Source organism: Daucus carota, chromosome 5 (assembly GCF_001625215.2).
Source record: "Daucus carota subsp. sativus chromosome 5, DH1 v3.0, whole genome shotgun sequence".
Lineage (NCBI taxonomy): Eukaryota > Viridiplantae > Streptophyta > Magnoliopsida > Apiales > Apiaceae > Daucus > Daucus carota.
In genome coordinates, this window is record NC_030385.2 from 32,807,958 (window position 1) to 33,083,462 (window position 275,505).

The 275,505-nt window shown below is 34.8% G+C and overlaps 28 protein-coding genes, 1 long non-coding RNA gene, 1 other non-coding gene and 1 pseudogene across 37 annotated transcripts; 21 read left to right on the plus strand and 10 right to left on the minus strand.

Annotated features, from left to right (window-relative positions):
- Positions 1 to 7,513: 7,513 nt before the first annotated feature.
- On the minus strand, positions 7,514 to 24,317 carry LOC108222943 (serine/threonine-protein phosphatase BSL3). Its single transcript, XM_017396931.2, has 21 exons — positions 23,568 to 24,317; positions 21,849 to 21,909; positions 21,654 to 21,732; positions 21,488 to 21,567; positions 21,233 to 21,327; positions 21,045 to 21,144; positions 20,134 to 20,203; positions 18,476 to 18,577; positions 18,313 to 18,394; positions 17,185 to 17,364; positions 14,817 to 15,075; positions 14,420 to 14,654; positions 14,161 to 14,331; positions 12,250 to 12,488; positions 9,512 to 9,596; positions 9,315 to 9,413; positions 8,995 to 9,194; positions 8,834 to 8,909; positions 8,614 to 8,749; positions 8,392 to 8,531; positions 7,514 to 8,296 (listed from the first exon to the last, which is right to left on the minus strand). Exons 1-21 carry the CDS (start codon positions 23,956 to 23,958, stop codon positions 8,213 to 8,215), a joined length of 2,964 nt encoding a protein of 987 aa, XP_017252420.1. The 5' UTR covers positions 23,959 to 24,317; the 3' UTR covers positions 7,514 to 8,212.
- Positions 24,318 to 30,589: 6,272 nt separating this feature from the next.
- LOC108203813 (uncharacterized) lies at positions 30,590 to 31,678 on the minus strand. The gene has a single exon (XM_017372996.1). The coding sequence runs from the start codon at positions 31,676 to 31,678 to the stop codon at positions 30,590 to 30,592; it is 1,089 nt and encodes a 362-aa protein (XP_017228485.1).
- Positions 31,679 to 36,612: 4,934 nt separating this feature from the next.
- On the plus strand, positions 36,613 to 41,717 carry LOC108220496 (uncharacterized). The gene is made up of 4 exons (XM_017394281.2): positions 36,613 to 36,769; positions 39,461 to 39,706; positions 40,616 to 40,863; positions 41,228 to 41,717. The coding sequence occupies exons 2-4, from the start codon at positions 39,490 to 39,492 to the stop codon at positions 41,573 to 41,575; spliced, it is 813 nt and encodes a 270-aa protein (XP_017249770.1). The 5' UTR covers positions 36,613 to 36,769; positions 39,461 to 39,489; the 3' UTR covers positions 41,576 to 41,717.
- A 904-nt stretch (positions 41,718 to 42,621) lies between these two features.
- LOC108222152 (dnaJ protein homolog) lies at positions 42,622 to 45,244 on the plus strand. The gene is made up of 6 exons (XM_017396059.2): positions 42,622 to 42,870; positions 43,551 to 43,716; positions 43,848 to 43,989; positions 44,097 to 44,373; positions 44,458 to 44,656; positions 44,739 to 45,244. The coding sequence occupies exons 1-6, from the start codon at positions 42,721 to 42,723 to the stop codon at positions 45,056 to 45,058; spliced, it is 1,254 nt and encodes a 417-aa protein (XP_017251548.1). The 5' UTR covers positions 42,622 to 42,720; the 3' UTR covers positions 45,059 to 45,244.
- Positions 45,245 to 47,568: 2,324 nt separating this feature from the next.
- On the plus strand, positions 47,569 to 49,140 carry LOC135152868 (uncharacterized). Its single transcript, XM_064094005.1, has 2 exons — positions 47,569 to 47,897; positions 48,021 to 49,140. The coding sequence occupies exons 1-2, from the start codon at positions 47,569 to 47,571 to the stop codon at positions 49,138 to 49,140; spliced, it is 1,449 nt and encodes a 482-aa protein (XP_063950075.1).
- A 9,228-nt stretch (positions 49,141 to 58,368) lies between these two features.
- Positions 58,369 to 61,127, minus strand: LOC135152986 (uncharacterized). Its single transcript, XR_010292398.1, has 3 exons — positions 61,024 to 61,127; positions 59,630 to 59,721; positions 58,369 to 58,644 (listed from the first exon to the last, which is right to left on the minus strand). It is a non-coding gene; the product is annotated as an uncharacterized LOC135152986 (long non-coding RNA).
- A 4,477-nt stretch (positions 61,128 to 65,604) lies between these two features.
- LOC108220126 (E3 ubiquitin-protein ligase RHF2A) lies at positions 65,605 to 71,074 on the plus strand. The gene is made up of 9 exons (XM_017393804.2): positions 65,605 to 65,755; positions 67,693 to 67,826; positions 67,918 to 67,964; positions 68,626 to 68,688; positions 68,770 to 68,878; positions 68,995 to 69,365; positions 69,505 to 69,609; positions 69,748 to 70,093; positions 70,706 to 71,074. The coding sequence occupies exons 2-8, from the start codon at positions 67,695 to 67,697 to the stop codon at positions 70,058 to 70,060; spliced, it is 1,140 nt and encodes a 379-aa protein (XP_017249293.1). The 5' UTR covers positions 65,605 to 65,755; positions 67,693 to 67,694; the 3' UTR covers positions 70,061 to 70,093; positions 70,706 to 71,074.
- Positions 71,075 to 71,505: 431 nt separating this feature from the next.
- On the minus strand, positions 71,506 to 81,600 carry LOC108223107 (replication factor C subunit 1). Of its 2 annotated transcripts, none has more exons than XM_017397192.2 (23): positions 81,522 to 81,600; positions 81,359 to 81,401; positions 81,131 to 81,241; positions 80,392 to 80,952; positions 80,243 to 80,310; positions 79,972 to 80,047; positions 79,833 to 79,894; positions 79,598 to 79,746; positions 78,990 to 79,156; positions 78,658 to 78,846; positions 78,451 to 78,572; positions 78,146 to 78,353; positions 77,530 to 77,583; positions 75,563 to 75,732; positions 74,728 to 74,818; positions 74,201 to 74,382; positions 74,085 to 74,124; positions 73,257 to 73,381; positions 72,761 to 72,833; positions 72,586 to 72,678; positions 72,269 to 72,506; positions 71,986 to 72,045; positions 71,506 to 71,828 (listed from the first exon to the last, which is right to left on the minus strand). In XM_017397192.2, the coding sequence occupies exons 2-23, from the start codon at positions 81,359 to 81,361 to the stop codon at positions 71,683 to 71,685; spliced, it is 2,988 nt and encodes a 995-aa protein (XP_017252681.1). In that variant the 5' UTR covers positions 81,362 to 81,401; positions 81,522 to 81,600; the 3' UTR covers positions 71,506 to 71,682. The 2 variants fall into 2 exon arrangements, with proteins under 2 accessions (XP_017252681.1, XP_017252680.1); XM_017397191.2 differs by having other exon boundaries at positions 81,486 to 81,599.
- Positions 81,601 to 85,885: 4,285 nt separating this feature from the next.
- On the plus strand, positions 85,886 to 88,968 carry LOC108223108 (2-alkenal reductase (NADP(+)-dependent)-like; annotated as a pseudogene).
- Positions 88,969 to 102,140: 13,172 nt separating this feature from the next.
- On the plus strand, positions 102,141 to 105,715 carry LOC108220313 (2-alkenal reductase (NADP(+)-dependent)). The gene is made up of 5 exons (XM_017394049.2): positions 102,141 to 102,420; positions 103,103 to 103,280; positions 103,886 to 104,052; positions 105,028 to 105,110; positions 105,211 to 105,715. Exons 1-5 carry the CDS (start codon positions 102,202 to 102,204, stop codon positions 105,587 to 105,589), a joined length of 1,026 nt encoding a protein of 341 aa, XP_017249538.1. The 5' UTR covers positions 102,141 to 102,201; the 3' UTR covers positions 105,590 to 105,715.
- Positions 105,716 to 109,163: 3,448 nt separating this feature from the next.
- LOC108221047 (PH, RCC1 and FYVE domains-containing protein 1) lies at positions 109,164 to 116,863 on the plus strand. Of its 3 annotated transcripts, XM_017394947.2 has the most exons (12): positions 109,164 to 109,333; positions 109,458 to 109,842; positions 110,810 to 110,896; positions 111,387 to 111,476; positions 111,632 to 111,718; positions 111,808 to 111,915; positions 112,100 to 114,157; positions 114,242 to 114,388; positions 114,842 to 115,260; positions 115,619 to 115,761; positions 116,547 to 116,628; positions 116,771 to 116,863. In XM_017394947.2, exons 2-11 carry the CDS (start codon positions 109,795 to 109,797, stop codon positions 116,564 to 116,566), a joined length of 3,207 nt encoding a protein of 1,068 aa, XP_017250436.1. In that variant the 5' UTR covers positions 109,164 to 109,333; positions 109,458 to 109,794; the 3' UTR covers positions 116,567 to 116,628; positions 116,771 to 116,863. The 3 variants fall into 3 exon arrangements, with proteins under 3 accessions (XP_017250436.1, XP_017250435.1, XP_063950664.1); XM_017394946.2 differs by lacking the exons at positions 116,547 to 116,628; positions 116,771 to 116,863 and having other exon boundaries at positions 115,619 to 115,945; XM_064094594.1 differs by lacking the exons at positions 109,164 to 109,333; positions 109,458 to 109,842; positions 110,810 to 110,896; ... (1 more) ...; positions 116,547 to 116,628; positions 116,771 to 116,863 and adding an exon at positions 111,481 to 111,499 and having other exon boundaries at positions 115,619 to 115,945.
- On the plus strand, positions 116,636 to 119,522 carry LOC108221604 (terpene synthase 10-like). 2 transcript variants are annotated; one of them, XM_017395471.2, is made up of 7 exons: positions 116,636 to 116,865; positions 116,932 to 117,196; positions 117,288 to 117,660; positions 117,985 to 118,203; positions 118,301 to 118,439; positions 118,536 to 118,784; positions 118,882 to 119,522. In XM_017395471.2, the coding sequence occupies exons 1-7, from the start codon at positions 116,752 to 116,754 to the stop codon at positions 119,176 to 119,178; spliced, it is 1,656 nt and encodes a 551-aa protein (XP_017250960.1). In that variant the 5' UTR covers positions 116,636 to 116,751; the 3' UTR covers positions 119,179 to 119,522. The 2 variants fall into 2 exon arrangements, with proteins under 2 accessions (XP_017250960.1, XP_063950665.1); XM_064094595.1 differs by having other exon boundaries at positions 116,636 to 117,196.
- A 638-nt stretch (positions 119,523 to 120,160) lies between these two features.
- LOC108223297 (ethylene-overproduction protein 1) lies at positions 120,161 to 125,090 on the plus strand. Its single transcript, XM_017397471.2, has 4 exons — positions 120,161 to 122,441; positions 122,665 to 122,956; positions 123,041 to 123,350; positions 124,530 to 125,090. The coding sequence occupies exons 1-4, from the start codon at positions 120,370 to 120,372 to the stop codon at positions 124,760 to 124,762; spliced, it is 2,907 nt and encodes a 968-aa protein (XP_017252960.1). The 5' UTR covers positions 120,161 to 120,369; the 3' UTR covers positions 124,763 to 125,090.
- Positions 125,091 to 130,839: 5,749 nt separating this feature from the next.
- LOC108221605 (protein FAR1-RELATED SEQUENCE 5-like) lies at positions 130,840 to 134,031 on the minus strand. Its single transcript, XM_064094006.1, has 6 exons — positions 133,959 to 134,031; positions 133,040 to 133,850; positions 132,703 to 132,961; positions 131,806 to 132,069; positions 131,531 to 131,758; positions 130,840 to 131,445 (listed from the first exon to the last, which is right to left on the minus strand). The coding sequence occupies exons 1-6, from the start codon at positions 134,029 to 134,031 to the stop codon at positions 130,840 to 130,842; spliced, it is 2,241 nt and encodes a 746-aa protein (XP_063950076.1).
- Positions 134,032 to 135,268: 1,237 nt separating this feature from the next.
- Positions 135,269 to 139,690, minus strand: LOC108220927 (inactive receptor-like serine/threonine-protein kinase At2g40270). Of its 2 annotated transcripts, XM_017394823.2 has the most exons (10): positions 139,559 to 139,690; positions 139,288 to 139,419; positions 139,060 to 139,198; positions 138,427 to 138,498; positions 138,200 to 138,343; positions 137,982 to 138,116; positions 137,375 to 137,880; positions 136,564 to 136,754; positions 136,358 to 136,490; positions 135,269 to 136,122 (listed from the first exon to the last, which is right to left on the minus strand). In XM_017394823.2, the coding sequence occupies exons 2-10, from the start codon at positions 139,397 to 139,399 to the stop codon at positions 135,518 to 135,520; spliced, it is 2,037 nt and encodes a 678-aa protein (XP_017250312.1). In that variant the 5' UTR covers positions 139,400 to 139,419; positions 139,559 to 139,690; the 3' UTR covers positions 135,269 to 135,517. The 2 variants fall into 2 exon arrangements, with proteins under 2 accessions (XP_017250312.1, XP_017250313.1); XM_017394824.2 differs by lacking the exon at positions 139,559 to 139,690 and having other exon boundaries at positions 139,288 to 139,539.
- Positions 139,691 to 186,799: 47,109 nt separating this feature from the next.
- Positions 186,800 to 191,307, plus strand: LOC108220305 (LRR repeats and ubiquitin-like domain-containing protein At2g30105). Its single transcript, XM_017394042.2, has 10 exons — positions 186,800 to 187,070; positions 187,154 to 187,248; positions 187,367 to 187,519; positions 188,320 to 188,430; positions 188,527 to 188,627; positions 189,597 to 189,734; positions 190,025 to 190,073; positions 190,199 to 190,264; positions 190,808 to 190,927; positions 191,007 to 191,307. Exons 1-10 carry the CDS (start codon positions 186,878 to 186,880, stop codon positions 191,115 to 191,117), a joined length of 1,137 nt encoding a protein of 378 aa, XP_017249531.1. The 5' UTR covers positions 186,800 to 186,877; the 3' UTR covers positions 191,118 to 191,307.
- Positions 191,308 to 193,401: 2,094 nt separating this feature from the next.
- On the plus strand, positions 193,402 to 195,333 carry LOC108222725 (uncharacterized). The gene has a single exon (XM_017396622.2). It carries the CDS (start codon positions 193,402 to 193,404, stop codon positions 195,331 to 195,333), a length of 1,932 nt encoding a protein of 643 aa, XP_017252111.2.
- Positions 195,334 to 203,645: 8,312 nt separating this feature from the next.
- Positions 203,646 to 205,262, minus strand: LOC108221609 (protein FAR1-RELATED SEQUENCE 5-like). Its single transcript, XM_064094007.1, has one exon. The coding sequence runs from the start codon at positions 205,260 to 205,262 to the stop codon at positions 203,646 to 203,648; it is 1,617 nt and encodes a 538-aa protein (XP_063950077.1).
- A 1,790-nt stretch (positions 205,263 to 207,052) lies between these two features.
- Positions 207,053 to 229,864, plus strand: LOC108223366 (uncharacterized). Its single transcript, XM_017397572.2, has 22 exons — positions 207,053 to 207,271; positions 208,262 to 208,305; positions 208,407 to 208,470; positions 208,656 to 208,770; positions 209,133 to 209,200; positions 209,304 to 209,401; positions 210,534 to 210,705; positions 210,964 to 211,186; positions 213,495 to 213,621; positions 217,749 to 217,858; positions 218,442 to 218,534; positions 219,574 to 219,699; positions 220,166 to 220,299; positions 223,064 to 223,153; positions 223,256 to 223,329; positions 224,763 to 224,925; positions 225,036 to 225,104; positions 225,971 to 226,010; positions 226,581 to 226,843; positions 228,432 to 228,609; positions 228,730 to 228,935; positions 229,431 to 229,864. The coding sequence occupies exons 1-22, from the start codon at positions 207,206 to 207,208 to the stop codon at positions 229,725 to 229,727; spliced, it is 2,820 nt and encodes a 939-aa protein (XP_017253061.1). The 5' UTR covers positions 207,053 to 207,205; the 3' UTR covers positions 229,728 to 229,864.
- Positions 229,865 to 234,222: 4,358 nt separating this feature from the next.
- On the plus strand, positions 234,223 to 235,165 carry LOC108220112 (protein LIGHT-DEPENDENT SHORT HYPOCOTYLS 5). The gene has a single exon (XM_017393787.2). It carries the CDS (start codon positions 234,448 to 234,450, stop codon positions 235,072 to 235,074), a length of 627 nt encoding a protein of 208 aa, XP_017249276.1. The 5' UTR covers positions 234,223 to 234,447; the 3' UTR covers positions 235,075 to 235,165.
- On the minus strand, positions 234,750 to 239,575 carry LOC108220113 (mitochondrial import inner membrane translocase subunit TIM22-4). Of its 2 annotated transcripts, none has more exons than XM_017393788.2 (4): positions 239,274 to 239,575; positions 238,421 to 238,611; positions 238,135 to 238,207; positions 234,750 to 237,375 (listed from the first exon to the last, which is right to left on the minus strand). In XM_017393788.2, the coding sequence occupies exons 1-4, from the start codon at positions 239,431 to 239,433 to the stop codon at positions 237,293 to 237,295; spliced, it is 507 nt and encodes a 168-aa protein (XP_017249277.1). In that variant the 5' UTR covers positions 239,434 to 239,575; the 3' UTR covers positions 234,750 to 237,292. The 2 variants fall into 2 exon arrangements, with proteins under 2 accessions (XP_017249277.1, XP_017249278.1); XM_017393789.2 differs by having other exon boundaries at positions 238,401 to 238,611.
- A 4,158-nt stretch (positions 239,576 to 243,733) lies between these two features.
- LOC108222436 (LOB domain-containing protein 12) lies at positions 243,734 to 244,773 on the plus strand. Its single transcript, XM_017396356.2, has 2 exons — positions 243,734 to 244,228; positions 244,342 to 244,773. The coding sequence occupies exons 1-2, from the start codon at positions 244,073 to 244,075 to the stop codon at positions 244,717 to 244,719; spliced, it is 534 nt and encodes a 177-aa protein (XP_017251845.1). The 5' UTR covers positions 243,734 to 244,072; the 3' UTR covers positions 244,720 to 244,773.
- A 2,117-nt stretch (positions 244,774 to 246,890) lies between these two features.
- Positions 246,891 to 248,801, plus strand: LOC108220805 (UDP-glycosyltransferase 87A1). The gene is made up of 2 exons (XM_017394665.2): positions 246,891 to 247,505; positions 247,804 to 248,801. Exons 1-2 carry the CDS (start codon positions 247,001 to 247,003, stop codon positions 248,682 to 248,684), a joined length of 1,386 nt encoding a protein of 461 aa, XP_017250154.1. The 5' UTR covers positions 246,891 to 247,000; the 3' UTR covers positions 248,685 to 248,801.
- A 584-nt stretch (positions 248,802 to 249,385) lies between these two features.
- On the plus strand, positions 249,386 to 251,140 carry LOC108222459 (UDP-glycosyltransferase 87A2). The gene is made up of 2 exons (XM_017396378.2): positions 249,386 to 250,006; positions 250,130 to 251,140. The coding sequence occupies exons 1-2, from the start codon at positions 249,502 to 249,504 to the stop codon at positions 251,005 to 251,007; spliced, it is 1,383 nt and encodes a 460-aa protein (XP_017251867.1). The 5' UTR covers positions 249,386 to 249,501; the 3' UTR covers positions 251,008 to 251,140.
- A 389-nt stretch (positions 251,141 to 251,529) lies between these two features.
- Positions 251,530 to 253,232, plus strand: LOC108222492 (UDP-glycosyltransferase 87A1). The gene is made up of 2 exons (XM_017396410.2): positions 251,530 to 252,156; positions 252,253 to 253,232. The coding sequence occupies exons 1-2, from the start codon at positions 251,667 to 251,669 to the stop codon at positions 253,131 to 253,133; spliced, it is 1,371 nt and encodes a 456-aa protein (XP_017251899.1). The 5' UTR covers positions 251,530 to 251,666; the 3' UTR covers positions 253,134 to 253,232.
- A 339-nt stretch (positions 253,233 to 253,571) lies between these two features.
- LOC108222405 (UDP-glycosyltransferase 87A1-like) lies at positions 253,572 to 255,413 on the plus strand. Its single transcript, XM_017396321.2, has 2 exons — positions 253,572 to 254,197; positions 254,409 to 255,413. The coding sequence occupies exons 1-2, from the start codon at positions 253,621 to 253,623 to the stop codon at positions 255,284 to 255,286; spliced, it is 1,455 nt and encodes a 484-aa protein (XP_017251810.1). The 5' UTR covers positions 253,572 to 253,620; the 3' UTR covers positions 255,287 to 255,413.
- A 563-nt stretch (positions 255,414 to 255,976) lies between these two features.
- LOC108221611 (UDP-glycosyltransferase 87A1-like) lies at positions 255,977 to 257,921 on the plus strand. The gene is made up of 2 exons (XM_017395477.1): positions 255,977 to 256,472; positions 257,032 to 257,921. Exons 1-2 carry the CDS (start codon positions 255,977 to 255,979, stop codon positions 257,919 to 257,921), a joined length of 1,386 nt encoding a protein of 461 aa, XP_017250966.1.
- Positions 257,922 to 258,108: 187 nt separating this feature from the next.
- LOC108220703 (uncharacterized) lies at positions 258,109 to 260,997 on the plus strand. The gene is made up of 2 exons (XM_017394550.2): positions 258,109 to 259,032; positions 260,517 to 260,997. Exons 1-2 carry the CDS (start codon positions 258,256 to 258,258, stop codon positions 260,730 to 260,732), a joined length of 993 nt encoding a protein of 330 aa, XP_017250039.1. The 5' UTR covers positions 258,109 to 258,255; the 3' UTR covers positions 260,733 to 260,997.
- A 203-nt stretch (positions 260,998 to 261,200) lies between these two features.
- On the plus strand, positions 261,201 to 261,271 carry TRNAG-GCC (transfer RNA glycine (anticodon GCC)). Its single transcript has one exon. It is a non-coding gene; the product is annotated as a tRNA-Gly (tRNA).
- Positions 261,272 to 261,534: 263 nt separating this feature from the next.
- Positions 261,535 to 265,063, minus strand: LOC108219891 (uncharacterized). Its single transcript, XM_017393458.2, has 10 exons — positions 264,613 to 265,063; positions 263,885 to 263,970; positions 263,620 to 263,686; positions 263,223 to 263,365; positions 262,750 to 262,798; positions 262,538 to 262,675; positions 262,354 to 262,434; positions 262,098 to 262,274; positions 261,924 to 262,010; positions 261,535 to 261,819 (listed from the first exon to the last, which is right to left on the minus strand). Exons 1-10 carry the CDS (start codon positions 264,934 to 264,936, stop codon positions 261,757 to 261,759), a joined length of 1,215 nt encoding a protein of 404 aa, XP_017248947.1. The 5' UTR covers positions 264,937 to 265,063; the 3' UTR covers positions 261,535 to 261,756.
- Positions 265,064 to 265,672: 609 nt separating this feature from the next.
- Positions 265,673 to 271,333, minus strand: LOC108220043 (shewanella-like protein phosphatase 1). 2 transcript variants are annotated; one of them, XM_017393683.2, is made up of 10 exons: positions 271,007 to 271,333; positions 270,136 to 270,236; positions 269,768 to 269,881; positions 269,403 to 269,615; positions 268,319 to 268,454; positions 268,064 to 268,239; positions 267,614 to 267,702; positions 267,400 to 267,469; positions 266,462 to 266,571; positions 265,673 to 266,029 (listed from the first exon to the last, which is right to left on the minus strand). In XM_017393683.2, the coding sequence occupies exons 1-9, from the start codon at positions 271,197 to 271,199 to the stop codon at positions 266,485 to 266,487; spliced, it is 1,179 nt and encodes a 392-aa protein (XP_017249172.1). In that variant the 5' UTR covers positions 271,200 to 271,333; the 3' UTR covers positions 265,673 to 266,029; positions 266,462 to 266,484. The 2 variants fall into 2 exon arrangements, with proteins under 2 accessions (XP_017249172.1, XP_017249171.1); XM_017393682.2 differs by having other exon boundaries at positions 265,673 to 266,082; positions 271,007 to 271,332.
- Positions 271,334 to 275,505: the final 4,172 nt, after the last annotated feature.

A 275,505-nucleotide genomic window follows, 5' to 3' on the forward strand; every position in this document is an offset into this window, starting at 1 on the left:
GAAAATGAAATTCTTAAAATGAAATTATAATATTCATTCTAGACCATATTAACAAGTCAAACTACAGGAACATAAGGCACCATTTATTTAAATAAAACAAAGTGCAAATCATAATTTATCTTAGAGAAATAAATTGATAAATCATAGCTTATTAAAGACAACCGAATGATAAACATACACATAGATAATGTTTGAAATTTGATATTGTTTATTATGTTTCAAAAAAAACATAAAGGATAAGTTACAACATAACTATATAAATTAGTAGATGAAAATAGTATAAAAGATATTTATTACAAAATTTTGGATTTTTGATTAATTCGGATAAATCCAAAAGTCCGTTTTAAAAAACCGAAATTCCGAAATTATCTAAAAACATTCCATATACCGAATTATATTTTATCGGTTCGATATCCGAACCAAAATATTTCGGATATATCCATTCGGTATATGGATACCCGAACCGAATGCTCACCCCTGCCATTGACTGATTATTTAGATTGCAATTCTTCACGGAACTCTACTCGGATACGTATTCATTATTAAAATGGTTCATCATATATAGGAGTTAAATTGCATCAAGTATGAAGTGGATAACTGTATGTCTTGCAATATAATTTTGTTCATATTTTATAATATCTTGGGTACAAAATATATTTTAGAGCATCTTCAACCCAAAAATCCTTAGCTAAAATTTCTTTCGTGAAAGTCTAGATGACACTTATAGAGATTATCTAAAAATTATTGAACTCCAACCCTCCATCTCCTTAGCAAAAAATATAATCAACCACTTTTGATTGGCTATATTTGTCGAACCAAGTAAGCCCTTATGTATAATTTTACATAAGCACAATTATAGACAATCCAATTGAAGCGCATTCATGTCCCCTTAGCAAAAACTTTACATAATGAATTTAACCAATCAATATAGCCAACCATTATATATTCCCTTTAGAGATGCTGTAACATTTTTGTTTGAAGAAATAGAAATGTATACTCTGAATCTCTGATACGTATTACTCCCTCCGTCCCGGTCATTTGTATACAAATGGCTGGGACACGGAGACCAAGGAAAGTGGTAAAAAGTAAGTAAAGTTAGGTGAAAAGTGGGTGTAGTGACGGGACCCATTTATATTTAATAATAGATTTGAGATAGTGGAGGAAAGTAGTGGGTGTAATAGTGTTTATATTATTATAGAATAGAGATAGTGAAAGAAAGTAGTTGGTGTAATGTTATTTTATATTACAAAAATTTACTACTTTTGGTATGTATACAATTGATGGGACGTCCCAAAAAGGAAATTGTATACAATTCATTGGGACGGAGGGAGTAACTGTTAAAGGCTAGCAGGGTAATTATTGCTTGAAGTATTAAGTGGAATAACCTTAAATAACATCAAATGCAACAAAATCAACTTTGCATACACTGGACTGCTTTTCTGATTATATTTTTCAAATATTTTCAAAACGATATTGAGGTGTCCCATTTTAACTGATGTTTGACTTTTTGACACGTATATTGAGGTGTAAAAAAATAGTATCTACGCTTAATAAAAAGATTTAATTCTTATATCAAATAAAAGTTTAGATTCTAAACTTTTATTTGATATAAATTTTATAAACAATAATTATGCTTAGATGTGATTTTTTTAACACCTTAAAATACGTGTAAAAAAGTCAAAAGCAGTTAAAATGGGACGGAGGGAGTACTATTTTGGATAATTTCTCAATAATATAAAACGCATATAAATCCTGTAAGTTGTATAGGTTAAACATATATGAATCAAAACCTTCATGTGCAGGAACTTTTTAAAATATTTCAAGATAATTATTTTTCAGGTTGGGCAACCGAGCACCCTCGAATCTCGATACAAGGTGGTTCCCCCTATATATATATGATCTGAATGTATTGTTTGAATAGGAAGCATATGAAATACCTTAGCAACATTCAATCCAAGTATCGCGCATTTCTTGATGGTAAAATCAGGACAAATATTTAACTATTTTATGTTGCTAGTTTTTGAGCTTCTGCATATAAAAAATACAAACTGGGTACTGTGCTTGTTTGTGTATATATAGCTGGAAATTTATCAATTCACTTTTGCTTTCCCTTTCCAGTTTCCTCCTCCCTTTATTAAACTAAGGATAGCGGATAGGCTAATAGCTACTAATCCAAAGGCTATTAGATGCCCTGGCCTCTTCATTAAATTTAGTGAGGTGGTTTACTTTAGACCGGTGAAGCAAACTTCATTTTCGTGGACCTAGTTTTAAATACGCAGCTAATTTTAAACAGTCGAATGTAGTGGAGGTTGGATTAAAAAAAATTAGTTGATTGTGGATAAAAAAAATTAGAATGAGTTGATTTTTTATTGAATAATATTATAACCCTTCACATATAAACATTATAAATTTATAATTTGATCAACTAACAATATTTCTTCGATGATAACATTTCCTCCTCCCACTGTCACTTTTTACATGTTCATTTTAACTAATCAAATTTACTTTACTTTGACTGAAATTTAAATGTATCACATAATCGAAAAAAATATATTATATAATTAGAAAGTATATTTAGTCCATTTTAATATACAACCTTCAGATTATAAAATAATGAATATATAATTTATACTATTTCATTAAAAATTGATCAATTTAATATTTTGAAAATCAAAATAGAGTGAGTAAAATATTGCTCCTGGATATGCTCAGAAGTCAAAAAGCGAGAACACGTGTTATAATAAGTGGCCCACACGCAGTGAGTATCACTTGGCTTTCAGCTGACTTCCTCCTCCCTGCTGGTCTTACTTGGCTTTCGGCATACAACCTGTCCTCAACGATCAACATGCACTCCCTCTCTCTCTTCTTTTAGTCGAGTGACTCGATTTTTCTACACATATTTTCTATTTATTTTTGAAGAATATACACTAAATGACTTATAGAAAACAAATGAGCGACTAACTATAAAAAATACTCCCATTTTGTGGAACATAAATCAGTAACGGAGATAAAATTACGAAATATTATCAATAGCATATTAAGGGTAAGATATCAGTCCGTAACAATGACGTGATCCAAACATATACGAATAATAATTATATATTTAGATAATTATTATAAAAAAATATCAATTGCTCATAAAGTAAAGACAAGGATTGTTAAGTATCAATTCAATATGAATTAGATTCTAATTTAGTTAAATTTGAGATTGACAATATATTATACAGTCGTATTGTGTTTGTTATGTGTAGTTAAGATATAAATTTACATATTATTTGTGAGCGGATTCTTGGGTGTTGTATCTTGTTACGATTTAATTATTAATCATAATTGATAATAGTTTTGATGAAAAATATAAATTGGAATATATAAATATTATGCGTTGTATAATTTTGTGTATATTTTGTATTAAATCAATCTTGTTTTTTTTTCCTAACATACGAAGGTACAACAAAATCTATCGTTAATCAGTTTAGTACTATTCAACAAGTCTTTGTTATATCTACGAAACAAGGGTTTGTCTGGTGTGTATCCATGCGCACACACTAAGCACCAAAATCTATAATTTTGATGGATTTTGATTGGTGTGGTTGGTGAATTTGCAGGAGGGTCCACCATTATAAAGAAGTATAAGCCAATCAAAATCCATCAAATTTATAAAATTTGTTGCTTAGTGTGTGCCCATGAGTACATACTAGAAAAACCGATAAAACAATAAACTGAAATGCCGAATGTCTATTCATTCCGCTCAGGCCTCAGCAGTAAATATTGAAACTTTCTTTCTGAAATTTATGTCGCTGGTTATTCTACCCTAAGATTAAATCTCATAATAGTGGACCACAAGTTCTGAATATGTGTGGGCTATTTGTCCATTCCATACAAAGCCTGGTTGGATACGGTTAAAATTATAATTTGTGATTTAAAATAATTTAATGTGATAAATATTGATTTAAATTATTTGTTTAATAATTTTATATTATAAATGACTTTACGAGTTATTAGAAAAATAATAATATTTTGATAATCTTTTTTTGAAGTTTGAAAATGATTTTTATTAAAAAATTATAAAAGTAAAATAAGCCAATTAATAAAATTCATTATACTTGTGATTTTAAGTCAGTTTCTAACAAAATTCTAGTTTTAAGCTGACTTTTAATTTATTACACATGCATTTTTTAATTTAAAGCCGAAAATAATTTAAAGTCCGAGTATAAAAGCCACGGAAACACGCTCACAGTCATATGGTCTTGAAAACCAATAAAAGAAGAGAAAAGACCGCACAAATTGAATCTCAGAAAGAAGCAATTAAAGAAGAAAAATACGAGATGCATTCTTCCGTACCCTACAACAATGCAGCCTTTGAGGCTTGTGGTGATACATTATTATTTTGTTTGCTAATTACTTCAACTCTTAACTTGAGGTTGAATAGTCATAAGTTGAACTGGATCAGCAACATCGAGTAGAGACTTCAATAGCATAATTGCATGTACCCGAGACTGCAATTCTCCAATTTCAAAACGAATGCTAAGGAATCAAGAAAGTCAACATCTAATATTTGTTTGACACTCGTGGCCGAGAGTTTAAAATTCTCAACGAGTCCATACTTTTTCATTAGTAGATCTAGAAATTCAACCGCGCCATTTTGTTTCAAAAACTTGATGCTTCCAAAGATCACGAGTTTGATTTCTTGGACACTCCGGAAGTAAATGGGTTACTATGTTCGGGAGTATGAGTGTGCTAGTAGTCTAACCGGATTAGTCGGGGTGCACGTAAACGGTCCGGTGACTCTCGAGGCATTCGGGAATTTATCGGACATTAGTGCATCTCCAATGATACCTTGAAAAACAATTTTATCTTTAATTATAAAGTCAAAACTCATAAAAAGTGTCTCCAACCATTACTAACTCTATCTTCATAAATGAAATACTCTATTGTTTAGATTCAAATTTGAAGTTACACCGTAGAGATGAAGTAATAATAAAGAAAGCACATGCAACTTGATTTGACACATATTTCAAAATATGGAATTTTTATGTATGTGTAATTGTATGTATGTATATATAAAATATTTATATAATAGAGTTTGAAGTGATATTTAGAGTAATAGTTAGAGATGTAATAGTGATATAAAGTGAAAAAGGTGAAAATATAAAGATAAAATTGTTTTAAAATAGAGCTGTGGTTGGAGATGGTCTTAGGCTTCTTTGAGGCTTCTAGTTTTACGAAGAGCACGTGTTTAAGTTAACATCTTTTTATCATATTTGTCAAATAAATTTTCAATTATCAAATCTATAAACAAAAAAATCTGAAAAATTCATTCATAAGAAAATGTTTAAAAAGACTAGTAAACCAGCTGAGTAAAATGATGAAATAAGGTATTAACCTGGTGATTTAATAAACACACCTAACTTACGGCAGACATACAAGAACAGGTCTGTAATGTTAAAAATATCAAATGTAATAGAAAAAAAATATATTGAGTTGTAAATTTGGATACAAACATGTATAAATGCATATTTGGCGGCAATTTACTTCTGATGAATGATGATGCATTTGTACATCTCCACCGTCTCAAAATAACTAGAATTGGAGGGAATAATTAATTCATCTATCATCTCGTGAAAATTAAAAAATTGGCTGAAATTGACAAAAATATTAGTTATTTGAAACTAGTTCATAATTTCATATGTATTGTATTGAAATGAAATTCAAATTTTATTTGATACGAAAGTCCAAAACACTTTTGGATATCATATTCTAACAATGATTTTAATTTAAATATTACAATCATTCGTAAACATCCATAGTATAAATTCCGAAAAGGTCTTCAACAAAACATGCTAGAAAATAGTTAAGAATTAACAATTATATTTCTAATTTCTCAGCTTCAAATAAAACATTAAAAAAGTGGACAATCGCTGATGATCATGACATTCTTATTGGATGCTTCAGTGTTGTCCTTCATTTTGCATGTACCATACCATACGTACCCACTATTCCGGCTTGAGGCAGGGTTTGAGAAGGGTAAAATGTACGCAGCTCTGCCCCTACCTTTAAAGTAGAAAGACTGTTTCAGTGAAGACTCCCAGCTTAGTGCACAATAATCAAAAAGGTGTGTGATACAATATTATTATCATACCTTAACCCATAACCTTCTTCACATGAGACTTACCGAAACATTTTCATTAGCATGGCGAAATCCGATGGAGGAAACAATTGAAGAAATCAAGAACCATCACATTCACGAATTGCAAGAATGAAGGCGTGGGAGAAAAGAGATTGGTGCAAACCTCTTCCTAAAGCATAAAACCCTAACACTCAAAACCTCTGTAAACCATGAAACCGAGTCTCAACTACTCTAATACGTCGTTGCCAATCATTCTTGTCAGATGTCATATCCCCGTGAGATTTAAGGCTCCGAAGTCCAAACTTAATTGATCAGACCACGTGCGACAGGACCGATCTCTCTTTATCTCGCCCAGATGCGATAAGTGTTCAACTCTTCGAACCGGCGCTGAATTACATTTACGCCTAACATGTTCATAGCAACGTAAACGTCCCTCCCTTATTTTCTTAGGGATAAACTCAACACCTAAAAGACGTCGAAAAATAACACTCGGTATATGATCTATCATGATGTCACCACAAATTCAACGCAACATAAGCATTTCTGTTGTCTCTAGTCCACGTAGAAATCAGGGTAAATATTAATATTGAGGGGACTACTGACAATCCAATCCAACTCATAGGCCAATCAGAAATAACCGGAGTGGTTCGATAAACCTTCGAGTCAATTTTTACTTTGGACATTCTGGTCCTAAATGTCACCTTTTAGCATAAAAAAGTCTCTAATGTCACTATCTGGAGAAAGAAAAGTCCATAATATCTTTAAAAACACAACTTCATACTCCCTCCGTCCCCCTCAATTGTTTACATTGGAGGGGGACACGGAGACCAAGACAATGTATGAAAAATGAGTAAAGTTAGATGAAAAGTGGGTAAAGTGGTGGGACCTACCAATATTTAATAATAGATTTGAGATAGTGGAGGAAAGTAGTGGGTGTAATAGTAGTTTTTATTGTTAAATATGAGATAGTGGGAGAAGATAGTGGGTGTAATGATGAGAAAAACTTACTATTTATAGTAACGTAAAGAAATGAGAGGGACATCCCAAAATAGTAACCGTAAAGAAATGAGAGGGACAGAGGGAGTATCATATTTACAATATTAAAAAAACCAATTTTAAACTGTGTTTTCAGCCGCAACTTTAAGTCGTGTTTTTCCACCGAATCAAAACACAACTTGAAGTCGTGTTTTGGAATGACAATTTGGGACCATTTTTCCAAAAAAATGACATTAAAAATCCATTTGTCTTAAACTAGTGAATTTTAGGACATTTTCTCCCTTACTCTGCTCAATCAGAAAGAACCCATTTAAAATTTGGTATGTAAATACAAAATAGAATTTAGGCAGTGTTGTAAAACAGGCCCAGAACTAGCAATTTCTTCAAAGATACTGTCAACTACAGTAATATTGATTGCACAAAAATTTACAGGATAAATAAGATAACAAGGCCATGCTTATCATACGGCTCATACATGTAAGATGCTTATCTTCACACAAAATTTTACAAAATAATATACAAATTATATGAACAGATGCCTCTACGAAACTGACAGCTGAATATTCATTCCCAAGATGACTGATTTCAATATTATATCTCACATTCTCACCAGTTATATGGAGGCCCTAATGCTTTTAGGAATTTTTTAAAAAAAAATTCACAAGGGAACTATCTAAAACAGGGAAAACCACATTATATGGGACCATCAAGAACAAAAATCCACTACTCAACCCCCAAAAACAGTGACAAGCAAAAAGACTAACTTCTACCTGACTCGATCTCAAATGCACAAAGGCCACCTCGGAGAAACCCGCAGCATTTCAGCACATAAGACGCTCTGTAACCTTTCTGACCCGGCACGAGTTCTGAACTCATGTCTTTAATCTTTTATAGGCCTGTTCTATATGTGAGCTCGGACAGATCCATCTGCTGAAAACCTTTGCACCTCTAGCAGGAAAAGATTTCACAAGCATGGGAAAACTCTCGAAAACCCCTCCATATGGCTTCATGCTATAAACAGAAAACCATATATTCCAAAATGGCAACATTATCCATGATGGTGCAAGGGAACAACAGGAAGTAAATCCTCTAAATCCAAGCAAGTGAACCTCTATCATTGGCAACTTGTGGACGGCCCCTTGTGGGTGTTGGCGGTCTGTTAGCATTAAGTTCCTAATACCACCGTATAAAAATGGTGATGAGATAGAAAAAAAAGTTGAAAAATAAAGACAGGGTCACTGATTGTATATCACTGAAATTAAAGGTACCTGCATCCATGTATCTTCTATGTGGCGTTCAGGTGATTCTTCAGGTGATAAAAGTGCTGGTGGCAATGGATGAATGAGTTTTGGAACAACTACCAGATCTCTACCCAAGACCAATATTGCGCCGGCATTATTTGCAGTACCTGAATAAACAGCACCAACTGAATAAAAAAAAATCGAGCTTTTTCAAAGCTACTCCACAATTACTTTGAGGCAAGAACATACCACAGTAATTGGTGGCGGAGAAAAGTGTGATTAAATGTCCCTGTGCAAAACGCTCAAACCCATCCATAACACATTCATGTGCTCGCACAATCAATTGAAGATCATTGTTGCTGCAGAATTCCTTCACGCGGTCAGGCTGAATCAACGACCATTACAGGATGAGTACTAAACACAAGACATGAAGAACTCGAAAGAATCTGATATATGAAACAATACTAACCCCAAAGGTAACCAAACCAGGACCTCTTGCATTTGGTCTTAAGCCTTCAACGCTATCATTTTCAGTAGGATCAGACCTACACAAACAAAATTATCAAGTAAGATTACCTGTATTAAACACAAATACAATCACCATGTTGATAGCGAATGAGATGTACCAACCATAAAAGATCCATGAGAACTATAGAACCTGCTTCCATTGTGATTGGACGCTGAAGATTTTCAATCTGTTCGATGTGATTTATTGACCTTCCGATACCCCCATGCATACAAATTATCTTTTTCTCAATTAGAGCTGCCAAGGGAAGCCAGTTGAACAATCGGTTTATTCGATGCCATGCCCAAATCCCATCTCTCTCGCCCTATTTTATACATAAAATAGTCAATATAGACGTCTAGAAAGTGAAAGATTATAACAACCAAAAAACTGACATATACTGGCATGGACCTGTATGTTATAACATAAACATATCGTAGCATACCATGCGCTCAATACATTCTATTCGAAAGCCGAAAAGGGCGTTAATATCTGCAGCTTCATGATTTCCACGAATTAAATGTACATTGAGAGGATACTCAACCTGTTAACCAATTAATAACACATCAGCAAATAGAAAGAAAGGGTAACAGCGGAGCACTAGAATAACTTGAAAAGGGTTCAACAAACAAATGGCAATACCTTCAAAGCAAGCAAGAGAGCAATAGTTTCCAAGCTGTGCTGGCCTCGATCAACATAATCTCCTAAGAAGAGATAATCGATATATCTGATCATATATAATACAATATTAGAATTACAAAAATGATGTCCCACTCTTTCAGCTTATCAAAAAGGGATATCAATTTATGTACAACCCAAATATAAATCTTCATTCTTCAACATGAAAATCAAAGCACATACCCAGAGATGCAAAATGGAGAGAAATGCTTATAAACTTACATTTCTTAAATTTAAACAAACACACTCACTTACGATATTATCAAACTGGCATACATAGAGTTCACCAATAACATGTCCATTTCAGATAGAGTAACATGTAATAAGAAGGCTCTCCTGTGATGCAGTAAACGATATTTGGTGGTGCTAAATATTAAACCAAGATACTTGGTGCTTGGGTCTGATCCGAACAGATGAATATGAGGGGGTCTTGAGTCAATCAAAAAATAAATGGAAACTGGCCAACATGATATTCTTTGCTCACTGCATACTTAAATCAGTTTGAAAATTTGAATTATTTCTCATATATGACACATACTGTTCCAAAACATTTACTCTTAGGAAGCACCGACTCGGGTACGGCGACACGGGACACAGGACACGGGATACGGGGATTCGCCAAATAGCAAAGAGTCCTGGATACGGGACACGGCAAAAAATAAATAGTATTTATAAAATATATAATTTATATATGTTGAATATTAAACAACTTCACACTTGAAATCATTGTCCCACTCGTATATTTATATAATCAAGTGATCTTTAGCAAATAGATATATAGAATGTATTTATATATAGGCTTTTGCATATGTAAACAGAGAGAGATAGCTAAATAATTATATACATATAGAATCTGTATACATATAAAAGACGTCTGGTATTAGGCTATAAACATTACTGGGCCTTTTTTAAAGTTGGGCAGAGGTTTTGGTTGCATGTCGGCTGCATTTGCGTTCCGACACGCCACATGGCGTATCGGATACGTACTCAGCCGTGTCGGTGCCGTGTCCCCGTATCAGCCGTGTCCGACACGCATACGGCAGCCTTTTTGCCGTGTCCGTGCTTCCTAGCTCCAAGATGTAGGGGGGACAAACACGATGGCACATGTCAAGCTCAGATTTGCATTAAGGTTCGTATTCTAATTCAAAGTTAATTCAAGGATATTGTGACTTTCTATTCGTAAGGCATCACACCAAAGAAACTAAAAGTTAGACCGCCTACAATTAATATGTTGCACTAGATTCAAACTATATGTGATTCGATAATATAGCTCTACTTTAAAGAATCTGACGATTGAAACATTGTAATATAAATATCAAGTGAAACACAATCAAAATGGAATACGAATATGAATCAAATCGACAAGTCAAAACTGGTCATGTATTCTGTAGCGCATGTAAGAGCAGAGAACAATGGATCACATATCACTCCTAATTATTAACAACCTAGAAACCAGTAGCCACAAGTATGGTACTGTCAGGCATCATATTTCTCTTTAACTAAAATATGCACACTATCAGCGGGAAAAAAAACGCTAGATGACTTAACCCTAAGTTTTTGATGCATATGCAGGGGCACTACAATGTCATACAGCGGAAAACTGACTCATTTTAGGATTTCCCTCATCCAACACTTTTTTCCCGTTGGACATATGTTACTAATAATCGATTGTTCTGGACCCTATGTTACTCGAACTCTTCATTTTGCCTCGAAATTACCCGTGTCGGACTCTCGACACTCAGACATGAACACTTGGACTAAGGACACTTATTTTGCGCCAAAAACCTGTATATTTTTCAAAATACTACCGAGTCCGACACATGGACACATATCCATGTCAGACACTTCTAGCCAAGGCTGAGCACATAGTCGGGACCAACACCCTATGTGTGTGTGTGTGATAGAAACCAAAATTAAAATAGAAACTAGAAAAAAATTTAAGCCCTTGGATCAATCTAATCTAATGATCCCCTAGAAGGCACCATACACAATTAAAAAGACACCTTAAAATACACCCTCCCATACATAACCCACATAATCCCCTCGGTTTCTAATTAGAATTTTCACGTCATTAGATGAGCTTTTTTTGAAATCTGACTTCATTGTATTTTTCTCAATCTCCTAACGATCAATTTTCATACCATATGTGCTATATTTAAAAGCGATTGAGGAAATTTTTATTTTAGTTTTTAGTTTTTATTTTAAGGAGGTTTATAGTGGAGCAAGACCCTATATATAAGAAAATGAAGCGGGTCGATTAAGTAACCGAATTACACAAGGAACTGTAGGTTTTCTTCTTACAATTGCTACTGTAGGTTTCCTTTTTACAATTCTAACTGTATGTTTTCTTCTTAGTATTTGGGCTTAGGAAAAAAATAGTAGTATATAGTTCCACTTGGTGAATAGTGCCTAGGCTCGCTTGGGTCATTTTGTTCACTCGGCTTGTAGAAGATTTGTCTAGTGGAAACACGGAAAATTTGCTAACTATATATCTGTGTGTCTGAATCTCATTAACAGCGAATCATGATCAGGATAACGGACCTAAATGTTTTTGACTTTGGAAACGATTCTCTAGCATATAGAAGAAACTATGATGGCATTTGCAAAGCACGAAGGTAAACCAATTTACTACCCAAGAGTTTGACCTTTCGAGTATCAATATCAATATTACAATTAAATTTTAAATATCTAGAAAAACATACGCTATATCTCCAGCAGTAGATGGTGAGCCATATTCATCGAATAGCCGCATAAGGTCCCCAAACTGCCCATGCAAATCGCCAAATATCTTGATTGGAGCCCTAAGCTTTAGTACACTTGGCTCACTCGTAAATATTCTTTCAGCACTATCACACAGATCAGCTATTTCGTTGCAGTCCAGGAAAAATTGCCGCCGTACAGGAGGTTTCCAACCACGTGGTTTCAGTAGATGCGCAATTACCTATAAAGCATAGTACTGAATGTCACAGTATACCAGACCTTGTAAAATAAATTATGTGTTTCAGCTTTCACACAATAATAATTAAATCTATGCAAATATACATGTTTCGAGCAAAAGGAATAAGAAAAAGAGACTTGGGAGGAATCCATGGTAGAAACTTGAATATCAGTTTCCTCCAACCAAAAACCAGACAGAAGTGATGATGATGATGATGATGATGATGATGATGATAGAAAATTAAACAATTATGCATATATGCCTTATTTTAGACAAATCATCAGTTAGAAATTGGGAGTTGGGACACTCTTGCTTATAAAGGCAAAGTGTGGTCATCCTGTCAATATATGGACAAAACCATTATTATTTTTAGTTTTAAAGTAACTAATATCATATTGACATTATCATCTAGTGGCGACTACACCTCCATGAGCACCTGAGTCCCTCATTTGGGTTCCTAGGTTACATTATTGGCTATTCATCCCAAATTGGTAGACGACAGGAGATTTTTCTGCTCACAAGCACAAGGACCAAGGTTCCCCCTCTCACAAGCAAGCAAAGGACAGCATGAGAAAGTGACAAAGATGCCACAATTTCAGCAACTTTTGCCCTAAATGTCAAAGTTTTGGACCTTTTCACCTCCCGTGACACATTTCGAGTATGTGTATCACTACAATGTTTATGTTTTTCAGAAAATAGTATGCATTGTCAATATTGTGTACTTATAGACTTGCACAAAACATAATTTGTAGAGGTACAATCAGTCGATATGCATGATCAATACTGTGTACTTAATGACTTGGGCACCATATATCTTGTAAGTGCCCATTCAGTCGATATTCATCCTGCTAATGTGCAAACTTCTCATTATCGTAAATCACAACCAAAATAGATGATTGTGCATGGCTTGTATTAGCCCTTAGGAACTCCAAGTCAATGCAATAACTCAACCATCAAGCTACAGCTGAATTTGTTTATATTATATAATACTGATGCGTATCTTATATACGGATGTAGAGGGCCCAAACTTAAAAATGCCATAGTCAGGACAAAAACTATATAATGTGGTGAAAATTTGGCGACCCGGACAAAACCGAGCAGAGATCTAATCCAACAAATACAGTGCCTAAACTTCTTGGTTTCCTGTGAATGTAAATGGCTGGCACTATGATTGTCTCCTTAGACTATGACCCTGTTTGGCAATTAGCGGTTAATTGTTAGCGGATTGAATTAGATGTTTTGACGAGCTAATTGAAGTAGATGTTTTGACTAGCGGATTGAAATAGCTGTTTTGTGTTGTTTTGTGTGAAACTGTTTGGTAAATAGTTGTTTGATTAGATTTTTGTGCTTCAACTACACACATGCCAATCCTCTAATCCAAAAACTCCTCCAAGTAGCTTTTTGAATATCAGCTTTTTGAGACCAGACCGCTATTTCAATCCGCTAGCTACCAAACACTAAAATTAGCGGATTCACCCAAACCTCTAATTTTCTCTCAAACCTCTAACTTCCAAACAGGGATATATGTTCTAGCAATAAATGAAATGTAAGAACCCGAATATAACAGGTCAACGGAACCTTGTGAAATAAGTAGTATAATTATCCTTATTAATGGTGGATGTCTAGATCCAATCTCAAAATACCATCAACTAGAAGCCTGATATAATTTACCTACCTTTTTGGGAACACTGTTTATAGACATCTGACGATCTAAAAGTTTCCTCGCTGCTGTTGCATTTTCTGGTGTACCATAGCTTACTCGTCTGCCTTCATTCTCAAACTGATCAATTGAAAGCTGCCTTACCATACCACCTAAAGCTCCACCAGTCTCTGCAGCTATAACTACCTACAGGTGCATTCAAAGAGCGATCAGACTGAATTCTGATGAAGCAAATAAGCAAGGAGAAAAAAATCTAAACTAATTTGGTACTGACAGCTCTGTGATGCAGCCTAACACCGGCTGGAATGGAATTGTTTACAGCCGACTCAGGCTTAATAAGCGTAGATATCTGTTTCCCACTAGGAGTAGCTTCAGCCCCTCGATCCCTGTCAGGCAGTTCAACTTCTCCATTAACCTGTCGTGCTTTAGCAGCAGCTAATGTTGCAGTAATAGCTTCGGCTTCTGCTGCCGATGCCTCAACCAAGTACTCCACTCCTTTGCTCAGTCTCCTGAACATAAAACCACATTAAGCTACCAATCTAAAGAACAAAACTGTCGACTCATAGTACAATAGTAAATATAGATTTAACAAATACATTGAGGAATAAGGGCTATAGCTAAGCAATGGAACAGACACCTAGAAAGTACTAATTAATGTGTTAACTGCATACCTTGTGCCTGGGTGCATGGCGTTTTCAGTGCTTATATCTGTATACATATCCCCGTTTACAGGGGGTGCAACAGGATTTCCAAGCACCACGGCACCATCAGAAGGTGAATCAGAATTTGGTTGTGCCGTTCTTTCTTCAATAAACCCATATCTCCCAGACTGCACATTTGATGCAGCTGCTGCTGCAGCATGTGAGGCTGCACTTGTCGTTTCAGCTGCAGCCAGATCTTCAGCGACTAATAGGTCGTCTAGCAACACACCTGTGGGAAAGACAACTCATGTCAGATTACTTAGTGTAAGCCAGGAGATGTCAACCACTGTCAAGTAACCACAGCTGCTAGCAAACAACAATTATACAGAAAGAAGAGATTAATAAAACTGGGATAATATTTGTTGGACATATTGTAGAGACTAGACAGAGCTTGTAACCCAAATTATGCTGAAAGGTCAACTTGGATAATAGCTAGATGGAGACTCAACCATTGCAGGTCATGCTTATATAGTTATTTCCACTAAGGTAGAAAGATTTCACGTTAATACTAATATTTTTAAATAAAAGCACTAAAGAAAAAGAAGGGGATGCTACGGATCTATATTATGGAAGTGCTACAAAAGGTACATATGACAAATATTTGAGGCTCTGAGTGACGAAAACATATGTATATAATGAATGACAAACATCTTACCAACATAAGAAGCTGTGAAGGTGAAGATATACATCACTAAATATGTGTTCACCTAGTACTTGCAATACATCACTAAGGACTACTATACTTATTTAGTTTAAAATTTTGAGATATAATATGTATTACCAATGTAAGAAGCCATGAAGGTGAAGATACACATTTAACTATAAGAAAAGAAACACTTTATAATAACAAAAAGAAAATAAAGAAACACGGTAAAAGTGTAATCCCTCGGACCTATTAAACCCTCTTAGGTAGGTTCTAGCCGACAATAGCTTTGCTTTAAAAATATAAATCTAAAAAGTAAATAAATACACCCCAAATCTCCTAATCTTTAAAAACTTAAGACAAGAGCCTTCGATGAATTTTCTATTTACTTTTTTCTCAGAAACCACTGCACAAGATATTTAATATAATATACAAACAAAAAGGAGTTAAAAAAGCCGTGTCAATTGTATACACAAAATACACAATGCAAATTTCTCGAGCAAACCTTTAATTTTTTGGTATCAATTTTAAAGGATTTTCATACAAGTTACGGATAAACAATTGGCAGAACCAGCACAGAAATTAAAGGTCACGGCCATTTTTTATTTCCTTTTAAGATGGCTCTTTTCTCTAATTATGTTAAATATATCTTCAGTTGAATAACGAAAACACTTCTTATTTTAACTTTATACTGACATAAACCTGAGAATAATAGAAATAATATTGACACAAACGCATGAGCAATAGTAGAAAAATAAAGAGAGATGTAAAAGTGTCAGGATCTGGTACTTTCCTGACCTAGTTTGAGACTTTGTTTGGTGTTTTCTGTGTATATAAATGCAGAAATAGAGTAACAGCAGAGAATTGAGAGGAGAATAGAGAGAAATAGAGGTGAGAAGCAGAGTTTAGATGAGAAGAGAAGAGAATTCTAGAGAGAGAAAGCAGTTATAGAGAGAGAAGCAGAGAGAGAGAGGTTTTGGAGGCAAAAGCCAATTTTCATATCATATCTGCAAATGAACATTACACCAGTACTTATAGCTACTAACATAACAGACTTGCATACTCATACAGCACAGAATGACTATAGTACCCTCACTTCTATTACTACTACTATATATTCTACTAATGCTACTGCAGTTGCAGTGCAGTTTCCTGACAAAAAGCAGGCATTTAAGAATCACACAATCACAACACATAAACAAATAATGAGTCGGTATATCAAAAACAAGATCACGGTGTTTCAACTTCACAAGGACAAATTAACCTGAGAATGATACTAATATTGAGAAGCAATCAAACAAGTGACTAAACTTACCTAATGCATCTACCAAAAATGATATACAGCATTCCCTAAATATATGTATTTACAAAAACAAAAGGGGATGCGTAAACAAAATATGAAGAACTACTGGGCAAAAATTAAAAGAAGGCTTTTGCAAAGTTAATAATCACACTAAAACATAAAGAAGAAAAACAAAATTCAGGAAAAAGAAAAACTAATGCAGAAACAAATTTAATCTAAAGGAAAAATGGCTTACAAAATAACAAGAAACAAACATATATTTTATCAAATCAAAACTTAATAGTGCCCCTACCCTGCTGCCTGCTTTGCTATAAGAAAATTCAGTACAAGCAGTATATTCCGACTCAAGAGATCGAACTTGCAAGTTTCTAGTTTGCAAATAGCAAGCTTACCTCCACGCAGTCCACCATAGATATAAATCAAGTCACCCACAGCTGCAGCTGCGTGCCTACAGCGCCTTGTCAATTCAACTGCAGCATCTCCACCAGCAGCATCCGCACTGTATCTCCCTGTCCTAGGACTTGTAACAACAGACTTAGAGTCACACCATACTCCTGCTGCAGTATCCAGAACTGTACAGACCAAAAACACAAGAAAATTTTTCCATCCATCGAATTTAGAATCCTACCATCCAGATATACAACCTTAAAAGTATATGCACACTAAAGTCAAAACCAAGTGGTAACTCTACTTATCCAAGTACTTGATAAAAACTTGTAGGATCCAAATAGCCACACAAACAAACTACAATATAGTCACAAATTAAAAAAACACTGAACTTAGACAACCGGTGAACAAGCAACTTATTTGTGACATTAACATTGTGTTCCAGATTTTTTGCCATGATAGAAAAGAAAAGAAAGAGAGATATTAAATTTCTCTAGCGTGTTCCTGAGTGATATTTTGAGAAAGAATGGAAAAGAAATCTAAAGATTTGGAAAGTCTATAGTATATTGTTTAAAAAAATTGCTTCCCACTTTTGGGAAGATTTGGAGAGAAGAGAATAACCAATTTTACATTCTTTTCTTTTCTTTTTTAAACTCGGGAACACAGCGTAAGGCCATGAGATCAGTAAAGCATTGGCATTGTTGAAGGTATGGTCAACTCAATTAGAAAGGAGCATAAAGATTTTCTAGAGACACGTTCTCCATGATAAATGATCTATAAATTTTGCGAATTTCCACGAGATAATTTGGTGGTCATCTCAAATTGAAAAAACCTAATTCAACCGACTACTCTTTCTCAGGTTCATACAGATAGTTGTTCTCAACCACTGTTGATCAGTAAAAAGTCAATATTCAAACTAGTATGACACATGAAGAAATATTGTGGCATTTGCAATCTCAAGACCATTGTCCAATTTAGTAAATCTAAATCTTGCATGAAAAATGCTTATGCTAGACTGCTTGACTGCAGCTCCTTCCACCGACCAGATAAGCATTTGAGTGAGCATGATATTAAAATCTCTCACAAATGTACACGGAAATTTATCTGAGAGTTAAGTAGTCCAAGATAGAAACCTGCAACACTAGAAGAGTCCTCTACCATGCGCCCACCACCAAGCGCCCCTCCAGAAACATGAAGACGGGCATTAACAAAAACCTAGCCACCAATATAAAGAATTAAGCTTCTGCATATAATGAGTATTTAAAGGACAAAAGAGATCTAGCAGAGATGACTTACAGCTGCATGTTGATATCTAGGAGATGGTGAAACACCAGGAGCAATTGCCCATTCCCAGCGACCATCTCTATGTTTTGCAAGGCCATAAGCGCTGGCCAGTGGCTGAAAAAATCAAAAGATGCGAGTGAAGTTCTATCGTTTTAACAAGAGCATTGTTAAATAATAGCAACAAGTTAAAAATATACCAGTAGTTTGCTGTAGAAATAGGGAGAGATTATGGGGAAAAAAAATTTAACATCTCAGAACTTCATATAAGCTGATAAAATAATTACGATTTATGACCAACAAGTTACTCCAACCTTTAAATTAAAGGAGCAAAACAAAACAACATATAGTTAGTCCATGGAAATGATATAATAATTACAGCGCTTTTTTATTAAATTTTATACATTGTTGTGCAAGTAGACGGATACTACTGAAAACTAATTATAACAACCCCAAATCACTGATTAAATTAGCTATCATGACCAACAAATTGCAAACGAAGAAGTGCTATCAACCTACTGCTCATGCATATATCTAATTACTATAGCTACTCCCTGTCCCAATTTGAGCGAGCTAGTTGAAATTGCACACCATTAAAGAGATTGTTGCACTAATTTACTTCCATTTATACCATCAAAAGGTGAGGTAGATCTAGAAGTTGACAACTAGATTGACAGCTTTATCATAACAAGCAACACAAAGTGAAGGTAATACTCCCTCCAGTTTTTCTCAAAGTCTGAACCTATTGCGCCATATACATCACTTCTTTCTCAATACATTTGTTCTCTATGCATTTCTTAATAGAAATTATAATTACCTCACAAACTCCCACTAGGAACCAAGTCCTTAATTCCACCAAACTCAGTTGTGTTACTGTATACAAAAAATTCCATTACCTTTCTGTTTAAGATGATAGAAAGGATAACACATGATAAAAGACACGTAGTGTACTTCAACGATATTGCTGTAGTGGAATTATCAGGCATCGATTCATTAAATTCTGGGAACTCAAGTGAATTACTTTATACAAACGATAATGGACATGGATTAATAAATGTCATTTTGAAATAATAGTATATGTCTTAAAGTTAATTTCTTCAAGTGCTAAAGTTCAAATATTTTGGAACAGCCAAACGAGGGAAGTGGCTACTATTTAGCCTGCCAATAATCTGTGGAGTGGGAAGCACTATATTAACTAGATAGAGAAGTAGCAACTCAGCATCATTACAGTCAAATTCAGATAACTGATTATTCTATATAGGGGTTGTATTTTATTATCGGACTCCCATTTTTGCACAACTAAAATAACAAACAAGGAAGATGACACAACTCGTCCAAGTAGAACAAAGATTGATAACGTAACAAAAAAATGTTATCAATAGTATGCAAAAGGTACATTAACAAAGTAATTCGATGGGCGTGAAACAATTGTACAACCAGAGCCTAACTGCACTTGGTACACAAACAAGAATATACTTGTATTGCCATAACTGGCGTCTTCTAAGAAGATGGAAGAAATGAAAGTCTAAATTGCCCCTCATTCCAAATATACAGCTAAAACCAATATCGGAAGGGAGAATATATTATCAAAATGACAGAGAACTGCAAACAGGCATCACTGAACAAACTTGTAAACTACTAAAAACAAATAAGAAAAAAAGTACAACTCTTACCACACTGTTAGCATCCCTCCCTCCACAAAGCAGCAAAAGTCCATCAGAGCGTGCACTTGCAGTAGCATACCTAGTACACAGAAGTGGCTGATAAGTATCCAGAAAATTTTCACCAAGTCAGTCATAGCTGTTACAACCACTTGGTTTTAAAATCAGGTTTGTCCAAAACACCGTGTACCCCTAATTTTATGTTCTGTTGTTTCTTACTGACATTCAAAGCAAGTATTGCATTACTATGCAGCTTAGAGTAAGAAAAGAGTTGGCACTAGGACTATAACCTTCGAATTCAGGGAATTTAGCACAAAATTGTGCTCCAACTAAATCCTAGTGATTCCTTGAGAAGTTAAGATATTCATCTCATTCCTTATTTTTAAGGAACCACAATGCATTCATTGTTTTATTTTTATCAATAAAAAATTTACTTCCCCTCCTTTTCTACACTTCTATTCCCCACAAGTTCCCACTTGCTAGTTCGTAAATATTGTTTTGATAATATAGAACAAGGATTAGGAATGTTGTTGGAGTCAATTTTACAAAATAATACCCCAAATCACTAGGAGTCCTATTTTTTACTCCCTCCATCCCTCTCTTTCTTTACAGTTTTTCTGCATTGCTTGGCACGTATTTTAAGGTGCATACAAAATATAGTTTCATAACTTAAATTAAAATTTTTATTTTTTTGTATAAATATTTTTAACATTAAATTTTATTCGAAAAAAAATACTTTATAGGAGTCTTACAAATGCATGCCAAGCCCCCGTCCCCCAAGGTAAAGAACCTAGGGGGACAGAGGGAGTACTATATTTATAACAAAACAGACAAGGAAATTGCTGGACTTGTTCTAGTTGACAAAAATTGTTTTTCTAATGGATATTCTTTTGCAAAACATGAATTAAAAATAGGTTATTTACATGCATGGAGGTGGACCTTCCCCTTCAGGTTCCAATTTCCGCCATTCATATGGCTTGGCAGCTGTATCCAGGGCCCATACGTCAGCAAGAGGTCGCTTTGCTGTCAACAATTTCCCCATTATCGTCTGTTTTAGCATTTATCAAGGTACAATATTACGATAAAAGCAGGAAACAGGACAGAGCCTAACCATCATTCCCGCCAATTGCCATCAGATATCGTTGCCCAACCAGAGCCATGACATGCCCATAACGAGGCCCAGGACCTGGGCCTTGAACCACCACTCTAAAATAAAAACATTTAACAAACAGGTATGCCAATTATTTGTTTTAAATATGCAACATATACATGCATCAGAGATATACATAAAACCTTCCATTCTTTCTTAAATATAATGAATATGCTACATACTCATGTATAGATAATCACTCATTTATAATTTTACCTATGCCATCGTGGCCTTGGCTGAGTCAGGTCAAGAACATGGAGATCCTCCGCAGACAACCCAGCTGGACCAATTCCACCCTGCATAAAAAAGAGAACTGATGCTTAAAAGACAACAGCCTATGCAAGCAGATAAGCTTCAAAAAAAAAGCAAGCTCTTTACAAACCTGAATCACTACCATAGTACCCACAGCAGTTGCCACATGAGCAGCCCTTGGCGTGGGTGGTTCTCCGAATGGAGTGATCCTACAATTTTTGTCACAGCTCATTATCAAAATGACGGCTATTTTTACTAAAACTTACCAATCATATAATGGCTAGGGAATAAACACAAAAGAGCAAAGGCTCCCGGAGAAACTTACCTAGACCATTTGTTAGTGAGAACATCATAACAGTGAACGTCAGATGTTGCACCAGCTAATCCTGTTACCAAACAAACCAAAAATGGTAGACTCGGAATTAGTATACTTCCAACATAACAGCCTGTTTAACAATATACTATAAAAGGCAAAGCATATTATTTTTCATCAAAATTAAATAATGTTTCTTATTATGGAGCACATCCCGCAACCAATTTGTGCTAAACAATATAATATTTTGTAAACAAGGCTCTACTGTAAATTAACAAATATTGGCAGCTACTGAAATATACCACAATTACATATAAGTAGCTTACTTTTTAGAATGGCCTATTAAACATAAGCATCTCACTTATGAAGGTCCATAAAATTAACAAGATGAAAGCCTTCATGTGGACAACTAACAAATGCCTTATATTTAAGGATGAATAGGGGTAGTGTACAAACAAATATAGTAACAAGTTTAAGGTTTCAATGATGTTCCATCAGTTCAGATGAACACAAATTAGTTTTCCTCCTTGGACAAAGTCCTCAATAATATATATACACAAAGCAAAATTGTGATGGAACTTCGAACTTAGAAGACACACGTAAGGTTCTTAATAATAAGATAACTTGCCACCGGGGTTTGTAAATAGATAAGATAACTATAGCAATTACATCTTTTTTTTTAATTCAAACAGCTCATTTTTCTCTGTTTTACCCAACTGCGGTATCCCCTACTCCCCTAGGGCAATTAAATGAAACCTAATTGACATCTGTAATTTTTGATGCTCCAACAAAATCAACTCAGTCGGTAACTGGTGATCAGCCCAAGGGAGCTACTAAATGTCAAAAATCTTAGCTAGAGGATAACAAAACAGCTGAGGGAAGCATACTAATCACATCACGCAACTATAAATAGTAGGTTTTTTATCAAACACGGAAAACCTCTGCAAAGGGAACAATAAAAACCTTAAAGTGTATTGATAATTTTAATATCCTGTTCTAGCACAGCCAATATCGTTACAACATAAATGAACATCAATAAAAATAGACTGAACTGAAATGTAATTTTAGCATAATGACAAGAAAAAGAGCAACTATATAATAGACATTGGACTAAATCTTGATTGGAATTAAAAATATAAATTTATATATATAAAACCTTACAAGTAGTTGAGGTAAATGACTAGATGATATCAAATGACATGATCAATCTTTCATCAACTTTTTTGTCGTGTCCAATAGCGACACCACACAGTTGAATACATGTAGACAAATACAAACAAAACAGCCATGACAAACAACTTTAAATTAGCTAAGCAGCTTCAGCCACATCAAAATTTCAAAAGTCCTCTAAAAATCAAAACGATGTAATTTACCACCTCATAACAGCTCATTCAAAAATGCAGCATATCCAATACTCTCCGGACATAGCAAAATAAAAACTAATATCTTCCGCAAACCGACAACAAACAAATTGTTAATGCAAAGCTTAATTAACTCAATAAATTCAAGATGAATTTTAATATCACAATTTATAACCAGTAAGTATAAAAACATGTCATTAAATCAAACAATCCACATTAAAACATAACTAGACAACCTACATTTCTGCAACGACAATTTCACAATATAAACAATGTACACGTGCAAGCAAACAAACACATTCAAACTCCCAAACCGCAAATTAGGCAAACAAACTGGGAAAAATTCAATTGATTTAAAACCACAACATACTTATCCCAGCACTTCCCGCAGACGTAGGAGTGCCAGAACCACCACCAGCATTCCCTTCAAGAGCAGTAGCACCCCCGAACAAAATCAACCTAGGTCCAATATAGCCGGGACTCCCTTCCTCCCCAACCGCCGCGACAGCTGTCAACGTGTGTCCACACCGCGGCCCCGGTCCATCCTCTTTCTTCTCCAAAATCGCATTGACAACCGAATACGTAGGCGCGTGTCTGGGCCCCGGAGCACCAGGTTGTTGAGATTGTAACGAATTCGGTGATTGAGGCTGAGCTGGCGACACAGATCCCAATGAGGTTTTGTCATCTTCATCGTGCGGCTGAGATTGTTCGGGACTAGTTTTGTTTGGGATCGCCGTGTCCTGATCGGTGTCAACATCCATAACGTGAAACCCTAAATTATCGAGATCGGAGAGATGAATTTACACAAATCGCATGAAATTGAAATGAAAATTCGATAAATTAGGAACCCTAGGGTCAAATCGATTGGTTAATTGCAGTGAAATTGGGGAGAATTTGAGCTGAAATGAAGATTAATTAGGGAGAATCTATGTCTGTGTGTTTGTATGTATATGTGTGTGTATTTTAGAATTGTTTTATACTTTGTGAGGGTGTTTTGTAAAGTTTCAGGGGGTCGAGAAGAAGAAAATGAGGAGAAAAGGATGAAAGCCAAACACTGCCTCCAGGTGGACTAATCTCTTTTCTCTCTCTTTCCCTGTATTTTCGAATTTGCATGTCTCTTTGGGAAATTGAACGTCGAATTTATTTTTAAAAACATAAAAGTAGCAAGGTTTAAAAAAGTCTCCAACCGTTTTGCAAAAAAAAATAGGGAAATTAATGAATATACAGTTTTTTAACATTTTAATTTCAAAAAAACTGTATCCTTCAAATTCTTGCAACTTTACGTTTTTTGAAAAGAGAGGGTTAAAAGATTTGCAAACATATGAGCAGCATCTCGTGTCCCATCTCAGTAGCATCTCGTCTCTCTCTTGGCCACAATATTTCAGTCTCTCTCTCCTTCTCTCCTTTACCTCTCGCGCTAATCTCTTTCCCCCTCTCCTCGCTCTCTATCTCTTTCTCTCTCTCACTTTTCCCTCTCTAGATCTGTGCTCCCTCATTATTTCTAGTTGTTGTCTCTCTTCTCATTCTCTCTCTTGTCAAAATTTCAATTAGAGAAATCGAAAACGAAACTAAGCTTAAGGTATCATATAGGTGTATCTATATAATTGTGTGTATATGATTGTAGTGTGATTGTGTCGATTGGTTAAGAGTATTGATTGTTAGTTGGTCGTGGTTGTTGATTTTGATTTTTGTAGTTGCTTTTGTGGTTGATTTTGTGTTATTAGTATAGGCTCCGCAGGGGTACTATTTTCGTCATTTGCAACCACTTGCAACTTATTATGCAACTATTTATAATTTTCAATAGATTTTTTTCAAAGTTGCATTTGTGGTTGCATATATGGTTGCTAGCAGTTGCAGATGTGGTAAAAATAAATAAATAAGGACATATATGAAAACAATTCACTACGTTTAATTTTTCTTAATATGTGTGTTTTTTACAAATATGAAAACTAAAAATGGACAGATGGGTAATACTAATTTTTAAAGTAGTGGATCATCCCTCCTCTCTCTCTCCGCACACATTTGGTGATCCTTTCGGTAATAATATTAAATTACAAAATATTCGTCTTGTATTCACGAATCAAAGAGCTATCAGCTATCGCCAGAGAGGTGTTGAGGTTTCATCTCAACCAGGCACGAAAAATAAAACAGCTCTTGGATGGTATGGATATTGAAGGGTACAGTGAAGGTGCATGAGGAAAGAAACATCGCGGTTTGTTATTGGCGATTTTATGGACTTAAATTTTTGGATTTGCAAAGTTTATTCTCTCAATAATATATGTGACCAAGATGTCCCTGTCAATTTAAAAAGGTACGTTTTTTTCTCGATTATCTTGTTGTGGTCAAAGATTAATGGTGGTTGTGTGTTTTATTGCTTAAGTTGTTTGTTTTGTATATATTATGATAGCATATCTACTTCATAGAAATCATTTTATGATTTTGTTCTTCTAATTTTAAGGTTGTATAGATTTGTTAGGTTATCGAAATCATGGATTTGTATTTGTTTCATAAATTTTGCTTGGAATACTTCTTAGATCAGGTCGCGATATTTCATGACATGTTTTTGTCTTAGCCAGATTTGTTATAGTCGGCCGAATTTATTTTGAAGTCAGGTCCATTATACTCGTACACACTATGAATTTGTTGGTTTGGTCAAGGCATACATGCAATTTTTTGGTCATTCGCGTTTCTGGATTCGTTTTAAAGCGGCTGCTCTTGGTCAAGAAGCCATTAACTTTCAAGCTGACATGTCTCAGAGAATGCGATGCAGAAGCACAAATGTTGTTCCTGTATGGATTCAATCTGTCTACCCTCTGCCTCCCTCGTAACTTTGTTTCCCTTTATTCTTCTTTTGCACTTTCCTACTTTAACTTCCAATTACTGGTTGTTTTGCGTGGTGGTTTGAGTGAGTTGTAACCCTTCCTTTAGCAACTAATTTTATATTTGTTTGTTGATCCTTAATTCTAGTAATATGGTATATTTTATATATCACAATTTTACCACGCCTGAATCTTCCATCAGTCCTACAGCTTTTTCCCCTGTAAAATTCTCTACTCTATTGTGTACCCTCCACTTGTATGTTGAATAAATATATTTAGCTGCATGTTACATTCCTTCTTTCTCTCTTTCCCGCGCATACAACTGTAGCCTAGGTTTTTAAATTCTTCCTTCTGAAATCACCCTCTTCAACTAAAAAGGTTTTCACATACTGCAAGTAACCTCATTGTTGTAGGAATAGGGGATTTATTTCTCTACACTGTTAATTGATACATGTGCCTTTTAAGCTTCATTTTTCTTTTATTTAGTGCAAAGTCGATAGAGGCGGAGGGTGTTGGTGATATGACTGAGGGTGATGGTGCAAAATTGATGGTGATGAAGAAGGAGATGATGGTTAAGAGGCAGAGGAATCAGACATTGAGAAAGGAAGATGAGAAGATTCCTTTCAGGGAGATTAATAAGAGGATAAAGAGAAGGAGGGTAGCACAATTGTTGATGGAGCAGAAGATTCATGTGGCTGATTGACATTAAAGGCTTACATAGAGTTTTAATTAACATGACTAGAAGATGGATTTTGAACTTTCGTCTCCGATGGTTTCTTAATCTATATTTATCGATTATATATATACTGATGTATTTATGGATAATCATGAGGTTGATTTTGATTTGTTCAGTCGAGTTATAATATTATGGAACGGGTCAAGAATTTTTGAGTCAGAATCTTTTTTAATTTAATTTTGATTAAAAAAAATATGTGTAATAACATGTGACAATAGTTGGCAGAGGACCATTAAAAGTCAACTAACAGTTAATGATTATACAAGTTGATTTATGTTTAGTGATTTAATTGAAAGGAATTATTATTGTAATAATCCATATTGCAAATTTTTTGAATCTGCCTGCCCAGTATCTAATGTACCCCCGCAAAAGCAGCTTCGCCCGCCCGCTTCTCTTTTCCTGTAACTGCAAACTAAGGACGACTTGCAAGCTGAGAAGGACTTCAGTTATGAATTAGGTAATTAACCCTTTTACAGACTTATATTCTGCGTATTCTTATTTAGTCTAATTTAGAATTCCTAAAGCGGATGGATGATACTAATTCATGTACTGTACTTGAAACTTTTTTAAAATAATTGTACTTGAAAAAACCAGAACTATGAATTTGTTGGTTTGGTCAAGGCATACATGCAATTTTTTGGTCGTTGGCGTTTTTGGATTTGTTTTAAAGCGGCTGCTCTTGGTCAAGATACCATTAACTTTCAAGCTGACATGTCTCAGGGAATTTAATACAGAATCACAAATGTTGTTCCTGTATGGATTCAATCTGTCTACCCTCTGCCTCCCTGTTAATTTTGTTTTCCCTTTAGTTTTCTTATGCACTTTCCTACTTCAACTTCCAATTACTGATTGTGTTTCATGGTGGTTTGAGTGAGTTATAACCCTTCCTTTACATATAATTTTATACTTGTTTGTTGATCCTTAATTTTAGTAATATGGTATATTCTATATATCGCAATTTAATACTCCCTCTGTCCCATTTAATTGTATACGTTTCTTTTCAACTGCTCGACACGCATTTCAATGCTCTTATAAAATATAGTTACATAACTTATTTTTGAGATTTTCTTTTTATGAATAAAAATATAACATCCAAACTTTAATTCAGAAAAAGAAAATTTTAAAAATAAATTACACAACTACACTTTACAGGAGCATTAAAGTCCATGCTGCGTCCCCGTCCCCCAATGTATACTACTCAGGGGGACGGAGGGAGTAGCTTTTTTCCATGTACAATACTCAACTCTATTGTGTACCCTCCACTTATGTTTCGAAATAACTATATTTTGCTGCATGTGTAATACCTTCTGTTTCTCTTTCCAGCCCATACAACTATAGCTTTGTTTTTTTATTCTTCCTTCTGAAATCACTCCTTTCAACTATAAAGGTTTACATATACTGCAAGTAACCTCATTGTTGCAGGTATATGGGATTTATTTTTCGCGGCATCTGATTTCTCTACACTGTTAACTAGCTTTATAGCCTGTGTGAGGCACGGGCATACTCTAAACATTTCTATATTTGAGTTTATACAGTTTTTTTGTATGTTTTGAAAATGTAATGCAGAAACAGCCAAAAAAACATCTATCAAAGTGGATTAAAAAAAATCACCACAAACCAGTTGCTTGGATGATGCCTCCAAAAGAAAATTAGCGAAGAACTGATGATATTATATACTATACTGTGAAATAATCTTATCGACAACTAAACTCCAACTACACTAAATCAAATCAGCATGATCAGAACCCTTAACATTCATGCATGCAACCCTTAACATTCATGCATATGAAAATTCATGGAACAGTTATCCATTATTGTAAATATGTGTGCATAGTCCTTTTAACAAGATAACTTGTTTAATCTATTAAGAAATATGATAACTACTTTATATCAATTTTTTACTAATCATTAAAAATAACTACAGTTGCCTAACTACATCATATCAATTCTTTAGTAATCACAAGATATAACTCGAAATGCCTTTAACGATCGTATATTGGTTCATTCTTTGATTTGAGTGCCTTAGCTTGATGAATTAGATAAATTCTTTAGTAATCATAACATATCACTTGAGTTGCCTAACTACTTTAGATCAATTCTTTACTAATCATAACATATAATTCGAGTTGTCTTAATCGTAACTAAATCAAATTAACATGATCAGAACCCTTAACATTCATGCATGAAACCCTTAACATTCAAGCATATGGAAATTCATAAAACAATTACCCATTATTGTAATATTATGTGTGCATAGTCTTTTTGGCAAGACACAGTAACTTAATCTATCAAGAAATACGATAACTACATTAGATAAATTCTTTACTAATCATAACATATAACTCGAGTTGTTTAACTCATTAGATCAATTCTTTATTAATCAAAACATGTAACTTGAGTTGTCTTTAACTACCGTATATTGGTTCACTCTTTGATATGAGTGCATTAGTTTGATGAATTAGATAAATTATTACTAATCATAACATATAACTCGAGTTGCCTAAAATTAATTCTTTGATAATCACAACCTGTAACTCGAATTGCCTAACCGTATATTGGTTCACTCTTTGTTGTGTTGTGAGTGTATTAACTTGGTGAATTCCTCGCAAAGAATATTTTTATTTTGAATATGTAGTTATTCGTAATTAATAATGTATAATGATTGACGAAATGAATGATATTTATGAGTATTTTACAAATATTTTAAGGACACATTCATTCAAAAGTATTATTTTATAATAATGTATTAGATATTATTATTAATAAATATTATTCATGTATTTATTAGTAATTATCAATGTATGATGAAATGATAAATGAATTACTATTGTTAGTATTTGTTAGATACTCCATCTATCCCAAAATAAGTGTCGCTTTGACTTTTTTCACGTAATTTTAAATGTAAAAAAAAACTTCTACACATTATTTTTCAAATTTTCTTTTTCTGAATAAAAATATAGATGTTAAACTTTTATTCAGAAAAAGAAAATTTCAAAAATAATATGTCGAAGTATGTTTTTTATGCACCTTAAATTACGTGAAAAAAGTCAAAGTGACACTTATTTTAGGACAGAGAGATTAATGAGGATATAATAATTAGATATAATTAATAACATATATTAAATATGTAGTTATTAGTAGTTAATACTCCCTCTGTCCCTCTATTATTGGCCTCCTTTCCATAAAATCTTGTCCCAAAACTTTTGGCCACTTTTCTTAATTATGGTAAACTGAAAGTTTGTTTTCCTAACCTACCCTTGGCTCTTTAACCATGTATAAAAGGAAAAATATACAATACTCAAGTTGAGGTTTAATATTCTTGGTACGAAACTCATAATCTTTGACACACAACCTCCTCGTAATGGTGCTTAAGTTACTCCACCTGAACATTCAAGCCATCCTCTTTTCTTTATCCTTTTTTTTTGCGATGCTCTTTTCTTTATCCTTTTATCAGTCACAAAGTGGTAGTTGGCCAGGACTTTGCATGTGTAGTAAACCTCTCAGCATATCTTTATTCCAGAGTATATGAAAACTGAAAAGTATGCATATTACTATGATCTTTCTCCACGTGAACTAGATAACATTAAACCAACAATTTTGACAAACACCTAACAAAAGCTGAGCTCACCATTTAGTAATTAGCTTCTGCACATGATGATGATACTGAGCAAGAAAAACATAAAGCATTAAAGTACTGAGCAATGCGTTAAAAAATAGAGTTTCTCATTTCAGAAAAAATACTGCTAAAACAGAGCAACAATGACAAGTAAATGTGTCTAGAATTGAAGTCCTACACAATTTATTCTCTTGAAAACTCTAGTTTTATTTTAAAAAAAGTCACTGCTCTTGTTCTTCAAGATACGCAACAACATCATTCACAAGATCAGATTCACATCTTATTTGTAAAGGAAGTGTGCCTTCACGTTCAAGTCTATCTTTACCCATATGTGGAATTTTATAATCATTGTCCCCTTTGAATTTCATAATCTCCTTCATACACGTTTGTTGAGTCAGAAATACTCTGTTAAGTTTTTCAACTGGATATTCATCAAAAGATTGTTTAACCGCAGCCACTAACTCCTCAATTGTGGTGGGTGCTTTTTCATGCTGCAAATCTTGAATAGATCGAAAAAATCCAAGATCTAAAACATTTAAATCTGGACTATTAGGGGGCTGGCATATAAGACGGATATCAAACCCATCTTTCGAAGCAGCTTGCATAAACTCAGCATTGTTACAATCAATATGAGGCTTTGCATTATCTTGCTGGATAATTATTGTACGCATACCCTGTGGCCACTTAGCATGGATCGCTGGTATAACCTTCTCAATCAAACAAGATTTAACCTTTTCCTTAGTAATGGATTCATCAACTTTTGTCACCATAGTTCCAGCAACACGATTTTTGCTATTTCGCTTAGCCGGTTCAATGAAAGTAAATGGAAAAATACCAATTTTTCCAGAAAAACCATTCCGAGGTCGAGCAACAGCAGCAAGAAACATTGCTTTAGTAATGAATCGCTTACTTTTAACGCGTCGTGTCGGCTCAGGCTCATCGTGAACAAGATAATATTTGGTAGTGGTTTTACACATGTAAAACCACTTTTCATCAATGTGAACAACATTAAACATGTCGGAAAATAATAAAGTATCGGGATCAATTTGAGATAGACAAAATTCTAACCTTGTTCTTTTATTGTCCTCAGTCAAAGTGGGTTTAACCGCATTCGTATGTGGACGAATTAATCCTTCCTGCACTCTCCTGTGAACAGTGGTCTTTGACACGCTGATAGCTTTTGCCAGAGATCGAACAGTGGAACGACGATTTAGAGGAACTTGTTTAATTTTTCTTGGGCTAACATGCACACATTTTCTGCCAACCTTTCCAGCATTTTTGGTTGATAAATCAACCGTATTTCCATTCATCATTTGCAATCTCGATTGTTGCCAAATTCGTCTTATTGTACGTGGTGATATTGAAAACATGGTGGCAACTTCTTTAACCGAACCCTGACCAGTACGTCCGTCAACACTTTTTTTTAATAAAAACTCATAAATTACCTGCTTCTCTTTGCTTGTTAAATTTTTTTCCCTCCTTGATCTAGTAGTGTTTGAGTTTGCCTCCATTGAAATATTTACTGAAAATGGAGTACTACTTCACTAAAAAATCAGCAAGTACTCGTATGATACAGACTATATAATGAATTAATGTGAAAATATGGAGGGAACTTTTCCCTCTCTGTTGTCCAGTGAAAGATAAGAGTACTCCACTTTGGCGCAAATTGTTTTACCGCCAATATTCTATAGAGATTTCATTAATTATTTGGCCTAGTTTAGGATATTTTGAACAAATTAGACGTAGTAAAAATAGATCAATATTGCCAGCTATGATCTCTAATATCTTTCCTAATTTAGAGTGATTATGTATATTTGAAGATCTTAAAATTATTGAGGGTAAAATTGAAAAATAAAATATATATTTAGTAACTTTTGGATAACTGATGATGATTGAATAAAACATGGAATTTGATTGATGGCCAATATTAGCGGGACGGAGGGAGTAATGTATAATGGTTGATGAGATGATATAATGATAAATAAATTACTCTCTCTGTTTTTTTATTCGATTTTTTGAATTTGGGCACACACTTTTAAGTTCTTTGACCAGGTAGTTAGAAATATTCTATTTTTTATTTGACGCTTTAACTTTGGGTACACTTTTAAGTGTTTTGACCAAGTAGTTAGAAATATTATTATTTTAAATTTCTTTTCTTAAAATATATAACTAAAACTTTTATTCACAAAAAAAAACTTAAAAATAATAACTTTTCCTACTCGGTCAATCATCTAAAGAAGTGTGCCAAAAGTCAAAATGTCAAATAAAAAAACAGAGGGATTATTAGTATTTTTTTAAATTTTCTTTCTCAGAATAAATATATATAACTAAAACTTTTATTCACAAAAAAATAATCCAAAAATAATAAATTTTACTACCCGGTCACCTCATCTAAAGAAGTGTGCCAAAAGTCAAAACGTCAAATAAAAAAAACAGATGGATTATTAGTATTTGCTACATACTCCCTCCGTCCCCTGATAGTTATACATTGAGGGACGTGAACCCGAACGCGGCAAGGACTATAATGCTCCTGCAAAGTGTAGTTGTTTAAATTGTTTTTACAAATTTTCTTTTTCTAAATTAAAATTTGGGATATAATCAATGACATATATTAAATTAGTAGTTAATAATGTATAATGATTGATAATATGATCTAATGATAAATAAATTACTCCCTCTGTTTTTTTATTTGACACTTTGACTTTGGGCGCACACTTTTAAGTGCTTTGACCAGGTAGTTAGAAATATAATTTTTTTAAATTTTTTTCCTCTTAATTAAAATATATAACTAAAACTTTTATTCACAAAAAAATAACTTAAAAATAATAACTTTTACTACTCGGTCAATCATCTAAAGAAGTGTGCCAAAAGTGAAAATGTCAAATAAAAAACAAAGGGATTATTAGTATTTTTTAATTTTCTTTCTCAGAATAAAAATATATAACTAAAATTTTTATTCACAAAAAAATAATTCAAAAATAATAATTTCAACTACCCAGTCAACTCATCTAAAGAAGTGTGCCAAAAGTCAAAACGTCAAATAAAAAAAACAGATGGATTATTAGTATTTGCTACATACTCCCTCCGTCCCCTGATAGTTATGCATTGAGGGACGCGGACCCGAACGCGGCAAGAACTATAATGCTCCTGCAAAATGTAGTTGTGTAAATTTTTTTTACAAATTTTCTTTTTCTAAATTAAAGTTTGGGATATAATCAATAACATATATTAAATTAGTAGTTAATAATGTATAATGATTGATAAGATGATCTAATAATAAATGAATTACTCCTTCTGTTTTTTAATTTGACGTTTTGACTTTGGGCACATTTTTAAGTGCTTTGACTTTGGGCACACTTTTAAGTATACATTGAGGGACGCAGACGCGAACGTGACACGGCCTTTAATGCTCCTGCAAAGTGTAGTTATTTTTTTAAAAAAATTTCTTTTTCTGAATTAAAGTTTGGATGTTAAATTTTTATTTAGGAAAAAAAATCCTCAAAACAAAGTTACGGAACTATATTTATAAGAGTATTGAAATGCGTATCAAGCAGTTGAAAATAAACGTATAGAATTAAATGGGACAAAGGGAGTATTAATTAAGACATAATAATTAGAGACAATCAATGACAGATATTAGATATGTAGTTATTAGTAATTAATAATGTGTAATAAATCAAATGAAATAATTATTAGTGTAGATATTAATGAAGCTATTAATGATTAAATTGGCTCACCAAAACTCATGTTGAAGTATTATATATATAATAGATAATAGATAGATTGATACATGTGCCTTTTAAGCTTCCTTTTTCTTTTAATTTGCAGCTGATGCCAGCAAATGGCCTTTTATTTGGTATAACTTGATGATATTTGGAGGGCAACTGCTATCATAAGCGAAAACCATGATCTTTTATTAATGTTATTCGCTGGGATTGCTACATCTTTTGGTTACTCTATCTACAATGTATGTAATATGAAATTAGAGCCTATTATGTTTAGAAGAAGCCAATTCCTCTGTATTAGTCGGTTTATACTCATTTTGATAGATACAAGGAGGAGATAAAAGAGTCGGAGGAGGAGGTTTTATTTGATGGTGAACGTGAAGAAGATGATTGGGGTTGTGATTTTGTAGTCAGTGATAAGAAGATTACTTATACCAGAGTCAAGGTACCTAAAAAGATCTACTACAGACGTGACGAAGGCTCTGTACTCCATAACCAGGAGTTTCCCATTCCCACTATTATCAAGTTGGCTCTCAATCGCTATAATACTATCGAGTGTACTAAGTATGAATATGTTGGTTTGGTCCATGCATACAAGATTACTGTTGATGGTTTTAATTACACTATCCGCTTTAAGGCCCGCGTGCCTGATTAAGACCCCATCTACTTTTAGGCTATAATCTATCAGTGAATACCGGACAGAATAACGGAGGTTGTTTTAAATGTTAATTTTGTCTACCCTCATTCATCTGCACAACGTTCTACCCTCATTCATCTGCACAACGTTCTCTCTCAAAGAGTCTGCATCTGTGCCTACCAAAACCCGATGGTATTTGCAAGACCCCAGTTATTGCAATCCAAAAATATATTGTTCAGTTAATGCTATTCTCTGTGATTCTTACTTAATTACTTTCCTTGAATGATATACATTTTTTTAGCATCGGTAGTTTCAACTCGGCTTTCATTTTCATGTTTGCTAAATTTGTTTTAGGACAAAGCCATGTGCTTTGAATACATTTTGTCCTTACGGCAAGCTTTAGTGTTCAATACATACTCGTTCCTTTCAATGCTAGGAAACTCATCTAGAATTTAAAGTCAGCAACCTTATAAACAACTATTTGCATCTGTTTGTGATACACCTGCATTTGTCAGACCACTGGAATGACAATAGTTTCAAATTGTATAAGATTAGTACAAAATTTATACTCAGATGCCACTTCCTAATACAGACTCTAAACAACATTCACGTTATTATTTTCTGTACCAAAATTTTAAACTGACAAAATAAATGTAGTTGTATATGACAATGTATGTAATCCTGAAAAACATGGATTTTGTAAGTGATCCTTAAAAATTCAATGAAACACTTTTATTGGTGCAGTTGTATGTGATTCTTGAACCACTTTTAGTTTGCGATTTTGTATTGTATTGTGTGCATACTTGAATACCTTCCTTTCAGGGTTATGTTTACCGGATACTCGTGGCCTTGGAGAAAGGACTTGCTCTTGGTAGAAATGAATCCTGTATTAACTAACTGTGTAAGTTGGTGGATGATAACTCCTTTTCTCGTCGGGGGTTCCAATGCATTGTTCCGGAGAGCTCAGGTTGCGACCTAACCTGCTAAACAACGCAGCACGGGGGGTGTGTCCCGTGAAGCGCCTCCGGCGTGATAATCAGTGATCGGAATATGCTTGACAAGTTTAGGGAAATCAGAGAGTTTTTCACTCTAAAGTATGGTGTGCTTTTTAGAGAGAGGGTTTTCTTGAGAGAAATTGCACTTACCTCCTACTTTGGCTGGGGAGTTCCTTATATAGGCCCTTGGCCGCCACTGTTGCTACAGTGGCGGGTGCGGGCTTATGGACACTCCCCAGCATGGGCGTCTGCTATGGTGCGACTACTGTCCTTTCTTCTGTCCTTCTGGGATTTGTGCATGCTTATTATCCTGTTCGCCTTGTACTTTATAATGATGAGTTTTGATTTCGGGATCCCCACGCACTGTAGCGGAGGCGGGCACTGTTGAGGGTTTCTGTAGCGAGCATTGTAGCGTGGTACCTTATCAGTGGAGCTCAAAGAGTGCAATGTGGAATATGGATTTCAAAGAGTAGAAAGTACGTAATAGTTTAGTTTCCAGTGTCCGATTATATAATGCTGAGATATATTACTACTAGTAATATTAGACCTATGTTTTTTTTCCCAGATATTAGACCTATGTTAGAAAATTGTATATATATTTTTTGATACAAAAAATCAAATATTAATTTCTTATTTTGTGATTATTCTAGTTTACGGAAATGAGAACCCGTCATTCTTCCAAAAATATGTCAATACGTATATTGTTCATGTTGTCAAATAAGATTTATTTGGAAAACAAGATATTTATTGCGAATATTTTAAAAAATTGGTTTCATTTATTATTAAGAAATACATAAATATTTTTAAAAAATATATAACTCATCTTAAAATAAATAATTTACTCGAATAAAACGAAACAAAAGAGTCCGCAATCAGAGTCCAGAAAGAAATGTTGAATCAAATAAGCAGACCACCTGAGACCTGGCCCAGATTATTAATCCATTCTCTTCCCCAGTTTTCTTCACTCAATTAATTAATTGTTAAATTCAAATCCCTCTCTCTCTCTCCCACCCCCACACACAGCTCCTTCAACCTCTGGTACAGGTATTCATTTCACTTCAACATTTTCTTATTCTCCCTCTATTTATTTTATTTTTAGCTTAATATTCTTTTCCGCAAATATCAGAAGATCTTCGATAGCTTTACAACTAACGTTGCATCTTTATCTACATACGCCATAACATGTAATTCTTAAATCTTTGTTTTTTTGAGTGGTGTTTAGTTAATTCAGAAAATCTGTATATGTATATATATATATATGTTGGTCACCTATTAATAATAAAAAATTCTGTGGCGAATCAAGTGAATTGTTCTTATTAGGAATTGAGGGCTACGTTTGTTTAAGAGCTTATTGTCCCAAATGTTAAGCTAAATAGTGTGCAGATTGTAATTTGGTGACACAAAACATGGTTTACGACCTCCTTATTTTTTTATTTGAACTTTCCGCGTTTCTGTTTGGATGTTTATAAGTTGTTGGCAGCACATTCAAGTGTGACTGTAGTGTTTAATATGTTTTGGGGCTAGTAGTAGTTATATAGTACATAACAATGTATCATTGACCTTAATAAACCGTGTGTTTCGATCAGTTTGAGGTTTTTTGGTGTGTTTGAGGTGCCCTTTAACTCTGAAGGATGTCAAAATAAGTGAGATTACCTTATAAGTTGTGAATAATGTCAAGTTGATGATTTCATCAGAGTTTGGTGATTGGAATTGCAAAGTGGCAATAGTTTCTGGTCGTATTTGTTGAATCATTGATACTCTATTGGGTCCTATGGTCTAGGGATGTTGAGGATTCCTGGTTTTGGAGAGGAAGCAGAGTGTATTAGAGTTTTAGGAGATTGTGTGAGATGAAACTCCAACTGGGATGTTGAATGTGGAAGCCTTTTGTTGTTTATGTTACAACAGTGACGTGTTGTTCATTTAAAGTTTTTCCATGGATGATCTTAATGAATATACATCTTTAGACGAGGCATCCCCCAACTTTTATCTTCTTTTGGATGGCGGCGTATGATGTCATTCCAGTTGTTGGCAAACCTAGAAAAATAGGTCAGAGTCAGATGGTAGTTACTAGGAGCTCCAGGTGAAATGATAATTACTTGATGCATTCCGTATTTCCGGGAAGATTGAACTCTTATAGCAGGATTTTTCTACAGGCTTTTAACTAAGCTACATATTGAGCAAGAATATAATTTTAGAAAGGGAGTATATTTATAGTTTTTATAAGCATAAAGTGACTGGAACCTAGTCGTGCTTGGGGTTTAGACATGGTGCAAGGGTGAGGCACACGCAGGAAAAGAAATTTAATGCTCAAACATTTGTTCATTTGCTATCCAAAGGCCACAATTATCTGCAACAAATTTTTTCGCAACCCTAGGACTGTACCTTTCTGGCATAGTGGTAGCTTTTGTGCTTATAATTATCAGAGTATAGATTCATATGTGCTCAGTAATTGAGATTAATAAAGAAAAACCTTTGGTAATTACACATAAAGACAACAATGAAGAAGCAATGTCAGAATCTAGTTTTGTACACACATTATTTCTTGCTTGGCCAAATAATTGTATATCTGACTTCCCCTTCCCTCTATTTGTCAAGTAAATGGCTGAGATTAGTTTACTTGAGAGTGAAAAAGCCCTGTGCAGATTGGTGCAGCACGCTTGGTTTCTGCCTCTCAAGCTCAGGCTCACACCTCACTTAATGGGCTGATCTCAGGCTGCTGATTTGCTGAAGATGTGCCTTGCACTTAGGAGAGCTTCTAACATATTATGAGTTAAGCTGAAGATTTGCTTCAGTCTTTAAATATATTTTTCATTTAAATATTTATATATTTATAGTGTTGGTCCATCACGAGAGATCCTCTCTCACACTATCCTTGGAAACCCGAATGACAGCCAGTAGTAATATTGAAGTTAGGGGCAGAGCCACGTGAAACTGGGGAGTTTACGTTGCATAGCCTGAGATTTCAGTTGCATATTAAGTTATATACTGTGTGTATTTTGAAGTTCTGTATGCATGTAATTAGCCAAATCAGGGTGTACTGGCACTGCATACTGTGCCATGAGTATTGCAAGGTCCTCAATCTATAAATTTAGCTTAGGTTGTATATATATATTATAACTGACTGATTATTGATACAAAGCAAGAAAAAATACAACTCTTATACTTTGCAATATAACTTAAGCATATGTAGATTAGCCATGGTGACATGAACATCTCTCAATCTTAGCATATTACGTTTCAAGTATCCTGGAATCGTAAACCTGGCTCTTCCACTGCTTGAAATGGTGTAAGACTTCGATAGTAAGACAATGCATCTTGACTCTTGAGTATCTTCAGGCAAGTCGAGAAAATGTGGGAGGTGTCCTCTTAATTAGAAAATATATGTGATAGTGCAGTGTAATGTTTCTGAAAAACATTAATAAAATATAGCAATATTAATCCTTCCAGCATTAGTTGCACCATTGTGTGGTGCTTGGGGTGCTGACTACAAGATAATTATATATATATATATATATATATATATATATAATAATCTGAAAAAACTAATATTTATGGAAATTGGTAAAATATTTGTAACAGATGTGTGTAAATTGCCGTAGCTTATAAAGTATATCCTGTACTGAGGATTTCTCCAAACCTTTGTTCTTGTTAGGCGACGCTACGTTTCGGATGCAATATTAGCTTATGTTATTGTTTTCTTTCTTTCTGATCTCTACATTGATGTTACCTTTGTAGGTCTGTTTCTGAGTTACTCCTGAAGAGAGATGAGACGACCAGGACAGTATGGAGATCCAGGTGGGAATGCATATGTTTCTGGGCAGATGCAACATATAGCTGGCCGTAGAATGGAACAAAAAATTAATAATTACCAAGGGCGGCCAGAATCCTTGACCTCGGAGAAAGAACATTCATATGAGGCTTCAATAGCTGATGGAAATTGGAGGTGGGAAAGAGATGGATCGTCCAATGTGCTTAATGAAGGTGAGTCTTATTACCTTCTTTTGTTCATCTCTTTGTTAATATCATATTAGCTTTTGACTTGGCTCCATCTTTTAGGAAATTGATATCTGTGTGCCAGTGTCTCCCTCTATATATATTTATGCACTACTTCGGTAACCGTTATCTTTCTCCCCCTTGAAGTCATAAAGGTGCCCTGTTATATGTGATTTTGTCTGATTCATGTCATTGTTGCCATAAATCCCGTCAATTCCGTAATAACAACATAGAGGAGATGCATTGTTGTTATGGCTTGGTCTAAGGTGTCATAACTCTATTGGACAACTCAGGGACTGAAGTTAATAATTACCACATGTACTATTCCTTCCTAGCATTTTGGATTTGAAATTCTGTCAGCCTGTGCATATAAGTCACTAATATAGTTGTTGTACATTGCACTCATATAGTCAACCACTGATTCTTTTTAACCAACTTTTTCTATCGACGTGGATCTTCCTTTCGGTCGGATTTGACGAAAATTTTAGAAGCTCAACCTGATATTATTCAAAACTCTATTTCGTGATGGAGGCAGACAGATGGCAGTCTTAATATATATAATGCATATCTCCTATGGGTGCTATTAACTCTTCCACATACCAGAAATCAAAGCTGCATGATTCTTGTAAACATATTTGTAGGCATAAACTATATTTATAGCTGAAAAAGTTTATATGACCTTAAGAAATACACTCATATAGTAATTGAGTAGTAATTAACCGCTATTGCTGAAGTGCGCTACTTCATATTATTACATTTATTGAACATGCTAAAGGTATTGTCTTACAACGAATATGCTTACAAGCTTGATGCCTTATGACATATGGGCCGACTAATGAATTATCTTAATATCTAATAAAATCTGGATATACTTGGGTGTGGTTGCTTGTGTTATAGGTCAAGCAGCTGATGCACCTATATCCTACCACCAGGGCCGGAAATCAGATCCAAGAATGCTTCTAGAGAGACAAGACAACAATGATCCAAGATCTAATCCCGGTGAAGAAGATATGGATATTGGGTACGAGGATAAACCCGTGTTGCAGACCTTTGAGGGTCTACAACAAAGATTTTTGGATGAAATCACGAAACTAGCCAAAGAACAGAATGATGCAGAGGATGCTGAAAATGCTAGGCATAGGGAGGTTGGTTATCAATTTATAAATTTATAAATTCTCTCGTATTATTTAAATCCAGACAAGTGTAGTGAAGGTTATAAATAGAAAAGGAAAAAAACAAAAGAGAGGAAGTTAAACTATCAATACAGAGGACAGATAAAAGCTGAATAGATCCTCAGATTTATATTTGAATTATTCGATTTAAATCTGTTGAAGTTGGTGGAATATTACACGGTCCTTTCAAAAATTGATGAATGCCACTGCTATCTAATTGTTCAAGTAATGATCGATCTCCTACATAGGTGCACATTATGTATGCATATAAATTTACTTCTGTCATCTGGTAAATTGACTTTCTAAACCTTGTAAAAATGCGAGACTGTTTTTTCAGAGCATAAACAACATCAATTCTAAGTATCTGGAACAACTTGGTGCACTACGAGCTCGGCACGCCACTCGAAGAGATGAATTCCTTAAGAGGGAAACTCAAGTGCGTCAACAGCAGTATCAGAAGATGGTGTTGGACCACTACCCTGACAGTGGAACGGGTTATAGTGACCCTAATGGCTACCCTATATCTCATCCTGGTGCTGAATCACTTCGAGGCTACAGCACTGAGCGTTACGATTCTTACAGGGAGCGTACACGATTTCCTGGCGGGTATAGGGATTATGGACTTGAGCCTAGAAGTCAATTCCATGGCCACCGAGTTCATGAGGCTTCTTCACGTTACTACTGACGTGACTGTGTAATGTAGAGTGTCAGAGTGTTTTACTGATAATGTTGCTTGCCCTTGCATAATATGGCCACTTGACGCTGGTTGTTTTATGTTTGTAATGCTCCTTTAAAAGTAATAAAAAGTCTACTCTGACTTGGCTATACGTGTTTCATCTTTCTGAAATCTCAGTTTCCTCCAATCTTGAGCGTCTGTTTTTTATTACCCTGGACCCGAATACGGCTTCGTATCCAGGTGTATACGTGATGTTTTATGATGTGAGCTCGAGCTGAAACATATTTTTGGGCTCTACTAAAAACTCGAGAGAGGGTTTGCAATTTTAAGCGTCTGACTCTCGAAGTACCGGGTTCTAGTTGCCTTCATTTTTCCGCTCTTCGATTTTCATCTCTTCTTTCATTAATTAACTTCTGTCCTCTCTCGTCTAGTTTTTCCAATAAATCAAAATTGATTATTTTTGGTAAATCTTTGTTGAATATCTTGTGATCAAGGTTCGTGCCAATTTTTATTTTTTTAAATTTTTTGTAAGTTTTTGTTGAATATCTTGTTACCGAGGGTCGTGTCATTTTTTTAGATGTTATTTTGTGTTTTGATGTTTTTTGTTATAGGTTTCGTTAATTTTTCTTAAGAAAGATTTATATTGTATATTGAGTGATTCGCAAGGCTTACATCAAATACAAAATAATTGTGTCACTTTTTTTTTCAAGAAATTATTAAACAATCAAGAAATATCCTTAATGTTCAAAATTACTAGAAATGATTCTATTGTAGAAATTAATTATTTTTGTACATGTATTGAGCGTCAATTGTTTTATCAAAATTTTATACCTCTATATTTAAATATAAATTTAAATATTTAATTCCTTTTTTAATTTTTGTTATACTACATCTGGCCATCTGGGAGACGAAAAATATAAATCGAAGCGGGAATAGTCTGAAGGTCTGGTATATGTACAGAACTGTCTAGAATTTAATCTCATGCGTCCAGCCAATTCAATCCAAGCCGTCCATTTCCTTTTCTTCTCCTATATACTCGCAAACCAAACTTCGCGCTCACGAAAGGTTTTGTAAGCTGTATCTGTGGTTTAAACAAAACTTTTCGACAAGTACTTTTACGGGTTTGAATTTGGGCGTAATATTAGGGTTTGAAGATGTTTGGAAGAGCCGCGAAGAGGGTTAACGACACAAAGTACTATGACGTTCTGGGTGTTTCAAAGAATGCTACACAAGATGAGTTGAAAAAGGCTTATCGCAAGGCTGCTATCAAGAATCATCCAGACAAAGGCGGTGATTCTGAGAAGGTATTATACATTTATCTCTTGAGTGGTTATTGTTACATTCACAGATATACATGCACGTTTGTTATATGTATAATGTGTGTGTGGGGAGGAGATTTGAGAGAGAGAGAGAGAGAGAGAGGAGGGAGGGAGAGAGTGTGTGTTCTTGATATTGCAGGAGAGAGAGGGAGGGAGAGATTTAAGAGAGAGGGAGAATGAGAGAGAGAGACGTTAATTTTAGAATGACAAGTGTATTTATGTGTCATGTTTGTGTAATGCCTTGCAATTATGTAGATGGCTGGAATGTGAGATTAATAGTAATTTCTAGTTTTAATTTGAAGTATGTTGTTAGAATTATATTTTGGAATTAAATTGATGTGCAAGTGTTATATGCTTGCTGTAGATTTCACATAATTTTGGATGAACTGTCAGGCTGTAATTATGTTGGATTGTACGGTAGGTGGTTAGGTTAATATAATGTGCATTGCTTCTTTCTTGCAGTTTTAGGAGATTTCTCTCTGTATTGTCATGTGTGTAATTCACTAGTCGAATTCTGAATTACATGTTATATGTTATTTCACTATGACTAGTTTATTGAATTCAAGTACTGTGTCTGTGTTTTATGGATATTGTCAAGCAGCTGTCAGTCCGATCATTAGGCAAATGGTTAGTTAAATACATGGTACATTGGTTTTCTGTTGCAGTTTAAGGAGATTTCTCAGGCGTATGAGGTTCTGAGTGACCCAGAGAAGCGGGAGATATATGATCAATATGGTGAAGATGGACTCAAGGAAGGGATGGGGGGTCCAGGGGAGATGCATGACCCTTTTGAAATGTTCCACTCTTTCTTTGATGGTGCAATCCCATCTGGTGAGTTGACATATAGCATATTCAATGTTCATGTTGTATTGTTTCTGTTATGTCCCTGTGTGTATAAGTGATGTATTGCTATTATATTGTTCAATTGGAGATATATTATTTAACGGCCTTTTTAATTCCAGGTCGCGGTAATGGTAGAGGACAGAGACAAAAGAGAGGAGAGGATGTTGTGCATTCCCTAAATGTCTCTCTGGAGGATTTATATAGGGGTACCTCAAAGAAGCTTTCGTTATCGCGTAATGTGATTTGCAGTAAATGCAAAGGGTGAGTGTGTTGGTTCTATATTCTTGCTGGTGGTTATAGCCGTGCCTTTCTTTGTGTTCCTAAATGTATTTTGTCTGATTCTGATGTTTATATATTCCCTATGCCAGTAAGGGATCAAAATCCGGGGCATCCATGAAGTGTTCCGGTTGCAAAGGATCTGGTATGAAGGTCTCTGTTAGTCAGTTTGGACCTGGTATGTTTCAACAAATGCATCATCCTTGTGATGGTTGCAACGGAACAGGAGAGAGGATTAATGACAGGGATCGGTGTGCTCAATGCAAAGGAAATAAGGTAGTTCAACAGAAAAAGGTTAAGAATGTCATTGTTGATAAGGGTATGCACAACGGGCAGAAGATTACCTATGCTGGTGAAGCTGATGAAGCGGTATGGTGCTTGGCTTTGAAACTAATTAGATGCAAGTTTGGTTTGTAAATTGATATCTCACTGACCAGTCTTGTTATATGGCAGCCTGATACTGTTACAGGGGATATAGTATGTGTATTGAAGCAGAAAGAACATCCTAAATTTAAGAGAAAAGGTGATGACCTATTCGTGGAGCACACATTGTCACTGACGGAAGCTTTATGTGGCTACCAGTTTGTCTTGACTCATCTGGATGGCAGGCATCTGCTATTCAAGTCAAATCCTGGAGAAGTAGTCAAGCCTGGTACATGTTGTTACTCTTGTGTTAAATTTTCCATCACAACTAAATTATGTGCCTCCAGTTCACTAATGTTGTTTAAATGCAGATCAATATAAGGCCATCAGTGATGAGGGTATGCCAGTGTACCAGAATCCAGTCATGAAGGGCCAGCTTTACATCCACTTCAAAGTCGAATTTCCTGATTCTTTGAGCCCGGACCACCTGACGGCATTAGAAGCTGTGCTCCCACCAAGGTCAAAACCACAGATGACAGCCGTGGAGCTGGATGAGTGTGAAGAGACGACATTGCATGACGTGGACATGGAAGAGATGAAAAGGAAGGAGGCCCATGCACAACAGGAGGCGTATGATGAAGATGAAGAGATGCCTGGTGGAGCTCACAGAGTGCAATGTGCCCAGCAGTAGGAAAATATGGATTTCGGAGAGTTGAAAGTAATAGTTTAGTTTCTGGTGTCAGATTATCTGATGCTGGGATATATATGTACGGGGGTGGAGTATATGTTGTTATATATGAGTTGTATATGGATTTTACTGGGAAGACAGTTTCAAACTTTCTGCTTTGCAACTTTTAACTTGAGCGTCTGTTTTTATTACCTCGGGACCCCAATACGGCTTCATATCCAGGTGTTACATGATGTTTTATAATTTGAGCTCGGAGGTGAAACGTATTTTTGGGCTCGATTAAAACTCAAGTTAGAGTGGTTGTCTTTTTGAGTTTGGTAAGCTTGAGTTCGAGTCAAACTCGGAGCGGAAATTTTCTTGAGTGGTAAACTTGAGTTCGAGGAGAATTCATACTAACGTTTATATTTTTTTATGTTTGAACCCAACTCAATTTATATCCAGCTCACTCAAATCAAATCTCTAACCACAAGTTTTAGTGTTTTGAATTCACTCCCGATAAAGCCACAAGAGGGGGTAGTCGGCAGTTCAGATTTGTAGTAGGGACTAGTTTTCCTTGCATCCCTATTTGACACACTGTGTCATTGTGTGTGTCAACGACTCAAAGTAGTCTCCTGCTCTGTCCTATTTCGTGCACTTAATAGATTTTATTATTTTCCGTCAAAAAAATAGATTTTATTCCGCTAGATCAGTGTATATTCACTAATTTTTAATCAGAGATGTGAAGCCACATTCTCATGCTATATAGTATATCCCTTGAACTTAAATTTATTAGTTATGTTATTATGTACAACTTGAATTTACACAAGACCCAACATAAAAAACAACATAAATAAAATATACTAGCATATAACAATAATTTATATATATATATTTAAAACAATAATTGGTTTTATTAAATAAATTTAATTTAAGTTGATATGGGTCTGAAATTGGCCCTAAAAATTATTGGGTAATTTTGAGCCCGGGTCTGATTAAAGGCCAGAATATAAGGCCCGGATTCTGGGTTTGTCACCCAAAATTCGTGGCTAGCAGATTGAGGTTATAAAAGGCCCGTTGGGCATTCATGTTTGAGAAACATGGGCTGCCCAAACTCAAGGCACGAGCCCCAGCCCGGTCAGGGCCCAGAACTCGAATCCTAGTCCTACTAGGAGTCTGACTGACGAGTCCAGGACTCCAAGAGTCCTACAAGAACTCTGAATTTCGTGGATAACTATCTAGAGTCCTAGATAACCTCCAGTAGCTCAAGATAAGGATCAGAGATCAGTCCTATCCTATCTCTGACTCAAATACCTATTTCTACTAGGACTCTAACACCAGGGATCCTACTTCTAATCAGTCTCTAACCCTGAGACATCTATATAAAGGGCTCTACCCCTCCAAAATAGAACTACGTTTTTTGACTTGATTCTTCACCCCGCTGAAGATACGTAGGCACCTCGTGAGGACCCGTCTGAGTTCCGACTCGCGAGATCAGTCAAAAAGCACGAAGCTCACCCCTCGATTTTTGATCCATAACATTTGGCGCCGTCTGTGGGAAGAAGACAACAACCATGGTGTCCACCAGATTACGCTCAGAAATTCATGCACCTTCAAACGGAGACAACACCGCAACCCAGGATCCACCCTTGTCTCAGGTCACCGCTGGAACCTCAAATCCCGTCACCACCACACCACCAGTCACGTTGACCCTTGCTAGCAGTGGCACAACCACCGCAGCTCAAACCTCGATTCCTATGATTTTTGGCACGCTGCCCCCTATGACTAATGTTGTGGCCACAGCCACTGATCATGGGACTCATTACTCAACCGTTGTGACGACCACAAGAGGACCAACAGATGAGTATGTAGTTTATACGGACGACTCTTCTGAAGATTCGGAGAGGGACTATGATATTCCCCCACGAAGGAGGAGAGACGGAAACCAGAGCCGAGGCTCCCAGCACAACACCAGGCCGAATAACCCCGAGTCCCGTCGACCCACGGACCAGGAGTACGAAGCCAGGATTCGAGCTTATGAACAGGAGATAGCTCAATTGAAAAGAGACAGGGCGGCACAACAGGCCAGGCAGCCACCGCCCGAACCTCGACAAAGGACTGAAAACCCTCAGAACTCAGGTATGAATAGAATTCACTTGTTGGCTGCAGGTGATCCAGAGAACCCGATCCCCCCATTCACCGAGGAAATCATGGCAGCAAGGATTTCTTGAAAGTTCAAATTACCCACTATTAAGGCATATGATGGAACGGGTGACCCCGCGAATCATGTACGAACCTTCATGAATGCATTGCTGTTGCAACTAGTCACGGAGGCCATCAAGTGTCGAGCCTTCCCCCAAACCTTGAGCGGGATGACTCAGCACTGGTATAGTCGACTACCCCCTAACTCTATATCCTCGTTCGGAGATTTGAGCCGAGCTTTCATAGGCCAGTTTATTGGGAGTAAGACCCACGCTAAGAGTTCAGCCTCGTTGATGAACCTTCACCAAGGCAGGAACGAATCCCTTCGAGACTATATGAATAGGTTCACCAAGGAGGCGCTCAAAGTCCCGGATTTGGACCAAAAGGTAGCGATGATCGCCCTTCAACAAGGAACCACGGATGATAATTTCCGCCGCTCACTAGCCAAGAGGGCCCCTGACAACATGAATGAGCTCCAAGAGAGAGCCGGGAAGTATATTAAGGCGGAGGAAAGCATGAGAAAATCCCAGAATAACCAGGGACCAACCACGGACTCTAAGAAGCGTGGGAACGATACTGAATATGATGCTGATAACAAGTATTTGAAAAGGGAAGATGGTGAAAAGTCACCTACCAAGAAGCAATCAGGACCGAGGTTCACTGAGTATGCAAGGCTGAATGCCCCCAGGAGTCAGATTCTGATGGAAATTGAGAAAGAGGGAGGAGTTCGATGGCCGAAGCCAATTAGGACTGACCCCGAAAAGAGAAACAAGGACTTGTATTGCAGGTTTCATAAGGATACGGGACATAAGACCGATGATTGTCGGCAGTTGAAGGATGAGATTGAGTTTTTGATCCGGAAAGGCAAGTTGTCCAGGTATACTAGGGATGCAGATAGGAATCCCCGTGACAATGATAGTCGCGATAGGGACAATGATGATCATGATAGGAGAACCGAGCCTCGAGGGCCCGTGATCAATATGATCTCTGGAGGACCGACTGCAGCAGGCTTGTCTAGTAACTCACGAAAAGCTTATGCTCGTGAAGTGATGTGTATCATTGGAGAACCCCCGAAGAGGGCCAAGACCGAGATTGCATTAACCTTTGATGATTCTGATCTAGAAGGGGTGAAGTTCCCCCATGACGACCCGTTGGTCATAACTCCCGTTATTGGAAACTCATCTATTAATAGGGTTCTTGTTGATAATGGAGCTTCTGTAGACATCCTCTTCTATGATGCTTATCAAAAGATGGGGTATGCTGATTCACAGTTGACACCGTCCAACATGCCGATCTATGGTTTCAACGGAGTAGAATCCAAGATTGAAGGAATGATCCAATTACCAGTAACCATGGGAGCAGAGCCACGACAGGCCACTTATATGTTGAACTTTATGGTCATTAAGGCCTCATCAACCTACAACGCTATCCTAGGAAGGACAGGGATGCATGCTTTTAAAGCCATAACATCCACATATCACTTGAAAATCAAGTTCCCCACAAGAAACGGGGTAGGAGAAGAAAAAGGAGACCAGAAAATGGCCAAGAGTTGTTATGTTGCAGCCTTGAAACCCGAGGGAGTCGGGGGGCAGGTTTTATCAATTAAGGAATTGGTTCCCATCTCCTTGTTCCGAGGTAAACCAGAAAAGGTTATGGCGTTTGATCTTAAGAATGCAAGAGCCACGTATTGGCGCTTAGCTAATAAGATGTTTAAGCATCTAAATGAGAAGACCGTGGAGGTCTATATCAATGATATGCTAGTGAAGAGCTTGAAGAAAGCTGATCACCTTGAGCGCCTGAGAGAGGCTTTCAGAGTCCTGAGGACAAATAAGATCGAAGTCTTGACTGACCAACCCCTTAGGATGATAATGCATTGTGACGCCCTCCCAATCCGGGGTCTAGATTGAGGAGTCACAAATCAACTTTAACATGCACAACCTGTATTTAGCAATATAAATACTCAACCCCTTTACACCACAAGGATCTTTAACAGGTAATGGTATGAAACAAGTTACAACTACTAACCAAAATAATAAGTTATAAACTTATTACAAACCCTTAATAAATAGCATCAACCATAATTCCGACTTGGAATTATATAAAACATCTCAAAGGTACTGTTTACAACGGTCCATACTAACATACTTACTCCCCACTGACTATCCAAAGCGTCCTCTACCTGAGCTGGTAAAGTAATCTAACGAAACAGAAAGGGGGATGTAGACAGTCTAACGAACTGAGCACCTAGATTTGGCCATCTTCCTCTTGCTTAGCTGTCAGGGTTAGATAAACAACAAAATGAGCTACAAAAGCTCAGCAAGTAACTATAAAGAACAAATAAATTAAACAATTTAACAAAATAAGATGGAGGGTTTTCAGTTATTGACTAAGGTTACAAGGGTCATAATAGATATTCAAAGTTCATGATCATTCCATAGAAATCATTTTGTAAATGATTAATTCATAAAAACATTTCTCTTCTCAAGACTTTTGTAAAATTTCCTTTTTCATAACTTTTCCTTCAAATTAAACCTTTCATCAAAACTTTATTTTTCCATCACAAAAACCATCTCATTTTCAAAACAGTCCAACACTTGGACATTTCTTTTCATAAAATACTTTACTCGATTGGAGTGTATAACGCTCTGGATTGCACGGGTGATCAGCCACGTACAATCCCCATACCGGACTTTACAGTCCCTCTGGACGTGAATAGGGTACCCGGAAAGACATTATATTTAGTCTTTCAAATGCCAGCCCTCACTGGTCTTCATAATGTGCCAGCCCTCACTGGTCTTCATAATCAATTAGCTGGACCGGCGTTACTCGGCCACTTACGCCTCCAATCTATAGAATTCCGTGGAAAACCATTAAATTGGAAAAACTTTCTTCTTTAAAAGAAATATCTTTCTTTTTTCAAAAACCTTCTTAACCTTTCAAATCATTAGGACATTCGCAATCACTTGCAAGTCTAAAATCATTCTTAGTTTCATTTACAGAAACAAATTCTATTTACTTGTGGTGGTCAAGTATATGGAAAGAAAATATCATTCGATCAAAAGATAGGTATTTCAAGATAAGAATATACCGGATACAGAAGCATGATCTTCATGAAAGAGCTCGCATTCAAAAGTGAGACAATATATTCAATGATAAAGGAAATCAGGCTTTCATAATTCAAAAGATAGTTCAGGGGTGACAGTACTTATCATCATTTATCAATAAGTTGCTTAAGAGATAGAGGGGAAAGTTACTTGCCTCAACTCGTTTTCCACTTGATAAAGCAATCCTCTAACTGTCACCTAATGGAGCCTTTCCTTTCCTAAGCTTCGCGACCTCGTCTTTCGAATCTACACGCGTAATAACGCTCACTTTAGTATCCCTTTCAATACTTAACATTCACTTAGAATGTCTAAACTAATCTACCCCATCGATTCGCGTGTCATTTACTCGTATATAAACTTCATACAAATACACATGATATAATCACATATAACTGTAACACGTAACAAATAATCACATTTGTCACATAATATATTATAAACAGGTAAGTTAATAAAATACATAGATGCGCCTCTAGAAATTATTATTATTATTATTATATATAAAAATTCTGGCAGCACCTCCTTTGTTTTATCAACTTCCAGTCGGACTCAAGCCGACACCCACAACCAAAAACAACATCATGATCAAGTAAAATTTCTATTACAAAGCATATACATATATATGCATCATTTAAAACCAGCCAACAACTTTATTGTCTCATCTTTCACCATTTAACTAATACCAAAGTTATAATTTTATAACTCAAACCAAAAATCTAATTATTCCAATAAATCTGGAAATTCATTTACTTAAATTTTCATATTAAACACTTCTTCAAAATCATTCATATAGCCCTTCAAATAAATTAAATACTGATTTCAATATTCAAGCCAATGACAGCTCGCCACGTCACCATCTTCTTCATCACATCAACCAGAATTTCTCTCTCCTCGAAGTCAACTGCCATGGCCAAACTTTGACCGCCTATAACTCATTCATTTTTAATCCGATTAACATGATTCAAGAGCCTATCCCAGCTATTTTTTCGCAAGGAATCCAAATATGTCATTTATTTTAGAATCGGAGTTCATATAAGCCCTGAACGAACTGATTTACAGTAGCAGCCACTCCACTTTATTCCGAAAAAAATATAAACACATAATAACATAATATACTCGTCATATGAACACAAAACATTTAATCAAATACCAACAACACATAACCAAACTGATTAAACCCTTTTTGAAACATCAACAAAACTTTTACACAATCCAACATGTAACTCGGATTTCACATTGAGACGAGATAATATGAATACTTTTGGACTCAAAGTAGCATCATCGCCCCCGCCAGCTCACCGGAGCTCATCACCGGCGGCGGCAAAACCCGGAGGTGCCCAAATCGGGTCTCCAATCACGGGTTCCACCAATTAATAATCGTTTAAGCCAAAGCCCCATGCTAATTTCATCAAAAACGAAGCATATTTTCAGAAATCAAACCCGACCCGAAGTGAGTTCTTCAAAAATCAGTCCATACATACAACTATACATACATACGAGCAAGCATCAAGAAGATGGAGATGAGAAGAAACTCAAATCAAGTCTCACCTTCAAGAGAGAGCAATAGTTTGTATATAGTGAGAAGAGAAACAAAAGAGATAGGGTTTGGAGAGTTTTGCTCGCGACCCGGAAGAAGAAAATGAGGGTGGGGGGTCTGATTTAAGGGGAAAAACGCAGGGCATAATGGTCTTTTGGCCCCAAAGCTAAAATTTTTATTTTCATATCTTTTTGTTGCAAAACTACTGAAAAATTAGCTTGTAAATTAGAAAATTATATTAAAACAGCTTGGAGAGCTTCAAATTTTATTTTTAAAATAAAGATCATGAAATTATCTTTCTCCCCATATTTTTAAAATAATTTTTGAGTGTATAGATTATTTTATATGAATTTTACAAGATAATGCTCGATAATCAAAATAATGAATATAAAATCATTTTGAAATAGTAAATCACTGAAATAAATTCAACGATTATTTTTAGAAAGTGTCTAGCAATATTCTAGAGATAATAAGGCAAATTCCATGATTTTATCACATCTCAAATATTTTACAAAAATATGTAAGAGCTCGTATACTCATATTTTCACACAATAAAATATTTAAAACTATCTAAAACCACATCAATCACATATTCCAATACATACAAGTCATAGAGCACATAGTCATACATTCCACAATTATTTCATACTTTCACTTAATTAATGTTTCAAATTATAATTATTCACACTTTTCTATCTCCGTCATTTGCGTACAATCCGATGTCCTTTATCGGTCATATATTCACTTTATCCACTTAACCGTATCAACACATACGGGTCACAAAATCATGTACCCATATATTTCCCATGAAACTTATTACTCATTCATTTCTCGTTTAAATCCTCGTAAATAATCATTTTTCGGTTCTTTGATCGTTGGCTCATACTCATAAATCATATAGCACCTCATCCAACTGGAATATAATATAATATTTATTTATTTTCTAATTTCACATAAAATGACACATCTGCATATAATATTCGAAATATAAGTCGCGAAATCCCGGGTATTACATCCTTCCCCCCTTAAAAGGATTCTGTCCCCAGAATCACACCTAAGTAAATAAATGAGGATACTTGTTAAGCATTTCGCTTTCAAGCTCCCAAGTTGCTTCCTCAACTCTAGGATTCCTCCACAAAACCTTTACTAACGGCACTATCTTATTTCTAAGCGCCTTCTCTTTTCGATCTAGGATTTCTACCGGCTGCTCTACATAAGATAAGTCTGGCTGAATCTCTAGGGGCTCATATTCTATCACATGACTTGAATCTGGATTGTACTTTCTAAGCATAGATATATGAAAGACATTATGAATATGTTGCATCTGCGGCGGTAGAGCCAACTCGTAAGCAACCCTTCCAACTTTCTTTAATATCTCAAAAGGTCCGATATATCTTGGACTCAGCTTCCCTTTCTTTCCAAATCTGGATAGTCCCTTCCATGGTGATACTTTTAGCAATACTTTCTCTCCAGGCTCGAATTCCATATCTCTTCGATTTTGATCAGCATACTTTTTCTGTCTATCTTGTGCAGCAATCAATCTTTTCCGAATCAATTCCACTTTTTCTTTGGTCTGTTGAATCAACTCTGGACCTGAAACTTTACGCTCACCAACTTCATCCCAATATAAAGGAGATCTACACTTTCTTCCATACAAAGCCTCGTATGGCGGCATACCAATACTCGCGTGGTAACTATTGTTGTAAGAAAATTCCACCAAAGGCAAATGATCGTCCCAACTTCCTTTAAAATCCAATGCACAAACTCTTAACATATCTTCAATTGTTTGAATAGTTCTTTCACTTTGCCCGTCAGTCTGTGGATGATAAGCGGTACTCATATTCAGCTTGGTTCCCAAATGCTCTTGAAATTGTCGCCAAAACCTCGAATTGAATCGAGGATCTCTGTCTGACACAATAGACACCGGTACTCCATGTCGCATAACAATCTCATCCAGATATAACTTAATCAACTTATCTAATGAAAATCTTTCATTGATAGGTAAGAAATGTGCCGATTTGGTTAATCGATCGATAATCACCCAGATGGCGTCATGGTTAGCTCGGGTTCTTGGTAATCCTACTACAAAATCCATAGCGAGGTGTTCCCACTTCCATTCAGGGATATCCAGTGGTTGAAGCAGTCCACTGGGTCTTTGATGTTCTGCTTTTACTCTCTGACACGTGTAACATTTGCTTACCCATTCTGCGATCTCTTTCTTCATGTTTGGCCACCAAAAGTTTTTCTTTAAATCCCTATACATTTTGGTACTTCCGGGATGGATTGAATATCTTGAATTGTGAGCTTCATGTAAAATTTCATGCTTCAATTCTGTGACATCAGGAATCCAAATACGAGAAGAAAATCTCAATATGCCTTTATCATCCTTTTGACTATTTATCTCTTCGCCGGACAACTTATCTTTCTCTTGAAGCATCACCTGCTCTTGACATCGTCGAATCTTCTCGAACAGCTCAGGTTGAAAGGTCATTGTATACATCACAGTGTCTCGTGACTCCAGTATTCGTACCTCAAGTTCCAACTTTTCAAATTCTTTCACTAACTCTTTTGGTAATGTTAACGTATTCAGTCTTTCCTTTCGGCTCAAAGCATCTGCCACCACATTTGCTTTTCCAGGATGGTAGTTTATTGTACAATCATAATCCTTAATCAGCTCCAACCATCGTCTTTGTCTCATATTTAATTCCTTCTGAGTAAAAATGTACTTTAAGCTCTTATGATCCGTATAAATTTCACACTTTTCTCCGTATAGATAATGTCTCCAAATCTTAAGTGCAAAAACAATTGCTGCTAACTCCAAGTCATGAGTTGGATATTTCGGCTCGTGAGGCTTCAATTGCCGAGAAGCATACGCAATCACTTTTCCATGTTGCATTAAAACGCATCCTAGCCCTCTATGAGAAGCATCACTATAGATCACGAAATCCCCTTTTTCATCTTGTAAAACCAACACTGGTGCTGTTACCAACCTCTTCTTTAGTTCTTGGAAACTCTCTTCACACTTGTCCGTCCATACAAACTTCTCGTTCTTTCTGGTCAACTTTGTCAATGGAACTGCAATCTTTGAGAAGTCCTGTACAAATCTTCGATAATATCCAGCTAATCCTAGAAAACTCCTAACTTCTGTAGGTGTCTTTGGCCTTTCCCAATTCATTACTGCTTCGATCTTTTCAGGGTCCACTTTGATGCCTTCACTGCTCACTACGTGACCAAGAAACTGAACTTTCTTTAGCCAAAACTCACATTTAGAGAATTTGGCATACAACTTCTCTTTCCTTAATATTCCAAGGACTATCCTCAAATGTTCGGCATGTTCTGCTTCCGTTTTAGAATAAATCAAAATATCGTCAATAAACACGATTACGAACTTGTCCAAATACCTCTTAAAAACTCTATTCATCAAGTCCATGAATGCAGCAGGTGCATTTGTCAGCCCAAAAGACATCACTAAGAACTCGTAATGTCCATACCTCGTACGAAATGCCGTTTTAGGTATATCTTCCGCTTTGATCTTCAACTGGTGATAACCGGATCTCAAATCAATCTTAGAGAAACATGTCGCTCCCTTTAACTGATCAAACAGATCATCGATACGTGGTAATGGGTATTTATTCTTAATGGTTAACTTATTAAGTTCACGATAGTCGATACATAACCTCATGCTTCCATCCTTTTTCTTGACAAACAAAACCGGCGCTCCCCATGGTGATACGCTTGGTCGAATAAATCCTTTATCCAATAATTCCTGCAATTGCATAGCTAACTCTTTCATTTCTATAGGTGCCATTCGATAAGGAGCTTTCGAAACGGGTTCAGTTCCGGGTGCCAAATCAATCGTGAATTCTATCTCTCGGTCTGGTGGCAATCCAGGTAACTCATCAGGGAAAACATCGAGAAACTCATTAACAATTGGAATTTCTTCTATCTTGGGTGGTTTCTTATTAATATCGACTACATGAGCTAGATAGGCCTCACATCCTTGCCTTAATAATCTTTTTGCTTGAATCATCGTCAAAAACTTTTTCTCTTGCTTGCGCCCTCGAAAGACGACTTCCTTATTATCCTTGGACTTTAATCTCACTTTCTTATTCTTGCACTCAATTCGAGCATCATGGTCTGCTAGCCAATCCATTCCTAGAATAATATCAAATTCTCCTAACTTGAAAGGTATCAAGTTCGCGAAGAAATGACAACCTTCTATCTCTATGTCACAACTAGGACAAATACTATCAACCGATACTTTATCCTGATTAGCCACTTCTATAACTAAGTTGGGTTCTAACGGTTGAGTAGCACAATTCAATTTATCAACAAAGTTCTTGGATACAAAAGACTTAGTAGCTCCAGAATCGATTAATACTTTTGCATTTAAAGAGTTCACGACAAGCATACCTGCGACCACATCTGAGTCCTGAACAGCATCTTTCATCGTCATATTGAAAGTTCTGGCTCTTGGTTGTACTGGAGGTGTCGGTGGTAGTGATCCAGCTATCCTCAGAACATTTGCTTGTTGAACAGGCTCCTTGCAATCTCTTGCCATATGGCCCAACTTGCCACACTTAAAACATGTCACACCCTTCTTTCCCGAAGTGCTAGTACATTCTGAAGAATAATGGCCTTTGTTGTTACATTTGAAGCATGTGATGTTAGGCTTGTTACAGATTCCAGAATGCTTCCTCCCACAAGTCTTACATTCTGGGGCCGGAGGTCTATTGGCTTTCTGCTGCTGATTCTGACTAGAGAAACGGTTACTCTGTCCGACATTTCCAGGCTTAGATCTTTGAAATCCTTTATTGGCTGGGTTGTCAGAACCTTTCCCGAATTTACCTTTAGACTTTCCACTTGCTTGCCCTTGGCTTTCTGCGGAACCTTCAAATTTTCTTTTCTTACTATCGTTCTCTTTTTTTGACATCTCACTTTCACCTTCCACAATCATAGCCTTCTGAACCACTGCAGCATAAGTTTGGAGTTCAAAAACTGCCACTCGACTACGTATCCATGACTTAAGTCCTTGTTGAAATCGTTTCGCCTTTTTGTGTTCCGTATTCACATATTCTGGCACAAACCTTGCCAATTCTGAAAACTTTGCCTCATATTCTGCTACAGTCATACCTTCCTGCTTCAATTCTAAAAACTTGACTTCCAACTGATCTTGTAAGTATTGAGGTAAATACTTATCCAAAAATAACTCTGTAAACCTTTCCCATGTAATAACACCATTTCCTTCTAAGGTCTTGGAGGACTCCCACCAGAAATTTGCCTCATCTTTCAGATAGAAACTTGCATATTCTGTTTTCTTATTTTCACCAACCTCCGTTAAAGCAAAAGCCTTTTCCATTTCCTTTATCCAGGACTTCGCTTTAATTGGATCTGTAGTTCCCCTAAATTCAGGTGGGTGGAGGGATTGGAAAGCTTTAAAGCTTCCGACTCGAGGAGCTTGGGGTTGCTGGTTCAAAGCAGCGGTTTGCAGCTGAAGAAGACGGAGAATTTGAGTCATGGTAGGGTCTTCTTGATCCCGACCTTGATTCTGATTACCCTCATCTGGGTTGGTTGGTGTGGTTGACATTTTTCTGATGAATAGACAAGCAACCTATTAGGCAACATGCTAACATGGCAATATATCATAAAACAATCTCTTCTTATCCACCTTATATATATAATTCCAACATTTTAAACTTTTAGCACATGCAGCTCTATTACCACATAAGTTGCTTGCCATATCATAGAAATCATAAGGTAAGAGTTCAGGGTATTATTCTGAAACATAGGTATTAAGCATAGGTATTATCTGAAACTGATGTGAAAGGAACAGTATGGTGCAACAATGTTATGAAAAGAAATGCATAGGTAGTTATAACGATAATCAGGGTTACAAAAACAAGTTTGAAATGAAAGACAACACAATAATGTGGCTACATGATCAAATAAGGGGGAAAAACTGAGAAATATTCCATAAGTGTCACCAGCTGCAAACCAGCTACTACAATCAGCAAAACAAATCTAGGATAATATGGGTCATCTTGATGACTCGGCACCAACTCAAGTAACTCCAATCCTACTAGTATAGAGATACAACAACTACGAGTCACATATTCCATCCACCTGGCCAACTTATACACCTTATAAGCCTAGCCTTGGCATCACAAGTCAATGACGCTCATCTAAACGTCTTCGACTCTAACTCAGACACGCTATTCTACTCTTATAAACTTAACTCGTTAAGACTATATCCAATAATCACAACTGAACCCTATATGGGTTGGGAACGCACCATTAACTTATGTGGTTCTCCTAAGGCCTGCCTATTATAACTTGTTTCAGGGACCAAAACCTGTAGCTCTGATACCAACTGTGACGCCCTCCCAATCCGGGGTCTAGATTGAGGAGTCACAAATCAACTTTAACATGCACAACCTGTATTTAGCAATATAAATACTCAACCCCTTTACACCACAAGGATCTTTAACAGGTAATGGTATGAAACAAGTTACAACTACTAACCAAAATAATAAGTTATAAACTTATTACAAACCCTTAATAAATAGCATCAACCATAATTCCGACTTGGAATTATATAAAACATCTCAAAGGTACTGTTTACAACGGTCCATACTAACATACTTACTCCCCACTGACTATCCAAAGCGTCCTCTACCTGAGCTGGTAAAGTAATCTAACGAAACAGAAAGGGGGATGTAGACAGTCTAACGAACTGAGCACCTAGATTTGGCCATCTTCCTCTTGCTTAGCTGTCAGGGTTAGATAAACAACAAAATGAGCTACAAAAGCTCAACAAGTAACTATAAAGAACAAATAAATTAAACAATTTAACAAAATAAGATGGAGGGTTTTCAGTTATTGACTAAGGTTACAAGGGTCATAATAGATATTCAAAGTTCATGATCATTCCATAGAAATCATTTTGTAAATGATTAATTCATAAAAACATTTCTCTTCTCAAGACTTTTGTAAAATTTCCTTTTTCATAACTTTTCCTTCAAATTAAACCTTTCATCAAAACTTTATTTTTCCATCACAAAAACCATCTCATTTTCAAAACAGTCCAACACTTGGACATTTCTTTTCATAAAATACTTTACTCGATTGGAGTGTATAACGCTCTGGATTGCACGGGTGATCAGCCACGTACAATCCCCATACCGGACTTTACAGTCCCTCTGGACGTGAATAGGGTACCCGGAAAGACATTATATTTAGTCTTTCAAATGCCAGCCCTCACTGGTCTTCATAATGTGCCAGCCCTCACTGGTCTTCATAATCAATTAGCTGGACCGGCGTTACTCGGCCACTTACGCCTCCAATCTATAGAATTCCGTGGAAAACCATTAAATTGGAAAAACTTTCTTCTTTAAAAGAAATATCTTTCTTTTTTCAAAAACCTTCTTAACCTTTCAAATCATTAGGACATTCGCAATCACTTGCAAGTCTAAAATCATTCTTAGTTTCATTTACAGAAACAAATTCTATTTACTTGTGGTGGTCAAGTATATGGAAAGAAAATATCATTCGATCAAAAGATAGGTATTTCAAGATAAGAATATACCGGATACAGAAGCATGATCTTCATGAAAGAGCTCGCATTCAAAAGTGAGACAATATATTCAATGATAAAGGAAATCAGGCTTTCATAATTCAAAAGATAGTTCAGGGGTGACAGTACTTATCATCATTTATCAATAAGTTGCTTAAGAGATAGAGGGGAAAGTTACTTGCCTCAACTCGTTTTCCACTTGATAAAGCAATCCTCTAACTGTCACCTAATGGAGCCTTTCCTTTCCTAAGCTTCGCGACCTCGTCTTTCGAATCTACACGCGTAATAACGCTCACTTTAGTATCCCTTTCAATACTTAACATTCACTTAGAATGTCTAAACTAATCTACCCCATCGATTCGCGTGTCATTTACTCGTATATAAACTTCATACAAATACACATGATATAATCACATATAACTGTAACACGTAACAAATAATCACATTTGTCACATAATATATTATAAACAGGTAAGTTAATAAAATACATAGATGCGCCTCTAGAAATTATTATTATTATTATTATATATAAAAATTCTGGCAGCACCTCCTTTGTTTTATCAACTTCCAGTCGGACTCAAGCCGACACCCACAACCAAAAACAACATCATGATCAAGTAAAATTTCTATTACAAAGCATATACATATATATGCATCATTTAAAACCAGCCAACAACTTTATTGTCTCATCTTTCACCATTTAACTAATACCAAAGTTATAATTTTATAACTCAAACCAAAAATCTAATTATTCCAATAAATCTGGAAATTCATTTACTTAAATTTTCATATTAAACACTTCTTCAAAATCATTCATATAGCCCTTCAAATAAATTAAATACTGATTTCAATATTCAAGCCAATGACAGCTCGCCACGTCACCATCTTCTTCATCACATCAACCAGAATTTCTCTCTCCTCGAAGTCAACTGCCATGGCCAAACTTTGACCGCCTATAACTCATTCATTTTTAATCCGATTAACATGATTCAAGAGCCTATCCCAGCTATTTTTTCGCAAGGAATCCAAATATGTCATTTATTTTAGAATCGGAGTTCATATAAGCCCTGAACGAACTGATTTACAGTAGCAGCCACTCCACTTTATTCCGAAAAAAATATAAACACATAATAACATAATATACTCGTCATATGAACACAAAACATTTAATCAAATACCAACAACACATAACCAAACTGATTAAACCCTTTTTGAAACATCAACAAAACTTTTACACAATCCAACATGTAACTCGGATTTCACATTGAGACGAGATAATATGAATACTTTTGGACTCAAAGTAGCATCATCGCCCCCGCCAGCTCACCGGAGCTCATCACCGGTGGCGGCAAAACCCGGAGGTGCCCAAATCGGGTCTCCAATCACGGGTTCCACCAATTAATAATCGTTTAAGCCAAAGCCCCATGCTAATTTCATCAAAAACGAAGCATATTTTCAGAAATCAAACCCGACCCGAAGTGAGTTCTTCAAAAATCAGTCCATACATACAACTATACATACATACGAGCAAGCATCAAGAAGATGGAGATGAGAAGAAACTCAAATCAAGTCTCACCTTCAAGAGAGAGCAATAGTTTGTATATAGTGAGAAGAGAAACAAAAGAGATAGGGTTTGGAGAGTTTTGCTCGCGACCCGGAAGAAGAAAATGAGGGTGGGGGGTCTGATTTAAGGGGAAAAACGCAGGGCATAATGGTCTTTTGGCCCCAAAGCTAAAATTTTTATTTTCATATCTTTTTGTTGCAAAACTACTGAAAAATTAGCTTGTAAATTAGAAAATTATATTAAAACAGCTTGGAGAGCTTCAAATTTTATTTTTAAAATAAAGATCATGAAATTATCTTTCTCCCCATATTTTTAAAATAATTTTTGAGTGTATAGATTATTTTATATGAATTTTACAAGATAATGCTCGATAATCAAAATAATGAATATAAAATCATTTTGAAATAGTAAATCACTGAAATAAATTCAACGATTATTTTTAGAAAGTGTCTAGGAATATTCTAGAGATAATAAGGCAAATTCCATGATTTTATCACATCTCAAATATTTTACAAAAATATGTAAGAGCTCGTATACTCATATTTTCACACAATAAAATATTTAAAACTATCTAAAACCACATCAATCACATATTCCAATACATACAAGTCATAGAGCACATAGTCATACATTCCACAATTATTTCATACTTTCACTTAATTAATGTTTCAAATTATAATTATTTACACTTTTCTATCTCCGTCATTTGCGTACAATCCGATATCCTTTATCGGTCATATATTCACTTTATCCACTTAACCGTATCAACACATACGGGTCACAAAATCATGTACCCATATATTTCCCATGAAACTTATTACTCATTCATTTCTCGTTTAAATCCTCGTAAATAATCATTTTTCGGTTCTTTGATCGTTGGCTCATACTCATAAATCATATAGCACCTCATCCAACTGGAATATAATATAATATTTATTTATTTTCTAATTTCACATAAAATGACACATCTGCATATAATATTCGAAATATAAGTCGCGAAATCCCGGGTATTACATGCATAGCCCGAAGGCTAGTGGAAGATTGATTAAGTGGGCGGTAGAGCTTGAAAATTTCGACATTCGATACAAGCCACGGGTGGCAATCAAAGCTCAAGCTCTGGCTGACTTCCTAGTTAAATGCACCATTGACAACCAGGAAGTCGGGGGGCAGGAGAGTAGGGTAGAGGAACCCAAAGAAGAGGAGAAACTTAATGAGCTTTTTGACGAAGTTTCAAAAACAAATGGTGCAGGGCTTGTGCTCCAAACCCCTGATGGGTTCGTCATTGAGTTTTCTACAAAGCAAGATTTCCCGGCCACAAATAACGAGGCTGAATGTGAAGCCTTATTGGCGTGCCTTGGACTAGCTAGAACTCTGAGAATCAAGAACTTAAAAGTCTGTGGAGACTCAAGACTTGAAGTATTTCAGTTAGCTTATGGAGCCAAAGCAGTGGTGTCACTAGTCGCGACTCGTACAACTTTCAGACCCTGGATGGAGTCAAGGTTCCAAGGAGTTGGCACGCCACCAACTTGAAGATTTATTATGTTTGATTGTCTTAGTAAGTAGATAACCATTGAATAAGGTCTGATAGACCATTGTCATTTAGTTTTAAACTTTGTTGATTTCAGTTATTTATCTCTTCTGCTATAGTTTCAATAAAATTTCTCGAGGATTGTTCCATATCTAATGTTTCAATGTTTTCCTTGAGTATTTGTTTATCTACAACGAATTAATCAACTCGAAACAGGGGTTCTATGGTCTTTCTGTGGCCCTCAGCTTGATCCTTCCAAGCTTTAGCCTGAGAAAGCCTAATACAACCCCATTATAGAATAAGCCTAGAAATGGCCCCTAAAACACATGCCATGGCTCAGTCTTAGTTAATAGATTGGCCTATGATATGCCTAAGGGATTATTGTTTGACTTAACAAATAAAAAACTAGTCTCGATTAGACAATAAGCTAACTAGACACAGCGAGTCTCGGCTTTAAAAGCCTTCTAAACTCTTAAATCAACCTGAACTGGGTCTATCATAATCAAACATGATTACGCTCGAGAGCGCCCTATGAGCGCCCCAGGAGCGCCAAGAGCGCCCGAGGTGCGCCTGAGGACCTCACCAGCGTCGACCTGGGCGCCAAGGATGCCCTAAATCGACCTGGGTGAGGTCGACAATTAACTTGGGTGTCAAAAAACACCTAACGCCCGAGAGCGCCCGAGAAGCGCCCTTTGAGCGCCCCAGGAGCGCCAAGAGCGCCCGAGGTGCGCCTGAGGACCTCACCAGCGTCGACCTGGGCACCAAGGATGCCTTAAATCGACCTGGGTGAGGTCGACAATTAACTTGGGTGTCAAAAAACACCTAACGCCCGAGAGCGCCCGAGAAGCGCCCTGTGAGCGCCCTATGAGCGCCCCATGAGCGCCAAGAGCGCCCGAGGTGCGCCTGAGGACCTCACCAGCGTCGACCTGGGCACCAAGGATGCCTTAAATCGACCTGGGTGAGGTCGACAATTAACTTGGGTGTCAAAAAACACCTAACGCCCGAGAGCGCCCGAGAAGCGCCCTGTGAGCGCCCTATGAGCGCCCCAGGAGCGCCAAGAGCGCCCGAGGTGCGCCTGAGGACCTCACCAGCGTCGACCTGGGCACCAAGGATGCCTTAAATCGACCTGGGTGAGGTCGACAATTAACTTGGGTGTCAAAAAACACCTAACGCCCGAGAGCGCCCGAGAAGGGCCCTTTGAGCGCCCTATGAGCGCCCCAGGAGCGCCAAGAGCGCCCGAGGTGCGCCTGAGGACCTCACCAGCGTCGACCTGGGCACCAAGGATGCCTTAAATCGACCTTGGTGAGGTCGACAATTAACTTGGGTGTCAAAAAACACCTAACGCCCGAGAGCGCCCGAGAAGCGCCCTTTGAGCGCCCCAGGAGCGCCAAGAGCGCCCGAGGTGCGCCTGAGGACCTCACCAGCGTCGACCTGGGCACCAAGGATGCCTTAAATCGACCTGGGTGAGGTCGACAATTAACTTGGGTGTCAAAAAACACTTAACGCCCTTGAGCGCCCATAAGCGCCCTAGGTGCGCCCACGGTGCGCGCGAGCGTCGACCTGGGCGAGGTCGAGCGCCCATGAGCGCCCGAGCTGCGCGCCAGCATCGACCTGGGCGTCCAATCCGCCCTAAATCGACCCAGGCGAGGTCGAGCGCCCCTGAGCGCCCGAGGTGCGCCCAAGCTGCGCGCCAGCATCGACCTGGGCGTCCAATCCGCCCTAAATCGACCTGGGCGAGGTCGAGCGCCCCTGAGCGCCCGAGCTGCGCCCGAGCTGCGCGCCAGCGTCGCCCTTGACGCCCTGAGCGCCCTAAATCGACCTGGGCGAGGTCGAGCGCCCCTGAGCACCCGAGGTGCGCCCGAGTTGCGCGCCAGCGTCGACCTGGACGCCTGAGCGCCCTAAATCGACCTGGGCGAGGTCTAGCGCCCGGAAAACGCTTAAAAAGCGCCCCAGAACACTTGATGTACCCCCAAAATGCCTCGGATCGACTAAGGAAAGTCTAGAATCGGCCTAGATGGCTGACCTTACTCAGAATAGGCTCGAGAAGTGATTGAAAATGCTCTAAAACTTTAGAAAAGTTTCTACGAAACTTATCCAAAGTTGGGGGGCAAATGATATGGGTCTGAAATTGGCCCTAAAAATTATTGGGTAATTTTGAGCCCGGGTCTGATTAAAGGCCAGAATATAAGGCCCGGATTCTGGGTTTGTCACCCAAAATTCGTGGCTAGCAGATTGAGGTTATAAAAGGCCCGTTGGGCATTCATGTTTGAGAAACATGGGCTGCCCAAACTCAAGGCACGAGCCCCAGCCCGGTCAGGGCCCAGAACTCGAATCCTAGTCCTACTAGGAGTCTGACTGACGAGTCCAGGACTCCAAGAGTCCTACAAGAACTCTGAATTTCGTGGATAACTATCTAGAGTCCTAGATAACCTCCAGTAGCTCAAGATAAGGATCAGAGATCAGTCCTATCCTATCTCTGACTCAAATACCTATTTCTACTAGGACTCTAACACCAGGGATCCTACTTCTAATCAGTCTCTAACCCTGAGACATCTATATAAAGGGCTCTACCCCTCCAAAATAGAACTACGTTTTTTGACTTGATTCTTCACCCCGCTGAAGATACGTAGGCACCTCGTGAGGACCCGTCTGAGTTCCGACTCGCGAGATCAGTCAAAAAGCACGAAACTCACCCCTTGATTTTTGATCCATAACATAAGTGATGCAACGATTTTAACATATTGTACAGGATTACACATAGAAAAATAAATGTTAACATTTTTGTTTTTAATATTAAAATATAAAATTTTATTTTTAAATAATATTACAATATAAATAATAATATTTTTAAATAATATTTAATATTCTTTGAATGAAAGAAAAAATACGTATATACACATACTTCAAACTTGGACAAATAATTTCTCACTGAAATCTGAAACTCGAGTTTACTGTTTAAAGAGCGAGTCCGATGTTCACATTTATAAAATATTAAAATTCATAAATTTCACATACTATTTCCGTAAAATGATTATTAAAGAACAAAATTTTGGAAGGTTCAGAACATCCAATTCATGATTCAAAGAAGAATAGAAAAAGGCAGTAAATACGAAATTACCCGGTATAAACATTAATATGCTGCGTCTGTTGATAACTTATATTCTCACTCACAATCATTTCTTTTCTTGATCGTTCCCACCATTTTCGTCCTCACAGGTTAGTTTCAAGCTCTCTCCTCTATTAACCCTTAACCCCTTACTCTAATAAATAAATTACACATGTATGTATGTTTGGTTTTGTTTTGTATACACTGAATTTGTTGTTTTTATTCACTTTCTTGAGCTGGGTATTCGTCAATTTTCTTGATTCTCAAAAATTGTTTTTTTAATAAAAAAATTAGTTTTTGTTAATTTATCCATGGTTTGATTTGTAAAGGGGTATTGAATGTGTGGATCTTGATCAATTTAGGTTACTGGGTGTTTCTCAGTTTTGTGATTACAGAGACGACTGACGAGTTTTTTTAGAATGAGCTTGGTTGAGTTTTTGCAGTTGTGTTTCGTATACAGTAGCAAAAAGGTTGTTTTTTTTATGTCGTTAACCCCTTAAATTTGTGATTAGCTTCTCGATAATATAATCATTATTCATTCATTGGTGTATAAATTACACTGGCAATCGTATCTTAGCTAAATTTACTCTGTATTTAACGCTCATAAGCAGGGTCTGTGCATCGTTAATCATAGTTGCTGTATGTATTCTTTCATATTGGCGAGACCTGATAGGGACTAAAAAGAATTTGTACGAGATGATAAAGGATGACATGCTATTATTTAAGCCTATTTTAATTTTTTATTTAGATTATTCAGCTCAGTTATAATTGGATATGACTTTTTCAGTTTTTCTGTATGATAAATATTAGAATTGATTGCCTGCTCGTATTTTTCATAGTTTTTGTATGGATTGGCCTCAAACCTAATCAGCGATTCATTATATAAGCCTTATATCGTTTTCTAAGTTAGCAACAACTTCACAAGCGACTGCACCAAAAAAAGCAGCTGCTTCCTGCTGCGACTTCTCTTTTTCCTTTTTTCCATATATGTTTTATTATTATCTTTCTTCTTTCCTCTAATCATTCTTTTTTGTTTTCACTTTTTTCTTGCTCTTTCTTCTCTCTATTTCTTCTCATTTTCTTCTTATTATAGCGAGTGGCCGAGTGCCATATATGTGTACATATTGTGATCTATAATTGTAACAATTTTATGTAGTATGTGTGGAAGTGTGTATTATGTATATCTTATAGTCTATTGTCTTAAACTGCATATAAAACTTGACGTATCAATACATTATTTAAATACCGGGGATGATATATATGCATACAATCTATCGTTGGATTTATATAAATTATTGCATATATTAGGTATACACACACACACATATATGAGTCATACTCCATGGAGAACCGTTTTATATAGAGTCTAACGGAGAATGTATTAACCTCATTATTTGTCAAATATTTAATTAGTAAATCAACTCATTTTCCTCCAAAAAATCGTTAAAAATTAATCATAATATTTAAACTGGTTCTACAGTAGAACCATATCGTTCAAAGTGGTTCTGCAGCGGAACCAAATTTAAAAATAATGTTTTTGCTTAAGTTGTCAATGTCAAATTGTTTGTGCATGTTATGTGTGATTAGTATTATGTATTAGAATCAAATATTGTGCATACGTATGATTAATTCTAAAATTATGTATGAGATTTCAAAGTATAACCAAATGGTTCTCTACAGGACTCTATATAAGATGGTTCTCTAAGGGACTTATGGTTCTTTATGGAACAATGGCATATAGAACCAGTTTGGATATTATGATAATTTTCAACGTTTTTATAAGGAAAAATGACAAAACTTTATATTTTGATCTACTAATTATATATTTGATGAATAATGAGATTGATACATGTATTTTTGGGGGTATATCTAGACTCTATATAAGGTTGTACTCCGTGGCGTGTGACTCATATATACATAGTACAAAACTCCTTAAAATAAAAACTACAAACTAAATTACTAAAATAAAAAGTTTTCTAAATTACATCGAAATATAGCATGTTTTCTTTGGTCTCTCATCTCATTTGTCATGGATTATGGTTCCCAGGGATGGAAGAGGAGAAGATATTGGATGATCATTTGACATCTGCTGCAGCTTTTGTGGAAGGTGGAATTCAAGATGCATGTGATGATGCTTGCAGCATATGCCTTGAAGTATTTAGTGAAAGTGAACCTTCAACGGTACATTATCGAAGTTAAACTTATTATTGTCAAGTTAAGTTTCATATTTTTATATTCTCTTTTCAGTTGATATAACTTGTATCATATGCAGGTTACTATCTGCAAGCACGAGTTTCATCTTCAGTGCATTCTTGAGTGGTAATTTAAATCAAGTTATTATCAGAAAATGTTCTTATAGCTATATGTTTAGACGATATAACTATTTATTTTTACCGGTTACTTAAAATATAAAGATTTTAATTTACTATCTGGAGTTGCAATGAGATGTCAGAATGTCTGAATGCTCTCAATTTAAATAAGGAAAGGTGAAGTTAATATCAGATCAATTTTGTTGTCAATTATGAGCTTGTGTTTGTTCTCAGTCGCAAAGTTTCAGACCTCACTCTTTGTTGTGTTTGTTCATAGAAGAAAAGTTATTTTATTGCATGCTTCTGTGGTTAAGATAGTAGTCAAATGTGGAAAACTTCAACTTATAATGGAATTGTTTCTATGTTAAAACACTGTAAACAAAACAGATTCTTGTTTTACAATCGTGCACGTGCTGGCATGTAAACTTTTAGATTAGTTCTGAATTTTACAGCTGTTACGCTTGTGCAAATTTTTAGCTTTGTGGCAGAGTTCATTTGGTTATATCAAGAGCGGTCTTTAATTCTCTAACAGTGTCTGCATTTTGCGTCTATCAATCATACTGGTGTGATTTTGTTATGTGTTGATAAAGACAGGAAAATAAGATTATGAATGAAAAAGGATATTAGACGCGAATAGATTATTGGTTCATGTTTCAGTTTCATTTTTGTAGGTGTCAAAGAAGTTCCCAGTGCCCCATGTGTTGGCAACCGATAACTTTGAAAGATCCTAGCAGGTTATTTGCATTCTCGATCCATCATTTATCAGCTTTGCTAATCTTTGCGCTTAACTGTACAAGAAATTTCTATTGTGGCAGCCAGGAATTGCTTGATGTGATAGAGCGTGAAAGGAGTATCAGGGCAACTCCATCTAGGAATACTGCAATATTTCATCATCCAGCCTTTGGGGATTTTGAATTACAGAATGTGAGAAGCTTATACACACTCTAAAAATATTTTTATGAATATAACAAATTCATATAATGATAAAAAGGTGTTAACTCTATTAAAAATCAATCATGTCAACCTCTTCTCTTATGCAGTTACCAGTTGGTGGAAATGATGCTGAACTTGAAGATCGTATAATTCAACACTTAGCCGCTGCCGCCGCCATGGGAAGAGCACGCCATTTTGCTAGGAGGGAAGGGCAGAGGACTAGATCATCTGTTCAAGGCCGTCCTCATTTTCTGGTGTTCTCAACTAATTCTAATGCAGCTTCGGCCACTGCTTCCTCTTCTCCAACTGAGAGAGGGGAGCGTGAAACTGATTCTTCAATCACAGTAAGTGGCTCTCCTCTTCCATTAGGGATGAGTGAAGATTCTGTGCAGTCAACCCCACCAAGTTCCGTTCAGTCTGCTCAGGCATCTGGATCGAGAGCTAATCGGGAAAATCATCATGGCACGTCACCCTATAGGTTCGTGTGATCTGTCCATGTATAATGCTTTCCTTGTCGTTTCAATTTATTAAATGCTTCCATAAACATATTACACCATTGTTTGCTATCAAATTTGTTTTACTAATGTTTGTCACTGTTGCTTGTATATATATTTTAGATCTTCAAGTCAATCCTCCCCAAATAGTCAGGACAGAGTGGGGCCTTCTGAATTTCAGTCATTTTCTGAATCTGTGAAATCTCGATTTAATACAATTTCATCCAGGTAAATTATTTTCTTCTGCTTATAATATTTTGACTGTTTCTAAAAATGCTTTGTTGTGGCCACAAGCAAAGCTATTTTAGTTCCCTTTTGTCGTTTTCTCATTCTTTGTTTTACTCTTATTATTATATGTATTTAAAGATATAAAGAGTCAATTACAAAGAGTACAAAAGGCTGGAAGGAGAAATTATTTTCCCGCAACAGCTCTGCAACCTATTCAGGTTCTGAAGTTAGGAAGGAAATTAATGTAGACGTTGGCAATGTATCACGAATGATGGAACATCTTGAAACTAACATCAACAATCACTCACCTAGTATTTCTGTATCAACTACCTTGGAGGGTAGGCCGGTTCCTGAGCGTAGCAACCTGCACACTAGCGAGACGGATGGCAACACTTCATTGAAGGAGAGCGATCTACAAGCTTCATGTGCTACAACTTCTGCTTCAGATTGATCACGTGCAGCACCTTACCGGATATATAATTAGGTAAGTATATTTTTACTTACCGCACTTGGGTATTGTTCATTCTACTTTTTAGCTGTAGTGTCCCTTGAGATCTCAGAACTTTCAAAAGCACCCATGCATGATAAAGATCTCATTAGCTCGTCACCATACCAGCAAAAGAACTACTGCCCTTTTCAATTTCTAAGGATCTTGATGGAAAACTCCTTTCCAAGGTTTTTGTGTAAAATTCTGGTGACATGTCCCTGGACTGCTGCTATTATGTTTGGATTTAATGAAATATTTCAGAGTCAGATATTTTATTTTGGTCTTTTGGCATATTCGTAGCTGCTCCTTCTAATGTCACTATTCTTGAATTGAAAAAATATCAATGTACTTAACAAAAAAAGAAAAGAAAAGAAAGAAACATATTGATGCTGATGACTCTAAATAGCAGATACCTATAAAAGTTACACGATTATCTATTAAGGTTGTATCGTAGTAAGTGAAAAGGATCTTAACTTATACCTGCTGTAAGACTACATCCCACTATAAAAACTTGGAAACTGGAAATCTACTGATGTGAAGAGTCAGTTTCTTAAGCTACAAAAGAATTTGCTTACATTTTGTTCTCATTTAAGCTAGTCTTTTTTCCAGGACTGCTGTGGCCGTGATGACTTCTTGCCTGTAGTCAAGACGGTAATGTTCTATAATTTATACAAAGGAGCAGCCATTGATGTCCAATATAAGTAGGTGAATTTGACAGGCTGCGGACTTTAAAATGAGTATATATAACTTGCAACTACTGTACATTTTTTTTGTTTTTGTGTCTTTGAAGTCTATTTTAGTATACTTCACTTTAAATTGTTTCTTAAGTGATTTGATCAAAACAAAATATATACATCTCTCGATGACGAATGATATCTGTTGGGAGTGTACATAAATGATCACAATTTTCATGCTGTATGTTAATGTCCAAATCATCATAAGTTCACCATTTTTGTGTACAAGATGTTTTAATCTCTATATATTGCATGTTCTATCCATTCTATGAATAACTTTCACCTCAATTGAACACAATAAAAAAAAATAGCCACAAGGACTAAAGATAGCATTCTTTTCCCTATTGTATTTTGTATTTTGCTCGACACCATTAAATTTTACAAATTCCAAAAGCCAGGGAACTACTGCTGAGAATTGAAATCCTTCTACGCTATTTTTAGTTGTATTTCCTTGGTGGTAATTGATACCGTACAACATTAGCTACAATGTTAAAGTTGTATTTAAAAAGAAAATGCAAATTTATAATTGAGCCCTACACTAATTTTGTCAGTTTCAACTTTCACCTCCTTACTCTCAGTAAAGAATCACTTCCACAAAAATGATAAAAGAAAATTTCAAATCATATCTGAAATCTCACTAGGAATCACCAAGCAATCCAGCCAGCCTGCCATAACTAACGAGGAAGCGCAGTACCCATAACACAGCAAAATTCCATAAGCTCTTACAGAAAAACAATCAAACATACGTACCATTTCCTCATTTCACATTACCACATCACAGTAGTGCAAATCAAAACCGTTAATACTTACAATAGAAGAAATCTTAGCATTATTCACCCTAATCATTCAATTTCATTTTTTTCTTTTGGCAGCAGACCCAGAACCACGCCCGGCACCTTTTTCTACTACTTCAGAAGCCCCTCTTTTTCCCCTGCCTGAACCTGTCTTCTTGCCACTTGTTTTTTCTGCACCCTTTAAGTCCATCTGTACTTGGATTCCTAAAAGATATAACCACCAAAAAGGTAGAATATATATCAACATCAGATTTTCAACCAGGCAACATGCAAAAACAGAGACATGAGCTGTGCTACTTTTGAAAAAAGAAAAAGAAAACTAAATTTGGCAAAATCATATTTAAAGATTGGTTAAACCAACCCTTCGAACTAAGATTTTGGAGATCCAACTGCACTGCTTTACCGCCATCATTTTTGTCATCTGCAAAACCAAAGGTAAACCGTAAATATATAAAACCTTTAATGTATTCACATATTTTAACAGCCAACAACTAGAAGCTGATTGTGCATAATACTTTTCATAATGAAGCAAGATATAATTTGTTGCTTCCACCAAACAGAGAGCTTGCATGTAATTGCATCATTTGAAAAAATCAGTATAGCAGATCCTTCAAACTAATTTCGGTAATTAAAAAAAAAAATACCCAATTCCTCGTCGGAAGAATTTCCTTCCTCATTTTCTGCCTCATCAGCTTTACCCTCCAAGCCATCATCTGCTGGTTCCAGCATTGCAGCAATACGCTTCTTAGGAGCCTTCTTCAATCCAGGAAGTGTAATCAGATCTGCTGTACGGATTACTCGTGACTTGCTTCCTTTGTTGTATGCCTTGGTTAGGGCAGCTTTCACGGCCGGCAGAATGCCCTCTAAAGGATTTGGGTGCCCCTGTAACATTATATATGCATAACTAAAAGATTTGAATCGATTTTAAAGCAAGAAGAAATGAAGATGTTGATATAAAGACCTGGAATTTTGATATCTCGACAATAGCATCAAAGTCTTCTTGGCTAATAGAGTAAGAGTCCATGAATTCCACAACTTTCTCAACAGCTTCATCCTGGTGATCAGCTTGGTTAATAAATCATGTACAAACAAATTATCTGAATATTAAATATAACTCATTTTAATATCTATTCAACCTTGGGAAGCATCCGAAGTGGATCAGTTAAGTTCTTCAGAAGAAGAGTAAGATAGTCAAGTCGCAAGGTAGTCCTGAAATTTTTACACAGTTAAAACGATACCAGACGCATAGATACCCTTTATGTAATCCAAAAGAGAACTTCAAGAGAACAGGTAAAACAATACAATTTTTCTGGACTATCATTATAGGGAAAATCTACACAAAAACTACGGAAGCTCAATGTGGAAAAAAAAAAGAAGATGCCCATTGCCCAGTGCCTGTGGTGACAACTTTAAAAACTAAAATCTGTCTTTGGGGCCTTAAATGTCAGTAATTAGACATCTTACTTGCAAAACAAAAGTAATAAGACATCTCATCATGCCAGTCATTAAGTAAAAGTATAACTAATTAAACTGATGATACCAATCATACTCATACAATAAGATTATAACAAAATTCAACGGTGTGCCTAGACACATTATAAAAAACTCATCTTAATCAAATGTCGAACAGACCTCCCCAAATTAGATTCACGAGCAGCAAGTAGATGAACATGCAGATCATCCAATAGCCTGTAATTTTTGCCCATTGTGGAGTTCCTTCCCAACCACCCGCCAAATCTATTAAAATTGCGTTCACCCTGTGATATACATCAGCTCTTTGAATGCAGTATAACAAGTAAAAGTTTATACTCATAAAGTTCTGCAAGTAAATGTTTCTGAACTTGGATAGGCAACGATGATGTGTTTATTATACACAATTAGAATTTAACATTAATCTTGACATTCTACTTTCCAATATAACCTGGCAGGATGCTTGATACACATAATTTACAAAATAAAAGATATCTTATCAAGTATAATGGCATATCAAAACCAAGAACCTTGTACAACATAATTACAGCCATAGCATAGTCAGGAGTTTCAGGAAGAAACTATAACATGTATCGGTCAATATTTAAAAGAATGTAGAAAAAGAAGATATTGGTTGGTAATTTCTAGCTTTTTGATTTATTGCAAATAATCCATAAAATCCCAATGTCAGCTTGGAGAATGTACTCAAAGGGTAAACCAACATATCATCCCAGCACGATACAAATAACTCTAAAACTTCTAGCCACATATAATGCAGAAAGAGATCAGCGAAACTTGAGAGTCAATACTCAAACAGACAGATTAGATGCACAAAGGAGATCAAGGACGTATAGAGCTTCGACTAGAATGCTCAATGGAAAACTTTAAGTGTAAGAACCCAAAATACAAAGGCAAAACTGTGTGATGTACAATATCTCTAGATTCAGAATAATATATCACTGATGCTAGCATATAATTTACGTCATTTACCTGTTCAAGTATCTCCCTCTGGCCATGCAATAAAGCAGCGCTAGTACAAAGTGTAATTCAATGTTAGACTTGCATCACAATCGTAATACCTATATACAAACGTTCATTAAACTTACGGTATTATACAGGATGACAGAGAGCTACTCTGAGAGAGTTGCCACTGTCGATATCTCCGAATCTGCACATTAATTATATCACCATCTGCAATAGATTCCGCAGCACGAGCGATCAAGCTCATTCTTTTCAGCCCATTGTCATCTCTGCCAGCCGAACTTGGTTTATAATTAACATAATTTTCCTGTCATTTCATTGGAAGCTGATTTTGAATTCATATGCAATTATGCAAAGGGTAAAAAACTGTCCATTTCCTCAGCACCGCTATAGGTATTTCAAAAATTAACACAAACACATGATTTTGACAAAGATAGTCAGAGAAAACTGAAAGCCTAGTTGCGGTATGAAGCACACAATCAACCATGAAACGAATGTTTACCATTGTATGATTTTTCATCCTAAAATTTTAATATAGAAGTTACATAGATTTCAGATTATTACATCCCAGATATAACTTCAAAGATTAATGGAGGTGCGAATATGAATAAGAAAAGATGATCTATACCACCCAATCATCTTAGCAGAATACCTGAATTATAAGAGGGACAAGATCAGGATCACTCATGCTTAGATTAACCCTTTCATCAATCCCCAACTTCCCAGCATTAAATCCAAACAGCCTGCAAGGGCAAAGCAAGGTAAAACAGATAATGATAAATTCCTTCATCTAAAGCTAACAAAATATCAATGGTTTATTGTAAACATAATGCCATATGCTATAAGCCTGAAATACAACGATCCAAGTGATGCAAATTAACATAATACTTCAGTGATACTTGATTTGGAAAAACAAGTCCTAGTAGAGCTCTGACTAGAAATCCATGAAAGGACATCAATGCAAACATAGAATACAATATTATTTCTTCACAAATACAACCATAAGCAAACAACAAATGTCAACAGCATATTAACTTAATCTTTCAATTTCTATTTGATTCAAGGAGATAGTAAAAATACCACTTCAGTTTTACAATCAAATTGCCAACTAGCAAGTCAAATTGGTATCCTCTCTTCTATCATTTTGAATGACTGTGGCCACACAATGGTAAACCAATGCAATCGTTAATATCATCTTAAAACTGGTTTCTTGCCCCCTACTATTTTATCATAAGTGTGTAACTAATGCCCGTGAAAAACAATTGAACTCAAAAATTAATCAGCAATGATGCATCAAAATGGAGCATATGAAAAACTTTACCAACCAGGAAAGAACGAAGGTATTAGTAGTTGAAAATTAAAGATCTTAATATCTTATGCACACGTGCATATTTTACTGAAACCTCACCTTTTATATTAAATGGCGATGCAGAGCACAGTTAATAGAGTACTAAATTTACAAAAGAAAATGTGATCAAAGATCATACTTGTCAACTGCTGTGAAAGGTGATATATCTTCATCTTTTGAACTGCTCAGTAGTCGCTGTCTTATGTCATCATATTTAATGACGGACTTCGAAAGACTCATGTATTGCAACTGGTTCAGAGCCATGCGCATATCTCCGTTGACCCTTTCTGCAAGTTCCTCCAGCGCAATCTATGAACAGGGGGGAAGGGATCACTATTTATTAAATCCAGATCGTATGTTCAAACTTGAATATAGAAAGAAGGTTAAGAGACACGCGTAGAACTATAAACCTAAGAGCTGCAAGCAGCAAGATAAAAAAAATTATATAACCTGAGAAGCATCTTCCGCTGTTGTTAAATATAACAATACAAAAGTCGGGAGGTTTAGCAAATTACTTATATTCATTAAATTTCAGTAGGAGGTTCCTTTTTCAACAACAGATGCTCTTTCTGACTATTTGTTATGGGCTGAGCAGTTCTGGTAAGGCTAATCAGTAATGAATTCTTACATTCTGGTAAGGGTAATCGGCTATGAAGCATGGTTGCGGGTGCGGGGGTGTGTGGTATGGGGATACAACAATTTGGCGATTCAAAAATATGGGATACGGCCATACGGGTGTGAGGGAATAAGGCAAAAAAAAAAAAAAATTATATATATATATATATATATATATATATACTTTACTCATATATATATATATATATATATATATATATATCAGTGTTACAGAAATCGGGAATCGGACCTAATCGGTTGAGCTACCGATTCAGGGATTAATCAAAAATCGGGGATTAATCGGAAGGATTAATCGGAGTGAAAATCGGATTTATTTTAATATTAAAATATTATTTAATATTTAGTTATTATTATATTAGCTATTTAGTAACTAATATATTTACTATATTCATAAACTCTATAATTATTCTTATTTAAAGTAATATAGTATTTTAGATTTATTAATTTATCATATATATATATATATATATATATATATATATATATAATTAACAATTTGCACTTAATAAAATCAAATAGTCAGATATATTATATACGTGAGAAGTTGACATCAACCATCTTGACAAAACATGACACTTATATACTAAAGAAGCAGTAGTCTCGGCTACAGTACTAGTGTACTATACTACTTGCACAAGTCAGTGGTGAGCTACTGGGGTAAACACGGCATATAAACTCCATCCACAGACACTTATATATAAAGATACAATCATACAACATACATACATAGACACTTATGTATTTTAACAGACTCTGCAGATGGAAGAGAGATGGGTCTCTGGTCCTTTGTCTTCTTGCTTTTGTTTTAAAACCCATGTATAATTACATATATTACCACTCCCGCAACCCCCCCCCCCCCCCCCCCACCTCAGCGAATCCCACAGCTGAAAAACTTGGACAAGCCATGTGGCTCACCTCGTATGCACTCCCGCACTTGGGATACACGGCTCTTCACCCAAGTGAAGAATCCCTGCTACACAGCTAATCGATAATGAATCCTTACAGAGGTCCTATACTTCTTGCAAGTCATAGGTGAACATAAAAGTAAGATTACCTCGCTTTCATAATTATTTCTTCATCAAACTACTGCTTATTTCTGTAACTCCGATTTGTGCTTAACTAAAACTATGAGTGATTAAAATTTCGATTACTGACATGTCATAATGGAAGATGCAAGCATGTGCTCCAAAGCAAGTAAAGTCCAAATCTAACTGAAGAATTTAAAGATGAAATAGGTTGCTATAATAAATTAAGTATTTAATGTCTCCACGTCTGTGTCTTGTGGGAGTCCCTTTTAACCTCAAAATTTTAATTTTTTGTTGCCCAAAAACAATAGTAAATTCAAAATCATCATACTCAAGGAATGATAACCGCACACTCTATTAGTATCAAAAAGAAACTTTTGGAGTATGTAATAATTCTTAAAAAAAATAAAATATAATCATATGAAACTTGTAGCAAGACATTTACCTCATCAGCCTTAAGACCTTCTGCATTTGCAATTTGCGCCAACCTCTTTGCCATCTATCACACAGGTCAAATTCACCCAGTTACCAACAATGACATGCACTATTTATCAATCGTGAAGCAGGTAAAATAAATTAGATATCCTTCAATTTTCTTTCCCTTGCATGCAAGGGCAGGCGAGAGGGCATCTAAATACACTATATGGTGTGATACTCTGATGCACTAAGGAATCACAACTCTCTTAACCAAATCATATCATTCTGACTATTCGCAGGTTAAGAGTTCTAGACCTCCACTGACAGTTTTATAACCCGGGCTAAATATACGGCAGCTCAACCTAAAGTATTTAAATTCCAATTTAATTTTCAGTAGGCAACATCTTCCACGGGAAAAGGGAGTAAGGGCCTTTTTATTCTTATTATTTCGTATTGCTTTTCATATAATATTTGTGGATTAACATATGAGTATCATAAATCAGATCACATAAAATTCCATTTCTTCGTATGACAACTAAATAGCTAAACCATAATCAACATACATACTATATAAATTAGTAATGAATGGCAGGATAAAGATAATATTTAACTGATACATGCTTGTGTATATAAATGAAATGAACCTGCTGCTTTGTAGGTTTACGGTAGTTAAGAAGCAGGCAATGATTCACAAGACTCTTCAGTTTTTGACTGTATCTGTCATTGCATATGCAAATAATCGGAATTTTTGAGATCTTAATACTAGCAATAAGATCTGCCACTCCACCTCTATCTCCAGCAGACATTCCATCAACCTCGTCCATAACCAGAACCGTCTTCTGATGCTTCGGGCTGGAAAAAAATCTCATGTATAAGAAAATATTTATATTATTAGCCAATTACTATGTGATGTAGATGTACGCACAACAGAGCCTCAGAACAAACTAACCGATCCATTTTAACACTCAGGGCTTCATTACTGACTAGTTCCTTAATAGAATTTGCAGTACTTCCACCAATTCCTTTTTCAATTTTTCCATCAGCCTTTCCTCGACTGTCACTAGCATTTACCTAAACCAAACGATTGAAAAGAAATAAATAAAGGAATTCACCATGTATACATCAAGCTTGCTAGTGGTTGTTAGAGAAGTTATACCTCAACTGTTACATAACCAAGCATCTGACTTACTAACTTCGCCGATGTAGTCTTTCCTATGCCAGGTGTACCACTCAGTAGTACAGCTTTTTTAGCACCAGCATTAATAGGTTTTTTACCTTTTCCTTTGTGCCCGGTATTTAAGAACTGCTCGTTCCATTGAACCAGCCACTCATGCAGCTGCTTAACCTGCATTTTGACCAAATAGAATGTCGAATTTTATGAAAACTATATATCACATCATCTACATTTATGTACATTTGAAAAATTCTCATTAAACCCTCCGACAACCATGCATAATGTAGAGGAAATAAGTAAGAGATTAAACATACTAGTGATTGATTCCCTATGATGTCAGTCGGGACCTTTGGTTTATACTTTTCTGTCCATGACAATGAAGGATGCTCAGTACTTTGAGATTTTTTCTTGGCTGGAGAGGCACTCTGGCCCCTACCTTTATTAATTGAGTTCTTGACTGGGGAAATCCTGGCTTGCTCTTCTACAAGATAAAATATGGACAAAAATCACATATCAATTCCTATAGACCAAAGTTAAGGTGGAGCTCTCAAAAAGAAAAGAAATACTAAGAACTGACTAACTCAGGTAAAGCATACCTTTTATCTCAATCTTGATCTCAGAAACAAAGACGTTATTATCTTTAAAGCTTTTATCTTATCTTATACTTAAACATGACAAGCCCACATAAAAGCCAACAAAAAACTTAGTCTTCAAAGATAAAAGAAATTTTGAAAAAAATAGTTATACTCAACCATAAAGGTCTCCTAAAACTCTAAAGAAATTTGCTAAATCAAACAAAAGACACTAACAAAGTACTGGACATATAAGGGACTCGACGGGCGAGCTAAGCAATAAGGGTAATTGAAGTACAAAAGCAAGAACTGCAAATCATTTCACAAGCGAAGAGTTATATTATGCATACTGCTGATTGCCAATTGTTGCGGACTGCTCTTTGGAGTGGATGCGACTGTCTTTTCAATAGATTTCTTTGTTTCATTTTGGGCAGTGGCCGGAGATGGCTTTGATGCACGGATCATATCAAATAACCCGTCTTCAGTAAGAAAGCCAGTGCTGCACGTCATTAATAAACCACAGATAATTTAGGGTATATCAAGAGCTAGAACAATGAAAGAAAATATATCCAGTGTAGTGCATACCCTAGCTCTTTTGCTTTACTGGATTTCCGTCCCCCGATATCTTCATCACACAAGAGATAATTCTGTATAGCAATAGTGTTAGCAACAAACTAGCAATATCTTTGCAACTAGAGGGAAAAAAAAAGTAACGCGAAATGACCGTCTTCTTGCTGACGGATCCAGTTATGCGACCACCATGTCTTTTAATTAGATCTTCAGCTTCTTCCCTTTCCAGACTGATGCAAAAACACAATCAAGCCATTATTCAAAGCACATTATAAAGTGAGGGAGAGACTTATCAGTTATCACTGTGATTTCAGACCTTGTTAGATATTTGATTTAAAAAAATGCAACAGCTACTGAAGATGGAGAAATTTAATCTCAATAATGAATATCTGTAAGATCTAGCGAAGTAGGGACCAGAATGGTACCTGTCAAGGGTTCCACTAATTACAAAAGTCAAATTAGCCAAACAATTTGGAGCTCCTTCAGGGACTTCCTGCAAATTGAATTTTTTTTCCATTAAAACGATACCATTACTGGTTTTTATTTAGGCATTTCACATTAGATAGCATGCCACCTTTTCTCCCTTGTGCGGGGGATCCTTTCTTTCGCCAAAATTCATGAAACCCCCACGTCCACCACCACCTCCTCCTCTGCCTCTTCCACCACCTGGTGCCGCAGCTGATGTACCTCTACCACCACGACCTCGTCCTCCGGGCTTTTGAGACTTTGTATCTTTGTCTTCAGCATCGTCGTCATCACTTTCATCTTTAGTGGCTACTGAGACGGCCTTCCCACCACGGCCCCTACCAGCTGATTTCGGAGTAGATTTCGTCGCTTTAACCTTCACATCATCCTCGTCACTTTCATCAAGATCAATACCCTTCTTTGCAGCTCCTCTACCCACTCCACTCTTTGATCTCTTGTTGGGTGTCACTTCAACTAAACCTTTTCTTTTCGAACTAGGCATCTCAAAATCATCATCATCTTCAGCATCCTCAACTTTCTGAAGCTTCTTCCTAATTGGGGTTTTCGTTTCACTTTTAGGTTCCTCGATTTCCTTCTCATTTTTAATCTTTTGTTTATCAAAATACGGGCTACATTTCCTTCTACCCGAACTTTCTTGACCTTCGCGCCCCTAAGTTCAAAAACCAAAAATCAATTTCTTGCTAACCCCTTCTATTCCTTAAAATTATTCCAAGCATCTAAATTTAACACAATCCACCCCACAAAAAGTACACAAATTATCCCTAAACACACAAACACACACATATTCAATACACATAAACCCTGAAAGCATAACAAACAACACTCACAGATTTTTCTTGCTTGTCGGGCTTCTCGGGGTTTTCGAGTTTATCTTTACTGGCATTGCCATTACCCTTGTTATCATTATGCTTCATGAACCACTTCCTAATATCTGAAGACTGTTTCCAATCCAAAACACACACAAAATCAATAAATTAAACCCAATATAACAACATATACAATCAACCCACTTAACATACATGTGTGTGCATACTGTATATAAAGCCCTAACTCACCATTTTCGTCGACTGATGTAGAACCTCCTCCGCCTCCACGTCGCTGTTAAATTTGCAAGAAAACAAAGAAATTGAATTGTTAAAACAAGAAAATATGTATACGTATATAACACGCGTATCTACATACGTGGAATCGAAGAGTGTGAACGATTCTGCTACTCACTTAGCTGCTCCTTGGTGTTCTTAAAATCTGTTAACCTAAACAAACAAAAGCAAATAGAGTTTTTGTTGGTAATATCTTGCAAATTTGTTATTTAACTTCTATTATATTGTTATTTTTATTTATTATGGAAAATTTGTAATTTAGTGGTGTTCTGAATATAGTCAACCACGTTGGCTATAAATAATTGAATAAATTGTATAAAATATTGAATTTGTAAGATATTATACCCTAATATGATAAATTATATTAAATCATATTGATTGGTTGTATTTTAAAATAATATGTTATTGCTATTTAAAATTATTATATATAGCATCTTCAATTCTACAAAATTTTAAGCTGAAAATTTACTCAGTATTCTAAAAATAAAATTTATAGATAGAGTAAAGTTTTAACAGACTGTTTTTACCGAAACCACGAAACCAGTCATAAAACTCAAGGATAAGAGAGTAAATTTATCGTCAAATAGTTGTATGGGGTTGAAATTGGTTTAAGATGATACCCAGTTAAGATGTCATTTTTGATATCATGTGTTTAGTTCAGCGCCGAATGTATGTGTATTTTTAAAATATATTTATATACGTCTAAAAAAATTATATTATTGTTTTTTATTATTTATAATATTAATTTAACATATTGTTGGTTCATTAATTTATTTTGTGTTAAATTTTATATGAAATCACTAAAATATAAATGAAAGTAGCGTAAACAAAATTCATTTCTCATAAACCAGCCTCATGCCCATGGGTATGAAAAATCCAAGCCTTAGGCATTCGAGGAATGGTCTGAAATTATTTTTTTCTCAACCAAATATCGGGTACCGCGTGGACTGAACGAAACTTATATCTGATTTCAAAATTACTCGAACCAAATGGTCTCTTAGAGAAAACATCTTAATTTTTTGATTTCATCATAAATGATAAAATTAATTATCAAAATTTATATATAATTTATCATTAATAAGTAATCTTTATTATTATTATCGATTAATCATTAGCATATTTCAATTTTAATAATTATTCTACTTATTAATCAATATATATATATATATAAAGGAGGATGCGGGCGTCTCTAGGATTGATCGATTCAGTCTTCTGATTTTTTTTGAATTTCGGGTAGAAAATATAATTATAATTCAAAAAATCACGTTCAAGAATTCTGAAAGTAATACAATTCTTTTCTTATTGGATTCTAAAGATGATACAATTCGGGCGTCTCTAAAATTGTTCGATTGAGTTTTCTAATTTTTCTTAAATTTCAGATAGAACTATAATTATAATTCAAAAAATCAGGTTCAAGAATTCTAAAAGTAATATAATTCTTTTATTATTGAATTCTAATGATTTTACAATTTTTTTCTTATTTAGTTTTTCTTATTAAATTCTTAAAATGATACAATTCTTTTCTTATTTAGTAATCCTAAAAGAAATAGGATTATATTTATTCAAACTACCAATAATAGATAAACTATTGTTTATATTTAATCTTTGTAAGATAATATGTACAATTTTTATTTTCAATAAGATATATAAAAGATTAGTTGAATTTTATATTATAAAATTTTATTTTCGATAAGATATATAGAAGAATAATCTAATACTATGTCCGTAATCACATGTGTGTTCAATTCAGTCTTATAATTTTCTTAAATTTTGGGCAGAAAATAAAATTATAATTTAAAAACCAGGTTCAAGTATTGTATAGATAAAAGGATTGCAAAGATAGTACAATTCTTTTACTTATTTAGTAATAATAAAAGAGTAGGATTCTATTTATTCAAAATAACAATTATTGAAAAAATATAATTAAAAAATACAATTCTTATTTTCAAAAGTTATAAAATTTATAATCTTATTTTATTAATTTTTTCAAATTATATATCTAAAAAATAAAAACAGCATCTTCCAGAATCTCAAATGGTCTAAACAGGTTCGTAGCCGCTAAACTCACGTCTTTCCATAATGGTCAAAAAGATAGCATCTCTATCATGAAAACATCTTTGAGATCTTCACAACCTCATTTAATGCATGGACTTGCAATTATTTTCGATAATAATTGGATTCAATCTTATAATTTTTTTGGATTTTGAATAGAAAATAAAATTGTAATTCAAAAAAAATAATTCACGGATCTTAAAGGTAATACAATTCTTTTTTTTTATTGGATTCTAAAAATAATAAAATTCTTTTCTTATAATTTTCTTAAATTTCGGATTGAAGATATAATTATAATTTAAAAAATCAGGTTCATGATTCCAAAAGTTAATACAATTCTTTTCATTTTGGATTCTAAAGGTAACACAATTTTTTTCTTATTTAGGAATCCTAAAACGAATAGGATTGTATTTATTTAAACTGACAATCATAGATAAAATATAATTTATATTTAAGATTTGTAAGGTAATATGTACAATTTTATTTTCGATTTACTCTTATAATTTTCTTAAATTTTGAGTAGAAAATAAAAGATTGTAAATATAATAGTCATTAAAAAAACTAATAGGAAAAAAATTTGAACCATACAAGAATAATAATTTTTAACTAATAATAGGAATCATTGAATAAAAATAATTAATAAACTAAAATAGTATATATAAAATAGGATTCATATATTGATTTTATGATAATTTAAATGATTCCTTATTAGTATTGTGTTTGACGGGCACGGGAGACGGTCCAAACCAATTTTTATCTAAATACTAATAATTTTTCTATTAGTATTATGTTTCACGAGAAAGTGGCTAAAATAATTTTTTTACCTATGTTATAATATATATTTTTTACTAAAACAGGACCACAGTTCAAAATAATTTTTATCCAATCATAAATTTTAATTTTATCATTATTAGAATAATTTTTATATTTATTTAAACTAACAATCGTTGATAAAATACAATTTATATTTAAAATTGGTAAGGTAATACATACAATTTTTATTTTCGATTTAGTTTTATAATTTTCTTAAATTTCGAATAGAAAATAAAGGATCGTAAAGATAATAATCTTTAAAAAAAACTAATAGCAGAAAAATTAGAACCATAAAAGAATAATAACTTTTAACTAATAAATAGGAATCATAAAATAAAAATAATTAATAAAATAAAATAAAATAGGATATATAAAATAGGAATAATATATTGATTTTATGATATATTGATTTTGTGATACTGTAAATGATTCTTGATTAGTATTGTGTTTGACGGATAGAGGAGGCGGTCCAAACTAATTTTTATATAAATAATAATATTTTTCTATTAGTATTATGTTTTTTGGGAAAGTGGCTAAAATAATTTTTTTCTATGTTATAATATATTTTTTTTGTTAAAACGGGACCACGGTTGAAAATATTTTTTTCCAATTATAATCTTTAATTTTATCATAATTAGAATAATTTTTATTAATATTGTGTTTGACCTTAAGGAGAGACTCAAGCTAATATTTAAATTATGATATTTTGTTATTAGTAATGTGTTTGACAAGAGAGCGGCTCAAACTAACTTTGATCTAAATTATACTGCAATATTTAATTTTATCGTATAAATAATAATTATGGATTAATATTGTCTTTGACGGGAGGGCGGCTCGAACTAATTTTATTATTAGTACCGTGTGTGTTTGACAGGATGACCACTTAAACAATTTTTATACTAATTATAATAATTTTTTTATTAGTGATATGATCAACCAGAAGATGACCCAAAATAATATTTTTGCTATTATAATATTAATTCGTATCAAAATTTATAACGCCGCCGCGAAGCGCGGCTTTTTCACTAGTTATGTTATAAAATTCAGTGTCTTTTAATTTATAAAAATAATTATTATAAATTTATACCCCCTTCGTCTCATAATACTTTCGTATTTGCCTTTATTACGTTCGCCAACACACACTTTTGATCGCTAATATTTTTGATTTCATATCAGTATTAAATATAAAACCTTCATTGTATTAAAGTACTCGCGAGCACGAATTTAACAAAATCATTCATGACTATGTTTAGTCTTATAAATTAGACATAAATTAGAAATTTATCTTATGTTCTCATATGCTGGTTTAATTGTCGACTCGATAAGTAAAATTAACCGGAGAGCGACGTGAGTGATATACACAAATAATACACATTCTGAGTATATAAAACTTTTCTTTTACTGCTATAATATGTTAAATGGGACAAAAAAGACGAAATGTCCATATAAATTGTATAGATGAAAAAACAATGTGGAAAATAAGATAGGAATTCTATACAGTGATATTGTAGACCAATTGTAAGAATGTAGCGCGATAGCACATTTATTTTGGGTACAAAATGTGACAGGTTCAAATCCAGTCATCCCTAGCTATTACTTCTTCGTTGAGCAGTAATGCATTCTGGATCCGTCCGATACAATACATGCCCCTCTCTGACTAATCTGGACCCATTCGTGTTTGACACGTACCTCAGCAGTTCTTTATTCCTTTATATGCACACACTGACACACATATTATCTATCTTCTCATGGAGCAAGTGAAGAACAATCAGATAGTACTAAAACACTACATAAATGGTTCCCCAAAAGAGACGGATTTTTGCCACAAAACTCAAACGATAACTCTCAAGTTACCACAAGGCTCAAATGGGGTTTTGCTTAAGAATCTTTACTTGTCCTGTGATCCCTACATGAGAAATCGTATGGCCAAAACTAGCTACGCGGACTCCTTCACTCCCGGCCAGGTATCTACTTATTTTTTACTTATCCGCAAGTGTTCAAACAAGAAATCATGATTTACCATATACCTCGTGCATGAAAAAGCACTTTTTGTATGTGATATTTTGTGCAGAGCACCTGAGTTCCAGGTTATTTTAACCCTGACAGTGAATATTTTTCTATCAATTAATATTTTAAATTGTTTATTCATATTTCAGTTATGGAAGTTTTGATGACACTACTTGTTGTTGACAGCCTATTGTTGGGTATGGTGTGGCTAAAGTAGTGGATTCGGGGGATCCGAATTTCAAAATAGGTGACTTAGTTTGGGGAATGACTGGGTGGGAAGATTACAGCCTCATTACAGCTACAGACTCTCTCTTCAAGATACAGCATACAGATGTGCCCCTCCTACTATACAGGACTATTGGGTAAATTTACGGGTTTTTTTTTGCGTAATAAAATTTGGCTATGAACTTGAAGATTATTAACTTGATTCAAAATTGGATATCACTCTTACTAGATTTTGTAGTAGTTGTGGTTGGGTATGTTATATTCTCTGTTTCTAAGCAAATTTTTGGTTGCTTTTGAGTTTTAACGTTCAAGGGATAAGCTTATAAGCGGTTTTGCTATTTTGCTGTCACGTACACAAACTGATACAATGCTTGATTGTCCCACTTCAAGATAAGGATCATATTTGTACAGTTTTTTTTGCGATCATTATATATTGTGCATAATCTGCAGCCGTCAGGGACGTATTCAGCATGGGGGCAGTGGGGGTACTTGCCTCCACTGACCTTCATAATAGATACTCTATATATTTCTACTATAATTGGGGCAAATAGCTTATTTGCCCCCATGGTTGAGGTGTTTTATGTTACCCCAGGAAGTAAAGATTCTGGCAGTTTTTATAGCAAATTTTTTGCCCCTATTCCTTTCTTTCTCTCTTTTTATATTTTGCCCCCTCAAAACAATACAAAAATTATATAACGTGGTAAACCCACGTTTCACTTGTATTATTAATCAAAACCGTTATTAATAATACAATCAATCAAACTAGGGTATTCAAGCCTAACAATTAGGGCTGAGCATTTGGCCGGTTCGGTTTAAAACCGAACCGAACCGAAAAAACCGAAAACCGAAATGTGCTTTTTTTTTTGAAACCAAACCGGACCGAATTATTATTCTAAACAGAACCGAACCAACCGAATTATTTCGGTTCTGTTTTGGTTTAAAAAAACTGAAATACTTAAAAAAACTCAACAACCAGATTCTGCTCAATCAGTCTTTTCATCTTAGAGTGGCGTTCTGCGCTAGTAAGCACATAACTCATTATGTAGTCTTGTAGTTGTCAATTACAGTACTTAATCCCCGAGACGCCACATGTTTTATGTTATTGATATGCTCATCTACATAAAATTATGTTGAGATTTTAATATTTAATCATTAATGTTGTCTTAGGTATGCCTGGAATGACTGCTTATGGGGGTTTCTATGAGGTCTGCTCACCGAAGAAAGGGGAGACTGTTTATGTTTCAGCAGCATCAGGAGCTGTTGGCCAGCTTGTTGGGCAGTTTGCAAAGCTTCTGGGTTGCTATGTTGTTGGAAGTGCTGGGACTAAAGAAAAGGTCTGTTTTTCCATTTCTCTTTTTATTAACAAGTATTTATTGTTAACAGTTTTAACAATATAAATTCTCCGAATAGATTATCTGGTTAGAATATATTTAAACATAGCATTGCTTCTGTATATAAATGCAAGCCTTGAAATAACACCAGTACTAAGCTTAAGACTGTCAATTTTATGAGGAGCATTTGTGCTATAGCTTGACTTGACTGATGCAGGAACAGTATTAAAAACAAAAATGTATGGAGACTGGAGTAATATAGTAAAATAGTAGACTGGGTTCAACTGAAGGTTTATATTTATTGTATATCCATATAGGCATCAATTATTTTGTTACTAACCAAAACTGATAAATATTGTACATGTGTTTCTTGTATGAACAAGGTTGAACTGTTGAAGGATAAATTTGGATTTAATGAGGCTTTTAACTACAAGGAAGAGCAAGATTTGGATGCTGCACTGAAAAGGTAAATGAACGTTCTTTCCCTCCATTCTCGAAGCTGGACAACCACCATAGATCAATTACAATTGACACACTTACCACGCCCATTTCAATAATCAGGCACCAGACGGTCTAAAATTATTAAGATATCTTTATTAACGTCAAGAGACTCAAGACTCTTATATCTTATGTTTTTTCAAACCCTCGTATTGGTTACTGACTTGCACTTTATTTCATAAAATATTATTTTCTTGGGGTTCATTAGGTACATTCCTGGTGGCATTGACATTTACTTTGACAATGTTGGAGGTAAGATGCTTGATGCAGTTCTCCTTAACATGAAACACCATGGACGTATTGCGGTTTGTGGAATGATTTCACAGTACAACCTTGATCAGCCTGAGGGGATACACAACTTATTTTGCCTCGTCTCAAAACGAATACGCATGAAAGGTTTTGTTGCTTTTGAATACTTTAACCTATATCCGAAGTTCTTAGAGTTGGTCCTGCCTTGGATAAAGGATGGTAAAATGACATACTTGGAAGACATAGCTGAAGGCCTTGAAAGTGCCCCTGCAGCTTTAGTAGGTCTTTATGCTGGCCAGAATGTTGGGAAGCAAGTGGTAGTCATCGCACATGAATGAATGACACAATGGTCAATTCGGTTTGGCAAGGTCTTGCACTACAATATATTAAGCTAGATGGAGAAGTAAATATTGTTAAACAAAATAAAGATTACTGCATTTCGTAATTCTCTTTGTTCTTTTATCGTTTGTATATGTGGTGTAATTTCGTACTTGGTTAATAAATTAGTTTCTCTGGTTTATTAATACTAATAGAGTAAAATGCAAATCAATGGCTGAACTTTTTCCGTTTTTGCACTTTAGTGCCCTGAATTTCAATTTTGCAATAGTATGGCCACACATTATATATAAAGAAATGGCTAAGTGCCACTTTTCTCAAGGAACTAATCTTTTTTCCTAAAAAGATTCTGGTCATTTTATTGCAAATTTGAAATTTCAGCCACCAAAATACAACAATGGATAAAATTCAGCCACTAATTTGCACTTTACTCAATACCGATATCATCTTTTTTTTTTTTCCGGTGATTGAAAGGCGGCGAGTGGTGATGTAAAAGAGGACCCCTGCCGGCTGCCCTTTTGAGGAATAGAACAGGGGAGGTGTGAGATTTTTGCCAATAAGATATCATAGCACATTAGCACTTGCTGTTCCTAAGTCTGCCTCCTATGTGTATTCTATTGATGATGAAGCCCTCAGAGTATATAATGTACTCTGAGCGTCTGCTCATCTCTTGCCATCAAACAGAGTTGTACTTTGCAGTCTGTTTGAAATCTAATTCATCCAGTTCAGACTTTCAGGCTCCGTTGCATTCATTTTGCCAGAAAGGGCTGAATTTTGGCATTATGAAATTTAGGTTGTCAGGTCGGACAAAATGATTGAGGGGATCATACCCACTTTCAGGTACTAGCTTATACCCATAAAAATATTCTTTAAATGACGTTTAGGTACTCATTATCGTTCGTCTTCCTAAATATATTTCAACATATTAGTGTTGTACCTTATAATGTTAAAAGATGACTACTACATCACTTGTTTCAACCAGATAGGCGGCTACTGAATAATTTGATGGTGGTCGCGACAGTGATATAAACGCACAAATTTATCAAAACGACCTGAAGTAGACATTTCCAAGGGTCTTATTTATATTTGTTAGCTATAATATGATATATAAATAATCATCTAAAATTATAGCTAAGAGGTTCTAGTTTCACTCCAATGGTATTATGTATAATTATACTATCTAAAATTATACATAATAGTTTTAGATGTTTTACAAATGTAGCAACCCCAATTTTAGTTATTTATATTTTTTTGCTAAGGGGTCATGGTTGGAGTGTACAATTTTAACCTATTGTCTAAAATGTGCCACATAGATGCCATGTAGGTGCCACATAAACACTTTTACCTAAGAGGTCTAATGCCTTGGAGTTGCTCTCAGAGCATCTCCAACGCGATGAAACTGTTAGCTAAAAACATCATTAGCTAAAAAAATTTTGAGCCTGTAAAGAATTTTGCTCCAATGGGTATTAGCTAAAACCATTAGCTATATTCAAAATATTATTTTAAATATTAATTATAAATATACAATAAAATAATTTATTTAGTTTTTATTCTATATTATTGAAAAAATAATAATATCTTTAATAGATAATGATCAATTATAATATTTAACATTTTTATATTATTATATTATAATTTTAAAAAATTTGATTGAAAATAAAGTAACACTTTCACATAACAATATTATTTGTAAAAAAAATAAATAATACATCTATACTTGCAATAATAATAATAATACCTTAAATATTTCAATTTAAATATTATAAAAATGATTTAGGTAGAATGTTATATGCTTTAAATAAAAATAAAATAAAATTTAGAAGGGTAAGAATAAAAGTTAGTGCTAAAGATTTTAAGCTAATTATCTTTTGATAAACGGGTTTGAAAGAATTAAAATAAAAAGTTAATTAATTTTTTATTTAATACAGGTGAAAATAAAAAATATAACTAATAAAAACATATATACCGATACTATTATAATAATAGAAACTTAAAAAAACTAATTAACAAAAATTACTTGTATCATGTAAAACATTTACTAATTTTCTTTGTTAAAAATTCATAATTAACGTTAAATAACTATATAAGTTATTATATTAATATTATTATATTATTTTTATTATATTATTTATTTGTTATAAATATTTTTACACTTAACAATACATTAGATTAAATTATAAAATTAAAAAGTTATAATATAATATAGACATATAGGTTGGAGCAAGTTTAATTTTTTTTTGAGTTAGATTTTAAAAGAAAATGACGTGGATATAATATAGATGACATGCTTTGGTTCAGCAAATGTTCTTAATTCTCGGCATCTAAAAATATTGCTAACAGGTGTCTGCGTTGGAGTGATGTTTTTTTTACATATTAGGTTTATGGGCTGACACATAAACTTTAAAGCTAACAGGCGAGCTGCGTCGGAGATGCTCTTAGGTAGGCTATATAGCAATTCGCAGGAGCAGGAGGTAGATGAACGATCCTTTAATTTTGGACCGAGTGGTGGCACTTGGGACAAGTAGTATTAATCTCCCCGGGACTGTAATAGTGATACTGTGCCATGAACATGCTATGAATCTGGCACCATATATATTGCATTTTCTTGTATGTAATCTGTCTCTCTTGAACATTCACTATCATTGTTCTTGTTCACTCACTCCATCTGTCCAGGTCGGTCTCCTAGCTACCAGTCTACATTTTCCATGCATACTCACTAATTAAAATGTTATGGTTGTAGCTTCAACAACCTCAACTATTACTCGTATAGATTACTGCACTTGTTATAATGTACTCCCTCCGTCCCCCTCAATTGTTTACATTGGAGGGGGACACGGAGACCAAGACAATGTATGAAAAATGAGTAAAGTTAGATGAAAAGTGGGTAAAGTGGTGGGACCCATCAATATTTAATACTCCCTCCTTCCCATTTTAATTGTCCACTTTGCTCAAATCACACATATTAAGAAAAATTAAATATGATATGTTGTTATCATTGTTATGCATTAATTATACAAAAACACTACTAAATTTTCATTCATTTTGTTAAAAGTCAACATAGTTTGCATTGTAAATCATGAAAATTGTACATGCTAATAAATGTTAACATTGAAACTTGTATAAAATTGTATTGGACAAAGAAGTAGGACAAATAATATGGGAAATTTTTTCTTTGCAAAGTGGACTATTAAAATGGGAAGGAGGGAGTAATAGATTTGAGATAGTTGAGGAAAGTAGTGGGTGTAATAGTAGTTTTTATTGTTAAATATGAGATAGTGGAGGAAGATAGTGGGTGTAATGATTGAAAAAACTTACTATTTATGGTAATGTAAAGAAATGAGAGGGACATCCCAAAATAGTAACTGTAAAGAAATGAGAGGGACAGAGGGAGTAAAATTGTAAAATAAAAATAAATTGTAAAATTTATTTGATATAAATTAAATAAAAATAATTGTAAAATTATAATAATAAAAATTCTCCGAATAGATTATTTGGTTAGAATATATTCAAACATAGCATTGCTTCTGTATATAGATGCAAGCCTTTGGAATAACAACTGTACTAATTAGCTTAAGACTGTCAAGTTTCTGAGGAGCATTTGTGCTATAGCTTGACTTGACTGATGCAGGAACAGTATAAAAAACAAAAATATATGGAGTAATATACTGTAGTAAATAGTAGACTGGGTTCAGTTAAAGGTTCATCTTTATTGTATATCTATATAGGCATCAATTATTGTGTTACTAACCAAAACTGATAACATTGTACATGTGTTTCTTATACGAACAAGGTTGAACTGTTGAAGAATAAATTTGGATTTAATGAGGCTTTTAACTACAAGGAAGAGCAAGATTTGGATGCTGCACTGAAAAGGTAAATGAATGTTCTTTCCCTCCAATTTGGACAACCACCATAGATCAATTACAATTAAAACACTTATGTTGTGTTTGGTTGGGGAGAATGGAATGGAATGGAATGAAATGAGTAAAAAATACTCGAAACTAATAGAGATAGGATGAAAGTTTTGAAAAAATTTGAAGGAGTGCAAAATTGCTATGATGAGATTTGAGAAGAAATTGAGGATGAGAGAGAATGGAGCATTCCATCTCAAATGGAAGGGGTGATATCAAGCATATGATGTAGGAAATGGAATGGAGGAATGAATGAAATTTTTTGAAAATCATCCATAAGATAGTTCATTTTTCATTCCATTCCTTCCGGAATCATTCACCCCAACCAAACACAACATTACCACGCCCATTTCAATGATCAGACACCAAACAGTCTAAAATTATTATGGTATCTTTTTTAATGTCAAGAGACTCAAGAAAAATAGATCTTGTGTTTTTTCAGACCCTCGTATTGGTTACTGACTTGCACTTTTTTTAATAAAGGATTTGGTTCTTAGAGTTGGTCCTGCCTTGGATAAAGGATGGTAAAATGACATACTTGAAAGACATAGCTGAAGGCCTTGAAAGTGCCCCTGCAGCTTTAGTAGGTCTTTATGCTGGCCAGAATGTTGGGAAGCAAGTGGTAGTCATCGCACATGAATGAATGACATAATGGTCAATTTGGTTTGGCAAGGTCTTGCACTACAATATATTAAAGCTAGATGGAGAAGTAAATATTGTTGTTTAACAAAATAAAGATCAAAGCATTTTGTATTTCTCTTTGTTCTTTTATCATTTGTATATGTGGTGTATTTCGGTACTTGGTTAATAAATTAGTCTCTCTTGTTTATTTGATACTAATAGAGTAAAATGTAATGCAGTGGTTGGATTTTTTTTCCCGTTTTTGCCCTTTAGTGCCCCGAATTTCAGATTTGCAAATAGGGTGTCCACACATTGTATTAATGTTTGAAGAAAATGGCTAAGAGCATCTTAAGAGATGCTCTATACTCACTCTTTAGTTAAAATATAAAGAAAATATCAAATAAAGTATGCTCCAACAGTCTCTTGACCTTTTTCTAAACTGCTAGGAGCCTTCAAAGCCTCTTAACTATGAAGAGCAGTTCTGCCTCCTCATTTACTTAAATATTAATTAATACTCCCTCCGTCTCTAAATACTTTTCTTGTTTGTACTTTTCACACTTTTGATCGTTAATATCTTTCATTTCGTAGTAGCATTAAATATAAAAACTTCACCGTATTAAAGTACTCATGAATACGAATCTAACAAAATCACTCATGACTATATTTAGTTTTATAGATTAGATGTAAATTAATAATTTGTCTCATGTTATGAACAGTACCGACATCCCAAATAGGAAAAGAATAAAGAAACGGAGGGAGTATAACATACTGCATGCACTCATATAGCTGTTACTCCCTCCGTCCCCCTCAATTGTTTACATTGGAGGGGGACACGGAGACCAAGACAATGTATGAAAAATGATTAAAGTTAGATGAAAAATGGGTAAAGTGGTGGGACATACCAATATTTAATAATAGATTTGAGATATTGGAGGAAAGTAGTGGATGTAATAGTAGTTTTTATTGTTAAATATGAGATAGTAGGCGAAGATAGTGGGTGTAATGATGGGAAAAACTTACTATTTATAGCAACGTAAAGAAATGGGAGGGACATCCCAAAATAGTAACCGTAAAGAAATGAGAGGGAAAGAGGGAGTACTTTTTACACATGGTGGCAGGAACGTGTCATAAAGAATACAATATACTCTGAGCGTCTGCCATCTCTAGCCATCAAATAGAGTTGTACTTTGCAGCTTGTTTGTAATCTGATTTATTCAGTTTAGACTCTCAGGCTCCGTTTACCATTCATTTTGCTGGAACAGGATGAATTTTGACAGGAATCTTATCAAGTTTAGGTTGGACAAAATAAATGGAGCTGATCATACACACTTTCATTCCATTTCACCATAACGCTTGAATTTCTCACCCTCACCATAACCGTCGAATTTCACGTGAGGTAAGGTCGATTCTGTGAAAAAATCAATATTCATCCTGAAGTAGGTGGAAAATTCAATAGTGTCTGAGAAATTTCTGGTAATTTTTCTCAGACAATTTTTTTTTTTAGATTTTCTTAAAATCTTCCCTGGCATATCACAAGTCATGAGGCCCATAAAAATCGTGTATTGACTCTAAATTTTCTGAAGACTTTTTTATCCGGAGAATCCCTTTCTTGAGAAAATTTAATTTAATGTATCACAATAATTTCATTCTTAAACAAATATTTAAACTTAAACAAATTCTAAATTAGTGCATTCCACTTTTGGCAATTGATAACAATGATAATATTCTTTGAATGAAGTTTAGGTACTTGCAGTATCGTTTGTCTTCCTAGTATATGTTCCAGTTTCAACATATTAGCTAGAGATGGCAAAATATGGTTTTGGTTTGTTTTTGGTTCTTATAAAATGGATTTGATTTGGATAAATGAATCAAAACCATTTTCAAACCATATATTAATAAATGTGGTTATAGTTTTAGTTTGAATTATGGTTAACTAGTTTAGTAAGTAAAAATAAGGATTATATAATGGACAAAAATTAATACAATCAAGTGACAATATAATGAATACTAAATATAACAAAAGTGTGTTTGAGTGTGTGAGTTGGTGTAGTGGTTCAAGCTTTTGGCTTCTCTAAGTAAGGTCATGAGTTCAAATCATTGAATGTGCATGTGTGGTAACTAGCAAAAAAAAAAGAAAAAAAATTAAAAATGTGTGGAGAGTTATAGGAAATTTTAAAAGTGAGACCAAATGTGGTTAAATCCATATTTTGTGAGAAATGTGAGACTAGAAACCAAACCAAATCTATTTTTCAAGTGTGATTTCAAATGAATCCAAATCCACAATTTTGGTTTGATTTGGATTGTTTTAATGATTTTGCAAACATATTGCGACCTCTGATATTAGCGTTGTTCCTGATGTTAAAAGATGACTGCTGGCATACGTGAATTACATCACTTGTTCAACTGAACAAGCCCATTGCATACGAAAATTACATCACTTGTTCAACTGAAGCAGACCATCAGATGTAGACTTCTCCGTTAGTACTGTTTCAACCAGATATAGGTGGCTACTCCCTCCGTCCCAATCAATTATACAGTTTTCTTTTTGGGATATCCCATCATTTCGATACATTCTCAAAATAGCAACTTTTTATATTATAAAACACTACTACACCCACTACATTCTCCCACTATCTCCATTTCATAATAATAAAAACACTATTACACCCACTATCTTCCTCCACTATCTCAAATCTATTATTAAAAAATATATGGGTCCCACCACTTTACTCACTTTCTATTTTAATTTTACTCATTTTTTAAACTTTTTCTTGGTCTTCGTGTCCAATCCCAATGTATATACTCCCTTTGTCACTTTTTATCTGTCCATTTTGGAAAAAAAAACACATACCAAAGAATAATTGATTGTATGAACTTTTTCATTAAATACCTCTAATTAATATCCTGAAAATGGTGGAATACCGCTATTTTATGTCTTGAAAACATGAATTCAATCAAGTTTTAAATAAGTCAAGCCTTAAAAATTGAAATTATGGAGATATATTTGAAAAATTATCATTAAATTAGTTTTGAAAGTATAAATGGACAGATAAATAGAGACAAATTTTTACTTTCAAAGTAGACAGATAAATAGGGACGGAGGGAGTAACTCATTGGGAGCGAAGGAGTACTAAATAATTTGGTACGTGGTGGTCGCGACAATGATATAAAGTTATTATACTCCCTCCGTCCCCCTCAATTGTTTACATTGGAGGGGGACACGGAGACCAAGACAATGTATGAAAAATGAGTAAAGTTAGATGAAAAGTGGGTAAAGTGGTGGGACCCATCAATATTTAATAATAGATTTGAGATAGTGGAGGAAGGTAGTGGGTGTAATAGTAGTTTTTATTGTTAAATATGGGGTTAATTATCAAGTTGGTCACTGAAGTGGGCTTAATGTATCAAGTTAGGGCTGCTCATGGGTTGTCCAACCCGTTCAAACCAACCCAACCCAACCTTGAACTAGGCCGACTAACCCGACCCATTCCAAACCGTGGGTTAATTGGGTTGATTTTTGGTTGAGCCGTTTATAATGGGTTGGGTCGAAATATAACTTTTAAAAACCTTAAACCAACCCAACCCGGCCAAAAAATATCTTTTAACACTTTGATAGAATATTTTTGGTTGCTCACGGAATTATATTTACTTATTTGATGATAGAATGTGCAGTGAGTATAGTGCAATGTGCAGAAACAATTAGAAATAAAGCTTTGTAGTTCAAATCAAACGACTCACATTGCTAGTTCTTATGATTATAAATCATGGCGGAAGCATTATTTTTAATAATTATTACTGTATATTCTTTCAAAAAATAGTTATTACTGTATTAAGATTCAGCTGTCCACCTTAGTATGGAGAGAATATCTACACTCTAAAAGCACCTAAGAGCATCTCCAACCATGACGACCCCTTAGCTAAAAGGTGAGTTGTCATGCCAAAAATAAAAAATTTAGCCAACCACTTCAAAAATTCACACTCCAACCACAGTGACCTGTTGTCTATAAATTTAGCCAACCTCCTATGGATGGCTAAATTTGTCGAACCTCTACAGCTCTGTAAGAAATCTGTAGGAAGATTGCACATCATTTATTACCATATTGAATTGATATATTCTATTTTAACAATCTAAAATATTAATAACATGCTATTTTTAAATTATAGCCAACCAATATAGCCAATACCATTACAGGTCCAATTTAGCCAACGATTATAGCCAACACCGTTGGAGATGCTCTAATATTTTGTATCGGTGCAGTGTCCTATGTTATTGCTAATTGTACACAACAAAATGGTGTAAAACATATTTTGGATTATGCTTATCTTTCAAAATTTTCAACCCGAGCAACTCTACCCTAATCAACCCAACCCGTCATACAATTAATAGGGTTGGGTTTCAAATTCTTTTTATGATTAATGGGTTAAATTTTTGTAACCCGTACTAAATGGGTTGGGTCGCTTGAATGGCCGAAACCGACCCAACCCAGCCCATGTGCAGCCCTATATCAAGTTGGTCACTGAACTCAAAACGGTATCAAGATGGTCACTGAAGTGGCCATAAATATCAAACAAGTACCTTGAAATATGAGTTCAAGCACTAAAAATATTATTTATAAAATTTTACACATTATTTTTAAATGTTATCACAACCAACTAAAAGGTTATGACTTCTAGTATTTAAAATAACATATTTATATTTTATCAAGTTTATTTATTATTTATATTTTATTATATAGTTATTTTTTTGTTTTAATTAAAAATAAATAATAAATAAACTTGATAACATTTAAATTTTTTGTCATAAATATTTGAAGTCATGACCTTTTACTTGGTTTTGGTAACATCCAAAAATAATGTGTAAAACTTTATAAATAATATATTTACTACTTGAACTCATATTTCAAGTTACTTGTTTAATATTTACGGCCACTTCAGTGACCATCTTGATACCGTTTTGAGTTCAGTGACCAACTTGATACATTAAGCCCACTTCAGTGACCAACTTGATAATTAACCCGTTAAATATGAGATAGTGGGGGAAGATAGTAGGTGTAATGATTGAAAAAACTTACTATTTATGGTAATGTAAAGAAATGAGAGGGATATTCCAAAATAGTAACTGTATAATTATCAAAAGGACGAGAAGGAGTAATTGTGACATCTGTTCACCGTTATAAAATGTTCCACAACGTTGTACTACCTGTTAGGTAGGCTGGTAATTCGCAGGACGAGGAGGTAGATGAGTGATCCTTTCTGGACTGAGTGGTGCCACTTGGTACAAGTAATAATCTGCTCGGGGACTGTCTGCAATACTGTATCATTAACATATACTATACTAAATGCATTTTTAACTCTCAATGTTTGGGTGTGCGTGCTGATATAACTCAATATTTACACTCGGCCGATTCAATTATCCAAATATCTTATATGTTCTGATTGGCACTCATACCAAAAAACGTTATATAGATAATTATGATATTTCACAGTTAAAAGGACATTATATATTGAGAGTTAACGTGGCAAAAAAATAAAATAAAATAAAATATTGAGGGTTAAAAGTAACATATAATGTATTTCAGTTTTTTTTAGGGATGAGAAGGGACATCAAATGTATTCTTGAGGAGTTAAAAAAAATTAGCAAACTTTATATTCAATAATTGTCAAGTTTATACCCTCCATTATTTATCTTTTATTAATTTCATCCCCGAAAACTAATCGGAACATATCAGATACTTGGAGGGTTGAATTGACCGAATGAAAACATTGAAGCCGTATCTATAGACAAACATATACCATATTGCATTTTCCGGCATGTAATCTATCTCTGGAAAATTCATTATCATAAATACAGTCTACAGTTTTCCATGCATACTACTTACTCTAAAATGTTACTCCCTCTGTTTTTTTTATATGACACTTTTGACTTGGGCACGTAACTTTAGGTGGGTTGACCGGGTAGTAAAAATCATTATTTTTAATTGATTTTTTTTGTGAATTAAAATTTTGATTTCATATTTTTATTCAGGAAAAGAAAATTTCGAAAAAAATGTTTTTAACTACCCGGTCAAAGCACTTAAAAATGTGTGCCAAAAAGTCAAACGTCATATATTAAACAGAGGGGAGTATTCAACAACCTTAATATTACAGATAACCGCAGTTGTTAAAATAAGTTGCTGTTGCTAGCGTGAGTAACACCTTCAACCCACCCTGTCTATTTCCGTTTCTTAACCTAGAGAGTAGACACCTTTGTACTGCACTTAATATTATAACTTAACATAGATTAAAGTGTCTTGTTTTGATAACTTTGACTTACTAGATACTTATGAGGTATTAAAAAGGCACTCCTTCCGTCCCTATTTATTTGTCCACTTTGAAAGAAAAAATTTGTCCCTATTTATCTGTCCATTTATACTTTCAAAACTAATTTAATGATAGTTTTTCAAATATATCTCCATAATTTCAATTTTCAAGGCTTGACTTATTTAAAACTCGGTTGAATTCATGTTTTCAAGACATAAAATAGGGGTATTCCACCATTTTCAGGATATTAATTAGAGGTATTTAATGAAAAAGTTCAGACAATCAATTATTCCTTGGTATGTGTTTTTTTGTCCAAAATGGACAGATAAAAAGGGACGGAGAGAGTAATATTTTCTCTGTCCCCTCAATCGTTTACATTGAGGAACGGGTGCTCGGCATACTATCTAATAATCTCATAAAATATAATTTGATAAATTATCTTGATTTTTTTTTCTGCACAGAAATTTACGATCTAAATTTTCATACAGAAAAGATAAATTTTAAAAAAAGTTATGGAACTATGGAGCCGTTTGAGTGAGCTTAAAAAAAGTGTTTCTTTCTTAAAATAAAAAAGTAGACCAGAAGTGAGAAGTAAATTAAAACTTATAAGTGATTAAACTGTTTGGGAAAGAAGCAGAAGTCCTGAAACAAAAGTTAGCATTTCTAACTTTTTAAAAATGGTTCTGCTTCGTTAAACAAACGGGTCAAGAAAAGTAGAAGCCGACTTCTCCGAAAAAGAAGCACTTATCGTCCATTCCCAAACATGCACTATGTTCTATATGCGCTTTAAAATACGTGTCGAACAATAATGCAAAATATATGTAAAGAAATAAGAGGGACAGATAGAGTAATAAAAATAAAATTGACTTATTGATAACTCATGACTTATGAATAATTTTCACCAAAAATAAAAAAATAGGCCACCGAAAAAGTATATTAAACTAACTTATGATTTTAAGTGAGTTTCCAGCTTATTTTAGACTTTAAATCGTTTCTACCTATCACACATAACAAAAAAGAATCAGTTAAAAGTTAGCTTTAAGCCCATGACTTAGGTTTCCAAACAGGCTCCTGTACAAACTAGGGGAGAGCATGGGCCGGTTCGGCTCAGTTTCGGTTTCGGTTTCGGTTTGGATTCGGTTTAAAAAACCTCGGTTCGGTTATAATCGGTTCGGTTTCGATTAAAAATAAAAAATAATATACGGACGAGACAAATTAATGCACGGAATCTAGACATAATTTTCTTGCCTAGATCAGTGAAGAGCGGGTGAAGCAAGAAAACAATAACACTGAAGAGGTTAATGGAAATTGGAAACACTGGGATCGAAGATTACCCAGAGGAAAATGTTTTCGAGCATGCAGCCAAGAAAACTAGCAGAGTAAGAAAATGTGTCCGAGTACGAGACAGAAAATATAGAATCAGCTGTGGCAGTGAGCATCAAATATTAACATAAACTTATCTTTTCTTTAAATATTCAAATAGATTTATTGATTTTTAAACATGATATAGATTATAAATTTATTATATATTATATATATTATTTATTATTAATCATTATTTTAATAATCGGTTCGGTTCGGTTTTTATCGGTTCGGTTGGGAGGTATAACTGGAACCCAACCATTTAATTCGGATCAGTTTTTAATTTTTCGGTTTCGGTTTCGAATTGGTTACATTCGAATCGATTTTTTTCGGTTTTTCCCGATTTCGGTTCAGTTTCGGTTTCAAATCGGTTTTTTCTCACCCCCAGTACAAATGTTTAAATTGCAGTAAGATATTCCTCTTCTCAAAGTACACGTGCTTTTGAGAAAAAACAAGGGGGTGTTTGGCCGGGCTTAAAAGCCCGGAATTTGGATTTATAAGTTAAAAATACTTATTTGTACCGTTTGTGTAAAAAGTCAAGAAACATTTATAAAAAGCTAGGAATGCTAGCTTCTGTTTCACGACTTCTACTTTTTTACCAAACACTTTAATCAATTATACTTCCTCCGTTTTGAAATATAGGTCGTTTGACTTTTATGCACGTAGTTTTAATAAGTCTTTTGACATCATACTTAAAATCATTATTTTTGAAATTTTCTTGTTTTGAATAATAATATCAAACATATATTTTTATTCAGAAAAAGAAAATTTCGAAAATAATGATTTTTAACATGCGGTCAAAAGACTTAAAAGTACGTGCAAAAAAAGTCAAACAACTTATATTTCAAAGCAGAGGGAGTAAGTCTTAACTTGCTTCTCACTTCTACTTCACTTTTTACTTTAAGCAAAAAACATTTATTTTAAGCCCAGCCCAACGGCCCTAAGTGTCGTGGACCATGGTAGTAACAATAAGTAAGTTGCAGTCAATTCTGGATCCTTCCATGCTTGACACGGTTACATTGTCACCACCTGTATATATGCTGAGGGATGCACACACACTTGAATGTACTTGAGGTAACTCAAAGACACAGAGATGGAGGAAGTCAAGAATGATCAGATAATACTGAAAGACTATGCTAATGGTTCGCCAAAAGAGACAGACTTTGGTAAGAAGACGGGAAGAATAGCTCTTAAGGTACCCAAAGATTCGAATGGAGTTTTAGTCAAGAATCTTTACTTGTCTTGCGATCCCTACATGGGGACTCGTTTCATCAACAAAAAGAGTTACCTCCCCCCTTTCACTCCTGGTCAGGTATACTTTTTCTTCTCCGCCACTTACATAGTATTGTCTTTATTTTTTATGGTGAATTTGATCATATAACAGCATTGTATAAGATGTTTGGGCTTTTAAGCCCAACCAGACACCCCCTTAGGCAAGCAAAAGCCATCAGCTCACCACGAGCTGCTACTGAGGCGGACTGTGTCTGTGTGATCATGAAGTGGAGGACAATAAAGGAATACGCATTTGAGTTGTTTATAATATATAGGGAACTCAAAGCTAGTTATGTTTGATAGTTAAGATATGAGGTGGTTCAGTACTGATGACATGTTGTATTTACGTTTTTATTCCTTAACTTTAGTATGCAAATTAATATTCTGTAGTGTCTAAATCTGGGATATTTAGTTGATACTCCCTCCGTCCCGGCAAGTTTTTTACGTGTATAGTTCCATAACGTTTTTTAAATTTTTGAATAAAAGTTTGAACATCAATTTTTTATTCAAGAAAAAATTAAAAAAAACATATTATGGAATTATAATTTATAGGAGCGCGTGTCAAAAAGTAACATAAAAACGTGTTGAAACAGAGAGAGAGTAGTTAATACCATAAAAATCTATTTCAAATCAATGAAACCGAGGGGAGTCATATTATCTTTACGTTAAAGGAAGAGCAGTTGTACTGGTGAATCTGATTATCAATGTATTTGTTTTCGCAGGTTATTGTCGGGTTTGGTGTGGCTAAAGTGGTGGATTCTGGAAATTCGAATTTCAAAATAGGTGACTTAATTTGGGGGATGACAGGATGGGAAGAGTACAGCCTCATCACAGATACAAAGTCGCTCTTCAAAATTCACCATACAGATGTGCCTCTTTCCTACTATACAGGACTACTGGGTGAATTTAACGTCTTTTTTATATAATTTTTTTTTCTTTTTTTTGTCAGGTATATAATTTTCCTTTATACGTACATAAGCTCTTTTACTTCAATACAACAGACCGTGCCCATAAATTACGAGCTGCATATGTTATATTATCCGTTTCTACGCAATTTTTTTGCTCTGTGTTTTAACATTCAAGGGATAGGCTTATAAGCAGGGTCTTGCTGTCTCATATGCACCATTAGGTCCCAGATATTAGAGACCAAAGATGCAGAGAGAAGGTCTCTCCACATGTTGTCTGACGGGATCTCTGAGTCTTTAAAGCTTACTTTCTCTGTCTTATTCATTTTTATATAATTTCTTTTTGAAATGTCCCTCACAATTATATACATTCCAAAAATAATAAAATTTTAATTATATCCACTACTTTTTACTAGACTCACATTTGTACATATTACTACTTATCAGTTGGTTCCACCGCTTTCCTTACTTTTCTCCTCTAAATTACACAATATGAAATTGATGGGTAATGTAGCTGATTGAGGTCCATAGTATACCCTTGAGCAAACGAGAGATCTCATTATGTAGTGATTTCAATCTTAATCGTTAATGTTGTCATAGGTATGCCTGGAATGACTGCTTATGGTGGTTTCTTTGAGGTCTGCTTGCCTAAGAAAGGTGAGACTGTCTATGTTTCAGCAGCATCAGGAGCTGTTGGTCAACTTGTTGGGCAGTTTGCAAAGATTCACGGCTGCTTTGTTGTTGGCAGTGCTGGAACCAAAGAAAAGGTCTGTTTTATTTTTTCTGGAGCAGTTCTACATATAATATATATGAGATATATCCTTTAAATAAGCTATTTTATTAAACTATTTTCAAATATAAAAAGTGCTCTTGTAAATAGATATTGATGCTTAAAGCAATGACGATTCGCGTATTAAGTGCGTCAAGTTTTTGCAAATTGTATATTACTTCTGTTGATAATTAATAAATAAAGATTCAACAAAAATGGATTTGTAAATAATAATTAATAAATATGTTTGAGTTAATATATTTTTATTGAATGTGTGTTAAATAGTTTTTCTTATTAAAGGATGTTGAAAAGTTCTTAATAGTTCGTCAAAAAGCCTAATTAAAAATTGATCGGAGGAGATATGTATCAATGAGTATGTTTAAATATGTTTTAATTATAATAAAAATATCAATCTCAACATGATACTATAAATCAATGACACGTATGCCCAATTACCGATCAAAAATTTAATATTTTGATTGTAAGGGATATTTAAAAGATTAAATATGGAGGTCCAAATAAAGATTTAACAATTCGTATTTATTCTGCGATATTTAGAACATATAAAGAATAAAAGTCATATTCTAATTATAAAACCTACTTTTGTTTGATTTTGATAAAATCTTATTTTATTATATTTACAACATGAAAAGAGTAAGAGAATATATTTTATTTGCAGAATCTATACTTCTATTTGATTTAGAACATCAAAAGTGTAAATTTTATTTTATATATAAATATACATTTATTATTATTATTATATGATCTTTACTGATTTTATCAAACAATAAGATCTAAGAGTTCATATATATCGCCCAGTACTATATCAAAACAATCAAATTATCCTCGTTATAATAAGTGTATAGATAGTATACAGAGAAAAACTGCCTCACCGGTATGGCTTCAATATATATGCTGAAGTATTTTGATATAGACGAGTTGATTGTTGACAACTGTTACTTGTTTGCAAAAGGTTGAACTTTTGAAAAATAAATTTGGATTTGATGAGGCTTTTAACTATAAGGCAGAGAAAGATTTGGATGCTGCACTTAAAAGGTAACTGAATAAAAGTTACAATACTTACTAATTTTATAAACAAATGTATTGCTTAGAGTTGTTGTTCCATATCACATATCTTTTTCTTGGTGTTCATTAGGTGCTTTCCTAGTGGCATTGACATTTACTTTGACAATGTTGGGGGTAAGATGCTTGATACAGTTCTCCTTAACATGAATCTCCATGGACGTATTGCGGTTTGTGGAATGATGTCACAGTACAACCTTGATAAGCCTGAGGGGATCTACAACTCATTTTGCCTCGTCTCAAAACGAATACGCATGCAAGGGTTTGTTGCTTTTGAATACTTTAACCTGTATCCGAAGTTCTTAGAGTTGGTCCTGCCTTGCATAAAGGAAGGGAAAATGACATATGTGGAAGACATAGCTGAAGGCCTTGAAAGTGCCCCTGCTGCTCTCGTTGGCCTTTTTTCTGGCCGGAATGTTGGAAAACAAGTGGTAGTCGTCGCACGTGAATGAGACAATTGTCAATTCGGTTTGCCAGCATCTTGTGCTCTAATAACGACTGAAGCTTATTAGCGGTCATTAATTTGGATGTAGAAATAAATATTCTTGTCAAAAAAATAAAGATCGCTGCATTTGATATTTCTATGATTTATCATGTATAAAACATTTCCGAAAAAGATTTTTCTTGTTTCTTTTATCATATAAATAATTTGGTGGTGCTCGCGACAATGATATGAACCCACAAACTTGTCAAAACGACGAGAAGGAGTCATTTCGACATCTGTTCACCATTATAAATTGCTCCACAAAGTTGTACCTGTTAGGTAGGCTAGTAATTCGCAGGAGCAGGAGGCAGATGAGCGATCCTTTAATTCTGAACCACTAACATACCTATTCTACAACGTTATACCTGTTAGGTAGGTGGCACTTGATACAAGTAGTCATCTCCTCAGTCCTCAGGGACTGTAATACTTTATCATTAACATACTATAAATCTGGAATTAACCATATTGCATTTTCTTGTATGTAATCTATCTCTGGAACATTTATTATCACTGTTCCTGTTCACTCACTCTGTCTCAAGGCTGGTCTCCTAGCTACCAGTCTCCAGTTTTCCATGCATACTAACTAATTAAAAATGTTATGGTTGTAGATCAACAACTTAGTTTAATATTATAGATAACTGCAGTTCTTAAAATGTAGGGTGTTGTTGCTAACGTTTAAATTGCGCTAAGATATTCCTTTTCAGTTTTCACAGAGGACACCTACATTTAGAACATAAGTACATAACTAAGATTGCGTTCATTTGGATGGAATGGAACGGATTTTGTACTCTAACTTGGGTTGATTAGAAATAATGTCCATTATTTTTATTCTTTAATTTCAATCATTCTATTCCCAATTATTTGAACTAGAAATCTAACTCGCATGTTTTGGAAAGAATGCCCATTTTACTTCTACATCACGTTTCCTTACAATTTTTTATCTCATTCATATTTACAATATTATATGCATGAATTATTTATATATAGATCAGAATTGATTATTGACAACTGTTTTTTCTTTGCACAAGGTTGAACTGTTGAAAAATAAATTTGGATTTGATGAGGCTTTGAACTATAAGGAAGAGAAAGACTTGGATGCTGCACTTAAAAGGTGACTGAATAGATGTGACAATACTTACTAATTTTATAAACAAATGTATTGCTTATAGTTGTTATTCCATATCACATATTCTTTTCTTGGGGTTCATTAGGTGCTTTCCCAGTGGCATTGACATTTACTTTGACAATGTCGGGGTAAGATGCTTGATGCAGTTCTCCTTAACATGAATATCCATGGACGTATTGCGGTTTGTGGAATAATATCACAGTACAATCTTGATAAGCCTACTCATCTTGCCTCGTCTCAAAACGAATACGCATGCAAGGTTTTGTTACTTTAACCTGTATCTGAAGTTCTTGGAATTGGTCCTGCCTTGCATAAAGGAAGGAAAAATGATATGTGTGGAAGACATAGCTGAAGGCCTTTAAAGTGCCCCTGCTGCTCTAGTTGGCCTTTTTTCTGGCCGAAATGTTGGAAAGCAAGTGGTAGTCATCGCACGTGAATAAGACAATTGTCAATTCGGTTTCCAGCATCTTGTGCTCTAATAACGAGTGAAGCTTATTAACGGGCATTGGATGTAGAAATTGTCAAAATAATAAAGATTGCTGTATCTGATATTTCTATGATCTATCATATATAAAACATTTCGGAAGAAGAATTTGTTTGTTTCTTTTATCATATGAATATGTGGTGTATTTGGTACTTGATATTTGGTTTAGTTTCTCTTATTTTTGTTTTTGTACCTGTGCGATTGAAAGAGGACCCCTCCCTCTTCTGAGTGAGTTCTGCAGATAAGAAAGTGAAAATGATAAATTTTGCCACACTAAGGTATCTAAGTACTTGACCTCAGAGGAAAGAAGAAGAGGTACCTAAGTAATTCATAGTATTAAAGTCGGCATCTACTCTGCGAGTATCCCAAAGACTGATCATCAAGCGTTTGGAGCTATGTTATCCGGACTCGGATAAAGGTGTTAAACATAGATACATGTCCGAGTGTCGGACTCGGCAACATTCTGAAAATTTTACATGTTTTTGTCTAAAATAGGTGTCACGAATGTCCTAGTGTTGAGTGTCCGACACAAGTACTTGAGGCAAAATGAAGATTCGGGGTAACAAAGGTTTGGAGGATAAAATAGATTGCTTATCCGTAGTTATAATTCCATTCAACCATTTTAGACTCTTAACCGCAGACCAGGTCTGCGTCTATCACAGAATTCATGATCATAATCTCAGTTCTCTTACCGTTTTCATGTTACTACTCCCTCTGTCCCATTTAATTGTATACGTTTCTTTTTAACTGCTCGACACGCATTTCAATGCTCTTATAAAATAGAGTTCCGTAACTTATTTTTGAGATTTTCTTTTTCTGTATAAAAATATAACATTCAAACTTTAATTCAGAAAAGAAAAATTTTAAAAATAGATTGCACAACTACACTTTGCAGGAGCATTAAAGTCCGTGCCGCGTCCCCGTCCCCCAATGTATACAACTCAGGGGGACGGAGGGAGTATGATTTTATGCATGTTTCCTTTTCTTTTTTTATTTGATAAAAATTATTACTTTTGTTTCTTTTCTGACAAGTATGATGCCTTAACCCTTATATGTTAGAATTTTCACCTGTCTGACTTTGATGCTGTATATGAACGATAGATCAGAGAATATAAAGTTTACATTTTTATTGATTGTCAACTAGAGATGATAACTTTTTTTTTTTCTAAACATCAATTTGGATGTATTATGTATAAATGAAGTATTTAAATTCAAAATATCCAGACCTAATTCTTTATAATAATTAAACACAATCAAGAATATTTATACCGAAGCGTCGACTTTCAATCAATTTTCTAAAAGTCCGCAATTAATCGAGATTAATCGCGGATTAACTGTTCGGACGGTTCCGACTCGATTAAGCATTAATCGGGTAAAAATCCTTTTTTGAAAAAATTGGTCAAAAATCGATAAAAAATTGGTCAATTTAAAAACTTGATTTTTTTTAATCTTTTTTGAAATTTGCAATTTTAATATTTTTTTAAAAAGAAGATGTAATATCTTTTGTAATAACTTAAAAGTACGTGTATAATTTTGTTAATGATATTTGCTACACATATTATCGGTAATATTTTTATGATATATAAATTTATACTATTTTGTCTTTATAAGACAATAAATTTATAATATATGATATAATAATTGTATATAATTTTACAATAATATTAAATTAATCTGATTCCGATTAATACCTGGACGGTGCCTTCACCTACTAAGTCAAATTTCCGCTTTTTGCAACACTGTTTTCAGTAAGCAAAAGAAGGCTAAACAACCTGTGACTCATTTTTATTATCTCACATGAAATAATGACAATAGAGAATTGTCCATTTTTTATTTTTATTTTAGCAAAACATAGCCTTAGTATTTTTTTTAAATTCTTTTTACAGTTATTACATAGTGCAGTAGTGTTTGATCTCAGAGTCAGAGACATATACTAAATTGTGAACCCTAATTTCAAGCAGCTCCTTTCCCTTTCCTTATTTGATGGCCATGGCTTTACAACCATTCTCTCATAGATTTTCATCTCTCTCTGCATAATTACACTCATCTCTCTGTCTCTGTATCTGTATCATATATATCTCTTTATTATCAGTGATTTCCAGGTAATTTTCAAGAACCCTAGACTATCCATCATCTCCACACACGTGTCCTCCATGCAGGACAACATAATTATCATTACAGACAAGATCAAATTTTTCTGATTTTCTTTTCATCGAATTTTCGCAGGACATGCAAGAAGACTGGATTTCCTTTGTTTCGAATGTGTGAAAATCTTGTTTAAGAGTGTGGGATTGGATCAAGAATCAGCGCAAATCATCAGAGATTAATCTTGGAAACTAATTATTGAAATTACCTGGTGTTGAGATCATCATCTTAGTTAGAGGAACAAATACATATAAATTAAAGAGTAGATTCACAAGTTAAAATTTATAGTTGATGCATGGTAGGCCATATCAAATTCCAAAATTGGCATCTATTATGATGACTATGCGGATGATATTGAAGAAGAAATCCCTTCTTCTTCTCCAGTTAATAGTTCCCAAGAGGAGTTGTTTCAGATGGAATGGCAGATCTAGCTAGTTATGGCAATCCTGACCGTGACGTCGAGCAGGTCACCCTTTCTCTTTTAATCTATCTTTTCTAATTTCCCTACTTAATTGTGGAGCATATGACTTTACATGCCTATATCTTTCTGCGTAAAAGTGTAAACTCACTCTGTTTTGATTCTCTTCAATTTAGTTGCGGTACAACGATATCATTGTTATGATAAGATTCGAGTTGCATGGGCGAGTGACATTAATTGTCTGTGTTTAAGATCCTGCATTTGATCATTTGCACTAACTTCGTTTTGATAGGCTTGATTGCATCAATTTTTGGTGTATGATTAAAGCAGAGTATATATCTGTTACACTTTTATGGTACATATAGTTGGATTTGCTCAGGGAGAAAAACAATTACTGGTTAGGGACGATAGATTTATTATTCAAGTGTGTTTTAAGCTGCTTGATATGCCTTTGATTCAAGACCTTCATTCGTGTTTGAGGAAAAGGGAAATCCTAAAAATAGCTAGTAATTTGAGTGATAAATGGAATTTCATGAATAGATAATTGATCAGTAAAATTTAAATAATTACTAACAGTACTACTCGATCGCAAGGAATTTAGTGGTGGATTGATTTACATTTCTTTCACTTAAAGGAAAGTGGATTATTGCATATTAACTTACTTAATAGATTTATAAACTGTTTGAATCTGATCACCTAACAGAGCAATTAGTCCTGACCAGAATCCTTAAGAGAAGAAGCTTGCGCTTTTTATTTTATGATTTCAAACTTTTTGATGCTTTAAGGAAACAATTTCTGAATAACTTTATATAGTCTTAAAGACAATAAACCTGTAAGATTTCGTGTTAAAACAATATGATCTTCAGCATGCGGCAGATACTAATTCTTCAGGATTCCTTTCCCATTGCTTTCAACTATTATGTTAAGAAGTCCCAGAAGTTTTCTTTTAGTGTGATCGTCTGTCTCAGAAGTTCTCTTTTAGTCTTATTGGTTGCCTCTTGTTATTTCATTTCAGGCACTTATTGCATTGAAAAAGGGCACTCAGTTAATTAAGTATGGTCGGAAGGGGAAGCCTAAGTTTTGTCCATTCAGAGTATCTGCTGTGAGTTATATCAGTTTCTTCCATTAAAATCTGAATCCATTAAACTCTATCGTATCAAGTGACTTTATTTGATACATGTACATATCCTCTTTAAGATGATTTTCCCTGCAACAATGTTATCACATTGTATTTTCTTCTTCTTCTGAATTTAATTTAAATGTTAGCTTAAAAGCTAGTGTAGGACTCAATATCTATTACAAAATGCAGGTACATTACAGCTATAAATGGATCAAACAATTTTTTTCGATAACTTGAAAGAATTTAACTTTTCATACAATTATTTATAGAAGCTAGTTATACATGTCAGTACAAAGTTTCATAAATGTGGTACACATATTAAACTATCATTATAACTTTATAATCATGTTGTTTATGTATCTATACACTTTCACTTGTAAAATTAATTAATTCAACCCCTTCTTCTATCAAAGGTTTAGTGATATCTTAACTCACAAAACATGATGCTTAAAGTCTGTGTTTTCCTTCATAGGACGAAACCACTCTCATTTGGTACTCTCATGGAGAAGAAAGACAGCTGAAGTTATCTAAAGTTACACGGATTTTACCTGGGCAGAGAACCGTGAGTTAGCACCTGTATTGAGGGTGATACTTTATGTTACATATTTTTTGTTCCCCTACAATAGAATATCACAGCACCGGCACAGGATATTTAATTCATGGTTCTTAATAAATTGAGACGTATTTATGGATAAAGCTGTATTTTGGTCGTTGCAGCCTGTTTTTAGAAGATACCATCGCCCCGAGAAGGAGTACTTATCTTTCTCACTAATATTTAATAACGGCGACAGATCTTTAGACCTGGTGAGTGATTGTGACTATTTAGATTTGTTTTGATACTTTCCTGGATTTGTTTTACCATGTTCATTATCTTTGATCATTTCAATCTACAGATTTGCAAGGACAAAGTAGAGGTAGACGTGTGGCTTGCTGGCCTGAAAGCTTTGATATCTACTGGTCAAACAACTCGTAGTAGGCGCAGCAGGAGTGATATTTCAGATGTAAATATTATCCCTTAACATTATTGAATTGCTTTGTCTTCATGCATAGAGTTTATTGATTTTCCCATGCCAGTCTCTATGAAACAATGTCAACTTACTTTGAACTACATTTACTCATGCCACATCTTTCATTAAAGCTAGACCTTTCTGATATCTAACAAGTTTTTACCTGTCAATATTGCAGATAAATGATGCTTTTAGTGATAAGAGTCCTTTTGCTTCAACATTAGATTATACTCCTAGTATTAGTAGCAGAAGTTCTATTGATTACGGTTCAGATGCTGGGTATGAACGTCCAAGTATGCAAGGAAGAACGAGTGGTGCAGATGGTTTCCGAATTAGTGTCTCAAGCACTCCGAGTTGTTCAAGTCAAGGTTCTGGACCAGATGATATAGAATCACTAGGTGATGTTTATGTGTGGGGGGAAATCTGGTCTGACGGGGCTGTATCTGATGGATCTGATAGAACGGTATCTACAAAAAGTGATGTGCTAATTCCTAAGACTTTAGAGTCGAATGTAGTACTTGACGTTCTCCAAATAGCATGTGGTGTACGTCATGTTGCCCTTGTGACAAGGCAAGGTGAGGTTTTCACTTGGGGTGAAGAATCTGGAGGTAGACTTGGTCATGGAATTGAAAAGAATTTTGGTCGTCCTAAACTTGTAGAATTTCTTGCAGTTATTAACGTAGATTTTGTTGCATGTGGTGAGTATCACACATGTGCTGTATCTACTTCTGGTGACTTGTATTCCTGGGGTGATGGTGTTCACAATGCTGGACTTCTTGGTCATGGTAGTGATGTAAGCCACTGGATACCTAAAAGAGTTTCTGGTCCTTTGGAAGGACTTCAGGTTGTGTCTATTTCATGTGGCACATGGCATTCAGCAGTATCTACTTCTAACGGAAAGTTGTTTACATTTGGTGATGGAACATTCGGTGCACTTGGTCATGGTGATCGAGAGAGTGTTCCATATCCGAAAGAAGTTCAGTCACTAGGTACACATAAGACTATTAAAGTTTCTTGTGGAGTGTGGCATACTGCAGCCATTGTAGAGGTGAATAGCCCGTCCGCTTCAAATGTTTCATCTCGAAAATTGTTTACGTGGGGTGATGGTGATAAATACCGACTAGGCCATGGAAACAAGGAAGCTTGTCTACAACCAACATGTGTATCTTCGTTGGTAGACTACAATTTTTTCCAGCTAGCATGTGGACATAATTTGACTGTGGGCTTAACTACATCTGGTCATGTCTTCACTATGGGTAGTCCTTCATATGGCCAACTAGGGAATCCTCAGTCTGATGGCAAGTCACCTTGCTTGGTACAAGAGAGATTGGTAGGTGAATTTGTTGAAGATATAGCTTGCGGTGATTCTCATATTTGTGTACTAACATCAAGAAGTGAAGTATTTACATGGGGAAGAGGTGCAAATGGGAGATTAGGACATGGGGATTTAGAAGATCGGAATACTCCTATATTGGTTGAAGCACTAAAGGACAGACACGTTAGAAGTATCTCATGTGGATCAAATTATACAGCAACAATATGCGTTCATAAGTGGATATCTGGAACAGATCAATCAGTTTGCTCTGGTTGTCGTCAAGCGTTTGGTTTTACTAGAAAGAGGCACAATTGTTATAATTGTGGACTAGTACATTGTCATGCTTGTAGCTCAAAAAAAGCTTTAAAAGCAGCATTAGCTCCAACACCTGGAAAACCTCATCGTGTCTGTGACTCCTGCTATAACAAGCTGAAAAAGGCCGAAGAGACTGGTAGTGGTCCTAATTTCACTAGGAAATCAACTGGTTCCCATCGAATAACAGACAGTGTTAGGCCATCTAGAATGTCAAGGATTCTTCTCTCCCCTACCACAGAACCAGTGAAGTACCATGAGGTTAAGTCAGGCAGAACGGGAACTGCAGCTGATTCTTTTTCCATAGTCCGAACTTCGCAAGTTCCAGGAATTCAGCAGCTAAAAGATGTAGCATTTCCAAGTTCACTTAGTGCACTTCACTCTACATGGAAGCCTTCTATGTCAACAACACCTCCAGCTCCAGCTCCTCCATTTCGCCTGCCTCCATCTGTGCCTTCATCAGCTGCTTCTAACTCGAGACCTAGTTCACCATATAGAAGACCAAGTCCTCCACGCACTGCTACTCCGGTATTTTCAAGGGGTGTCATCGATAGTTTGAAGAAGTCAAATGAGCTTCTGACCCAAGAAGTTAGCAAATTGCAAAACCAAGTACGGAATTTTACTTGTCATTCACTCATCTCATTGATTCAAAATATTGATTAGTTGACTGAATGTCCTATTTGCGGATTGTAGCTTAAAAATTTGAAGCAAAAGAGTGAGAAGCAAGACGCAGAGGTTAGAAAACTACAAAAGACTGTTCAAGAGGCTACCAAGTTAGCTTCAGAGAAATCCTCCAAATGCAATATTGCTATAGAAATTGTGGAGAGCATCACGGACGAGGTAATTTTAGTATAGCTCCTACTTATGACGAAGGATTCACTTGAAAGTGATAAAATCCGGCTTCATTTCGATTTTGTTTCAACGTTTTTTTTTTGATTATTTACTAGTTCTAGTGTGTGTTTGATTTTAGGAAAATAATCGAAGGAGGAACGTTCTTTTCAAAAAATTTAGATGATTGTAGAGAAAATGAGTTCTTCCTTTAAGAAGTGAAATTTTTTTCTAACTTAAAAGTATTCCTCACCATTTCACCAATTTTTTTTCATGATAATCAAATGAAGGAATAAAGAATTCATGGAAATCTTTAATTTTTTCTCCATAATAAATTATATTCAGGCGAATGAATGAACCCTTGGTGTGAAGTGTTTGAGCATATTCCTATAGCTAATCGCCATATTATATGTACTTCTAGACAAGTTTTCAGCTAACTTATGGTCTTTCCTTCATATATTTCAGCTGAAAGCGATCTCTGAGAATTCACCACCGGAAATTTCTGAAAGTGAAAACTTCAAATCAATACAAGCTAAAGCAGAATCATTTTTGAGTACCGCTGCCACTGAAGCGTCTGAATCTATTTTTACTTCACTACAAAACAATGTGTCTAGCCAACAAAGTCGACATTCCAAATCTGCTTCTGTTAGTGAATTTAATGTAGAAAAATTGGATGAAACAGAAGGTGCTGCACATGAAAGTAATGGATCATCTGTTTCTAATAAAGACGGCGGAGTTCAGTCAAGCACAGGGAGTGGATCAAAATCTAAACCTGCTCCAGCTGATGGACGAAAGGAAGTCATAGAGCAGTTTGAACCTGGTGTATATGTTACTCTTATTCAACTGGGAAACGGTACTAAGATTTTCAAGAGAGTCAAATTCAGGTACATTAATTTATTGATATTTGTACTTTTTCAGTCACTCCTGGATGCACACATGAATTCAAAATTAGACATTACTTATAATCAATATCTTTGTCAAATATATATCAACATGACTCCAAAAACATATTTCCGAAATGATTTTAAAGAACCAACATGCACATTGGCCATACGAGACTAGCATTCTACTGTTGGATTATATTCTCTTTGATAAAAAAAAAAAAAAATTAACATTTTACTGATGTGCTCATATGAAGATTGTTTGTAAAGAGATTATGAAAATCAGGTTTTAAAGATAACAAAATTTCACCACCAGATGTTTCTGAAGGTAACTAATATGTCATAATTATGTTTAATGCAGCAAACGGAAGTTTGCAGAGCAACAAGCAGAGGAATGGTGGAAGGCAAACAAAGACAGGCTACTGAAGAAGTATAGCGCTTCAAAGAATATTACCACGACAAGTGAGTCATCCACAGCTCCTTCGCAACCTTCTGGGGAAAACGGTGACACTGCTGCATCTTCTTGATATTGTTCCATTAGCTTTGATTCCAGCAATCAAAATGCTGGATGCAAACCTTTAGAAAAATTTAGAATAGTGAGAAACGTAGGTACTAAAGATTAATTGACAATAAAAACAGAAAGCCTTGTTCTATATCTTTGTATATGAAATATATTTTCACCTTCAAAGTGTCAAATGTCTAGTCTCAGTATCTTGTAATTTTTTCTTGTAAGGTTCAAGTAGATTTTTTTTTTTTTTTAAACTAGGTTCAAGTAAATTTTGATACAGATTTCAGATATCAACTCAATTACTCAAAAATCACAATAACGAAAAGAAGATAATTTTTGTAGACCTACTGTTTTGTCCAGCTTTATGTTTTAATTTCTTTGTACAATCACAAATATAATCCCGTAGGATACCCAGAGAAGCTGAATAAAAGTTTATATCTTCAATTAAATCAAATCTAAAAGTTAGTATTAATCTGACTTTTAGTGCATTGTAATTTTTTATTGTAGTGGTTTCTCGGCACGAATCAAACTAAAATTCATATCAAAACATGTAAATTATAATCCAGATCCGTGTAAGAAGACTGAAAAATGAGAGTATTTATTTGTCATTTTCAAGCTTTTAAGCGCAGCCAGCAAAGTAAATTTTATAGCATTAGTTGCCTCATCTTTAACTTATCAGCATTAGCAAGCTTCAGTTATATGCTTAATACAATATATACATGCTTCAAAATTTTCAACATTGTACAACCATAGCTCTGAGTTTCACATTTTAAAATTTCAGGTTCATTTGGTGCATCTTAAAATGACCTTTCTTTTTCGAAATCAGAAGAAGTTTAAAAAGCACAACATTAACAAGCTGGCCGGTGAGTGCTTAATTTTAAACACAATATTACTATTCTCAGAAGCCTGGTAATTGATTTTCTCCAACCTTGTCTATATAATCAGTAGTGCATGTTATAGAATTTTGTATCAAGAAGCAAAGCAAAATGAATAGGCTTCTCGCAGATCACACACTGCCAGTTCTCAGGCGTTCTGGAAATTACAAACCTTGCATTCACAGACACAACAATTTGGTGCAGTCCTTGACCACTGAATATAAGGTGCTTCCCTTCATTTCTTCTTCTTTTTTCCTTTCCTTTTCATGTAATGCACAATTTTTCAAACAGATTGAACGTTTCAAAGGACGGGTGGACAAGTTGAGAGAAGATGTGGTCGAGATGTTTAATGATGTTAGTGAGCCTTTAGATCAACTTGAGCTGATTGATGATTTGCAAAGACTTGGAGTGGCTTATTATTTTGATGGAGAAATTAAGAGCACCCTTGAGAAGATTTTCGAGGATCAAAATAATAATCACTGGGAAATCAAGGATTTGCATGCTACTGCTCTTAAATTTAGACTCCTCAGACAACACGGGTATGCTGTATCTGAAGGTAAATAAAGTGCAAAATTTAAGTTGTTGCATAAAGATTTAAGATGTATATGTGTATGTGTTGATTCCTTTTAGTTTACTGTCAAGTGCAGATGTACTCGAGAGTTTTATGGAGAATGGAAGCATTAAAGAATGTCTTTGGGACGATGTCAAGGGAAGTTTGAGTTTGTACGAATCTTATTACTTCTCTTCTGAAGGGGATTCTCTGATGGAGGCTGCATGGTGCTTTACAACCAAAACTCTTAGAGAGCATTTAGATGACATCATTGATCCGATTCTCAGCATCAAAGTGAGGCATGCCTTGAAGAGCCCATTAGATTGGAGGATGCCAAAACTAGAAGCAAGATGGTACATAGATGTGTACAGCAGAAGTAATAACATGAATCCTGCACTGCTAGAACTTGCTAAGTTGGACTTTAACATTGTGCAAGGAGTGTATCAAGAGGATCTAAAAAGCTTTTCGAGGTACTGTACTGATCAAAATGAAAAAGTAATCTGATTGGCCTTAAAAATTATATATGCTGGAGACTGTAATCTAGACTCTGATAGGAAACATTTATTCCAAGCCCCAACTCATAATAAAAACACAATTAAAAGAAGGAAGTTTGAAATCCTGATGGCCATAAAAAAATAAGCTCATAAAATTCTTTAGGCCATATTCTCTTACGCCACCACTGGATATTTAGTAGTACTGAACAATGCGTTAGAGATGCTGTTTATAGCTTTAAAAGAACTAAATATGGTATTCTTACTTAAGTTCTAATGTTATTGCATGGGGATCGGATGCAGATTCTGGAACGAGTTAGGTTTGGCCAACAGACTGAGCTTCGCTAGAGATAGGCTGGTGGAATCTTTCATATGGGCTGTGGGAATGAACGTGAATCCAGAACTACGATACAGCAGAATTCAATTAGCCAAGCAAGTACAATTCATTACATACATAGATGATATTTACGACGTTTATGGCACATTAGATGAAGTGGAACTCTTCACTGATGCCATTGAGAGGTTTGTGCACACAAAATATACTAATTTTATCTTTTTTAACTTGTAATGTGTATAATATTGATAAGGCTTAGTAGATTACTATCATTTGGTATTCTAGGTGGGATATTAATTCCATAGAACAGCTTCCGGACTACATGAAGATCTGCTTCCTCGCGCTTTACAACTTTGTGAATGAGATGGTCTACAAGATATTCAAGGAGCAGAGCTTTGATGTTCTGCCACACCTAAAAAGAACAGTACTTTCTTCTGAATTTGTTAAACACTCATTTTCATTGCTTAATGATTATAATGTGCACGTATATAAAATATCTTCCGGTTTATGTAAACCACAGTGGCTCGATCTGGCCAAAGCTTACTGTGAGGAGGCGCGGTGGTATCATAGTGGATACAAACCAACACTGGAAGAGTACCTGAGAAATGGAATGAAGTCAATTGCAATTCAAATTTGCATAGTTCAGAATTACATTTGTTCCGAAAATCCAGTCAGAAGGGAAGCCCTGACGTTCTTGATGGATATGCCAGAGATATTAAGCTCAGCATGCCTACTTGGCCGAATCATTGATGACAATGGAACCTCCTCGGTATGATAGTCCTTCTAGTGTGTGCCCGTGAACTGTTCACATATTTTGACAGAAAAAACCAAAAACCTTATATTTATGACAATAACTTTTAATGTAGCATGAGCTAGCGAGAGGAGATGTTCTGAAAGCAGTGCAATGTCACATGTCTGATACAGGATGCACCGAAGAAGAAGCTCATGCTCACATGAAGGACCTAATGAGAGAGCTATGGAGAAGAATGAACAAGTATCGATTGCAGAATATGGCTCTGCCTCTCCAAGTAGTTGATTATATTTTCGATCTTCTGAGAGCAACTCATTATACTTATCGTGATGGAGATGGATTCAGTGTTCAGCATGATGGTAAGAGTAAGATTTTACTCAGTGCATTGATTGTTGAGCCTATTCCCGGGTAAGCAAATTGATGTCACTTGCATACAACATTATCAAAAGAGATTATGGGTGTAAGAAAGTGTAACATTTTGTAGGAGTTTGTGAGAATAAATCATAGGAGCTAGTTTATGAGTGTGCACAAAAATATGCAAGAGTTCGTGTTATGTGTGTGGTTCAGGATTAAATCATGTAGCTGTGTGGAAAAATACTCTAAAGAAAAAAGGCCCCAAAAATAATCTTAATGACAAAGATGATTTAAAGTTCTTGAAATAGAATATTTTAAATTGATATTAATGACGATAAAAGAAAAGTGGTATGTTGACAAATAAAAATATTGAGAACTTAAGTTTGATGATTAGTGTGAATTTACCGGACTAATAACTGTTTTTTATTTGAGATATGTAATTGAATATATTTTAGATATTTTAAGATATATTTATATTTATTAAAATGTTAACACATCAAAATATTTTTAAAACTATTTTTTGCCATACTTGATGATAGCTTGGTATGTCTTATATTCTAAGTAAAAAATATACTTAGTGTTATTTATTTTATTTTAAGATGTCAAAAATTATGAATTCAATATATGTCCAAATGTTTATCTCTCGATAAAATATATTGTTCAGGATTAGTGCAGCTCAAAATTGATAATCGAATAATGTACTTTTGTTTTAAAATTTTAATAGTGCAGTCTATCTCGAATTAGAATGTAGATAAGCATGCTTTCCAAAAACAGCTTTTAAAACCATAACAATATTTCTGAACGGTTTTTCTATGGTGTGCCCAAGGGCACACACTAAACACTAAATTTTATGAGTTTGGTGCATTCTTATTGGTCATGTAATCATAAATATGGATGGCCCCTGCATTTACACCAAACTCCACCAATCAAAATCCACTAAACCCATCAAATTTAGTGCTTAATGCTAGAAAGACCCATTTCTGAAAACTCTTTGTATGCTTGGTCATATAGACAAAGCCAGCATCCAAATATAAAGCAACAAAACAAGAAAATAAAAAAACACATGAAGTATGATAGAATAAGCTGGCATAAATAATTCACAATATTCCACATAAAAATAATGGAGGGTGGAAGTGGTGAGATCCAGCATCCACAAATTTGTTCAACACTTTTTGATGAATCCCCTTTCTAGCTTTTAGCAAAACTCTGGTGATTGTTTCGAATTTCCTATTAATAATCTTGCATTTCTATGTCTTTTTCACTTGATGAAGATGTGCTTGATTCAAGAACTACTAGTACTAGTACTAGCCCTTATCCAAAATCCAAGCTTGTAAATCTCATCAAACACCATGTTTATCACACTTCTAATACTATGATGATTGGCCTTAAGCTCAAAGATCGATGCAAGACAACCCAGGTTCATGCCCTCAACAACCCCTCTGAATCCAACACTACAGTAAAGTCAAATCCTTTGCTTACAATTAACTCTATTTTATCAAACACTTGTGAAGAACAAGTCAAGATTCCATCTTTAGCTGATACTAGTGAGATTTTGGGTCATGGGTTTCCAAGAACTGATCTTCTTGAGCCACCCATTGAGTTTTGTCTCAAGAGTGTTGATTTTGTTCCTACAATTGCTGAGCTTTATAGGAGGATTGAGAGTTCTTGTGAATCCAGCAAGTGTTTGATGTTTGTTGAGCAGTATGCTTTGTTGTGTAGTTTGGGTGATTCGAAATTGCTCCGGAGGTGTCTTCAGTCTGCTAGGCAACATGCGGTTGATCCGATATCGAAAGTTGTGTTATCAGCTTGGTTGAGGTATGAGAGAAGAGAAGATGAGCTTGTGGGTGTTTCGGGTTTGGATTGTGTTGGTCGAGTGCTTGAATGCCCGAAAGCTGCTCTTGTTGATGGGTATGATCCTAATTTAGCATTTGATCATTGTAAATGTAATGAAATGTGTGATGAGATGTTGAAGTTTCATTGTACAAGTAATGGTGAGTGCTCGACTTCGGAAGAGGTTGAAAATGTTTGCTTTTGCATTGAAAATGTGGATATTTATTGTGTTAGGGAAAAAATTGCTAATTTGTCCACCCCACTTAAAGTAATGTTGTATGGTTTATTTGCGGAGTCGAGAAAAGATAAGATTGATTTTTCGTACATAGGAATATCGGCAGATGGAATGTCAGCTGTAGAATTGTTTAGCAGGACAAGAAGATTTGGTTGTTCTTCTCCAAAAGTAGTTTTGGAAGTCCTTTCTTTTGCTAATAGATTCTGTTGTGAGGAGATGAAGTCTGCTTGCGATGTTTATTTAGCTTCATTTGTTTCTAGTTTAGAAGACGCATTAGTTCTTATAGATTATGGTATTGAGGAAGAGGCAAATCTTCTTTTGGCTTCTTGTTTGCAAGTTTTGCTAAGAGAGCTTCCAACTTCTTTGAATAATACAAAAGTCATGGGCATATTTTGTAGTACAGAGGCTAGAGAGAGACTAGCAGTGGTGGGGAATGCATCCTTTTTGTTGTATTATTTTCTTAGTCAGGTGGCTATAGAGGAGAAGACGACATCCAATGTGAAAGTATTGTTGCTGGAGAATTTAAGAGCATGTGCAGTGGAAAGATGGCAGAAGGCGCTTGCATTGCATCAACTAGGCTGTGTATTGCTGGAAAGAAATGAGTATGAAGATGCTGAGTGGTACTTCGACGCAGCAGCTGAGAATGGTCATGTTTATTCTTTAGCTGGTGTTGCTAGGATCAAGTATAAGCAAGGGCAAAGATTTTCCGCATTTGAGATTCTTAACATGCTTATTTCTGATTATGGAGCGATTGGTTGGATGTATCAGGAGCGATCTTTGTATAGCGTGGGAAGAAAGAAAATTTTGGATTTAAATGAAGCTAGTAAATTGGATCCGACACTTTCTTTTCCTTACAAGTATAGGGCTGTTGCAATGGCAGAAGAAAACGAATTTGAGGATGCTATATTAGAGATTAACAAAATTATCAGATTTAAGCTCTCTCCAGATTGCCTAGAACTACGAGCTTGGTTTTTCATGGCTCTCAAGGATTATGACTCTGCTCTAAGGGACACTAGAGCACTGTTAACATTAGAGCCTGATTACAAATTATTTCATGGAAAAATGAGAGGTGATCACTTGGTTGATCTCCTTAATCAACTTGTACAACAATGGAGTCCGGCAGATTGTTGGTTACAACTATATGACCGATGGTCTTCCATTGATGATATTGGATCTCTGGCTGTCATACATCAGATGCTACTAAATGACCCTGGAAAGAGCCTGTTACTCTTTCGGCAATCTTTGCTTCTATTAAGGTAAGCTTTTATGCTGCAATTCTTTTGGTCTTGTGTTGATATTTAACAATGTAAAGTTGACATTTTATACAGTAAAGACATTTTATATCTCTGTTTCAGGTTTAAAGTTACTATATATATATATATATATATTCAACTTGGTAACGATTAACAAACATCAATGGGAAGTTGAGTACCTAAACTACCATTATTAACCTTACAATTTGGTAATCATGTGTTGCAGGTTAAACTGTCAGAAGGCTGCAATGCGCAGTCTGCGGTTAGCTCGTAATCACTCGACCTCTGATTATGAAAGACTTGTATATGAAGGATGGATTCTGTATGACACTGGCCATCGTGAAGAAGCTCTCTCCAAAGCTGAGAAGTCTATATCTATTCAGAGGTCATTTGAAGCTTTTTTCCTAAAGGCATACACACTGGCTGATACAACTCTCGATCCTGATGCTTCATCTTATGTCATTCAACTATTGAAGGATGCTCTAGGATGTCCGTCAGATGGTCTTCGGAAGGGACAAGTAAGTTTTAACTTATATGGATAAACCCTAACTTTTGCGTTCATTTGATGATTGTTTGTTCACGTATATTGTGATTATTTACAGGCATTGAACAACCTTGGAAGTATATATGTGGATTGTGGTAAGTTGGATCTTGCTGCTGATTGCTACATAAATGCTCTTGACATTAAACATACAAGAGCACATCAAGGGTTGGCACGTGTTTATTATCTTAAAAATGAAAAGAAAGCCGCTTTTGAGGAAATGACGAAGCTGATCGACAAGGCACCAAACAATGCATCAGCATATGAGAAACGATCAGAGTATGGCGAACGTGATATGGCCAACAATGATCTCAGTACTGCTACGCAGTTGGATCCTTTAAGGACTTACCCCTACAGATATAGGGCAGCAGGTACTTTCAAAAGCTTTTATTAGCAATATACTCCAATAAATTGACTTTACCAAACCCTGCAGTTCTGGAAACATCTCTTGTCGTCGTTGACTTTAGATATCTTTCCTGTTGATAAATAAAAAGAACATCTGGTATTTGTCGGCATTTGTCTATTTATAATTTATATGCTAATATTTGTTGGTCATTTGTTTATTTGTCATGTTCTTCATTAAAAACAAATTTGAACAATGGACTTTTTTTGTGAAATTCAGTACTCCAACCAAGTGTTTATAAATAAAAAGAACATCTGGTCTTTGTCTATTTATGGTTGGGGTTTTATGTATATTACTTGTTCTGGACTCTTACCATACTAAGATGTGAAATCTCCGAAAGATTTCAGTTGATTAAACATAAAGTTAAATAGAATCTATAATAGACATAAAGGGATAAATATCAAGTTGGTGACTCGTTTCGTCCAAATGTATCAATTGAGTGACTGATTCCTAAATTGACTCAAATGAGCCACTCATTAGAAAATTTTGTATCAAAAATATCACTCTATCGTTAGTCGAAATTTTGAAAGTACTATATATTGAGTTTCGCATATTTTTTATGAATGGTATTACATCTAAATGAAAGATTCCGAGTTCTAGTATTTTAGATAATATTTTTAGATTTTTAAAAATCTATCTCCTATTTATTTTTATTTAAATCAAATAAAACAATCAAAAAATTAAAAATAAATAGTTGATAAAATTTTAAAAATCTAAAAATATTAGCAAAAATAGTAGGACTCGGAATCTTTCATTTGGATGTAATACCATTCATAAAAAATGTGTGAAACTCAATATATAATATTTTCAAAATTTCGACTAACGATAGAGTAATATTTTTGATACAAATTTTTCTAATGAGTGTCTAATTTGGGTCAATTTGGAAATCAGTCACTCAATTGATACATTTGGACGAAACGAGTCACCAACTTGATATTTATCCTTAGACATAAATGACTTGCATGGAAAATGATATTCTGGATATGCCTAATTTATACTTCTCAGAGGACCTGTCTCTTTTATTCTTATGATTACCTATTAATTCGAATTATTCATGCAAAACATCTGTCCAATCTCTTGCATGTTAATATATTAATTGCATTTAGATTTGAATGTACTAACATGTGCAATCACGACACTTTACCAGTACTGATGGATGACCAGAGAGAATTTGAGGCAGTGGATGAACTTAATAAAGCTATATCTTTCAAGCCCGACTTGCAAATGCTCCATCTCCGATCGGCATTCCATGAGTCAATGGGCGATGTTGTTACTGCGCTTATAGATTGTGAGGCGGCATTATGTTTGGATCCCAACCACAAGGATACTCTTGATCTGTATAGTCGAACACGAGGGGAAGTTAACCATCTGCAGAAGTGAAGTCACAGACACACTGTAACGACATTCCTTAAGCCAATCTGTACAGAACTGTTTGGACTCTACCTGCCTATGTTTTCTGAAGAGCATCCAGATGAGCATGGATTGGGACAGTGCTGCTTAAGGAAAGTGAAAAATTGTATATATGCTTAATGTTGCTGGTGATCCTTAAAGCAACAGGTTAGGCACTTCTATGACAGTTCAGAACAAATTACATGAATACATCAACAGTAAATTGTTGGCTCAGGATTTCGCAGTTAAAAGATTATTGTTCTTTTACCTTTATTCCATTGTATCCTGAGAATGAAGGACCACAGAATTTTTGCTTAAATGAAGACTGGATTTTTACTGCTTACAAAATCTCTTGTATAAAGGTGATGAATTATATCAAAACTTGGACGCAATGAAAGATTACATATAAGTAAGGGGGCGTTTGGGAATGGGAAATGGGAATCAGTAACGGGAATGATGGGTATGAGAATGAGCTTCTGAAGCTCGTCGTGGAAGGAATGATTTACCTTTGAGTATGAAGATGTTCTCATTTTACAACAAGATTGCTAAAACAAACATTAACAAGGGTTTAAAATTCCTATTTCTGCTAACAGGGCTACACTGAGAATGGTTTGAGGTTTCGATTTCTGTTAGACGTTCATTTATCATGAATCAAACGCCTAAAATCAATCAACTAAATTCACCAAATACATCTTGTGAATAACCAGTAACTCCATCTTATTCTGTTTAACAAAATATCCAAATTCATCTTGTGAACGGCCAGTGACTCCGTCTTATTCTGTTTACGATTCCAATTCAAGTATGTGTCATCGATATTTTTAGATTTTGTGCCTCCGCCTTATTCTATTTGCCACAGATAATTCAAGTTTGTGTCATCGATGTTTGTGTCGTTCTTAAATTTATCGAAATGTAATAATGATATATATATATATATATATATATATATATATATATATATATATATATATATATATATATATATAGAGTTAAGTTCTATGGAGTACATTAAAACATTGGAGTATTGGAGTACAAATAATAATTTTTTAGTTTAATCATAAATAATATCTATGATTACCCAAATTTATATATAATTTATCATTTATATGTAGTATTAAACATAATTGTTAATTAATCATTAATATCTTTCAACTTTAACAAGCATTAAGATTGTTGTTCTGCTTATAAGTTATATTGCAGAACATAATGTCCTACGATTTATAAAAATCACTGTTTTATCTTTTGATTACAATATTTATGTTGTAGAACATAATCTGCAGGTTATCGAATGTTTACAAATATTGTAGAACAAAAAAAATAAGATTAAAGTGACTAGATTATATTGTATCAATTTTGTACTCCAATACTCCAATATTTTTTGTACTCCATAGAACTTGACTCGTAAAGTTATATGGAGTACACAAAATATTGGAGTATTGGAGTACAAAGTTGGATAAAATGTAATCTATTCATCTAAATTTCAATTTTTTTTTGTTCAATAATATTCGTAAACATTTAATAACCTGCACATTATGTTCTACAACATAAACATTGTAATCGAAAGGTAGAATAATGACTTTTATAAATTACAGGACTCTATGTTCTGCAATATAACTAATAAGCAGAACAATAATGTTAATACTTGTTAAAGTTGAAAGATATTAACGATTGATAGACAATTATGTGCAAGACAACTTATAAATGATAGATTGGATATAAATTTGCATAATCAAATATATTATTTATGATTAAACTAAAAAATTAAGACTTGTACTCCAATACTCCAATGTTTTTGTGTACTCCATAGAACTTAACTATATATATATATATATATATATATATATATATATATATATATATATATATATATATATATATATATATATATATATATATATATATATATATATATTATTTATGATTAAACTAAAAAATTAAGACTTGTACTCCAATACTCCAATGTTTTTGTGTACTCCATAGAACTTAACTATATATATATATATATATATATATATATATATATATATATATATATATATATATATATATATATATATATATATATATATATATATGAGTAAGGTTCGAGGGAGAACCTTATTATCAAGAGAACCGAGAGATCTCTTTAGAGCCGTTGATCTTTTGGATATTATTTATTCTTTTCCTTATATCTTTTCAATCACAAAATCAAGAATAAACATTTGATTAGGGGCATTTTTGACCACATTGGATTCTTTATTATATGCAAATCTTTTTAAATATGGTATCCACCTTACAGGCTGACTAATCCATAAATACAGCTTATATGTTTTTATCTCGACGTGTAAGAACATTATTCTGCAGACCTAAACAATATATCAACCATAGCAGCCGAGCATGACGAGTCATTCGGATAACACTAGGTCAGTTTCGCTCACTAAACAGTCTGTATGTTTATGTTTTTTTTAATTTTTTTGATCTCAAGCTTTGGGTTCTACTATGTGATGCATATCTTGCAGATCTATGATGGCACCAACAAAAACTGTCAGCGACAATCTCAAAAGAAGATGTCCTCTTGTTCGTGTGAAACCTTGTATTCTGAAGAATACAATCGACAATCTGTCAGTAGCACAAAAGCAGTGGGTCGCTGATACAGGTCTCGGAACGGTTCTTATGTTTGATATCAATGAGTATCCTGAACCTCTAAGCTACCTAATAGCGGACTCCTACAAGCCCGATGAATCATCCTTTTATATCGGGGGTTATAAGTTTTCAGTGTCCGAGAATGATGTTCATGAAATCCTTGGTTTACCCAAAGGTGATTTGTCAATAGACTATATTTCTAATTATGAAAAGAGAGAAGCATGGAAATCGCAATTCAGTGATTTGCCACGTTCATGGGCCATAACCGCGTCAGATGTTTGTGATGCTATGAAGTTGTCTTCTGTGGTTGACATGAACTTCAAACTGAACTTTTTAATAATTATGAGCAATGTTCTCATTAAAGGATCTACCACACCGTACCTTAGTCTAAAAATGTTAGGTTTCTCTGGTGATGTAGATCAGTGCTTCAAGTATAATTGGTGTAAGGATTTACTGCAATCTCTCAGTGAATGTTTTGCGCACTGGTGTACAGATCGTGAAGGAAACACTTTACGGGATCAATGCCATTTTGTCTGGTGAAACACTTAATAGAATCTTGATATTACTAATTTATATAAGAGTTTCTCCAACGAAATTTATTGATATATATAAAAGATTCTCTGAAAAAAGTTACAAGATTCTCTAGAATGTTTTTTTATAAATATTATATGTTAAATGTAAACTTTGAATTGTGATAAAGTAGTTTTTAAATTTTTCCACGGGGAATCCTGAAAAATTGAAATTTTAAATTGAAATTGAATAGACTTTAAATTATTGATTAAAATACAGTGAATCTATTAATATTGATATACATAGAAGATTCTCTAGAATATATTACAGGATTCTCTAAAGATGTTTTTATATAAATATTATATCTTAAAAGTAAACTGTGAAATGTGAAAAATTAGTTAAAATATTTCCAAAGCGAATCTTTAAAATTCGAAATTTGAAATTCAAATTGAATAGACTTTAAATGATTGATTAAGATATGGTGAATCTATTAATGTGATTGATTTGTTTATATTTATGTTTCAAAATTACCATATATATTCCACATTTGATCGACATAATTAAAAATTAGAATACAATATATTATTTATATTTGAACACTATAAGGAAGAAGTTGAGATTAAAAAACAATGAATTTGTTAAAAAAAAAATTCATTCCAACATAAGTATACGTAACTTAAAATAAAACTAAAATGTATGCCCTTCAAAAATATTTTTAAAATATAAAATTCTGGTCAATTAAACTAGAAAGGACCAACTCAAGAAAATATTTTTCTCAAAGATTCTTTAAAATAATCTCATAAGAAAATGTTTTTGAATTAAAAAGATAGTTTAAAGAATTCTTAATGAAATTCTTCAAAAATAATCTTATTTCTAAAAATTGCAATCTACTTAATATTAAAAAATTGTAATTCAAAAATTATAATAATATTAAAAAGAACACTCTATGAATACTTCAAATTTTGAAAGTTACAGGTTCTCACTTAAGAGAATCTTAAAATCATTTATATATAAAGATTTTATTCTTAAATATTTTATTATTTTCTAATAATAAATATTTGTTTTTTCCAAGATTCTTTTAAAAAATTTAATTTTCGTGTATAAAATATGCACCCTACATTTCTTTTGACTCTTCAAAAATTTTTGAATTAATATTTTGTTGGATGACTAATAGTAAAGAATCCTAATTTAGAAATTATAGAATATTTAAAAGAACATTTTGAGAAGCCTTCAAATATTAAGAGTTATAGGTGAAACACTTAATAGAATCTTGATATTACTAATTTATATAAGAGTTTCTCCAACGAAATTTATTGATATATATAAAAGATTCTCTGAAAAAAGTTACAAGATTCTCTAGAATGTTTTTTTATAAATATTATATGTTAAATGTAAACTTTGAATTGTGATAAAGTAGTTTTTAAATTTTTCCACGGGGAATCCTGAAAATTTGAAATTTTAAATTGAAATTGAATAGACTTTAAATTATTGATTAAAATACAGTGAATCTATTAATATTGATATACATAGAAGATTCTCTAGAATATATTACAGGATTCTCTAAAGATGTTTTTATATAAATATTATATCTTAAAAGTAAGCTGTGAAATGTGAAAAATTAGTTAAAATATTTCCAAAGCGAATCTTTAAAATTCGAAATTTGAAATTCAAATTGAATAGACTTTAAATGATTGATTAAGATATGGTGAATCTATTAATGTGATTGATTTGTTTATATTTATGTTTCAAAATTACCATATATATTCCACATTTGATCGACATAATTAAAAATTAGAATACAATATATTATTTATATTTGAACACTATAAGGAAGAAGTTGAGATTAAAAAACAATGAATTTGTTAAAAAAAAATTCATTCCAACATAAGTATACGTAACTTAAAATAAAACTAAAATGTATGCCCTTCAAAAATATTTTTAAAATATAAAATTCTGGTCAATTAAACTAGAAAGGACCAACTCAAGAAAATATTTTTCTCAAAGATTCTTTAAAATAATCTCATAAGAAAATGTTTTTGAATTAAAAAGATAGTTTAAAGAATTCTTAATGAAATTCTTCAAAAATAATCTTATTTCTAAAAATTTCAATCTACTTAATATTAAAAAATTGTAATTCAAAAATTATAATAATATTAAAAAGAACACTCTATGAATACTTCAAATTTTGAAAGTTACAGGTTCTCACTTAAGAGAATCTTAAAATCATTTATATATAAAGATTTTATTCTTAAATATTTTATTATTTTCTAATAATGAATATTTGTTTTTTCCAAGATTCTTTTAAAAAAATTAATTTTCGTGTATAAAATATGCACCCTACATTTCTTTTGACTCTTCAAAAATTTTTGAATTAATATTTTGTTGGATGACTAATAGTAAAGAATCCTAATTTAGAAATTATAGAATATTTAAAAGAACATTTTGAGAATCCTTCAAATATTAAGAGTTATAGGTGAAACACTTAATAGAATCTTGCTATTACTAATTTATATAAGAGTTTCTCTAAAGAAATTTATTGATATATATAGAAGATTCTCTGAAAAAAATTACAAGATTCTCTAGAATGTTTTTTTATAAAATATTATATGTTAAATGTAAACTTTGAATTGTGATAAAGAAATTAGTATGTATATGGATTGTCATATTTGTAAGAATACTATGGTGTATTATAGTTTAACCTCCAAAAATGCCAAAAAAACATTGAAGAACAAGAAAAGAAATACAATCCACAAGCTTACAGGTCAAAAAATGTTAAAAAAATTATAAAAGAACATTGCTAACATCATATAAATCGTTCTCAAAGAAGAAAGCTGAGATATAATATGATATTTATTATAATCGAAACCATATTAAGCATACAAAACTTCATAGAGTTAATGAAAAAGATTGTATACTATTCTAACATCAAATATCTTCTACTACTGTTCCAGATGTTCCTTCTTTTTTTTCTCCGGACAGTTCCTAGAATCATGATAAGCTTGAGTATTACAGAACTGACATTGTCTCATTGTTCTTTTTTTCCCTCCAAGTGATTTTTCAGCGGGGTTTACCATTCTCTTTCTACAACCCTTATTATTACTCTGGTTGGGAGGTAATACCGTTACATCTTCCACAATCTTTGAACCGATTAAATTTTCAACCATGTCTGCGGTTAAACGATACCCTGCGCTTTTCTTGGATATCTTCATTTGTTCTGATATCACCTTCAAACTATCGTAAAGGGAATTAATTTGACCTTGGTCAGAGGATGCCTCACTAACGCAACTTTGGAAAATAAACCAACACTCTTGCAGCTTCTTTCTACGAGACTCTTCTCCAGATAATGGGTCTGAAATTTCTCCAAGCTCTAATGTTGAAAATCTCTCCACTGCTTTCTTTAGCCACCTATTCATAACATACTGCCTTGGTATTATGTGGATTCCACTAATACCTAAACAGAAAAATGCATGGCTACATAGGTATCCAACGCGTGTGAAAAGCTTACAAGAACACTCTAAATCGTGTGTTTCAAGATTTAGAGATACCTGTCAACAAATAAATAAATGATTGTTATGTGAACTAGATTAAAGGAGAGAAACATGAAGAATGCTTTGCAATATAAAGTTTTACCTCAAATAAATTTGATTTATTTTGAGGATCTTTTATGACAACTGTTTTGACTGAATCAACCATTTTCAAATCCATAATAGAGATATCTCCACTGCATCCCATGATCTCCTCTTGTATCTTGTAGAACATTACCCTTGTGTAATGTTGTGCAGCATCTTTCTCGATTTCCTTGTTTGACAAGGTTCTAGGAACTATGTTGTCATAATGTGCAAGCTGCTTGAAATAGCACTGTCATAACATATATAAAATTCTGATAGTGTATCTCCTTTCTGTACGAAGTGGTTAAAGTAGAAATTTGAACTCTCTGATCTTGAAGTTGTTCTTAATAAACCCAACATTGGTTCGTCATTGAAGTATGCAGGTATCCATGAATGACGTATATCGTATAATTCGGTAAGCCATTTATTACCGGAAAGATTAAAATCTGATATGACTTCGTTCCAACCTTCCTCAAAATCTAACGGTGATGTATGGTCAGACCAAACAAACTTATTTAATCTGTCCATGAACGCAGGCTCTGCGCAAAACAATGACCCTAGCTGCATAGTAACAATCAATATTACAAGTAAAAGTGAAAGTGATGCACTAAGAAAAACTACAGAACACACATTTGGGCCTTTGTTTAAGTTTGTAGAATAGCAAGTCTAGTAACATGAATCCTCAAAGATTCAATAAAGTTTTGTCCTAAACTATATTAGGATTCTTTACTAGATTTTAAATTTAGTTGAGTAAGTGAACCGCACGTAGATTTAAGTTATTTTAAGAGTTATATTTATTTAACTTTTTTGGAATCCTTTTCTGAATTCTTTTACTCACTTTTTATTTGTGCTTGTTTTTTTTTACTCATAAAAAATATTTCACAACTACTGGATTCTAAAAAGTTACCCATTATGTTCATTTTGTTTTCATTCCCATTCTATTGTTGTTGCTCTGGTTTTGTTTGCAATTAGTATTCAAAAAAATTACTATGTTTTCCTTCTATTTTTTATTCTAATATTTAATCTGTCCACATCTTCTTAATTAGGACTTATCCATGAAAGGAGATTCTGCGCAAAACAATGATTCTAGCTGCAGAATACAATATATCTTACATGTAAAAATTGAAACTGATGAACTAAGAATAGCTACAGAACACACAAATGGGCTTTTGTATTAGTTTGTATAATATTTACCTTTGATGGGAACTTCTTCATAATATGCCACATACAAAGCCTGTGTTTTACTGGTGGAAATACAGTCTCCAAAGCAACTTTCATTGCTGGGCATTGGTCTGTGATGATACATTTCGGTTCTCGTCCAAAAATGCTTTTCATAGTATTACATAGCCACTTGAAGCTTTCTGCAGATTCGCTCTCAAGCAAAGCACCAGCAAATGTAGTGCTTTTCCAATGGTTATCTATTCCAATCAAAGGTACAAAAACCATACCATACCTGGTCAAGAAAAAAACAAATTAATATTATCTCCTACATGACAACCCAGGATCTCTTGATAGGTGTTTTTGTTATTACTTGTTTGTCCTGTATGTTGCATCAAAGGATACAACATCTCCAAAAACTTCATAGCTTTTTCTGTTTATTCCGTCAGCCCAGAATAAACGCGTTAGATGGTTTGAAGAATCAGTTTCATATTCAAATTTGAATGTAGGATCAGAACTGCATTGGATATCACGAAACTTCTGTATAATCATATCAGCATCATGTATCCCTATTTTTTTTTTAACATCCCTCGAAAAATTTTTAAAATCCACTGTGGTTGCACCAACATTTTCATGAGAGCCTGTCATCGCTGAAACAATTCCATGTGCACGAGTGGCTCCTATATTCAGTTTTGCTGCATCGAAAATAAAACTCTTGTGAAAATATGTAAGATTCCGATTGCAACGGAGAAACTGAGCACCATCCCTATCAGCAAATGAATGGTTGTGTTCTTCAATGAATCTCTTAAGAATGCAACTACCATTGCCCGCTATGTTGACACGTATCAATGCAGGACATAAACACTTAATAGATACGGTTTTTCTTGTTCGATGTTTGTGAGTCACAACTCCATCTTCAGATTTTCGTGAATCCTTTTCACTAGAACCTGATCTGGAGCAAACATAATATTTACTGATTGTATTCCCTGCTCTGTCGTTTTTTTCAGCTGATTTTCTAATATCAAAACCACAAACTCGTCCGTATTCTTTGTAAAACTCGTAGACAGAATCCAAATCGTCGAAAGTCTGATTTAGAAATGGTCTCTTTGAAGGATCACACCGCGGAATAAATTCTTGTATAATTTTTGACTGATCGTACACAGCTTCATCCTTGTCTTCCAGTACTATATGAATCAAATACAAAACAAAAAGAAAATATGGTAGTTCAGAATACAAATGCTCTTGTATTGACCGATACGCAAAAAAAAATGAAAAAGATTTACTGAACTTACGTTGGACGTGATCATCTAAAGGGTTGTGCACAGCTTTGTTCATCGTCTTAAGGTTGTCCACAGCTTTGTTCATCGTCTGTTATGTTTTGATAAGAGAAAGAAGATGAAAGAGTGCTTATTTTAGGTTGATTGCTTTGATTGCTTTAAAAAAGAATTGTAAAATGTTAAGAAACTTAAAAACAGCAAGAAAATCATTAAAAAGGGTAATAAAATGCTATTGATTATATATATTTTTTGTTGTACAAAAATACCCCTAGAATAATTAGATTTGATTGATTTTGTAAAGATATTATTTCAAAATAGAAATATATTAAGATTCTTAATCAACGGCAGATTTAGGAGTTCTCTCGGTTCTCTTGATAATATGAGTTCTCCCAGGATCTTACTCCTATATATATATATATATATATATATATATATATATATATATATATATATATATATATATATATATATATATATATATATGCTCATGATCAAATAGAAACCAATTTTAAAATAAAAACTAGAAACCAATACAAGTTAGTGATATTCTCAGTACAATTTAGTGATTATCTCTTTAGGATTTAGTGATCTGTGCTGTAGAATTTAGTGAAAACTCAATCTCCAGATATTAACCAGCTTAGAATCTCCAGATCTGTTCATGTTTTCGATTCAGATGGTGGTGATAGTGGTGGAGATGGTGGAGGTGAAGGTGGAGATGGAGGAAAGATGATTGTAGCGGAGGTTTGGGCGGCTTGAAGTAGGGGGTTGGAGCGTTGCCGGAATAGTGACGGCTCCGCCTTTGAAGTTGAGTCGAGGTGGAGAAAGAAGTATGAACGAATCTGAAGGAGGTTGAAGTGGCGATTAAGATGGGCCTGGTGAAGATGGAGGTGTGGAGGTTGTGTTGTTAAAGAAATAATGGAGGTGGAGATGGAGATGGAGATGGAGGTGGTGGTTATGGAGGGGGTGGGCGGCATAGAGGTGGTAGTGGTTATGAAGGAAGCGACGACGGAGGTGGTGGTAGTGGAGGTGGGGTTGGTGAAGATGGAGGTGGGTTTGATGAAGATGGAGGTGGAGATGGGGTTGTTTAAAAATTTAGTGGTATTTGCTTTAGGATTTAGTGATATTTCAGTTTGGTTTTTAGTTTCTAGGATAAGGAGGTTTCTATTGGAGTAAAACTTTCTATATATATATATAAAATCTTTTACAAACAAAAATTACAAATCTTTTAAAGAACAAATCATTTCTGCCATATTCAGATATACTTTAATTAGTTGTGCCATTTATTCGTTGTGTTATAATCAAATCAGTTGCTGTCAAACACTGGCACCCATAAGTTCATCATTAATTATATCCATGTTCTCTGATACAGCAAAAATTAACAATCAATATCAAGCCGGTGACCAGGTCAGTTTATCTACAAGCAATTTGACACAATAATCAAACAAGACAGAACCAAAATTAAAACATAACCGCACGAACTGACTGGGGCATAAACCAAATTTCTCTAAACCAATGTAGTTGTAAGAGTTGAAGAAAGAAATGAATAGAACATTTGTCACATAATAAAACACCTTCTAAGTTGAACTTGTCGACAGAATCTCCAGTTCTGCCCACCAGAGAGGTGATACTCTAGGCGTTGCTCCGTCAGGGCCTAAGCCTGTTATCTCTTTTAGATTTGCTGTGATTTCTTTGAAAGTTGGTCGTTTCTTCGGGTCTGGATGGACGCAGACTTTGATCACTTCACACAGCTTCTGAAGTTGCTCTTCATCATAAGATACTAAAGTTGGATCAACCATTGCTCGGAGTGGTTGTTTCCGTGTGCCACTCAAATGAGCTGATGCCCAGTTCACAAAAGAGTCATCGCCTTGGGAGTATGGAAGCTTACCTGTGATTATTTCAAACAAAATGACACCGAAATTGTAGACATTGCTTTCAGGATCAGACACTGAGGTCTCCAAGAGTTCTGTGCTGACTGATTCCATCTTTCCTGCTGTTGCATCGTTCCAGAAGCTGAAATCAGAAATCTTGGCTGCATAATCTTCGGTCAGATATATAGAAGAAGATTGCAGATTTGCATGGGCTGCGGGTGGGTTGAGCTGGTGCATATACTCGAGGCAGTATGCTATGCCCATAGCTATTCTGAGTCGCATTCCCCAGTCCAAGTGTTCTGCTTCTTTTACTACATAAATCGAGCATCAACAGAAAAATAGTGAGCTACCTTCACTTTGCTTTAACATATGTACTGTTAAGGCCTTGTCCTATCACGTTAACATTTTGGGAGAGTTGATTACTTAACGAGGTATCGGAGCCAGTATTAGGGAGGGGAAACAAAATTCATGTGATATGTGAAAATAAGAGAGTTTTTTCTAACTAATACCGAATTTTAAAAAATAAAATAAAATCTCAAAGCTTACTGTGTAGATGCTCAAACAGTGTTCCATTTGTTGCATATTCAAAAACCATCATTCTTGTGAAAGGCTGCTTTTCTTCACAGAATCCAATAAGATTCACGAAGTTTTTGTGATTCATCTTACATAGTTTGTCAATCTGAAAAAGAATATTTGTTATTGGCAACAGATTGAGAGCTAGAGGGAGCTTGATTAGATTTAAGTTTTCTTGCCTTTTTCCTGAATTGGGTTTCTGAACTCTTTGACCAGTCTTCGACTGATTTTACTGCCGTAGATGTCACTGCTATTTCAACTCCGCTTGACAGAGTCCCTTTGTACACTATGCCATCTGATAAAGAGCCGATTATATTACTGAAATCTTCACAGGCAATTTCAAGTTCTGAACGCTGGAGTTTTGGCACACCTACATTGTAACTTCTTAAATATGAGAATCCATATGTATACGAAAATCATACATACATAATAGTACTGATCCAAAATTCCAAAATAAACAAGATCTGAACGAGTAAGTTCTAAGCTTGATAAAGCATACTCGTGTGATGAGTTATGAATTTACCATTAGTTTACCACAGTTTCAAGAACTAGCAGTAGCTAAATATAAGTTAAGAATATGCTTAAAGCAACTCCAGCAGCTTCCCTATTTGAAGTCTTAAATCAAAATATGAGGAATATGGGAAAATAATCCACTCCAACAGTATCTTAGTGATTCCCTAAATCACTAAGATCCACTAGCCATGCCTTATTTTTAGGTAACCTCTCTCCTCTCCTAAATCTTATTTTATAATAAATTTTGAATACAAACATGTTCTCTCTCTTCACCTATTGCAATAATGGCAACTTTTAATAATAAAATAGTATATAAGGAATGAATATAAGGAATATTGTTGGAGGTGAGAATAGCTATTATTATCTTAAGTCACTAGGATCCAATATTTTATATTATATTTAAGGAATGGGTTAAGATGCTGCTGGAGATGCTCAATGTACAAAAAAAACAGCAGGTTTGTGTGAAAGGGAAATGACCTGATACAAATGCTTTCTGCAGCTGCCCGCTTAACCCAGTGGCCCATGGTCTTACAGTAATCACTTTATGTCTTCGACAAAAACCAATGCCAATTGCTGATAAGAAAAGGAATACAAAACCACCAACAACTCCAGACGCTATCATAATCGTATAATGCTTTGATTTCTTTACTGTGTGGCTAGGACTTGAAGCCGGGGAAGGTGATGAAGCAGGTTGGTTCCCTGGATTTTGGGAATTATTAACTGGTGGAGGAGTTGTGGATATTGGAGCAGGACTGGGAGACTGGATAGGTGAGGGTGAAGGAGATGGAGAACCAAATGGAGACAAAAAAGACGTTGAGGGAGGTTCTGATATAGATGAGACTGGTGGACCTGGAGCGGATATAAATGGAGATGGTGCCAAGGAAGGTGACAGAATTCCCGAATTCTCAATCTGTTCACTGGAAGTTGGCTCTGTGACTTGGTGCAGCTTTCTCTGAGCTATATGTCCAGGCCGCACAATGCTCCTGATTTGAATTCAATAAAAGAGAAATTCTCAAGCTTAATATTCGATTTGTAGTTTTACATCACAAGAAAAAAATTTGAACACTCCCACATGCATGCTTACCAAGAAGCATATATGTTACTGCAGCTATCTCGAGTACTATGATTAGTTCTCTCATCTGCTTGAAGTTCAGAAAGCATCTTCAGATCGTTAAGTTCTGGAGACAATCTACCAAGGAACTTATTATTGTCCAACTGGCTGAAACAGTTAAAGCAATCGGGTAAGTGTGAGCTTGGCCAACATTGGAACCAGTGTTTTCATATTCAAAAAGCTCTACTCACAGAATTGAAAGTGAATGATGATCGCCAAGTTTAGAGGTAAACGGGCCACTGAAATTATTATATCCCAAATCCAAATGTTCCAGTTCCCTCAGTTTGCCAAAATCTTCAGGAATAGTTCCGTAGAATGAGTTGTTGCGTAAGATACTGCACTAGTATCAAACACTATATATGAAAAAGGAAAAACTGAAACTAAATCAGGACTCAAACAATGGTTCGTGTATGCTCACATATATTTTATTTTGGCCAGCTTCCCAACTTCAGGAGCCAGAGTTCCTCCTAGACAAAGATCTTTCAAATTTCTGCAATCAATTGTAAATTACCAACTAGACTTTGTTAGAAAGAAAAGAGGAGTCCATTATGCAAACTAAAATTATGCAAATTACCAACAGAAATGTTCCTCGGATATGTATCTGGAGCAGATACAATCATAAAATGACACTCATATAAGAATCATAATATTGCGTCTTGCTAAAATCATCAGGCAATCTAAGACAAGTAACAAGTCCAGACTCTCGTATTGGAATACATTATCTATTTCGCCTGAGAATTTTTTCATGGAATACTTCATACACGCATGATCAAATATGATACGACACATGCCTCCACTAAGAGTCGATGTCTAGACCTTTTGTAACCAAGAGGAAATGAAAATCCACTTAAGCTACAATATCAGTAGTAGTAACAACATAACAGAACATCAGGACCTTAAAGGAATCAGATAATGCAAGCTTACAAGAAATTACTGATGAAATCCGCAAAACCAGATAAACTCATGATCATAGACATAGCATACATCAATGTAATAGCAGAGAAATCCAAGAACAATCATAAAAGCAGCATTCTTTAAACTAATCACTTACAAACTTGTGACACGGCCTTCAGAGCATCCGATTCCGAACCAAGAACAAGGATCAGAATCCCTTCTATCACAATTCCAGTTAGACAAAACCCCAAACGGATCATTCTCAACTCCCTCACGAAACCGCAACAAGGCCACACCTGCATCCACCATCACATTCTTTCATCAAACACATTCCCTTCTCAAAAAAAATCAAAAAACATCAAACAAAACTGAATAACTCTCATGCCTTCAGAATTCAGACACCAACACAAACTAAAATTCAGTTGAAAAACCAACACAACAGCCAGAATCATCGGCATTACAAGCCTGTAATGACTAAACCTCCACATTGGTCTCATTGCAGCGATTTCAAAGGCACCTGGTCAACAGAGTTAATGTCAGAAACAAACACATAAATATATAGAGACTAAAGAGAAGATAAACAAAAGGGTCAGCAGAGTAGAATGAGTAAACAATGAATAAAAAAATGTAGATGTGAGTATGAAGCATGTAGATACATAATACAAGGAGCAGATGTTAAAGAAATCATGTAATGATGGAGGGTGTGCATGTGGAGGCTAATAGTTGAGCCGAATATAGAAGAAACGCGCAAATACTAAATGATGAATGTTGTTTTTTTTTATTTAATTTAATTGAATAAAAGCCAAGTCCATTCATATACTTGTAGTACTCTATGTAAGCAAAGCTTGGAAAGTACAAGGAAACAGAGAAGGTACTTGATGTTAATGTGGGACAATGGTGCAAGTTAAAAAACGGCGGCCGGTAAAGGTACACTCATTACTTTTTATCTTATATTTCCAAAATAGATCTTGTATTTTTACGGTTTCGGATATCTCGAATTCACGAGACTCTAGTCGATCAATGTTATAAAAGAGAAGATCCTGAATATCATAATTTTCACAAGTCCAAAATTTTAATCCAAAATTTGACTTATCTTTGCCGGATAAAATCCGGAGTTTTTTTTCGTTTTGAATTTTAAAAGAAAACGCTAAATCGTCTTATGTTTAGGTTTAAAAATTGTGATAAAACGTAACATGATGTTTCGTTTTTTGCATGTTTCGGATTTCAAAATGTTTACATGATCTGCCATTAATAAGTGTAAAAGAGAACGCAACGTAATTTAACGTTTTAAAATGAATATTTTGGATCACAGACCATGAAATTTGAAATCTTATTCGTGAAAATATGATAGATCGGGGCAACTATCTTATGTAAATTTGTTAAGGTTTACCCTGCACACAATATCAAATATAAATAATTAGCAAGATATTTAAATCAAGAATTAAATAGAGTATATGTTAACAGTGTATACACAGAAAATTAATAGCCTGTTCTGGCGAAGTAAATTTTATCAGAAAGAAAGTAAATTAACAACTACATGTGGCATTATCCCAAACTGTGGAGCCCTTTATGAGTGGAATTATTGGATTAAAGCAATAAACGAGATGACTGTGTTATTAGCTGAGTTGTCGCTTACCTGAGGACAGACTTTCTTTGTTCTTTTGTTGCACCTACCTAAAATTTTGGTGCGAAAACAGTAGATTTTCTCAGTTCTGGATAATTTACCTCCCATACTTTTGGATAATCTTTGTTTATATTGGTACAAGACCATTAGTTTTTCAAGGATTTATGTATTGTTACCTAAAAGCATTTAACGATTTATGTCCCCTTAGCAAAAAATTTACATAATCCATATAGCCAACCATTATACATTTTGCCCTTGGAGATGCTCTTAGTCGATCATTATTACTTCCTCCATTCCAAATTATATGAGCTCGTTAACTTTGGACACGCACTTTCTACCTCATTGACTGTATAGTTACATTACTTATTTTTGAAATTTTTTTTTGCAAATAAAAATTTGAATATGAAATTTTCATTTACAAAAGAAATTTAGGAAACTAAATTTCAGAATTATACAGTCACACCTTAAGTTATGTGTCCAAAGTCAACTAGCTTATCTAATTTGGGATGGAGAGAGTATAAAAGAGAAGATCCTGAATATCATAATTTTCGCAAGCCCAAAATTTTAATTCAAAATTTGACTTATCAATGCCATATAATCCGGTGTTTTCTTTTTCGTTTTGATTTTTAAAGGAAAACGCTCAATCATCATATATTTAGGTTTAAAAATTGTTGTAAAACGTAACATGATGTTTCGTTTTTTGCGTGTTTTGGGTTTCAAAACACTATATGATCTGACATTAAGAAGTGTAAAAGAGAACGCAACGTAATCTTGTTAGGTCCAAAGTATCGTAGAAGGGGGGTTGAATACGATACTCACTACAATTTAAAATTCTTTCGAATCTTGCGGATAAACAAATTGCAGACCTGTAATGGGTTTCGTGTTCCGGATATTTATTGGGTCAGTTTCTGAGGATATAAAAAAAATATTAAACCAACACACAATATTTTCCAAGGTATATCTGTATATTGATAAATACCTCGAAGGTGCTACAAATCCAAACCCGAAGGTTGGCTACAATGACCACTCCTCTAAATATTACAAGCCCTATCCACTACAAATATTTATGGTACAAAACTAGGCTAGGGTGTGTGTATATTTGAGAGAGTTTGTGCATAGCACTTGGCCATCCATCCCGAAGGATGTTGTAAATTGTGAGAACCACAATCACATATTTATAGGCTTTCATAAACTAACCATGGTTAACGAGTTCGTCCTGGACGGATTGAGTTCGTCCTGGACGGATTCGATTTAACAAAATAAATCTAACTCCCAAGTACTTGAATTGGTGCCAGGAGATGTTGGTTTGGGGCGCAACATTTGACCAAGTCAAATGTTGCGCTTCAACAATGTTGCGCTTCATTGCTCCTCTGTTTGGTACTTAGAAATAATTCCAGTAACAAAAGTTGCGCCATGATTGTTGATTAGAGGAGCAACATTTGACCAGGTCAAATGTTGTTCCAATATAGTGCATCCCTTGTAGAGTTGTGACTTAGAAATTATTCTAAGTCACAAAGGGTTAGTGCCAAGAGTTGTTAGTAGAGGAGCAACATTTGACCGGTCAAATGTTGCGCCCGGGTCAAATGTTGCGCCTGGGTCAAATGTTGCGCCCGGGTCAAACCTTGCGCCTTGGTCAAATGTTGCGCCATAGAGTGTGCAAGAGGTATATGGTGACTTAGAGAAATTCTAAGGCAAATATGAACTTGCTCCACCATTGTAATGCTTCCCCTGTTATCTCTCATCTCTTGGGGACGAACTTTGACTTTGGTCAAAGGTTGCGCCTCAAGAGTGCTATGTCTTCACTGTGATGTACTTAGAGAATTTTCTAAGTGAGGAAGAGCTGTTGACTTCGGTCAAATGTTGTTCCTCACATAGTAAGAGCTTTCCTTGTTATCACTCCTTTGACTGAGATTGACTTGAGTTTGCTCCATCCATATATATTAATATTATATTCATAATATTATATAAATATATGTATAAATAAAGATATATATATAAATGTATATAAATAATATTTATATAAACATATAGTAATATATATATATACATATATTTAAATATATTCTCATATATTTAAATATATATAATATACATAAAATTATATGTAAATATAAATATAAATATATATAGGGATATATATATAATTATCTATAGATATAAATATACACATATTTATGCACATAATATAATATATATATATACACTTAAATATATAAATGTTTATGTAAAATATAAATACATATACTATATACATATATATTTATTTAAATATATATACATATAAATATACATATACATATGTTTAAAAACATATATACATATATATTATATATATTATATTTAATTAAATATACATATATACATATATAATTATATTTGTACATATACAAATATATAAGTGCACACATATATAAAATGTCACTTCCTGATATGGCTTTCTGTGGAAGCTTTGACATATGGCATTTGAGCAGTAAGCTTTGGCATAGCTGGCATTTGGCTTGACTTGGCTTTGGAACAAATGACTTGATATGACTGGATCAGTTCTTCGATCGATAAATACTTTGCAAAGCTCCGTACGTGCTGACGCTTAGTGCACTGGTCTGGTTCACAAGCGACTAACACTGAAGTTGAACATTGTACCGTCTTTGTCAGCAACCATTGATCAGTCGGTTCCGGGTTAGTTTATGCTTCAGTTTGTTGATTATAAATAACCAACCAAGATATATAGAAATATCTTGCTTCAGGGGTTGCACTGAAATCTTTCGAGTACTTGGACAACATCTTCATTGCTTCCACAATCTTGAATACTTCAATCTTTATTCTTCACTGAGGCATGAACATATTAATGAACTTCTTTCAGTGAACTTATTCCTTCAAGACTGTAGATGGCTTCTTCAACCTTTGTCTTCGTATCTTCCGATTCCTGTGCAGGAGTTGATTCCGCGTCTCCTGTAGACCTGGGCATGAACAACTAAACAAGGAAAACAGTAAAAACAGTCTCAATTGGAACTAAAGCTCCAACGAGACAATGGAAACAATCTAAATAATCAAACTAAAATCTATAGAAAACTAGCCGTCTCCCCGGCAGCGGCGCCAAAAACTTGATGCGTTTTAAATTAATATCCGCAAGTGCACGGTGTCTGTTATTAGCAGAGACTAGCAAGTACGGGATCGTATCCACAGGGAGACAGGTTTCAAGAAATTCAATCTAATTATTGCAAATTGCTTCCGGAATAACAAAGATGAGTTTTGAAGACTTTTATATAAGTAACAATGCAAATAAATGTGTTCTGAAAATCAATTAACTAAAGGTCTAGGGCAATTGGATTCACCATGCTTACACCAAACTGGCTTCTAAACTGAGATGATAAAAGTGGTCACGTAGCTAGAGTATGTCAGTCTCTCTCGAGTACTAACACTCTCGAAACATGATGACACAATTAACAACTCTTAGTAATTAAACTGATCAAGTAATTAGAACATGTGTTAATCTCTCTCGAGTATTAACTTTCTCCGAATTCCAATGATGCTCTCGCATTCACATTCATTCGGCTAATCGTATGTGTGCCTCTAATGAGTATTTTATCTCTCGATTTATTACCCTTATTCGCATACACTTAATCAATGATATTGGCCAATTACAGAAATTAAGCATTAAAACATATCGACTAGAATTACTTGTAATCAATCAAACTACTGTGAACATCATGCCAATACTATGGTGTAACCATGGATTCTCCTTACGCCCTAGAAAAGAATTACTCACTCATGCTAAGAATAGAAGAAGCATAAACAATCATCAAAGACATGTAGAGAGAATATATAAAAATACCTTAAACTTGTATTAATCAAGAACTCAATATCCAAGCTAAAACCCAAAAGGCTGCAGTCTACGGGAGGAAGAAGATCATAGCCAAACCTAACTAACGTAAGTCCTATCTATCTCCTTTTCTCCCAACTAATAATAAAAACTCAAATAATATCTTTTTCTATTCCTACAATAATAATAATTGTTTTTAATGTTTTTGAATCAATATCTAAAATAGAACTCCAAAGCAAAGTAGGATTAGTCTTCAAAATTCGCAGCTGTCTTTTCCTCTCTGTTTCTGGGCTTTTCCAGTTGGATTTTGCTTCTTGGGCTATCTCTGAATTAAAGAAAATCTCCCAAGCTTCGCGTGGGCTGTAAGATCATCCAAATCCGACATCCGGAACTCAAGATATGGCCCGAACAGTGCAGAAACCGGGTAGAGCCCAACAAATCCGATTTTTCATAGAATTTAACTCCAAAAATAGATCTTTTTGCTCAAATCCTTCTCAACTTAGAAATTCTTTATTTCCTACAATAAAACATTAAAATCTATTAATAGAAGTCCAAATCAGTGCAAAATATAATGAAATATGAGAATAAAATCATATAGAATATATATAAAAATATATTCTATCAAACATCCCCACACTAAGCTTTTGCACGTCCTCGGGCAAATAAGCGAAATAAACTAAGTTCTAACTAACTAGCACCACTTTCGTAGATGACACGATTGCATTGAGCGTATGCAACAAGCCGTTAAACCCCTAGGCAGCCCTAGTAGGACGAGTTTTGTCTCGTGAGGGTTTATAGTGAATATACCCACAAAATCCATTTTTCTGCCAAGTCTCAGATATGCAACTAATATGAATGCAAACTAAATGAATATATATGAAATACAATCATGAAAGTATCAACCTCGTCAACTAGATAATCCTCAGAATAAGCAACAATCAAGGATTTCATCTATCGCACACATTAGTCAAGCAACTCTTCCACTGCAAGTACGGAGTGCATCGTGTGTGCTCCACATGCTCTCTAATGAAACAAAACATAGACTGACAAATTTCAACAGAGTCTTAAACATGAGTCATTAATCAGAACAATGCTTAAACACTCCATTGCATTAGAGTCAACTATAGCTTAGGGGCGCAAGGGAATTTTTATGCCTCTCCTATATATGTTTATACATCTTTTTTTTTCTTTTTTTCTTTTTCTTTTTTTTTTTTTGAATCTACTTGCATGCTCAATCTAAGGTTGGGACGCTTCTCAGGGTAAGTGAGTTACGACTACCATAAGATTTCGCTAGCTAATTATTGTTTTTTTTTTTAAGTCAAGTAATTCTCCAGTAACCAAGGGTAGTGAAAAGTCACCAAGAAAAGATTTATTTCTAGTACAATCGCGCTTAATACCAGCACATGTACATGGGTCGTCCCTTTCAGAATTTGCCACCCGCTGATCTCAAAGGAGTACTTGATACTTTATTTGCAATATTTATATATATTTTTTTCTTTTTTTTTTTCTAAGAAAGACATACTTCCCACAGCTTTCCCAAACATAAGATTTACATACTCTAAGCTCAAAAGGGAATAGTCAGAATTCTACGCTTGACTCATGGCTAAGATTCAAGAAGTAGGCTAGTCTAAGTCTTGTCTCTAGAGCATCAAATAGTGTCATTATAATTTCCGCACAAGCAACTTCCAAGCATGCAAAACATCACACATGGTCCAGATTACTAACCAAGATATTATGCAAATCAGCTCATCACGAGAAATTGACTCGGTATTATATACTTTCATGAAATATGCAAGTGCAACCTAAAAGCATGTCAAATTAATTAACTATATGCTCTAAATTAAATGTAACTAACATGAATTTCCTAAATTTGAGACATGGCAATATATAATTTTTTCAATTTTTTAATTTTTTTGATGTTTTTAATATATAATATTTTTTTTTTGATTTTTGATTTTCTTGACATTGAGACCCCATCCCCACACTAAAGTGGTTCATTGTCCTCAATGAACAATTAAACTATAGAATAGACTCACATACTGATAGAAATTACCAGACCTACGCTATAAAGAAAAGAAAGAAAACTCCCCTGGGATCAAGATGCATGGTGTGAAAAGTGTTTCACAATAGAAGCAGCAATGTCAGACAACTGTTTTTCCATGGAAGACAATTGTTTCTCCGCTTTCTCTTGAGTTTGAATCATTTGAACTTGATTTTTCTTTAGATCATCAACCTCTTGCTTTAGCTCATCAACCTTTTGCTTTAGCTCATCAACCTTTTGCTCGAGTGTTAAGGCTGGTAGCTCAATTCCCTCTAAAGGCGCCTCCGCAAGGCGTTTGTGAGGTATTGGACCATATGGCCGTGTTCTTAACATCTTCATGTATACTACATACTCAGTATCAATTCTAGGAGACCATCCTTCCACAATTTTGAGACTCGTCGTGCCACGATCAAAAACTCCCAATTTCTCAGCAATTCGAGTAACAAATCCTCCCATCACAAGAGCACCTTTAGGTTTTTTAGCTTGATACAATAGCCTTTCAATTAATAAACTCGTCCAATCAACTGGAACTTTTGCATCAAAAAAATACAACAAAGCAAGCTCCCCGGACTGGATTTTGTTATTGCTTTCAGCGCGACCATAGATTGTGTATGAGACAAGTCGAGCAAAATAGCGATAACAATGGCTTATAATATCAGAAGCAGAAGCATTGTGAGCTACATATTTTGTGGTTGAAGGTAATCTAGTGATTTTAAGCCAAAAAGGGGTAGCATAATCCGCCGGAAGTTGTTGCGGCTCCACTAACTCCCAATCAAATATGTTAGCTAGTTGAGCTTTTGTGATCTGATGATTTGTATTAGCAATCCTGAAAGATAACAAACCCTCTGTGGTCACCGTGAATGAGCTCAGAAATTCATAGGTAAGGGTAGAATAAGAAGGTTCATCCATCAATAACAAACCACGCCATCCAACTTTAGCAAGCTTATGTGTCAATTCTTGGGTAATATTCAAGCGATAAGTGGCATCAGAATCAACATACTTGTTGGGGAACACCGGACGTTTGGATAATGTTGCATAGAGATTTCGTTGGGTGTCTCCACTGGTTTTGACTGCAGGGTACTTGACAATAACAGGCTTTTCGGTTTCGGAGCTTTGTTTTTGTTTCTTCGTTGGAGGTGAGACAAGTGCAGAGCTACGAGTCATGGTGAACACCACAGCGAACTACAACAAGCTCGGATGATCGATGGTGCTGGTCGATAGCGGCTACTGGCTGCTGTAGAGATTACAGAAAAGACAAACGAACTCTGTAGTCTGTATAGAAAACAGAACAGCAGGAGGCCGCGAGTGAAGATGAGAACAAGACTCCTGGTGCGAGAGAATGTGTATATATGAAGATCAGCCTGCATAGAAGTTAGTATAGGATCCGAAGTTCTGCTTATAGCCTGCGAGCGAGTCCTAGGTCTTCGGAACACACATGCTATATCAAATATATACAAAAGTTTAATACATTGACATATATTACAAACTCTTTTTTTTTCTTTTTCAGATTATTAAAATTGATAAAATAAAAATATTACAAATAATACAATTGTGATAGACACATAAATAGTATGATTATATACATAAAATAAAAATATATATATATATTAGTATAATAGAATATAAATACTACATAAGTAATAAGAGAGAAAAAAATAATAAATAATAATAATAATATAATAAAATAATATTAAATACATATACTTAGTAATAATATGAATATATATAATTAATATATATTAAACATATAATATCATAATAATTTATAAAGAAAAAAAACACACATACACAAAAACAAAAAAAAAACAAAACAAAAACAAAACAAAAACAAAAACAAAAACAAAACAAAAACAAAAACAAAAAAAAAAAAAAAACAAAAAAAACAAAAAGGAAGAAAACAAAACACAAGTAAACAGAGTAGTAGTTATTAGTTAACATATGTGATGTACATGTATGTTCCAGGAGAGTTAGCACCGTGGCTAACTGACTCCGCACCACAGGGCCCGCAAAAAAAAAAAATATTCTGCCTCGCGCCTTTAAGTCACAGAAGGATCTGCACTGCAAGTAGTGGTTTGGCACCACAGTGTTTTTTCTTCTTTTTTTCGGGCAGAAGGTTTTGCACCATAGTGAGCGGATACTGCACCCCGGAGAATTTGTGCCTGCCTGGTAGAATTATAAAAGAAAAAAAACACATACTGCACCCCGGAGAATTTGTGCCTGCCTGGTAGAATTATAAAAGAAAAAAAACACGAGATACACATGGAGCCAGATATTATAATTACGCCTGAAACACTTCACATAAAAGTTAGAGAATTTTTGGAGTATGAAAAATTCTACAAAAATTCTATCTATTCTTTTTTTTTTTTTTTAATTTTTTTTTTTTTCTTTAATAACTAACTTACTATGAACTTGGGTTGCCTCCCAAGAAGCGCTCTTTTAGAGTCATTAGCTTGACTTCTGACCTTGATTTAGACGTCTGCAGAGGGGTTGGGGATATAGAAGGTCTCTATTCCACCAACAAATGCACCATCAACATATAATTTCAGCCTCTGACCATTGACCTTGAACCTCGCCCCATCTTGTCCCATAATTTCAACAGCACCATGAAATTTGATTTCGGTTACCGTGAACGGTCCAGACCATCGAGATTTAAGCTTGCCAGGAAAAAGTCGAAGTCTCGAATTGAATAAAAGCACCTTATCACCAACTTGAATATCTCGGCGATGGATCATCTTATCATGCATTCTTTTGGTTCTCTCCTTGTAAAGCCGAGAATTGTCATAAGCATCAAAACGAAGCTCATCTAATTCATTCATCTGAAGAAGCCTGGCTTCACCCGCAGCTTTTAGATCCATATTTAGCTCCTTTATAGCCCAAAAAGCACGATGTTCTAGTTCAACTGGAAGGTGACATGACTTGCCATAGACCAACCGATACGGAGTAGTTCCAATGGGAGTTTTATAAGCTGTCCTGTAAGCCCATAAAGCATCATCTAGCTTCAAGCTCCAATCTTTTCGAGACTTGGCCACTACTTTCTCTAAGATACTTTTTATTTGACGATTTGAGACTTCCACTTGGCCACTTGTCTGAGGATGATAAGCTAGGCCAACCTTGTGAGTAACACCATATTGCTTCAATAGAGTTTGAAATTGTCTCTGGTGAAAATGAGAACCACCATCACTAATCACAGCCCTTGGTACTCCAAAACGTGGGAAGATAATCTTTTTGAAAAGTTTCATAACAACCTTGGAATCGTTGGTTGGTGATGCAATAGCCTCTACCCACTTAGATACATAGTCAACTGCAACTAGGATGTATTTGTTTCCACAAGAAGTTGGGAAAGGTCCCATAAAGTCAATGCCCCATACGTCAAATAACTCAACCTCCAAAATACCGGTTTGTGGCATCTCGTGACGTTTAGATATATTCCCTGTTCTTTGACAAGCATCACAAGCAACACAAAAGGCACGAGCATCTTTAAATAGAGAGGGCCAAAAGAAACCTGATTGAAGTACCTTAGCAGCAGTTTTAGATGGACCATGATGTCCTCCACATGCCAAAGAATGACAATGTTGAAGAATTTCATTAACCTCAGATTCCGGGATACATCTACGAAAGATTCCATCAGCACACTTCCGATACAGGAAAGGGTCATCCCAAAAATATTGTTTAGCATCATGGTAAAACTTCTTCCGCTGTTGAAAGGTCAAATCTGGAGGGTGAGAGCCACTCACACAAAAATTAGCAAAGTCTGCATACCATGGAGTTTCTGCAGTGATAGCAAATAAGTGATCGTCTGGAAAAGAATCATCGATGGGAGTGTCAGAAGCAACATTGGATTTGAAGTGCAATCGCGAAAGGTGATCAGCAACCACATTTTCAGCACCCTTCTTGTCCTTGATTTCCAAGTCAAATTCTTGGAGGAGTAGAATCCATCTGATGAGCCTTGGTTTTGCTTCTTTCTTAGCCAAAAGATATTTCAGCGCAGAATGATCAGTGTGAACAATGACTTTAGAACCAATGAGATAAGTTCTAAACTTATCTAAGGCATAGACCACAGCTAGAAGTTCTTTCTCAGTAGTAGCATAATTCACTTGAGCTTCATCCAAGGTTTTACTTGCATAGTAGATTGCATGTAACACCTTATTTTTTCTTTGGCCAAGAACTGCTCCAACAGCATAATTACTTGCATCACACATAATTTCAAATGGGAGACTCCAATCTGGAGGCTGTATGATAGGTGCAGTGATCAAAGCATCCTTGATCCTGTAGAAGGAATCCAAACAAGCATCAGTAAACACAAAAGTGGCATCCTTAAGCAACAATTGAGTGAGGGGTTTTGCAATTTTTGAAAAATCTTTAATAAAACGCCGATAAAACCCCGCATGACCCAAGAAACTTCTGACGCCCTTGACATCGACAGGGGGAGGAAGTTTCTCGATCACCTCAATTTTTGCTTTGTCAACTTGGATGCCACGCTCAGAAATAAGATGACCAAGTACCACTCCTTCATTGACCATGAAGTGACACTTTTCCCAATTTAAAACCAGATTAACCTCTTCACATCGTTTAAGCACTTTAGAAAGATTATGCAAACACTCATCAAAATCAGATCCATAAACACTGAAATCATCCATAAAAACTTCCATAATAGACTCAATGAAATCAGAAAATATGGATGTCATGCAACGCTGAAAAGTAGCGGGTGCATTGCACAGTCCAAAAGGCACTCTACGATAAGCAAAGGTACCGTATGGACATGTGAATGTTGTCTTTTCTTGGTCATCGGGGTGTATTGGGATCTGAAAGAACCCTGAATACCCGTCCAAATAACAAAAGAATTTATGTTTTGCAAGTCTTTCAAGCATTTGATCAATGAATGGGAGAGGATAATGATCTTTTTTAGTGGCGGTGTTCAACCTGCGATAGTCAATACACATTCGCCAATCTGTGACAACTCTAGTGGGAATCAATTCATCTTTATCATTCCTAATTACTGTGGTCCCTCCTTTTTTAGGAACTACTTGAACCGGGCTCACCCATTTAGAATCAGAAATTGGGTAGATGATGCCCGCATCAAGTAGTTTTATCACTTCCTTTTTAACTACTTCTTGCATGTTAGGGTTCAAGCGACGTTGTCCTTGAATGCAAGGCTTATGATCATCATCAAGATTTATCCTATGCATGCAAAAGTTTGGGCTAATCCCTTTAAGATCATCAATACTATACCCAATAGCTTGTTTATGCATACACAACACAGTGAGAAGCTTAAAGATTTGATTATCATCAAGTCTTGAACTAATAATCACAGGATAAGACTCATCATCATCAAGAAATACATACTTAAGATTAGGTGGTAGAGGTTTTAGATCTCGTTTCTTCACATGAGGTTTATCACAGGAAGTAATAGAGTTTGTTACCTCACAATTCCTCGGATCGACCTTACCATCCAACTCAAGAATTAATGAATCAATTTCGACATGTCCTTCTCCTTCTGAAGCTTCAAGCATTAGAACTGCTTCCAAGGGATCATTCAATAGAACTTGTGGTAGCTCATCCTCGACGATTTCATCTATGACATCAATCCTGCAACAAGTATTCTCCAACAATGGGGACTTAAGAGCAGAGGTTAGAGTAAAAGAAATTGTATGATCACCAATGCTCAAAGATAAAGTCCCATTTTTAACATCAATTACAGCACCTGCTGTACAAAGGAATGGTCTACCCAAGATAATAGGTATTTGACTATCCTCTTCCATATCCAATACCACAAAGTCCACAGGGATATAAAATTTTCCAACCTTGACAGGCACATCCTCTAAAATACCCAAAGGATATTTAATAGAGCGATCTGCCATTTGTAATGTCATTTGTGTGCATTTTAGCTCTCCCATGTTTAACTTTTGAAAAATAGAGAGAGGCATGACAGAGACGCTAGCGCCTAGGTCACATAAAGCTTTGTCAATAAACAATGCACCTAAATGACATGGGATTGAAAAACTTCCAGGATCTTTAAGTTTAGGTGGAGACTTATTTTGTAAAACAGCACTGCATTCTTCAGTAAAAGCAACTGTCTCCACCTGACCGAAAGATCGCTTCTTTGTAAGAATATCCTTTAAAAACTTTGCGTATGAAGGAACTTGAGAAATCAAGTCAGTAAAAGGAACAGTTACCTCCAGATTTTTGACAAGGGTCATAAACTTACCAAACTGCTGATCTACCTTTGTTTTGTTCATCCTGCTAGGGAATGGTAGCTTAGGCTCGAATGGTGGAGGAGCACTACTAATCTTCTCTTTATCAATTTTCTTGCTTCCTTCAGTTCCACCATTATCTTTCTGATCAACAACTTCATCCACCTTGTCATCTTTAGTGCTTTCCGTTTCTTTTTCAGTAGAAACATCTTGAGTAGGCATTGGGGGACCATCATATGTGCGACCACTTCTAAGAGCAATAGCATTCACGTTTTCCTTGGAATGAGTTGGTTGAGATGGTAAAGAACCAGGTTGCCTTGTATTTGAAGAGCTAGCCAATTGAGCAATCTGAGTTTCCATCATCTTGTTATGGGTCCTCAACTCCTTAATCTCTCTCATGTTCTCCTGCATTTGTCGCATGCTTTCCTCTTGACCTTTTTGCATTTGCATTAGTATCTTCATCATATCATTGGTATGATCAGGCTGTGTAGCTTGAGGGATTTGTTGCTGAGTGGGTTTCTGAAATCCAGGTGGATTTGTAGGTCCCTGAGTAGGCCTGTATTGCTGTTGCGGAGCTTGTTGATATGATTGTTGATATTGCTGCGACTGATTAGAAGGGAGATTCTGAGCATTATTATTCTTGTATGAGAAGTTTGGATGATCTCTCCATCCTGGATTGTAGGTGTTGGAGTAGGGATTGTACTGTTGTCTCTGCTGAAAAGCATTTGCGTGCTCCATCTGAAAATTTTGTGAATTCTGAACATTGTAGGAACATTCGTTACCCATGTGGCCTTGAATTCCGCATACTTCACAAAAAGTATTGTTGATAGGAGCCATGGATGACAATGCATTAATACTCATAGGAGGAGTAGCCGCCGATTTTGAAGTCTTTAATGAATGGATCTCCTGAGTCAATGTAGCGAGTTGAGATGATAGAAGAGAATAAGCATCAACTTCAAGTTTACCCCCTTTCTTAGGTGCTCTCGGGTTATTGAAGTGATTTGCAGCTAGATTTGCAAGAAAAGCATAACCATCATCAACTCCTTTGTCTAGAAAAACACCACCTGCAGCATTATCCACTGTGCTCTTCGTTTCAGAGTCAAGACCATAATAGAAGCGCTTGAGAAGAAACCACTTCTCAAGACCATGATGAGGACAAGAGCGTTGAATATCTTTGAATCTGTCCCATGCATCCTTAAGAGTTTCATCATATTCTTGTTTGAAAGTGGTCAACTTGTCAACCAAATCATTAGTTTTGTTGGGAGGGAAATACTCAGTGAGAAAGGCTTGAGCAATTGCATCCCACTCGGTCACATTGATATCATTTAACCACTTCTGAGCTTTATCACGAAGAGAAAACCCGAACAACATAACTTTCACTTGATCTGCAGTGACTCCTTGAAACTTGATGGTAGAGCAGAGTTGTTGAAACCTTTGCAAGTGAAGTGTAGGATCTTCAGTTGGAAGACCAGCAAACTGATTCTGTTGGATCATAGTGAGCAACGCCGGTTTGATCTCAAAGTTTGCTGCTTGAATATTTGGCATAGCAATGCCAGTAGGCACACCACTCGGAGAGGGCTGCGAATAATTCTTCAAAGATTTAACAGGAAGATCACCCATTTTAATCTTTGACTGCTGTTTCCCCTTCTTTTGTCGATCAAGGTATTGTTGTAAAGTAGTGTCAAAATCAGGATCAATAGGAGTTGATTCCGCGTCTCCTGTAGACCTGGGCATGAACAACTAAACAAGGAAAACAGTAAAAACAGTCTCAATTGGAACTAAAGCTCCAACGAGACAATGGAAACAATCTAAATAATCAAACTAAAATCTATAGAAAACTAGCCGTCTCCCCGGCAGCGGCGCCAAAAACTTGATGCGTTTTAAATTAATATCCGCAAGTGCACGGTGTCTGTTATTAGCAGAGACTAGCAAGTACGGGATCGTATCCACAGGGAGACAGGTTTCAAGAAATTCAATCTAATTATTGCAAATTGCTTCCGGAATAACAAAGATGAGTTTTGAAGACTTTTATATAAGTAACAATGCAAATAAATGTGTTCTGAAAATCAATTAACTAAAGGTCTAGGGCAATTGGATTCACCATGCTTACACCAAACTGGCTTCTAAACTGAGATGATAAAAGTGGTCACGTAGCTAGAGTATGTCAGTCTCTCTCGAGTACTAACACTCTCGAAACATGATGACACAATTAACAACTCTTAGTAATTAAACTGATCAAGTAATTAGAACATGTGTTAATCTCTCTCGAGTATTAACTTTCTCCGAATTCCAATGATGCTCTCGCATTCACATTCATTCGGCTAATCGTATGTGTGCCTCTAATGAGTATTTTATCTCTCGATTTATTACCCTTATTCGCATACACTTAATCAATGATATTGGCCAATTACAGAAATTAAGCATTAAAACATATCGACTAGAATTACTTGTAATCAATCAAACTACTGTGAACATCATGCCAATACTATGGTGTAACCATGGATTCTCCTTACGCCCTAGAAAAGAATTACTCACTCATGCTAAGAATAGAAGAAGCATAAACAATCATCAAAGACATGTAGAGAGAATATATAAAAATACCTTAAACTTGTATTAATCAAGAACTCAATATCCAAGCTAAAACCCAAAAGGCTGCAGTCTACGGGAGGAAGAAGATCATAGCCAAACCTAACTAACGTAAGTCCTATCTATCTCCTTTTCTCCCAACTAATAATAAAAACTCAAATAATATCTTTTTCTATTCCTACAATAATAATAATTGTTTTTAATGTTTTTGAATCAATATCTAAAATAGAACTCCAAAGCAAAGTAGGATTAGTCTTCAAAATTCGCAGCTGTCTTTTCCTCTCTGTTTCTGGGCTTTTCCAGTTGGATTTTGCTTCTTGGGCTATCTCTGAATTAAAGAAAATCTCCCAAGCTTCGCGTGGGCTGTAAGATCATCCAAATCCGACATCCGGAACTCAAGATATGGCCCGAACAGTGCAGAAACCGGGTAGAGCCCAACAAATCCGATTTTTCATAGAATTTAACTCCAAAAATAGATCTTTTTGCTCAAATCCTTCTCAACTTAGAAATTCTTTATTTCCTACAATAAAACATTAAAATCTATTAATAGAAGTCCAAATCAGTGCAAAATATAATGAAATATGAGAATAAAATCATATAGAATATATATAAAAATATATTCTATCAACCTGCATGAGAAAATCACCATAGCCCCTTCAAGAGAGGTCACTGGCGGTGCAATGGGGTTTCGTAAATCCCCGATCCTCAACCGACTCATCAACAAATTGACTCATAGTCAGAGAGTTGCCGATCTCCTATAAATAAGAAATCCATTCCGATTGGATCCAGATCTGTTCTTATCTGGGGAGGGAGACGAGAATCCTGAAGATTTGGCAATTGAGATCCTCGTTTCCTCCTTACACCTGTAAAGGCATCAACCATCTTATTTACCGTAAAATGGTGAATGAAGAAGTTGCTTCTGGAACAAAACCTTTAACCTTATTGTGCACTCTCTTGTATTGTGTCCATAATATTTTCTGTTTAGGCTCTTCATCAGAGTGATTACTGATGATGTGCTTGACTCAATAAAAGATGCTCTGGCTGACGAGCGAATTTCAATGGACTCATCCTGTTGAGAGAATGATTCCAGAGACTGTTTTATTGCCTTTTCAGCTCTATATTCTTTTGAGAAAATATAGATGAGCAACAGTTACCTCAAGTTCAAAAGCACCTTTTCTTCTTGAGAGGTAGAGCTGTGGGTACACTATCCCTCACATCCTTATTTGCTGCAACAAGTACAGTTTCTCCCTCATTGACATCTAGTCTAATAAGTTCCTTATCACTTCAGGGAGAAAGTTTGGATGTGTTCTGAATTTGGTTTTATAGTCTGGGATAAAGATTGTTGGTTTTCAACCTTATGACTATCTAGGAAAGCCAAGAGGCTGATTAAGTTCCAAAGAACAGAAAGAGATATAAATGCACTTTAGAAAATCTATGATTTTGAATGAAAGCAATTGCATTTAATCTTTTGAGGAAAAATGAATTAGTTGTGACTGTAAAATGATTTTCATAAAGAATGACAAGCACAACCGATGAAAGAATCAAAGTTTTTCCATTAAAAACTGGTTTGAGTACAAGAGTCAGAATCTATGCATAAAAGGTTTAAATGAACTTGTCTTTGAAAAAGACACAGACTCCTGTTTCTCACTACAATTTAAAAAGGAAACAAGAAAATTTATGCGCTACAGTGTATAAAGCACTCGCCACACTAATTAGTGAAAAGGCCTCATACTAGCACATCGTCAAAACAGACGCTGCATGAAAGGCATATGTTAAGCCTATTTGTAATTAAGAGGAATCAACTCAACTCTGATAAGAAAGCAAGAAAATAGCAAGTACTGTTAACTGGAATCCGTTCGAAGAATGTCAAATGATTTATTGAAGATTTTATGTCAGAAGAATTTCAGGATGCTGCTGCAAACCACTGGAAGAAGTTCATTAATATGATCAAGCCTCAGTGTACAAATAATCTTTTGTAGCACGTCCAGAAGATCAGAAGGTATAAAGTTTAAATACTTTATTTATTCAGAAGATTCCATATTGTGTCTACAAATGAAGATGAACTAAGAAGACGAAGAATCGACGAACAAGCCACCGCCTAATTGTTTAATTGACAAGGAATATTTAATTCAGCTAGTTACAGATGAACCAGACAGTACATTTGTGTATCAGCTCATCCGGTTAAATATTCTGAGTCAAGAGAAGGTGGTCGTTCAATCAAGTCGAAGATCATAAGTGTTTAAAGAAGACTGAAGACTCTACTGAAGAAGGAAAAGGATAATTAATTATCTAATTATTTATTTCACTTCTCAAAATAATTATATTGGATGTGTAATTTATTTATTAAATTAATTCTATCTCGAATTAATTTAATTTATGAATCTATGCATTCAAAATAATTAAGTGAATATTAATTGGTTAATTAATTAAAGGGAAAATGGATTGTCTACTTGAAATAAACAAGAAGGAAAGACAATCTATTTGATTGTCTAAGTGTTCTACTACAAGGAAAGACAATCCAAGGCATTGTCTTGCTAAAACATGCAAGGTAAGACAATCCTTTAGATTGTCTTGCTGTTTTTAAGCAAGGTAAGACAATCCAAGAGATTGTCTTACCGCCTGTTGCCCTCTCCTAATGCGGCAAGACAATCTCCCGGATTGTCTTACCGCCTGTTGCCCTCTCCTAATGCGGCAAGACAATCTCCCGGATTGTCTTACCGCCTGTTGCATTCACACAATGCGGCAAGACAATCCCTGAGATTGTCTTACCGCTTTTCAACATTGTCTTACCATGCTTTGTTCGGTAAGACAATCTCCCAGATTGTCTTACCGCACTTCTCAATTGTCTTACCGACCCCTAGATTGTCTTGCCCACGGATTTCATTGTCTTATTAGTTGTAGACAATTAATTTAATTGTCTTACAAGCTCTAAAATAGCAAGACAAAGTGCCATATTGTCTTAGCAAGCTAGGGATTGTCTTTGCCACCATTGTCTTACTAGTTCAAGGGTTTTGCCTATAAATATGGCTCTCCCCCCTTCATTTATTCTTGTTCAAAGTATTGTAAAGCTTTCAAGTTGTGCTAAACTTGCTATTCGTTAAATCCACAGTTTACTGTGCTTTGATCATTCGGTTGTTTTGTTCCGCTGAGTTAGAATACTTTCTGTCAAATTTATTCTACGAACTAGTGGACATTAAAACGAACCATATTAATTATATAACGACTTAAAACATTGTTATATTAATTAATCTTAATCTGATTAACAAGTTACATTCCAATCAGATTTATTCCGCCGCGATTATTTTGTGACGATTGTATTCAACCCCCCCCCTTCTACAATCGTATCTGGACCTAACAATTGGCATCAGAGCGGTTGATACCATTTTACCGTATCAGATCCTATACACACTCTGTAACGTCCAAATATTTTTATTCAAATTAATTTTATTCCAAAAATTAATTTTGATTAAAAATATTTTTCTTTCAAAAATCCAAATCTCTTCCAAACACTATTCACATTAAATCCAAATATTTTTTATTTCGAATTAATTTTTTTTTAAAAAAATTAATTTTGATTTAAAATATTTTTCTTTCAAAAATCCAAATCTCTTCCAAACACTATTCACTTCAAATTTAAATATTTTTTAATTCGAATTAATTTTTTTTAAAAAAAAATTAATTTTAATTTAAAATATTTTTCTTTCAAAAATCCATTTCTCATCCAAACACTATTCTTTTTAAATCTCTAAACATGAGTACACAAAAGATTAGTAGCATTAAAATCCCACCGTTCAGCAAAGAACACTTTGGCCTATGGAAAAGGCACATGTTACTATTCCTCCGCACTGCGAACAGAAAATACATCGGGATTCTGAACAAAGGTGTTTCTACTCTGATGAACGTCATATTAGCACACGAAGAAGATGGTGTGTTAATACCTCATCAGACAATTCCGAAAGAACTTTCTGAGTACACAGATGAAGAGAGTGAACAGATGAACCTAGATGATGCTCTTCAACTGATCTTAGTTGAATCCCTAGATCCAGTTATGTACAATGCTGTTGTTAATTGTACGAACGCGAAGCAAATCTGGGACACTCTAGAAATTATAAATGAAGGCTCAGAAGAAGTTAGGGAAAACAAGAAAGAGATACTGATGGCTCAGTATGAACAGTTTGGTTCCAATCCCGGAGAAGGGATTTCAGAAGTATTTATCAGACTCAATAATCTGATTAATAACTTGAATCTGAATGGGAAATACTACGACAAGAAAGAGGTCAACATGAAGTTTCTCTTAACCCTTCCCGAACATCTGGAACACAGAATCACTGCCATCAGGGAAAGCAGAGATCTGAATGAGATTTCTCTGGAAAGACTCTACGGAGTTTTGAAAACTTATGAACTCGAGCAAGTTCAGAGTAAACAGAGATATGGCTGGGGTAAAACACAGAACCATTCGAGAGCTCTAGTTGTTGAGTCACCTGTACCGGAAGAGAAGAAGGATGTTGTTGTTCCTTCTAAAACCACTCAGGAATTTGTTGTACCTGAGATGGGTCAGACTGCCTCTTCCAGTGGTGACGAAGAGTTCTATACAATGGAAGAGCTTGAACAGTTAGAAGATCAATCTCTATCACTATTTGCCAAGAAATTTGGAAACATGAGATTCAAAAAGAACCCCTCCTACAAGTACAAACCTACTGTGAACAGGTTTCAGAAAGGAGGTTATTCATCTTCTACGAGCAAAGGAGGATACAAGACTGGGATGGTGGATAGAAGCAAGTTTAAATGTTTCAACTGTGGTGAACCGGGACACTTTGCAACTGAATGCAAACAGCCCAAGGTTCAAGGAAAGAGAAAGGATTCGTACGACGAGCTGAAGCAGAAGTATGATGCATTGGTTAGAAAGCATCAGGGTACTTCTGGAGGTCAAAGTTTCAAGAGCAAGTCTTATCTGGCAGAAGGGAAAAGCTGGGATGATACAGACAGTGATGAAGAAGAGCAGATAGGGAATGTTGCTCTCATGGCTAATGCTGGATCATCTTCACCTCCTCCTGCTGGAAGCTTTCAGGTAGATCCTACATGCCCTAAACTTTTTATGCAATTAGGACTTGAAAGAGATGATGCTATTAAAAAGATGAAAGCTGCCAATCTTAAAGTTGATACTTTAGTCTTAGAAATTCATGCTTATAAGATGAATGAGATGAAAGTATTAAAACCTAAAATAGAACAATTGACTATGGATTTAGGATTACAATGTGCTAAAGTCAAAGTTCTAGAGAAAGGTGAGATTGCTTTAAGACTTCAGCTAGACGAAGAGAAAGTGAAATGTAAAGCCTTCAAGGATGCCTCCATGATAGTCAAAGAACTTAATGATAAACAAGAGATCAAGAGAACTGTTGGAATAGGTTTTGACTATAACAAATCTGTAGGTAAGGCTAGTAACATTACTCCTTTTAAGAAGAGTGCTGAGGAGAGAGGGATTCCTTTTGTTTTGAAAGATTCCCCTAAACCTTTGTTTAAAACCTCAGAAGCTGAACCTCTTTTAGAGACTCCTGTTGTCATTAGATATGAACTCAAACAGGAAGACCTTAAATTGAAAGAGAGTAATGAGAAGAGAGATGAGATCCTGACATCACTGAAACCAATCAAAGTGAAAGGCAATGTTAGGTTGCCCAAAGCTGGTTTAGGTGTCAACTCTGAGAGAACTAAATTCAACAAGCCTAATAATTTTGTGAATAGTAAGAACAAGAACAATAGATGTCATTCTACTGAAAACTTTAAATCTGATAACAAGGTTAGAGTAGAATCTATTGATGTTCCTACTACTATGACTGATACTCCTGTTGTTTCTGCTTTTGATGCATGTCATAAATCTTGTAGTGTTGATAATTGTATGACTTGTGCTTTCAATTTGATGTCTGCTTATTTTAAAAATTTGCATGCTAAAAATGAAAACACATCACCTAGACAACACACAAACAACAAGCATGCTAGATCAAAGACTGCTAGTCCTACTCGTGTTAGGAAGGAGACTTATGTTCCGAAGCCTAAAACCAAGGTTTATAAGGCTGTTGTTAAGGAAGTAAGTTCAGTCAAATCGGAACCAAGTATCAGTCCAAGAGGCTCTGTTGTTACACCTGATAGAAATCACTTCTTTAAGTTTGCTGGACCCAATCAAGTGTGGGTCCCAAAGAATGTTTAATCAATTTGTCTTTTACAGGGTGCCAGTGGAATTGTTCGTGTTACCTGGGTGCTTGACAGTGGAGCGTCAATGCACATGACTGGCAATAAATCCCTGCTGGAAGACATAAGAAAAGGAGCTGGCCCTACAGTCAGTTTTGCTGATAATAGCAAAGGTCGTACTGTGGGATATGGCAAGTACAAAATTGGAAGGATCATCATAGAGGATGTTGCTTTAGTTGAAGGACTTCAACATAATCTCCTTAGTGTCAGTCAGTTCTGTGACAAAGGATATTATGTTCACTTTGAAAAGGAGATATGTATCATCAAACATATCAAGGATAAGCGTCCTTCACTATGTGGCGTAAGGAAAGGCAATATATACGTAGCTGATTTGTCTTCAGGACCAGGAAACGAAGTTCACTGTTTCTACGCTAAAGCGTCTGCTGAAGATAGTTGGTTATGGCATAAGAAGCTCTCACACCTCAACTTCAAAACCATGAACTCTCTAGTCAAGAGAGATCTAGTGAGAGGTTTGCCTTCCCTGGAATTCTCATCTGATGATCTGTGTGAAGCTTGTCAGAAAGGAAAAGCGAAGAGAGCATCTCACAAAGGCAAGACCATCAATACCATTACAGATCCACTTCATTTATTGCATATGGATTTGTTTGGCCCTGTGAATGTTGCATCCATTGATGGAGGAAGATATGCCTTGGTTATTGTGGATGACTTCTCGAAATTTACTTGGGTTTACTTCCTTGCTTCTAAGGATGAAACCCCGTTGACAGTGATTGATCATATAAAGTTAGTTGAATTGGATAAAGGTGTGCCAGTCAAAGCTGTAAGGTCAGACAATGGCACAGAGTTCAAGAATCAAACTCTAATTAACTTTTACTCTGAAAAGGGAATTAGAAGGCAGTATTCAGCACCAAGGACTCCTCAGCAGAATGGAGTCGTCGAAAGAAAGAATCGTACATTGATTGAAGCTGCAAGGACTATGATTGCTGAAGCAAAGCTTCCTCTGTATTTTTGGGCTGAAGCTGTGTCTACTGCCTGCTATACCCAGAATAGAACTTTGATCAACAAGGATCATATGAAAACTCCATTTCATCTGTATAACAACAAGAAACCTTATGTCAAACATCTCCATGTCTTTGGAGCCAAGTGTTATGTTCTCAAGGATGGTGAAGAGAACTTGAACAAGTTTGAGCCAAAGGCATCTGAAGCAATTTTTGTTGGTTATACAAATAATGCTTATAGAGTTTTTGTAATTGATACTCTGTCAGTGAAAGTTAGTGTCAATGTAACATTTGATGACACTAAACTACCAAGTTTACAATCTGCTGATCCATCTGAATCTCTGAAGTTTGATAACTATCCAGATTCTGATTCAGATGATGATGTGTCACCTGAGGTTGCAACAGGTGATGACAACAATGATAATGATCCAGGCAATGGTGGAGGAAATGGCAATAATGCTGGAGATTCCACTGATGCTAGTGGTGGATCATCAAGTCAACCTGGCAACAACTCAGGGGGAGCTGGTGGATCAACTAGTCATACACATCAGCTTACTGACAATACAGCTGAATCATCTAGGACACAACTTCCAAGGGAAAGGATTTGGAGCAGAGATCATCCCTTTGATCTTATAATTGGTGATCCTGATGTTGGTGTAAGGACTAGAAGTGCTACGACAAATGAATGTCTATTCTCTGGTTTTCTATCACAATTAGAACCAAAGAAAATAGATGAAGCACTTGCTGATCCTGATTGGGTTCTTGCCATGCAAGAAGAACTCAATCAATTTGAGAGACAAGAAGTCTGGGCCCTGGTTCCAAGGCCAAAAGGAAAGTCTACAATTGGAGCTAGATGGGTCTTCCGTAACAAGTTAGATGGTGATGGCATTGTTGTAAGAAACAAAGCCAGACTGGTCGCAAAAGGTTATTCTCAAGAAGAAGGAATTGATTACGATGAAACCTATGCTCCAGTTGCTCGTCTTGAAGCCATCAGAATATTCCTTGCATTTGCTGCACACTCCAACTTCAAAGTTTATCAGATGGATGTGAAAAGTGCATTTCTGAATGGAAAGCTGGAAGAAGAAGTATATCTGGAACAGCCCCCTGGCTTTGAAAATCCAGAATTTGCTGATTTTGTTTACTTCTTATTCAAAGCTGTCTATGGGCTCAAGCAGTCACCAAGGACATGGTATGACACTCTCTCTGAGTTTTTAATTGAAAACAATTTCACTAGAGGTGTCATAGACAAAACTCTCTTTTACAAATTGCATGATAATAATATGATATTTGTTCAAATATATGTTGATGATATTATATTTGGTTCTACTAACGATAACTTGTGCAAGAGGTTTGCTAAGTTAATGCAGAGCAATTATGAAATGAGTATGATGGGTGAGCTGTCCTACTTTCTTGGTCTTCAAGTAAGCCAAAAGGAAGATGGCATCTTCATTTGCCAGTCAAAGTATGTCAGAGATCTTCTGCGAAAGTACAATCTAGAAGACTCTTCTCCGGCAAAGACACCCATGGCCACTGCCACAAAGCTTGACCAGGATAAATCTGGTAAGAAGGTTGATATCTCAAGCTATCGAGGTATGATTGGCTCTTTACTCTATCTCACTGCTAGTAGACCAGATATTATGTTTGCAACATGTTTGTGTGCTAGGTTCCAAGCTGATCCTAAAGAATCACATCTTATAGCCGTCAAAAGAATCTTTAGATATCTTAAGGGTACACCTGGTTTAGGTATTTGGTACCCTAAGAATACTGGTTTTGACTTAACCGGCTATACAGATTCTGATTATGCAGGATGCAGGATTGATAGGAAAAGTACGTCTGGAAGCTGTCAATTTCTAGGACGTCGGTTGGTTTCCTGGTATAGCAAGAAGCAGCATTCAGTGTCTACTTCTACTGCTGAAGCTGAGTATATAGCTGCTGGAAGCTGCTGTGCTCAGATACTGTGGATCAGAAACCAATTGAATGATTATGGGATTTCTGTCGACAAAATTCCAATATTTTGTGACAACACAAGTGCCATAGCCATTTCCAACAATCCGGTTCAACATTCCAGAACCAAGCACATAGATATCAGGTATCATTTTATTCGAGAACATGTCATGAATGGTACAGTGGTGTTACATTTTGTGCCCACGGCTGATCAAATCGCTGACATCTTCACTAAACCACTTGATGAATCCACTTTCTCTAAGTTGGTTTGTGAGCTAGGGATGTTAAATATGACATGATTCTCATTGTATATTTTTAATATGCCTTATATATTTTTATATAATTTTGTGAATTTTCTGTGTATTTATAGGTATTTTATTAGATTTTATATGATTGTCTGTATATTATTTAATAATTATCTGTGTAATTATGCATGTTTATATGTTTACCTGTAATTTTCTAAATGCCTGATTACTCCCCTGTATTATTCTTTAAGCATTTAGATAATTATTGATATTTATTTTGTATTTTTCAAAATTAATTAAGCATAAATATTTGAATTTAAGTTAATTCATTTTTATGAATTAAAGTTAAGTTCATAAGTATTTATATTTAATTAAAGTTGAATTTTACCAAATATATGTGTAATATTTAATATTATTTTTAATATTAGATTTTTGATTTTAATTGCAAAATAGTTTATCTCCTTAAAGAAATCGAAATCATATTTTATATATTTATTTCTATTTTAAGTTTGTTGCATGCTTGTAAAGTATTTCTTATTGGTATCTATGTTGTGAATACTAATATTGTGAATATTTATGTGGTTTGTAAATATTCAAGTAATTGACGGTTGCAATAACTTTGTCGTCCATATCAAGGATAGACACTGGAATTGCTGGTTCTTAATTGAACCAAGTGCCTTCATAGGCATCCGAGGGAAACTTGGACACGTTGCCATCTAAAACGTCCTTGTCTACCCTCCCGGAAGGAACATTTCCGGATCCCCAAAGGGATCTTTCACCCTTGAAGGTGAAAGGCAATCTACTCTGGTAGAGGATTCTTCTAAGGATCAAGTGCCTTAACAGGTATCTGAGGGGAACATAGGTTTCATGCCATTGAAAGGCCTATTGTCTACCCTCCCAGAATCAAACTCTGGATCCTTTAAAGGATTTACTACTCTCTGAAAGTAGTTGGCAACTTGTGGACTATGACTTGGATTTATCCGACGAGTCTGACGAGGATTGGGAATTACGAACTCCTATTGCACCACCAATGACCTTCCATGAGGAGGCAAAGGTGATCTTAATTGCAGGTACATCACACTTTGGAAGCTCAGGATTTGTGTGGAGTGAAACACTTACAGAACTTGAGAGTGACACCTTTACCCATAAACTGAGAGATATTTTGAGTGTCGAGTGATACACCTGCAGAATGTTTTAGTGAGACACCCACTGTTTACCAAATTTAAACCTTATTGTTCAAAGTTTTATCTATGTGGATGCTTACTATGGTCAGTTTTTCAAAACATGTTAAATGAAAACTTTTCTGATTACACTTTCTTTTATGATCAGGAGCTACTTGGCAATGTGCAAGTACATCTGCCGTCAATGGCATCCGGAGGACAATTTGTTCCTCCACTACCTTTGAACCCATCTCAGGGAACTTTGGTAGTATATACAGGTACATCTGGAGCTATGAGTGAATCGAGTGAACAAAGGCAAACACCGAGCGATACACATGCACGAGAGGCTAGTGAAACAGCTTTGAGTGTACGTGAGGTGAGTGCACACACTAACACAGCTCATTTTGAGGAACAGATTGCAAGGTTACAAGCTGAACTTGCAAGAATGATTGCGGAGAATGAAAGGTTGAAAGGTGCACAACTGGTCACCTTAGAGAAGAAAGTAGAGGAGGGGCCATCCAGTACTTACAGGGATGAGCTTAGAGCTGATATCCAGAGCTTAACTGTCGAGATAAGATCCAACCATGAGCTCTATATGTCTAAATTTGATGAAATCGACAGTAAACTGGATCACCTTCTCAGTAACCCCAAGTCTGATGATCCAACCTCCAGAGAGGATCCCTCAACTAAGGGGGAGAATAGAGGCAAGGGAGGAGAAGACAAAGGAAACAGCTCCAATCAGAGCAACAAAGGGAACACAAACACCAACACTTCTGATTCTGCACCTGGCAGAGAAACTGAAAAGTCTAAAGGCAAGCAACCCATGCATCAACAGGAAGACAATTATGATGCCTTTCCTAAGGAAATGGATGATGATGATGTGTTTGATGCCACTTACTGCCAGAATCAAGAAGATGGTGTATTTGATGAAGCTTATCTGTTCCAGACAGAAGAAGAGGCTGTAGATCTTGAACATGAAGAGTTGGTGAGAAAGTTCAAGATGGAAAATGAAGCTAGGAAGCGAAAGCTCAGGGACTTTCAGAAGCTCCTAGAAGAGAAGTTGATTACTGAAGAAGAAATCAAGAAGGAAAAGCAGAAAATCTATGATGCTGCCTGTGTGCAGAAGAATCTTGATATTAAGCACAAAGTTGGTAAGAGTTGGGACATTGCACGGAGAATCATCAATGGACCTCAAAGGGAACCCTTCGACGACAAGAAGTTCATGTCTTTGATCTATGATCTAAGGGAGGTAAACCCTGATGAGGATTTATTTATGCATGCCCTATCTCTTGAACTGTGGTACATTACAGTTGCTGTCAGGAACTTGCTAGACGAATGGGAGCTTATCATTTATACCAGGAGGAACGGGACATTCAGACTCTCAGTTGAATTCTTAAAGTCATTTACAGTAACTGAGCTCTGGGTGCTTCGTAACAAAGTTAAAAGAAGCTCTAATTTGAATGAACTCCTTCGAGACAAGCTGATGGAACATGCTGAATTCAATAGTCCTCAGATTGTCAAGAAACCTTATTGTTTGAAGTTCATCAATGACGACGTCATAAATACTGTGTATTTGAATGATGAAGCATTCCCAAAGTATCCTGTGAACCAACTGATTCTTGCATCTACTCTCCTACGAACCAAGGGATTCGCTTCGAAAGAAAAGGCTGATGCTGATAATGTAATAGCTGACTACTGTCTTCGGAATGGTATTTCTAAATACACAAGGAAGATGAAGCAAGTCAAGAAGACTCAGCCTGCTGACTTTCAGGAGGACCCTGTGGATTTGGAAGTTATGCATCAACTGGCTCTGGCTAACGAAAGGATGAAACGTGGTGAAGCCACTACTGCAGAAAAGCCATCCAGGGAAGAACCTTCAACTCCTATTCTTCACAATTCTGATTCTGAAGAAGGAGAAGTTGATCTATAGATTATAGGGTATTGTAATATATGTTCCAAAGGAACACCCCTTTTGTAATCTATCTTATCATGTTTGAATCTGGTAAATGTTTAATGAATACCAGAAACTTTTGCTATTTATCTTTCAATGTTTAAACCTTTGTCTTATCAGTTAGTTGAGTTATCCTCTCGATAATTTGCATGTTATGTTAACAAACAAATAGGGGGAGATTGAAAGGCATATGTTAAGCCTATTTGTAATTAAGAGGAATCAACTCAACTCTGATAAGAAAGCAAGAAAATAGCAAGTACTGTTAACTGGAATCCGTTCGAAGAATGTCAAATGATTTATTGAAGATTTTATGTCAGAAGAATTTCAGGATGCTGCTGCAAACCACTGGAAGAAGTTCATTAATATGATCAAGCCTCAGTGTACAAATAATCTTTTGTAGCACGTCCAGAAGATCAGAAGGTATAAAGTTTAAATACTTTATTTATTCAGAAGATTCCATATTGTGTCTACAAATGAAGATGAACTAAGAAGACGAAGAATCGACGAACAAGCCACCGCCTAATTGTTTAATTGACAAGGAATATTTAATTCAGCTAGTTACAGATGAACCAGACAGTACATTTGTGTATCAGCTCATCCGGTTAAATATTCTGAGTCAAGAGAAGGTGGTCGTTCAATCAAGTCGAAGATCATAAGTGTTTAAAGAAGACTGAAGACTCTACTGAAGAAGGAAAAGGATAATTAATTATCTAATTATTTATTTCACTTCTCAAAATAATTATATTGGATGTGTAATTTATTTATTAAATTAATTCTATCTCGAATTAATTTAATTTATGAATCTATGCATTCAAAATAATTAAGTGAATATTAATTGGTTAATTAATTAAAGGGAAAATGGATTGTCTACTTGAAATAAACAAGAAGGAAAGACAATCTATTTGATTGTCTAAGTGTTCTACTACAAGGAAAGACAATCCAAGGCATTGTCTTGCTAAAACATGCAAGGTAAGACAATCCTTTAGATTGTCTTGCTGTTTTTAAGCAAGGTAAGACAATCCAAGAGATTGTCTTACCGCCTGTTGCCCTCTCCTAATGCGGCAAGACAATCTCCCGGATTGTCTTACCGCCTGTTGCCCTCTCCTAATGCGGCAAGACAATCTCCCGGATTGTCTTACCGCCTGTTGCATTCACACAATGCGGCAAGACAATCCCTGAGATTGTCTTACCGCTTTTCAACATTGTCTTACCATGCTTTGTTCGGTAAGACAATCTCCCAGATTGTCTTACCGCACTTCTCAATTGTCTTACCGACCCCTAGATTGTCTTGCCCACGGATTTCATTGTCTTATTAGTTGTAGACAATTAATTTAATTGTCTTACAAGCTCTAAAATAGCAAGACAAAGTGCCATATTGTCTTAGCAAGCTAGGGATTGTCTTTGCCACCATTGTCTTACTAGTTCAAGGGTTTTGCCTATAAATATGGCTCTCCCCCCTTCATTTATTCTTGTTCAAAGTATTGTAAAGCTTTCAAGTTGTGCTAAACTTGCTATTCGTTAAATCCACAGTTTACTGTGCTTTGATCATTCGGTTGTTTTGTTCCGCTGAGTTAGAATACTTTCTGTCAAATTTATTCTACGAACTAGTGGACATTAAAACGAACCATATTAATTATATAACGACTTAAAACATTGTTATATTAATTAATCTTAATCTGATTAACAAGTTACATTCCAATCAGATTTATTCCGCCGCGATTATTTTGTGACGATTGTATTCAACCCCCCCCCTTCTACAATCGTATCTGGACCTAACACTGCAGGTGACAAAGATCACCAAGTACACAAATACAAGATAATCAATGTCTCGTCCTATGACGCTACATGTATAGATGCAAAATATTCTAAGAAATATTTATGAAATAGAGTAGTGGATACCAATTGTTAAAATCAATTGATAAGGAAATTTCTTTAAAGAAACCCACCACTCCAGAACATAAATATGAGACAGAATGAAGATTTTGTTGTCTCCCTTGTACTCAGAATATTAAACACCTAAAATATATTAGCACTAGTGGTTTTAAGAAATATGCAACAATATTTCACCAGTGCCAACACATCACAATTCATCCACAAATAAAACATCAATAAAGCATCAAAAATAGATACCAATTAAATATTTCAAAAATGAATTAATCATGCTTCTATTATTCTATCAAAGTCAATCATGAAACAAATAATCATATAATTATCATGGATCACAATTTAACTAAGATAAAATAAAAATTACTTACGAAATATCATATAATTATCAGATAAGCAAATAACAACTAAAATCATGACAATCATACAATGATATTCGTAAGCCCGAGGGAAAGTTGAAGAAAAGTTCATAAGTCCTATACATGTAAGCATTTAAGTACAAGTAAACTCACACAACTCCTCGCAAAAAATATTAACAATTAATATTAGTGATCTACATATAAGCATGCAAAAATATCACTAACACTAAAAGTATCACAACTATATGCAGCTAGACATGAAATAAAATATCAATTAATAAATCATCAAATATCCAACACAAATAGTTATGCTACAAGTATATACACTAATACAAATGGATTCAGCCTAGAGAGAATCTAAGTAATTCCACAAATACTAGTATATCATGACTAAATTCTAACTAGATTCTAACCACATACCAATTACTGATACAAGTCACAAGTCTAGAAACAAATAAGTCATGCTTCAGATTTTATATCTATAAAAAGGAATTCAACCTAGAAAATAATCCTAAGTATGTTCACAAATACAGATATATCACGACCAGATTATGACAAAGTTCTCTACTAAATTCCAATTGTTAAAGAGGTATAGATTAAAAAAAAACATAATTAAGTCATGCTTCATGTCATCTCTAATCATTTAAATCATGAACAAATAAGTCACTTAATTGTCATGCAACACAATTTAAATAATTGAAATAACAAACACTCATGCTAAAACATATAATCACCATCTAAGCATGCAAATCAATAAACATGGCAATCATATATAATAGCAAAAAGCAAGAGGTACTGGATTTTAAATAAATTCACAAGTCCTATGTATAGACAATTTAATACTCATGAATTCATTCAAGAAATACGATAGACATGCTCATGAAAGAAGTAATACCTTATAGAAAATATAGTATGTGATCTACTTGCAGTGAAGTAAAGTGATAAGTTGAATACCTCTGAGACTTGACATTTCAGTTGATGTACCTTTCTTGTACTGATCAAGTCAAGTGGTTGTTGGCATAAGTCTTGGCAGGTCTAGAATCTTCCAAAATGCGCATATTCAAAAGATCCTTGACTTCCTTTTATTGCCATCATTCTTTAGGCTAACTAGTAGACCATAAAGAATTGCAACTTTCCAACAAACTCATCATATCACTAATCTGCATTCACTTAGCAATTATCTTGCACAAGTGACGTTAGTCCACATATAATATAATCATGGTATTACAGCACAGATAGTTGTATTGTGTGTGCCTTGTATCATGAGAGGTAATAATTTGGATACCAAATATGACTCTAGCAAACAGATATTAAGATAATATGCTAGAAAGAAGTCATACCATGTCTGTGACGATCATCAGGTGTTGGATAGCAACACATAGAGAGCTGGTGAAGAAATAGGTATACAAATTCCGTTGGATCTGCAACTGCAAAGTCCTTGAAATATTGTATGAAGCTTCATCTTCTAGCTCACTGTAATATCCTTAACCCGAGTCTCGTCAATGGTGCTTTAGTTCAATCATGAAGGTCGTTGAGTCCCCTAAGATGTAGAGTCCTGAACTTGAAGATTCTATTTCTGTCATCTTCATAACCTTCTCTTTTGAAGTAACTCTAAGCAACCAAATTGGCTTGTCCCTCGTAACAGAGCCAAAAACATCCAGTTGGAATCTAAATACCCGACAAGTACTAAGTAATGAATTGTCATTAGGTCAGGGTATCAGAATCCGCACAATCTGCTTTCAAACTGATTGAGATCATCTTGATGTGCAATCACTCAATCTGGATCCCTTTAAGAGCTTCTGAATCTTCCTTAAGTTTCACTTCAGATTGAAACCCAAAGAAATAACATCCTTTCACAATAGCTCTCCTAGTCTTCACTTCACCATTCGAAACATTTAAGAACTAGAACCCGGGAATGATATTGACTTCAAACCCTTTGTCTAAGCAGATACGTTCTTGATATGTCCTGTTCATCTTCAATTTGGTGTTGAGTTTGACTAGTGGATCCACCAAATGCTCCCCCTAAGCTGTTGCTAAGATTTCTTTAATAATCCTTATCCTTGCAAAGAGATTCTGCTTGGATCTGAATCATCATTATACCAATGATATCACCTTTAACAGCTTGGAGCAAAGTGTCGTTCAATGTCCTGTCCAGACTTACAATCACCTTCTGTTGATTAATCACAATCACCCTGTAGACTGTAGACTCCATTGAGTAGCCGAGGAAAATATTCTTTGATCTTCAAATGCAAGACTTGTAAAGAGGCATTTTCCTCCAAACACATACCAAAAGTTAGTGTTTGCTTCTGATTGGCCACTGGCAAAAATGGTGTCTTTCTGGATTTATCAATGATCAGGGTTCATCTTGATCAACCTTCATTTGTGACGTCTCGTCCTTCGAACACATACGAACAACACGAAAGAATCTAGAGCAGTCAATGATCATCGCAAAAAGATATCTGAATTTGTTGTAGACATGACATTAACTGATCCGTAGAAATCCATATGTATCATCTGAAGCGGCTCAGTAATGTTGATCATATCTTTGCTTCTGTGCGATGCTCCTTCGACTTCCCTATTGACATACCTCATAATCTTCATCCATATAGAATCCCAGATGAGGTAGTCCTCTCACCAATTATCTTCTTACGAATAGAAAGAGCTCCTTGTTTTGACATACAAGTGCGAGAGCTTCAGATGCCATAGCTAACACTTATCTCATGAAGCTTTACTATCGAAACAGCTCACTCCATCTTCAATTGAAGTTACATATTAGCTACGAGCAAATTCAAATCCTTCCTGATTTGAGATAAAACACTATTCCATGAACTGACATAATGTCCTTTGTCAGAGAACAGTCTGATACTAGGAATTTGTGTGCTTTGACTCTTTCAAGAAAGATATGTTTCCATGATGACATTCCAGGAAAACAGGCATGTCCTGCAAGAGAATCTTTGTTGTCATCTTTCAAAGATTATTGACGGAACTGCTCACACGATCACATTTGCTAACAGGGTACTTTTGGTAAATATATGATTTCAGCTACTAGGCAAACAGAGTGCACCAAAAATCATATGGAACATATGTAACCTGCAATCACAAATGGAAAATGTTCTATGGTCCCCAATCATAACTGGGTCCGGATGGATTAGAGATTTTTCTTTAACAGTGGTAACAACAGAAGCAACCTTAACATGCTAATTTTTTATCTAGAAATTGCCCTAATGTGATTCTCAAACATGCTTTTCTAAAATCAATGCAAGTACAAAGACATGCATTCATGACATGAAAATAAACAGACATGATGTTGAGTACACATGGCAAACAGTCAAAGATAAGACAAGAGCAAGACAGGCAGTTATGTAATTCAGAAGATTCAGTACTCTCTACTTAAACCAATTAACACAAGTGCAACAGGTAGCAAGTAGAATTACATATATTCAATAATCTTTGAAAAGCATATGGATTAGACACAAGAAATTAATAATCACATTATCAATTCATACTAATCCCAATCTGTTGTTATATGGCATTATACTATCTCTATTACTTAAGTCAGTTTTAGATCTAACATGAAGTTCTAAAAGTTCTACTGACACAAGGTAGACATTCCATCATAGAACAAACAAATTCCTTAACAAACAATTCAGATAAATAAGCAAATCTAGTTGTACTAGGGAATCTGAAAGTAAGTGTTTTAACAAAGTTATACATGCTAGGATCATAACCCCTAAAACTAAGAGTTGTGTTCCAAAGGAAAGCTTTTAATCTCACCATTGCAAATAATCAAATCCTAAATATTCATACACATGTTAAGAATCTGCTAAAGACACATGCATAAGATTATCATCAATCCTAGTAACTAGAAAAGTGATCTAGCATACTATTTCAACATTATCTATGGTGATGTTATCATGCTTGTGCTTGTGTATTAAACAATACTACTCAGAGATTTATAACATGCTTTGAATATAAAGAAATAAGTATTGCAAAGTTAGAAAGAATTCAAGCCTGAGATGTGCAAAGTGAATCATCTTCAGAGAATGCTTGGATAGCCAGATAACCATAATCATCCTTCTCATCAGCAATTGATCCATCTCACACCTTTCCTAAAATAGCATAAGAACTTGTTGTGATGTTTCTTTCAAAACATCCACTTGAATTTCAGACAAGCCCTATCATCCTTGTTTGTCGAGGCTTCAATATATATAGCAACCCACCTTTGCTAAAGATACCAAACAATATTGTGTGTACTGACCAACTCAGTTTTCAAACAACCTGTCGAACTGAACCTCGAAGAGTCTCCACTTGAAACCAATGGATTCCATCTGAATCTGACATGACTAAACCTCTCAGACAGTGTTATGCTAATCCTTGAAGTTCTGTCCTCACATTTTTCAAAAGTGTTAACTTTCATCAACTTGAGCTTCCTCAAATTCAGCAGTTACAAACTCTTCTGTTCAATTCTAAGGTTCTGACATAAATGCACGAAACTGATTTGGTGCGGTAGTAACTAAATAAATATCCATAAACCACCACAGTTCTCTGTCTTTGGTTCAGTTGATTCTGGATGGATTTAGAATTGATACAATTCGCTGTGTAATTGTATATCCCTAAATCACTGAGTTAGATTAAAATCCCTTGAAGATTCGTCCGCAAAAACTTCTCTTTTCCTACTACCAGTGGTGCCATTCAAAGTTGACATTCCGAGCCCTGGAAAGATGCACTCAACACATAAAGCAAGTTCCCATCCTGATCTGGTGATTTGATAATCAAGTAGAAGTAATTACTCAGATCAAGGCCTGAAGTACCTTCTTCAAAATCCACTGTCAGTAGTATCAAATTAGTCTTCAATAGAATCTTCTTCAAATCACAATCATCTTTGTCGAACATAGAAAACTGCTTCTAATAATCCTTTGAGAAATCAATTGGATTGGGTCATCAATGTACTTCCATTACCGGTTCTGAGAATCTGGTATTTGAAAGCCCGGTGTTTGTCTTGTAATCTGTCAGCCTGATCTATCTCAACTAAATGTCAATCTGATTTGTCTTGGAGTAGAATAATTAAAAAAATTACGGGACACTTGATTATTTAAACTAAGTTTAAATTATAAAGAAAATAAATTTAAAAATAAGTTTTAAAAGATGAAAGAAAATAAAGTATAAAATAAACTTAGTTAAATCTATAAAGTAAATTTAATTATATTTAAAAAATAAATTCAAATAAATTCATAATAAACTGAACAAGTTTAGAACAAATTTATTTCAAATTCATTTAGTAAATATATTAAAATTTATTAGATAAATTTAATTTTTGAAAATATTCAAGTGTCTCGTCTCCAATTAAATCATAGCTTCCTAAACAAACTAAATTGAACCCTTGAACTTGAACTTATATCCATAATCAGTTAAAACCTCTTAAATTTATATTCTAGATTTTAACTTAAATTTAAATCATAAACTATACAAATTTAAATAATAAATTTATAAAAATTTATGATAAACTTGATAAAGTCTAAGAGTAAACTTTACAAGTCTAAAATAAATTTAAACAAATTTTATAATTGAATTTAGTAAAGTTTATAAAGTAAATTTAATTAAGTTTATAAAATAAATTTAATTAATTCATAATAAACTCAATTAATAAGTTTAAAATAAATTAAGTCAAATTTATAAAATAAACTTATTAAAATTTAAAGTATAAATTTATAAGTCCCGGTCCAAAGTTCAGTATCTGATAGATAATCCTTGCTTAGGCCTACAGACAAATTCAGCAACACAAACCGGAAGAACATTTCCCCTAATCAAATATCGAAAGCTAGGTTCTTGATTTTCCGTACGATTAGGATCCTGATTTGTATATCAATCAGCCTGGCTCTGATACCAATTGTTAGGTCCAAAGTATCGTAGAAGGGGGGGTTGAATACGATACTCACTACAATTTAAAATTCTTTCGAATCTTGCGGATAAACAAATTGCAGACCTGTAATGGGTTTCGTGTTCCGGATATTTATTGGGTCAGTTTCTGAGGATATAAAAAAAATATTAAACCAACACACAATATTTTCCAAGGTATATCTGTATATTGATAAATACCTCGAAGGTGCTACAAATCCAAACCCGAAGGTTGGCTACAATGACCACTCCTCTAAATATTACAAGCCCTATCCACTACAAATATTTATGGTACAAAACTAGGCTAGGGTGTGTGTATATTTGAGAGAGTTTGTGCATAGCACTTGGCCATCCATCCCGAAGGATGTTGTAAATTGTGAGAACCACAATCACATATTTATAGGCTTTCATAAACTAACCATGGTTAACGAGTTCGTCCTGGACGGATTGAGTTCATCCTGGACGGATTCGATTTAACAAAATAAATCTAACTCCCAAGTACTTGAATTGGTGCCAGGAGATGTTGGTTTGGGGCGCAACATTTGACCAAGTCAAATGTTGCGCTTCAACAATGTTGCGCTTCATTGCTCCTCTGTTTGGTACTTAGAAATAATTCCAGTAACAAAAGTTGCGCCATGATTGTTGATTAGAGGAGCAACATTTGACCAGGTCAAATGTTGTTCCAATATAGTGCATCCCTTGTAGAGTTGTGACTTAGAAATTATTCTAAGTCACAAAGGGTTAGTGCCAAGAGTTGTTAGTAGAGGAGCAACATTTGACCGGTCAAATGTTGCGCCCGGGTCAAATGTTGCGCCTGGGTCAAATGTTGCGCCCGGGTCAAACCTTGCGCCTTGGTCAAATGTTGCGCCATAGAGTGTGCAAGAGGTATATGGTGACTTAGAAAAATTCTAAGGCAAATATGAACTTGCTCCACCATTGTAATGCTTCCCCTGTTATCTCTCATCTCTTGGGGACGAACTTTGACTTTGGTCAAAGGTTGCGCCTCAAGAGTGCTATGTCTTCACTGTGATGTACTTAGAGAATTTTCTAAGTGAGGAAGAGCTGTTGACTTCGGTCAAATGTTGTTCCTCACATAGTAAGAGCTTTCCTTGTTATCACTCCTTTGACTGAGATTGACTTGAGTTTGCTCCATCCATATATATTAATATTATATTCATAATATTATATAAATATATGTATAAATAAAGATATATATATAAATGTATATAAATAATATTTATATAAACATATAGTAATATATATATATATACATATATTTAAATATATTCTCATATATTTAAATATATATAATATACATAAAATTATATGTAAATATAAATATAAATATATATAGGGATATATATATAATTATCTATATATATAAATATACACATATTTATGCACATAATATAATATATATATATACACTTAAATATATAAATGTTTATGTAAAATATAAATACATATACTATATACATATATATTTATTTAAATATATATACATATAAATATACATATACATATGTTTAAAAACATATACATATATATTATATATATTATATTTAATTAAATATACATATATACATATATAATTATATTTGTACATATACAAATATATAAGTGCACACATATATAAAATGTCACTTCCTGAGGCTTTCTGTGGAAGCTTTGACATATGGCATTTGAGCAGTAAGCTTTGGCATAGCTGGCATTTGCCTTGACTTGGCTTTGGAACAAATGACTTGATATGACTGGATCAGTTCTTCGATCGATAAATACTTTGCAAAGCTCCGTACGTGCTGACGCTTAGTGCACTGGTCTGGTTCACAAGCGACTAACACTGAAGTTGAACATTGTACCGTCTTTCTTTGTCAGCAACCATTGATCAGTCGGTTCCGGGTTAGTTTATGCTTCAGTTTGTTGATTATAAATAACCAACCAAGATATATAGAAATATCTTGCTTCAGGGGTTGCACTGAAATCTTTCGAGTACTTGGACAACATCTTCATTGCTTCCACAATCTTGAATACTTCAATCTTTATTCTTCACTGAGGCATGAACATATTAATGAACTTCTTTCAGTGAACTTATTCCTTCAAGACTGTAGATGGCTTCTTCAACCTTTGTCTTCGTATCTTCCGATTCCTGTGCAGGCGTAGTGTTATTTACTTGTCCTGTTCTATTGTTGAGTTATCATCCCTATGTAACAGATAGGGTTGTCTTTACATTTAGACTTACAAATCTTGAGTTTTAAGATAATATGATATTTTGGATCATTTCCTCATACCGTGAAATTTGAAACCTTATTCGTGAAAATATGAAAATATGATAGATTGGGCAACTATTTTATGTAAATTTGTTAAGGTTCACCCTGCCCAGTGCCCACAATATCAAATATAAGTGTAATTAGCAAGTTGTTTAAATCAAGAATTAAATATATGTTAACAGTGTATACACTGAAAATTAATAGCCTGTTCTGGCGAAGTAAATTCCTTCCGTAGTAGAAATTTTATCAGAAAGAAAGTAATTTAACAACTACATGTGGCATAATTATCCCAAACTGTGGAGCCCTTTATGAGTGGAATTATTGGATTAAAGCAATAAAGGAGATGACTGTGTTTTTAGTTGAGTTGTCGCTTACCTGAGGACAGACTTTCTTTGTTCTTTTGTTGCACCTACCTAAAATTTTGGTGCGAAAACAGTAGATTTTCCCAGTTCTGGATAATTTACCTCCCATACTTTTGGATGATCTTTGTTTATATTGGTACAAGACCATTGGTTTTTCAAGGATTAATGTATTTTTACCTAAAAGCATTTAAGGATTTATGTTGGTGTACCTAACTAAAACTAGTTAGTAAAAAAAATGAATTGGACTCGATCGCTAAATTCACGAAATTAAAAATAATAAGAGATGATTTGATAATTAATTAAATAATAATAAATTTTAATTAGTTTAACGAAATACGAACATAAATTAGTTAATTATTGATCATGATTAATTACTGGTTTTAGAATAATGCGTAAAAGTAATGTTCTTAATAAGATTGTTGTCTGTGATTTCGGAAAAAAAGATTATTGTGTAGAATAATATTTTATTAACGGTTTTTCTACGTGTGCCCATGAGCACATATCAGGCACTAAAAATTATAGGTTTGACTCATTTCTTAATAATGGTGAACCTCTCTACAAATACAAATGTTTATTACTTTTTACTTTTTAGAAATATAATTAGAATTATAGCATTAGTTATATCTTTGAAATGAAATAAAAAAATATTTTAAAATAAAACTATGTTCCAATTGAGAAATGTTTAAGAACCGAGAGCATCAATTTATTCTTACGTGACTGGTAATCGCAGACGAAAATTATGATCAAGTCAACATCTTTATCTATGTTGAAACGACAACCTTTCTTCTTCTTTCTTTAATGAGAAGATGAATTGTCCACTTCGTTATTTTGTTTGTTTTTCTAATCCTATGATAGATTGTCCAATGACATAATGTCAGCCAAAAAATCAAAAAAAAATTGATATTCACTCTCTCTCTATATTTTTTCCTTTAACGACTCTTTCAACTATTTAATATGCAAACAATTCCAAAATATAATGCAAATCCTAATTTTTCTTTATTTACACCTGTACTAAAAAATGAGTTGCTCTCTTAAATAACAAAAAAGTTATGGTTCGTATAACACTTTGGGGCTATATGCTCTATTTAGTCCAGAGAGCGGTTAAAAGGGGATAATGATGCAAATATCTCAAAATAAACAAACAAACTAATAGAGTTAATTAGGATAGCCAAAGTGACCCCTCCGTGATGACTTTCAAAATTTGGTATGTCAATTGAGTCTTTTTAAACATCATTATTATAGTCTTGTTACACCCAAAATATAGGTACACAAAAATGAAGTTTACTCTTTTTCATATTAAAACTTAAAATATGCAAATATCAAAAACATCACTGAATAATTATCTGATTTTTAACATTTTTTTAGTTATTATTCACTCAGCCCCCTCCCAAATTTTTATATTTAAGTTGGGGACGAATATTAAGAAAATACGTGCAATAAATGTGAAAAAAATAAGAAAAGTAAGGATAATGGTGGGACTGATTGATATTTAATGTATAAAATAAGTATAGTGAAGAAAAGTTATATGAATCTGATTTGTATATTATAAAATTTTATTATATTTATTAAGTTAAAAAAAGAGAGAATTGGATGAAAATTTAAACAGAAAAATTTGAAGGAATGACCAGGAGCGAGAGAAATATGTGAATTCTTACTATAATACTTTTACAAAAAATACAACAGTTTTTAATAAAACCTCCAGAGAGCAAGTATTATGGTGGTGCCAAAATAGGCGCTATTGCTATAATATATCACCAAAGCAAAAAACTCAATTCCAATAAGATGCTAAACAATTAAATGTAAAATAGCGTAATGTTATGCCTGGTGCTAAATATAATACTAGGTATAGATGATGTTATAATTGCCACATAAGAATGCATGAATGAATAAAGCAATAATTAGAATATAGTTTTATTTGGACATGCTGAGTATTATTTTGCATTTATCATTAGACCATAAGTGCTATTTTAGCATTAAAAATCATTTTTTGGTTTCAAATTATAGCAATAGGCAAAAGCTACATTTATTTTAATTTTAACATAATCGTTGAACTTGCTCTAACAGACCCTTCTGGATTACAAGACGATGTTGGCTTAAAATATTGGGTTAATTATCAATTAGGTCACTTTTTACATGAGAAAATATCATATGGATCACTCGGAAATTTTTGGTCTCATCTGAATCATCAAAGGCATAAAAAAATATCAAATAGATACCTCTAATATTTTTTTGAGAAGTAAAATTTATTTTTCATTGACTTCCACACATTTTTCTTGGCTATAAGTATAATCAAATGAAATGTTATGAATTCTAGTATTTATGATAATATATTCTGATTTTAAGAAACTTATTTAGTATTTATTTGATATAAATTAAACAAAATAATTATAAAATTAAAAACAAATAGTAAATAAATTTCTTAAAATCTGAATTATTATCATAAATACTAGAATTCACAACCTTTCATTTGATTATACTAACAGCCAAGAAAAATGTGTGGAAGTCAATTAAAAATAAAGTTTACTTCTCGAAATGAGATCAAAAATTTCCGAGTGATCCACTTGATATTTTCTGGTGTAAAAAGTGACCTAATTGATAATTAACTCTTAAGATATTATTTAGAAAGGTAAAATGTCCTTATATTGACGGCAAGAGTTCATCCCACTTCGAATTCCATTTTCTTGCTCTACTCGTAATCTCCGATGATTGCTCCCCACCAAAACGATGTAAAATTGAGTAGGACTTGATTAACCATGTTCACCTAATGTAGGTAATCAAATGTTACATCTAACCATTTTCTCTTCTTTCCCTTGCTAGCGTTTCTTATCATAGTGGATAGAAACCATATCAAACCTATTTCTATAATTCTATTTTGTTTTCGTGAGACACGATCGAGTAATATGACTAATCACATTGTGTGGGTAGTTTATTGCAGACTAGGAGTATATTGCAAAATTACTAATACAACGGCTTGTGTACGATCAATGTTGTGAAAAGCGCAAATCGGTTCTAAGCGGTAGGAGGACCTTCTAGCGCTTAAGCGGTAAAGTGGACGCTTAAGCGGAATTTTAAGCGGGTCAATAAGCGGATTAATTAAATATTTAGTTATAATATTAATATATTAAAAAATAATATTATGTTGTGTTAAGAATATGCATTTTTAATATATTTGATAAAATATATATTTTTAATATATAATATAATTATAGTTATATTATTAGAAAATTAAATTTTCAAAATTAATTTTTTTTAAAAAAAATTAGGAAGTCAACATCATTTTGACCGTTTAATTACCGTTTAATCCGCTTAACGACCGCTTAATCCGCTTAATTATCCGCTTAATTTTCAAAAACGCTTAATCTCCCGCTTAGTACAAAATCAAAGTGTTTTGGAGCCGATTCCGCTTAGGCGGCCGCTTAATCGGCCGCTTAATGCGCTTTTTACAACACTGTGTACAATTGATAGCTTATAACTACTACAAATACAATATTATCCATCTATCTATATAGGTGGCAGCTACAATCTTTTTGTAGCTCATTTCTTAATAAAAAAACAAGTGCATCTGCTACTCTAGCGGCGCTTAAATGCTCTGGGTAATGGCCATTCAACCTGCAGTATGCTATTTCGTCACTGAAGTGGGACTAAACTTGCAAGTAGGTAACTGAACTGAAAAAACTTTCAATTGAGTAACTAAACATCATTTAACTCTCAATTAAATAACTATACGTACACATAGATTTCACAACCGTTAGTTTTCTTTGACTTTTAACAGCAGACCGTTAAGTATTGCCATTCATCGTCCACGTAAGTGAATAACCCGACTTAAAACTTGACCCGATCCATAAATAACAAGTTTTAATGCCTCCCATATAGGAGCAGCAATCCCACATCGGTAGTTCACATGCTCAAATCTTCGATTCAGTCTTCTTCAATTTGTAACTGAGATTCTAGAATTTGAACTAGATGAGCTCATGATTCAACCTCGAAAAGCAACAGATGTGTTAAATCTTTAAAGAATAATGAGAGTTAATGATATACTCTGAGGGGTGTATTGGATTGGGATTTTAAAGCATTTTTTTGCATTCATGAAATCCGAGAGTATTCGATTGAGATTGTTTGAAATCCATTAAAATCTTGAGGTATTCAATTGGGATTTTAAACTATGCTACAAAATCTAGTGGTATTCAATTGAGATTTTAAATTATGTTTTAAAATCCGATGGTATTCAATTGGGATTGTTTAAAATCCATTAAAATCTGATGATATTCAAATGCTGATGGATTTTTTTTCATTTCATAAAATGATGGATTTTGTGGCATTCTTCAGTGTATTTTAAGTTTTTTGAAATCCCACCAAATTCAATGGGATTTTGAAGCATTGTACCTAAATCCTATCAACTCTGCGACATTTCATCAAGAATCCGCAAAAAATCAAAATCCCATACAATCCATTAAAATCCATAGACTAAAAACAATGCATTAAAATCCCAATCGAATACACCCCCGTCCATCTGTTTTTTATTATTTGACACTTTAACTTTTGACACACACTTTTAAGTGCTTTAACCGGGTAGTTAAAATTATTACTCCTCCGTTCCTTTTTACTTGTTACTTTGACTTTTTGCACGTAATTTAAGGTGATTAAAGAACATACTTCTACTTATTATTTTTTAAATTTTTTTTCTGAATTAAAGTTTATAGTTTATATTTTTATTCATAAAAAGAAAATTTTAAAAAAAACGAGCGGAATTATGTTTTTTAATCACCTTAAGTTACGTGCAAAAAGTCAAAGTGACAAGTAAAAAGGGACGGAGGTAATATTTTTTAAATTTATTTTTTTGGATAAAAATATATAATCAAAATTTTAATTCACAAAAAAAATATTTTTAACTACCCGGTCAAAGGACTTAAAAGTGTGTGCCAAAAGTCAAAGACTCAAATAATAAAAAACAGAGGAGAATGAGGATTGTGTTTAATCTTTATTTCGGGTTAACCGTTCAGCCAAGTCAGCACAACCACGTATGCTTATTTTAAACAAATCAGCAAAGACATTAGTTTTCCATCCATTTCTTAATCTTTTAAACGACGATTACCTGATTGAAAGTTTCAAAAGGTTTAACTAGTTGACTGAAAGTTTTTTCAGTTCAGTTACTCGCTTGCAAGTTTAGCCTCACTTCAGTGAGGAAATAGCCATTTAACCCGTATTTCTTTCGATCCTTGAAAGTCTCTTACCGCAAATCTGAAGACGATTCATTTTGTGTGAATATAGTCCACAAAAATTAAGGTGTATTTTTTCTAATTCACAATCATACTTGTTTATGTAGATATATGAATCACTTCTTAATTTCTTTACTTCATAAAATATAATGAATATACTCATTGTATTTTGATATTTGCTTGCTTTAGTATGAACTTTTCGTGTCCATGATCAAATTTTGGTTTTGATCTGGTGTTAACATGATTCTGCAAGTTATTAGATATCGGTTAGATGATAGGTGGTTTAACGGTGGTTTCGGTTGATGATGGTGGTTTAACGGTGATTTGTGGTTGTTGATGGTGGTTTAGCAGTGGTTTGTTGTTGTGATTTTTTGACTTAATTTTTGGCTTAAGTTACGATTTCAGTTTTTGTTTTGTATTTAATTTTTGTTTTTTAATTGTCTGCATTTAATTTCTTCAATTATTTGATTGTAATGGAGGCTAATTGTTTCATGCAATTTTTTCTTTGATAGTGATTGACTCTTTAGTTTAATTTTTTAAATTTTGATATTATCCTTTTTTGAAATTATCCTTTTTAGTTATGATTATATAAGATATATTGACTGATGTTTTGTTTAGAATTTTTGGCCTTTGTATAAAGGTTTTATTACTCTTAATTAGTATTTACTTTATCACATTAAAGTTTGTTCTTTTGTATAAATGGAATTTTTTTGAAATTGTTTGGAAACGTTTTTATTCTCATTTACTCGTTAATTAGTATGTTAATTGTGCCTTCATTGATGGCTAATTTGTACTCCCTCCGTCCCTTTTTACATGTCTCTTTTGAAAAAAAATTTTGTCCCAAATTACTTGTCCACTTCTCTTTTCAAAGCAACTTTTTGTATGTTTTTTCAAAATGTAACAACTTCCAATGTTTGACTAGCATATATATATACACAACTCTATCTAATTCATTGCATTTATTAGGGATATGTATGAAAACAAGATATCCACCTAACATTTTCTTAAGATGCGTTATTTTTTCAAAAGGGACAAGTAAAAAGGGACGGAGGGAGTACCATTTATGGGTGACCATGATTGATGGCTTTTTTTGGCTTGTAAGAGGCAATTACGTGCCATTTTGTTGGCTTCAATTACGTGCCACCTTGTTGGCTTGTTAATGACTGATTTATTAAATTCTCAATATTTTATTTTTTTCTTAGTGTCTAACCAAAGATCCATCTTTGGTTGGACTTTATTTCATTTCATTTCATTTTCACTTCCCGAATAATATACAAGCGTTTTTAATATTTATTTATTATTGGATATATTATCCTTAATTTTGTAATATATATTAGTTGTTATATATATTGACTTATATTATTCTTGTTCTATTGTTTACACTTTCAGGATGCTTGGAAGAAGACGGATTTTTCTTTTCGGACATTAAAATTTTATTGTCTAAATTTCCCCGATCATCTTGCATGTCCGATGGTTAGATGATAAACTTTCTTGAATGAAAGAATTATTACGGTGAATCGCCGAATTTTTTCGTTGAGATTCATTCTCATTGTCAAAAAAAAAACAAAAAACCTGCAGTATTTCTTTCACATTGTTTGGAACCAAGACAGATAGCTTTCACAAGTATAATTATTCTCAGAAATATCGATCAAGACGTGCATAATTAATCATAATCGAATATATGATCAAATTAATTGGTCATATTAAAGAGGAATGTTGTAATTAGATAATTCAATTTTCTATTTCGTATAAAATATTATTCATATTATTTAGTCACATTTTTTTTTTGTCGGAAGTATGCATCTTTCAATGATTTAAACAATATAATTTTAATAACAACCATGAACCGTCTATAATATTAATAATCGAAAAAATGATTCCTTTTATCTCATCATCCATTTTACATGCTTTCATGTTCATTTTCTATCCTCAGAGCGCTCTCTCTCCATGCTTTCTTCCCTCTAGGTAGGGGTGAGCAAAAAAAACCGAAAAACCGAAACCGAGCCGAAAAACCGAAAAACCAAACCGAAAAAAATCGTAACCGACAAAAACCGAAAAAAAACCGTAACCGAACCGAACCGACATAACGGTTTGGTTACGGTTACGGTTTTACTCTTAAAACCGAACCGAAAAACCGAACCACTTATATAATATATAATAAAAATATAATATTTATTATATATTATTATATATAACATATTATATATATGTGTGTGATACAATATATTATTTATATAGTTTAATAAGAGAAATTGATATTATAAGTATATAAATATTTTTTTAAAATTAAAAATAGTATTAAATTTGTATATACTAGTTTATAATCATATAAAAACCGGAAAAAACCGAAACCGACCAACGGTTAACCGAACCGGAAAAAACCGTTTCAAACGGTTCGGTTACGGTTTCTACCTAAAAACCGAACCGAACCGAAATACACGGTTCGGTAACGGTTTTAGAGAGAAACCGAACCGAACCGACCCGTGCACACCCCTACCAGTTCCCTCTATCATCAAGCATCTATTTTCTTTCTTCGAATTTGTCTTTCTTTGGCTTCCTCTTCCTTTGCTTATATTCATGCACATATATATGTCATCTTCTTGTGCCGAATAGCTGGAAGATTTCATGTGCGATACGAAAAAAGGATAAAACTAGATGTACATATTTATATTAAAATATCATTTTTTAAAATTAAAGAAAAAAGAACTCGATGTAGAGTTATATACGATGAATATATTAGCGGATTATAATTCGTAAGAGAATGATTTTATGAATGATATTCATTTTTAGATAGTGTATCGCTGAGATACCTATTTTAAAAGCATGTATCATCTTTTTTAAGAAAATGAAAAATAATTTATATATGATATCAATTTTCAAAATACATATTTTAAGATACTATTTTAAAAATACATTACAAAAAGATACATTTGACCATTTAATAAAAATATATATTTTATCAAAAAGATAATGAAAAGATATTTTTTTGACCCTACTCATCTCTATAAGATGTCAAATCCATAATTTTACTCCTTAACCGTCTCTATTTTTGTTTTAAATGTATATATAGATTATAGGAAAAATCCATCCAAAATATTCCGTGAAAAAACTTTATATATATAAATATAAATATTTTATAAGCCAAATATTTATTGTTAATACATATATGGAACTATATTAAACAGTGATTCTCACGCCACTCTCTGTCTCAGGCGAATCTGCAAGTGTTTGATGATGGAGAAAGATGAATCAAGCGGTGAAAATGATAACAAAGATATGCTCAACAAGATCAAAATAACAGTCAAGTTCAGTGGAAGATCCATCCCCATCAATCTTTCTTTAGATTCCACCATTAAAGACCTCAAGAATCTTCTTCAACCTCTCACTAATGTCCTCCCTCGTGGCCAGAAACTCATATTCTCAGGTTTCTATCAAACACCCTTGTGTTTATATGTATATTTTCATACAATTTGAACTTAAAGTTGGAATCTTGATGTTTTCTTGAAGGGAAAGTTCTTGAGGATGAAAAAACACTGAGATTGTCAGAGGTCAAGAATGGGTCCAAGATTATGCTCGTTGCTTCTCAGGGTTTACACCAAGGGGTATGATTCATTGCTTTTCTGTTTCTTTTTCTTAAAATTTGTTAATTGGGTTGTGAAAAATTAGTAGTTGATATGGAAAAGGCTGCAAGAACTTAAAGGGGTATTTGCATTTTGATAGGATGGTCCAATTAAGAAGGAATCTGCAGCCGTGTCTATGTTGGGGAGGAGGCCGGAAAGTAGTAAAGACAGGAAACCTATGTCTATTCAGAAAAATCAGTTTCAGCGTTGGATGGCAACTGGGGTTTTAGGATTGTCGGAAAGTGGCCTTAAGGTTTAACAATTTGTTTACCTTATCTTTATTTAGTATTTGGATTTCACTTTAGGTATTTTTATAATTCTTGTATGTATTGCTAGCAGTAGTAGTTTTGGGTCTGGGAGACGCAGTTGTGCTTGCAAACTTGTGTTATGAAACATACTAAATTTTAATAAAAATGAATTATATAAGCTTGTCGGATTTATGTTTTAATATAGATGGTTTCTCTAGTTATGTCTTGGGTTGTTTCGGTAATAGCTAGTAGGATCCCAGGCCATGTCAGACATTGCCACCCCAATGCAGCTAAACTTTAGCCCAACTTGCACTTATGATGACTAGCCTGACTTATAATTTTGAGCATTGAGACTAAATAGCGCATGCTTGATTAGATAAAACAAGTTTGAAGTGCTTCATTTAAGGTTGGTAGCAGTGCTCAATGATGTACAATGATTCTTTTAATTATAGTCATTTTAGTATTAATTTCTGTAGCATGTTTATTCTGTTTTTCATCCACTAGAATCATGAAGCCGATTTTTGGGAGAGAAACAAGACATTTAGTTTAAAATTTTGAAGTAGTAACTTGCAAGTAGTCAATGATAGCTTGTCACTGATACAAATTATGTATAAAGGCTTGCACAGTTGCACTATGAAGAAAATATATTTGAAAGTAGATAATTAGGATAAAGTAATACAAGAAAGAAATGTACGTTCTATACTACTGATTATACTTCAAGTCGGAGAGTAATTGCACTTTGACATTTAGAGAATACTTTTTGAGAATCTTATTGTTATCTATATGGTTGATTGCCAAATGATAGATCATACCTCAAGAAGTATGGAATTGTGGAGCTTCTGCAAGAATTCTTGATCTCAGCCACAACTCTATTCTTGAAGTACCATGCACTATCATTCATCTGACTTCACTGCAAGTAGGCCAGGCTCTTCTCTTCCACTAGATTGTTTTTATATATATTTTTACTGGATTTCAATAAAGGAACGTCATACTCTTTATTTGATTATGACAGAAATTGATGCTAAATGACAACAACATATCTGATGATCAACTTAGCTGGGAAGCATTAGCTCAGTTGAAGTCTTTAACTGCATTGTCATTGAGCCATAATCAGTAAGTTTATCATTCTGTTTATGCTATGCTAACCAATCTTTCAATGTTTGCTGTGTACTACCCACCATTATACCAATCTTTTTGCACTGCACAGTGTCTCATGAGCTTACATAACACTAACTCGCAACTATACATGGGGTTTATGTTCCGTAGGAGGGAGGGAGGGCACATCAAATATGATTAGTGAGCGTATAAGCATATGATATGCTACTAACTAATAAAACTTAAGATCCGGCTTTAAGCTATAATATACTACTTGTGTTGATTAACAATAGATTAAAGTAGCAGTTTGTAACTTGATTCCACAAATGCAAATTAAGGCCATTTCTAGGTTTGTCCATTAGACATCATATTATTAACCTAGACTTGCTAGGCGAGAAGCCGCCATCGACTACCCTGATTTTTAAAAAATGATGTATATAATTTTCTTTATTATGATAACCTATTCCATCCCATATTACTATAAGTAGAAATCAGTACCATATATTACTATAATTAGAAATTATATCAGTACATTATATTTATTACTCACTCACATCACTACTTAGAAATGTGATAATTAAATTTTCAAAATTATAATTTTAATCATACACACCATAATAAATAGATTATATACATTATTCATATTTTATTTTTAATTGTAATTTAATTTTATTTTTGACCGCGTATAATATTTTTTTTTTTTATGTTATCTTTTTTATTTTCTGAAGTAAAGTACAGACTAATTATTATATGTTTCAGCATATAGATACAGAAGAAGAGAATTGTTAATTTTATGTAACAAATATCTGATTAAAATAGTATGTCATCCGAAGACATCGAATTAAAAAAAAAATCTGGCCCCTCCTGGATTTTGTCCTGCCTCTGCCATTGTTTATGAGTTGAAGTTCTTTATATGCAGCGGCAGAATGCTTAAAGGTTACTGCGTTCTGTATCTTTTATTGACTAACTTTCTCATGTTTACTGCAGGTTGAAAAGCTTGCCATCTACATTGGGTCTTTTAACAGGCCTCACTCATCTTCATGTTGCAAACAATGAGTTGACTTGCCTACCTAGTGAAATAGGATGTCTTACTAAACTTCAGGTTTTGAAAGCCAACAATAACAGGTAACATGGATGCATTAATTTACCAGTCTCCTGTTTCAATTTCCCATACAGGCATATGGTTAATTAGTAGTCATCTACTACTAACCGTATGCTTGCATTTAGTTTTTGACTTTATTTTATTGTTTACCTGTGAGTATTAGTGAACAAGTTACCAAAGTTTTAAGCTTTATGATCTACGAGATTGTCAAGGGAGTGCACATGACAAAATCTTGGACAAATGACCTAGTTTACATACAAAATTTATCAATTCAGGCATGTGTTCTGATAATCTTATTACTTGCATTCTGCAGAATTGTTACTCTTCCTTCGAGTATAGGCAGCTGCATTTCTCTGTTTGAGGTACCTACCCACTTTTGTTGACCCCCCCCCCCCCCCCCCTCCTCTTCATTATATCTGTGTGTGGTGACTTTGTTTATTTTTTTTTTTCTGGTCAAGTGTTTGCTTCAGTTTTTAATGTTGTGCAGGTTGATCTTTCATCGAATTTGCTTGTAGACTTGCCAGAGACAATTAGCAAACTACAGAATCTAAAGGTTAGTTAGTCATCTTTTGAATCACCGATCACCTTCTTATTGTTTCTCCCTTCTTGGTCATGCTACCCGTTCTTATCTTTCTAAGTTAGGACAGCCCTGTGCAGTGGCAATATCTACAGGCTGTTATGCTTTACAAGTTTCACTGATGTATTTTCGGATTGAAGTACATGAAAAGGGTATCTCTGGTTGTTTCTGCTTTTATGATTTTTTTATTGTTTATGCTCTTGTGTGTGTTTCATTTTATGTCTGGCTTGGGAAAATCATATTGAAGAAAGTTCAGTACACATTAAATTAGCATATAAACTGTCAAAAATTTTAAAAGTTATAGTTTAAACAGCATTGTATGAATTAAAAGTTATATAGTATGCTTGAAAATATCATATAACATGTTTGTGGCTATGCATGTTCAAGGTGTAAACTCTATTGCCATCATGTAGGATGATACTAAAAGACACAAAACCTTGGACCTTGTTATGTTTTATCACATATATTGTAGGCTTGTCTTTACAATTTAAACTTCAATCGTACCTATACGCTTTCCAGGCTTTGTATCTTAACCACAATGGGCTGAAGGGTTTTCCTGCTACATTGTTGAAAATGTGTACCCGACTGTCAACTCTGGAGCTACATGGCACTGAAATAACAATGGATGTTCTCCGCCAGGTTTCTAGCTATAATATAGTCTCTCTGACAAGCCATACTTACATATTTGGAATTTTTTCCTTATATCATCCCTTTGCAGTTTGAAGGTTGGGAAAGTTTTGATGAGCGACGGCGTCTCAAAGTTCAGAAGCAACTGGATTCACGAGCTGGAAATTCTGCTGCTTTTGATGAAGGAGCTGATAAAAGTTGACAAGTTACCACTGGTGTCCATAATCTGCAAGCTCTAGCTCCCAACTATATGATGCTGTATTTAGATAAAGGAATATATCTTTTTAGAGACTGGTCTTTTCCAATGTAAAATTTCTTTCCATCCAACTCTTACGGGCACGTTTGAATGTATGTAGTATATACTACCATAGTACCATACTTTAATTGCTTAAGTTCAGTTGTTAAATAGTATTCACTGCCATAGTACCATACTTTTGCGGCTTAAATTCATTTGGCAAATAGTTATGAAACAAATTTATTATGCTCCAGTGTTAGGCTATTAGCCAGGTCACTCCCTAAAACAAATTTATACATGGGCTGGTTTGTCAATTCTTCTGAATCTTCGCTATTTTCTGGTTTTGCTGGCTGGCAATTTCTTGGTATCATTTATGTAATTGTGTGCGTCTCAGGCCTATTTGGCTGAGTAGTTGCAGCGCTTTGAGGAGAGCCTGTGTGAATTGTTGCAGCATTTTCAAAATCAATCATCTGGATCTCATCTGCCGTTGAAGCTAAACTAAAAGCTGCCGTGCCATCATACTCGGTGATGGGGATGCTGTCCAGGTTGCTGGAGAACAAAATTTAGAGTTGCACTCTTTAGATCTCACAAATTTGATCAATAATAATCTCAGTCTCGATCCTTGAGCTCATGCTGTCAATAAACCTAAATTGGGAGACGAGGCTGTAACAAGGCAATTCTGATATACTGTAAAAGTTGCTTAGTTGAGGGCTTATTTCATTAACAGTTAAGAACTGATCAGCAATTATAATTTTCAAAGTGATCTCCTGGAAGATCTTCTCAAAAATATCCAATTTTGGAAAATCAATGGATATGTCTTCTACGATTTCACCAGAGGTGCACACGGCATGCTTGTTTGAATGCCAGAAGGGTTGATTTCGGAGCTGTTATGCAACTGAGCTTTCCAAGATTTTACTTGAGCCAGGTATGCCATTTTTCATTCTACTCGTAAGACTAACCACTTAACCAGCAGCATACATATCGAGTACCATGCGCAAAATGTCTAGTTATAATTCCCTGGAAAGAAAACACAGAAATTGTTTTATTTGGTTGGTTTTGTGATAAATTTAACTTTTAATATAAGTTGCTTGACAACAAACTGAACAAAACTGACAAAGATCAGCAATCAAGAGCTTTCTGGTAATTTATGACATAAACATGAAGATTTATCAGTTAGTTGTGACTTGTGAGAATTAAGGTGCAAGTACATCGTGGTAAGGAGCAAGCTGAGTTCTATTGTCGACACTCAACTGCAGTCCTGATAAGTTCTCAACCATTACAAGATCACTGGCTTCGGCGCTTAATGAAATTAAGGTCCTTTGTAGTGTTGTGTTATTTAGATGTGACTTGTAAGGAAGCTCAGACATGCCGGAACTTGCAGATATCTTGAGCATCACAGTTCATGTTGCTTGCTGTGGAACGAGCACAGGTTCAATATTTTCCCTCCATATTTGTATTTTGTAATGCCTATTTAAATTAAGATTACTCTGTCTTTAATTTTAATTCTTTGATGATTTGTTTCTTTTAACTGTAGTTTGTTAACTTTATCCTTTATTTTTAATCTAAAGCAAACAGGACAGATAAGTAAAGCACTAAAACAGTGTTATTTTGAAGAAAGAATTTCTCCACATTAATGTTCCATTTGATCCTTCTATTCTTTCCCTTTTTCTTTTTCAAGAAATAATATATGTTTATTTATGCATGTATGGGGAGGTGTGTTAGATCTATACTTGAGGTTTGTACTTGCAGAAATTTATTATTTGTTTAGAAGGCAAAAGAGGAAATTGTGTAATATTTAATGAAATTGCTCTTTTCATTTCTTTCTTTTGAAGTCATCCCAGTGCTTCCACTGTTTCCAACTTGTGTTACATGTGTAATGCCTATAAACTGATTATTAACAGGAAAGTGTTATAGAGCAATTTACTAGACTTGAGTTATCTGCTATATAGATGAAATCATGAATGCATGCATTTGGAATAATCACTTGAACTAAAACTAAACCTTTATAGACGGCTTGAGCACCCTAAACAAAGCTTGCTAGTCCCATCCAGGAGGTCAGATGATCATCACGAAGCCTCGTGATCCCTGCCTGCTACAACTGGATGATTATTTTGACGAAAGGGAACTGCGGATTTGTATCTTATTAAGTCTTTCCCTTCAAATCTTCTTAATTGTTGCTGGAAACTTCAGAAGGTTAGTTTCCCACAAATGGATTGTTATACTTCTCTGGTTAGCATATTTGCTTGCCGAAATGCTTGCTATTTTTGGGCTCGGGCTCATTGTCAGCAGGCAAAGGCTGTCTTCCCAGTATTGCAAGGAAAAAGATGAGGATCATGACAACAATCATCTTCATATTTTCTGGGCCCCCTTTTTACTCCTACACCTTGGGGGTCCAGACACCATCACTGCATTCGCGCCTGAGGACAATGAACTGTGGCTCAGACATTTGTTTTATCTGGCTTCACAGTGCATTGCTGTAGCGTATGCTTTCTATCAGTTTTTAGAATATAATGACGTACTTAGGACCCCGACAATACTCATGTTTTTGTGTGGAATAATCAAGTGTGCTGAGCGTACGTGTGCTCTGTATTATGGAAGTGCAAACAGCTTCCGCAATTCCATGCTTTCAAGACCTGATTCAGAAGCCAAAGATGATCCGAGAAATGAGAACACAGCTCTGATTAAAACGAATAAGGATGCTTTGTCCCATTTACAGGTGCTGCAGTATGCATTTCTATACTTCACAGCCTTCAAAGGACTTGTTGTCGATCTCATTCTCAGCATCCATGAACGCAACCAGAGCCGGGAGTTTTTCCTTGCAAAATCATGTGACGATGCCTTCAAGTTAGTTGAGGTAGAGTTGAATTACCTCTATGATGTTCTTTTTACTAAACTTTCTGTGTTGCATCATAAAATTGGCTACTTCTTTCGAACCCTATCCTTTATTGCTGTTGTTGCTTCCTTTATGCTCTACCATTCTCACCAGCGAAAGCATGATCTTCACAATGATGTAGTGATTACTTACACTTTGCTTATCGGAGCAATTGTGTTAGAGGTGATTGCGTTTTATATGCTACTTTTCACCGATTGGACAGTCATAAGGCTCCGGCCTTTGTCTGATACAACCCCCAACAGTAACTCATGGAAAGATAAGTTTCTTAGTTGGATACTGGTTGCTAATAACACTAGGAGTGTGTTCCTGCAGTGGTTTCTTCATCTCGTGGGAGATAAAGATCATCATCCCGAATTAGAATATACAGATTGCAGGTGGGCTGGATGCTTGTCAACATTCAATCTGATACATTATTGTTTACATAAACGATCCAATAGAAAGGAAAGCATTTATAATTTTTTTGGCCTAGTTGGTTTTCTGAATGAGGTTTGGTATGTAAAACCACATCGACTAACTCATAACATAACCGGTTTCATTTTCGAAGAGCTAAAAAAGAAGTCAGAGAAGGCTCACAGCTTAGCCATGGCTAAAGAAATATGTTCGTCGAAAGGAGAGTGGGTACTCAATGAAATGGAAGACGACCTTGGTAATTTCCTTCCTTTTGTTGCTAATTTCAACTACGATGATATACTTCTGGTATGGCACATTGCAACAGAAGTCTGCTACGTCGACAGCCAAGAGCAACAGAATAACAAGGAACGATGTGATTTACGTGACACTGCAAAGAAGCTGTCAGACTACATGCTATATCTCATGGTCATGAAGCCTGATATGATGTCTGCGGTTTCTTGCTTTGGAGAAATAAAATTTCGCGACACTTGCACTGAGGCTGCTGATTTTTTTGGCACTAAATTGCCGGAACTAAATAAAAGAAAGTTCTGTAAATTCTTTCGCAGGGAGAGCATTAACGAGAAGGAAGCCTTGCAGAAAAAGGCCTGTGAAGCAATTCTGAACATCAGCACCGAAGACGAGATGCTCAAGGATAAACAGATATTCTTCATTGCCTCTGCATTGGCGAAAAAGCTGAAAGCGGTACCATCAGACAAGAAATGGTTGATCATAAGCAAATTGTGGGTTGAACAGCTATCATATGCGGCGAGTCATATAAGATCATACGCGCATGCTGTGCAACTAAGCAAGGGCGGAGAGTTTATAACTATAGTTTGGTTACTCATGGCTCATTTTGGCTTGGGAGATCAGTACGAGATCAACCTAGGAAACCCAGAATAATAAGTGGCTGTTAACTATCATATCGTGTGGTTTGTAGGAGTGTTGTGTTATCACCGGGTAGTATTCGTGGTATTGTTATCGTATCTTATAAAAAGTATAGTTTATCTTATGTGTATACATGTTACTTGGCCCGACTAGTTGGATCGATTAGTTGTTTGCTGGGCTGTATAGCTCATTACTTACAATTTTCAGGTTTGATTTAAGAGCGAGTTGATGTGCATTAGATTTGGAGTTCGATGATGTTAGATTTGGATTGACTTTTGGACTTCCGTTAGCTGCGCCTTTGTAATAGTCATCTTTGTAATAGAATTTTAGTTTAATAAAATTGTGTTGTATTTTAGTTTTGAATTTAGTATTAATATTCCGAAAAGTCGGGATGTTACACGTAAGGGGATAATTTGGTCACATATTAAAGTTGGAAATTAGAAGTTTGACCCGTCGGTATTGGGCCTAAATACGTGCTTATCTATATAACTAAATATTCTTTTTAACTAAAATATATTATCTCTTTTATGTTTTATACTAAAAAAACTCAAGCAGCATGTTAATTACCTTTTTAACTAAAACACACTATATCTTTTATATTTTTAAACTAAAAAAACCGATCTTCTACAATTAACACGGGTGACCAGTGTTGTAAAAAGCGGTAATCAGATTTAATCGGTAAAAACACCGAACAAGGATTAATCGAGGATTAATTTTATTGATCAGGGATTAATAGAATAATCAGATATTTAATCAGTTCGGCGATTTACGTAATAAGGATTAATCGATGATTAATCGTTATTAATCACCGAGTTTTAAAACGGAGCGGGCAACGTATTTATAAAAATATAATATTATTATATATAATTAATAATAAACCGGTGATACTTTTTCACTAAAATACATTAGCATTATTTTTAAATACTCTAATGGTCTCAGTTTAAAAGTTTTATTATAAATATATACTATACTGTATATTGTTATTATACTATTAAAGCTCGGTCGAGTTTGGTGATCCGGTTGATATTCGACCTCCTTAATTTATAACATGTATATGATATACCTTTCATTATCTATTAAACCAAACAATTAAATATTTAGTATGATGTGTCAGTATTTGGGTTTATGTGTCTCTTTAACTTATAATATGTTCTATATTAAATTATTAATTTTTAACATTTTCATTAAAATATAAATGTTCGAACTAATTTTAGTTAGTCATTTGACGGACCTAACTATTAAGAATTCATTCTATCAAAAAAAAAAAACTATAAAGAATTCATTCAGCCGTTAAATAAAAAATTTATTTAGCAACATTATTATATCATAAATTTATTTTCACAATAAAATTAGTTAAATTTAATATATATACAGTAAAATAACAAATATTATACCCGCTCGTGCTTTGCACGGGTTATAAGCTAGTGTATATATATTTCAGGATTTTGGTACATTTAATCCGAATTTAGTACATGTAGATTTAAAAATAAAAAAAATCAGAAAATTTAAATTTTTTCCAAACATAGATGATCGTGTAATACCTTTGAAAGATTCAGTAATTTAATCAATCGAATTTCAACGTAAGTTTGTAATTTTGGTTTTTTTGACAACAGAAACTTTCAAGATTAAAATTAGAAAGGGTTATGTAATGGTTCGTGTTTATATCGAAATAAAACACGTTAAATTTTAAAAAAAGTTATATAAAGGTTTTTGGTTAAAAAAAGATATTCAAAATTGTATATTTATAATTTTATTTATAACATTGTTATAATTTTTTTAATAAAATATTATATGATAATATATTATTCGTGTTTATATCGAAATAAAACACGTTAAATTTTAAAAAAAAGTTATATAAAGGTTTTTGGTTAAAAAAAGATATTCAAAATTGTATATTTGTAATTTTATTTATAACATCGTTATAATTTTTTTAATAAAATATTATATGATAATATATTATTATGAGTGTTTTTAGTATTTGAAACTGTTTAACAATGTAAGACTAATAGATAGAGTCCACAATTGTAGACTTGTAGTACCAAAAGGAGAGTACCAAACCAAAAAATATAACTAAAACTGTAGATTATAAATTATACCCGTGTTGGCTTATTATAATATGAGTCCTGTTCCCTGACATGTGGTTGTCAGGGAACGTTTATTTGACACATGGTGCCACAGCCGTTGGATCGATGATCCAACGGCTGTGGTGAAAAAAATATTTTTTGTGTATCCGCGCTTAAAAACCGCGGACACTGTGTCTATCCGCGTTTTTTTAAGCGGACACTATGCCTTTCCGCGGTAAATAACCGCGGATAATCCAGTCTGTTTTAAAACGCGCAAACGCACGTATATGATCAGTTACATACTTACATATTCAAACACAAACACAAACTCTCTCGCCCTCAAACCCTCTCACAACTGCAACACAACTACATTCACATACCAATCAAGCTTCAAGAACACGATTATACTTAAGGTGCGTGTATATATATCCTCGCGTGTATGTGTATATACATTGTTTTTTTTTTGGGATTCTATGTATGTATTGCGTGTATATATTGGATTGGATGTTGTGATTGTATGTATGTAATCAATTATGTGTAATTGATTGTTGGTTAGTATTGATTTGATAAATGGATTGTTATGGATGATGTGTAATTCATAGTATGCTAAGTGTTCGTGAAAATGTCTCAAAGGAAATTTTAGTTAGAATTGTTTGTTTTTAGTGCTAATTGTTGTTGGATATTGATAGTATGCTAAGTGTAGTTGATAGTATACCAATCGGAAATTATTTTTGGTTTGTGGTTTATTGATTGTTGGATTGGAATTTGTTAAGTGTAATTGATAGTATTCTAAGTGTAATTGATGGTATTTGTTAAGTGTAATTTATTTTTGGTTTGTGGTTTATTGATTGTTGGATTGGAATTTGTTAAGTGTAATTGATAGTATTCTAAGTGTAATTGATGGTTTTTGTTAAGTGTAATTTATTTTTTGTTTGTGGTTTATTGATTGTTGGATTGGAATTTGTTAAGTGTAATTGATAGTATTCTAAGTGTAATTGATGGTATTTGTTAAGTGTAATTGATGGTATGCTAAGTGTATCGATAGTATGTTAAGTTTATAGATTGTAAATTGTCAATTGATGGTATGCTTCGGTTAGTATGCTAAGTTTATTGATTGTTGGATTGGTATTTGTGTGTCAGGATGGATGATATTTTGCCGGGTCCTGTTAGTGGAGCAGTTATCGTGGATAACTCATACCATGTGAGTTCAGATGTTTGGAATGGAGTCGAGCGTGGTCCTCTGGAGTGTATGTCTAGCAACCGGTCTTTAAGGCATTGGGTTCTTTCAGACGCGTAGAGGGAGATTTTGCATATGGTTGGCTTTGGCGCGTTTGCCAACCCTGGGATTGTTCTTCAGAATGATACCAGGCTTGTTAGCGCATTAGTGGAGAGGTGGCGGCCCGAGACCAATACCTTCTTCATGAGGCAGGGGGAGATGACAGTCACTCTAGAGGATGTTGGCTACATACTAGGATTACCTGTTGTGGGTCGGCCACTAGTTGGAGATGGTATTGACGGTAACCAGTCATATTTCGAGAGGGCATGGTTTGAGGAGTTGACTCCTCAGCAGGTGAAGGATGGCTTTACTAGAGGAGGGGTGAGGCTGACTTGGTTGTTTGAGACCTATGGGAGTGCTGATCCAGGTCCTGATCCGAGGCGTATAGCTGTTCACACACAGGCCTATATGTTCTTCGTGGTAGGCTCTATCCTTTTTCCTACTAGTAGTAGGAATGTTGTCCATCCACGCTATATCAGGCATCTTCGCACACTGAGCCATGTGCGTACATGGTCGTGGGGATCAGCAGTCCTTTCATACCTGTACAGGGGTCTGACTACAGCTGCACAGAAGGTGTCAAAGAAGATCTCCTGCTGCGTCTGGTTGTTGATGTTGTGGAGTTACGAGAGGTTTGATATCGGGAGACCGATCCCAGATCCTAGCAGGGATAGTTACCCGGCAGCTGAGTTCTGGGCCAGGCCTGATGAGATTGAGTACATGGAGGAGCCGGTAGAGGAGGAGGTTGTTGAGGTCCAGGGTAAGGGGAAAAAGGGGAAGACGGGGAAGGAGACGGGGAAGAAGGGGAAGACGGGGAAGGAGACGGGGATGAGGAAGGGTAAAGGGAAGGAGGAGTTGAAGGGGAAGGGGAGTAAGGGTAAGACGGGGAAGGGTCAGGAGGAGGAGGAGGGAAAGGGGAAGGGTAAGGGTAAGGGGAAAGGGAAGGGGAAGGGAAAGGAGGATGAGACTGTGGAGGAGGAGGATACCGAAGAGGGTTGGATTGTGGGCGGCAAGAGGAAACGGGGGAGGCAGGATAGTTCAGCGGCTCCTCATCATAGCTTGCCACATTACAGAGGCGAGTTTGATGGAGTTGCTGGCGATATAGTTAGTTGGATGCCCTATGCTCATTTTCACGAGATAGAGGAGGATTCAGACGGGGATCATGACATTTCTGCTGAGGATTGGGAGGCACATTTTGCTGGCCTAGCTAGGGTTCCATTGCTCTATTATGATACTATCCGGAGAGACTGGGGATGGGGGAAGGGTATGACAGTGGGTCTCGAGGGTGGTATAAGACATGATCTTATATTCACGCTTGCCCCTATTTCAATGCAGAGTCTGGCCCTCGGTGGATGGTTAGATGATCGGATCATCTACACATACATGGTACAATTTCTGTTCATGTTGTCTTTGTATTTGTCTTTGTATAATTCTGTTTAATGTTGTACGTTCATTTATATTTCTCTTTGTATAATTCTGTTTAATTCTGTATATATGATAATTTGATGCAGTGGCTGTTACGTGATCGGGAGGAAGCAATTGCTGCAGAGGGCATCCACCCCAGGGAGCCTACGTACTACTTCATGGATCCCTTCTTCATCCCGTTGGCCATGGAAGTGGACTACAAAAATATGACGGAGAGGGTGAAGCACTTTTATTTGAAGTGGGAAGTTGTGGGGTTGGTCCACCAATCAACCAGGTGGACTACATATTTGTTCCCGCAAATGTCAATGACAATCACTGGATTCTCATGGTCTTTGCTGTGAAGAAGTGGGCTATCATGGTTCTCGATCCTTTCAACGATAAGGCTGAATATCCAGACGAAGAAGAAGCAATGGTACTAAATCCTTCACTCCTCTTGTACTAATATACATGATGGTTTTGTTCTGATGTTTTTTTTCATGTTTTTGTTGTTTGTAGGTCGGTGTACTTGGAGGGATGCTTCGTTTTCTTGCCAAGGGTCAAAAGTTCCCGCAAGAGGACCCTCTAGTTCATGTTTGGGATGAGATGCCGAAGCAGCAAAATCATTTTGATTGCGGGGTCTTCGTCTGCAAGTACATGGACTACACCTTGCAAGGTTATGACCTCTCCACCTTGACGTGGGATACTTCGGATGTTGACCTATTCCGCTTTAGGATTGCAAAAGAGCTTCAGAAAGGGAGAGCGAGGCGAATCCCTAGTCATCTTATGCGGCAAAGGCTAGAAGGAGCCAAGGAATAGGACATTTATGTCGTTTATGACATTTTCGTAGTCTCGTAGTTTATGACATTTTCGTAGTTTCGTAGTTTATGACATTTACGTTTTATTTATTAAAGTGGAACGATGTAGTTGACTTTATTTCAATCTCAATATATCTTGGTTGTTGATTATATCGGTCGTTTATCGACCGTGTCCACCCCCCGACCCCTTTCATTCAATTTTTGTTTATGTGTTTCTCGTTTGAGTTTCCCCCGCCCCTTTATTGCATATTGTTAGGAATGTCAACCTCTATATTGTGATTAAAATTTGAGAATTTTTGGAGTATAGTCATTTTTTGGATGTTTGACAATTTTTGACGTTTTGGGCCATATTTGAAGGCTTCGCAAAATTTGGTTAAAATTTTTTTTGGGAGATTGTTGTTGGAATGCTGTTTATTCAGTTTTTGATGTAGTTTGAACTGTTTGAACTGTTAAAAACAGGTGGGAATGTGCAGAAACAAGCTGCACATTTCACCTGTTGCCACTGGAGTATCCACGCTAAATAACCGCGGATGGACTGGAGTGTCCGCGGTTATTTACCGAGGATATTCCAGTGGCATTAATTTTTTTTTCCCTCCCTCTTACTGTCTTTCATGCTCATATATACTCTTCTAGGACCCCTTAACCACATTATGACTTTTAAAAGTTCATACAATAAATTTTCATTACTTATTGGCATTTGTTTAGAAAATGACCACTTTCACCAATTTTGTGAACTTTGCATGCATATTGCCGCGAATAGACACGTTCAAAAATCATAAATAAATTACAATAGACTAGAAACACCATAATTGAAATAATGATAAGACCTCGTACCATTTTGACAATGTTAGCACTAACAAAGAAATTACTACATAATATTGTCATTTCAATGTCAATAATACATCGAACAGTGTCTATTTTGTTGCGATTACACAAAAATACATATAAAACCTGAAATCAACATTATTCACGTACGGGGAAGCTAACTAACTAAACACTGCTAAAATGTTGGAGAAGCCTCCCGATAGTCGGTGTGTGGAATGCCCGGGCGTCGCGTCGGCTCTAATGAAGCATGCCACCCAATACAGCACAACAACACAACCTTCACGGAGCACACCTTCGGTCACATTGGCATGCGTATTGTGATCATTCCATAGTGTGACATGAATGCTATTAGATCCATCGTAGAGACGAAATTTGCTCCATGGTTCTTTGCGCGTTATCCATTTTCCCATATCATCACCACGAAGGTTGGACACCCACCCCTTGACATATTCAATTCGCATTTGGTCACGCGTGCAACCCAAGCGAGGCCTCAACTTCATAATGTCGGCTATCCTATCACACGTCACAATATCACCACCATCCCACAACGATACTTTGTTTGGCCCGTCGGGATAGTCCTTACCCAAGTTCAAAATAGGTAGAAAATATGGGGTCAAGTTATAAGCCACCCTTTCGAACATGTTATCGCTTGCACACCACTGACAAGCTTCGGTCCAATTTCTTGACCGGTAGGCTGCTTCCTCAGGCGGGTACAACTCGGTGTCTTCTTCCTCCAATTGGGGAGGTGGTTCGTGCATCTGTGCCAATTCGTCCAGCTCATGAATTGCTTCCTCCAAGAAGCTAAAACTAGGTGAATCACACATTTCTTCCGAGTGGGATGGTGGTTCGTACATTTCTGCAAGTTCGTCGAGCTCACGAATCGCGTCTTCCAAGAAGCTAAAACTAGGTGAATCACACATTTCTTCCGAGTCCGAGATTGAGTTGCTGACGTGTGACACTGACTCATCATCCGAACCGTCGGCCATTTCACCTACAAATCCAACAAAGAACAAGTTAGTTACACCAACTCATACGAATGACAAATAAACCACAAGTAAAACATAAGAGAAATTTAATTAAAATGTGAATTACAATTGGCCAGTTTGAGCTTTTCTTAAATCATCTTCTTTTTTTTTTGGGACACGTCCTAACATCATGTCCCAACATATTGCAATATCGGCATTTTCTTTTTGTTTTTGTAAGTTCCTCAACGGGGCTTTTAAAGCGGTGCTCTTTTTTCCGTCCCTTTGTTTTCGACACCAAGGGGTCAAAGATACTCTCATGCAATTTCTCACCACCTTCTTGAGTTGTTTTTGGATTTAATTCACCTCCTTCATTTTCGACCCCGTCAACGGGCATGCTCTCAAGTATTTCTGTTTCCCGATTAATAACCCCAACGGCATACTCATACCGCTCTTTCGATGCCATGCAACTATGACTAAACGCCATGGTAAGTAATGTCATGTGGTTGAATCTTTCCGTGAGAGTCATTTCATGAGATGGTGATTGAAATTCGGACGTGTGATATGGCAACTTGCCATCAACTCTATTGGCGTCCCTTGTCCAACGCTGTTTCACAAAATGTTCCGGTAGTTCCGCCACACACCTCTTCGTCAAGACGGCAATAATGTGACGGCATGGTATGCCAACATTGTCATACATTTTACAAATGCATGAACCCCATAATGACACCTTGTTGAATGATACAAGATACGTGTTTCTCTGAGAAGCACGCATCAACGGTCTATAACATTTGTAGAACGTGTCTTGAACATCTTCCAAGGACCGATCTCTATCTTTCTCCACAAAGTACTTAGATGATTCAACCAATTGTTCCTGAAATCTTCGAAACATATCTTTCGTATAAATGGAAGCTGCGTGGTGCTCCAGAGCGGCTTTCATTTGCATGCAACGACTTCTATGAAACGTCACATAATCCTCGTCTTTCTAACGCATGAATTGCCTCTCCAAAGCTTTTTGTGCACCCTCTACAAAATCTTTCAAACCGGTGCAAGAACCAACATAGGCATCGAAATATGCATTCATTCCTTCACTTCTTGATGTGGTCTTTTGACCCGCAGAAAAAGTGTTTCTTGTGTAAGCCTCGACCCACTTATGCTTCAAAGCATATAACCCTTGAAGCCATGTATTGCCTTCCAAATTGTACTTCAAAACCAAAGCATTCCACCGATCTTCAAACACAACTTCAGTCAAAGAGTGATATATGCAATTGTTGAAATCAAATTTAAACCCTTCCTTGGAATAATATGTTGCAAGTTTCTCGGGGAATTTGTTGCTAATGTGCCATGAGCATAACAAATGTGATGTGTTCGGAAGTTGTGATTCAATAGCCGCGGCCATGACTTGATCTTGATCGGTTATGATAACCAAGGGTTCTTTGCCTTCCATTGCTTCTAGCCAAGTACTCAAAACCCACTCAAAAGTTGTCTTCAATTCATCCCGAACGAGTGCAAAACCAAAAAGTATTGATTGATAGTGATGGTTGACTCCGGTGAAAGGCACAAATGGCATAGCATACCTATTAGTTCGATATGTAGTGTCAAACGCAACCACATCACCGAAGTTTTTGTAGGCCATCAAAGAGCAGGGATCGACCCATACAAGACACTTCAATCTTTGTTCGTCATCGAGGAGAGTCTTGATGAAAAACTTACCGCCGCTCTCTTCTTGCAAACGGTACAACAAATCCAAACCGGCTTGAGCATCATTAACTCCCATGTTGTCCTTCCTAAAATCACGTACGACATTTCTTAAATGTTGGCTGTTAAAACCCACTTGTTCCGCTCCTCCGTGCATTTTTCCAAATATATTCATTTGTTGTCTTGGTTGGACACCCGAAACATGTAAGCTCTTGATCAAATTTTTTTGTGCCGCGGTCACACGTTTCTCCCGTCTTATCAAACTCATCTTAGAAGGAGTAACAACTTGGTGATTGTGTTCTAATTCCAAACCGGTTATCTCCCAATGACTTGTTTTTTTCTTATTAACCAAGTACATTCTAACTTTGTAACCACTCCTAGGAAGCACATCTCTACGCCGTTTGCCTTTAACGCTACCAACTCTACCAATCAAAATTTCATCGTCCTCAACGGGGTTTTTCCCACGATTTTCTCCCGCTAAATTACAAACATACATTCGACCATATATGGATTTATCTTTCGCACGCTTCTGTGTGTTTTGTATCTTAATTGCAAAACCATTCTTTAAAGCATACGCCCTAAACAAATTCTCCCCGGCTTGTAAATTAGGAAATTGTTGATTCAAGTAGGGAATTGTGTTCGGGTCATCTACATCAACATTATCCTCACCATGATCATGCAAATTACCACTACTTTCATGCATACTACCTATATCATCATACAATTTCTCACTTTCTTCTAATTCTTCACTAACAACTAACTCCTCGCCATCACTATCAACAACTTCAACATACTCAATATTATCTCTATTACTACCACATTTAACTTTGTCATTATGTACATCAACATTTTTGGTTGTTTTCAAACTTTTTCTACCTTCAAATCTTGCAAACATTTTATCCATCTCAACACAAGAATAATCAACAAAACAATACTACAAATTAAGCTTACCCAAGACAAAGATGGAAGATGGATCAGATTCTTGCCTAAAAGACTCACAAAATCAGCTGTGCAATTTCCAAAAGAAAGATGAACACAAGTGAAGTTGATCACCTAGGTTATAAACTGTGCGTGCAAAACATTCTGGAATGTCCGCGGAAAAAAATCGCGGAAAGGGTATGTGTCCGCGCAGAAAAGTCGCGGATAGAGGGAGTATCCGCGGTAAATAACCGCGGACACTTAAAAACCGAATCTTTTGTCCCAGCCGTTGGATCGTCGATCCAACGGCTGGGGAGTAGGTTGTTACATAAACGTTCCCTGACAACCACATGTCAGGGAACATGACCCTTATAATATAGTATAGATAGTATAGATTTTAGCTTTACAGTTATACGGATTTCGAAGTTGTTGATCTTCCGAAGTTTACATGGTGTATGGTTCAAGATTTTCATAGTTCCTTTAGCTGAATTTTTGTAACTGGGTAAATTCACGAAAATGTATTAAATTCGTATAAAATATATATTAGCGGGTTTATTCGATTGGGATTCTAATTTTTTTTCATTCATGAAATTTGAGAGTGTTCAATTGAAATTGTTTAAAATTTAATAAAATTTTGGGATATTGAATTATGATTTTAAATTATGTTACAAAATTTAGTAACATTCAATCAGAATTTTAAATTATGCTTAAAAATCCAATGATATTCAATTGATATGGTTTAAAATCTATTAAAATCTGATGACATGGATTTTTTGAATTTCATAAAATGATGAATTTTATGGCATTTCTCAGTGTATTTTAAGTTTTTTGAAATTACACCAGAATCTATGAGATTTGAAGCATTTTGTTTTAATTTTAAAAAATCTATACAATCTTTATGACATTTTATTAAGAATCCGCGTAAAATCAAAATCACATACACTATTAAGTTATACTATTCGTTGTAAAAAAGAGAAAGGAATGTTCTCAAATTCTATTATAAAAAAACTTAATAAACTAATAGCTATAATAAATAATAAATCTCACTATAATAATAAACTACTCCCTCCGTCCCGGTAGATTGTATACATTTGGTTTGGACACGGAGACCAAGAAAAAATGTAAAAAGTGAGTAAAGTGAGATGAAAAGTGAGTAAAGTGGTGGGACCCATTTATATTTAATGATAGATTTGAGATAGTGGAGGAAAATACTCCCTCCGTCCCAATCAATTCTATACAGTTTCCTTTTTGGGATGTCCCATCATTTCTATACATTCCCAAAATAGCAACTTTTTATAATATAAAACACTACTACACCCACTACATTCTCCCACTATCCCCATTTTATAATAATAAAAACACTATTACACCCACTACCTTCCTCCACTATCTCAAATCTATTATTAAAAAATATATGGGTCCCACCACTTTACCTACTTTCCATTTAACTTTACTCATTTCTTACACTTTTTCTTGGTCTCCGTGTCCAATCCCAGTGTATATAACTCACTGGGACGGAGGGAGTAGTGGGGGATGAAAAGTGAGTAAAGTGGTGGGACCCATTTATATTTAATGATAGATTTGAGATAGTGGAGGAAAATAGTGGGTGTAATAGTGTTTATATTATTATAGAAGGAAGATAGTGGAAGAAAGAAGTGGGTGTAATAGTGTTTTGTATTATTAAAAGTTAACTATATTTGGAATGTATAGAAATGATGGCACGTCCCAAAAAGGAAACCGTACAGAAGTAAAATTAAAAGCACAGTAGTAAAATTTACAAAGACGAAAGAACAGACCAAATCGTGAGCGCAAGAGGGTGCCACCGACCCGAATTTCCCCAAATCGGAACTTCATTATTTCCTCTTTCTCTCTCAAGATCGCAAATCTCACTTTATATTAATACTAGTACGCGCACATACATATAGATTGATGGCCCCTTCCAGCAGTGAAATTTATTTCAGCGAAGATGAAGATCAAGATGACGAGGAAGAAGAGGTGTGTTACAATATCTCAATACTGAGAGAGAGAGATTGAATATTGGTCTATACGTACGCACATAAATGAGCGAGAGAGAGAGAGTTAGAATTTTGGCCTATACGCACACATATAAATTGTTATTTTCAAGCCGACTGAGTTTGCAGACTGAACATAGTGATATATTAAGATCCGTCTATAATGCATATGTGTAGCTTTTAGGCTTTTGAGTTTTCATGATTGTTAATATGATAAGCCTCTCTTTATGTGTTTTCCTAATAACTGTTGATGTCAATTTATTTGCGTTTTGATTAAATTTGGCTAGTGATTTTTAGCGAAATATTACCATTTGCTTAAAATTATGGCAGTGTACTTTGAGATGTTACTTCGAGCTCTTTTACAACTTATCGAGTTAAACACACTGAGTTATGCTGTTACAGTATGTCGGAGTTATTTAGGAGTATTTGTAAAGATCATGAGGAGATAATGAAGTGGAAGGAAGTGATTTCATTTAATTAATGAGATTGAATGGCGAATCGGGAAAAATGATAAATATTAATATTTGATCATCAGGTTACTTTGGAATTTGCCTTAAGTCATGCGTTGATAGGTTATGGTTGTTATAGGGAAAGATAAGGCGAAACCTAACTGAAACGATATGTGAGGTTGTATATGGGCTGGTTAACGGAATGATTTGTAAAACCGCTTTTAACTTTATTCGGTCAAGTGTTAGCTTTTGAGTTAATAATCCAAACAACGGTTTTTCTAGTGTGTGCCCATGGGCACATTCTAAGCGCGGAATTTTACAAGCTTGGGAGATTTTGATTGGCTCTCCTATCTTAATAATGATGGACCCCCTTGCAAATACAACAACCACACCAATCAAAACCTTCCAAACATATCAAATTCCGCGCTTACCATGTGCCCATGGGCACACACTAGACAAACCCTCCAAACAAACCCTTTTTTTTGAGAATTTTGAGACTAATAATTTGGTTATTCTGCTTGCAGTTCGAACATTTTGATGATTTCACTCTTGCCTCTTCTTGGGAGAGGTATTTGGTTCTTGTTAATCATATATCGACAAGCATTGTTATTATCCTTCTTTGAATATAATCCTTCGCTAGCATATAAAATTGCATTTTTTTTATTGCAGGTTCATATCTGAAATCGAGGCAGTTTGTCGGCAATGGTTGGCTGATGGTCCCAAAAAATTGTTGGTATGTTTGGATGAGATATATGGCAAACTGTTTTACTCCATTACATGTTATTTAGTAATTGTCCAAAGTATAGATGTGTTCGGATTTATGGCTTCTGAGCATTTTTAAGATTATACTTTTTTAAGTCTTATTTGTATTGCGGTAAATCCTTTACAATTAAATACTCTATGTTCTATTCGTTTCAGGAAAAGAGTGCTGATTGTTTGGAAATATCAAAGAATTTGTACAAGGTCAAGTCTGAGTTGAAGTATCTAACGAAAAACTATTGCATGGATTATTACTTTGTAAATGGTGGTAATGGTATGTACAAAAGGTGACTAACACCTAGTTGGTTGTTTGGTTGCATATAGGTATTTTGCTTCCTAGAGGAAGTGATACTTCCTTGGTATATTAAGTTCATAGGAATCAGAAAAAATTGTCTGGTTGAATATATAGGAAGTTAAAGTAATGGGAACTGCAAGTAATAAAGGGGGAGGTGGGTAAGTAACTTCCCATGTCTTGTGGGTATTCACACTTTCATGAAAGTTACACTTCCTTTCTTCTTGTCAAACAAACAACCTTAGTTACATACTTCCTGGGAATTTGAACTTGTACATGTCAACCAAACGACCTCTTAGTTATGTATCATGTGTGCCACTGTAATTAATATTCTGGCCTCCCAGGAAGCATTGGACATTGGAATTATGATTTACACGATCTGCAGTTGTCTTTTGGAGTTGAGGAATTTCTGGTATTTCTTTTCTTTGCTCCTAACTTTCATGTAACATTTAATTGTTGGGAACTATTTCGCTGTAGCTTACTTTTTTTTTTTTCTTTCTGAACATCATTATTAGGTGATTGCACCACAAAGTGCAAGTGGGGTGGTTCTTGATGCACCAGAGGCAAGCAAACTTCTAAGTGCAGTTGCTATTGCTTTGTCAAATAGTTCCAGGTTGGATTGATACTCTGATTGCGATTAAAGATTTAGAATGATGCTCAAGTTACATTAAAACATGTAATTTTTATTACATCAATTTAGTTAAAATCTTTATATTTTCTTGTAAGATTTTGTTCGAATTAGTTGGTGTGAATGAATATTTGACTAATCAATTACTTCTGCATCTTCCTTTCATGTTTATATTAAAATATTATTATTTTGTTTTTTGGAAGAAGTGTACAGATTGTTGGAATAGAAGTTACTTTGACATTTACTGTTAAATAGTTTTGTCAAGTTTAGCAGACATGAATTGATATTTTTTGACATTCGTTGTTATATAGTTAAGCTTAGCAGATTATAGATTTAAATAGTTAATAGTTATATCATATGTGGGATCTAGTTTTCTAGATAGTCAACATTATTTTAATTAGACCATATTTTTATAGGCATGGTCTATTAGTTTTTAAATTTTGGTGTGAGTCCAACATAAAGATATATTATCACATATTAGTATAGCGGCTTAGACTTGAACTGATTATTGAATTTTTAAATGTTCTCTTTTGTATGGGGTGCAATCCATTCTCTTTTCCTCTCCTGATGTTGGGAAATCCCAAGGGTAGTTGATATTCTGTGGCTAATCCATCAGACCTATCTTTTTACTTTTTTAATTCCATATATATTTATTTTCAATCCCTGCCCTGCATCACGATGTTCATATGAGTGGAGACTGGAGCATGTAGGAAGAGCTTGCTAGTAGAATTGTGATTGATTCGTGTTCGCTTAGCTCATGGCCAGTTATTTTATTTTTTTCCAGGTTGGACCAACCAGGAACAGACATGGAAAATATGATAGTTAAATACCTGCATTACATTAATATATATATATATATATATATATATATATATATATATATATATATGTATGTATGTATGCATGCATGCATGCATGCATGCATGTATGTATGTATGTATGTATGTATGTATAGATATCATCTATATAGTTGTACTTTTTCAATTATTAGTTATATTTGTATGTACCATTCTACTCTACATGAATCATTTTTTTGAAGTATGTGCTGATGTTTGTAGTAGTATCCTATGAGAACAAGAATATTCAATTAGAATTGATTAATTTGAGTTTTGTGTAGCTTGTGGCCAGCATTTGTTCCAGTACATGTTCCTTCTCGCAAAGCGTATATTGGTATCCAAAATATGGGAACAGTTTTTACTCGAAGATTTGAATCAGACCGTATTGGTAGCCAGGTTCCAGTAAAACTCATGCATTTGGAAGGTTTATACGAGTTGTTTATTTCAAAATTCGTAAGTTTATCCTCAACTTCATATCTAAAGTTATATTGTGCGGGAAACCATAATTGTTTTCTATACACTATCCATTTTATTCAGAAATCATGTGATTTCTTTTTTCTTTTTGCCTTTTTGCTAAATAAAATCATGTGTAATTTCTGTTGTGTATTTGTTTAGGACAGTATAAATGTTGCTCTTTGGAGCACTTGATGTTAATTAAAGCTAAGTCCTCTCCATCCTTGTTAACCTGTAATGGCTTTCTTTTCGCTGAAGGTCTTCTCAACCTTGGACTTGTCTATGCATCGTTTCAAAGTCAATTTCACAATGAAGCTAACCTACAAAACCATTCTCCATGATGACGAGAATGAAGTTGAAAGACCTAATGCGGAAGTATATGATTCCAATGCAGTTTCTGGAAGTGAAATGCACAGAAAAGCACAATGGGATGAGGACTGTCCATGGAGTGAATGGTATTCAGCAGAGGACCCAGTAAAAGGTCAGCCCTGCCTCTTTTTTTTTCCCTAGATAATTGTTGACTCAGATACGCGTCAATGCAGGCACATTTATCGTTAACATAGCTCTACCATGGTTGGGATGGCAGTAAGTAGAGTTGTTGGAGGTACGAGTGGGCGACTAGTCATGGACTTGTCGACAAATTAATAATAATAGATTATATATACCTCATATATTTGGTTTCTCACAATAATTCAACATTCCCGTATATACTATATACAAAGTAGATATATTAATTACAAACATCTACTTTCTTCCTTTCCATATACATTTGATATATACACATTATACACACACTATATATATATATATATATATATATATATATATGGGATAGTTCAACGGGGAACTCCCTAATCGTGGTAACTTGGGAACTTTTAATCTCAGCCGTAGAAGTTAAATGCTATTAGGCGCACGCTAGTCCTGATGTGGAAAACCCTAGACACGTGGTCCACGCTGCCAGGGTTTGCTTTATTCTTCATGTTAACTACATTTGTTAGTTTTAATTTTTTTTACCACAACATCTTTATATTGTAAATTTATAATTTTTGCTATATTTTGAAATATAGTCTAAAAAATAAATTATATAATAAATAAACTACAAAACATGTGGAGAAAATATAAAATTCAATATAGACAAGAAAATACAGAACATAAAAAAATGTTATACGGAAAAAAGGTGCAAATTGTGACAAAAAATATATATAATAAAAAAATTATATTAACCAAAGTACGGAACATGGGGAGGAAAAAAAATAAAATTCAGTATAAACAAAAAGTACAGAACATAAAAAATGTTATAATAAAAAAAATGTACAATAATGTAACAAAAAATAACATATAACAAAAAAATTATATTATAAATAAAATACAGAACATGTGGAGAAAAAATTCAATATAAATAAAAAAATACAGAACATAAAAAATTTTATAAAGAAAAAAAAGAAACAATAATGTGACAAAAAAGAACATGTAACAAACATTGAATTACATAACAAATAAACTACAGAACATGTGGAGAAAAAAATAAAATTTAATATAGACAAGAAAATACAGAACATAAAAAATATTATAAAAAAAGGTACAACAATGTGATAAAAAAACATACAACAAAAAATTAAATTATATAACAAACAAATTACAGAACATATGAAAAAAATATTAAATTCAATAGAGACAAGAAAATACATCACATAAAAAATTTAAGTTAACTAAAATTTACACGGTACTGTATTTTTTTTAGTTCATCAATGACGCAATTATATAAACAAATTAAAATAAAACATTAAATCATACAATTCAACAATCATAATAAAAATAAATTTATTTATATAAAAATAGTATTAACAATATCAAATTTTAAAATTGAAAAGTAGGTTGTTTTTCATATTTTGTAATATATAGTATGTTTTTTTACGGTACAAAACAAGTACAGGACGTAGGGTTATCCGTGTCTTCCAAGCCTCTTTCTCTTATTCTTGCGCCGTGTCAGTTGTCTAGTTAAGTGTCAGTTGTTTAGATTAACTAGTCTTAAGGTAGTTCCTAAGTTACTAGATTAGTTAGTTCCTCAAGGAGAAGCCCCCTATATATATATATATATGGGTCGCGCTCAAGAGAGAACCAATGCTTAAAATACAACCATAGAACCACTAAGGTTTTGCTGCAGACCCTATATTTTACATAAATTTTCAGGATCTAAATTTAAATACATGTTTTTTTGCATCGTTGTGTGTGTGCAGAAGTAATTTCAAAATATAATACATAAATAAGACATATGCATATGATACATATGCATATATATATATATATATATATATATATATATATATTTATATGCATATGTATCAATTAATTATAATCAAGCCTTCTTACACACACATATATAAATAAATATCAGTTTCAGTTCAACAAGGTGTGTGTTGTTGCAGCTGATTAGGGTTTCAGAAAATTAGCTATTTTTTTTCTTCATTTTATTCAATCTGGGCTGTTTTTGGACTGGGTTCTGATCAGTATTTAGGAAAATAAGCTCTTATCTTCATTTTATTCAATCTGGGCTGAATTTTGATCGGGTTTTGCACTAGTCGATAACGACCTGGCTAGTTGACAAGTCAACCGCCTAGTAGACCAAATTTTAAACAATCAGCAAGTCTAGCCCTTTAGTCGAACTTCTTTTCTTGACTAATCGACAAGTCGAGCACCGTGACAACAATGGGTCTACTCGCAGAACATCCATATCTCCCTGTAATGATTTTTTTTTTTAATTTGAACTTTTGTGCCACTAATTCATGCAGATTTTGACTTGATCATCATATGGACTGAAAAAACAATTGAAAGCTCCCTTGAAATGGCTGAACTGGAAAATGCTTCCCTGCATGAAGCTGACAAATGGATAATAACTCCAACCTTTTCTCAAAACATGTAAGATTATCTTTTGCTGTGCAACCTACACTTACACGACTGATTCAGATGTTGTAATGTATTCCAGTATGTTTCTGATCAGTGAATAGCTTTGCTACCATTTTTTGGTGCTGGTTTCATTATTAGTTTGTAAGAAGCTTAGAGGTTTAGTCTTATATTATTCTTATTCTTGAAGACCCTTATAGCAAGCCATCTACGTAAAACTAATAAGAACAAACAGAAGTCTCCTGACATATGCTTCATAAGTTATACAAGTAAGCACATGCACAATATTGCTATGTCAAAGTCATTTATACTCCTGGTTTTACAAATCTTGTGATCAATACCCCAACTTGTACTGTGCTAGTGGCCAAATCTGGAATTATATCATTTTTAGCTGATACTTAAGTTCTTGGTATTCTTTTATATAGTTCGTACCTAAGATAGATAACTGAATCTTTAAAAGGTTGAAATTCACAACCACCCTTCTATTTTATCCGTAATTTAAGGTGAATCCTGAAGTTCAATTTTTTGATAACTTTTACCTCAAACTCCACCAGGTTTACCTGTGTAATATCTCTTATAAGAGAAAAGTCAATTTTAAATTTGATAACAGAAATGCAGTATGCTGCTTCTCATAATGTAGTTGGACCCTAACATGGGCATAGTATTTATAATAAAAATAGAAGTACCAGAACAATGATAACTAAAACAGTTAACCCTGCTATAGATTAAGTAGGCCAATTAGCAGGATGAAAAGATTACATAATACAAAATGCCTCGTAAGAAATCGCATCAATCGAATTTCATGTTAATTATTGTACTCTGGAAGCATCTTTCTCTAAAAACCTTGAAAGTAGATTTGAAGATATAGAAAAGGTCTGATGACAGTCTTCTATTGTCATATTCTTTTTTGGACAACTAGTTCTCTTGACACTATATAAGAGATCATGGAGTTACAGGGACATGTTCCAAGACTCGGGAGCATGTTTGATTTTATTTTTTGCAAAGGATTTTTAATCTTTTATGGAACATGTTATCTAAAGATAACTAGGCTCAAAATACTTACAAATAATATTAGTTTGTATAATAATTTTAAGTTTTTTTGTAGGGAACAATATAAATTAGTTCATATTATGGAACAATTAGATATTACATTTTTGCAAAAGCGTAATACATACTGTAAACATATTAATTTTGACAGAACATAAGAATGCCATATTTTGTTTACCGAATACCGAACACAATATTTTATGTTTTGAAAAACCTTACATTATGTTTCTATCAGAACTTTATATTATTACAAAACAGTACACAGGTGAAATTTTATTCATTAATATTACTGACTGATGGCGTTCTGTAATTCTATATTTACAAAATAATGTTTCTATCATGTATTTTATATCAAATATGTTTCCTTTCAAACAGTAGTATCTACGGAACATATATTTTGTGCACAAGATGGAATTTATATTACTGAATATTAATATATATTATAATTACATAAATGTGTTATGTTTTTATAATTGCCTAACATTTTATGAAATTAGTTTATTGTAAACTGTAATATATAAATGTTTTGTATGATATTTTTTTTGAATTTTTATAACAAGTAGTCAAAAAACAACGGGATTTAGGTTCAATAACGGGTTGTTTATTATTATAATCTAATGGCTAGGAACAGGATTGAAGTTACTTGTTACCCATGTATTGAGATCCCTAGAGACTTGCCTAATACACACACACACACACATGTTCCACTTAGAACTCTTAGCCTAAGAACCCTTAGAACCCATAGCCATATTTCTAATAATATTAATTAGGGTTTATGTATTATATTTTGAAATTATTTTTGAACACACACAACGATGCAAAAAACATGTAAAATCATTTTTGAACACAAACAACGATGCAAAAAACATGTATTTAGATTTAGATCCTAAAAATCTATTTAAAGTTTAGGGTTCTGCAGTAGAACCTTAGTAGAACCTTAGTGGTTCTAAGGTTCTATTTTAAGGATCGGTTCTCTCTTGAGCACAACCCTATATATATATATATATATATATATTATATTTATATTATGAGCTAATGATATTATTTAATCTTCTTGGTTATTATTTATTATGTCATAGTACTCTATTGTACACTAAAATTTACTCCCTCCGTCCCACTGAGATATATACATATCGAATGGACACGGAGACCAAGAAAAATGTATAAAGTAATATAAAATAATGGGAAAGAGAAAGAAAAGTGAGTAAAGTGGTGGCACCCATTAATATTTAATTGATAGCTTTGGAAAAGTAGATGAAAATAGTTGGTGGGTGGGATTATTATAGTATAAAAATTTATTATTTTGGGAAAGTTTTGAAATGTACTCCCTCTGTCCCGCCTAATTGTTTACGTACACTAATTGTACGCATTTTGAGGCTTTTTATAAAATATAGTTCTATAATGTTTTTTCAATTTTTTCTTTTTTTAAATAAAAGTTTAAATGTCAAATTTCTATTTAGGGATTTTTTTTTGAAAAAAAAACTATTAAGAAATTATATTTTATAGGAGTCTCAAAATACGTGTCAGAATGTAACGTAAAGAACCTGCTGGGGCAGAAGGAGTATAAAATTGAGTGGGACACAAAAAAGGAAAGTGTATAAAAATCAATGGGACAAAGGGAGTAACTACTATGTATGTATGTGTGTGTGTGTGCGCGCGCGCTATATTATTAAAGCTGAACATGCAAAAGTTTGGTCGTTGGCTTGTTGGTTTGTAGTCCTGTACAATGAATTATAAACATTATATCACTGAATCAAATTGATTGGAACCCTTTGATTGAATTTTCTATATTTCATTATTTATGCTACTAAAGGACTAAACTAAAGGACTAAGGTTCGAATCTTATCAACAACATATTAAAAATAATTATATTGTGATATCTATCTGAAATACTAACAAATAAGATTCGAATCCCCTAAGTAACATATTAATATTTTATACATATAGTTAAAAATTGTAATTTATCATATGTATTAAAATTAAATAAATTATTAATTAAATTTAATTAAAATAATAAAAATAAAAAATAATAAAGAACACCCGTGCATTGCATGGGTTATAAGCTAGTATGTGTGTGTGTGTATTATGAGCTTTTTGTGAGCATTGTTTATATGCGGTTTAAGAGCTAAAGCTCGTGAGGAGTGATCATAACTGTTCTTAAGAAGTTCGTGAGTTATGTTTACATATTCCGGAACAATATTTTTCCTATTGCGCCGAGCCAAACAAGTTTTTAGGTTGGATAAAAGTTTGGATTTGCTAATTTTAACAAACCAAACATGAGCTCTCTATGGTTTGGCTCAGTTCATTATACATCTGTACTTATACATCATGCATAGATTTGAGTAACTGTGTTTATTGTCTCCATCATCAGTTATTGGTCTTTGTACAGAAAAACACTAAAGGACTTGGACTTTATCGTCCTTAGGTTTAGAATAATGAAACCCAAAGTACAAAGTGGAATAGACATAGCGTTAAGTGCTAGGAAACAAACAAGAATGCAATCTGTAGAAAAAACTTAATTAATCACCCTAAAGCACCAAATCCCCTGAACTTTCAAATTAAATGCTCACTACTGTAGCATATCTGATTTCTTGCTTTAATAGGTGATATCCCCAGTGAGACTTAAGCATGTCGGTCTCAATAGCAATTCACATGTCCTCTGCCTCCCCATCCTTCTGGATAATAGAGCCTAAACACATTAAAATATTGTTTTTGGGGTACATATGCTTTAAGGCTAAACTTTTGTCAAATTATTATGCTATAAGAGATATAAAGTTGGTGTTTGTCATTACTGCTTGGTTCTGTAGGATTTCATGTATCTTCACGAATGACATTTCCAGTACTTAAAACATTGGTTAAAGATATAAAGGGCAAACACTTACTTTTGTGACTAGCTGTAGTTTTAATATTAACAACTTGTGTAGTAAAAAAATCTGCTCATTATTTTCAAGTCAAAGAGGTATAAAAGATGTTAGTCACACACACACACACACACACACACACACACTATGTTGTCTGTGATTAAATCTCTGTAATGCGCGCGCACACACACACACATATATTAATAACATGTCGATCTTTTATCTCTGTTTCAGCATTGGCAACTCTGTAGGAAATATAGTAGGATTTGCTTCTCAACTTCGCCTCTTGGTCAACGCGTTATATATCTCTTCTAGGGCAAAGTATATAGAAGATTACGTGTCAGGTTCAATTCTTTATCTGAATTATAGTCATCAGTTGTTTTGCCATTGCTAAGTTACGAATTATTCTGAAAACTCAAGGGTCATGAACCAAAGGTTTCATATACTGTAACACACACACACACGCACTATGTTTTATATACTATACTTGATGAGTAATTTTTTGTTGCCCATGCGAAAAATTACCTTGTTGAATTAATATGTTAAATTCAAAAAAAAGAAGCACATAGCATTAGCTACACAACAGGGTGCAATAGTGTTTCCCTAACTACCACAACCATTTGGGTTCTATAGTTCCATGAGCCACTTGAGGAAATTTGTTTACGATCTCCACTCCCCTCCTCTCTAGTATATGACATTCAGATCCGTTCACTACATAATAGGTGAACCAAAATATAAGCACTTCAACTTGAATAAACCTGAAATAGTTGATTTTCTAAAAGGTTCAAATGCTAGAATCTTCCTAAAGATAGATTGCATGCTTCTAAAGTTATATACTAATCCAAAATACAAAACACAAGTTGCATTTGTTGTCGTTATTATAATGTGACAGTTCTTAATTTTAATTGGTAATGCTTTGTTTTGCAGCTGAAAGCTTGGGGTCTGATGACATGAGATCATCAGCGATCATACCTCCACCAACAGTTCTTGATCGAGTTCTTAAAGATATATTTCATGAAGGTACTTACAATATTTTTTATTGCTTTGTTGATCCTTTATTTTGGTTCTTTAATTTGGTGTTGCATAAACAAGGTCTTGGAATGCTCTCTCTATGTGCGCAACGTAAAGCTTAGCTTTTATAAACATGTACGACTGTCGGTATATACTGTTCAAGTAGGAGCGATAACTTTTAATATAATCTATTAAAATTTTACATTGTTTGGGCAATGCCCTAATATTAAGCTCTTATAAACTCATGCCTGACGAGCATTTGAAATTTTGTTTTAATATAACAGATTATGTCAATTGTAGCTTACTCAAGTTAATTGTAAATGATTAGAAGTAATTCTGTACCATAAATGTACAGATCAAGTAAGTAGTACTATATATATACATTTCAGAAAGCTGTTGATGATTATCTCCATGGGATTGCCTGAGTTGTTACACCCGAGGATATATAGAAGCATGGTATAAAATGTCTAATACTATGAATCTTCGTACCTAGGAAACAAAGAAATTTTCAAGAAAGGGAATTAAATGAAATAATGAACCTAAGGTTCTTGTTCCACAATGTCACAATTCTGTTTTTTTTATTTTATATGCTAGAGTGATTGGCTATGATAAATGATGTTCGAAGACATTGGAATGAAATATGCACTATTTTGTGTGTTAATGTTTGTAATTTTATCATTCATTCCATCCCTAGAAATCTGTAATGAGCTCAAACTCACCGGTGCAAGAAGGAATGTTTCTAACCATCACTCCTTCATTCAATTCCTAGCAATCTAGACTAGAGCTCAAACCCCCCAATTTAAGAAGGAATGCTCCACCATCCTTCTTACTCATTGTCCATACAAACTTCATGACTAGAAAATTTGTACTCACACATAACATTTCACTTTTATGCACTTTATTTTTTCTTGAATGTTGTCCACAATTTTTCATAATCATTCTATTCCGGTCCATTCCATTCTCTTTAACCAAATGAAGTATTAGAATGTGAAGAATTAAAAAATAAATGCATGAATGCTAAATTACATATTTCTACCTTGAACTTCAGGTAAACGTGCCAATTTTTCCGATGTCGGGGACAAGACTTCTCGAAATATCAAGGGAGCTCCACTTGAATCACTCTTTGCACAGTTTTGTTTACATTCTTTATGGTTTGGGGACTGCAATATACGAGGTATGTTTACAATTTATTGGTTGTTATTGTTGATGAGGCAAATTATAGTTCAGAAGTGGAAGTAAGCAAATATAGGGAAAGGTTTTTCTATATTGTTTTGGTACATAGCAAACTGTAAATTTCATCTTCCCCTCCGAAGCACAAGATAGTTTAGGGGATGGGATAAGGTTGTCATTTCTGATTGTCTTGGACTCTTGGTTGAAGCTATTAGTGTTTAAGTAACAGTTGCTTTCTACAACCTTCTCTCACTCCATAGGTAAAAGAAAACCTGAAGTACAAATACAAACACAAGGGAATGTGATGATATCTGTAACAGTTCACATCATATTTTGGGCCCAACTTATCTGCAATCCAGAAATATAGGGAGAATAGTACACTGCAAAGGGTCAATTTCATTATTTGTGATGTTTTGAACAGTTCCTGTTGCAGCTTTCTGCCTTTCTTGAACATGTTTTTTTTGGGTTAGCTATTGCTGTACTTTGGATAGAGTTTGTGCGGGAGGTTCGTTGGTGCTGGGAAGAGTCGCAACCATTACCCCGGATGCTGGGCTCCGGATCAATTGACCTTTCAACTTGTTTGGTCAATCAGAAGCTTCAAATGGTAATGCTTTGATACTTTCTGGATTCTAGTTGTCTATGTGTATTTTGTTAGTGTAGAAACTAAAATCTGGATGAAGTTTTTTTTTTTTTCCAACTCTGAATTATTTATGAAGATTTATGTGCCTCTTTCTTCTCTTTGTATCTCTCTCTCTTTTTTTACTGGATTAATTTCTAAAAATTTACAAAAAAAATTAAGGAAACCTTGTAAACGAGAATTTGATATTTATATACACCACAATTTATCACGTCGTAGGAGTTTGAGGCTGTTGCAAGTTGGTTGCAAGGTTGACTAGAATAATAACATGCTAGCGTGGTGCATGTGACTGTCCACATATATCATATTAAGAATTTCGAACTTCCCTATCATGTCTGGGAATTTGGATTTACTTGGGGCATTATTGCTGATGCATGACTTGAGGAATTACTTAGGCATTATTGCAACTATGATTACCGATGCCTAGCATAAAATAGTTAAGTTACTGTTAAAATTATATTTTCTGATAAGGAATATTACAGAAGAGATATGTGGTACTGTAATAGATAAGTAATATCTATTGGTTAATAATAGAAGGGTTTGTTTCAGTTTATAAAGGATCTTTAAGTTTACTTGTCTCCAAGCTAGGATATCTATTTGAGCAATCGTAATCATTAAGCAGAGATCAATTTTATGAATTGACTTTTATTTGATAGATCGGAGGATTTGTCCCTGATTTAAGCAATTCTTTGTGGAGAGTCATTTTCCCCTTGTTTTTACCATTATCTAACCCTTGCCATGCATCAAGTGGTATCAGAGCCACCGTTCCTACACCCAAACACCACCATCCAGCAGTCATTATCATCAGCAGCCAGCCTGCAGCCACTGCATCCTCTGTCCAGAATAGTTGAGGCCCCCCTAAACCCTATAATTATTCAGAACAGCCTTGTACTTGATTGGACTAAAAATGTCACCACAAAGAACACCAAGCTTTGTTGATTTGTGAAACATCGTGCACTAAGAAGCAACACCAGGTTCTGTTAGATATGTTGTCATTCTCTCTTCCATATAATATCGATTACTTAAATTTATTGAAGAATGTCAACAGTAATGACAAGATGATTGCAAAATTGGGATGAATATGAAAGACTAGTACTACTTGACATCGCTTTTGGGCTAGAAACAATGAAACACACCCTGTATGATTTGATTGCTCGAAAGGAGATAAAAAAGACGAAAGCATCTCATATTGATTGAGATGACTCTATTGTGTATGAGAACTTTGTTAACAATCCAATTATAGTTGATCCAAGACTGATACAGAAATTGCAGAAGGTTATATGGCTTCAAAATCACTTGATGTTAAGGTCCAGCACTGTGACTTCGTTATTGTGGAATGGTTTTATGAAGTCTAAGTATCCTAATATTATATCTCGCTAGCTTTTAACAATGCATGTCCAATGGAGTACCATTCAAGGTTTGTTGATACTTCTTTATTATAAATTTCGCGTGGTCGAGTTCTTTTGAAACTAAGGAGAGTGATGTGGAGCACAAAATAACTGAATGACTTGTTAATTATTTTATATCATTATTTAGATATAAATATGTTTATTAACTAATAATTATATTGTCTAGTAAACATATTATAGAAAATAGATATATCGTTGTAGATAAGTAATACACCCTCCGTCCCGCCAGGATGTTTACGTTCACTGTTTGCACGCATTTTTAGGCTCTTATAAAGTATAGTTCAATAACGTTTTTTCAAATAATTTCTTTTTTTGAATATAAGATTAAACGTCAAACTTTTTTTCAGATTCTTTTTAGAAAAAAAACACATTATGAAACTATATTTTATAAGAGTCACAAAATGCGTGTCAAAAAGTAGCGTAAAGAACCTGGTGGGACGGAGGGATTAATTATTATCTAATAATATAAGGATTTGTTTCCTTCAATCTAGAACTTGTCTTATTCTTTAAGTTTACATGTTCTCCAAGTTATGATATTTATCCAAACGGTTGGAATCATTATTATAAGTAGAGATGAAGAGTATGGTTTTTTTATTGGATAAACCTGAGGATTAATTTCTGACCATCGATTCTCTGCGAAGGCAGGTATTTACCCCTTGTTTTTACCCTTTTCTAATCCTTGTCCTTCATCAATGCAAAATCAGGTTAACCAAATTATGTAATCTGACAATCAGAGAATGATTACTCTTAATTTACTATTTCTTTTATGTATTTATGACTCAAGTGAAAGAGTTGAGAAATTCCATTATAAATATTAATTAAAAATCAGACATGGTGACTTTGGCATCACAATGCGAGGAAACTATAATCAACTAGCTACTAGGAACAGGTTAAAGTATAATGGATAGCATCCTATTCTCAGATATATAGTATACTGAAGAAGGATGAAGTTCATGTCACGAGACGACTAGACTTAAAAATTGTATATTCATCAACTCTCTTGGAAGATAAATCTTTTGTTGGTGGTTGAGTATTGCTTGTGAAATCATATATAGGAATCTGGGTTACAGACAGAATAATGTGAAGATACCAATTAGAAACTTTAAACGTGGATTACTTTAACAAACGTGGAGTCCGATTTGACATCCTGTTATTCAGTCGGTAGATAGTTAAATGGTAAAAGAAATTAATAATTTGGTCAACTACTTTTTTCTGTGGATCTAAATTAAAGGGGGGAATGAGTAATTAGAGATTAGATTTCCTTGTGGTGATATTTCCTTGGTTTGCACAATCTCATGGTGAGCTCTTCCACTTTGGTTCAGCTTGCAATTTGCATTGAAAAGGTGCGCCAGCAAGACAAAGAGAGTGAAGATGGTATTGAAAGTGAAGAATCTGTGTCTGCTTATGCCGAGGTCAATCATGGATAATGTCATGTTAATATGTTCTAATTGTGAGTGATATGCTTAAGAATTGTTTAAATATCTTGGCATTCACTATATCTGTCTGAACTGCAGGATGATATTACAATTGGGTCAGAATCATCTCAATCCCCCAGATCTGGCAACAGCTTTAATAGGGAACGTGACAGGTGAAAAAAGCAAGTGAGAACTCTTTTGTATTTTTGTAATGCAGTCCTGGACTTCTTATAAGTAGGTTATTTACTTTTAGTTAAATCTTCTTGAAGTATGAAACTCTGATGTGCCATAGCCATGTTACAGAGTACTTAATGCTATTGGTAAATTAAAGAGTCATCACAACTTATATTCAAGCAAATTCCCAACAGTGCACTACTTGATATCTGGTCGGGTTGCTAGAGATGAGGGGACATGATTGAAATCATGGTTGGTGATGCAAATATCACATCACATCATGGATGAGCCGTTGAGGGGTTATTTTTTCCCCCACTCAATAATGGTCGAGGAGTTTTTAAGTATTTTGACCTTATTAGTAGGCCCTGTTGAGAATTAAAAGTTTTAGGCTAGGAGGGGAAGGTTTGCCACCTCAAAAACCAAAAGGCTATAGCCATGAAGGCCCAATATCTTATGTTACTTCGACTCGGATATGAAGTGTTGACTACGACATATCTGAGTGTCGGACACTCGGACTTGAAAACTCAGAAAATTTGGGACACAAGGACACTGTTTTATTCTCGGACACGGGTATGGGGACACACCATAATACATTAAAAAACAAGCATGTTAAATAGGTACCTTAACAAAAGCTAACAATTTAACTTGACGTTGTAAAAAAGAACTTTGCAAATTAGGATCTTCTCTACTTGTTTCTTATTTATGCTTCTTTCTTATCTGTTATTAGTCAACATATTAGAATTAAACATTTGTGTTACTAGTTCTAAATATCTATCCTATTATAAATTTATAAATACTACACAAACTATTCTAATATTAGCACATCTCTTATAATAATATTAATTAAAATGTTAAGGATAACAATTTTAAAATTATCCTGTCCATCACACAGTATACAAGCTAGTATACTATAATGTGAATCTACGAAAATTATTGGTTTTTGGTAGATAGGGTAATCCATCTGATTGGTTGTATATAATAAGTAATAAAGATCAAAATGGGGAAGTGCAGCCACTGACCCAGGCGAGCCATTTTTCCCGACTTCTACAAGACAAACAAGTATGTTTATACTTAATTTGGTATACAAAAGCATTTTGTTTACCCATATTTCAGAAAATTTGTTTGTGGTGGGAAAGCTAATAATACTTGTTAATTTAAATGAACGAACCTTAATGAATTGCTCATATATCAGTTCATTTTGCCTTAAGAATCATTGCTATAAGCCCAAAACCCGAGGCTGTCTAACCCAGCATAAGTTCGGTTTATCAAGATTGACAGTTTGTGAGATTGGTTGTACTCTCTACTTTCAAGAGTATGATGTTAGATAGTGGGATACCTAAGGTATAAGGATATTTATCAAATTAAGATCTGGACTGATCTATAATTTTCTATTATTATGCTCCAATAATGAAGTACTTGTTCATTATTGCAGTTCTTTGTCGCCTGCACCACCTGTTGCTGATATTAAGTCCCCCAGTGTCATGACATCTGCCTCTTTGAAAAATACTGATTCTGCAATGAGCGGATCAGCTGGTATTGTGGGGTCTATGATGCTTCTAAACTCTCGTCAATACATGCATGCTCCATTCACCCAGGTTGCTAAATTTCAGTATTCTAGGCACATTGTATTTCTTCCTGCTCTTTAGAATCACAAATGTATTCATGGGTTATTGAATTCTATTTTTGTCATATAAATATATCTCAGGATGCACCAATAATGACAGAGGACATGCATGAAGAACGATTGCGAGCTGCAGAAGCCTTGGGCGATTTTGTAAGCACCATAAATTAGTACACAATTCACATAGTACTTCTATAATGGGTGAACCTTGCTCTTTATTAACTTGAATAATCTTTGTGTAATTAATTCAAATCCCTAGACCCTCTACGAGCGGGACACACCGGGTCTGTTTAGTTTTGTTATTTTAATGCAATGATAATTGCCATATATTTGAGGCACTTTATTTTCTTGACATACTGGATCTTGTGTACCATTTAGGGGGTGATATTAGTGCTACAATAATGGAATTTAAAGTTGCAATAGTTTTCACCACATTATTGTAACGATTTTCTTAGACAGCTAAGACTTTGGAGTACTAGCTTTTTACACAACTTCCACTACCTCTTTACCACACAATTGATCATGCCATTAAAGAGGTTCACTTTGTTTGGATTGTGCAGAATATCATGCTCATAGTTAGTGCTTGTTTAGTAGCTACACGGTATCTCTTTTTAAACAATCCAAGAATAGCCTGGTTTGTTTTGATTAAGCATCGACTGGTTTTCTTCCTTGATATAATGTGCTTGATTTTTATTGCCACTTAATTTGTAGGGTTGAAATTGTTTGTTCCAGTGCTTATGGATGCTTCAAAGGAAATACATTTTGGTTAACTGTGCATGTGGAAATAAAATATTAATATTCCCCTACTCTACTTTGTCTACATGACTACATCATATAACCAATTAACATTTGTAGATAATCACGTTGAGGCAAATCAATTTATATGTTTTATCTCCTGATGCTGATTTCTATTTTCGATGTGAAATGCTGTACATATTGATGAGATATTTTTTTTTAATTATAAATTTCGGAACTATATAGCCAACATCTGTGAACATAATTTTCATTTTTGATTGCAGAGCTTTTCTGCTCAACTAGAGAAGGATGTATTGTTGTCAGGTAGTAACATTACATGATTATGTTATAAGTTTATCTATGCTGTTCTCATTTTTTTCACCCTTCCAATACAAGAAGGTTCATGTTATAGTAGTTAGAATATAAGTTGGTAGAAAGAGCCTCAATTACGTTTTTTGGGCATACTTTATGAACTACTTATGGGCACATTCTTTGTATATGAAAAAGTGCCATGTTTGTTTGGAATTTATTCAGGTCTTATTCATACTATTTTGAAGTTCAAATTAGATTTCAGGATAAGAAAAATTGGATGTTGCTCTATATGTTTGTAATTTCTAGTTGTGCATAAAGCATCCAAGTTTTTCTGACAGAACCCACCAACTTAAAACATATACAAGCAGGTCTACTCACCCCTTCAGTTGTTCCAGTGTAGTCTTGGTTTTATATTATACTAGACATTTTTATTGCTGTAAAATTTAAATTAAAATCTTATTTTGATTTGTGAACTGCTACATTTTTCTTATTTACTCTTATGTACATTTTGGCATTGCCACTGAGATGTTGCTTTTCCTTATGAAGTCCATTACACTGATTTTTATGGAATAATTTAAACAGATATGTCAGCATTCAAAGCAGCAAATCCAGATGCTGTTTTTGAAGATTTTATTCGATGGCATTCACCTAAAGACTGGGAGGAAGACACACAAGATGGAAGCAATGCAGAGGGTCAGTCTGAAACAAAGTGGCCCCCTCGAGGGCGACTGTCTGCAAGAATGTCTGATAATGCAAATTCATGGCGAAAAATCTGGAATGAGGCACCTGCTTTGTCTGTTTCTAACCAAAAACCACTTCTGGATCCAAATCGAGAAGGAGAAAAGGTTTAGTTTTATATTTTATGTGATAAAATAAAAGTCTTGACTTGTGCTCCATACACACACACACACACACACACACACACTATGTTACCCGGACCCTCCATTTTTGTGCCTATACCCGTGTCCAACCGACATGACATGGGTGTGGGTATGGGATCTGTGTCAGATCTTTCTTATTACAACCGGACACCTCACCTTGTAACATCCCAGGTCAAAATGAAAACTTAGGTCTTGTTTCAACTTGTTTACAGAGATCAAGATCCATGAATGACTTGTTTCTATGTTGTTCTTTTGATTTTATGCTTCAATTTTTAGCGTATGTGATTTATGTGCAGTAGACACTATTTTAATGAATGTACCATAAATCAGGGTATATAAAGTTTGACTTGCGTGGAGCTTAAGTGCCAAGTCCCCGTACCCGAGTCTAATTCCGGATCCACGTCCACGAATCCTAATTATCCTAAAACTACGAATCTGACTCTTGGATCTGTACCCGTGTCCAATACCCATACCCGTGTCCGGGTAACTTAGTATACACACACACACATTGTTCCAGGGAGAACTATCTTATATAGAGTCCGGTGGAGAACCATTTGGTTCTACTTTAAAATCTCATTAATAATGCTAAAATTAGTCATACTTATGCATTAAATTTGATTCTAATATAGAATACTAGTCATACATAACATGGACAAACAATTTCACGCATACAATCTAATTAATGATTTTTAAATTTGGTTCTACTGTAGAACCACTGTGGATGAATATGGTTCTACCGTAAAACCAGTTTGTATATTATGATTAATTTCCAATGTTTTCTGGAAGAAAAATGATGAAACTTTATTTTTTGATTTACTAATTATATATTTGATGAATAATGAGAACGCTACATGAATTTTATGTGTATATATAGGTGTTTTCCACTAGACTCTATATAAGATGGTTCTCCATAGAGTGCAACTATATGTGTGTGTGTGTGTGTGTGTGGGGTCTTACTCTACTAGAAACCACTAAATAGAAACCAATGCTATTCAAAGAATGTGAAGGTTTGTAGGCCCTGAGGTGGGCCAAGTGTGGGCTCTTGGGCCCGTCCGGAGCCTATCCAGAGCCTTGGTGAGGCTCTAGTGGACCCGAGGTGAAACGACTGGGGCCGGCGATGGGCCCCGGATGGGTGATGTCATATAGAAATAGTTTCTCTTGGTTTCTATTTAAAGTGTCTATTTAGTGGTTTTTATTTGAATACTAGCCAATATATATATATCGAGTTAAACACTGAACACTATCCTATTTAATATCTTTTCAATTGGCTATAATTAGTAAACAACTAATCATCCCAAGTCGATTCCAATTATGTCCCAAATTACTGGAGCTCTACTTTATTACTTTTATATTTGAATGAAATTCAGGCATTAGTCAGAGAACGCTCGACTACTAGCCGGATGACTTCATAACAATGGCGGAAAAATATATTTCAGTGTCCTTTCAATTGTATTTTTTTTTTATATTACTCCCGATGCCATAATGGTATGTTTCATTTCATAGTGCCATATCTGTGTAGATTTATTCTTTCTGGTCATATTTGGTTCTGCAGGTTCTTCATTATTTGGAGACACTAAGTCCATATCAACTGTTGGAACAAATGGTTTGTACTGCCTTTAAAGCATCTGCTGATACTCTTCACCAGACCACTTTTGGCAATTTGCAAAATATGAAAACAAAATTAGGACAGCTCTACCCCAGTATGGCTTCTGTATTGAAGCGTCTGCAAGGTATATAAACAATTGACTTTTCCTCTCGTTTTTCTGTCGTGTTATTTATATACAATGAATACCTTTCTTGATGTGTGAGATTATTGTCTTCAAATTGTAATATGCTATATTCTGTTGCAGCAAATACTGCAGACAGTGACTTTACTGAAGACATTAGTCGGCTTTGTGTCATATATGAACATATCGAGAAGTTATTATATGTTGCGGCTTCTCTTCATCGCAAGTTCATACAAGCTCCACATTTATCAGAGGCAATATTTTGTGACTTCTTTAATACTTACATACCAAAAATGGGGACTGGCACAATTGGAGCTGATTATTTCCAGGTAAAATTGTTCATTAGGCCGTGCTGCCTGTTCTAATATTGTACTTCGTGATAATCATAGTGATTAGTGACTTGATATATATACATATTTTTGTATTGATATGTAATGACACATTGTTAAGTAAGAATTGAGTATGGTATTTTATATAGAAAGGCCCACAGTTTCATATATATAGGGGTCATGTTCCACTAGACCACTACAAACTATTTTACCCCAGAAACCAGCTTAGAACACCGGTTGCAGTTGTACCAGCGATATGGCTAGTGCTGAACACGGTATCACATTAAGCAACGGAAAACTTCCTTTGCATCATGTGTTGATAGTGGATGCAGTACAATAAAATTTCCTTGTAGGGAAGCTTCTTCTTTTGGATTCGTTTAATGTATATTTTTTACACGAATTCCAAGGCTATGTTTGCTTCACTGTTTTACTAACACAGTAGATTCCCTTGAAATTATACGGGCTGATGCAATATACATTATGTATCATTTCTAGGAATTCAAAATGAAGCAAGTAGTGAGCATTCCCGACAGGGAAGTTGTAGCAAGCTTATTTTCTCCCCCCACTGCAGATCAGTCATGGAGGAAAGTTTTGAGCATGGGAAATCTTCTCAATGGCCACGAGCCAATTCTACGGGAGATTATATTTTCTTTGCGTGATAGAATAAATGGCAGCTATTATGCTGCTAGCACACCCTGGAGTCATGAACAAGAAATAGAAACATATAGGATGTATATTTGTGGAAGCTCAAATGATCTTCAGGTAGCACTTTCTGTTGCATCTTGTGATTAATCTATAGGACAGCTTCCGAAGTTGTCATTGTCTGTATAGATTCTTGTCTTCTTTTTAGGTGAAGTAATATATCTGTAGTCTATGTAATATATGCTGGTAGAATTTTATTCACAATGCTCATTTGCTTCAGTTGCTAAGATCCCAGGAGTTTCTATATATATAAAGTAATAATGTGATTTAAATACGTGCATGATATTGAAAGGGTGCTTATACTCGTAGCTCAAAAGTGCATGAGCTGATTTGTGCACTTGCTCTTGAGTACTTGGGCGATGTTTGTTTTGAAGAATTATAATGCCCTGACTGTTGCCTTATTTCAAATATAAGGATTATTATCACATAGATCTAGATTTCGGTCATCTTTCTTTTTCATTTCTATGAGATTAGAATACTTTGGCGAGCGAAGGTATTACAATCCCATGTAAACGGATTAGAAAGATGTTTGAAATCTAGTATCATGAAATAATAATTTTTATAATTTAGGAAAAAAGGTAATAATACAGGGATATCTCTCGAAACAAACATTGAGGTCTCTAACGAGTACTAAATACTCAAGGTTATAACATATATGCACTCTTTTGCTGCCAAACATACAGTTCTGTAAGGATGATCGTACCATAGCCAAACTGGTTTATATGGTGACTAATTGCAACCTGTTGCTCTGAAGCACACATATCCCATAGACATACTAGTTTCTATCATGAATTGCGCTTTTTGTAGGGACTTAATTCCGCGGCTAAACTGGTATGTATATCTGTTATTGATTGTCCCATTAGGAAATTAAAATCCATATTGGTATTCCAATAACAGATTTCTGTCCATTATACAAAAATACATAAATGAATACAATTGTATTAGGAGAAACAATGACGGATTTGTCTGTTGTTGAGTAGCTTTCACAGAATATTATGAAATGGAAATTTAATATAATTTTGCATTTGTCCATGTTTCTGCTAAGGGAGGTTTTATCCAATATTTGGTCATGCTACGTTCTCATGACCAAGGACAAGTTCAACATTGAATGGTTGGTAGGTGTAATAAATAGAACAGTGACATTGTATTGTCATTTGTCAATTCCCCTGGTTTTACACCAATGCTTGCAGGAAATATCATAAAATGCATGTATGTGTAACCAAATAATACAACACCCATCTTTGCAATTCATTCCTGCTGTAACATATACGCCACAGGATTAAATACAATCGTGTATCATGGGTTTTCATAATTTGAGCGCTTAGCAACGTGTCTGATGATAATTATGTATCCACATTTGGAGGACATCGGAGCCAGGCTAATTAGCTGATCAGGAGGTTTACAAAATGTAAAATGTTAGATACTTCAGGAACTCTTCTCAAAGTTTTTGCCAAATTTACTGTGTACGGTTTGATTTTTCTTTTTCTTGGATCACATACATCATCCAATTAAAATCAATTAATAATCTGTCACGTCATTTTGGAAAAATATGGGACAATTTATGATACGCAGCATTACTCTTCCAAATTTCAAAAAGATTATCATTGTTGAAATTTTTTAACATGCTGAGTTATCATTATTAACGAGATTAGAATCCATAGAAATCTACTGACCCGACTCAAAAATTATTGTTAGTGAAAATCTGATAATATAAATGGTGAGAATCTCCGCAGAGACAAAAAGGGGAGGACGATTCATCGTATAAAGTGTCGGTTTTGATGATGTACATGATTCAAACAGAAAAAAACGACCATAAATAAGATTCACGAGGAATGGAAGGTGTCGTCACCTGAAGCAAAGGCCCATGATTTGTGAACCACGAAGCATTCGGTGCTGACACTGGGAATCCCACTGCATCTTCACTTCCCTATCTCACCCCACTCTCGTCCAATCAATAAACTCGGCCATCTTCTTTTACGCAAGTTTACATTAGAGAAGTTTACATTTATTATACACGCCTCCTCCCCGACAGATAGTTTAAATTTTTTGTAAAATATAATTCAAAATTTTTTAAATAAAATTTAATATTTAAATTTTATCTAAAAGCAAAAGTTTTGAAAAATAAATTATAAAAATATTAAAATACATGTCAAGTACTATAAAAAGATTGTATAAAAATGGGTATAACTCATCAAGTATATCTCAGTTTCTGCAATTTACACTAGTATAGTTAAATTAAGTACATGTATCGAACTCAACAAAATATATCAAGTAGCTACCCGATTTTCAAGTCGACTCATTTAAAGCGCTAAAATATTATTATATATCATTCTGTTAAATTTTCAAAAAAAACTTAACGACAATACTGATGTGGTAACGAAATTTCGTTAACTTGAGAATACAATAAAAAAACACTGATATTTCAATTCAAACTTCTTAAACTATCTCAACTGTAACTTCAACTTGGATGGGAAAATATAACTTCTCATTTTCTTAAAAAGCAAAATATTTAGTTTTTGTGAGATTTTTGAAATGTTCATTACTCCTTTTCAAAATATAACTTTATTTAATGTGTGTTACTAACTAATTAAAGACTATCAATTATTATGAAGAATTTTCTGATCATGCTTATTTATATTGAAAGAAAAGTAGTCAATTATATTAGTACTGACGAAATTATATATTTGATTACGTGATTTGAAAGAACGCAGAGTTCTATTATAATTTTTTTATTAGTATTTTTTGTATTTATTTTATCAAATATTTCACTTGTTGATGAAATTTTTTTTTGACCCTCTTATGAATATTTGCTAGTTTCAACCCTGATATGAATTATATGTGAATAACTCGACTCTTCGAACTCGATATTTTATCGAATTAATGGTGAACAAATTTGTGTTCTGCTCCTTAATTAACTAGTCGATTTTGAGCATTTTTTTTTGTTCGGTCAGGAACTTTAGATTGGCTGAGTTCTCGGCTGGTTTCGGTAGAAAATCTAGTTTATTTTTCAGAGTTTGTGTAGTGTGTGTCTGAGCACATGCATTAAAATTTTTGTGTTCGGATGTTTTTGATTAATGCTATTGTTGTAAATGAGGGAGTCCATCAATATTAAAGAGTGTTAGCCAATTAAAACAAAAAAAATTTATGAAATTTTGTGCTTATCGTGTGGGCAAACACAAAAAACAGTTTTTCAATTATTGTTAAATGATGACCTTACCCGATTGTATATTGTAGTCTGTAGATGGGTTTAATTTATTTTATTTGGTCACATCTCGACCTTCGATGAAATTGACTTGAAACAAATTATGATGGACAATTCAACACGTTAGGTTGCATTCAATTTTTCTGCAAATAATAAACTTTATCTAAATTAACAAATTATCATATATAACATGCCTCCAGTGTTCTAAAAATCTCCGATTTAACCGATTAATCCCCTACAAGGTCGGCCGCCGATTCGATTTTTGAAATCCGATTAATCCTTATATATATTTCTTAATCAAAGTATATATGATAAATTATTAAAATTTAAAATATTATGTTACTTTAAATCTGAATAATTATAGAGTTTATGAATATAGTAAATATATTAGTTACTAAATAGCTAATATAATAATAATTAAATATTAAATAATATTTTAATATTAAAATAATCCGATTTTCACTCCGATTAATCCTTCCGATTACTCCCCGATTTCCGATTAATCCTTGATTCGATAACTCAACCGATTAGTTCCGATTCCCGATTTTTGTAACACTGCATGCCTCATAGGAAAAAATTCAGGATAACACATAATATGTCCGTGTTGATTTCGCGTCAAGTTAAAATCACTTAAAATTGAATAAATAAATTTTTTATAATTTTGATATAAAATTTCAGTTTCAGGTCAATTTTAAGATAATTTTCACATTTTATCTCAATAAATCAGATTATAAATCCGGCTCCTATCACTAAATGATCAAATACTAAATGAAAAGTAAGTATTTTCGTTTGATTAGACATGGGTAAATAAATTTCTTAATTAGGAAGGGAAAGAGATTGTTATTACCGAACAAATTACTTTGTAATCAAATCTTCAACAACGGCCCACCACGTGAAGTGAAATATTTGAAAAAAACAAATCTAGCCATTCTCTACTTTCTTCTGCTTATCTTTTACGAAAATGACGCATCATCAACCTATGTCGGGTTTCAGGGCCATTGGTGTCCGAATAAATGTACATACAATCTTTACCATCATAAATTTATTTTTAAATTTCATTTAAAAGAATCACCGTTACAAGAAATTAGAAACAGAGGGAATATATATTAGGTGATAGCTGTCCAGCTTTGAATATTTTCTTTTCAAGTCTCTGGGTCATTTTCTGTATTAAAGGCACAACTGGATATAATCAAATAAAATGAAAATAATAATTGCTAAAATAAATAAAATTCTAGATACAAATACATGAATTTGAAATGGTGGTTTTCATCTGTCTTTGGATTCTCTCTCACAAGTCACAAGTGAGTCTGTCTCAGTCACTCACTCACTTTAAATTTTCACTCATTTATTGGTTCATGCATATCTTTTATTTTGTTTATTTGTATTGTTCTCCTATCATTTTCATTTCCCACTCTCCCTCTATCTCTTGCTATTTCAACCCTCAGAACAGTAGCATTAGAAAAGTAAAAGGCTCAAATAATCCCAGATATCTTATGAAAGCAATATATAATCCTTTATTCCCCGTGACAAATCCCCCCTTCTGATCCCCACTCTAGGTGACAAGGTTCATGCACATATGCATATTTTCATTAGGTACTTGAAAACAAAATGAGTTCAGCACCTGCAGCAGGAGGAGGAGGAGGAGGAGGAGGGGGAGGAGGGGCGCCATCGCCGTCTGCTGTGACTCCGACAGCAGATGGAGGTGGATCAGCAGCAGCGCCGCTGAGTAGGTACGAGTCACAGAAGCGGAGAGACTGGAATACCTTCTTACAGTACCTGAAGAACCACAAGCCTCCGTTGACACTAGGCAGGTGCAGTGGTGCACATGTGATTGAGTTTCTCAAGTACCTGGACCAGTTTGGGAAGACTAAGGTGCACGGGGCAGGGTGTCCGTATTTTGGACACCCGAATCCTCCTGCCCCTTGCGCCTGCTTGCTCAAGCAGGCGTGGGGTAGCTTAGATGCCCTCATAGGCCGCCTCAGGGCGGCCTATGAGGAGAATGGAGGCCGCCCTGAATCCAATCCATTTGGAGCCAGGGCGGTTAGGATATATCTGAGGGAAGTTAAAGAAAGTCAGTCCAAGGCCAGAGGCATGCCTTATGAGAAGAAAAAGCGGAAACGGGGGGTCACTGTGAGAGCCACGCCAGGTAGCTCCAATATACAGGCAGTTGAAGCTGGAAGTGTGGATGTTAGTGGCATGATTACTGCTGCCACACCTTCTACCTCCACACTGTAGTTTGCTTAATATTCACAAAACTTTAATTTGCATCATATCTTAGTTGCTTAAGTAAAACTATGAATGGTAAGATTATCTTATTATGATTTCAGTATAACAATCTAAATGCTCAGTTTTTTTCTTGTTGAAATTCTCGTGTCTAAATTCAGTATTCCGAAATTTGACTATATGCAGGTAAAATTTTAACAGCTAGATGATGCTTAGATTAGTAGACCTAATTACTTAGGAGATCTTGAGCATATACTGGAGTTTATAATTTAGAACCTAAACAAGTTCAGTTACTAGAAGCCTTTGTGATCTATAGGACCAATAAAAAATATACAGGATAAAAGAGTCAGTATTGCGATAGCCGCATTCACACACACAGACACTCTACTTATGATGAAACTTGAAATATCGATGCCGTTAGTTTTGATTAAGTTTCAACTAACAGATTACTCAAGTAGCTACAAAGCTCTCCTGTATCGATCAGCAGAATGTTAAAAAAAAAATTAAGATTGAAACCAGCCTATCTACCTTAAATCTGATAAACAAAGTGATCCTGACTAAAACAATTGTTAGGTGTGGATTCTTATCCTGTAATACATATATATATACCTGGAGTATGGTAGCATGGCTCTGTCTTTGGCGACAAGGTTTCATTTCTATCAAGTACGTGTGAAAGGTTCTTTAACAAATATAATTAGTCTCTTAATCAAGGTGGCTGCTTAACAGTCATGCCATTGTTTATTTAGCAACAACAACTACTTAAATGTCTTAGATAGTGAAATGCGAATGTCTACAACAATACAAGCATTCAATTATGCTAAACATTATGATTTAAATAATATAACTGATTACGTAAAATATGGGTCAAGCTACAGAGAGTATTAACATAATCTGTACTCATCGTCAATTCCTAAACATTATGCTTTAAATTTGGGTTAAGCTACAAAAGTAATGACAAAATAGTATCTCAGAAATCATGTGTTTAACTAGTACTTTAACTTGATTAGTATCTAACAGTTCTGCGGAAGAACTGGGTTTAACTAAACAATTCTGATTCAGTGTGCATGACATTCTCTATTCAAACTCTTGTTCAAGAAAGCACAATTATACGAGTAAATTTACCTGAGTATACTTACAAGTACATATATACAGCTGCACTTAATATGGTCCCCTGCGCAGCTTGGTGCTGGCCCGGGACACTCATATACACCAGGATACAAAAATTATGAACGTGTGTGTGGCTGTATGTATAAACAGAGATTAAAAGTTTACACGTGGGTTCAATGTCACAGACTTGAGTTCTCAGGTGCTGAACTCTTGTATTTTTGTGAATATTGGGTCCTCGTCACATCTATTCTTAGATTGAGATTGATCATCCATCCTCCCACTCTCATGTTTCAATACCCCCCCTCCTGATTTCACTGGGTTTATAGTTGCGCATTAATCACTCCCTTTATATATGTATCATAAGTCCCTTTCTCTTCTTTAGAGCAAAGGCCCTATATGTATGTACTTATAGACATACAGTGCTCATTTTTATATAGCTTAAATTAATCTATAACTCATGTCTGCTAATTTGTTTTAACTATGAGCATGTAGGATGTTGATGAAACAGTTATATCAGAGGTTAAAAAAGATAAAAAGCCATCACTTCAGCCTAGAATGCATGCTTCTCCAGTTCATCTTCTGTTTACTTATCTCTCAACATTTAAAAGATAATATGTACACTTCAAATTTGTTAGAGTCGCAGATTAACATTAACATTGAGAATACTAATCTATTGTGTAAATAGATTATGCACGTTTGAAGAAAGCTGAGCACTAATGCTAAAAAATCAGAGTCCTGGACTGCAGCCTGATAACGCTCATGCTACGGGAACATTAACATACGGAGAAACTATTGCAAATAGGCAAAGTAATTTAGAAGGCATGGGTATATATAGATATTGTAGGCAACAAACTGTAAAAACAACCCTGAAAATTATGACCTTAAATGGCTGAGGGGCTTAATTATACTAAAAAAGAGTAAATCATGATTGCATCATATCAGACAGTTGTTGTATTCCATGGACATAACTGATAACAACATATGCATTCTTTGTGGGCAGTAGACATGGGAGCATGAGATTTGTAATATATGATATATAAGAGATGAACTACTTCTACTTTTGTTCCAGGTTGAGTTAAGTTGATGCCTCTGTGAAACTGGTATATTAATGGGTACCTAATCACTAGTGTCTTTCCAGAAATTTCTCTATCAGCACTGAGAATGCAGCAAAGCCTGCACAACCAACACATGCAGCCTGTGGTCCAGCTGAAAAATACAGAACAGCTACATCAGAGCTTATATTTCAGGGAATAGTTATGAGGACTGCAGGGGTGTATGACTGTGTATTAGTATGCACCAATAAGCTAGCCTGTTATCACATAAAAATGTTGTACCGGTTCACAAGGCTCATGCGTTGGCTTGATAGCACATGATATCAGTAAATTATTTATTTAATTGGAATGATAAAAAAAATGTATCTGACCTTGGAAAGAACTTGCGATCAAACCAAGACCCGATAATTACTTTTGTGTTGATAGATTTAAAGGTAAGAAAATGCCGGAATGGTGGGAGAAAGTTTAGAAAACAGTAAACATCAAACGGGCCATGTCAGTGAGTTAGAGTTTTGTCTCGTTCCTTTCATTTATCTAAAGCACACCATTAACATTGTTATCTGTTGTCTTCTCTTGTGTCATGATATGGCGGAGGATATGCTTGTTTTTTCAATATCAATATCAAGGGTCTGTATAAACTATTTTTCATGGCACTGCAACATGATGTAACACTAACTTTGATTAAATCATAAAACTATGATATTCTGGAAAACTTTGGCATGATTGTGTATATGTATATTTTATTCTGTTGAAACATCCGAAAGACAGAGGAGGATATTACCAACTCATCATAAAATATTAACCTCCATTGTGCTGCTAGATAAGCAACACATTTAACTTCAAAACTATGACCATGAGAATCTACAATACCAGTAAATCGTTAAGAGTTGAAAGTAATTATATAAGACATTACCTTTTGCTGACAGCGCCCCTCCGGTTACACATCCAGCAACAACTGTGTTTCCCATGTCATGTTTTGCACGAGCCTACAAGACAAACGAGAAAAGTACCAAAAAGAAGTGACTCAACTGAATTTTCCATTAATCATCTAATTCAAATTTATGAAGATAATAAACAACAAAGTAGTGTTCTTTATATGACAGATATATATAATCCCCACAACTGATTGTTTTCTTTCGCGCCTGTCCCTTCTCATAGACAAAATAAAACTTCACATACCAATCGAATAAATGAATAACCTTCTCAACAACACATTCAGCAGCCGAAAAAATTAAGCCCATTACAGCAAAAGCCTTACAAGAACCCCAGCTTCTGCTACCCATCTGCTTTGCAGTATAAACAAATTGTTGTCTTCCTGTCATTTGGTCCTGCATTATAGGATTGTCTAAAGCCCCTAGAAACAATCCCATGAACAACCCAAGGCCACCTCCTATACACATTAAAACAGCACAAGATACACAGAATCATCATCACGATACAACTTAACACATCTCTTCATTCATAGAAACCATCTAATTCCAGTATTAAATTTGCCATTATTTAGCCTTAAGTTCAATTTCAATCCACAAATTTAAACCAGTGCTCTATCCCAAACAATGTTCATCCGATCCATTCATCTTATTCATGTTTTCACAAATTTAATCACACAAATTTTGCACCCTATCATATTCATTGATCCTCAACTATTATCTCCTATATATGTATGTTTCAATCATCACATTTTTGCCGCTACAACAACCTACTTTCATTCTACCAAACTGAACAAAATGTAATCTTACATGAGTAGAACTACAAGTACCAATACAATATAAAAAATATATAAACAACCAATAAACATCATTAGTGATTATATAATGATCCCCGGCAATCTCTAGTTAGCAACAAATTATACTTTATATTGACTCAAGGAGAATAAAATTCATAAATCGCGGATTATTTGCTACAATAATCACTTGTAAGGAATTTAGACCCTTTTTATATATACCCGCATTGTGGTATTTTAGTCCGCTCTCGAATTGAACCATAAACAAAACTCGAATAAATAAAATGAGTCGAAAAGTAATCTAGTGAAAATTTCAAAAAGAAACAAACCCATGACACCACTAACGACGCTACGAACGCCACAATTATTCCAAATATCTTGGCCTCGAACTTCTTCGATTGTCGGCAATCGTATCGGCTCCACTGGAGGAGGTGCAGGAGTCTCTATCGCCGTTTTATTTGCTTCGTTATCTGAATTAGTACGGCTCATTGTAGCTGCAGTGCAGTTGTTACCGGTTTGATAAATTATGAAAGTTTTATTTGCGTGTATTTAAATTACAAGATAACAGGTGAGAGTGCCGCCATAAATAACATTTTTGTAAGATCATCGAGTAAGGGAAAAGAAAGCAGGTCTTGTGCTGTCTTGGGCTATAAGTTAGCGTTTTATACTTTTATTTATTTATTTCTGCATACTGTGTGGTCCACATGAATTATAAATTGGGCTGGGCTACAAGTTATGAATAATATGAGTTTGGGTGGGGAGTATATATGTGTAGTGAATTTATATACGGATTTTCCTGCCGAGGGCCCATACCAGTAACAACTTTTAGGTAGGCGTCGTATTGTTATTGGTCCAATAATAATAATAATAATAATAATAATAATAATAATAATAATAATAATAATAATAATAATAATTTCTTACATGCATGAAAATTCAAAAGAATCAAAATACTAGTGCTAGTTTGGTTGGATGTAGGAAGTAGCTTCCAGAGATATTTACACTTCCCTTCCATAAAAACTACCTAGGAAGTTTAATAAACATGTTTGGTTGACAAAATTATATGAGAAATCTAATAAACATATTTGGTTGATAAAAGTGAATTCTATACTAATTATGTTCATTATTTTGTTTAACCAAATTTTAAATTTATTATTAATAAATTTTGAATAACATTTTTATCCTTTAATTTATTATAAAAATAATTTGATCAATATTTTTATATATTATTATTTCTTATTATAACATTGACCTAAGATATATTTTATATAACTATTTACATATTAATTTATTAAACAAATTAAGTATTCAGTTTATTCCTGACTTTTGATATTTATAAGATTTTGACAAAATAATATTATTAATATGTTGTCATTTTCTTTTTATTATTTTATTAGATCAAATGAACATATTCTATAATTTTGTTAATGAAGAAATACAATTTAACAATTATATTTTGAGTTACATAAAATAACAATACTAATAACAATCCTATAATTTTTTGAAATTTACTAATTATTTCTACTATTATATGTGTCAATATATTATTTTAGAACAATTTAAGTTTTTTCATTAAATTTACGTGTGTCCCACAATAATATTTTAAGTTGCACATAATGAATAAATAAATAAATTATAATTATAATTTTTAAATTTAATTAATTATTATTAATATTATATGTATTAGTATATTATTTTAGAGTGGATTATGTAGTTTTATGTTATATTACAAAAAATTTAAATTAGGTGCGTGATGCAGGAAGTCTGAGTAACCGAGGGGGGAGTAAGTAACTTCCTACGTTCTACAGCTAATGAAACTTCCAGCTAATGTAACTTCCTGGTGACTTCAACTTACTGTATTTTAAGTCAACCAAACAACTGCATATATGAACACTTCATAGGTATTTTAAATACCTAACTAATTTCCGATCTACCAAACGACCTCTAAAAAATTAGGAGTTGTACACACTAGAAGGACCCATTTATATAATATAAAATGAGTTCATGAATCTGAAAATTCTTAACAAATTTTCCAGAAAGATATTCGGCAAACAAATTAGTTATTGTTATACTTTATTTTTTTTATCGAAAAAAAAGTATGACACATTAGTGAATATATTAAAAACTCACCTTTCACAACAAAAAATTGTTCATATTTTAAGTAATCGTTGTTACTTCAATATTAACTGATATAACTCATGATGTACCTAAGTTGGATTACTCGAGATTAGTATTGAAGTAGAATAAACAAAAATTCTAGATAATTTACCTAATCATTCTGAAACAAATTTTATTTAATTCGTCCCTCTTTAGGTTTCATACAACTATACAAGTGACCGCGGTGTTAGGTAAAATTATAACATGTATAAATTAATTATAATCTTATAATTATTTAAATAAATATTTCAAATTACAGAATTATCTCTCCAGCATTCGTGATATAAAAAAACTTTGTACTCACTTACTCACCAGCCTAGCTAGCTGGTCTAAACATCGAATGCAAATTTCAAAATGTGAAGATGATTTGACTGTGAGATAGGGTGGAAATGTTCATATATACTTGTTGTCTCTTTAATAAAACTGAAAGTCAAACGAGATTTCAGATTCTGTAAGAAACACATGTATGTTTAATTGTGTACACATATACATTTCTTTTAATTAATTAAGTTTAAGGGTGTGGCGAATTTGCGAGATACACATAACAGTAATATACTATATCTTCCTGTTTCCATTCATACAGTAGTTGACAACTAAGCCTAGTACTCCCTCCGTCCCTCTGATTTCTATACATTTTCTTTTTCGGGATGTCCCATTCAATTCTATACATTTCAAAACTTTCCCAAAAGAGTATACTTTTATAATATAAAAATCCCACTCACTCACTACTTCCATCTAGGGGTGTCAATGGATCGGATCTGGATCGGATCAGACATGATCCATATCCTGATCCGTTTAATTTTACCGGATTCGGATTCGGATCGGATTTCAACCGAATTTTTTAGAGTGTGATCCATATCCTAATCCGTAGGATCACGGATTTTCGGATCGGAGCTCCGCTCCGTTTATATTTAAACAAAAAAAAAATTTCTTCACTTATAAAAATTTGTTGGAATCACTTATAATAAAAATTTATAAATTCAAAATGTAGTGTTTTAAAATACAAAAATACACTTGTTCAAATATTACAAGTCTTTAATAAATTCCGGGAGTTTAGGATTGAGAAACACTACGTTAATTTATATATATTACAAATTTTCTAATAAAATATGAGAAACTTAAAATTGAAATAGGTTGTACTAATGCAGTTCAATTATCCAAGTTCAAATGCTATTTAATTTTATTTATTTATTTACATATGTAATATCTTAATAGAGCGCGCGCGCGCGCGCACACACACATATATATATATATAAGTCGGATCGGATTTTTTTCGGATCGGATCGTATTAAATCCATATCCTATACATATCGGATCGGATATTTTCCGGATCGGATTTTTTTCGGATCGGATATTATTTTAGGTGATCCATATCCGCTCCGTTAGCTCTTGGATCGGACCGGGTCGGACCGGATATCCGCTCCATTGACACCCCTACTTCCATCTACTTTTTCAAATCTATCAATTAAATATGCATGGTCCCACCACTTTACCTACTTTTCTTTCTCTTTCTCATTACTTTATATTATTTTATACACTTTTCTTAGCGTCCGTGTCCATTCCAAACGTGTACATCTCCGAGGGACGGAGGGAGTAGCATTTTATAGTATTAATAGATGAGATGAGATTACTCCCTCTGTCCCATTTAATTGTATACGTTTCTTTTCAACTGCTCGACACGCATTTCAATGCTCTTACAAAATATAGTTCCGCAACTTATTTTTGAGATTTTCTTTTTCTGAATAAAAATATAACATCCAAACTTTAATTCAGAAAAAGAAAATTTTAAAAATAAATTACACAACTACTTTTTACGGGAGCATTAAAGTCCGTGCCGCGTCCTCGTCCCCCAATGTATACAACTCAGGGGGACGGAGGGAGTACATATTAATAGGCCTGGCAATTTGACACGTAACACGCTAACACGAAACGAAACGACACGAAAAAAATGGATACGGGTTTTGATTTTCGATACAAGAAACACGAAAGTACACGAACACGAAATTACACGATAGATTTCGTGTCGGATATGGGTTTTCATTTGGGGTACACGAAATACACGAAAGTACACGAAATATTTGTAGATTATATTTATTATATATATGTAATGATATATTAAATATATAATTGAGTATAAAGTATATATTTATATGTATGTGTGGATATATATTGTAGATACATTAACAAATTTATAAAGAATTGTATACAAGTATAATATATATCATTCACATTTACTAAATTTATAAAGGAAAATATATATTAAATCCATTTTTTGATTAAAAAATATATTAATATTTTTATATATAATATACACGAAAAGTACACGAAATATACACGAAACGATTCGAAACGGATACGGGTTTCAAATTAGGTACACGAAATTAATAACGGGCGGATACGGGTTTCACCTTTGAGTACACGAAACACGAAAATACACGAAACGAAAGTATACGAAACGAAACGATTGCCACCCCTACATATTAATACCGGAAGAGTCAAACAAGAACATGGAGACTTGTAAACCTACGTAGCATCCTATCACGCGCCAAGGCGGTGGTCAACCTCACAATGCTGCTGTACGTATTACAAAAGTTGTCCGTATTGCCCTTGCACGCTGCTGTAAGAACCAAGTCGCAATTGTCCTAGAGTGTAAATTTCAAAGTGTTTCTAAAGTTTTCTTCAAACTCAGAGTACTTGAATTTCAAATTTCTCTCATTCCACACAACCTTGCGACTTCTTGTTAGTATTTGTCTAATGAGCTTCTTGATTTAATTTGTATACAATTGATTCATTTCATACTTTAATGAAGCATTCTATATGTCCCTACAATCTTGTCATTCTTTTAAGAAGCCATACTTTTTGCTCTGCAAGCCAATTGTTCCTTTTCTTCCTATAAAGGCTCTCCTTGATTTCCTCCGTAAAAGTATATTCAATCTGGTTGTGTATATTTAGCAGTTATCACAACACTAACATGGTAGGAGCCTCGCCTTGTGCCTCGTGTAAGTTGTTGAGACGCCGCTGTGCCAAGGACTGCATCTTTGCTCCTTACTTCCCTCCTCATGACCCTCATAAGTTTGCCATTGTTCACAAAGTCTTTGGTGCTAGCAATGTCAGCAAGATGTTGCAGGTATCCTCTCTCTCTCTCTCTCTCTCTCTCCCTCCCCCTCTCTCTCTCCCCCTCTCCCTCCCTCTCTCTCTCTCTCTCTCTCTCTCTCTGTGACATGGCTATATCTGTTGCAGGAGATTCCAGTTGAACAGAGGGGAGATGCAGTGAGCAGTTTAGTCTTCGAAGCAAATGCAAGATTGCGAGACCCGGTTTACGGATGCGTGGGGGCAATATCCTACTTGCAAACTCAAGTCTCTCAGCTACAAATGCAGCTTGCAGTCGCCGAAGCAGAGATATTATGTTTACAGATGCAGCAGCAGCAGCAGCAGCAAAGTCAGCAGCCCAACATACCAATTACAGCACAACAGATGATGATGATCCCTGATGACAAATCACTTCATCTATCCACAAATAATTTCGACTATAGCCTTCAACAGCAGTACCTTAATTTCGGTCCTACTAGCAATATTGTCATGCAAGATCCTCCTAAGAGAGAGTCTCTCTGGACATAACTAGCTAGCTAGGTCGAATCAATCTTACAGAAATGCTCAACTATTTCTATATATATTTATTCATATCTTTCTTAATTTAACATGATTTACGTGTCCCGTTTCCTCTTTATTTACATCTAATCTACATTATGAGTCTGTTCGAGACGCTATATGCATCACTGCATGTAAAGAGATATGGGATATAAAGAGATAGTTAATTACAATATAAAAACAAAAGTGTGAACGAAGTTCTTTAAGAATGTGAGAAAAATGATAGGAAGTCAACTGGATCATGCATGTGAGATTTAGAGTATAAGTGTAGTTAACGTTGCCTAATTTATTGATCACAAATGGAAGTGACGGTGCTGTCTCTGACATTAAAAGTAAATGGACTTATCAATTTATAATTGATGCTTGCCACTAGGATATATATATGCACATACGATGCAGTTCTAAAGCTAGTTCCTAGTTATGAATTTGTAAGTTGATAGTGTATGTATTCGTTAAAGATCGGTCCGACACAGTTCAAGTTAATTAAGTTGTAAACGAGAAAGAATCCAAGCTAACATATAATCCCAAGTATAGGTACATATATGTGATTGTATCGGTAAATCGAAGTAATTTTTATATATATTAAATATGTATAGCAAGATGACAAGAGCATCTTCAGCTATAAAACCTAGTTAGCTGCATGTTTATTACTCTAATGGCCTCACTTGTTAGATATATTTTTATCTACAGAAAAATAAGCACGCTATGCGGTCGTTTCGTTCATGCTTTTCTCGTATCAGTTATAAGTTTCGTTCATTCCAAACTCATACATGATGTTTGGTTGAAATTTTTTTTGCTTCAAACTCATACCTCAAACCTACATGGTATGAGATTCTCATACCCAGGGGAGGAGGTGGGTATGAAACATAGGTGCGAGAAATCAAATTTTTTTTCTTTAATTTCATTTTTATTTATATCTTTAAATTCAATTTATTAGTGCCAAATGAAATTGATGACTCAAAAATATAATAAAAAATTATTTCAAAATTTTTTAAATTAATTATAGTTAATCACTTAAAAATATTTCAAATCAGATGTGCTCATTCTAGCACTCAACCAAACACATGATATTAAAAATGATACCTCAACCCCATACCATCTTAACCCGATTCCTCATTCCAACCCCATACCCTCATACCCACTCTCGAACCAAATGACACCGACATCTATTTGAATGAAAGCCCGTCATTTATATTTCATCCACATCAGCCTCTTCTCAAACTTATACACCTATTCTCCTTTATAATAATTATATTAAGTATATTACTAGTTTAGTTTTATATTTACATTATTTTATTTTTCTTTTAAATGTAGATTTTAATAAATTTACTTGTTAAGCTAATAAAGTAAATATAATTATAACTTCTTGAAAGTTGAATAAACTATAAAAGACATATTTTATTATTTATAATAAAAATATTATACATATATATATATATGTGTATATATATTAATTTTTAGATATAATGTATGTTTCTCATTTTTAAAATTTACATCCATTTTGAGCTATATGAATATATATTTTTTTGATATGAAAATAATTTTATATGTTTTATCTAAAAAATAGAAAAGTTTATTTCAAAACAAGAATAAAAGGTGCAAAACATATAATTTTCACTACGTCTATACACTTGTTGATATCTAATTTTTAAATTTATAAAATAGTATTTTTAGTTTTAAAAATTATCTTATTTTTAAATAATTTAAAGAAAATTTGGGAATGAAATTAAATTTTAAAAACTATATAATTTGCATTATAATTTTTTTTAATTAAATAACATATATTCTTGTATAAAAACTTGATTTGATTATATCTAGACAAGTATTTTTAGGGGTGACAATATCAGACATGACCCGAAACCCGACTCAACCCGAAACCCGATTTACTGAGATAGAAACCCGAAAGTGACCCGAAAATCACCTGAATGACCCGAAATTAGAATTTCATTTCTAATAACTTTAATTTTCAATTTTATTCAATTTTTAATAATTTTAGCTTGACCCGAAATTGACCCAATTGCTGACACGAACACGACCTGTTGCCTGAAATTGTCACCCCTAATATTTTGGATACCCAGTTTGTTTGGGAAGGTCGCTGTGAAATTATTATTTTTGTTGGGGTATCGAGATATGATTTGTTTGCGCACCTGCTTTTCCTGCTCACTAAATTCGCGCACCTGCTTTTCTGCTCACTAAACTTTATAAAGTCACGACCCCTGCACATCATCGTACCCAATATCATATCTCCTCCATGGAGTTCACAACACCCAACTCCCAACCGTCCATCCGCCGCCGAGTAGTGGCGCTGCCATTTCCCGGCAGAGGCCACATCAACCCAATGATGAACCTCTCCATGCTTCTAGCTTCCAAGCACCCCGATTTCCTCATCACCTTTATCGTCACCGAGGAGTGGCTAGGATTTCTAGGCCCCGAAACAGACCTTCCACCCAACATAAGTTTCGGCACCATTCCGAATGTCATACCATCTGAGCTGGTTCGAGCCGCTGATCATCCGGCCTTCGTCGAAGCAACGCTAACCAATATGGAGGAGCCAATCGAGCAATTACTTGACACGCTTGGTTCGCGGCCTGTGGTAATTATTTATGATGTTTTTCTTGGTTGGGTACCTGGATTAGGCAGAAGGAGGAATGTTCCTGTGGCTTCACTTTGGCCAATGTCTGCCACTGTGTTTTCGATGTTTAAGCACAATCATCTCCTATTGCGAAATGGGCATCTCCCAGTAACTAATTTGTCAGGTTAGTTGTCTAGTTAATGTATATACCCGGAGACGAATCTAGTAAGAAGCACGAGTGACATTGTTTCATTTGGTCATCCTTTACAAAATTATAAAAATGCCTTTACAAAATTTAATAATATACAAATGCTTTCCGAAAATTTGTTACGTGCCTCCAAGATATGAATCAGTCCTCCCCTGCATTTACTCTGTCTGTTCCTGAGTACATGTCAATTTTATTGACTAGTTAAATTGACTATAATTTGATTAAAATTTATATTTATTATATAAATTTTGATGTGTTGTTTTCTTAAAACTAGAGCAAGGAGAAAATGAGATAGATTACATCCCTGGAGTGCCTTCATCGCGTGTGCTTGATCTTCCCACGCCATTTTATGGAAGAGGTCAGCCTATCTTACATAGAGCTCTTGAAGGTGTTTCGGTGGTGCAAAAAACAAATTTTCTTTTACTTACTTCTGTCTACGAGCTCGAACAGCAAGTCATTGATGCTTTGAGAGCTGAGTATTCCATGCCTGTCCATGCCATTGGTCCTGCCATCCCTTACTTCAAAATCAGACAAAATTGTTCAACTGAAGATGAAGATGTCCCTGATTACATCAAATGGTTAGACAATCAACCTGATGGTTCTGTCCTGTACATTTCTCAAGGGAGTTTTCTGTCTGTTTCTAGTGATCAACTGGAGGAAATTGTTGCGGGGGTTCTTGATAGTGGAGTGACGTATTTCTGGGTAACAAAAATGGAATCTTCTCGGATTAGTAGTGGGAACGGGTTGGTTGTGCCTTGGTGTGATCAGTTGAGGGTTCTGTGTCATCCTTCGGTTGGCGGCTTTTGGTCACATTGTGGATGGAATTCTACTAAAGAAGGTGTGTTTGCGGGTGTTCCCATGCTTACTTTGCCTATAATGTGGGATCAAATTACAAACAGTAAAACTATTGTGGAAGAGTGGAAGACTGGATGGAGAGTGAAGTGCCGAAGTGCAGTTGAAACAATAACGACGAGGGATGAAATTGCTAGACTTGTAAAGAGGTTTATGGACTTGGAAAGTGATGAGGGGAAAGAGGTGAGGAAAAGAGTGAGAGAATATAAGGAGATAGCTCGCCAATCTACAGCAAGAGGCGGATCATCTGACATTGCTCTTGATGCTTTCATCGACAACATTTTGCAAACCAAAGTAGATTAAAATTTTCTGCCTAATTGTTACCAGAATAGTACCAGATTATTCGAATGGTAATTGTTTAGTTATTGTTTCTAAGAATAAACTATTAAGGTTAATACTAAATTGCCCATGTTCTGGTCAGCTCCATGTTTAGATATCTGAAATTCTACTCTTAAAATTTTTCTATAATTATCTATGAAGTAAATTTATTTCCATGGCTGAACTATAGCCAGAAGGCTATGACTACGTAGCAAGAAACAAACAATTAGTCGCTTAACTGTAACCTGGATGCTCTTCTGTTCAATTTTTGTAATTAATCATCTCCGAAATATAAAGGAAGAAAACAAGGGCGATGAGAACTAGACTTGACACTAGTGGATTCATGGTACTCTCGGGCGAGGTTACAGTATCCGGACCTTCTTCTGGGAATAGTCACGTTCTTTGCAGAGTTTACATTCCTCGAAAGCTACAAGCATTTGAGGAGGAACCATGCGCATTGATTATGTTTTTACTTCAGTAAGGGTGCTAACGTCATTTGACATGACATCCTATTTAACGGTCTATTGAAATCGTTCGGATGCTAATGGGGTGCCCGTATTGGACTCGTTCGGATGCTAATGGTGGACTCGTTCGGATGCCCCTCTCTTTAGATTCATTTCCTCATTGAGGTAGTTTAAACTTCTGTATCTAATTAATGTTTGCCAACTAAGGTCCGACTATATTAAGAAAATTTGGAACAAATCCAATTGAAGATACGTTAGATTACAAACCTCCAAAAAAACTGACGTTCAGCATTCAAATTTACAACTAGTTCTGCAGACCATCCTACTTTTCGTCTGAAATGGGCTCTACTTCCGGAGACTCCCCACCATCCATCCAACGCCGCGCAGTGGCGATTGCATATCCTGGAAGAGGCCACATCAACCCCATGATGAACTTCTGCATCCAACTAGCTTCCAAGCAACCTGATTGGCTCATCACCTTTGTTGTCACTGAGGAGTGGCTAGGATTTCTAAGCTCCGAAACAGGGCTGCCACCTAACATTAGTTTCGGTACCATTCCTAATGTCTTACCATCTGAGCTGGTTCGAGCTGCTGATCATTCGGGTTTCTATAAAGCAATATTAACGAAGATGGAAGAGCCGGTGGAGTGCTTGATTCGCCAGCTGGACTCGAGGCCTCTGGTAATTATTTACGATTATTTTCTGTCTTGGGTACCAGGGCTAGGGAACAAGAGGAATATCCCGGTGGCTGCACTTTCTCCGATGTCGGCTCGGATGTTTTCGATGTTCATGCACCATCATCTTCTTGTACAAAATGGTGATCTCCCAGTTCACAACATGTCAGGTTAGTTTGAAATGATTTGCAATAATTTTATACTTGCTATATATTAAAATTGCAACAAAATTTGTACATTTGATAATTTAGTTTGTGCTTTGTCTCCTCATTTTGATTTGAATTCGATTAAAGAGCAAGGAGAGAATGAGGTAGATTACATTCCTGGTGTACCTTCGACTCGCGTACTAGATCTTCCCTCATCATTTCATGAAAGTGGTCAAGCAATCCTGCCTGGAATTCTTGAAGCTATGTCAATGGTGAAGGAAACACAGTGTATTCTATTTACTTCCTTTTACGAGCTTGAACAACAAACCATCGATGCTCTGAGAGCTGAGCTTTCCATGCCTGTCTATGTCATTGGTCCGGCAATCCCTGACTTCAAACTCAAACAAAACTTGTCGACTAATATTGATGCCCCTCATTATATCAAATGGCTAGACAATCAGCCTAATAATTCTGTCCTGTACATTTCTCAAGGGAGTTTTCTTTCTGTTTCAAGTGTTCAATTGGACGAAATTGTTGCTGGGGTTCTTGATAGTGGGGTGAGATATTTCTGGGTAACTAAAACGGAAGCTTCTCGGGTTAGTGGTGAGAAGGGGTTGGTTGTGCCCTGGTGTGATCAGTTAAGAGTCTTGTGTCATCCTTCTGTTGGCGGTTTTTGGTCACATTGTGGTTGGAATTCTACTAAAGAAGGTGTGTTTGCTGGTGTTCCAATGCTAACTTTCCCTATAATCTTTGATCAAAACATGAATAGTAATGCCATTGTTGATGATTGGAAGACTGGATGGAGAGTCAAGAGATCAACTGCAGTTGAAAAGTTAGTAACAAGGAACGAAATTGCTGGACTTGTAAAGAGGTTTATGGACTTGGAAAGCGAAGAAGGGAAAATGATGAGGAAAAGAGTGAAGGAACTTGAAGAGATTGCTCGCCAAGCTACTGCAGAAGGCGGATCATCTGAGAATGACATCGATGCTTTCATTCAGGACATTTTGGAATCGGACAGGGATTAAGCTTCTCTGCATGTTTGCCAGATGAACACCAGATTATTCGAATAAATTTCAGTATCATCAGTTTATTTGTGTTAACTCCCTTTACAGGAGACTGAAAACATTAATCTTGTCGAAAGCAAAACATTACTTGTTTATTCTAAATGATTATCTGCCCTTGCAAAATATTGCTCTAGATTAAGTTTATCTTTCATGTTTTGAATTTCGATACCTTGACCAAGTCTGTTCAATTCTTGTTATATTGTTGATGTCTGAGGCAAAGTTATTAGTATGCTTAGTAAGACTGTCCCAGTGCCATTGAGGAGCTTGCTCTGAGACTTGATACCTTAGGCACGGGCCTCGTCTGCATCTACCCTTATGTTAAACGCCTGCCAGTGCTGAGAATCAAGAGCATATCGAATATTTTTTAATGAAAACTCTTTACTTTAAATGTATCTTTTGGATAACATCAAACAGACAAATAGGTAACGCCAAAGTTTGCGTTTATTAGAGCAAAGGCAGCATGATTTGAAGAAAACGAGAAGATATGCAGATACTCAGCAACTACTTGTTCATTATTAATTTATACTGCACAACAAGTGGAACTCGATAAACAAGCTCACAGAGTCACTGTAAGTAAATAAAATCAAACAATCTCCTCATTTCCACACTCATCGGGACCAATGCCAGACTTGAAACCAGTTACCACGGCTCACCTGGTGGCTGTACCATTTCCGGGCAGAGGCCACATTAATCCTCTGATCAACTTCTGCAAAGTACTAGCTATCAAGCGACCTGATATAATAATAACCTTGGTTGTTACTGAGGAGTGGCATGGGCTGTTAATCTCTGAAGAGGTGCCACATAACTTAACTTTTGGAACGATTCCTAATGTCCTGCCGTCTGAGCTGGTCCGTGCTGCTGATTTTTCAGGTTTCTTCGAAGCAACATTAACGAAGATGGAAGAGCATGTAGCACGACTAATTGACCACTTGGCTTTGCGGCCTATGCTGATTATTTACGATTTCTTTCTAATGTGGATCCCAGAAGTAGGGAACCGAATGAATATTCCTGTAGCTTCATTTTGGCCAATGTCTGCTACTGTGTTTTCGATGTACCAGTATCGTCATCTCCTTGTGCAAAATGGCCACTTTCCGGTAACTAACTTGTCAGGTTAGTTAAAAATGAAATTACATAATCTCCACATTCATACTGTTATACTGTTATATTGGTTTTTTGTTTGTAAATTTGGCATTTGACTAAATACAGAGCAAGGAAATATTGAGATAGATTACATCCCTGGTGTTCCTCCAACACGCGTACTAGATCTTCCATCACTATACTATGGTAGAGGTCAAGATATCCTTCATAGACTTTTTGAAGCCCTTTCACAGGCAAAAAAGGCACAGTATTTTCTTTTCACTTCAGTTTATGAGCTCGAACACCAAGTTATTGATGCTCTGAAAGTCGAGTTTTCCATGCCTGTCTACACCATTGGTCCTGCCATCCCTTACTTCAAAATCAAACAAAGCTGTTCTGCTGATAATTATCAAGACATCCCTTATTATATCAGATGGTTAGACAGTCGGCCTAATGATTCTGTCTTGTACATTTCTCAAGGGAGCTTTCTTTCGGTTTCTGGTGATCAAATGGAAGAAATTGTTGCAGGGGTTCTTGATAGTGGAGTGAGCTATTTGTGGGCAACAAGAATGGAAGCTTCTGTGATTGATAGCGCGAAAGGGCTGGTTGTGTCTTGGTGTGATCAATTAAGGGTCCTGTGTCATCCTTCTGTTGGCGGTTTCTGGTCACATTGTGGGTGGAATTCTACCAAAGAAGGCGTGTTTTCTGGTGTTCCAATGCTCACGTTGCCTATACTGTCGGATCAGTTTACAAATAGTAAGACCATTGTGGAGGATTGGAAGACTGGATGGAGAGTCAAGAGGCGAACAGCGGTTGAAGTATTGGTGACAAGGGCTGAAATCTCAAGACTTGTCAAGGGGTTTATGGACTTGGAAAGTGATGAGGGGAAAGAGATGAGGCAAAGAGCGAAAAAACTTGAGCAGATTTGTCGCCAAGCTACAGCAAAAGGTGGATCATCTGAGAATGCCATTGATGCTTTGATCAGCAACATCTTGCCTGCACACAATTAGTCACCAGCCTTCTCAGTTTAATGTTTTTTCTAAACCTCAAGATTGATAATAATTAATTAAGTTCCTGGTCAATTTTGATGGTGATCTGGTTTTTAGAAAATTAGTGTAATTGTATTTGCTAACAAGATTCAGTGGAATAAGGGGACGGGGCTGTCACGCATTAATATTATGACAATGGGCAAAGATTACGTTTATCAAAGCCAAAGTAACATGATTTTAAGAAAACGAGAAGCGATCTTGACCAATAAAGAGCTAACTTGTTCACTTTCTTGTCAAGTGTGCTGCTCTGTAACCAAGCTCATTTAAATATTTTGGAGTTGGATTCTTTCAGGGAGACTCCTGACTCGATGTTGATAAAATTTGGAACGAGGAAAGAATGAAATGAAAAATTATAAAAAAAATAAATTATGAAGAAAGAAAATTGTACGAGAAAATAGTGACTAAAAATGAGTGAGACTAAATTTTTAATGATGAAGATTGAGGAAACATGACGAAGAAATGGAATTTCCCAATATATAAGCTCCCTAAATATCATCTGATTTCTCATCGATCTTTACAACTTACGAGAATGGGGTCGACGTTAGGGTTGGAAGCAGCTCTCACTGCTCACTTGGTGGCCATACCATTTCCAGGCAGAGGCCATATCAACCCTATGATAAACTTCTGCAAGATGCTAGCAACTAAGCAACCTCATTTTCTCATTACCCTGATTGTTACCGAAGAGTGGCTCGGTTTCTTAAGCTCTGAGACCAAGCCACCGGACAACATTCAGTTCCAAACTATCCCCAATGTCATTCCTTCTGAGCTGGTTCGTGCTGCGGATCATCCTGGCTTCATCAAAGCTACTTCTACAGAAATGAAAGCTCCTGTTGAGCTGGTCATAGAGGGCCTTCAGCCTAAGCCAGTGGTTATATTATACGATCCTTTTTTAACTTGGGGCTTGAGTATACAGGGGAATATTCCTACAGCCGCGTTTTGGCCAATGTCAGCTACGGCGTTCTCCATGGTCTTGCACTACCATCTTCTCTGTCAAAATCGCCATTTGCCTCTACTCAATTTATCAGGTCAGTTCAGAACATGTGCACATTGCTTAACTTCAAGTTTTCACACATTGCTTCTACTTGTTCAAGTTTTGCTTTCTTCAACTTGTTCCTACATGAGGTATATTTGAAATGTCGAAAGTTTAATGACTAGTTAGATTAGAACTACTACTGATATACCAGCAATGGTCATTCTGTTCATTTTTCCAATATTATGTTAAATGTGTGTTTGTAGAACAAGGAGAAACTCAGATAGATTACATTCCTGGGGTACCATCAACACGAATTCTTGATCTTCCAACGCCATTCTATGGAAAAGGTCAACAAGTCCTGTACAAATGTCTTGAAGCTGTTTCATGTGCACAAAAATCAAACCATCTTCTGTTTTCTTCGATCTCTGATCTTGAAGAACAAGTTATCAATTCTCTCAAAAGTCAGCTTTCACTGCCAATCTACAATATTGGTCCTGCCATACCGTACTTCCAAATCAAATCCACTACATGTAATAACCAAGGTGTGCCCGGTTATATCAAATGGTTAGACAATCAAGCAGAAAACTCTGTTTTGTACATTTCTCAGGGAAGCTTTCTTTCTCTCTCCGATGATCAGGTGAAAGAAATTGTCGCTGGAATTCATGATGCTGGTGTGCATTATTTATGGGTTACACGCATAGAGGCATCTAAAATTAATGGTGGTAATTCTGATAGGGGAATGGTTGTGCCATGGTGTGACCAACTGAGGGTCTTATCTCACCCTTCCGTGGGAGGCTTCTGGACGCATTGTGGATGGAATTCGACTAAAGAAGGTGTCTTTGCTGGTGTGCCAATGATAACTTCACCATTGGCGTGGGATCAAGTTCCCAATAGTAAGATGATTGTTGACGATTGGGGGGCTGGTTGGAGAGTGAAGAGAGAAACAGGGGTCGAAACACTGATGAAAAGGGATGAAATTACTATGCTTGTAGAGAGGTTCATGGACTTGGAAAGTGTTGAAGGAAAAGAACTAAGGAAAAGAGTGAAACAACTCAAGGAGAACTCTCAAAAAGCTACTGCACAAGGTGGATCAGCTGATCATGCAATTCATGCTTTCATTAGGGACATAACAAAATATTAAAACCACTAGGCAAGTTACTTATCTATCGTAACCTTTATTGTGAATGTATCCAATGATGATGTGGGAGAAGACATGTAATTTTTATTCTGATGATGTGGGAGTAGACATGTAGTTTTAATTTTTATCATCGCGCACTATTTTAGATAACTATTTCAAAATGTTTAGATAAAGGGTTGGTTCTGCACTTGTGCCATGGTGAGTCAATTATATAGTTAAACAAGCTAGACAGAAGCTGTTCATACAAAAATCTTTTGTCAGCCCATCAGCCAAGATATATAAAACTTCAAGTGCATGCATATTGAGGAAAGTATAAAGAAGTGGTAAAAGAGTGTGAAAGATTGTCTCTTGAACTCCTCATCCTTACGAAAATGTCTTGAACGAAATATAGCAAACTCTCATAAATTTAGAATTACACGAAATATAGCAAACTCTCATAGATTTAGTATTAATTGTTACCTGAAATTCTATCTATTGTTAGTGTTTCATCCAGTGGACCGGTGTCGTTGTTCTCTTTCCAACTACTGACTAGAAGTGAAAGGGGCTGTGTAAACATCAAATTCATCTTACAATGTATGGTCCATATTTCATACCAGTAGCTTCTGGTTTCTTCTGTAACACATTTGGAGGATCTTTTGCTTATATATTGGCTCCCTTTCTTTATATCATGCAATGTTCTCCTTTTCACCAGCCATGGGATCAATTTTAGACTTGGAGCAAGCTCTCACTGCTCACTTGGTGGCCATACCGTTTCCTGCCAGAGGCCACATCAACCCTATGATAAACTTTTGTAAGCTACTGGCAACCAAGCAACCCGATATACTCATAACCTTCATTGTTACTGAGGAATGGCTTGGTTTCTTAAGCTCTGGTACCAAGCCACCTGATAATATGCAGTTCCAAACTATCCCCAATGTCATTCCTTCTGAGCTGGTTCGTGCCACTGATTATTCGGGCTTCCTAAAAGCTACGTTTACAGAAATGAAAACTGCTGTTGAGCAGGTGATAGAGGGGCTTCAGCCTAAGCCAGTGGTGATATTATACGATGCAATTTTAAACTGGGCCTTGAGTATACAGGGGAATATACCTACAGCCGCGTTTTGGGCAATGTCAGCCACGGTGTTCTCCATGTACTTGCATTATAATCTTCTCTGTCAGAACGGTCATTTGCCTGTACTCAATTTATCAGGTCAGTTCAGTACATGCTTCTACTTGTTCAAGTTTTTCTCTATTTTTATTCTCTCTTATAAAATATTTGCAAATTTACGGATTTCAGATTAAAATCATTCACTTTCTCCATACCAGTGAGTTCAGTTTGCAGGTTATCTATTATATAATTGTATCAAGTTATTAAATTGCAGGCTGCATCATTTTAAAAAATAAAAACAAATATATCTGAAAGAGGCCCGATTTTAGTTGAGTTGTATCTGTTTGTTTTTAAAATGCATGTTTCTATATAAGGTTTATGTATCATTATTAAACATCTTTTTCTCTTGTGAATGTTTAGCTTTTTGCATAGAAACAAATGACACATATGGGAGAGGTCTAGTCGTTAGGGAGTAATAAACTAAAAAGGGAGAATTAGACAGCAGATCATGACTAATCTCACTCAAATGCAACTGATATGCCAGTATATTACTACTCCCGAAAACGAAATTCTGGAAAGATTGATTACTAAGATTGCTTATGTTAACAATGAGCATTATGTTCATTTTCCAACTATTATGATGTTAAATATATATTTGCAGAACAAGGAGATAATCTGATAGACTACATACCTGGGGTACCATCAACACGAATACTCGATCTTCCCACCTCATTCTATGTAAAAGATCATGAAGAAGTCCTGTACAAATGTGTTGAAGCTGCTACATGTGCACAAAAATCAAACTATCTTGTGTTTGCTTTAATCTCCGAACTTGAACAACAAGTCATCGATTCTCTCAGAAGCAAGCTGTCGGTGCCAATCTACACCATTGGTCCTGCCATACCTTATTTCCAGATCAAACACAATTTTCACAATGACCAAGGCGCCCCTGGTTATATCAAATGGCTAGACAATCAAGCAGAAAAATCTGTTCTGTACATTTCTCAGGGAAGCTTCCTTTCCGTCTATGATGATCAGCTGAAAGAAATCATTGCTGGAATTCATGAGGCCGGTGTGCATTACTTATGGGTTACACGCGTGGAAGCCTCTAAAATTAATAGCGGTAATTCTGACAGGGGAATGGTTGTGCCATGGTGTGACCAGCTGAGGGTCTTGTGCCACCCTTCCGTGGGGGGCTTTTGGACTCATGGTGGATGGAATTCGACGAAAGAAGGAGTCTTTGCTGGTGTGCCAATGATAACATCACCACTGAGATGGGATCAAGTCCCGAATAGTAAGATGATTGTGGACGGTTGGGGGATTGGTTGGAGAGTAAAGAATGATACCGGACTTGAAACAGTGATAACAAGCAATGAAATTGCAGAGGTTTTAAAGAGGTTTATGGACTTGGAAAGTGCTGAAGGAAAAGAATTGAGGACAAGAGTGAAAGCACTCAAGGAGATCTCGCAAGAAGCAGTTGCAGAAGGTGGATCAGCTGATAGTGCAATTTACGCTTTCTTAAGGGACATAACGAAATCTCAGAGCCATTAGCAAGCTCCCTATGAATAGCAGAACCTCAAGTGCACTGTAATGCTAATCTGGTTTCTTCATACAAATATGAGGCTATGTATGTATTTACACATAATAAATAATTTGGTAATTATTGAAATTTATATGTTAAATAAAAATAAATAGCAAATTTAGAATAGGACTTGAACAGAAACTATAAAAACAGGGGTTGATCACACGTTTGACTTGAACTGCCCAAGCATCTTGGAAGCCTTCTGTCTTAAACTAGTTGAATATTCTCCGCTCCATATACAATTTCATCCGTACTGTTAGTCTATTACTATTGCAGAGGATCATTAAGCTAACCCCTAATTTAATGGCTACTAACGCCCCCAAATTCCAGAAACCCGAACTCTTACCCGCTCCGAACCCGCCCAATTACCACCCAGAAACCACCGTATCGCCGCCCTCGCACGACGGCCTTCACTTCTACCAGTTCATGATCGCCGGCTCGATCGCCGGAATGGTTGAGCACATGTCCATGTTCCCGATTGACACAATCAAGACCCAGATGCAAACCCTAAATTCGTGCCCAATTAAGTCGGTTTCAATTCGCCATGCTCTTACTTCAATTTTTAGATCTCAGGGTCTTGGTGGATTCTACCGTGGCATTGCTGCAATGGGTCTCGGTGCTGGCCCGGCTCATGCGGTTTATTTCTCTGTATATGAGAATTGCAAGACTAGGTTTTTGGGGTCTGGGTATAATGATTCTTTGGTACATGCATTGTCTGGTGTTTGTGCTACTGTTGCTAGTGATGCCGTGTTTACGCCAATGGATGTTGTTAAACAGAGGTTGCAGATGAGGAATAGTCCGTATTCGGGTGTGTTGGATTGTGTTGGGAGAGTGTTTAGGGAAGAAGGGTTTAGGGGGTTTTATGCTTCGTATAGGACTACTGTTTTGATGAATGCACCGTTTACTGCTGTCCATTTTGCTACTTATGAGGCGGTGAAAAAAGGGTTAATTGAGGTTAAAGAGGAGAGTGGTGAGGATGAGAGTTTTGTTGTTCATGCTACTGCGGGTGCTGCTGCTGGGGCGGTGGCTGCTGCAATTACAACTCCCCTTGATGTTGTTAAGACTCAGTTGCAGTGTCAGGTAATTTCATTCTTTTTTCTATTTTTAACGTTTATCTGTGATGCTATGGTATATGATGTGTTGATGTGTAAATCAATATAAGTGTGGCATCATTTAGTTAGTTACTTCTGTCGTTTAAATGATTTTGTATTCTTGTTTATTATTAAATTTGGGGTAAAGGAATCATTTTTAACAGTAAACCTTGTTTAGGTAGTGTAATTGTTAGTCTTACTTGGTCATCCCTTATCTTGAATCTTGTCTCTGTATTTAGTTTTGTACAGGATTGTGTCAATCATAGACTCGCTCACATGTTCCTTAACTGAGGGTTGGACTCTTGTCTTTTTATTACCTAGAGGAAAGGGGTAATAGCTGTTGTGCAATGTGTTGTTGTATTCAGTTCAATTATCTCTATATTGAAAATGTTAATGTTTTACGTTGTAGCTATTTGAAAACCTAAGAACTATATGAGTTTGACAGCAATTTTTATAATTTTTTGGAGTTGGGTGCCAAGGTTATAAGATTTCTTCTGGTTTGTGATTAGAAATATAGTAGCCTGGTAGGACTTCTACAAATTATGTCGGCGTTAATTTACTTTAGAAGTTTGACATGTAGATAAAGAAAATTAAATTTGAACGAGTTTATTGAAAATATATGCTGTAGCATAACTTTTGAGTCTACAAAGACCCTGGAATTTTGTAAAGTGTCAAACTATAAATTTAAAAAAATTCAATATGTACATATCTAAAGATGTTTGAAACAACAAATCATGTTAGCTTCTATTCAAACCAAGGTGGTCAAATTAGCGTTATTTGGTAAAACAAATCTGTATCTGTTTTAGAAAATTAAAATGGCTTACTGCCACACAAAGTTTAATGCGTACACGGAATAGGTTTCTACAAAAACTACTAAATTACTGCCACAGACAACCGGAAGTGGAGGAGACTTTGGACTATGGAGGGTACTAGATGTTGTTCATGAATATCCAGTGCTTGGCACATAAATTCATCTTAGCCAGCTGAATAGGTGCAAAGACCAAATGAGTTTCTCAGTTATTATAGATTTAATTGCAGTCTGACCATCATTAGGAGCTCTGCAGACAAGCTATAAGTCTGAAATTTGGTAAGATGTACTATTCTTCTTATTTAACGATGATATCTGCAGTTTTCTACTCCACATATTCATGTATAAGCCCAAACATATATAGACCATGAATTATAATGGAGAACTGCAGCATGACACGGCTGTAAAGGACCTAACCTGATAAATTAGTATTCACTTTTTTCCTAAAAACAATATTTGCATGGTTATTGAAAACAACTAATGTAACACTATTACTTTCAGTATAAATATTTTTATATTTCCTTAATCTAGAGTTCTCTTCATGTAATGTTTTGGCATGTATCTGTGTAAAGTTACTAAAATATGATGTTGCTATCCTAGGCTTGTTGATCTGATGCTATAAAGTTCATCTATTGTGATCTCAAATTAAGCTGATACTTGTGCAGGGTGTCTGTGGATGTGACAGATTTATAAGTGGGTCAATAACAGATGTTATCAGAACTATAGTAAAAAAGGATGGATATCATGGCTTAATGAGAGGATGGGTGCCGAGAATGCTCTTCCATGCTCCTGCTGCCGCAATCTGCTGGTCTACCTACGAAGCTGGAAAATCATTTTTCCAAGAGTTCAATAGTAGTAGGAGCAACAAGAACACGAGCTAATCACCTGAGAGGCATATACTTTTGTTTGATTGATAAATAGAACAACACCAATAGAAGATGGGTGATGAAAAACTCTTAAGCCTTTCACATGCCGCAGCAGCTCAGCATTGCCAGAGAATAGCTGGGATTGGAGTCTTGGAGATGATAAGAGAGAGCTTTAGCTTAAAATTTGTATACCTTTTTAAATTTTTAGTACATATCAGCCAATTGGTTTAGTTTATTTGTCCTCATTTTTCTGTAAGGAAGTTCCATTTTGCTAGCATAATTTAATCTTCCCCAATTTTTTATACCAAAATTCCTGTCAGATTACCAAAACCCCAGTCAGACTGATAAGTTATACATGTGCTTTGTGTAGGCCTTGTTATTGTTATTAGATTTATATCAATTGCTACCAAGTTGATGGAGACTCATAAAGAGGAGTTGTGCTGCCTTTTTTCTGTATTTTAATTCCTGTAGTTTGAACATGCAGCACCAGTGGTCTAGTGGTAGAATAGTACCCTGCCACGGTACAGACCCGGGTTCGATTCCCGGCTGGTGCATTTGGTTTTTGGATCTATTCAATTTATTAATTCTTTATTACTTGGTATTATTATTTATTAATGGAGGTTCTAGTATATTTGGTTGGGCTCTGAAGTTAATGAATGCACACTTGCTACCATGTCCTAGCAAGATAAAACTTGCCTCTAGCCCCAACACTTAAAATCCCCAAAATTTTATAATGGCTGCCAGAAGCCTAACCAGTATATAATTGAATGTAGCTAATAGAACATCATCACAATTTATCAGTCAATACATTGCCGAATTACTTAAATTAAGCAAATTATTATTTAGCCCTTCACAACATCATCCATGCAACCAAGGAGGACGTTTCTAAGATGGTTCAACACAAAGACTTAAATTAAAAAATTCAAACTAGCCACTTGACTCTATCTCTCTCTTGATGAATCTCAAGGGACTAAACGGTACAAAACCAGCTCACTGCTTGAGGGGATGGTGCTAGTAACAACATATTATCATACATTTCTTATGCACTAATATTCTCAATCTCAGCACTTCTGTCCATTCTCTTGAAAATGCCAGCTATGACCTAAAATATTGTGAGAACAGATGAAGAAAATGTAAGTGTCAACATCATTTACAAGATATTTTAAGAACTCTGTTGCCTTAAAATATTGAAAGCATAACTCTTACCTTTCCAGGTCCCAACTCATAGCTCTTCTTTACACCTCGGCCTAGGAGAGTCTTTACAGTTGCCTCCCATTGAACAGGGGAAGTTACCTATGATTCCAACATTTAAATGAATCAATGATGCTACAACTGTAAACTAAATAATAGTGAGCATCAACAGAACACTTGATATTTTACCTGACGAGCTAATATTTCCTTAATTGTTTCAGGATCTGCATGTGGTAGTGCATCAACATTGGATATAACAGGTATTCTTGGGACTCTTATTTCTGTTGCTGCCAGAGCAGCTTCCAATCTTGAGACAGCTGGATTCATGAAACTGGTGTGGAAAGCACCAGCAACGGCTAGACGGACCTGCAAAAGTAACAAATAAGTGATGAGGCATTGGAAGCATAACATCAGTTTAACAACAAAAGTCTAGAGTTCAAAGTACCGTCATTCGAGCCTTAAAAGATTTGGCTTTAGCTTCTAAGACTTCCACCCCCTTGACTCCTCCTGATACTGCATAGTTTCCCTAAAGAAATAATAGCCAACCATCCTCGCAGTCAGCATTTACATTTTCCTTAGTTCCTGATTTCCTCACTATCTCTAGATGCAAACAAATAAATAAATCTTACTGGGCATAAGAAATTTGCAACTTGAACTTTCTCTGCTTCCTCTACTTCTTCATTAGCAGCCTCACACAAAAGTTGCACCTTTTCGGAATCTAGTCCAATGACACTAACCATGGCACTTTTAGCAGCATCTGCAGCTTCCTGTATTAAAGCAGAAATGATATGAAAAATCGAACAGTTTAGCAAATGACACAGAACTGCTTCAGGTTATCTACCTGCATGGCTTGACCCCTCAATTTTACCAGCTTGAGTCCATCCTCAAAGCTAAAGAGTGGAACCAGAAAATCATAAGAAGACCGAATGATCACAAAAAATAGACTGGCATATCAATGTAATATGTACAAAACATATCAAATCTATTCATAAATTGATTTAACATGCAAAAAACCTAAAGAATGTAGGAACTGCTATAAAATGGGAGTGTATTGTACTTAAATTGTCACGGGAACAGAGCCTCTCTTTAATGCTAAAAATAAAGACTGTGCATACTGTATCAAGTTGCAGAAAATCTCATATAGAGCTCAACTTTCATTTAGTAAAAGAGAGGTTCACATGTAGGTAGTTGAATTAAAATGACTTTGAACAACTGTAAACTTTTGTCCATTGGAATTCTTTTGAAGCATAAGGTAAAGATTTTTAATGAAAAAAAAATCATAAACATTCTTGTCATTAGAAATTGAGTACCTACCTAAAAGCTCCAGCAAATGCCAAAGCAGTGTATTCTCCCAAACTTAGACCGCATGTAACATCTATAGAATCAATAATTTGCTGACCTCCTTCACGGGCACGTAGTACCTCAACTGCAGCTAAACTGGTGACATAGATTGCTGGCTGCAGAAGAATATAATCAATAAACTAATTAATCTAATGCCATCATCAATATGCCAAATAGCTCAGAGTCAATGCTAATATCAGACTAAACCTGCAATTCCAGTTAATTTGCACTTAATTACTCTTATCAATATGCTGCAGAGAGTCTGTACAATACTACTTTAATGACTGGGCCTTATTTATAGTGTGCAGTAATGGCAATTGAAATCAATAAAGAACAGAAAAACATTTAGTGAAAGTATATGGCAGCATACTTGGCTCAAAACAGTGGAGTCTAGCTTCTCCTTCGGTCCACTAATGCAAACATCCAATAAGTCAAACCTGCATATAAGTACCAAGTAAATCATTGATTTATTTAAATGGAATAGTTCCTATTCGCTTCCAGTAAATTTTAACCTAGTTAACTAACAAACAAGTACTGGTAAAGGTAAAAAATTGAAATATTGAAAGAGAAAAGCAATATCAAGCTATGCATAACATTAAGATTTTATTGTAATCTTAATAAATGTTTATACGCACCCTAATATTTCATTTGCTTTACTGAACAATTCAGCAGCAGCAGGTACCTTTTGAGCCTCCAGACCCATTCCAACAGCTTGAGCACCCTGCAAGAACATGATAAAAGATATAACAAACCAGATCCTATAATTTTCGGCCAAAAATCATCAACTTCTGCTATATAGCTTAACATGAAAACCTTGTATCTATCAGTTAATGTATTCAATATCCAATAAAACTGTTCCACTTTTCACAGATTACAATTGATTTACATAAACAAAATTTGAGATATGATACTAAACAACTCAATAACCCCAATAACTCTTTTATTAGAAAATTATACTTTTTTTATAACAGGTGTCCGGGCCTAATTTTCTCGCACCTCAACTAATCACCAGCTTGACTAGCACAGCATCCCACCGCCATGGACACCCAATCTTATCTAATCAACAAGTATCCCAATAACGCAAACATTCACCAACACTACCATGAACCTGTATTACCACCCCCTTCATAACTAACCAAAATTATATTTCTCAGCACACAACACATAACACCTTAAACATAACTATCTTCAAAACAAGTAACTAAATACATTCTTCTTCCAAACAACCCGTGAAACAATTACTGAGAAATTCCGAAATGCAAAGAGAAATCAAGAACTAGCAATAAAACACACAAACAAGAGAGGATTCACAATCAAACAAAACCACATTACACATTCAGAAAAACAAAAATAAAATCAAGACCTGGCCAGGAAACAGAAAAGCTGAGGTGGGCTTGAAGCCAAGAAACAAAGCATCGTCCACAGTAGTAGTTTGAGGGACCCCCATAAAAACCCTAGATTTATCCAAATTTCTGCACCCCTTTAGCCCTCTGATCCCACCATTAGTACCAAACCCTTTGAAACACAAAGAAGCGGAGCTTTTCAAAGAGCCTGAAGAATCAAGAAACGAGATGGGGTGGGCAGAAATGGAGGGGAGAAGAAGAGATGAAGAGGCCATTTTGAGAAGATGAGATGAACAATTGATTCTGTGCAAGCGGTTTAGAGGCACGAAACTGGCAGCTTGCATTCAAGAACTGGGTTTGTAGTTATATGTAATGGAAGTGTGTTTGTAACGTATTGAAGTGGACGGAGATTACGAAGATGTTTTTTGTTCATATTTGTGGGGGCGAAATACAGCTGAAGACGTTGGATATGTCACAAAATCAAACTTTCCGATATTAAATAAGTTTTTCCGCGTATAAACATACTAAACATTAAAATCAAAATTTATAAATTCACGCGCACATGTTGAGCACTAAAAACTAAAATTTATAAATTTGAATGATTCTAATTATCTTCTATTTTTTAATAGTGATGAATTCTTGCATATACAATCACCACAGCAATCAAAATAGTCAAAGATAATTTAGAAATAAGTATTTGCGTAAAAAAATTGAAATTTTTAAAAATCGTTACTTTTTTAAGTATTGTTCTAAAATTTAGATTTTAAAAGGGCTAAGTATAAAATTAATCATTATATAATTGACAAAATTTCAGATTTACTACTCACAAATTTCTAAGTACCAAGCTGGTCACTTTCAAGCCGGTGGCTCTCAAATTGACCACTTTTCAAGTCCATCGTAAATTAACAAAATCTTATATTTATCACCGAAAATCAACAATTTTGCGTGGAAAGTGGCCAATTTGTGTGAAATTTGCTTGCAAGGCTTTCGTATCCTTGACCAATCAAAGTATTAAAGAAAAAATGAAATTGAAGAGTAAGAAACATTGGGGATCCAATACCAACTGAAACAAGAGAAAGATCATTCTGAAACTTCAAACATGTTTACTTCATGGTGAATTTCATGTTTAACATTTTATATTCAATATTTGAAATTATAAAATGTGCAATATGAGTTTCACAACTGAGACCAAGAATTGAGCAGCAGCTATACAAGCTGCAAATTTGTTGTACCTTTACATCAATATATACATCTATTGATAATTGATTCACTATGCATGTACATATGTGCTACTAATAGTCCCAAGATGCCTGCTCTCAGGTGCATTCCAAGTTTCGGTCAAGAATCTGGTATCACAAATCGATTAGCTTTGTACTGTAGACTGCACCATATATATGTTCTTTTTCTTCCTTTCTACACTCTTTAAGTTGCCAAGCCCTGTACAGCAATTTATTTGCTATATTTCAGTAAACAGCTTGAGGGTATATTTCCTGGAATAGCATATGACAAAAAGGTCATACAAGTGCTACTGTGATAATTCTACAAAATATACTTAGTTTAACTTTCAAATAGTCTATGCAATAGACAATTAGACATCACCGGAGACAGACAACTTCATACACCATGAAGTTGTAGATTTGATGCTACACATTTCATACACAGGACCAAACTCCGAGAAACTGACAATAGTAACTATATCCTATTTCAGGAACAAGTGAACCTTTTTAAGTGAACCATGACATTTATGGTATGAAAGTGAGTAAGCTTCTGTAATCTTTGAATATGCAAAAGTAACTCCCTAATCTTGGATCCCTAAATTAGTAATATTGGAGAAGTTCATGAAACATAAGGACAGATTTTGCATCATACCTTGCCTCAAGGTCCGCAACTGTCTATGTGTACTCAGCAACCTTAAGTTCACTCCGAGATTCACACCGAGTCTTCATGACTCTCACTTTGTTGTCGATAATTTCTAGAACCTGCAGATGCATATGAAACTTTAATTTTAAGCACATCACATGCAAGGGTTTGCATGTGTAGGGAGCCAAACAAACAGACACACACACATATTGGAGCCTACCACCTATTAGAATGAAATGATGGTCTATATTGTAAATCAAAGTAATTATAAGTTGCACACAATTACTGTTAACTTTGTTACATGGATTATGAAAGGAAATGGTGCACTAATAATGTTTATAAAACTCTAAAAGCAACACAAACAAATATGCTTTTTGTGTTGTTGCCAAAAGATATTCCAGGAATGAGGAACCTAATTAACCAAGATGTATCTGCATCCCAACTTCTACTTTCTAACTTGTAAAAGATATGAGAAACTCATTTGCTAACGGTTGTACATAATGCCTATTCCTCGCATCTATTTTATTGCATAAAATGCATCACAATCTAACTTATAACCCTCAGACATTCTATCTAGTTTTCTCAACCTCATTCTTTTAAGCTCTCGTCCCTCCTGTCAGCCTGAATCTAACATTTGAACTTACTACTCATTTTGTTCCTGGGAGTCAAACACAACTCATCCAATCACAGCAGGTGTGTAAGCTCTTAAAGAGATGCATTTTATGTTTCAAATTCCTCAAGTTTCAGAAACCATGTATACCATGTACGTCCTGCATTATGTAGATTATATATTTCTTTTCTTTCTGATATAATGATTAACATTGTTGTCAAAGTATGTTTGCAACGAATAACTTTAATTTAAACGTTTCAATTATCTTGCTGAATAATACTAAATAGTAAAAGAATAAGTGAAATATAAGAGGTTCAGTGGTCAATTGTCAGTTTACCTCGGGTCTTGAATTAAGAACTCCACTGGACATTCCAACATCAATGCGCCATATACTGCAGTTGTATTCACTGCACCATTATCCAACAATTTACTAATTAGACCAAGAGAGAGAATCTATGCATATTCATATATGATTTATCTGTAAACATCAAGTCTCTTTAAGCCCAAACATGTAATATGATACTGTCTGGAAATTAATGGTGGTTCCTCACCAATTTACTCCTGTAATTTGAGGAGTATGCCCAACCACCATTCCCTTGGCACCTACTGCGTGCAGAGTCTCTTCAAGAATAGATTGGATCTAACAAGAATACAATTAAATATTTATATATAAGTTCAAAAGCTGCAACATATCTGCAATCTATAAGTTTACCAGTGCAATAATATAGTTAGCAGTGGAACTATACACAAATTAGCGATGCTGACAGGTTTCCGATCAATTACCTGAACTTACCATTTATTCAGCACAAAGCAAATAATACAATGGTTACGGCCAAAATGATCTTAAACAAGAAAAGTTCTGCAAGTCTCTTGAGCTTATTACAAGAAAATAATACATGTGATGCTTATTTATCTGGTTACTCTTGAGCTCTATTCATAATAATTGATTTTGTGTACAATTTACCCCAGTTTGTTAATAGAATCTAAGAAATTTAACTAACCTGATCAATCTCATAGTCTTCCAGTTCCCCTAAATCTTGAGAGTATAAACGGTTCCACACAACACTGTCATATCCTCTAGTGGCAATAAAAGGGAGTTGCTGATCGTCATCACTCTCACTAAGACCTCTCATCCAAGTCGAGACCTCATCATTCAACCTCTCTATACCATAGGCAGCTGCAATAGTACCACAAGAACCATGAGCTAGTTTCAAGAATTATAGATTTCTATGGGACTAATAAAAATAAAAATTTACCATGGTGCGGTAGAAGGCCGCCATGACAAAACAACCAATCATTAACTTTAAGTACAACAGGATGCCTTGACAATTCAGATGCTAAAGGACCTCCTGGCCTAAAGAGAACAGATCTTGCTATCACCCCCTTTTGTCGCTGTCCTAATGTTTGAATAACTCAATGAGAATAGCTAGAGCAACAAAGGAAAAAAAACACGTATCTGGTGCTTCTATACAAGATAACAGAACCTGAGACTTGCACCTCTTAAAATTGGACCACTCACACAGTATGATAACCTAATTAATATAGTTCTATGAGTTGATAATGTTGGCAAGTCAATTTGATAATAATAGATCATAACGTAGGAAAAAAAAACCAGGGTGTCTGATTTGATTTCGGCACTTTAAGGGCAAAACAGCATAGTACTCGTAACGACTATTATTAAACATTCTTAATATTAAAAATTTCATGCTTAAATTTTAAGGCTGCCGTGGGATGCTATGCTGGTGGCTACAAGTCCTAACATGATATGTTAAATAAAACAGATAAACTGGCTTGTTGGATTTGTATACTATTATGAAACATAGATTCATATATGTTATCTGAGGTACAAGGTGTCAAGGTGAGAGTGAGATGTACACTTTACCTTTAGGTTGATGTTTGTGCTGGCAATGAGTCATATGGTGAAAAAGAATGATTTATGTGTGACATGTCCTAACATGATTGTTTATGTATGATTTATATCCATGAGTTCTCCGAGTCGGTCAGAAATTTAAGTTTTAACTTCTTCTATTTCCACGTACTGAAATCATGGGTATTGTTTAAAGTTTATTCAAGGAATGAACTTTAACATTGACATTACATAGAGTGCCATAACTTATCTTTCTGCAGGTTATGGGGAATATTAGTTAATCAGATGCCAGAAAGATTATATTGTCTTCCAAAGGGCTCCTATTGTAGTTCATGATATATGATGACCAAAACAATAATAATTTGTCTTAGAAATCCACCAGATTATCACTAGCTACATGATCTGGACCATAAAAGAATCAGTATTTGCTAGAGCATAAATAACAAGCATGTATGGATTCAGTATTTACATACCTTTACAAGATTCCAAGGACCCCATTGACTTTGAGACATTTTTCGATCTTTTTTCCAGCTTTTAGATATACTGGCCCAACTAACAAAAGCTTCTTCCCAGTCATGTTCACAGTCATTTAGGTACTCAAGGAAGTCCCCACACTCGTCATATGCTCCATAATCAACATATCTGAAATCTCCTTCTACATTCATGGTTTCATGATTCCCATTTACCTAAATCATACATGACATTTATCAGCTTTGCGAGATAGCATATATTTAGCTTAACACACAATATAGTCATAGAAATGCACATGATCATCTTTCACTAAACTTTCAGCAAATTTATGCATTAGCAGATTGGACTAAGTTTTAGTAGCATAAACCTGAAACACAGCTCCACCTTGAGCTTTTGCCTGGGTATCCAATGATCTTAACAATGACAAAATAGCTATTTCATCTTCTCCTCTATCAAGTATATCTCCGAGTTGAACCAGCACCTGATCACAAAAATATAAATAAACTATAACTTTTAAAAACAAGGTGAGTTAAGACAACAAGTGACCTCTTTATTCACATGTGATGTTATAGGAACTCCACTCAAACAGCTTTCTTACTATATACAGTTGTACAACAAAGCATGTATCAGAAAAGGAAAAAGGAAGATGTGATGCTAAATACAAATATTTGCAGCCATCATAGACTGTGATCTTGAATATTGAAGTAAGCCTACACAATATGAAGAAGTACATACCGTCTCTTCACCAGTCCACAAGTCTTGCCCGTCAGAACTGAGTACACCAGCCAACTCAAATGCAGAACGTGCTTTGTCAATATCTCCATGAAGATCCCCAACTACATGAGTTATTTATATAAAAGCATGCAAGATGGGTAAAAAAAATCAGCAAGCCAGAAAAAACAAAGCTCCATCAAGAATAATATATCTCCAAGCTGAAACAAGACGTCAAGAAGAATCTATGATTGAAATTAAGAACAGATTATTAAGTTTTGCAAAATTATACAGCAAGTCTTCTAGAGTTGTTACACTAGATATAAGACGAACACTTTCATAACCACCAAGAATCATGAAAGCCAGCACGAACGCGTATATACTTGGATATCTTTAGTGGATTGAATGAACACATAAACGGCTAAATTCATCAAACGAGATAATAATTTTAAATCGTAGCTGTGCCATACTCCATACTCAAACTTATTTTGTTAACACTAAAAGCATGCAAGTATAGTTCCAGTAACTTAACTTCATTGGATAAAACGTCTGATATCATCAGGGCCTGTAAAGCCATTCATTTTAGCTCCCCCATCAAATAATAACTTACAACTTTTACAAGAATTTCCAAAAGTATAACTCATTTTCGTTAATCATTTAAATTTGCCAAGACCAAATTAATATACCACCCTTGTATTATTCATCTACCAATCACCCAACTGACCCAAGTAACAATTAGCTCTGCTTTAATCGACTTTACCAAAAGGGTCAGCCAAAACCCAATTCAGACAAATACCCAAATTTCATTTTACCAGCAACCATAAGTCCACAATAAAAACAAACCTACAATAATTTCTACTAAATCGTAAGAATGAGAAATGTGGAAAGAACTGACCAGCAACAATACGACGACCAGGCGCGGAAACATAGGTGGGTGGATTGCCGGTGACAATAATGGGCTTCAAGCTGTTGTTCTTGGTGGGCTGTAAAGTTGTAGTGGTGGTTGAAAGTGAGCTTCTTGGTGGCTGAAGAGATAATGAATTTAGAGATAATGAAGCAGCATTCATGACCATTGAGGAGGATTTCATTTTGGTGCTTGAGGAGGATTACATGATGGATTCATATTTATATGCACAGTATCATTCCATAATCAAAAATATTCAACTAAATATCTTGGCCTTGGGCAGAGGAGTTGTTTCAGCCACGCTTTTGTTTTCCTATCTGCCTTTTACCCCCTTTCTAGGGGTGAGCATTTTTACCGGACCGAACCGAATAGACCGAGGACCGAAGTTTTAATTTTTTTCGGACCGAACCGGACCGAAGTTTTATAATGGACCGGACCGGACCGAACCAAAATAATTCGGTTCGGTCCGGTCCGGACCGAAAGAACCGAAATTATTTTTAAAATAAAAAATTATATTATAAATAAAACTAAAATTCATCTTTTATTTTAAAATTTTCATATTAATTAATCACCCCCAATTCATTAAACATAGATATAATTAAATTTACAAATTAGATATTATAATTATAACATATAAGATATATAATATAAATATTAATTAAAATCATATATATTTCGGTCTATTCGGTCCGGACCGAAATATTTTTTTACGGACCGGACCGGACCGAACTTTATTTCGGTCTATTCGGTCCGGACCGAATGGACCGAATTTTCAGAAAATTAGGACCGAACCGAACCGAATTTACATGGTTCGGTTCGGTTTTTCGGTTCCGGTTCGGTTTTGCTCACCCCTACCCCTTTCTCATTTTTCGTCTATACCCCTTTCTTTGTTTTTTTATAAAATCAAAAATCACTATTTTACTGATTAAAAAAAATATCGTAGAACACGGTTGGATAGCTCAAATGATCGAGAGTTTATCATGTGTTGTCTTCGGTTCGACCCTGGTTCACCCGATAATTTATCAGAATAGATACTCACTTGTACGGTTATAAGTCATATTTGTCAAAAATTAAAAAAAAAATCGTATAGAGATATTCCGAAACGAATGTCCAACAGTCCGATGACAATTTAATCCATTAATAGTACCAGTGAAAATAAAATATAAGAATTCTTTTTTTTTTATTTTTTGTGTCTTTGTCCCATTTTATAATTATTAAAGTAAAAAGGAGACAAATGAAAAACAAAATTGATTGTCCGGCCTTTTAGAATTAACTAAATTTGTACTTAAAAATGAGATATAGTATGTATATCATTCGGATCTGATTTAAAACAATATTAGTGAATCCGCGGGAAATCAAATATTTGATCCGTCCTGACTAACTTACGAATAAGGTTGTCAAACGGATAATTCAAATACGGATTTATCTATATCCGTAACCGTAAGTGTCGAATTCATATAATAATAGCAATATCTTTTTTATTTCGAATACATATAATATTTGCTCTTAATACTATTATAAAAATATATTGTTCTTGCTCTCGTCATTTTTTATATTTTTATTTTTGAATCATTCTTGCTCTCGTCATTTGTAAGACGAAGAAACAAAAAACTTGAACCGACGAATAGTCATTTTAACAAATACGCCCAGGCCAGTCCAATCTTAATTTTCTTCAAATATAAAGCAACAAGCCCGGCCCGTCAACTTATGTTATTCTGACTTGAAAACCCCGGCCCAACAATTCCGGATGACAAACATCAACTTTAGGTACTGTTTGGGGTTTATCATCCTAAAGCTTTTCAACTTTAGGTACTGTTTGGGGTTTTTCAACCAAAAGCTGCTTTTAGAAAAAGCAGGTTCTCCCATCCTTTTGGAAAAAGCTGCTTTCAGCTTTTGCAGGAAGATGTTACAAATTTCACTATCAAATCTCACAACAAAAAATATTTTTTATATTATAACTTAATATAAACAAATATCAAAAAAATTACCAAACAATTATCTGATTTCTGCAACAACACTTTTTTTACCAGCACTTTTTCTGACCGCACTGCAATTTTTAACAGCACTCCCAAACAGACCCTTAGTCTCCGTTTTTCTGCGAGAAAAAATGATGAATTTTAGGAAAATGCCTTCCCCGTTTGAGAACGAGAAAATAGCTTCCATAATTAATCATTTATCACTAACTTCATAATTTTTTCATTAAAGAAACAGAAACATAGTAGTACCCTTTTTCACCCGATTCTTCATTTCAACCCTATATCATCGTGCGAATGGAAAAACTCCTAATCGTCCTATGAATAAAAGAATTCCTAATATTTTTTTATTTTTTCACCGTAACAAATATATAAGAGCAAATCCAACAATGTCTTAGTAGAAGCCCTATATATATAATAAAATATAATATCCTAGTGATTTAGGATACTATACACATACATTTATTCCAACAATATGCCTTATCTATGTCTTAATATTAAAATATTAATATATTTGAATACAACTATATATAAGTCAAGTATGAACACAAAGAGAAAGTGAATATTTTATGGATTAAAATGATTTAGGACAAGTGTGGTTGTGCCTTATAATAAGACACATGTAGTGTGTTTAGTGTTTTAAGACACCACTGTTGAATTACATTTTTATCTTGAATACCTTAAATTTTAATTTAAGATATTATTATAGGGTATTGTTGGACTTGCTAAGAGACAAAACAAATCCTTTTTCCCACGTTAACAATCTTTAAATAAAGAAAGAAGTCGATAGACCAAATTTACCATACGTGTAGATGTGGTGTGTGAGTCTGTGTAGTGTGGTGACTAGAGATGTTCAAAAAATCTGAAATCTGAAATTCGATCCGATCCGATCCGGAAAAAAATCTGAAAAACCCGATCCTAAAAAAAAACTGGTCTGGCCCGGCCCGGTCCGAGGGCCTAAAACAGGCCTAGTATTTTCAAAAAAATCCGGATAAAATCCGGATTTTTGAAAAATCCGGGTTTTTTATAACTAAACCAGGCCTAGTATTTTTGAAAAAGCCCGGCCTAGCCCGGCCCGGTTTTTGAAAAAGCCCGGCCCGATCTGGTTATAAAAAAATCCAGATTTTTTTGACCCGGTCTGGATCTGGCCCGAACAGATCTTTTGTGTATCTCTAGTGGTGACCGTGGAGAAATGAGATAAGTGGATGATAGATAGATTAGTCACAAGTCAGAATGACCGCAGAAGAAGATGCCCGAAGTAGAAGGAATCATGTACTGTAATTGGAGTAAAATACTTATTATTTTACTCTATATATTTTCTCATATGTACTGTCTTCTTTCGCTCTTTTCCCACACGCTTCTTTCTAGACCTCTTCTTATCACACTTTACTTTCACTTGTTGTACTTCGCTCAATAGCTTCATCATGCATTTGTTTTCCTCCGGCTTATTTTTATTTACAGTGTGCATAATACTATTTTTTTAGCTAACGTTCTCCGCAAGAATCTTGAAATTTGAATTCAACCACTGCACCATCTTTGTTGGAACCACAAGACACATGTTTTATCTCTTTATAAAACAACTAAATTTATTTATGTAATTTTATAGACTGATTATATTCAGCTTGTTAATAAATTGATCTAAGATATTGTGTTCAAACTTGATTCATAAATAAATCGAAAATATCTAACCGAACTCTTTCCAGACTAAACGTTAAATCGTTCACGAGTGTATCAGTTCATTTGCGATATGCATCATCCAACGGATAACTCTCAGGTTTAGTACTACATTATGCCCAACCTCTAATAATTATATACGAAATATGTATAAAAGAATTTACTACCTTATTTTTGGTAAGAAAAACCAATTTCTTTATTTCCCTTCTAATTGTGTAAGAGCATCTCCAACGGCGTTGATTATAATCCTTAGTTAAATGGGATCTGTAAGACATCATGTAAAATTTGCTGAACCTGTAAAACATTTTGCTTCAATGATAAATAAGATTGACTAAAATTATAGACAACAACCGCGTATGGTTGGAGTTGAGTTTTTCGAGCTGTTAGTTTAATTTTTTTAATTTTAATATATCAACTCACTTTTTAACTAGAGGTTTTCAACGGTTAGAGATGTTCTGATAGCGAGTTTTAAATTTCTTATATTAGTAAAGAACTAAAAATAAGTGTATGTTAATTAATTAGTATGATGAGAGTATTGAACTCAAAATAGAAGAAATCGTTGAACAGATGAGAAAACGTATACTCCCTCTGTCCCATTTAATTGTATACGTTTCTTTTCAACTGCTCGACACGCATTTCAATGCTCTTATAAAATATAGTTCCGTAACTTATTTTTGAGATTTTCTTTTTCTGAATAAAAATATAACATCCAAACTTTAATTCAAAAAAAGAAAATTTTAAAAATAAATTACACAACTACACTTTACAGAAGCATTAAAGTCCGTGCCGCGTTCCCGTCCCCCAATGTATACAACTCAGGGGGACGGAGGGAGTACATGATAT

Coding starts and splice junctions, on each gene's coding strand:
- LOC108222943 (XM_017396931.2), bottom strand. CDS start 23,958: ATGGATGTTGACACCGATCAGGACACGGCGATCCCAAACAAAACTAGT. Junction 9,414..9,511: donor CTCTCTTGCTTGCTTTGAAG/GTATTGCCATTT, acceptor ATTGGTTAACAG/GTTGAGTATCCTCTCAATGT. Junction 9,195..9,314: donor TAGAATGTATTGAGCGCATG/GTATGCTACGAT, acceptor TGTATAAAATAG/GGCGAGAGAGATGGGATTTG.
- LOC108203813 (XM_017372996.1), bottom strand. CDS start 31,678: ATGAATGGAAATACGGTTGATTTATCAACCAAAAATGCTGGAAAGGTT.
- LOC108220496 (XM_017394281.2), top strand. CDS start 39,490: ATGAGACGACCAGGACAGTATGGAGATCCAGGTGGGAATGCATATGTT. Junction 39,707..40,615: donor GTCCAATGTGCTTAATGAAG/GTGAGTCTTATT, acceptor CTTGTGTTATAG/GTCAAGCAGCTGATGCACCT. Junction 40,864..41,227: donor AAAATGCTAGGCATAGGGAG/GTTGGTTATCAA, acceptor CTGTTTTTTCAG/AGCATAAACAACATCAATTC.
- LOC108222152 (XM_017396059.2), top strand. CDS start 42,721: ATGTTTGGAAGAGCCGCGAAGAGGGTTAACGACACAAAGTACTATGAC. Junction 42,871..43,550: donor AAGGCGGTGATTCTGAGAAG/GTATTATACATT, acceptor TTTCTGTTGCAG/TTTAAGGAGATTTCTCAGGC. Junction 44,374..44,457: donor CTGGTGAAGCTGATGAAGCG/GTATGGTGCTTG, acceptor GTTATATGGCAG/CCTGATACTGTTACAGGGGA.
- LOC135152868 (XM_064094005.1), top strand. CDS start 47,569: ATGAATAGGTTCACCAAGGAGGCGCTCAAAGTCCCGGATTTGGACCAA. Junction 47,898..48,020: donor TCAGGACCGAGGTTCACTGA/GTATGCAAGGCT, acceptor CTTGTATTGCAG/GTTTCATAAGGATACGGGAC.
- LOC108220126 (XM_017393804.2), top strand. CDS start 67,695: ATGGAAGAGGAGAAGATATTGGATGATCATTTGACATCTGCTGCAGCT. Junction 67,827..67,917: donor GTGAAAGTGAACCTTCAACG/GTACATTATCGA, acceptor TATCATATGCAG/GTTACTATCTGCAAGCACGA. Junction 69,610..69,747: donor TTTAATACAATTTCATCCAG/GTAAATTATTTT, acceptor ATGTATTTAAAG/ATATAAAGAGTCAATTACAA.
- LOC108223107 (XM_017397192.2), bottom strand. Junction 79,895..79,971: donor GATCCGTCAGCAAGAAGACG/GTCATTTCGCGT, acceptor ATTGCTATACAG/AATTATCTCTTGTGTGATGA. Junction 78,847..78,989: donor TCATAGGGAATCAATCACTA/GTATGTTTAATC, acceptor GTCAAAATGCAG/GTTAAGCAGCTGCATGAGTG.
- LOC108220313 (XM_017394049.2), top strand. CDS start 102,202: ATGGAGGAAGTCAAGAATGATCAGATAATACTGAAAGACTATGCTAAT. Junction 103,281..103,885: donor CTACTATACAGGACTACTGG/GTGAATTTAACG, acceptor ATGTTGTCATAG/GTATGCCTGGAATGACTGCT. Junction 104,053..105,027: donor GTGCTGGAACCAAAGAAAAG/GTCTGTTTTATT, acceptor TGTTTGCAAAAG/GTTGAACTTTTGAAAAATAA.
- LOC108221047 (XM_017394946.2), top strand. CDS start 109,795: ATGGCAGATCTAGCTAGTTATGGCAATCCTGACCGTGACGTCGAGCAG. Junction 110,897..111,386: donor GTCCATTCAGAGTATCTGCT/GTGAGTTATATC, acceptor TTTCCTTCATAG/GACGAAACCACTCTCATTTG. Junction 115,261..115,618: donor TTCAAGAGAGTCAAATTCAG/GTACATTAATTT, acceptor TGTTTAATGCAG/CAAACGGAAGTTTGCAGAGC.
- LOC108221604 (XM_064094595.1), top strand. CDS start 116,752: ATGAATAGGCTTCTCGCAGATCACACACTGCCAGTTCTCAGGCGTTCT. Junction 118,204..118,300: donor TTCACTGATGCCATTGAGAG/GTTTGTGCACAC, acceptor TTGGTATTCTAG/GTGGGATATTAATTCCATAG. Junction 118,785..118,881: donor ATGACAATGGAACCTCCTCG/GTATGATAGTCC, acceptor CTTTTAATGTAG/CATGAGCTAGCGAGAGGAGA.
- LOC108223297 (XM_017397471.2), top strand. CDS start 120,370: ATGTCTTTTTCACTTGATGAAGATGTGCTTGATTCAAGAACTACTAGT. Junction 122,957..123,040: donor ATGGTCTTCGGAAGGGACAA/GTAAGTTTTAAC, acceptor GATTATTTACAG/GCATTGAACAACCTTGGAAG. Junction 123,351..124,529: donor CTACAGATATAGGGCAGCAG/GTACTTTCAAAA, acceptor ACACTTTACCAG/TACTGATGGATGACCAGAGA.
- LOC108221605 (XM_064094006.1), bottom strand. CDS start 134,031: ATGAACAAAGCTGTGGACAACCTTAAGACGATGAACAAAGCTGTGCAC. Junction 132,962..133,039: donor GCAACATACAGGACAAACAA/GTAATAACAAAA, acceptor TTTCTTGACCAG/GTATGGTATGGTTTTTGTAC. Junction 131,446..131,530: donor ATAAATCAAATTTATTTGAG/GTAAAACTTTAT, acceptor ATTTGTTGACAG/GTATCTCTAAATCTTGAAAC.
- LOC108220927 (XM_017394823.2), bottom strand. CDS start 139,399: ATGAGACCAATGTGGAGGTTTAGTCATTACAGGCTTGTAATGCCGATG. Junction 139,199..139,287: donor TTGGTGTCTGAATTCTGAAG/GCATGAGAGTTA, acceptor TGGTGGATGCAG/GTGTGGCCTTGTTGCGGTTT. Junction 138,344..138,426: donor CTGGCCAAAATAAAATATAT/GTGAGCATACAC, acceptor ATACTAGTGCAG/TATCTTACGCAACAACTCAT.
- LOC108220305 (XM_017394042.2), top strand. CDS start 186,878: ATGATGGAGAAAGATGAATCAAGCGGTGAAAATGATAACAAAGATATG. Junction 187,520..188,319: donor TGTCGGAAAGTGGCCTTAAG/GTTTAACAATTT, acceptor GCCAAATGATAG/ATCATACCTCAAGAAGTATG. Junction 190,928..191,006: donor CAATGGATGTTCTCCGCCAG/GTTTCTAGCTAT, acceptor ATCCCTTTGCAG/TTTGAAGGTTGGGAAAGTTT.
- LOC108222725 (XM_017396622.2), top strand. CDS start 193,402: ATGCTTGCTATTTTTGGGCTCGGGCTCATTGTCAGCAGGCAAAGGCTG.
- LOC108221609 (XM_064094007.1), bottom strand. CDS start 205,262: ATGGATAAAATGTTTGCAAGATTTGAAGGTAGAAAAAGTTTGAAAACA.
- LOC108223366 (XM_017397572.2), top strand. CDS start 207,206: ATGGCCCCTTCCAGCAGTGAAATTTATTTCAGCGAAGATGAAGATCAA. Junction 209,201..209,303: donor TTGGAGTTGAGGAATTTCTG/GTATTTCTTTTC, acceptor CATCATTATTAG/GTGATTGCACCACAAAGTGC. Junction 223,330..224,762: donor TTTAATAGGGAACGTGACAG/GTGAAAAAAGCA, acceptor TCATTATTGCAG/TTCTTTGTCGCCTGCACCAC.
- LOC108220112 (XM_017393787.2), top strand. CDS start 234,448: ATGAGTTCAGCACCTGCAGCAGGAGGAGGAGGAGGAGGAGGAGGGGGA.
- LOC108220113 (XM_017393788.2), bottom strand. CDS start 239,433: ATGAGCCGTACTAATTCAGATAACGAAGCAAATAAAACGGCGATAGAG. Junction 238,612..239,273: donor CGTCGTTAGTGGTGTCATGG/GTTTGTTTCTTT, acceptor TAATGTGTATAG/GAGGTGGCCTTGGGTTGTTC. Junction 238,208..238,420: donor CTGAATGTGTTGTTGAGAAG/GTTATTCATTTA, acceptor TTTGTCTTGTAG/GCTCGTGCAAAACATGACAT.
- LOC108222436 (XM_017396356.2), top strand. CDS start 244,073: ATGGTAGGAGCCTCGCCTTGTGCCTCGTGTAAGTTGTTGAGACGCCGC. Junction 244,229..244,341: donor ATGTCAGCAAGATGTTGCAG/GTATCCTCTCTC, acceptor TATCTGTTGCAG/GAGATTCCAGTTGAACAGAG.
- LOC108220805 (XM_017394665.2), top strand. CDS start 247,001: ATGGAGTTCACAACACCCAACTCCCAACCGTCCATCCGCCGCCGAGTA. Junction 247,506..247,803: donor CCCAGTAACTAATTTGTCAG/GTTAGTTGTCTA, acceptor TCTTAAAACTAG/AGCAAGGAGAAAATGAGATA.
- LOC108222459 (XM_017396378.2), top strand. CDS start 249,502: ATGGGCTCTACTTCCGGAGACTCCCCACCATCCATCCAACGCCGCGCA. Junction 250,007..250,129: donor CCCAGTTCACAACATGTCAG/GTTAGTTTGAAA, acceptor ATTCGATTAAAG/AGCAAGGAGAGAATGAGGTA.
- LOC108222492 (XM_017396410.2), top strand. CDS start 251,667: ATGCCAGACTTGAAACCAGTTACCACGGCTCACCTGGTGGCTGTACCA. Junction 252,157..252,252: donor TCCGGTAACTAACTTGTCAG/GTTAGTTAAAAA, acceptor GACTAAATACAG/AGCAAGGAAATATTGAGATA.
- LOC108222405 (XM_017396321.2), top strand. CDS start 253,621: ATGACGAAGAAATGGAATTTCCCAATATATAAGCTCCCTAAATATCAT. Junction 254,198..254,408: donor GCCTCTACTCAATTTATCAG/GTCAGTTCAGAA, acceptor GTGTGTTTGTAG/AACAAGGAGAAACTCAGATA.
- LOC108221611 (XM_017395477.1), top strand. CDS start 255,977: ATGGGATCAATTTTAGACTTGGAGCAAGCTCTCACTGCTCACTTGGTG. Junction 256,473..257,031: donor GCCTGTACTCAATTTATCAG/GTCAGTTCAGTA, acceptor ATATATTTGCAG/AACAAGGAGATAATCTGATA.
- LOC108220703 (XM_017394550.2), top strand. CDS start 258,256: ATGGCTACTAACGCCCCCAAATTCCAGAAACCCGAACTCTTACCCGCT. Junction 259,033..260,516: donor AGACTCAGTTGCAGTGTCAG/GTAATTTCATTC, acceptor ATACTTGTGCAG/GGTGTCTGTGGATGTGACAG.
- LOC108219891 (XM_017393458.2), bottom strand. CDS start 264,936: ATGCAAGCTGCCAGTTTCGTGCCTCTAAACCGCTTGCACAGAATCAAT. Junction 263,366..263,619: donor ACTCCACTGTTTTGAGCCAA/GTATGCTGCCAT, acceptor ATTCTTCTGCAG/CCAGCAATCTATGTCACCAG. Junction 262,275..262,353: donor CTTTTAAGGCTCGAATGACG/GTACTTTGAACT, acceptor TTACTTTTGCAG/GTCCGTCTAGCCGTTGCTGG.
- LOC108220043 (XM_017393683.2), bottom strand. CDS start 271,199: ATGAAATCCTCCTCAATGGTCATGAATGCTGCTTCATTATCTCTAAAT. Junction 268,455..269,402: donor GTCCTTGGAATCTTGTAAAG/GTATGTAAATAC, acceptor ACATTAGGACAG/CGACAAAAGGGGGTGATAGC. Junction 268,240..268,318: donor CGGCCTTCTACCGCACCATG/GTAAATTTTTAT, acceptor GTACTATTGCAG/CTGCCTATGGTATAGAGAGG.